At 46.9% G+C, this 282158-nt stretch overlaps 14 protein-coding genes across 15 annotated transcripts; 7 read left to right on the top strand and 7 right to left on the bottom strand.

The window, feature by feature from the left end:
* Nucleotides 1–351: 351 nt before the first annotated feature.
* Nucleotides 352–9915, bottom strand: CHMP3 (charged multivesicular body protein 3). Its single transcript, XM_088524962.1, has 6 exons — nucleotides 9757–9915; nucleotides 7688–7748; nucleotides 3165–3344; nucleotides 1847–1968; nucleotides 1102–1216; nucleotides 352–929 (listed from the first exon to the last, which is right to left on the bottom strand). The coding sequence occupies exons 1-6, from the start codon at nucleotides 9799–9801 to the stop codon at nucleotides 790–792; spliced, it is 663 nt and encodes a 220-aa protein (XP_088381088.1). The 5' UTR covers nucleotides 9802–9915; the 3' UTR covers nucleotides 352–789.
* Nucleotides 9916–11235: 1320 nt separating this feature from the next.
* RNF103 (ring finger protein 103) lies at nucleotides 11236–27356 on the bottom strand. The gene is made up of 4 exons (XM_088524961.1): nucleotides 27088–27356; nucleotides 25375–25514; nucleotides 15403–15518; nucleotides 11236–13284 (listed from the first exon to the last, which is right to left on the bottom strand). Exons 1-4 carry the CDS (start codon nucleotides 27311–27313, stop codon nucleotides 11793–11795), a joined length of 1974 nt encoding a protein of 657 aa, XP_088381087.1. The 5' UTR covers nucleotides 27314–27356; the 3' UTR covers nucleotides 11236–11792.
* A 3564-nt stretch (nucleotides 27357–30920) lies between these two features.
* RMND5A (required for meiotic nuclear division 5 homolog A) lies at nucleotides 30921–54028 on the top strand. Its single transcript, XM_010212811.2, has 9 exons — nucleotides 30921–31123; nucleotides 34630–34772; nucleotides 41591–41725; nucleotides 41902–42002; nucleotides 47048–47214; nucleotides 48026–48191; nucleotides 49832–49934; nucleotides 51334–51488; nucleotides 52899–54028. Exons 1-9 carry the CDS (start codon nucleotides 30982–30984, stop codon nucleotides 52960–52962), a joined length of 1176 nt encoding a protein of 391 aa, XP_010211113.1. The 5' UTR covers nucleotides 30921–30981; the 3' UTR covers nucleotides 52963–54028.
* A 6943-nt stretch (nucleotides 54029–60971) lies between these two features.
* Nucleotides 60972–65386, bottom strand: CD8A (CD8 subunit alpha). Its single transcript, XM_088524997.1, has 6 exons — nucleotides 65341–65386; nucleotides 64282–64650; nucleotides 63878–63967; nucleotides 63384–63494; nucleotides 62196–62226; nucleotides 60972–61026 (listed from the first exon to the last, which is right to left on the bottom strand). Exons 1-6 carry the CDS (start codon nucleotides 65384–65386, stop codon nucleotides 60972–60974), a joined length of 702 nt encoding a protein of 233 aa, XP_088381123.1.
* A 7555-nt stretch (nucleotides 65387–72941) lies between these two features.
* CD8B (CD8 subunit beta) lies at nucleotides 72942–78815 on the bottom strand. The gene is made up of 5 exons (XM_088524969.1): nucleotides 78770–78815; nucleotides 76597–76950; nucleotides 74295–74390; nucleotides 73314–73403; nucleotides 72942–73083 (listed from the first exon to the last, which is right to left on the bottom strand). The coding sequence occupies exons 1-5, from the start codon at nucleotides 78813–78815 to the stop codon at nucleotides 73043–73045; spliced, it is 627 nt and encodes a 208-aa protein (XP_088381095.1). The 3' UTR covers nucleotides 72942–73042.
* Nucleotides 78816–83261: 4446 nt separating this feature from the next.
* LOC148594652 (uncharacterized) lies at nucleotides 83262–91796 on the top strand. Its single transcript, XM_088524967.1, has 2 exons — nucleotides 83262–83350; nucleotides 89031–91796. The coding sequence occupies exon 2, from the start codon at nucleotides 89041–89043 to the stop codon at nucleotides 91663–91665; it is 2625 nt and encodes an 874-aa protein (XP_088381093.1). The 5' UTR covers nucleotides 83262–83350; nucleotides 89031–89040; the 3' UTR covers nucleotides 91666–91796.
* LOC148594653 (uncharacterized) lies at nucleotides 83475–85503 on the top strand. The gene has a single exon (XM_088524968.1). The coding sequence runs from the start codon at nucleotides 83628–83630 to the stop codon at nucleotides 85320–85322; it is 1695 nt and encodes a 564-aa protein (XP_088381094.1). The 5' UTR covers nucleotides 83475–83627; the 3' UTR covers nucleotides 85323–85503.
* On the top strand, nucleotides 85752–89034 carry LOC148594654 (protein NYNRIN-like). Its single transcript, XM_088524998.1, has 2 exons — nucleotides 85752–88822; nucleotides 89031–89034. Exons 1-2 carry the CDS (start codon nucleotides 85752–85754, stop codon nucleotides 89032–89034), a joined length of 3075 nt encoding a protein of 1024 aa, XP_088381124.1.
* A 10105-nt stretch (nucleotides 91797–101901) lies between the features above and the next one.
* KRCC1 (lysine rich coiled-coil 1) lies at nucleotides 101902–116354 on the bottom strand. The gene is made up of 7 exons (XM_088524999.1): nucleotides 116291–116354; nucleotides 108090–108196; nucleotides 106844–106951; nucleotides 106580–106754; nucleotides 105852–106130; nucleotides 104229–104328; nucleotides 101902–102969 (listed from the first exon to the last, which is right to left on the bottom strand). The coding sequence occupies exons 1-7, from the start codon at nucleotides 116352–116354 to the stop codon at nucleotides 102192–102194; spliced, it is 1611 nt and encodes a 536-aa protein (XP_088381125.1). The 3' UTR covers nucleotides 101902–102191.
* A 2469-nt stretch (nucleotides 116355–118823) lies between these two features.
* Nucleotides 118824–139926, top strand: SMYD1 (SET and MYND domain containing 1). 2 transcript variants are annotated; one of them, XM_010217681.2, is made up of 10 exons: nucleotides 118824–119009; nucleotides 126940–127116; nucleotides 127397–127610; nucleotides 129007–129137; nucleotides 130910–130948; nucleotides 133425–133617; nucleotides 135305–135397; nucleotides 136166–136329; nucleotides 137896–138064; nucleotides 139430–139926. In XM_010217681.2, exons 1-10 carry the CDS (start codon nucleotides 118873–118875, stop codon nucleotides 139586–139588), a joined length of 1476 nt encoding a protein of 491 aa, XP_010215983.2. In that variant the 5' UTR covers nucleotides 118824–118872; the 3' UTR covers nucleotides 139589–139926. The 2 variants fall into 2 exon arrangements, with proteins under 2 accessions (XP_010215983.2, XP_010215984.2); XM_010217682.2 differs by lacking the exon at nucleotides 130910–130948 and having other exon boundaries at nucleotides 139430–139925.
* Nucleotides 139927–141102: 1176 nt separating this feature from the next.
* FABP1 (fatty acid binding protein 1) lies at nucleotides 141103–144393 on the bottom strand. The gene is made up of 4 exons (XM_010217683.2): nucleotides 144274–144393; nucleotides 143165–143337; nucleotides 141679–141771; nucleotides 141103–141235 (listed from the first exon to the last, which is right to left on the bottom strand). Exons 1-4 carry the CDS (start codon nucleotides 144338–144340, stop codon nucleotides 141185–141187), a joined length of 384 nt encoding a protein of 127 aa, XP_010215985.2. The 5' UTR covers nucleotides 144341–144393; the 3' UTR covers nucleotides 141103–141184.
* An 11871-nt stretch (nucleotides 144394–156264) lies between these two features.
* On the top strand, nucleotides 156265–163914 carry THNSL2 (threonine synthase like 2). The gene is made up of 8 exons (XM_010217685.2): nucleotides 156265–156499; nucleotides 157665–157859; nucleotides 158276–158428; nucleotides 158844–159074; nucleotides 159959–160107; nucleotides 162713–162838; nucleotides 163467–163618; nucleotides 163706–163914. The coding sequence occupies exons 1-8, from the start codon at nucleotides 156277–156279 to the stop codon at nucleotides 163908–163910; spliced, it is 1434 nt and encodes a 477-aa protein (XP_010215987.2). The 5' UTR covers nucleotides 156265–156276; the 3' UTR covers nucleotides 163911–163914.
* Nucleotides 163915–237626: 73712 nt separating this feature from the next.
* FOXI3 (forkhead box I3) lies at nucleotides 237627–239575 on the bottom strand. The gene is made up of 2 exons (XM_010214640.2): nucleotides 238900–239575; nucleotides 237627–238204 (listed from the first exon to the last, which is right to left on the bottom strand). Exons 1-2 carry the CDS (start codon nucleotides 239573–239575, stop codon nucleotides 237627–237629), a joined length of 1254 nt encoding a protein of 417 aa, XP_010212942.2.
* Nucleotides 239576–251320: 11745 nt separating this feature from the next.
* LOC104567786 (uncharacterized) lies at nucleotides 251321–266366 on the top strand. Its single transcript, XM_088525000.1, has 8 exons — nucleotides 251321–251330; nucleotides 257999–258048; nucleotides 259259–259351; nucleotides 262368–262536; nucleotides 262618–262767; nucleotides 264513–264650; nucleotides 265413–265542; nucleotides 266198–266366. The coding sequence occupies exons 1-8, from the start codon at nucleotides 251321–251323 to the stop codon at nucleotides 266364–266366; spliced, it is 909 nt and encodes a 302-aa protein (XP_088381126.1).
* Nucleotides 266367–282158: the final 15792 nt, after the last annotated feature.

Consider the following 282158-nt stretch of genomic DNA (forward strand, 5'->3'; position numbering starts at 1 on the left):
CTCCTTAAGCTGTACTCTCCTCCCTTGCCCCAGGCTCTGCTTTCCTGCAGTGGAGTGAGGGCAGCCCTTCTCTTAAGAGGTCCTCTTTGGGGCAGAGCCTGGGTGGGGAGAAGGTGATTTTTGTGCCTGTTGTGTTGGTGCTGCCTTCCTCGGGTTTCTGTGTGAGCACTGAGCTTGTGCAGCAGCTGCCAGCCCTCTCCTTCCCCTTCCCTTCCAGCTCCTTTGGAAGCTGCCTTATTCACAGGCTGCCCCCAGCCCTGGATTCCCCAGCAGCTGGGGAAGCTCCCTGGGAGCAGCAGTGTCATAGGAATAAGGGGAAAGGAAGTGAACACAAAGCAGAGAACCAGGAGAAACTGTTAAAAGCAGCTTTAATAAAACTTGTAGTGACTCAGAAAAACGCAACATCTCATCCCATTAAAGATTTTTGGTAATAGATTAAGCCAAAGTGTCCTTTAAAGGAAGGAAGCTGCTTGAAGCCAGGACTCTATTTAAAGACTCTGTATCTGAAACCCTTTAACATTACACCACTCCTGCCCTTTCACCATAACTTCTCACAGGTGATAGAGGCTAAACAGAAAATGATAAAATAATCTCTATAGAATGCACTTCCCAAGAAAAAATATATTACAATGGTTTGGGGGACTATAATCCCCAGGAAGAAAAAAAAAATACATATATTACAGAAAGAATCCTCACTTATTTTTGCATTTTAAAGACAGAATATCCCCTTGAAAAAAAAAAAAAAGAGAGAAGAGAAGAAAAGGCAAACTGTACAGGTTCATTTCAGCCCTAGCTCCGGAGCGTTGCTAGGCGGGACTGCATTGCTTCAATATCCTCCTCTTCATCAACAGCAGCGGCAGCAGCAGCTCCCATGGGTTCCGCCTCCGGAAGGGCGTCCGTGACTTTACTGGGCGCTTTACCCAAGGCCCCTGTAAGCAACAGAGACCCCTTAGTGTTTGCTAACACCTAACGAGTGCCAGCTCTTGGGCACAGCTATTTCAAACAGCCCTCATTTTTGGTTGAGAGAGACACAAGAACTGTTCGACTTCACAAGCCCTCTTTAAAACAGACCCCGCTCTCTGCAGAGAGGTGTGAACTCACCAGCTGTTATTTCAAAGAGGATTTTGTCGATTTCCATCTCTGCTTCCTCTTCCATTTCCTCCTGATCTTCCATACTTTCAAACGTATCCTCCAACATTTCCTCTATGATTCCGGCCTGGGAGCAAACAAAAAGGCAGCACGTGATGCCCCCGGGAAGCACTGAGGCCCAGGGCAGGGTCACAGGCACCACACTCAGCCCCTGAGCTGGACTTTTACCCTCCTGCTTTCAAGACCAGGTAGAAAATTAAGGTCTAAGCCCTCGTGTTCTCCCCGCCAGGCCCCAAGGCTATTCTGCATTATTGGTGAATGTCTAAACCCTTGAAACAGAGGTCACTCAAAGTTTGCACTCACAGAGGCAGTTGTAACTTGCTGAGTTTGGCAATGAAATGTAATATTCATGTTTGCCATAAGCTTCCCTTATTTCTAGCCACATTTAAAAACATCCTAAAAAGGTTTGTAAGACAGTTAAGAAATTAGACCTTTTAAATAATAGTATACAGAAGAAGGAGGGGAAAAGAAGCATTTGTGGTAGTTGAAAAGTAAATAATAGCTACAATACAGAAGTGGAATATTTTAAATCAGTGCATTTTTTCCTATTTCCTTTTCAATGTATTAGTTATTAAGCCAAAAGTTACACCAAACATGAGGCTGCTGAAACACAGGCCACCTCAGCAGCGCACAGCACTCCAGCACACAGCACAGGACTCTCTTGTTACCTACATCTTATTTATGCTGCAGCTCTTACCTTCATCATCTCTTTGGACAATTCTCTCATTGTCGCTTGAATTTCGGGGATTTTCACCAGATTTTGCATAGCTTTCATAACTTCGGTGCTCTTCTGCAGCGAGCCTGCTACCCTGAGCACAGCTGTGAGGAAGCAGCACAAAAGAGCTTGAACAACCCCTGCGTCACATAAAGCAGCAAAACTACATCCTCCCTACATGGAGGAAATATATATATATATATATATATATGTTTAGGTAATATTGTTTAGAAAAGGAACATCTTGCTTTAGCTGCAAGCCAGATCTCATGGGCTAAGGGACATCAGCCCTGGGAGAGCCTGCCCACACTGCTGGTTTCTTCCCCCAAGCAGGTGGGCAAAGTGTTTCCTCCTTTTTTCTGCTGCCTGTGTTATTGTTAAAGGCTCTAACATATCAAGGTGCGAAAGAAGCCTTGCAGAAGGTCTGTGATGACAGGCGATTTTTGTGGGGATAAGGGAGAACAGGCTGGTACGGGGGGAGGCAGAAAACCACGTGTTGAGCTGCAGGGCAAATTCTGTGGTTCATCCACAGCAAGGAAATCAGCTGTCCCCTTACCCCACACACATCCCCGCTAGGACTGCGTGTCCTAAGACTCCTATTAGAGCAACACGCACAATTTACTAGATGAAAGGAATTCTCCTGAAGGGAATAAGCCTCGTGTTGTAGAGCTTAGCTGACCGAGGAAGAACATGCGCTCTCAGAGCCTCCGTGTTCCCACTTACAGGGAAACAGGGCCCAGGCTGCTTTGGAGTGACCTGTGCCACGGAGTGGGAGATTTCCACCTTGCGACAGCCCTCGGGCACGGAGAGTCACAGAATCCTTGAGGTTGGACGGGACCTCTAGAGATCATCTAGTCCAACCCCCTGCACACACAGGGTCACCTACAGCACGTGGCACAGGACTGCGTCCAAGCAGCCCTTGAAGACCTCCAGAGAAGGAGACTCCACAACCTCTGTGGGCAGCCTGTTCCAGGGCTCTGACACCCTCAGAGGCCGAGGAGGAACAACAAGGGGGTAGGAACCCTGGGAAGTTAATGCAAAAACGTGGAGCATCTGATTGCCACCAAGGGCTGGATGGGAAACCGACCTCGAGGGGTGAGCAGGGAAACTCTTGCAGGCTGAAAGATGGCCAAGGTGGCATGGGACTCACAGGATGCAGCAAAAGGGGCATTTTTGGACCAAGAAAGACCTATGATGTTTGTGCAAAAGCTCCTTTTCCCCTCGATTCCAGAAATGGACACCCAGGCCTCCCCTGTACAGTTAGAAGAGCTGCTGCGCTTCGGCTCAGCAGATGCTCTTACCAAGCTGGTTCTTCATGCCCATGAGCACGGAGTTCATGTGCGCTTTGGACGCGTAGAGTTTGCTGACAGCCCTCCGCGAGCGGATCAGCTCCTTGGCCAGGATGACACACACGTCCTTCTGCCCCTTCTTGGCAGCATCCTTTATCGAGCGCTTCACTTTCTCCTCTTCTCTCTGAATATCTGCAGCACAGAAAAAAAGCAGACGCAGCCAGTCACAAGCTGATAGATTTGGAAGTGAAACCAGCTCTTTGCTGGGATGTATTTTTAATGCAAATATAATTGTTGCTGCTTAATTTCAGATTCAATCTGGCACTGGAAGATCTTCTAGACTGATTTACAGGTGAACTGAATAATTCAGCTAAAGATTAGTAGCAAAATCCTCATTACCAAACAGTCAGCTCTCGAAGATGTCTCAGGAGAAAGAAAACTTTTTTTTTTCACTAGCCCTATGTCATTTTACTGCCAAACACTTTACTGTCAGGCTTCACGTTCAAAGCATAACCCACCTGCCCAACGTGATGTGGATGCGAGGGCTGTCATGGGCAGAGCTGCCCAAGCTCTTTCCAAAGCCTTAAAACACATTTCTCCTGGGAGCACGGACACAGAACCTGTAGAAGGCACTCACGTATCACACTGATCTCACAAAAGCTGGAAGGTTTTAGAAATACTCTGCCTTTTCTATTTATGTATTTTTAAAGGGGAGGCAAAGTGCCTTCAAATAGGCAATTTATAAAGGAATGTCCCAAACTTCTAAAGTTATTTCAGACCAGAGATTTGTTCATTACCCTCAAAAAAAAAAGGATCATCCTTGCAAAGAGGATAATCACCCCCTCCATCAGGCGCTCATTAAGCCCAATTTGTACTTGCTCCCAAGAAGCTGATCCTTGAGTTTCTGCTGCTCGTAATTTCACACACGTGCATGAGCTGTGCGCATGGCTGCACACTGCAGCTATACAGCTGCCTGCTGCCAGAGCCATGGAAATGCAGCAGGGAGAACTAGCACGGCGATACATCTTCAAACGGAGCTGAAAAGAGACTCTTCCAACTCTTCCAAGCCTGCAGCACCCAGCACGGTTTTGGTATGAACATGCTGGAGTAGAACACAGAACTACATCTGTTCTGTCTGAACACTGAGTAACAGGACTTGAAATACCACACACCGCACTGGCTTCCTTAAATATCCTACGTTTCTCCAGCCAACCTGGGGGGGGTCTTTGCACTTCTGTCCTGTCCCACGAGCAGCAGGGACAGTAAAAGGCTGAGGAAGAGACCTGAAAACGAGCAGGGGCTAAATCAGCCCCTTCGTTCTCCTGACTCGGCAGTGAATTTGCTGCTGATGAAACGTGGTTCAAAGTTGGTCTGCAAGAAACTAGTGCAATGTAAATAAGATTCAAATAATAATGTTTACAGATGCTTTACTGCAAAAAGTTGAAGGAAGCAACCACAAGAACAAGTGACTCCAGCAGTGGTTTTGCTCGTATTTTTTTGACACACATCAGGGAGAAGTTACACATAGGCAAAAAATCAGAAGTCAGCCTTTTGCAAAATTAAAGGCATTAGAAGACACTTTTTGGCACAGGCCCGGTTTGGAGACTGCAGCAGATTCTCGGGTGGGAGCGATGCGTCCCATGCTCAGGATGAGTCACTGCAGACGTCTTACAGTGACAGCCCTCTCTGCCAACCCGAGCAGGAGCAGGACAAGGATCACAGGTATCTGCAGGGCTGCAACTGCCTCAGAGGAACCCCCTCCTTGTCCTTCCCTCCCGAGTATCTGCAGAAAGGTCATGAGCTTGAAGACATTCGTGTGCCACACAGGAAAGCTGGCCAAAGCCTGGCACATCAGAACAGGTAAGAAACAGCTGCAGTGGTAAAAGAGAAAACAGAAAGCACAAAATTAACCCCAAGGCTGCAGGCAAAGCATTTACCCCTTGGAAGGCTCACATTCCTCCTAAGTTTCAACTGTTTTGCAGGAAGAATCCAGTCACATGATTGCTGTAAGGATGGAGTAAGGGCAAGAGCGTGTCAGCATGGCGAGGTGGTCAGTGCAGCCTGGAGGGCAGCGGGTATTACAGAACAGACTGAGCTAGTAGGAACCCATAATGCTAAAAATATATTTAAAATAATTCCCTACATTGCAGACTCCACATAGCCAAGACGCATCCCAAGCAAATTTCAGCATGGAAAAGCTCAGTCAAGTACAAAGTTATTAGGTTACTCAGCTCTCAAAATCTATTTCTGAAATCACGAGAGGCACCTTTCAATTCCTCGAATATCCCAAAAGCAAACGGTAGGAACCAAATCCATTGCTACAAGCACGAGCCAAGGACAGAAGGCCCAAGGCGAGCGCTGCTGCCTGGGAACGAGGCGGCCGCTCGAGCAACACAAACCCGCTCAGCCAAACCCGCTGTAATTTGTTACATGATTTCTTGTGTAAAGTGTCAGCTGAGAGGGCAGAGCTCAGCAGAATCTGCTCGAGACAAGGAAAAGCCCCTTGGAGCCCTGTTCCTGGCACCTTTTGGCAGCAGCCTGCGGGCCTGGTAAGCGCCACACACCTCAGCCAGGCACTTCAGCAGCATGTTGAACTCTAGCACAGTGTATACATCCATACATTGTATAGATTGTGTGCATTTGGGTATAGAATCATAGAATCATAGAATGCTTAGGGTTGGAAGGGATCTCTAGAGATCATCTAGTCCAACCCCCCTGCACACACAGGGTCACCTAAAGCACGTGGCACAGGACTGCGTCCAAGCGGGTTTTGAAGATCTCCAGAGAAGGAGACTCCACAACCTCTCTGGGCAGCCTGTTCCAGGGCTCTGTCACCCTCACTGTTAAGAAATTTTTCCTTAAGTTCCTATGGAATTTTTGGTGTTTCAGTTTCCGGCCATTTCCTCTAGTCCTATCAGTGGCCACCACTGAAAAGAGACCAGCACCATCCTCTGCACTCCCTCCCTTGAGGTATTTATATACACTGCTTAGATCCCCTCTCAGCCTTCTCTTCTCCAGGCTGAACAGGCCCAGCTCCCTCAGCCTCTCCTCATAGGGCAGATGTTCCAGGCCCCTGATCATCCTTGTAGCCCTGCGCTGGACTCTCTCCAGCAGCTCCACATCCCTCTTGTACTGTGGAGCCCAGAACTGGACACAATACTCCAGAGGGCACTCTCACAGTTACAGAGGGTTGGTGCTTAGTGTGAACTCTGCAGTGTTGCTAAACCACATTTCTTTGAATGTAGCATTAAATATGTATATAGAGAGATGCAGAGAGAACCATGACAAGTAGATTTACATCCACATCAAAATTATAGACTAGTCTATAACCTTATACATATATATATTTATATAGACTATGTGAAGCGTCATAGTATTTATGGAGTTATGTGAGGAAACCAAAATTAAAATAAATATATATCAATGGTGAGCCCATTGGTAGTTTGCTCCCATGAAGCCTGTGATCTCTCAAACATACTCTGCTAAGAGGATCATTTATCAGTTGGTCTGTGCCTGATCCAGCCACTCAAAGTGCCCTGGAGAATTCAAAACAACTCACCAGGATATTCACATACTCAGCATCACTGTATGGCAGTTTTTCGGGAAGAGGCACGAGCCCCCTCTGCAATTTCCAGAGAAGAACAAAGATGGACTTTGTACTTCATGAGACCCAAGAGCATCTCCCTCCAAGCAACTCAGACAAATCTACAAGAGGGAGAAATTATGAGCCCTGCCAGCTGATTCCAGAAGTCTGGAATGGGGGAGGAATGGCGGAAGGGAGAGAATACCAGAACAATGATGCCAAAAGAGGCATCCACCCAATAACCAGACGCTGACACAAAATATTCTCCACCAGCACATCCCATGGATCAAACATCCAGAGGGCAAGGGAGAGGGTTAGAAGCCAAAAGGGAAAATGTTCTTGGATGATGGGCAGAAGAGAAAGGAAGAAAAGTGAACTAGCTACAGCTGAGTATTAAGCAACCTCTCTGCTTCTCAAAATACCTTCAAAAGTGTCACAATTTAATGACAAAACACCCAGTGAGTAAAGAAAGTGTCTCCATTTTTTTTTCCTGTGTGTCACTTCCTCAAGCTGACATGGAAGCTACTTTTGTTTAGCATGGGCACTTCCAGGCAGTACTCACCCCTGGAACGTGCTATGCCTGGAATTACACATCATACTGGTCCTGTTCATTAACTTAGTGTAGATGAAGTTTTGGATAATAAGCCCCATTTGATATGACAGGTAAAAGCCTTAAGTCTTAGCAGGAGCTTACAGCAGCCACATTCTTTTGAAAGATTCACTTGGAGAACTTTACAGAAATGCCATTTTTGTACCACAGCCCAAGCGCAGCCCCAGGATCACACTCCTCTTCCTTTATTCCAGGTACTGTAGAGCATCCCAGGACACCAATCCTCACAGTTGCTGCTCCTGTCCACCGCCATTTTTACCAACAACAAAAAATACAACTTGAAGGCTGTCATGGGAAGGAAAAAGAAAAAGAAAACGAAAACATGAAGACAGCAATACAAACCTCTAATCTGTCTATCAACCACTCGCATTTCTTTCCTTATCTTCAAGGACCACTCATTGACCTTAAAAAAGAGAAAGCGTGAGAGTTACTTGAAATACCTGATTAAAAAAACAAAAACAAGCTGTCCTTTTAATGCAGCTTTACCAGTCAATATTAGACAAAGCACTTCAAAATGCACAGAATTTTAGGTAGGCATGATAGTTGAATATTTTCTTATTAAAAAAGAATGTATTTCACAGATACCATCAAGTACTGCAGTACCCTCAACAACTTTCCTTATGGCCAATCAAAAATTATCTTCCTGCAACCTGTGGTTGCTGCCTCTTTTCCCTTTTGCTGGGCACACCCAAGAGTCTGGCTCTGTCTTCAGTGCAAATCTGCTACAAACAGTGAAAGGTTTTAGATCCTTCTTCAACCTTCTCGTCCCCGAGCTAGAGTGTCACATACATTATCCCCCGGGGATTTTTCTTCCTAAATCTTGCATCCTGGAACAGCCAACGTTTATTAAGCATGCAAGTACAAGAACAGTCAGCAACTGCCTAAATAAGCAGAGCAGGATTCCCTGACAAAACGACTAAACCCCAACTGGCAGCGTTTCAGCAGAGCCTGCTCGCTCTGACAGCAGGAAAACCCTCCATGGATCATTCCTAACACTGCCCTGGAATAACCTGTCCCACAAACGCAGGGCCAAGCTGCGTCCTTCTGTCTCTCACCGCTGGTGTCAGGCACGGGATGCAGGGAAGAGTGAAAAAGCCTTTCACCTCTGCAGCAAAAAAAGCTGTATTGCTGATCTGAGGCAGCAAAACAAGGATTTGGTTAAAAAAGGGGGCCTACACAACACAGAAGCAGTGTTCCTGGGCACGGCAGCAGCCTGGCCATGGCACTTACCCAGGCACAGCATCGCCACCGCTCCAACAGCAAATCAAACACTCAGAAGACCCCTGACAGGCTGAGAGGTATCACGGACATGGGATTCGAACAAGTTTGCCCTGCATCACTCTGTCAGCAAGTTCTCTCTCATTGAGGACAGTTACACAAACATATCCAGGCTGGATTAACACCAACACAGAAACCTCAGTTCCTGTAGTACTGGATGCTGCGCAAACTGCCCTCTTTAGGGCTCAGGATCAGTATCTTGTGCATGGGGCCATTCCCCCATCATCTTCTCGTGATCTGGGGCAACCTTCCTCCTCTTGCTCCTACGGTGGCACAGATAAGGACAGGGGAAAGGAATTTCCTTCTTGGACATACTGCTGGCCATGGCGCTGGAGAACACGGCACATTTGCCAGTTACGGAGAGGGATGGAGCGCCCGGGCAGCCGTGGAACGACCCGAACAAGCGGCGCAGTGCGACCTCACCCCGCGAGCAAAGCGGGGAGCTGCTGTCTCCTCCCTCGCGCGGCACAGCACGCCCAGCCATGCTGCCGCAAACACAGGGAACTGCAACCAGCCTGCGCGGCACCGGCGTGGCCAGGAACGCAGCACCCACCTCGCTATGAACCGGTAACCGATGGTGACTACCTGCCCCTCGGTTGGAGCTGCTACAGAGAGTCCAGGATCATCTTGCACGCTGCAGTTCCTCCAGGCCTTTGCCTATGGTGCGTGCCACCTCCTGCTTTTTGACTATCTTTAACGTTTAGGCCACGCATCTCCCCTCCTTGCCTACAGCAGGTGTTGGGTTAACGTGTCAGCAGCGCTTTCTGAAAGGTGGCAGCGAATCACGTGTAATTCCTTGCGCTACAACATTCCGAAACGGAGGGCCCCGAAACAGCTGGTTCCCAACCCCGCACAAACTCGCTGCTTGGGCCGTGCCCACGGCCGAGGTCGCTCCAGCCACGGGCGCACGAGCTCGCGCAACGCTGAGGGCTGCTCACGAGGCCAGGGGGCTCCGAGGGGCTCAGCAGGAGCCCCCGGGCCGGGGCCAGAGCCGGGGCCGCCCCTCGCACAGGCCGCAACGCCCGCCCGGCGCCATGGCAACTGTGCGCCGCGGCCAGCCCCCACACACAGAGACACCCCTAAAAGACCCCAAACGCCCTCGAAGCCCCTCGCCCTGCCCCCCGCGGCCTCACCAGCTCCTTGGGCGGCTTCTCGGGGGTCTTCCCGAAGAGCCCCATGGCGGCCGCGCGCTTCGCCTCGCGCCTTCTGACCCTGCGGGCGACCCGTCCCCGCTCCCTCACGCCACCGCAGGGCGGGGAGGCGCGCAGGTGACAGCTACCGGCCGCCACCGCGCACGCGCCGCCGTCGGGGCGTGACGCATGCGCGCAGCCCCGCTCCGCCCGCGCCGCTGCTGCGCATGCGCGTTCGCTCGCCGTGGCGGGGCCGGGGGGGAAGGGCGGGCTCGATCCCGCCCCTGAAAACGGCTGCGCAGGAGCCGGATCCTGGTGCTTTTCCAGCGTTTCCCGTGGTGGGAGGATTTGGAGCAGAGGCGATTAGGAAGAGCGCGGGATGAGGCGCTGCTGTGTCACGGCTTGGTAGCACAGACGCTCTTTGCCCTCAGATGCTTCATCCTGGCTCTGCGCCCGCCGCAGCGGCGGCGAACGGCGCCGCCAGGCCTCACCTGAGGGAAAAGCGACAGCGGGGAGCGCAGCAGAACGGCCCACGTTATCCCCCCCACACACGCACCTGGTACTGCAGCGGGAAAAGGGAAACGAGAGAGGAAAAAGCATTCATTCATAATTAAATTCCTGTGGTGCCCAGGACAGGCCCCTCCTGTGTGCGTGGAGGCACCAGGCACCGCTGTTACTGACACAGGGCCGAGGGATCCCTTCCCGCCCTTCCCAGGTCTCCCTGAAGGCACAGGGAGGAAGGAAGATGGATCATAACTACATGCAGGAGCTCTGTTTACCTTTCCTATCATCAACTTCATGTAATCGATGCTTCTTTTATAGCCCACAGGCAAGAACCAGGGGGAAAAGAAAAAAAAATCAACAAGACTGTTGCTTATTATCTTGGCATGTAAGACAACTGAAGTTAACAATTAAAAACAATAACAACTACTTTAGCCTTTTTTCCACTTGTATCCCCCCTGCCCCTCCTTTTTTCCTTCTTTCCAACCAAAATTTGCTCTCTGGAGTTTCATCTAGATGATTTCTGAAATGCACAACCAACACAACAGTTTCACACTGAGAAAGTAAAGGAGACAACCAGCTCAATATCCCACGGCATCAAACACCTCTCACTTTCCTCTATGAAATCACTTCTGACTTCAAAATAATCAGCAATCTGAAATCTGATAAATTGTACAGGTCATTTTAGCCACTGCATGATACTCTGCTGCTACTAACAGTGTTTTACTTTGAGGTGGAGAGGGGCTGCCCAAAAGCCTGCCCAGATGGCTGCAGAGGAGCGTTTTGGAGAGCAGGGTGGCAGAAGGGAAGATCTCACCGTACTACATTTTGGATCAATTGGAAAACCACTGGTCAAGCAGAGAAGCACCTGAGCTCAGAGGGTCACAAATGAGGACGCTTAAGGCCAGGGAAACTCCACTGCTTTCTGCTTGGCAAGGGGCTAACCCTGGGAAAACAAATTCCAGCATTACCAGGAGATGATTTATTAGTCACAAAACAAATTATATTTTTATTGTCTTCACAGATAAACTGGACTAGCAAGACATTCGTAACCATACACACAAAATATTTATCAAAACAATTAACATTACAAATCTCCTTTTAAAATAATTTATTTCATGGATTTTTTTTAATGGTACTGTCTTACAACATACATTATTCAACAAAGATGTGCTGAACAGACTCTAAAATAAGAAACACTTAAATTAAGCAATCATCTCTGATTAGAACTTCAATTTCACCCACGTCCTACCTTGTAAACGTTCGCTGGAATACGCTTCTCTTGTAGGCTTGATTTTTGTGCTTACAAAAAACAGCATCAAGTCTCCAAAACGTCAAAAAGAAAATGTTATTGTACGATAAGTATGCATTCAGTTCAACATACGAGGCAACCAAATGATTCTGTCGTTAACGTTAGCATCATGTATATTTTAGTTCACCGCACTAACACTTAAACTAAAACTTCAAACCACGTTATTTTAAGTGACTAACATTGAAAAGGCAAGCAGTAACATCCCGAAAGCTTACAAAGGACACGGCTAAGACGGGGCCTCGCTGGGCAAGGGCTGCGGGTGCGTGAAGGGCTGCTTTTTTTTGTACGAAGGCCACCTGCACACGGGGCAGCAGTGGCGCCCGCCGGCCAGCCACACGCCGATGCAATTCTGGTGGAACACGTGGCCGCAGGGCAAGGCCGTGAGCAGACAGCGGCTCTCGAAGTTCTCCAGGCACACCACGCACTCCGTGCAGCGCAGCGCCTGCGCGGGCCACGCCGACCAGTCCGGCTCGCGCCGCGGCTCGTGGCGGCAGCGCGAGCGGGCCCCTTCCTCGGGCCCGGGAAACGCGCGCTGCTCATCGTCCTCCGAGGTTTCTTTCTCGCTGCTGAAGGGCTCCCTGCTGTCACTGTCAGAGTCACTTTCGCTGTCTTGAGAGGCTTCCTCATCAGAATGCGCGCCCAGGCATTTAAACCTCCACATGGGTAAGTTTTTTATATAATCAGTTGGTATCAGGGGGTGCAGCCAGAGATCGGGGAAGGCCAGTCGCTCCAAGAACAAATCCGGGTCTTCATCCCAGTCCGAGTCGAAAGGGAAGTGCTGGAAAGAAGCAATAGGGTGGAACAGGTAGCTGGTGTACCAGTCCCACAGGCTCGACAGCCACTCCAGGTTATTCGCGTTTACTTCATCGTTGTTGTTGTTGCGTCTTCGTTTTTTCTCAAAGTAATCAATGAGCAACCCATGACCAAGGTAAGTGCTGAGGAAGAGGGCGGGATGCGACGAGTAGAACATCCAGTCAGCTCTTACCCAGGAAGCCAAGGTAGTTGTATTGGAGTACCTGAAGAGTTTTAAGCTGTACTCATAAAAACTATCTAAGTAAGGGAGTTGCAAAAAACCTAACACAGGGAGCCAGGAAATAATTAATAATGAATTATATGTCCCTAAAGTGCTTATAAGGACCACAAAGCGCTTGATAGTAGCACCTTGTGTAATGAACAGGTCCATCCAAGCCATCAGATTAACTAAAACTAAGCTTAAAACAAATAAATCATTAACTTCTGGCTGCAACGAGCGCAAAAAGGAATCCATGGCACGTAGGGATATGAATTCACCAGTATTACTTCCGTATCTATAAATCCCCTCGGGAGTCCTCAGTATGTAGGACGGTGTCTTGTAGATCCCAATTTCTGCCATGTAGCTTTTGTTGTCCCAGTTTTCCATATTCACAAAGATAAACTCCACTCGTCCAGTAAACTTGACACTTAACGCGGAGAAGAACGCGGGGGGCTGGTCGAGGTCGGCAAACAGGTAGATTTTCACTCGATACCGGTCACTTTTGTTCCACTCCTCTCTGAGATGCTCGGAGTTGTAGATGGCTTTGACGCGAGAGGCGGCGTGTGCCGTGATCCATTTGAAGATGTGCTCCACCTCGACTCTGCGCCCGCTGTACTCCTTAAGCATGACCTTCCCCTTGGAGGTGCTGGTTTGTGGGACGGACATGATGAGGGTGGATTTCAGCCACCCCCTCCTCTTACAGTATCTACCAAAAAAAAAAAAAAAATTATATTAGATTTTTTCACTCCTCGAGCTGCAGTTTTTATATTTTTGTAATGGGCCCAGCAATTAGAAATGCTGAACACCTGCAAATCCTCACAGAAATCAATAGAAAACATGGGCACCAAATATACACCAAGAGCACAAAAGAGCATTTGTTACAGTACGTTTGTTATCTGTCCTACAAGACCATCATAGAGATGTATAATCACAAAACATTGTAAAAGTGTTAGTTTTCATGGGTTATTATAGTAAATAAGGCCGTATATCAGCCCCACTTATGCTTTGTAAGAGGATTTGGAAAATCAGCAACTTCCTTCCCTCTTCAGTATAAAGCTTTAGTTTTAGAAGCTATTTTTCTGGGTTTTCTTTCTGAGAAGATAACCGTTACAGTGTAAATCACAGTCCCACAGCTTTCCTGAACGTGTAGATCACTGTTCCAGTGCTTCCTTCAGTCCTAGCTTTGCCAAGCTGCAGTAAGGTGACATTAACAAGAAATTGCCTGTTCAGAGTCGCTCTAACCAGGGTGCCGAGTGTCTACTTCCTAGCGGGGCCGTTTTGGAAGGACACAGAGACACTGCAAAGAGCTGCAGCAAGAGGGTTTAACACAGAACCAGTGACGGAGGGACAGCCACATGCGGCCAGATTTTGGGGACTGAAACCCCTACTTTCTTGCAAGCACAGTGTTGAAATGGAATGAACCACAAATCTACAAAGAGGCTGCTAAAGACTGAACCCTTAGTCACAGTCCAGATCCCAGGGAGACTCATCTGGTGACTCAGACAGTCCTTCTCTCATACCTTTCACATCAGCACCACTCTGCCACCTAGTTTATCTAGTTCTCCTTTTAATGATGTCTGACAAGCTCAAACAATTTAAGCAGCATGCAGTCCCCAAGCAAAACAAGCTGCCTCTGAAAACCTACAAATTACACATCAGAACAGAGGCCAGCAGCCTCATTCATCATTAATTTTCCTGCTCCTTTTCTGGTTTTAATCTTTCAGCATGTACACAGACAACTGCAATTCCCCATTTCAGGGATCTGAAGGTAGCATTTTTTCCTAAAAGAAAAAATATTACCCCATCATGGAAGGTATCCCAACTACTATCCCATAGTATTCTTCAGAATTTCAGCTGCAGCCTAATGGGAATTATTCAAGAGGGCTTACTCAGCAAAACATTTCTTATATTAGAAAAAACAGTATTTAGGAATAAATTTAAAACATGACATTTTCTCATAACGTTAGCACTAGTTAGGAGCTATGCAGAGAGAAACATAGACAAATATTTAAGATGTTCAAATATCAGTGTCTTGATTATACAAGATTATTTTTTGTAAACATTTCCAAGTCTAAGAATTATCTCATATGATTAACTTTGAAATTTCTGTAAACATTCATGATTCAACCTGGGTAAGAGACATGCATATAACAGCCTGCCTTTCTGTACACGTCACTGGAATTCAGGACAGGGCTTCCTGTCATGTGAAGCAAATGCTTACAAAAAAAAAAAAAAAGTTTTTACAGCATCACAGAATTAACTACTTCTTTGTCACTCATTCTTGTTCCTCTTTCGAAATCATAAGCAAACAACAGGGAATCTTTACAGCACACGTATGTTGTTAAAGGGTGTGTTCCTGTTATATATAAACACACATTTGTCAGGGACAGGATTTGCTGGTAACCTTAAGAAGCAGGTCTTGCTTTCAAGGTTCATGTTAACCCATGTTTCTCCTTTACACGTAACAATTTTAACACCGATAAAATTCTCTTACATGGGCCATATGCAGCTTTTCTCTGGGCAAGCACAGGTCTTATCCACAAACACCCTTACTGAGCTCAGCGTCCCGTCTTCGTTCTCTCCCACTGCTGTACTGCCCTCTACACAGGGTAATCACATATGTCACACATTGTGCTTTTGGAAGCTGCAGATCTGTGTTTATGGTACTGATAAATAATATAATGAAGTTCATACTTTAGTGAGACGAAAACACAAATATACCACCTTTTATCACAGCTACTTTCGTAACACAGGAAGCACTGCTGCCAGCATTTCACTGAGCCTTCAATATTCTTGGGATTTAGAAAATTCTTTAAGAATATACCTGGGGTCACTGGAACAGTTAAAAGTGCCAGTACGTATGCCGAATCGTGATACTTTCTTCACCATTTTCTCCCAGTGGACTTTACCCACCAGTGGGCTTCTATCGTTTGCTATGACCTGTTGCCAAAAGGAAATAATAATTCAGCATCAGAAAAAGTTGCTTATTAAAATAAAGAACAAGTTTCATGAATGCAGCGATCTAGTTACCCTTGGTACCTTTTCCCCCCCTTCTCTTAGACCACACGATAGGTATATGCAAGATATCATCATGGTCCTAAGTGTGTTGGAAGTGTGAAGCACTAAGATTGGAATATTACTGTTTCTGCAAAAAGATAAGTGTACCATCATTTTAACTAAAATTAACTAAAATCACAGGTACTTCACAAAAACCTTTGGAAAATAAGAAAATCAACTTAATTGTGGGGGAGAAAGAAAGAGAGCGCGGCAGGTTCCTCTTCTCCACAGAAAAAGAGATGATTATTTTATCAACATTTAAAAGTTACAAGATACAAATAAATATCACCTCAGAGCAAGTAAAATGTGCTTGAGCACATGAAACTGGTACCAAATTAGGCTACCAACAACCACTTCTAAGTGGTGGAAACTAGTGATTAAATTCCGAGGCAAGGCCTAATAATATTGACTCCTTCCAGCTTTGCCAGTGACTCTGTAACTTCACGTGACTCTTCGACCCACTCCAGTGCCCCATCTGCAATTTCAGGATGAGAGTTTACTGTAATATATCTCACAGCCTGATGTGCCATAATCTGTATATTTTAGTAGTAATTCAGGTTACCTAAGTGTAAGTTTCTGCGTGTGCAAATGACAGAATAAGCAGTAAATGGAGGAGGGAGGAATAACCCAAACCCTTCTGCCTGCTGTTGACAGGTAACTTTGAATAACGTGACTGATCATGAATCGTTCCCTGATGCAGCTCCAGTTTTAGGAATGGCTCACATGCTTCTGCAAGCTGACTGGTAACAAGTTGAAGTATGCTTTTAAATCATGTTTCAAAATTTCCACTCGTTAGGTATTTGTTTACCCAGCATTAACTTTTCCCCTTGGTTTTCTACCTTGGTAACTAGGAATTTTGGCTTTCAAGTTGAGCGATTATCACTGTGATTAACTGTTCTCCATGTGCAGGCTGAGAGGCAGAGCTAGAAAGGGTGTCTGGCCCTTGAGACTCAAAAGGAAAAAAATCTACTTAGTGCTAATTAGCATCCACTCAGGTTCTAAAAACAAGAGGATTCACTAAGCAGAACATTGAGGGAAACAGTTAAACTGAAGTAACAGAAAACGCTCCCATTCTGCTGAGCCTGAGATGTTTAAGTAAAACCACAGGTGAACACCTTGAGAAGAATCCTTCAAATTATCCTCACATCTCCCCGCAGCTTAGCTAAAAGTAACCTTTAAACACCGAGACAACCAGCTGGGAAAATCTGCTGCACTTATTGAGGCATCTTTACATCACCTGGTGTAACAGAAGCAATAGCTTTGGGTATTTGAAATTTCCTTTTTTCATATACTTCCGATAAAAAGAAACCATGTTCCTAAAGACACCTTGAGACGTATCACTATAGCCTCAGAGCCACCAGGGTGATAAATGCACCAGACTTAGAAGAATCATTAAGTTTTATTGGTAAGAATAAAAGTAAATGAGGGTGACTATTACTGTTTGATACAACTACTCGGAGATTGGTTGCTTGCAAACTTCTGTGGGCACGTTCAGCAAAAGCCCAGCACAGTTGCTGAGCCTGTATTTCATCTATGAGATACTGCTTATAAACTCAGACAGTTGTTGGCAAATTGAACATAACTGCAGTCTAGTGAAATTTTACTGCAGAGTAACTTAAAAAGCCTGCTATCAAGATGCAAAGAAAAGGTACCAATGAGAGTTATACACCTCTGAAACAGCGTGGCTTGTTCCAATTTCTGCTTTGATACTTAAGTGGAAACTCAGCAAATTTAACTGCAAAGTGTGTGGCTGCAGAGTCACTGACCGGGCGTTAACCCTGCGTTCAGGGGAACCGGGGCTGCTCTGCTCGCTCGTCTGTGAGTCTATTTTGAGTGCAGTATTCACTTTTAGTGTCAAGAGGAGAGGAGTTTTTGCACAGACGGGCACTAGCAGGGTTCGTTATAATCAGTTTGCCCTGGCTGTTTTCTTTATAAGGATTTAATTCTAAGAAAAGGGTCTTTCCTGCTGCAGAAAGTTACTCATGCTCTAGGACTACGACAGAGCTGGCAGTTTATAAGCACACAGTGAAACACCTAACATGGCTTTGCGTGCTGAAGCTTTGACAAGATTTCCTGGGCTCCTGCTTTGTTTTAAATAGCATTATAGAGAGAGAGAAAAGAAAAAAAAAAAAGCCATGTCTAGTGTTTTGTTCCTTGCAGGCAACACCCACATAAAACATTGGGAGTTCACCATACAGAGGCAAGGGTTTTTATTTTGGAAAGAGTATCATCACTGTGAAAGAGGGAGTCATAGAAAATAGCTCTAAACTGAGCAATCACAATGTAATTTGGATTAAATTAACTTGCAAACATTTGTTACAGATTAAGTACGAATTTTGGAAAGCTAAGAAAACCAGCTCAAGTCTCTGTGACTGAGGCAACCAGAAAGTGAATGAAAAAGAGGCCTGAAACTTCTTTAGTGTGTTAATGCTATCAGGATTTCATATTTCACGTAAGAGGAAATAAAATTGCCAATTTTTGCACTTCCTCCTAGCAAGCACTTCCAAAAAACATGTCAGAAACAGGCTGAGAATCTATAAGGAATTGTAAAAGAGCAAAGGAAGCGCTAGCAAAGGGAAGTATGCCAGAAACTAAAAAATGGAAGGAAAAATGGGCAATTCAAATTAGACTATATGAAGAATACTAGAAAGTACAAAAGAATTTTCAAGTATATTAATAAAAACAGAACAGTGCAAAAAGAAGCAGGATCATTGTACAGTGAATGTATGAAATAAATTAGACATTTTAGGTTTTCTTTTTAGAAAAAAACATGTTTCAATAAAGAACAGCTGCCTGGCTCTGGACAGGTTAATGAGTTATGGAAAGACTGTATCACCTGCAGATGGAAACAAATCAAATCACTTACTGTGCTTAAATCCAATTAAGAAGGTAATCAGCATCGCAGAATGTGATACAATGACCACTCAATTACAGATGACCTACGAAGACTTCATATAAATCCACTGTCATTGTAATTTACACTTTGACAGAGGAGTAACAAATCAGTAACTATACTTAAGAGAATGAAAAAATTATCCCACTAGTTTGATCTCAATAGTAGGCAAAGCTTCAGGACATGTTTTGACGGAAAGAATAACTAAAAGCACAGAGATAAGTGAATTTTCCCCTCCTTGCCAACATGAAGTTACTAAAGGCATATCGATTAATTTGAGAATTAAAAGAGTCTTTTTCCTGGAAGAGAATTTCAAGGCAAAGGAAACATCTTGCCTGTTCTTTACTTTAGTAGAGTACCTGGATATAGTGCCACTTGGAAGAAAACTCTATAAAACTAGAGAAAAATGCTTATTTTTCCTGATGTAGACATCAGGAGTCACAGAAGCACAGGGACATCAGTTCAAGCAAAGAGGTGCTAGACAGACATGAATGCACTTCAGCTGCAAGTCAGAGGCAGGTGTCCCAGGGAGGAGAACGGTCACAAGGAGCGTCACATGCAGACAAGGTATGATTTAAGAGACAGAAGGAGCGATTCCATAAATGCATTCTGCAGACCAGCAGGACTCAAAAACCAAGAGGCCGCTTTCACTCCGCTGCTCTACTTTGTATTACAGAAATAAAGACAAAACTTGCAGATAAAAGCAGGTTTATGAGAATAACTAGAGCAAGTAAAAAAGCAACCACCACACTTGGAGGCTTTCAAGCCTTTCTTATTATTAGTTATATTCTCAATCTGCAAAACATAATCTGCCAGACAGAAAAATACTAACTGAAGACTATATCCAAGCAATCTATTAATCACCTCAATAAGTGGAAGAGATCCAAGAGGATCAAAGTAACCCTGCTATTTAGCAAACCTGCACATCATGGGATAGATCTGGTGCCTGCTCTACAGCCAGCTCAGAGGACAGGTTCTGACTGCAGGCTCTGAATTACCGTCTTTCCTCTCTGTAGGAACTACAGGCTGCTTCCAGGGAATAACTAGCACTGAAGACGACGACCAGGCCCTCACGGGTCGTCTGTCTACAAACCTCCTCTGAAGTCTCAGATGCTGCAAGAATACCACAGAGTTAGGCAATTCTTAACTACTACTATAAAATACTGCCAGTAGGTTATGTCACCAAGGTGTACAAAGTAGAAATGGTAAGATAGGCTTCTGAAAACCTCTTTTATTTTTAGATGTTCTGATTTTTTTTCCTCATATTTTCCACTGAAGAGCTGCATTACCTAAACCAAGTACCTTTTCAGATACTACAGAAAACAAAATTAAAATCAAGTTGTTCTAGGAATGTAGAAGGTAAAGTACTGAAGTCCTGATGATTTTGACAGGCACTTGCATAGGTAATTTTCATACTAGAAGAGCTCTTTTGACTCTGCAATAGATGGAAAGGTCCCAAATGAGGACAATAAGGGACCTAATTAATAGAATCATTTTCATCCTTAAGTTACAATAGTCATAGTTACGGCTTTAAAGAAATGAAGAGACTTTAAGAACAAATACCCCAGAGATAAGAAAGATGTAAATGCTTAGAAAAATAGGGCAATGTCAGTGAGATGTCTTCCCTCTCTTGCTTAAACAAAATGAAAAACTCTTCAGTAGATGCACAGATACTACAATGGGTCTCTCACAACTGTCACTGAAACAGTTGCACTTTAATTCCCTGGTTAAAACAGTTTTAAACATTCTTAATAGTAAGACAAATTTTTAAAATCCTCTTAAAAGATGTTATAGAAATTGAAGAGTCTCTAGGAAACGAAACATGGCTGTCCCAACAGTTTGCTGTAGCAATGCTCCATGTAAAGTTGCTCCCTGTTCCGCTAACCCAGCAGCGCTTGAGCACATGAGAGTAGCCTCATTTGAGCATTTTTCTTTCTTTTGTTGATTTAACTTAGATTTTGTTCATCCCCTTTTAGGCAGACATACTGATTTTTTAAGCAGGTTACTATAACCAGACCTAGTCTCAGGACGTGTTAAAGCTCACTCAGAATTGACAATGTTCAAATAACAAAAGCTGTGCAAATGAAGGTCAGATATTGACAACTGAAGAACAACATTCCAGCTGACATTATTATAGCCAATTCTGGCTCCTTGCAGTATTTTCTCTGCTTTCTCCTACAGTTAAGAGATATAGAGAAAATAAACCTATTAGTCATTGATCTATAAGAACAGTTACAGCTCAATGAAGGAGAGAGCTTATGTATAATCTGATACAGAAGATATTAAAATAGGATTAACCAGTATTTATTTTAACTGGGAATAATCCTTACTGTGCACCAGATAAGGTATCCTGCTTGAATGAAAAAATAACACACCCTTGGCAAGTACAGAGGTTGCCTCCATTCCAGTGGCTTGCAGGAACACAAGTAATTTGCAAGCCACGACATATGCAAGAATAATTTCACATAGAACCTGAACATCTTCGAAAGACAGCTCTTTCAAGGCAGGATGTTTTAAAAATCAGCCTTTAAAACTAGATGCTACTAGTTCTAATGGTCTCGTGAACCTGAACTAACCTTGGTAACACTAAAGGAAGAAACTTCCTGTTGAATTATTTACTCTGTGAATTTGATGAGTCTTGCACGTTGCTGGCTTGGAGACAGTCACTCTATTTGTGAGTATTTGTTACGTTGCTACGAAGATCGGAACAATACTAAAAAATAGCTTTGAAATTGTGCTTTTTAAAATTAAGTGATGCAAAAGTATTTCTATATGTATTTTTTGTGGTGGAAAAATATTCATATTGGCAGCAGCTCTCAGCCATTGTGGGAGATGGGTACGTGGCATTAAAAGAGAAAACTGTATCCAAATGGAAGTGCCAAGGGAAGCTCAAACCTTATTTAAGCTGGAACCTCGCCACGGTACCAGGTGCTCATACCAAGAACACACAAAATTTCAGATATGCCACAATAGTCAAAACTTGGGTTTACAGCTTGGCCACAAAAATACCAGCTCCAAGTGCTCATTAACAACAGGCACTAGGGAACTGCGGCAGGTTTTAAATCAAGAAGAATAAAACCTACAAAGGAAGAGACCCCATTTCCTGCTGCGTGCAGCACGTGCAGGTAATTCTGCCTGGAGCCCTCAAACGCCACCCAGTTTGGCCAGTCAGGCACCACAGGAAGGAGCACGAATATCCGAGCTGGGAAAAACCTGCACAGTTCTGCCAAGAGCCAGGCTCACTTCTGCCCTACGGAACTGGAAAGGTTGTGGGTGCATGAGAGCCGTCAGCTCAGCTTAGCTCACTAGCTCCCAGCTTGAGTGCTGCAGACCCTTGGAGGTCCATGAACTGCTTTTAAGGCACGTGGAAGAGGTAGATGAGCAAAGGAAGCCTGAGGTTACTGTAAAGAGACCGTGCACGTACTGGGAGATTTCTAAAGACCCACAGAGATATAAAAACTAGAAAACAATGGTCAATTTATTAAGTTTCCTGTGTGCTTTCCAAAGAACCACATTGTAATTAACTGTTTGTGTTGCAAACTATCCTCCACCACATTCTACATATAAAAGAGGAGCAGAAATACTTTGACAATTCTCATTTAGGAAAATATACAGTGAATACGGACTGGTGTGATATTTATTAGAAGCACAGAAAAATATGCTTGCTAATGTTATTCAAGACAACACAAATAGTTTTTAAATGACTCACTATATTTTTACTAATTCTGGAACATCACTCCCCATTTCTTATTCTACATTGAGCTGATAAAACTGAATTTTTATGTAGTCCTTTCTCAAGAACTCACCACTGGTTCAGGATCCATCCACATGGATTTCAGAGGTCTGAAATTTTTATTGTTTCCCCCCACCCCCTTTTTTTTTTTTTTTTTGAGGAGATTGTCAGGAAAAAAAATGACAACAGAAGGGTTCATCCACTGTAACATGAAGAAACACAAAATCAAGGGTAGTTGCTCAGAGGATGGGGCAGTTCTAGGCACCAATATAAACTGAAATCATCTCAATACACAGAGGTTGAGCATGAACGAGCTGCTATAGTGAATTAACAAAGACACACAGACAATATGGGCACTATCACACCATGGTATTCCGTAGTGTTGGCTGGATATGAAGACTCTCAAGAGGGATACTGAAAGCGAAAACTGGGTATCCTGGGCTAAATTTATCTTAAGGGGTACTGCAGAAAGTTCCCTTTGCTTCTCTCTCCCAACATTTTATCATTTTATATTGGTGATTGCCTTTTTTTTTTTTTAAGGTATCCATACATTTAGATTAACTTCCTTCAAAGAGGACTTTTATCTATAGAGTTTTTAAAGAGCCACACACTGTAACAGCATTATGAAGTGACTGGATGGGACAGGACACAGGCCTGGAAAAGCAAGACTCCCGTAAGCAGCAGGTCCCAGCTCCAGGCACTACCACTCCTCTTCCTCGCCCTGCAAAGCAGCGCCACGAGGACAGGCAAGGCGTGAAAGGAAAGGTGATGAGATCATCGTGAGTTAATAGGAGTGAGGACACGCTGCTGTCGTGGCTACCTGCAAGCTACACTGATAAGCAAGTTACCTCTGAACCTGGATGCTTTCCATGCAGGTTTCCAGAAAACACACACACGCAGCCACAAAATACTTGGTTTCCCTATACCTGGGCTTTGATTTTCTTTAAGAAATTCATTTTGTGATCTCTAAAAAATAAACTGGCTTCTGAGTTATCAAGTGTATCAAGAAGTAACAGTTGTTTCCTCTTTTTCTTGATTCTCTGCAGACACATTTTCTATCCCATTATTTGCCTGTGCTACCTAGAAGTTTTGTTCCCATGCCTTAAGGAGAAGCATTAGAAAATAAAACCCATCTTCAGACAGTTTTTCATTGTGATGCCTCATCATAAAGTCTACAAAACCAGCTCAGCCAACCACCATGGGGTGAACGGAGCCAGAACTGTCCTTTCTCCTCTCCTGCTTCCCAGCAGCCAGCGGGGAGCCAGGATGCAGGATCAGGGATGCTGAAGGACCTGGAGGCAGGAACAAGAAAATGCTCTGTCCACACCACGCTCGCCGAATCTGTGCACGAGGCATCCTCACCCTGACAGCATCTCCTGCCTACGCATCGAGCCCATTACTGGAAAAGTTTCCTAGGCAGGTCTGGTGATAAGGGAGACTGGGCAAGGACTAAGCAGGGAAGTGAAGATAAAAGGAGGGAAGAGGAGTAACATGGGAAAACCTGGCAAGAACACGAGCGCTGTGCAGGACACGAGCGAGGAGGGGAAAGGAGAAAAGCAGCAAATGAAAATTCAAAGTGATGAAAATTGGAGTGAAAGCAAGAATAAAGAGAAGAAATATGATGTGTCTAGTATTTATTTTTACTGTGGAGAACCAGACAAATAGCATTCAGCAAGCAAATTATTCTGTAAATTCTGCTCAAATTTTTTTCACAGCTATTGTGACTAACTGAATAGCTGTTCAAATATTTCCAGAACGATGACAGCTTTCACCACACTAAGAGATATCGAAATACAGCCTATTTGACCTGCTATTATGACACTCACTGAAAATATATTATGATTAAAACCCAGCAAGCTACCAACAAAGTTTAAGTGTCGTATATTATTCTTTTGAATTGCATGATGAGGTGGAAAGATTTTTCTTACTACATTCATGCATTTATCATTATTCATGTATTTATCAGCTACCTAAAAGACACAAAGTAAATTGCCTTTCCATGATCTCTCTCAGACTGAAGAATCCCCTTCTGCATGATTTAAACTTGAAACTTAGATTCAATGAACACTGAATAAATCTTTCCCAAAATACAAATGTCATTTGGACTACAAAGGTAACCTGTCCCCTCACTGTCTATTTTAGGGCCAGAGCTGATGTGGTAATAGTGCAGGACTAGCATCAGAAAGGCTTTAAATCTCAAGAATCTGCTCCTTAAATAGAAAACATGAAGCAAGGAAACCAGACACGAAGCAAGGAGACCAGACAAACACTTAATCTAGGAAAGAGTGTTGTCAACTAAACAATGAATTCCCTGGTGGAGAATTGCTTAATAGAGCTGAAATGAATTTAAGCCTTAAAACAAACAAACCAACAAATTCTTATCACTGGAGATGGACACAGAAAAGCATTTTCTACTTTTTTGTCTACATTATTTATCTTACTTTCTCAAGAGTGAAGACAAACTATTTCAGAATCCCTTTTGCAAAAGTTTCCCCCTCTTTTTCTCCTAAGTGTATCCTCATTCCCATGCATCCTTACAGAGCCACACTAAAAATCAACATGCCCTCAAGGTCTGGCACCACCGGATTATTGGAATACATTGTGGAATCAGCCTAGAAGCCATGCACTGAGATCCAGCCTCTGTGAGGAGGGAACAGAGGCTGCAGAAGTGCTCTTAACTCCTCAGATAAACAGAAGATTAAACCAGTTGGGTCTGAGCACAGAGTGGAAGGTAAAGCCAGACTGAAGCCACCTCTCGCCCGCCTGCTGGGAGCACATGCACTTAATGCACCTACTTAACACACAAGGCTCAAGCTCTTACAGAATCAGGGCCAAGCACTTGTGCAGTCCATATACTTAAGAATGTGCTGCTCTGCCTGTTTTCTGCTGTAAAGTGCCTGTTTTCAAAGAGCAACTCGCAGAATAACAGGTGTTATTCCTCTTGTCTGTACAGGAACTGTCACTTCCAGCCTTGCTTGTTGGTTTTTTTTGAACAGATTTTCTCCTTAGAGCTCACACTCTTCCCACCACATAACTACCCTCACCAATGCCTCCCCTGAAACATACTTTGGATATGATAAATATAGATAAAATAAATTATATAACTCCTATACCTGTACCAGCCAGATCCCATCTTTTGTGTCTTCTACAAGCTCATAGAAGTGCATTTCACCACTGAAGTTTGTACTTGAAACAGACTCAGAGGCCTCTTCCTCCTTGAGAGCAGAATAAAGCTCTCCTTCCATGAGATCTCCTGAGAAAGAGGCAAAAGAGAAATAAGTTTAAATGACACGTGAAAAAGATGATTAATAAATTCTGATACTGATGCCAATTGCTTATTAGCAGCAGCCAATTTGGCAGAGCCGCAATTTCATTACATGTATTTTAGGTGATTGCTCATAAGACGTTTTCAGCATGAAGTCAGCCAAACTTTATTCAAGTTTAGTCCTATATGTAGTGGACATGACTACCAACAATTTGTCTTCTGATATCAGACCACGGAGGGCTTTATCAGCGCATTTCTGATGAGACACAAGTACCATACACATGCAACCAACCACGCAAAAAAAATAAACAACAAGAAAAGAGTTAACGAACACCTAAACCTGACTACGTGAAAACAGCAATATTTTAATGGCAGACAGCGATTTAATTTAGATATCTCCCCTTTCACTTTTCAGGGTGGTGACATTACAGCAAACACGAATTGTTAACACTGATAATTCAAACAGATTTCCAGAATTCTTGTTGATAATGTTGTACACAAAAGCATCAGCTGTCCCACTGCAAGCAAAAATAACATGCAGGACAGGTTGGCAGTTGGTTTTGTCTGCAAAATAAGAAAAACCTTCCACAATCTCTGGTCTTAGCAAGGCAAGTTATTCACAGTAAAATAATTTCATAGTATTTCCGCTGTAATCTCATTTCCCTCTCACATGTTCTTGGCTGTCATTACGAACACTGTTAATAATAGCACGTGCCCTGACAAGCAATTTATTAACTCTGAAAAACATGACGAGATGTGCAAAGAGGCTGTTTCTTGCGAAACGAAAAGCCAAAACGAAAGCGTTAATGGCCGAAACCCTTTGGAGGGTTTCCAAAAATATTAACGCTACTTAGAGAAGAAAAAAAAAACACTACTAATAAAAAGGGGGGAAATCCAGCAGAGCCTAGTGGTGTTAGGAGCGTTTCCGCGGCATGTGAAGAAGTCGGTCAATACAGTCAGTTTGGAGTCAAGCACTTCCCTGCAGCATTTGCCACCCAAACAGAGGGACGGCTCCAGAGCGCCTGAGGAGGGACCCGAAATAAAAGCGGAGTCGTGGGATCGCCCCCGGGCGTCCCAGGCGGCCAAAACACGGCACGACGGCCTCAGGCAGGTGTCAAACCCAGCGAGCGTTTCCAGGGCCCTGGCCCAAGCGCTGCTCCGCCAGGAGCTTCCTCCCATCTCCATCCTTCGCTGCCTCCAGGTTCTACCTGCTCCCCAAGCGCCTGCCCGGCTTTATTTTTAATTATTATTAATATTATTTTAGCCCCCCCCCCCCTCCCTTCTGGCCTCCTCCGAGCCGTCCTTTTCGGCAGACAGGAGCCACCTCCGCGCCTCATCCCGAAACCGAGCGAAAGCAGAAAAACAAACGAGTAAAAAAAAAAAAAAAAAAAAAAAAAACACCAATATCAAAGGCGGGAAGGGGCCCCCCAAGGGCAGCGCTGCGGCGGGCGCCAGCTCGACGCTCCGCGCAGGCCTCCGCCGCCGAGATGCGCCCGGCGCGGCCGCCCCGGCCGCCCGCGCGGGCCCAGCCGCGGCCGCCCCGGCGCCCCCGGGCCGCTACCTGACTTCTCGACGAGCTGCCGCGCGTCCCTGGCGCCGGGCAGCGCGGCCGAGCCGAGCCCGCGGCCCTCCAGGATGGTGCGCAGGCGGCGCACGCTCAGCGCCAGCGGGTCCACGAGCTGCGTGGCGAAGAAGCCCGCCTCGCCCCACGCCGCCGCCTCCAGCACCCGCGCCAGCGCGAAGAGCGCCGCGAAGTAGAGCAGCAGCAGCAGCAGCTTGAGCCACATCTTGCCCTGCGGCAGCGCCGGGCGAGGCGGCGGCGGCGGCAGCACCGCGACCCCCCCGCCCGGCCCGGCCCGGCCCCGCCGCGCGCCGCGCTCCGCCCCCGGCCACAGGGCGCCAGGGGGCGCCGGGCCCGGCCGCGCCGCCCGCCCGCGGCTCCCGGGGTGAGTCAGCACCGCCCCGAAACGGCCGCGTTTCAGCCCAAAGCCGGCCCCTTCCCCGCCCCTAACGGGCCTCGCGGGGCCGCCGCGCCGCGCGGACGGGTCTGGGGACGTGGGTGTAAACACGAAAACGCAAAATAAAAAACGACGCGTAGAAATAGGCAGATGTTAAAATGGATTTTACTTATGTTAATTTACATCATTATTAATCCAATTATAAATGTAGGTATTTATGTACATGTACACTTATATACATTATATAAGTGTATACCTCTATATAAATATGAATACATAAATATGTATACACACACACAAACACAACTATAAACAAACATGCTTATATAGGTGCTAGGTTTACTAGGTGGGAACTGGAAAACTCCAGACTGGCATTTTTCGTTAGGAAAAACAAATATTTGTGCAGTCTAATTGGACTGTGTTTGGACACTGTGAACACAACCTGATGGGAACAGGCGGTTTGGAGGGTGGTGACAAGCCGGAGTGAGAGAGGGGTTGTTCTCTTGCTTGTGGCTTCTCCAGGAGGAAAATTCGGTGGATTTTGCAGTTGGGATTCACAAAGTTGGGAAGCAGCTCATCACATTAGGCTGTGGGAATAAAAGATGACCAATAAACCATGCCACAGCTTCTGAGAAACGTCCTGGTTGTTTTTATTCTTCAAACATCCGTAAATGCAACATGGATCCTCGCTGGGGTGCCTAATCCGGCTAAAATGACTCAATTTAATCTGCTTCAAAACATGTACCGAACTCCAGCTTGGAGCGGGAGCTCTCCTCTGCGGGGACGTTCAACGCTTCTTCTGCATGGTGAGTTATTTTAAGGCACCATCATTTGCATGGAAATTGCCAACTCGTACACATAAGTGCAAAAATAGCCTGGCTTAATTCTAAAAGCACTGCCAACCCCACAGAGCATGCTGCAAATCTGCGCTGGAGCATAAAACTTCATTTTTACAAGGAAACACTAAAATTGGCCCGGGAAGTCCATCTTAAACACAATATACAGAAGGAACTTCCATGGGAAGAGCTTTTGGGAGGACAGGGATAAAGTGCTGCCCCCTCCCTCCTCGTGTATACTAAAGCTGCTGAACCTCCCCAAACCCATTTCTTCTGTTCACACATGGAACAAGCCACCTGATTTCTCTGCGGCTGCATCCTCTCCTTCCCTGCTGGCTGTGGCGATGCCCTTAATTCCTGCAACCGGAAAGCACCTAGTGACAATTAATCAATTAACACTCACACCAAAATTATTTGCAACTGCAACCGCTGGGGCAGCTGTCACCAATGTGTCATTTCCTAGCGCTCATGGGCTGAGTTAAATCAATCCCTGACATTCCCCAGCAGTGGCTGATGAGGAATCCCCTGCAGATACCAAGGGAATCATCTGCCAAAACTCCAAACTCTGGAATAACTTCAAGAAAGTGAAAAATTATGCTACAAACCACTACTCCAAACTCCACCAGGCGACCGAAAGCGAAGTGTCAACGAGCACAGAACCAAGCAAAGCAAAGAAATGATGAGCAAAGAGCGTAGCAAAAAGAAGCAGAGTGGAGCCTGGGTCTGGTGTGACCCCGAGCTGCAGGTGAGTTACCCAAACTCTGCTCAAACCAGAAAAGTGTTGACCTATTAACAGGTTTTAGTTCCTCAAATTCACATGTGAGTCCAGCGGGAATCTTCCTAAAAATCTCTCATCTCCCAGACTGTCCCATCTTCCCTCCCCATCTCCGTTTCCCTGATTTACTGAACCGACCCTGCCTGAATCTGTTTGTGCAACTGGCAGTTCTTGTTGGCTTCTAGCTGTAACTCAGAAGTTCTTTGACTTGTCACCTGCAAACGGGTTGATGGGGTTTTTAATTATCTGGAAAAATTTAAAGACTGTAATAATTAAGAATGAAAAACTCATTTGGGCTGAAGACAAAAAAGACAGATGCTGACATTTTAAAGACCCCGTGTTAACTCAACCTAATTAATGATATTAAACAGCCATCACGCAGTCGGTCAGGCACTCACGGAGCAGTATTACAAATGGGAAGAGAATGAATGTGTAAATTCCCCCTTTAAACACAAGCCAGGAGGAGAGAATTGCTTTTAGACAATCTTGGCTGAAAATATATGTATATATATATATTTGTATGATTTACTAAAGAATGAGACCAAAATCCCAAGAATTGGGAGAACCGTCTTCTCTTGTCAGATGGCCAAATGTGAGGTCTCAGAGCCCTGCTGATAACCGGCAAAGGTTCCCTCTGCTCCGCCAGCCTTTCTGATGTGCTCAGCCTGGAAACACTGGCAGTAAACTACACTTTCTGTGCTCAGCCTTACACTGGCAACACCGAGAGAAGGGCTCTTGCTCTGAAATCAGTAACATCGAAATCTGAAAATCCTAAGACAACCCCTCAGCAAGTTAAAACACTGTCATACCCTTTTCCTGCACAGATTTAACATTGTGAAACAACAAGGTACACTTCAGCAAATATTTAAACTCTCTGAACCCCACCCCCCCCTTTTTTTTTTTTCCTAAAAATTTGCCTGTTCTCTAACTTTAGCAGCTCAATAGCATGTCATCACTTGATGCACTTCTTACACCACATAGGTGCATTGGGGCAAGCTGTGTATATTATACGAGATCTTGCCTACTTGGCACTAACTGATTAACAAAACATCATTTTGAGTCTCAAAGAAAAATGGTAGCAGCCAAACATTATTTCATTGTACACAGAGGAACTGTAAGACAGAAGGTGTTTCCTATTACCTCCAAGTGGCCAAAAAGATTTGGCACGTATTTGTTATTTTGTAACACGGTGGCCCAGACTTGGCAGCTCAATTGAGGCACTTGAAGTGCTATTTAAGCGCGGCATTCCCCACGCGGCCTAGCCGTGAGTCACAGGGTAACCGCGGCTGGACGGAGGTCACGTAGCCCGCCCATCCGCCTGCTCCACGCAGGGCCACCGGGCCGGGACAGCGGGGCCGGGACCGGCTCCAGGCCCAGGCCGCGCCGCGCCCGTCACCATGGCAACCGCGCGCATAGGACCCCGCTCTTAGCTGCCCGCCTCACTGCCTGAGTCCTAGCGGGGCACCTGGAGAACGCCCCTCTCCCCAGGCCGCCCGTCCCGCGGGCCGCCCGGGTGGGAGCGGGCCGGCCGGGGTGGGAGCGGGCCGGCCGCGCTGCCGGGGGCTCCGCGGGCCCCCCACGGACAGATCGACCCCCCGCGACATGGCGGGGCCCTTCCCGGGGCTGCCCGCGGCGCCGCCTGCCTAACAGGCGGCCGCTGGGAGGCCCCCGGCTGCCCGCGGCGCTGCCTGCGCGACGGCCGCCGGAGCGGAGCGGGACGCGGCGGGGGCGGCGGGCGCGGGGCCAGGCCGGGCCGGGCCGGGCCGCGCTGCGGGGGGCGGCGGGGCCGGACAGGGAGCGGGGCCCGGCGGCGGCGACAGCGGCGGCAGCAGCGGGGTCCGGCGGTGGCGGCGGCGGCGGCGGAGCGCGGCCCGGCGGCCGCCGCTATGGAGCAGTGCGTGACGGTGGAGCGGGAGCTCGAGAAGGTGCTGCAGAAGTTCTCGGGCTACGGGCAGCTCTGCGAGCGCAGCCTCGAGGAGCTCATCCAGTACGCGGGCGGGCTGCGCCGCGAGATCCTGCAGAGCGAGAGTACGTGCGGCACCGGGAGCCCCTGCCCGGGACACCCCCTGCCCGGAACCCCCTTGCGGGTATCCCCCACTCCCGGCTCCCTTCACCCCTCCTGGGAATCCCCCTTCCCAGTATTCCCCTCTCCCGGCTCCCTTCCCCTCTCCCGGTTCCCTTTCTCTCCTTGCTCGTTCTTCTTCCCCCCTCCCAGTTCCCCTTCCCAGTTCTCCCGTCCCCTCTCTCTGGTTCCTCTCCATCCCGGCCTGGTGCTCCCCCCACTCTGCTGTGCCTTTTTGAGGGGGGAATAAGGGCAGTTTTGGTGAGGAAAAGTCAGAGCCCAGCCTGCTGCTGAGGAGGAGGCGGCAGCATCATCCCCTGCTCCTTGCCACTGAGCCGAGGACGGGTGGCCCTGGCCACTCTCGTTTTTTTTTCCATTCCTTGCGATCCGCCTGCTTGTTTACTTTGTTTCCCCCCGTTGGATTTATTTTTGCCGTGACTTGCCCGAATTTGGGATCTCTGCGCGCGGCCCCCGTGGCGCCGCGTCCCCCAGCCCAGGCTGGACTCACGCGTTGGCCCCGTCACGGGGGCGGCCGCCGCGGAGCCGCTTCCCGAGCCCGTGCGGGGGGCAGACTGCCCTTGTGCTGCTACAGATCTCTCTGGCGTCCCGCAGGAATCCTGTCCCGATCCAGAGATCGGTGCCTCACAATGCTGGGAAAAGCGCCCGGGCCCCAGGACGCTCCCGCGTCCCCCTGCCCGGCTGCGTTGGCCACGTCGGGCTCTGTCCCGCGAAGGGCCTGGAGGTGTTTTGCTCCCAGTGCTGGTGCAAGCAGTGAAGATGCCATCCCGGTGGGATGCATCCCAGCTCTGGAACGGGACTCGCATGTCACCTGTGTCCCTGCTTAGACACCCTCTTTTGGGGTGGCAGAATCAACATTTCCTTCCTTAATTCGTTGTTTGTAGTTTTCTGACAAGACCAAGGACTTGCTATTAGTTATTCTGTAGGATATCGCGAATATTTTAGAAAACTGAGAGAAATGGAAGCAGCCAGACCTCTTAACAGGAAGCTTCACAATTCAAGGCTGGCCTGAACTGCTAAAATACATCTATGTAGATTTTCTTCTTTTTTTTTTAAAAAAAAAAAAAAAAAAGAAAACTTACTGCTGAAGATGATCATGCTGTGGGACAAGGTGTGAGAGCAAAGATGTTTGCAAAGACCTGAAATGGCAATGGATATGAAGAGGAAGTGGGTGGAGAAAAAGAAACCTTTAGAAGCTGCTTTTACTTCTACACTTTATTTTATTTCCCACTGCTCACACAGTCTCTTAAAAATTCTCAAGTTCTTTTCAAAATGTTCTGTGAACACTGAATTGTGGAAAAGATGGTGTGTGCCTTTCTCATGCTGATCTAAGTAACTTGTGAGTATAAAGCTGAAAGAGATACATGCGAGGGGAAAATCTTCCCTTTAGGAATCCAGTAGCTTTTCATTGTTTTGTTGTAGTTGTTTCTGCTAAATTAAGTGCTGGGGGAGAATAATCTACTTACTCACTTGGCAAAAGTATCTGTGCGTGCTCGTTGGCCAGGTTTGGCTGGTCACCCATTAGGTTTAATGGCTTTCCAGGCAAAATGACCATTAAGAGAGGCTGTTTTGAAGTTTCTGGTTATTGGGCAATAAGGAGTAGTGGAAAGAATATTTTGATTTTGTTTGTTGTGTAATCTCTGGTTATGCTGTTTTGGCAGAAGTCATAATATCTGGCCAGACATTTGCTTAAAATAATTTATGTGACTTTAGATCTCTATCTTATTTAAATAGTAACAAAGAGACAGTGCTTATCCTTTAAATAATTTAGGAATCCCCCTTATATAACAGCTTAGAGACTTTTTATTTGTAATATAGGTTGTATTAGTGACAACTCACTGAGGAGGCTGTTTAAATTCAATTGCTCCTCAATTATCCTCTAGGAAGAAATGTAGAAAATGTAGGACTTTTTTTTTCTCTCCCCCCCCCCTTTTTTTTTTTTCCTCCTTGAAAGCTATAGCTTTTGCCAAAGTGCTGTTGAAGTTGCCTTCTCTGGAGCTTGTGGAGACACAAGAGGAACGAACAACCTTCCTGCCCGAGCTGGTTTTGGGGCAGTGACAGTGAGACCTAGTTGTGCTGTTGACATCAGCAGCGAAGCGGGAAGGGAATCCCTCCCGCGAGGAGGGATTTAAAGCAAGTGCCTGGTAAATTATTACCTACCCGCTATGATTACAGCTTTTTTTTTTTTTTTTTTCTTCATGGGGCTGGATCTCCTTTGCCCTCTCCGAGGCGTTTTGCTAAGAGGGCGTTTAATGGCTACTGCTCGTTTCTGTTACTCTCAGTGGCTCAGTGTGTGTTTTGCACTGCAGGGGATACCAGGCTGCTTTCTAAATCTTTCTTTTAAAGAGGGGTTTCATGTCTTAAGTTTTCATGCAAAGAGTTTGGATGTGGAATGTTTGGAAAGAGTTTCTGGGCTGATTTCCACTTAAATTTGTCCTCTGGTGTAGAGCCTAAGTCTATGTCCCTGCAGGAAAAATGCTTCCTGTAAAGAAAAAAAAAAAAGGTTGAGGAAGGAGAGGTCTGCAGAGGTAAGACTGGAAAATAGGTTCTCCTTGTATTTTTAAGTTTTTTTTTTTTTAAAAAAAAAAAACAAACAAAAAAACAAGAGAAAGAACTAAAATGATGCACAGGAAAGTGTGATTTTTCTCTGGCTAAAGCCCTTGAGGGGTGTTTGAGCTGAGGCCTGAAGATGCAAATTGTCACACAAGGAGATTTTGTGGTCAGGGGCTTGTGAACCTTCTATTTATTATTTTGTCCACAGAGCAGGGCATGTAGCAATGACAAGTGGAAAACAATTTTAAAATGCCATCAGTTCTGGAGAGTAAGTTTTAAGATAACAAGAGAGGATATTGAGCTAAGCTCTCCATGCGCTACAGACAGGTCATTTGGGGGCTGTTTCTGAGCTGTCAAGGGGCACTTGAGACTGGCTAAACTGTTTAGGGGTATTCCCTCAAGTCAGGAAGCAAGAGTTTTATATGTCTCATTACTGCAAACAGGCTAGGATATAAATGGTTAGTTTGTAGGGTGAGGAAGAATCTGGCTGCTGTTAATCCTAATCTTGCTTTAACACATTGAAATACAATGTCCTAAAGCATCTTCCTAGAGATAGAGGCTGCTCCCCACCATATCCCTATATCCTGTAAGAACTGTGCACTGGAGTATTTCTTTGAGGTCTGATCATTAATCTGCTGCATTCAAGTAGAAGATGCATGAGATCTTTGCATCTCTCTCTCTATTTTTTTTTTTAAACTGTTTCATTTTCTCTGTGTTCCAGACTGGCTTCTTAATAGGGTTAGCCATGTCCCGTACGTTTGACTTCATTTAAGCTGCTCTTGCACTGCATCTTTTTCCCTTTAATGCCATTCCTTATCTTTATACTTTGTCACATATTGTGAGGTCTAATGTTATCACTTGTTTGTAACCAAGGTTGTTGTTTTTCTCTCTTTTTCTCTAGATCAAGATGGAGACTTGTCAGGGACAATTTCACTTGTTATGACGCAGTGTTGTAAAAGAATAAAAGACACAGTTCAAAAACTGGCCTCCGATCACAAAGACATTCACAGCAGTGTTTCCCGGGTTGGAAAAGCCATTGATAAGGTATTTATGTTTGGATTTGACTGTATTATTCCATGTATTCTATGCAGTGTACTTTGCTTTATGATACGTACTGAAATAATATTGTACTATATTTAATTTTAATGCAAGTTTCCCTCAACTGCAGAAAAGTAGGGGTGGGGGCAGAGGTAAGACAGGTGAGTGTAAAAAGTAAATAAATATATAAAAAAACTTTCAGAGCTCCTTGTATATAGGGTACTCTTGCTTGGGACAGTTTACTATTTAGAGAGAGCATGCTCTGTAGATCCGAGTGTGTTATTTTATCAGCTTAACAGATCTGTTTGCTTCTCTGTCAGTCTTGGTAAGAAATGTTATTTCTGTGTATATACATTGCATTTCTAGTTGATTGTTGGTAACAAATGACCCACAAGTGGCATCTGATCCAGGACATGATCTAAAAAATTGAGATAATTTTCAAAGAAAGGCATTTTTTTCCATAATAGTTCAGGTGTGCCAGTTTTAGAGCATAATTTTGCAAGACACAGAGTATTCCTAATGGGAACAGAGTAAGTCCAACATGTCACAACATCTATTTCTGTGCCATAACAAACAATGTTGCAGTGAAGCAGCATTATCCTTGGAGCTTCCCACATGAGACATTCATTCAAGTCCCACTCCTCCTGCACCATCCAAGTGACTCCATGTTGTGCTGTGTTCTTTTTTCACTTTAAATAATAGTTCTGTGTGCAAGGGGCCCTGAGCTTATTTTGAGGGAAATGGGGGGGCATTTTTGTGTGATACTTTCGTACCAGGACCTGCTTAGACTGACAGGGTGTTAACATGGTCTGGCTGAGGTCCCATTTATAATTTGACCAACAAAGAAACTAGTGAATGTGACTTTGCACTTATGCAAAGACGTGTAGTGTTAGAGAGTACCAATGCATCCTTTGAGTGTCCTAAATAGATTGCCATTACTAACAAAATTTATGTAAGTGTAATTTAACAGTAGCACAGTGGACTAATAAAGTACACTGCAATATTGGGCAGAATGTCTGTGCAACTGTTAGGATATTTTTGCTTCTATCTATGGCTGGCCGTCATGGAAGGCTCAGACTTTGTACTAACAGCTGTAATCCAAGCCTCCCTGTTATCCAAAGCTTAAGGATGCATCTGTCTAATCCTCGCTGGTGCATCTAAACCAATTAACTAGAGTAAAATTCCATCCTCATTACTGGCCTGAAGCCTGAAATAAATCTATATAATCGTGTCCTAAGTTTGAAACTTTCCTATTCTTCCTTAGCAAGTGGACTTCATACAAATGGCTTTTCAGGTTTAGCCAAATCTTTTTTGTTTGTATGTTCTGATAGAGCAGCGCTAAGCCATGTATGGACAGCATGAATATTAAATGGCAAATTGTTGGAATTTTTTTGTAAAAGCCAGAAAACCCAATGCTTTCCAAGTCCGGACAGCTTAGGCTTGAGCCTGGTAACCAAATCTCTAGGTCAGTTGGGTGCAGCTTTTCCTGCTGGTAATGAAGGGCTCACTTACGAAGTTCAGAGCACCCTTCATTACTGCTGGTTTCGCTGTGGGGTTGAAGACACCAGCATTTCTCTCAGTCTGTTTGACCTCAGTTAGAATTGTCTGCTTAAGTATGAACTTTTGGGGGCCTGTTTTAGTAAAGTGAATTGTTCGAATGTTGCTGTTTTTTCTCGCTGTAGTATCCTAAGGTACTTTAAAATATATCCTGGCGTCTCAGCCTGTTTGTTGGATCAATACATGGAATGTTTAAATCCAGATGGGACATAACACTTCCTTGGACAGGGACATTTGACGGAAGTCTTCCATATGCATTTAATCCTTGCACCCCTGCTGCTGATAAATATGCTTAAAATTCCCCAGCAAAGCCTTTGTTGGTCTGAGTCCCCTAGCCTGTTGAAGGAACTCTTCCCCCATTCCCTCCCAATAATTTACTTAAGTTTAAACCAATAGAGGTAATTAAGTGTATTTGATGTAGTGAATTGATTTTCAGGGTCCTCCAGACATGTTCTGAATTAAGTATTCTTGCTTTCCAAATACAGTGCCCATGAAAATATGGCGAATCAGCCCTTGCTCCAACTCGCGGGATTTGAGTTTTTTCTGGCCTGTATAAATCCCCATTCCAGTGCTGCTCTCATGTGTTTTACAGGTGGATTTACATCTCTAGATTGACATTACAGTGCCCTTAGTCACGTATGCTCAGACACAGAAAAACCAACTTCATGAGCTTGGATAGCACCTAGATTTGTCTGCCTGTAGAGTTCAGTCTGAGAAGTGAAATTAAGTTTACATTTGACATCAAATATTACCAGCTATGTTAGAATCCAAAATGCCACAACTTTATTACATTTTAATTAGCAATTTCTGGAAAGTTTGTCTAATAAGCTAAATTGTGTTTTTTAATAGGAATTCTACATGTAGTACACAGATTCTAGCAGTGAAGATTATACTTTCTCCCAAAGAACATTTGCTGCTTTGAAAGGAAATGTGCATCCATTTATTTATTTGCATTGCTAGCATCTGCTTCCAGAATTAATTGTGTCCCTGTCGTTCAGCAAGTTGCTGTCGTGTAGCTCACTGTGGGCAGTCTCCCTGTAAACCACTTCTGGAATGATTTGAGTTCCCCTCAAAGGGTGTTTGATAGGGCTGGTAAGCACTCTAGTAGCATCTATATAGATTAAATGCCTTCGTTCAGGAAAATGCGTGGGATAAATCCTAGCTCCTTTCTGTGTTTGTTACATGGAAAACTTATATATGAACAAACTCAAAATCTTTATTGAACGTACGTTGATGACTTTTAATTATGCTGCTGTTTAAAAATAGGGCTCGATACCTATAGTCTTTACAGCTTTATGTCGTGAACTGAAAAACTGAACAGAAGAGGTAAACGGACGTGTTTTATTTCTGTTTCAAGTCAGAATTCAGGGGGTGAAGAAAGGAGGAGTGCACCAAATAATCTCAGCAGGAAAAGTGAGGAATAAAACTGTCCTTACTCATCTTTCTTCTTCATATAGTGTTATTGCTAATAACATGAAAGGTTACATGCATGTGCTTTGAAGCCCTTTGCACACTTCAGCAAATATCAGTAATGTGCTTTATAGCACACTTACTATTTATCATTGCTGTGTTTAACACATAATCGTGCATATTTTAGTCCTAGTTTTACTAGTTAAGTCCTTAAAACTTATTTCTCTGGAGTAAGGAGTGACGTTCTTGTAAGCTTAAAACCTGAGAAGTACAAAATAAACCTTTTGGAGTTTCTGACATTTATTTCAACGCTGAAATCTTATTGAACGTCACAGCCCTGTGCTGTTGAGCGTGCTGTTAGCATTTGGAGAGCAACACGGAGCAACGTGTGGTCACCAACGTGTAATACTTGCAAAACAACTGCAAAATAGATCGGCAAATGGGAGGCAGTGTCTGTTCTGGCATGCGGCAGTCGCTGTCCGTGACTCGTGTAGTCAGTTCTTGAAACTCTTCAGGGCCCGGAGTTTCAGAATCCCACTTATAGAAGAGAACTCAGAAATCACTTGTATGTTTGGAAAAAAGCAATGTTATAGAAACGAGAACCAGGTCAAGACTGTATTGATCAAAGAGCAGGTGCGGGAGGAAGAAAACAGAATGACTTCAGGAGGTCACCAGATCCTATTATGTCATTTATGACTTAAAGCTACAGCATATCTAGGTTGATAATTACGGAGTTAAAAGAAATTAAAGATTTTCCTACAGAGAGATTTTGAACTCAAAACAAGACTTGAAGTAGTTTTACCTCAAGTGTTATTTTGGAGATTTTTTTTTTCTTAAAAATAACATTGATATAATACAGGATACAAAACAAACAAATAAGCAGAGATATACAACCTGATAAAAGGTTCAAGACTTCAACTCGACCGTGACTGTTGTAGTGCCTGTTTGTGTTTGGCCACACTTGACTTGAACTAGACCTCTTGCAAGTGAATGCTTGGTAGGTTTGATTTTTTTTTTTTTTTTTTTTGGCCATCTGTTTGCATTTACTTCTGCTCTGCATAAAATTCTCTCTTCCCAGAAATCCACTGCTTGGAGAACAAAGTGTATTCCTCTACCCTGAACCTCCTTAGCCCCTATGTCACCAAAACAGGGCTCTTATTTGCTTTCCTTGTAGTGGAACCTTCCAGCTTTGTGCTTGTTCTCGTAGTTTTTTTATATCATTTCTCCTCTAAATGAAAATGATCATCCTTTAATATCAGTACTGGATGGTTCTGTTCCAAGGCTGTGAAGTGGTAGCAGTTGCTCACAGTGGGGGAACCTGCTTTGGCTTTTGGCAACTCTTGACGCAGTAACATCCTGCAGTTCTCCATGGCATGTTGTCCTGTGGATTCATGGCCCATCCTCTTCTCTCTGCTCCTTTGGAGTCCTACTGCTGCCAAATTCTGGATTTTGTAAAGGAACAGAGGTAGATCTGCCATTTCTGTCCCCAAGTGATGAACAGAAGGATGTGAAGAAGGCCTAGATTCAGCTGTGATGGTTGATAGCTGCCCAAAGTACAGAGTCTTCCTCTAAGGTATGCATGCGTTGAGAGGGGAAACTGCATGAAGAACAGCTTAAAGTGGAATATTTTTAGATTAGCAATGTCCCCGCTCATGAATTTGAGTAACAACAGAAGACTCTGACCGTTCTTCATTCTACCTTTGGTTCTTTCATATGTTGTTTGTGGGTTTGTTATCTGTTATTGTTGTTTGGAAAGGGATACCAGAATCCCCAAAGGTGGATAACCCTAAAGGTTTCAAAGGGTTGGCAGAAAGAACATCGTTATTATGTCTTCAGGCTGCTGAGGTTCTTCAAGATATGGCTAAGGGACAAGCAGCATGGCAAGGAGTTTACAGGTTAAGGTACCTAAGTGCAAATTTTGTTAAATGTGAGTTTTGAGTCGTGAATGGCAATAATGTAAACGCTTGTCTTGCCCTACCATCTCTGAAGGGTGGAAAGGACAATTTGCTTAGCCTAAGGTTAGCACCTCGCAAAGGCTTTGTAAGAGGTTTGAAGGTGTGTGTGTGTTGAGGCACGTGTCCCATATACAGAACTAACCAGTTTGGGCTCTTCTGATCCCTTCCAGCTGGCCCAAAAAGGCAGCAGGTCAGTCCTTGAGGTTGCCATCCCAACATGGGTTAGATATTCGCTGTCTGCTCAAAGGGCCCGCTGGCCTGGAAGCTCGATGAGCAGGTTATAGGTGTGGGTCAGCTCAAGTACAGATACGTGAACCTGCTGAGAACTGTCACCAGCTCATGCTCCCAAAGGATGAGTAAGAAAGCAACATACTGACCCCTCTGGGATTCTCTTGGTGGATCTCTGTGTGTGCACTTTACAAGAGGAATTTTTCCTCTATCCTTTCAGCAAAAATAGACATGATATTCACGTGTCCTGGAGGAGGAAAGCTGCCCTGATGTTGTCCTCTACCATTTTAATGTAAGAATATCCGTCAAACTTGACTGTGCTTCTGAGTTGGTTAATAGGAGGCTCCTGAATGTTTCTGGGAGTGTTGCTCTGCAAGTGTCTGTTGCCTGGTCTGTGTTTTGACAAAACAAAATCTGACTCTTTGAGCTCTTACTACAGGTCTGAGATGCCACAACTGTGATGTCAAGTGTTGATCTCATGGAAACCCGTGGCAGCTCTTCAAATGTACCCTGATGTAGACTAGCCACCTCGCACTGCTGCGCTGGGGTTGGTTCTTCTGCCCCTGCAGCACTGCGCTGGGCAGAGAGCTGATAAAACTGCTGTTTGCTCTGGCTGCTTGGCCAGAAGTGGGTGTTTGTGTGGGGTAGATGTTCCCATATTGTGCAGAACTCTCAATCATCACAGAACCACCACTGAAGCTCTGCTTATTTCACCAAATTTCCAGATTTCCTTCCTGGAAGAGGTCTGTAGTGATCAGGTTGTGCAGCAAGCAGTGTGCTGCCTTTCAAACCTCACTCTTATTGTCACAAAGGACAATATTTCCAAACAAGGTTTTTTATCCAAACTAACTTGCCTTTCCCTGATCTGTAAACATTAGTCGCTAAAATCCTGGTTTATGGCTTGGGTTAGAATAAATGTTGCTCTCCTGCTGCCAAGAATATTTAGTGCCAAGTGTTACTAAAGCATCACTGTGACAATATTTTTACTGATACCCTGCACAGGATTATCGTGTTTTAGATCTGGAAAAGATCTCTCAGATGTTCAAAACTCGTTGTGTTGAGGTCTTCAAAGTGTTCGTTTCTCCTTGTCTTTTGAAGGGAGGATGGTGGTGACATTCTCCCTCTCCTTTGCTTCGTGTTTCTATTTTTCCCCAGCATTGGCTTACCCACTAGCTATGTCAAAAAGTCTCCAGTTAAGTCATTTGCTGCTAATTCTGTCCTCCCTAGTGACAGTGATGCATTGATAGCACTAGTTTGATTCTAGTGTAGGCGATCTTGCTTTCTGCTCTTTATGCTTTTCAGTTTTCACATATGGGGAAAAAAAAAGCCTTTTCTGCAGCAACTTCTTTGAAAATGTATCATGGTCTGGAAATCCCTTTATTAGTTAACTAGATTTCTGATTTGCTCGCCAGGCTTGTAATTTGTCAGTGTAATTCCTTACAGTGGATGATATTCAGATTGGAAATGAACAAGCCCCAAAATTTCTTCCTCTGTACACAGGAGATAATGAAGCAGCTGGCAGATATATTTCACTTGGAGCAGGAGGTAATTGAGGGCAAACTCAGTAACAGGCAGAAAGCACCAGGCTGGAGACATAGGCATCCTGCATAATTAAAGAAAAACTCCGTGGGGTTATTTGTTCCAGCCTATTAAATGTTAATTTGTGCATTTCAGAACTTTGACTCTGACATCAGCAGCGTGGGGATAGATGGGTGCTGGCAGGCCGACAGCCAGCGCATCCTCAACGAGGTGATGGTGGAGCACTTTTTCCGGCAGGGAATGTTGGATGTGGCCGAGGAGCTTTGTCAGGTAACTCTTAAGTGTCGATTTTTCATGTTATCAAAACCTGGAGATTGTGCTGTGTATTAGTACCTTTGTTTGAATGTTAACATTCTGTGTGGAAATTTAATCTGTCAGAAAAAAAAAATCAATGTAAGCCCCAAATGCTCTTTGTCTTTCTAAAACACTAAACTTTGTTTTTTCAGGAATCTGGTCTATCAATAGATCAAAGTCAAAAAGAACCGTTTGTGGAGTTAAATCGAATATTGGAAGCATTAAAAGTTAGAGTTCTGAGACCTGCACTAGAGTGAGTCTACTCAGTTTTTTTGGAATACTTTTAATAAATCCTTAGTTTTTCACTTTAAATATTGTCTTTTGTATGTTTTGATGTATCCTCATTTGTACTTTGAGAGAACTAGTTACTGAGTGAACCCTGTTTTTCCTCCTATTGTCCCTCTCATGTGGCCTTCCCTGTGGGGAGTTTGAAACTAAGGGTCTTTTTCTGGGATGAAGAGTTAGCTTAACACATTTGTGATGGTAATATGAGATTTCAGGAAGAAACATCCCTTAAAGAGCTGTCTGCCTTGATGATGCTTCACCCAGGTTATAGTGAAACACTGCTGAATATGTTGTAAAAAGATCCAATGCTGAAGGATAACAGGGTTCACTAAAGGCATTGGGTTTCATCAACTCTCTTTGACCTCTCTGAGCCCAGGGGTTGATCAGAACTTGCATCAGAATCAAAGTTTTGCTTTTTCCTCACGTTAGAGACCACAGGTTAGTTTTCCTCAGCCAAGAGACCACAGGGTGGGAGAAGGGGATGGAAGGGTAGGTACTTTGCAGGCTGAGGGGGACAGGTAGATGATGAAGAACTTTGGATCAAGGGAGCAGCCCTTTCCCAAGTAGGAGACTCTCCGCATGGGCTCTGCTTAGGAGTCTGCACTGAGAGGGAGATCTGATTGCGAGATCTTTCCTACACAAAACGGTTCAATCAGTACAAGAGTCAGCAGGTAAGACCCAATGCTTAGACAAAAGCTGTATCTGGAGCTAGCTGAGGCACAGTCATCAACCTTAGGGCTAGGAAGTTGTCTTGAAATGAAGAGACTACAACCATTAGATGTGTGGGCTGGAGCTAGGAGTAGCAGTGAACAAGGAAAGGTGCTGAAACACTCTGTGGATCACTGTTTTCTATAGCTTCCAGTCATGGGTACCTAACTGTGCTGTACCATATCAGAACAGCTTTTAGTTTAGAAACTGAAAAAAAAAAAACAAACAAACCCAGACACTATTTGTTTTAGTTTGCATGGTGTTCAATAAGGTTAGCTTGGTCTTGCAAATAAGATAAAAATAAAAAAGTAGCAAAATACCTTTTTAGTGGCCTTTTAGAAGCAGAAGGAATGAAACAAAGTGAATCCAAAGTTTTGTTGTGCTTCGTTACACCATTAGCATCATTCCAACATTTGAAATATCTTCTTTGCATTATTCAGCTAAATACATTTTCATATTGACTTTTTTTTTTCTTTTTAATGTGAGCAAAAATGGACACCTCAATTCAGAGGTCATTGACATCTAAACTAAACGCAGTGATGCCCTGATCTACGAGTGCTGGTCTTCATAAACCGAGTCCTGGAGAAGGCCTCTGGATCATGCAAAATGTGACCTAAATAGTTAGTCTTTGACTATAATTACACAGGTGGAAAGCTCAGGTGGTGCATTGCCACAGAATTGGGTAATTGAAGGGAAGCAACTTTGTCATGCCCTACATACTACAACTGAAGCAGGATTTGTTGTCATTTACATCCCTTGTGTCTTTTAGTTCAAACAACAGCTTTGTGAAGGGGGCTCCCTCTCAAATGGTAACTTGCTGTTATCAATGCCTGTCCACTTCAAGTCACTAAATTCCTTGCAGCTCTCACTGGCTAGGCCCTACTGCCTGCTAATTAGCTCTTTCTTACAGTTCCTACATGGTGCTAAATGCTTTTCAAACAAAGGAGAAGCCATGGTCCTTCTCCAAAGGAACCTTTATTCCAGTGGCAGCCGAATGGGCAGAGAATAGAGTGTATTGTGAGCACGGTTTGTACGCTGGGCTCCCTCCCCCAGCCTGTCTTATGTCCTCCTATAATGCAGCTCTTCAGTGCAAACGCTTCTCTTTGTGTCCAGAAAAGTACAGAAGGTCCTTCTGTACGCTGACCTGTAGGTGCTTATGTAAAAAACATGATGCTAACGCCAACAATCAAAATGCAACAGAATTCCTACAGCCGCAGAGGCAGAAAGCAGTGTCTTAGAACGCCCAGTTACTCCTTGGAGTTGCTGGTGCCTATGAATTTGTTTCCATGTTATTTCACAGCAAACACGGCTGTTCAGGAGGAAGGATAGAAACCACAGAACCAGCTCCAGACGGGGCAGCATCTCTATGAGAAGAGCTCGGAAGGACGGTTTCGTGCTGTGTGCGTGAAAAGCTAATAAACAGGCAAAGCTGCCATCACTAAACGTAGCTTCAGGGTACTGAAAAGCAGCCCCAAACGGACTCGTTCCGTGGCTGTGTTGCTGACAGTGATGTCAAGGGGAAAGCAGGTGCTGTGCAGGAATTAATAACTCCAGCGTCGTGAAGCAGGAAGGGAAGCGCGGCAGGGTTTGCCTATGCAAAACTGAGAAGGGTTGGGGTGAAAATAGGAACCGGTATCTCCGGCTCTGCCAGCTCTTTGTAGTTGATTCCAGGTTGAACTCGCTGGGAGCAAAGCAAGTGCTGCAGGTATCTCCTAGTCATGGCCTCCTAAAAGGAATTGTCAGATTAAGGGTTTGTCAGAAAGACTTTCAGTACCCTGCATTTGTCCTGCAAATGGCAATGCAGAGAAATTTTTATTAATGCCAGATTAAACAAAACCCAGATTTCCTTGAGAATACGAATTCCAACACTTACAAAATACTACACCCCAGGATTAAAATTAGGCCGTATGCAATGGGCCATAATGCTTTTCTTTTTTGTATGTGGGTCAGCTTTACTTTGAGGTCTGCACCCAAAGCAGATGTACAGTGCTGTACAGATTTCTGTACATCCTCAGCATCCCGTTAATTTCTGGTGACTCTTCTCACTGGGATTTGGCAAGGAGGGAGGGAAATCCATAGGTTCTTTGTGGGTGGATTCTGGCTCTTGTGAGCCCGGGTGGGTCTCTGGGTGAAGGTATGGTGGGAATGACGTGCAAATTTAAAGCTTTTGATGGTAATCTCCTATGAGAAGTCAATGTCTCCTTCCTGTGTCTGTACCCTGGTATTTGCTGAGACCTCTGAGACATGATTTAAACGTTATCTAATCTGTGTTAGGCTTTGTGAAACTAACTTCAATTACTCCTGCATGGGAGCTAGAGGAGTTCTGTGATTCTTGACTGATATACTCTAGGAATTCATACGGATTGGAGTTGTGAAAACGCAAAAGTTCAGGAAGAACCTCTTGTAAAGGAGTTAGCAAGACAGGTGGGGTGATTATTAGTGTCTCTGGACTGTGGCAGAGTATTATTTAGGTTGAGCATTAGGGTAGTTAAACATCGTTTGTTGCTTTTTGCCTTTCTGTTGGGAATCTTTTGAACGGGAACAGAACGTCCCAGACCAAACACCTGAAGCCTTGGTCCTGTGGTTGGTTTCTTCTGATACAATCTGTGCTGCCACTCAAAGAGCTAAAAAGGGAAAGTCTGGCTAAAAGCTAATTTGGAAAAATAGACTCAGTCTCAGCCAGATAAGTGCGCTGCCATGCGGTCACGAGCCCGTAGATGTTGGCAGGGAGAGGACACAGGCGCTTCTGATGCCTCCCTGTTGACGCTGTAGATCCATATCTCCTCAACGGGACTGTGGAACTTCAACCTCAAAGTAATATTAGTCTTTTTGTTTCCTGACGATGGTTTTTTGTTCAACCTCTTACTGCTCTGTGGCTGCTAACTGCAGGCCCTCCTTCTAGGAGGGAGCTTTGCTGCAAGTAAGCCAGGTTTAAGCCATGGCCACTGTCACAAAAATATGAGATTAGGGAGTACGACCTCCCTCCTGGTGGAGATAACAGTGGTGAAGTCTTCTGGGTCTACTAATCTGAAACTGCTTGAAATTAGGTACATCAGAACTTGTTTGTAGCCCCAAACCTGCGAGTTTCTCCCTTTCTCTTCATTACAAAGCCTCACCAGTGAGGCCAAACTCCTGCTGTTTTCACTGCAGCAAACTGGAAACAGAAACTTGCTTGCTTGACGGTACCTCTTACCACAGAGGGGTAACTTCCAAAACCAGTGTTGTAAGAACACTAAATTCCTCATCTTAGCATCGAGCAGAAAAGGACAGAAGTTTCACTTACCCCTTCTTTTTAAGAGGTGGAGACCAACTCGCTTCCTTGCTGAAAAGTGAAAAGCTCCTCTTTGCTTAATGGGGCCCCTACAGTGGAAAGAGTTGAATTATTGCTGAGGAGAAACAGATGTGGCTGAAGAACACTGGAACTTGCAGTTCCTAAAAGAAAAGGATTGGATGGATGTAGGCCTGAGTGTATTTAATGTAAAAGGAAAAAGACAGATGAATAAGGTGTAAATAATATAAACATTTGCGTGAAGTGTTTTTAAAATTCCAGTGGGTTTTGCTTGGTGCAAGCTTAATTATCCTTGTGTGCTTTTTGGAAGCCTAACGCTAGCGTTGTCATGGTGAATGGGACCCAGAAAGTGAGAACTATTTTCATTGCCCAAGTTGAAAATAAGGCAGAAGGCAACGTTGTAGCAGGGCAAAGCATGGGATTTCATCTGGTTTTCCTCGCCACCCTGTCCAGCATAAGGTCTCGATAGCATTTTCCTTTGGGGCCTTTCTAGATGTACTCGCCCGCTCCAGGGCAACCTGCGCACGTGCACAAACCCCGAGGCTTAGGAAAGAATATTTGGGGAATGAGGAAGTTGAAAACTGTTCTAAAAGCCTGGATCAATCCTGTGTAGCCTCTTGGCTGAGGACACTGTATAATGGCTGAAGGTGCTGTCAGCAGTCTGATATTACCAAATGCAGCAACCAGATTCTGACTCTCAGTGTTTTATACAGCTCTTAATTCAGTGCTGCCTCCCTGTCCTTGGGTGCTGGATTCTGCTGTGTGTGTTTGCAGGCCACGCAGCAGCTCCACAAGCCCCGTCCTTCCTGTGTTCCGCATGCCAGGAAGCTCAGCCACCTCTAAGGAGTCTTGCCCCTTCCTGTATTCCTTAGGGAGCAATGCAGGCCCAGGGCACAATCCCATCCCGACACGATCCTCCTCCAAGTGCATGTCGTGTAACTGTGACGCTCTCCCGTTGCACAGGCTGACGCTTGATCCTCCTCTCATGTCCCTTTGTACCTCCTCGTTTCTTCCAGGTGGGCCGTATCCAACAGGGAAATGCTTATGGCACAGAACAGCTCCTTGGAGTTTAAGCTGCACAGATTATATTTCATTAGTTTATTGATGGGCGGCACTGCGAATCAAAGGGAAGCACTTCAGTATGCGAAAAACTTCCAGCCCTTTGCCCTAAATCATCAGAAAGGTGAGTGCTGGCTCGCTTTAAGAGGAATAAAGCGTCCAGACGTAACATGTGGTAGAAAAATATAAATCACATTCAAACCGGGTGTTTGTCTCATCCATTTTTCCCATTTCATCAGGCTTCATATTTATAGATTTACCAAATATATTTCAAATCCTTAAAATTTGAATTAACCCCTTTCTTTTAAAGAGGATGCAAAAAGTTATATTTTAATTTAACTGCAAGTTTGCTTGATTTTTAAGGTGTATGGCTCTTCAATCATTTAGATCGCAGCTACCATAGTCTTGCTGCCAGGATAAAGTGTCAAAAATTCACAGAAATATTTTGGGAGTAGACATCTGCTGTTTTCTGCTGTGTGGGGGTCATGCAGAGAGAAATGAAACTTTTCAGAAGTGGGAATTTGCGAGTTAAGCAAACCACCCCAGTACAGCCTAGTTCTTAGTGTACTGTGTCTGTCAGGAGGTACAAAAATGCTACTTTAGAACTGGTCTATAATGCTTCATTTAGTCTTTTTCTGTATCTTGCCATCTGCTGGAAGGGAAGATGCACTTTTTTTTTTTCTTTTCTGTGATGGGTGTTGTTTATTTTAAAAAGGCTGTATCTCAGAGCCTATAGACGATTGAAAATAATTAGCTTTTTAAAGCAAGTTAATAGGCAACCTGCAGGTACTTGCAGGGGGGTTATGGGTTAACCCAAGGATATGTGTTATCGCTTTGGGGTGTGATACACTTCTGCTAGTTTTCCACACAAAATGTAGAAGCTGGCTTTTGTTTATAGTCTAAACTAACTAACATGTGTCCCTCGTCCCTCGCAGACATTCAGGTTTTGATGGGCAGCCTCGTGTACCTGCGGCAGGGGATAGAGAACTCTCCCTACGTTCATCTATTAGACGCCAACCAGTGGGCCGACATCTGTGACATCTTCACAAGAGACGCCTGTGCCCTCCTGGGGCTCTCCGTGGAGTCACCCCTCAGCGTTAGGTAGGCTCCTTTTTGTCACTTTTAGAGGCAAGTACGTGGTGTTTTGGCTTCTCTTTCCCACTGAAGGGAAAGCTTGTGAGAAGTAGCCTTGTCCAGCAAGAATATGGTTGCTCTGACCTCTAGTTTGATCTGCAAAGCTGAGAAATTTGGGTTCCAGGGTGCTGTGCCGTGTCCTACACCCGCTAAGTTCCAGAGAAAGCATTTGGCTTCTGCAGTTTAGACATCAGTACAAAGCATGAGGATGGAAATCAGCCATTTGCTGCTACATTGGGGTGAAAACTGCCCTTGCTGTTTAACATCTAAAATCTGAAACTCCAACCGTGATTCTGTCAGCAGACATCTTCGTTTTCAATCCATACATTATCCACATTATCTCTCTCCTCCTTAGAAGAATGTTTAGCAATAGTTTTAATGTCATTTCAGCTTCTAAAATTTCCATATTGTTTGCTGAAGCTCATTTGCAAAAAAAAAAAAAAAAAAAAAAAAAAAAGAGAGGTGCTTTCAAGGCCAGCAGCTAATCTGACAAAATGCAAATCTGTTGGAGGCTGTTATAAATGTGAGGAAAAATCCATTCTAATCTCTGGGCCTTCCTGAAGATAATGTAGATTAACTGCTATTTAGCCTTTGGATGCTGAGTTTGCAAATACACTGGTATGTTCTAATTTTCATTTTAGATATTAGATGGAAAATAAATGATATGTTTCTTCATGGGCTAGATTTAGGGCTTAGCAGAAGCTTCACTACCTTTTTTTGATTATCTATTTGTGTGATACTAATCTTAGAGTTCTCTGCTTAGTTTATAGCTCTTTAAAACTGTCAAACTTCCTGCTTATGCTATACGCATCACTGTTTTTTATAAAATACAACAGAAACAACAAAAGGAGCCCTTGTAGATTAATCTGCCTTTCTGGAGTAAATGTTGCCAGTTTCAGTTTGAGAGATATCCAGAATTTTTACCTCTGATTCTTATTTTTTTCTTTTTCCTGCCTCAATTAAATTAATAGTCACCCTTTACATTTTAACTGCCCACGCACTAACACTGTACAGCTGCAGATCTCAGCACAGCTGGCCAAGAGATTTTCAGCTAAGTGAGAAGATCCCTCCAGTGCCTGGTTTGGTTGGATGCTTCATTCAGGCCCAGTGTGAAATGCGATGCACTGCAATGTATTTATTAAGTCATATTGATGTTTTTGGTATAAACAGGGCCATTCTAAACTATTGTGACCTTTGAATGCTGACAATCCTTTAAAAACTAAACCAGCTTAGAGAGAAGCTCCTGCTATATAAGGTCTGATCGTTACTGTGCCCTGCCAGTGGGAGATCTCCTGTTGCACTGCATAAGTCATGGCTCAGGGACCCTGTCTATGAGGCAGCAAATAATCATTTCAGTTTGCTGTTTTCCTAACCCAAGAGGTAGGTTTAAGGCCTCCATGTAATTGATAATCTGCCCCAAAACGCTTTATTTGTTATACTGAAGGGGGCAATGAATTTGTTCAGCCCTACTGGCAGTGTAGAAGTACAGACAAGGACAGAGTGAAGTGGTCCAACACTCCTGTATCCCGCATAACCTTTAAAGTAGAAACATGGGAAGTGCTTGTTCCCTAACAGGTACCTTGTGCTGACGTTTCCCTGTTTTGCAGCTTTTCAGCAGGTTGCGTAGCGTTACCAGCTCTAATTAATATCAAGGCTGTGATAGAGCAGCGACAGTGCACGGGGGTTTGGAACCAGAAGGACGAGCTCCCGGTGAGTTGATGCTGAGCTACTGCAGGGCACGTTTTTAACAGTGAATGTTGCTTTCAAGTTTCTTTTCTGCTGAACGTGTTAAAGATGTCCCTATATCACTGGAAAGGGAATGCATCTTGCTCAGAAACGTTAACCTCCTTTGACTAGGCTTGAGCTCTGCCTGCAGGTTGTTTTGCACTGCTGCTTTTTTCGGCAGATAGGAGGTGAGTAAACGTTGTGCTGTAGCTGGGGACATAAGAACTGAACTGGGATTCAGTGTGTTCCCAGGAAAACTCATGGTGAAATCCAGGTTTCTCCTATGGCTCTTACCAGGTGTGTGTGCCTCTCCAGTGCTCTGCTTCTGATTTGGAAAGAAAACAAGAGTCAAACTGGGCACAAACCGAGTTACTGCTGTGTTTGGAAGAGATCTATACATAACTGCAATGCATATGTCATGATTCATTCAGCTTTTTTTGTAGTAGAGTAGTAGCAAGTGCTTTATATGTGAATGTGACTGGTTCCTGTGGTGGTGTTGAAGCATTTACTAGGAAATCTTTAGGGAGGACTTGCTGTCAAATGCTGTTCAGTTCTTAGTATTTGCATGGCTTCTTGCATATTCTAAGCTTAACAGTCCCTAATGCGTACGGGGATGGGAAGACCTATTTTCATCCTGTGTACAAAGACACAGAGATTGAGTAGCCCAAAGAGGTTAGAGCTGTCACACCTGAAGCCTGATCAGACCTTCAGGTGTGGGAACTGTGAGTTTTGCAGTTCTCAACCCTTTCCTGAAACCAGACCCATTATTTTCCTTGCCAGAAGTCTCTTTTTAAAATCATGCAGTCCTGATTACTGATGGTGTTTTTGCTGTGCCAGTGTTTTCTGTGTTGGTACTGAAAAGAAATGATTCAGATACACATCATTATTATTACTGAAAAGAAATGATTCAGATGCACATCATTGTTATTATTGACATGACTTGTAGGTGTTGAGAGAGTCTTTCCAGAGTCCACAGAACATTATCTATCCGGGTTGTAGGGCTTTGGGGGTTTGCTTTTTAATGGATGCCCTCTATCATCTAAACCCCCTAGTCCACTCTGGAAATCACTGGCTAGGAAATACGGAAAGTCTCGCTGGCCCCTCGGCTCAGGTTTTTGGCAGAGCACAAATCTGCCCTACAATTTGCATTTGTCTCTTGACAGGACCCGCTGCTTTGTGGGGGTGGGGAGAAGCAACAGAAATTAACATTTTAAAATCGCAATTAAGTATTTTTGGCTGGAAACTGGCAGACATCAACACAATGGATTTTCTCATCTTCGCAGCTGAATTGTGAAATCCTTAAGCAAGGGCAATGACCCAGAGGGATAAGTGTCTGGAAATGTAGTTTCACAAGATAAATGGTTATCTTTCTTTTTCTTCACAGATTGAAGTGGACCTTGGTAAAAAGTGCTGGTATCATTCAATATTTGCCTGCCCCATTCTTCGTCAGCAAACAACAGATAATAATCCACCTATGAAATTAGTCTGCGGTCACATTATATCAAGAGATGCTTTGAATAAAATGTTTAATGGCAGCAAGTAAGTATCTTTCTTGTGTTCCAAGGAAAGTATAGGCAAGGACAACTCTTAAGCCTGGAAAACTGTGTTTGGGGGAAGCTGAATCTGTAATTACACAATTGGTTTTACAAGCTGTTTAATCCTAGAGAGTGACTTTGAAGACAGATGGTAGGGTTGGTTGCTGGAGAATGGCGTGATAAACCCTCCCATTTCATCAAAAGTGACGTTTTGTGCGGGAATGCAGTGAGCAGAGTAATTTTGAGTTGTAAGCACTGTTTTCACAATTCACAGTGGAGGTTTTTGCGTGATTTTTTTTCCATTGGGAATATGGTTCATAATGCTTGAAACTTCTTAAAAAAAGCAAACAAGCAAGTAAATAAACCTCTGGGGAAGCAGGACTAAGAGCAGAGCTAGTAGCTGAATTATCGTGGTGGAAATACTCCTCACTTAGATATCCATGGGTGCCTACAGGCCTTTGAGAAGGAGAAATGCAAGGGAAAGAGCTGCATAGGTTTCTTTCAGGAAGAACCACTCCTGCTTTGCACTGAATGTATGCAACATCTGTGGAGGTTGCCAGCTTAATTTAGAAACATAAAGGTTTTTTTTTTTTTATGAAATCCAAGGGGGAATAAATGATGACGGGGAAAAAATGTTGAGTGATTACATCATCTGCCCCATTAGAAAAAGCCTAAATAAATGTTTCGACGGGTAACTTATGCTGCTTTTGAACAGTATAAACCTCCTGGCTGTTTACCATGATGTTATTCCTCTCCTGGGCCGTTCATTCCTGGTGCTTTCATTGGGCAGCTTCAGTCACTGCCCAGCCTTGGCAGGCTTGACTGCAAGAGTTAGGAGACCCAAACTATGCAGGTGGGGTGGAAAAGGGATCACGTGCAGAAGAAAGATCTCAAGTAAGGAGAAGGAATAGGTGGGAAGGACATTGGGGGCCGGACTGGTCCCTGCTGGATCAGCTCCTGCCGGTGAGACCCAAGCGGGTTGCAGAGCTGCAGCATTTTGGGAACAAGTGAGTAGAAATGACTGGATGTTAATGGAGCCCGAGTGAAAGCTACTGCCTTGTTTAAAATGAACAGCAGCTCAACAAGCTAAACCCCAGGGATAAATAATAGGTTAAGTATGGAAACTAATTTCTCGGTATTTAATAATTCAGCGGTATGTGAGTGAAAGCTAAAAAAGAACATAATTGCGGAAAAAGATGCGTGGTCAGGGTCTCTTTAAGCCAAAGAGCATCTTTTAAGGGTGCCAGGTAGAGCGGTAGGTGCTTGAGGGTGTCTTCATTTCACGCCACAGGGGGAAGGGGAAGGACGTTCCCTGCGGATGAGATACAGCTATAATAGGGACCAGAGTGCCCGGAGTGCGCGGGCTCGGGGCTGCGGCATGGACACCCTCCTAACGTGTCCCCTTTGTCCCCAGGTTGAAATGCCCCTATTGTCCGATGGAACAGAGTCCTGGAGACGCCAAACAGATATTTTTCTGAAGAAGAGTTTCGTTAATGCAGTTTGTAAGTGACACTCTGAATTTCAGGTGCATTTTGGGAGAATTAAAACACCCTGTTCCATTTTATGCAGCAGACTGAGGACTATGTTTGTATAAGCTAATGCTACAGAAACTTTGCCAACATTTAGTATATATGTACCAAGTGGAAATGCTACAGAAATATTATTACCATAGGGCTTTACTATACTCTTGGTCTCCATACCTGATCAAGTTACTACACCAGCAGATCTCATTCAATGCAGGTTTTTGTACTTAATTATATGGTGACTTTTTACTTTTTAAAAGCAGAAATGGATCACCCCCCATATGTTTAATATTCTTCCTGCTATTATTCTGTCATTCTGTTGAAAACTGTCACCTTAGAGAATGTTTGTGGAAAAAGTTTTATTTCCTGTAATGTGTACATAATTAAAAGTAAATACTTCAGAAAAAAAAAGAGTTTGATAAATTGAATAGTGGTTATAGAACTAATTTGTATTTTTTTCGCTGAAAAAGCTGTGATATATTCTGAGTTTTTCTTTCAAACATTTTTTCAACTTTTACATAGATTTCAAAGTAAATGTGCATATATATAAAATATATAAAATATATAGCCCCAAGGGGCTAGCTGTTTAAATCCATCACTAATTTATAAGGGTGGTGTGTGGATAAATTACTACTGGAACAGAGTGGGAATAGGGAATCCTGTTCCTTTGGTTTCATGATCAAGACATGTTTGTGTAAGCGAATATTCAATAAAAGGAACTTCTGAAGTGGAAATGCTTTTAGTTGATGACATTTGCTCTTGGGCCTTTGTAGTCATGTTCTTTGAACTTTGTATTCAAGATTAGGCTATAAATGTCATGTTGCTGTATAGTTTAATAGTCATTCTAGTGTGCTATTTATAAACAGTTATCAAAGCTAAATAAATTGTAGAAGTATTCATTGTTAAATGGGGGAAAAGCATGATCTGATGCAATCTACTGATCACAACTCTGCACTTTGCAGGTTTGGGCCCTACATCATTATATTAGAAGGTAGCAAATTTTCTGTAGCTTGAGAACACTTTGCTTCTAGCCTTGTTTTTGTAGTAGACTATTACTGCCATTGCCACTTTTTCTGCTAAATTTGTCATATTGTTGACTAGATAAATTTGTACTCATAAACCAGATGTAGATCATGGCAGTTCAAATCTTTTCTAGTGTGCATATATTTGTATTTATTGCACTGTCCTATAGTAGGGCAAGCAGCCATAAGGCATGCAAAGCTACATGTAAAATATATATTTCTGTATTGTGTAGTAAAGATTAAAAAAAAAAAAAAAACACCCCAAGCTTATATGGTTGAATACTGACACACTGGTTGAATGCACTAGCACAATGCACTACAGAGAAGGACGTCTTGGGAAACCTGCACCCCTCGAATTTGTGTCTCACCTGCCTTGGGAGACGGAGCCGGACGCTCTCGCATCGGCGACAACGGACAGCCTCAAAGAGACCCTGGGAGGAGCAGAGCAAGGCACACAAACCTTAAACTTTACGTGTTTGATATATGTGGAGAGAAAGGAAGCAAACAAAAACCCAAACCAACAGGTGTGTGACTTTCTGCAAAACTTAAATTGTATTCACACTGAGTTCAAAGCAACTGGGTTACCAAGTGGTAAAATCAACAATAAACGGGTGAGGATATTATTTTCCATGTAGGTTTCCTAGTCTTGCTGAAATTACTTTCTACCTTTTCTTTTGCTTAGTGTGTTGGTTTTAAATGAAATGACATATGGATTATTTTTAAAAAAGCCCAAGTGTAAATATTGCATCTCTGTCTGACATACTGCAAGTATTTTGGCCCTGCTGCGAGCACTGGTTAACAGATAGCACCCTTAACTGCTCAGAACAGAAGAATGGTGCCAGTATTAAAATAGCAGCGAGCTAATAATTCAGCCTAGATACTAGTAGCTTTTTACAACACAGTGGTCCTGCTTTCTAAGTGACGCATCCGCGGGCGCGCAGCGGTGCTTTCCGCTGCCCGCGGTGCCGCGTTGCAGTGCCGAGGCGCCGCCGGCAGATGCTGCTGGGAGCCCACCCGGGCGCCTGCGGCTCCGCGTCCCGGCACGGCCGCTGGGCGCTCGTGGAGCAGCCTCCAGGTGTTGGTCATCACGGTCGCGCTGCGGGCGGTTCGGCTCGGGTGCCGTGTGTTCCCTCCTGCCTGGGCCCAATGTACCTCTGGTGACGTGGGAAGGTGCCTGCGCACAGGGAAAAGGGAATGGTAATATGAGGTGTTAGTAGTAAAAATGCAATAGAAGTCCATATTTGTACATTTTCTGTATGTAGTTTGGGAACATCTGCAATTGAAAAGTGTTTACATATTTAATTTTAAAACTCTGGGGGTGCCTGCAGTCTATTCCGCTTCTGAACCAGATTTGGAAACTTTAAGCAGTCCCTTGGTGCAGTGAGTGCCTTTTAATGAGACTGCTGTGTAATAAGAAGTTAAGTTATGCATCTAATGTAGTTATATCTGCATCCAGATCTGTGTGCCCTTTTGCATACTGCGCTGAGCTTGCAGCTGCTGATTTCCACCCTCTTATGCAGAATGTGTCAGAACAGAAGTTCCTGGCAAACAAAAGATCACTGGTGTAGATGGCCCTTGAGGCGAGATTTCTTTTTTGACCGCGCTTTTATGTAGAAGGCTTAGTTTAAAGGTGCTCTGTAAATAATTTAATGGAAGCTTATAAATGTGATTTCCATAGCAGTGACTTGATAATAGTGTTAGTTCTGTGTCTATTAGTAGAGCTGAGTTTTAATGTTAATTTCTGTGTGTTGTCTTAAATAGCAAATGCATTGTGATGTGTTCTTGGGGAGCTTTAAGTAAATTGTGATATAAAATGTAACTAGATCTTCAAAACAGATATTAGGGAGTGAAAATGGTGCAGTCTCCTTGACCTTAAGTAGCTGTTAAGAGTTATGGACCATTTTCATAGCGCTGCGGCTAAGTCTTTAAGGCAAAGCTGCTGACATTACCCTCCTGTTCAGTCCTCAGTGCTCACCTGCTTTGGGGGAAATATTTTCCAAAAAGGAGGCTTTTCCTGCAGTGACATCAGCTCTGTAAATTGCAGCTAGAGATGGTTGAGCAAATAATAATGCAAGCTGGGAATCAGTGCGTTTCCCTCAGGAAATGCAGCATTAATTTTCAGTCTTGCATCAGTAAGTTGGGTTGCAACTGCTGGGTGTAGAAGCTGCAGTGGAAGCTGTGTTGTGAGGAATGAGTTAGAGCTTCTGCTCCCTGCTAACTTAGACCTTCCTCCCTCTCGTCTCCTCCATTCTTTCTTCCTAACATTTTTCAAGGTGGTTGCTGCTCAAATTTGCAGGTTTTCACATATTTTATGACTACTTGGAGCCAACTTGTCAGCTTTAACAGGGGAAATCCGAGTTAGCTCTGCCTTACAAAGTTTGTCTATTGCAAAATACCCATTTCTGTGCTTACCACTGCAGAGGTAGGTTTTTTTTTCTGTTCTTTTTCCTGGAAAAAGAAATCTTCCATGATCTGTCCCCCTTTCTGTGCTCTCCTCCTGTGAACAGGAGCAGGCAGCGTAGGGAAAGGTGCTTGGAGAGCAGGAAAAAATAAAAAGATGAGAGAGTGTCAGAGATGCCCTGTAGCAAGTGAAGGTGTAGTGTCACATTACTATTACCATTTCTGATTTAATTCAAGCCTTAATAGGTAAGTGTAAGGGAAGAGTGATCTTTAAAGAAGTGTATAGAGGTGAAAGCTAAAATAGTGACAGGAAGACTCAGTGAGGAAGGAGGGGATCCCGCCAGCTTCCTTAACCTCTAGAAATCTTGAAAATTACGTTTTTGTTTTGGAAATGGATCTTTCCTTTTCCCCTGTGTTTCCTTGTGTTTATTTTCAGACCTGGTGACACTGGCATTGGTTTCTTGTTCCTTCCTAGTAACTGTGTGAAGTTGTCATGGTGGGTCTTTTACTTTGGCTGAAAAGAAAAAGGAAAAAAAAAAGGGCCGGGGAAGATGCAAATAGCATTTTTTTGATTCAAGTCTTTAGCGTCATCCATGAGACATTGGCTGTGGGGGTATAAGCACTAAATATATGCATACAGCTTTTGTTTGACAGATTTTCTTCCCAGAACTGAGAGCAAATTTGATTCTTTTTCCAGGATTTCTCGCGTATACAGTAGCTTTCAGAAGAGCAGGTAGCCCCAGCTTATGTGATTCCTCTCCCAGGACAAAGATCACCCTGTGCATTCAGCAGGGAGAGCCCAGGGTTGAATCGGGTGTTTGGGCTGCGTGTCAGGTAGGTTTGAAGGTTGATTTCAGATGAGTCAGAAGGAAGGTGAGGAGGTTGTGTTTCACTCTTTGCTCTCCTTCCCAGAATTTCCTGCCTTTCTTTTCTTACCTTTTCCTGACTCTTTCCTTCTCGAGTGTTGCAGAAACACTGCATCAAGGTGAGGGGAGCTTCAGATGTCCCCATACATTTTACAGGGCTTTTAGTGACGGTCTTGAATGCTATTTTTCTTTATTAGTTGATGTTACATTTAATTGCAAGTCATCTCATTCTGCTGTAAAGCGTTAGCTCCTACGTTGTTTACTTTTATTTCCTGACTTTCTGTGAGTTTTGCACTATTAGATAGTCCTGGACCTCTGAGTAAATGTCCTTCCCCTTCGCTTTGGAAATCCATCTTCATCTCCAGCTCCTCTCGCCTTGCAGTGAGTACCCCCAGAAAACCTTCCCCCTCAGCAGTCCATCCCCTCGAGCTCCTCCTCGAGCCTCCCACCACCCCTGGCAGCTCCCTGCCGTTCCTCTGCACCCGAGAAGTCACCCTGGGACCCAGAGCCTCCTCTGCAGCTTAGCAGCAAAAAAAGCAGCCAGATCTTTAGATCCTGCAGAGCAGCAGCTTGCTGCGTGGGGAAGCAGCAGCCTCGGCTGCTCCGCGGGGCGCTGGCTGGGCCGGTCCTTCCTGCCCCATGGGTGCGAGCCGCAGCGCAGGCTTCCTGCTCGACCGCAGGCCGCTCTCGGGCCGCTCGCGTTGCCGGAGGCCTCTCCGTGCCTCGAGCAGGGGGCAGCCCTAACCGCCCCCCCTGCAGCTCGCGGCTCGCAGCGCCAGGGCTGACACTTAGGTCCTGTTATTACAATTTCAGCACAAAAGATGCAGTCTGGTTTTTGTCTTCCACCCTGTAGCTGAGCAGCAGCAGGGGTGCAAAGGTAAGTGTTGTTCTCGTGAAGAAAATCTTACTAGGCTGATTATAAAGAAGGTTTATTACTCATCTCTACACTTCAGTGGAAAAGTTAGCAGCTCTTTTAGAGCCGTAGGTTTAAATCAGAGTAGGTGGACACAGTGCTGACTCCAACCCACCTGAATTTATTATTCATCTCCCGAATGCGGGTTGCAGTTGTGGGGCTGCACAGAGGGAAGAACCGGTGGGGGAAGCCAAGTGTTGCTTTGGGGAACCAGGGTTCCTTGGTGTCAATAGCCTACTCATTTAAAGCCAGCTTCTCAGTAGCAGACACATCCGTGAGGTGTGTCCCGCATTTTTGGAGTGTTAGCATGAAATAGGGCTGTGACTAAGGAGAACACCTGCTTGTTCTGACACATCTGCCTTCATTCTTGCTCCAGGTGGCTCTTCTGCTCCTCTCAGGCTTGTGCTCTTCTGCAAACACGATTTTGCTGTTTTGAGAGCACATGCTGAATCCCAGCAGTTCACATTATGGAGTATTAAGGGTAAATTGGTACTGATTTGGTTTGCTTATAAATACATCATTTCAATTACAGTGCTTCACAGGCAGAAATATCCATGAGGAAAGGGAAGACCAGGCAGCTGAACAGGTTCCCGGTAGGTATCCTATATCCTAGGATGGACAGCAGTCCGTGCGTGTACTTTAATATCCCATGGAGAGTCTGTGGGCAGTGAGATGGAAATGCTTTCAAAGGTCATTCCTTCGTATGCTCGTGCTTGCTCGTAATACCCGATAAAAACACAGCCCCCTCAGCTGCCCGAGGGCGGGAGGATTTCCCCCATGGAGGAACCTCTCTCCATTGACCAAGGAGGCAGTGCCTGCAGCCTGAGCTCTGCTGTCAAGAGGACAAGTGCTAGGAGAGGTGGTGCCGTGGTAAGAGTCTTCACAAGTTGGGTTAAGCCTCCCTTCTATGGACTGGCCTTAGCCTTTGTGGTGGAGATGGTGTTTGCAGCAGGTAGTGGTGGTTCACGGGATGAGTCGGCTGTGAAGCTTGAGCTTTCCACCCGTTACCACATGAGCTGCTTGGACTTTCTGTTCTGGGCTTACAGACCTTAGAGTTGAGTGAAGTGTCTGTTGTTTGACTGCAGAGAGGGATATGGGAGAAAGAAGCTATTCTAGTCACTTCAGCTAGCAGGATTTCTTACTTTCTAATGTCAGGGTGTTTCATATCTGTAAATATTTAAACCTTTATTTATGCTTTATTTAGCACAGAGTCACTGAATCAGCAGCTATTCTTTAGCACACGAACAGCCTTCATAGAATCCCAGAATGGTCGAGGTTGGAAGGGACCTTCAGAGATCACCTGGTCCCACCCCCCTGCTCCAGCAGGGACACCCAGAACTCGTGGCACAGGGTGGCATCCAGGTGGGTTTCGGGCCTGTCTTCCCCGTGGGGTAGGACCCTCCCTGCCGCCCCCAAGTCCTTTGCAGCATCGGTGCTTCCCGAGGCTCCATAACGGTGCGGGCAGCCCTTCCATCATTCCCAGAGCAACCCAAGTCACGCTGACCTTGCCTTCTAGCTAGTACCTCGCTTCCTTGCCTCGGCTAATTGAGTGCAGTAATTGTGCTGACCCTGTGTCCAGTGCTCGAGGTGCCCCCGCCTGAGCAGGGGGTTGGACTAGATGATCCCTAGAGGTCCCTTCCAGCCTCCACCGTTCTGTGACCCCGGGGGCTTGCAGTGCTTTGCTCATGGGGTCTTCTCTAGGCGCTGTAAGTTGGAGCCCCACATTCGAACAGGAAATTCAACAGCTCCCATTGCACAATAGCAAGGTTTGGATTTTTGTGACAGTGACGGTTCCGGTGAGGCATTTCCTGTGGGAACGTGACACTACCAGCCTCTGGGCCAGAATATCTGCGCATCTCCAGAGAATTTTGTTTAGTTTTCTTGTCCCACGCAGGGGGGTTTAAGTTTCACTGGGCCCTGAGCACACGAGTTTTAAAGAGATGATTTTAGGCTGGCATAAACTGGAAGCTGAGCCCCGAACTCTTCCCTTATCCAAGTCTCCCTCTAACCATCATTTATATTCTTCGTGTAGGTTTTTACCTTTCCTGAGGCTGGGAGATGAAGAATGTAAGAGATACGAGTAGTATTAATTGGCAATATTGGTTTATTTTTTTCTCAGTTCTTGGTCTGCAAAGGGAATAGGTGTTTACATTAAATACAGAGCTAAAAAACACCCCACAAAACTCATTTTGTCCTGTCAGCTCGCCCCAAGCCGGCATGAAAAATTCCTCTTAACCAAAACAAGCAGCAGAGACTTTTCTGCTGCTCAACCATCGCATCTGGAAGAAACTCCCCATTCCTTGCTCATGGAAAGCTCCCGCCAGAACAAGCGGAATTGGGAATAGCAGCTGAATGAGGGCAGCAAGAGGGAAGTGGTTAAACTTCAGGGTCCTGGACTGTAACCAAAGTAAAGCCTTTTAATCAGTATTTACCTTCTTAGTGCAGCACTGAATTGTGTTAGATGAGAGAGAGAAACATCTAGGAGATGCATGGCCCCACGGAGGTGAGATGGGTTCAGGGAGGGCTTTTATTTCCAAGCGGCAGATTTTCCAAGTTATTTTCCATTTCCAGATTTTCCCTTTATTTCCACATGGCAATATTTCTTGTGGGAAATTCAACTTTTTGCTGCATTTGAGAAAGCATCGTTGCACGTCCTCGAGCAAGGTCCAGCCCGCGCGTGTCATCGTGTTAGCACGGATGCAGCGCGGCCGCGCGTGGTGGCATCTCCATGCAGACACTCTGGAAGCAGAAAGGTGGAGTCGCTCATGTTCGTGGCTTTGGCGGACAAGGCCTCACGTTGGGCTTCCCCTTTTCAGGCCTGAAAGGAAAAATATTTCTGATTTATTCCCACCTGAGATGAGCAGGAGGATGTTACTGCATCGCCGCCCATCGGCTCCTGCCTTGCTCGGCAGCCCTGGCCTCTCGAGAGTTGCCAAATGCAGCTTCCTGCGTGGTTTGTATTTAGATACACGAGGCATTAGTCACTTTGTGCTGGGAAAACTGGTGCAACTGCAGTGAGGAATCGGAACGGAGGTGTGAAAATAGCTGTGCTCTGTGCACAGGGCTCGCGAGTGTGCATGGAGGTTTTCCACGGCCTGGCAAGAAACAGGGGCCGGAGGGGACCAGAAATGGAAAAAATTGCTCCTATTCCCATAGTATTTTCCTGGTGATGCAGAAAGACTGGCCTGGGGAGAGGGGAAAGCAGGAAAACAAGATTCCTGTCTGCCCTGAAAATTGTTAATTCCAGAGCCATCCATGTCTGCTTTACTATTTTTGGGGAAAATCTGAGGCCAAAACAGCCTCTCCGACCTTGTAAGCAAGAGGTCCTGTCACTTAGTGCCCACAGCGGGAATAGAGGTGGAAATCCAGGTCTAAAACCATGGGATGGTCCAGGCCTGTGCAGAAGGGGCTTCTGGGGGTGGCAGGACAGTTTATATCTAGTCCATGGACGTAACCTGATGGGGGGGAGCTGAAGGGGACAGTTGGGGGAAGGAGAGGAAGGCAATAACCATCTGCCCCGGCCTTGGTGCACGTTAGAGCAATGCCGGTAGCCAGATGTTGTTCTGCAGTAGCCCAGCCTAAGGGATGGATGAAGCAGAATATGAATTTTGGGCTGAGATTGCTAAAACCTCTAAAAACGGCTGGTTTCCGAGCCCCTCGCGGCTGCTGCAGCCCTCCCTCGGGCTGCACGTGGGGCTCAGCCCCACGGAGCGGAGCTGGATGGGGACCAGGGTGCTGTGTCCCTGCTCGGAGATAGCGGCGGTCGGAAAAGCGCACGACCCGGGTGCTTGCAACTGCACAAAGATGCACAAAGAACCATCTCCCCCGCGTTCCCCAACTGCAGGGTTCCCTCCCTCCCTCCACCTCACATCAGACGGAGGGTTTTTGAGAGGTTTTCTTTGTTTTCTCTGGCACCTGCTCGCTTGAGCACTTCGGTGCAAGACGCTCTTGAGTTCAAGGGGGAAGTGGCCAGCAGCTGTCACTAACCTTTTGCACTTGCATCGCCGCCTCTTGGTTTCTGAAATGGAAAGGGAAGTGTTTCAGTTCAGAGCAGCTCTGGGCACTCAGCTGAGCCCGGGCAGCACCACGAGCTGGAGCCACGGCCGCCCTCTGCTCCCTGCTCCCTGCCCTTGCAGACGCGCGGTGGGATACGGCCAGACAGAGCCCTGCTCGTGGCCGTGCGTGGGGGGCACGCGCTTTGGCGGAGCTGGATCCTGCTGTCCTGATGGCCGTTCTTCCCTGTGGCAGCATCCGTGCTGTTTCTGCAGGATGCACTCAGCGAGCGATAATGTTGGCCGTTTATTTGAGCAGAAAAGAAATAGCCCCTGTCTGGGGGGAGAAATCCATCCTCGTGGCTTTGCCACAGAAAGCAATTGCAGCAAATGGCTTTTTCTCTGAGGATCCAAGGCTGTGTGAGGAGGCAAAAACACATGCTCCTTCCTACAGCCATGGGCTTGAGCAGCGTTTCTCAGGGCTGCTGAATTGCCTCACGGCACCACGTTACATTAATTCAGTGGTAAAGCGTTTGCACACAAGTGAGCTGAAGCAATTAAATGGAAAAGATTAATGAAATTGGTAGAGTTTCTGGTGTAGCTGGGCACTTCCCTTTTAAAGAAAACAGACTTTAGTGAGTATTATATTGATTGAAATATAACCTCACTCACTGCTTGTTCAGGCAAACAGAGACGTTTTGGGCATGAACACCAGCAGCTTTTGTGTTCCTGGAGGTTTTACCTAACTGCTTTGCCTCCGCCAGGCTCCGGAGCTATGCAATAAAGTTGCTATTTTGGCTATAGCCCAAGCTGCCAGGAGGAGTCCTGGCACTTGAGTTCGCAAGTCCTGTGCTGAAGCCACTATATTCTAGTTAATCAAAGAGTTTTGGGTGCTGCTACGTCTATCCTTGAAGCACTGATGACGGTGGAACCTATGTAGTTTGATGGAGTAAATGTTCTCTAACCTGTTGTCCTATAATGTAGAAGCTCACGGATATTTCTTAGGCTAAATCTGGAGACAGGGAGAACACGGAAACTATCTCTAAGAGTGGTCCACCCTTCCCTGTGTCCTGCTTCCCACGGGAAGTGCTACGGGGAATGGCTGCAGAGTATCTGCTGCCCAAAGGACGGGTTTTCATGCGAGGGGACAAGCCGCGGCGCGGTGGTTAACGCGATCCCTTACTTTGGCACAGCGAGATGGTGATCACCAGGGCAATGAGGAAAATCAGGCAGCCGCAGGCCAAGGGGATCCAGACGAAAATGCTGCAGGTGAAGTCCAGCCCCTTGCTTGTCTCTGCAGGAGTGAGAGAGAGGGAAGAGGAGACGCCGGGCGATGGGCGCTGCGGCCCGTGCGAGGCCCCGGCCGAGGGTCTCAGCCGGGCTGGCGTTATCTGTTGGGGAAGCAGAGGGTTCCCCGTTCCACAGATGGAGGGTGGACACCAGAAGGGTCTCCACGCCCAGCCTGTGTCTCATGCCCCGTTCCTGGGACCCTGAGCCAGATGGGTACCTGCATGTTCCATGGAGCCAGTTCTGGTGAATTATCTTCCCCGTCTGCCCCATTCCCCAGATTTAGTCAGCAGGGGTTGGCAGTTGGCTCCTCAGCCCCAAACCCCATCCGTGGCCTGGAAAGGTGTAGGTGGGATGTGGGATGCCCCGCGTGTGGGCTCTGTACAGTACCTGGTGCTGGGGTCTTCGTGCAGGTCTCTGTCGGGGTGACCTTGTTCCCGGTGGTGGCTGGAGCCGTGGTGGGGGCCTTCGTGGTGGGGACTGTGGGAGAAAACAGAGGAGCTGGACATGTGGTGAAGCACAGGCTGTGCAGCCCTCAGCCCCGAGGTGGGGGTTCCAAAACCCCGATGTTATGGGGAGCTGGTGAGGGTGACAAGGGGACGCAGCCCAGGGCTGCTCTCCTGAGGAGCAGCTGAGCAGGAGGCCTCTGGGAGAAGGAGCAGTGCATGGACTGCGAGTTGTGCTGGGCCTAGCTGCAGGGATGGGGAAGTGCTCCTGATTAAAAGAGGGATGGGATGGGATGGGGTGCAGGGGGGTGGGCAGAGCAAACAGAAGTGGCCAGAGATGTTGCTGACCTGGGAGGAAGGCAGCTTGGCCAGCGCTGAAGTGCAGCATTTGGTTCTTGTTGATGAGGCAGAAGTAAGTCCCCTGGTCCTGCTCAGAGAAAGACTTCACGACCAGCCGGGAGGAGCCGCTCTCCTTCGCTGCCTCGAAGCGGGTGGATGTGGATTCGCTCTGCTTGTAGGTCACTCGAGACAGGGTGTTAATGAACGCTATGAAGTGAAGGGTGCCACCCGGGTCCTGCTTGATCCAGGAAACCCCGACATCGCTGTCCACAGGCCGACATTCCAGCTCCAGCCGCTGCCCCCGCAGGGGCTGTGTGATCCTGCTGTCCCGAAACTTGACTGCAAACATGCCCCTTTGGCCCTGGATCCCACAGCAACCTGCGGAGAGAGAGAAATCCCGTCCCCATTCACAGCCTGCTCGCTCTTGGCAAAAGTGCTTGGAGAAAGCGGTCTCCCTCCTGGACAAACCCCAGAGGCTGTTCCCTGGAGCTTAGTCTTTGGGAAAGCCTTTTTCCCTGCTGGTTAGAGCTGCGGAGAAACATGGATTGTGAGGTGCAAGGGGAGCATCGCTCCTTCTGGCTTAAATATTTCCCTCAGATCCTTGCTGAGATCAGGCTTAGAGAAGGCTCAGCAGTTGCCCATTGAGTCTTTAAAGACAGGTCCTCCCATTCAGAGAAGCCTCTCAGGTGCCTTCTCCATGACAATGCCATTCCCCAACGTATTTGAAGTGACTCCCTAGTAATATTGACTGGTGAAATCCCCATTTCCTCCCTTTTGCCCTCCCTTCCAGAAGGAGTCGTCTGGCTGGGCTCCCTTCCTGGGGACATGATGCCAGAGTCACACCAGTCACTGCCCTGTGCGGATGGGTGAGAAGCTCTTTGTACCTCCACTTTGCACGTTCACCAAGCAAACATGACAGTTAGTTTTCGTTCTGCTTTTTCTTTTCCCCCCATTTGCTACTTTTTCCTTGCCTGATCTCCTGGATTCAGACTCCAGGGAACACCTCAGCCTCCCATTCCACTTGCTCCCCCCGGCCAAGGTCATAGCCCGCCCTGCTTCCATACTCACAGAGAGCCAGGCTGAGCAGGGGGAGCAGCGAGGGAGACGGGGCCATGGGCTCCTCCGGGGACCGTCCTCCGCAGCAGCGCGAGGATGAGCTCTCGGCACTGACTTTGGTGGCTCTTTGGAGAGGATGTGATGTCACCAGGACCCTCCTGAGCAAGGAGGCAATTTTCAGCTTCTGAGGCAGAATGAAACAAAAGATCTCTGCAGAAATTCAGCTCCAAGCCAATATCTGGGCTCATGGATTGTCGATTTTCTTTTTAAAGGAGTGTTAAGGATTTTACCTCAACCCCCTCATTAGTGATTAATACTGATAGCACTTGGGCTTGACATGGGGACCACCACGGTAGATTGCAGTTTCTCAGCCTCTTGGGGGACCTACATCAGGTCCAGCTTCACAAGAAGCACAAAAATATTCCATCTCCAGGATGCAGATCCCGGGATGCATTTCTTGCCAGAGATCTTTCTGCCTTATGGTGTGCACTCCGAAGTTCTCTAGTGTGGACAGCAGAGCCTACTGGATCTTATTAAGCACCAAGAAAGCCCACGGAGGTCCTTTACAGCGTGTATCCACACATACACTTTTAAAATCCTCAGGAGTAGGTGTTGCTGGCAGGTAGGTTGGTGCCCCTGGTGCCTTTGCTCAGTTGTTCTCTTTGCAGTTGCTCTTTGCAGCTTCTCCACAGCGCCTGTTTTGTGCGAGGCAGCTGGTGTGTGTGATGTGAAGCGCACTGAGAAAGCTCCATGTCCCGGTGGTGTGCCTTGTTGTTGAAAAAAAAAACAAAAAACAAAAAACCAAACCATTTTCAGGTTTTCTTCTGTAGCCACAGTGACTTCCGCCCTGCCTCATCGACCCTTCAACGCCTTGGCACGTGGGGCCCTGGCTGCTGTCTCCTGGTGGCCACTTGCACACGGGCAGGGCTTTGCGCTTCCCGCCGTGCTGCACAGCCCCAGGGCAACGTTTCCACCCAAGCAGGGAGGCTCTGCTGGGTTATTTCTTTCTTCTTTTGGTGCTTCCTGGCTTTCCTGCTATTGTATTTTTCTCCTCTGAGTGAGATGTTTTGTTACTCACATCAAGCAAATGTGGACTTAGGACTTGGGGTGAAAGTGATCCCTTACCCTGAGGCATGTCCAAGGCTGTGCTATTGCCTGGGCTCCTTCTGTTTCCTGGGGGCAGTTTATTCTCCTTATCCTGACTAGAACTCACGTATCTCAAAAATGGGATAAACTGCCTTTTGGAAGAGCCTGTCCTCATTTACTAGTGGAAGAGTGTGGGCAAGGAGCTTTGGCTCCATGACTGCCTTTTAGCTTCTGAAAACTGAATTTTCATGTTTTTGGAGAGGCTGCCATCAAGAGTCTTGGGTGAATGTGCCCTATTTGCCCCACTCTTACAACCCTGTGGCATAAACGCAAAATGCAAAAGCTGTTTAGAAAGCACAGAACACCCAGGGAGCAAAGCAGGAATATCCACGATTCTCTTTGCTCTGTGTGGTTCGAATGGCCACAAACCTGTTGGCAAATACCTAATTTCTGGGGTATATGGGGATGTGTCTCTGCCAGGAGTATTTACCAGAGCTAGATTCTCGCTCTGCCCAAGCACACTCTGTCCTGCCTGTACGATGGAATGGGTGTCCTCAGGTGGCTTTAGTGAAGACCTAGAGTGGAAGACCTATGTAATTAGAATAAAGAATAATCTAGGGAAGGCTACTGCCCCTTTGATTTATTTATTTTTACTAGGGACATTTTCCTTCTGCCTTCTCTCCAATGAACTATATATTTTATCACGAAATCAGTCTCCAGGTGCCAAGCTGTTGTGTTGAGTGGGATGAGGTGGCCTCGCAAAGCCATGGCATTAGGGGGAGCCATTCCTTTATGCTGCCCACAACAAGCTCTTAAGGAACACAACCCTCTAGGTCTACACAGAAGAGTGCCCTGGAGGGGAGGTGCAGATGTAGGTGGGCTGTCACACATCTCTTTCCAACATGGGAGCCCTTTGTTGGCCAGAAAGAGACCTGGGGATGTTTTGCTCCCATGGAGGTGTCCGTATCTGACCAGATGGAACCACCTTTCTCCTGCACCTGCATCTCTTGTCTCCTAAATGATACACCAGCTGGGGAAGGGGCTATGGGATTTTTTTTGGCCTTCTGTGGTTAATGAGATTATTGAAGGCATCCTTTGATTTTAGGCTGCTCTAATTCGGCAGTGTGTCCTCTAGGTGATGCTCTGCAGTGACTGACAGATAACTAACCTTGAGGAGCAGAAGTCAAGCCACTGAAAGCTGGTGTCATTATTACAATTTCTGTTGCAGTTACAATATGACGAAGGCAGAAAAAACAGTTCAGACAACCAGTTGTTTCTACAGAACATTGTGGGAGAGATGGGAGTGGATCAGACAGGTTGGATAGGTAATAGAATGTATTTTTTTTTCTCCCATATCTATCAATAAGCCATTTACCTTGCACTGATTTCCTAAGAGATGCAATATTTGGTGGTGAAGGTGTAATTTTTGTTAGAGCAACTGATGGAGTTGGAAGAGAGATTACTTTCAGGCATGCAGGTCCTTTCTGCAGTGAGAAAGAGAAGCAGCAAGGTTCACAATGTGGAGAAGTGGGGAGGAAACTGGTCTCTATTTAATGTATTTATGCTAAAAACTAAGCAGAATAAGATGTGAGCGAAAAGAGAGGAGATGAAACCACATGGGAAAGAGACAGATGGGCAAGGACAAGTATCTCTGGAAGAAGCTTGACAAGAAGCGACTTCAGGATCGGTTTTCTCTCAACTTGCTGAAGATATTTAAGCCTGGAGGAATTTCCCTACACAGACCCCAGCTGGACTCCAATATATTCAGTAGTGGGCTTTGGACTGGGGGGCATTTTGTTTTTTGGAAATGTAAGTGTGGTTGCATGGGCTATCTAATAGACCTCTCCTCCTGTCCTTGCAGAAACGGCCTGGTGCCAGGAGCCTCTCTCGGGACATCATGATGACCAGGGGATGCAAGAGGAACATCAAAGCGACCGTGCTCTCATGGGCCAGTTGTCTCTGCTGCTGAGGGCATCTCTCTGAAGGCTTCAGAAGGAGCAAACCTCCATTGCCACAACTAAGCAACGAGGCAGGCGGTGAGCAGGTGCTTCTCGATCCCCGCAGATGATCCTGCCGCGATAACTCGGGCTGTGACGTTTGACTGTGTGTTTTGGCCGTGCTGATTCTTTCCTCTGTTAACATTAAAATCTCTCCTGAAGGGGCTTATGATAAGGGAGGAATGGAAAGTCTTATGAAGGATTTCAAAATTTCATTGCAAATCTGCCAACTTCTGTTTTGAACGGAGGGGAAAAAAAAATAAAAATGTTGCGACTACAGCATGTGGCTTATCCGGTGTGAAGTAAAGCTGCGGTTTCTGAGCAGCTTGCTGCCCCCTTTGCTCTGCAGAGCTGCAGCACCGAGGGGGCTTGGAGAGTGTCAGATGTGGCTGTCACACCTTAGAGAGTCACACGCGCTCTTTCCACCCCGGCTCTGTGTTTCCAGCACAGTGGCCAGCACCGCCGCTCTCTTCTGGATCCTCCCAGCGTCAACACCCCGTACCTCAGAACGCAGCCTGCAGCGTGCGGATGCCTCCCCGCTCTCCTCTCCCCACTGCCCCAGCCTTCACAGTGAGCCCTGCCTCCAAAGCCCCTGTCACCTCAGTGCATGCAGAGCGTGAGGCTGAGCCCTGGCTGTGTTCAGCATTTGCAGTAGCCGTGTGTGTGGCTTGGCAGGGCCTTCCTGCACCTGGGAGCGTCCCAGGGACTGTCCAAGCCCTTCTGTGCTGGGAGAAGGGCTTTGCTGGGGGTCTTTACTCTCAGTGCGTCTTGAATTTCCCCAGCTGGTTGGAGCTAGTGGAGTAGAATCGTTCTGCAGTTCAGACTGCCCACGGTGCTGGCTGGATGTCACCCCCTCATCTGCTTGGGCTTACTTGCTTCATCTCTTTTGGGGTCCTCTTCATGGTGCTGGCTGGTACAGACAGTTATTTCTTCACATTTTTACATTTACTTAAAAAAAGAAACAAAATCAACCAACCAAACAAACAGCTACCCCCCCACAAAATCCTTGCTCTAGAGCTAGCCCCGCAGAGACACAACCGTAAACCAGGATATCTCCTTCAAAGGAGGTGGCGGTTCCATCAAAGAGCAGCAGCTGCTTTAACGTTCCCCCAGCACAGACAAAACACGCTGGATTTGGCCTTAGAAAGGCTGTCGCTTTGAGCAGGCTGATCCTGCTGTAAACAACCAAGCCCAGAGATTACAGCCCTGGCTGAGGATCCAGGAGCTAAACAGCGATCCAATGCACATGCATTCACACACACACATGCATATATATATATATATATATATTTGTATGTTTGCACAACACATTTTAATGCTGTCTTCTGTAAAGCGAGTAAAAGCCTTGTCTTAATCAGCGCGATACATGTGGAAACCAAAGAAAATCGTGGGCATTTTCCCCTTTATGTAGGGTTGAGACAGAGCAGCAAAATCTGGGATATTATTCCAAAGCCGAGGGATTTGGCCCAGCAGCTTTTGCTGCAGGACGACGGCCCGTGAGTGGGAATGTGTGAAAGCAGTTTTGTTTTGAAGTAAAAGCAGTGCCCCCCATGCAGTTCGGCAGAACCGCACGGGCGAGGGCTGCGCGTGAGCCTGGCAGCGACGCTGCCGTGTGGTTTCCTACAGCTCTGGCTTTGGTCAGAGCTCTGCGCCCCACCAGGGCTCTGAGAGCGACGGGTGCCACTAGAGAGGAAAGATCTCTTATTTTTCAGAATGACTCTCGGCAGCTGCTTCTACACCCGAGGTTGTAAAATCCTCAAGTTGTGATATTATTAGAATATGGAAAGTAGAGGCAATGTGCAGAATTTCCTACAGTAGAGTTTCCTGTAGGTTTTTTTTAAGTGGACATTTTCCATCGGTGGTCATGTGTTTGAATATGCTTTAAATTTCCAGAACATAAAAAATTAATAAATGCTATGAATTATGAAGAGAGGGGTTCGTTGCTGCTGTCCCTACCTGCTCGCCTCGAGATATTTATTGCTCTCACAACATTTGCTAGCGTTGGGCTCAGCTGCATAACAAGTCACATTTAAAACACATCCAGTAAACGTTATTTTTAAACTCCTTAATCTATTTGCTTTTATACATTATAAATACCAAGAGAGACTGCGGGTTGGCCAAGGATGCAGAAACCCTGTAGCAGCCCTGGTGTGTGGGGAGCCCCAGCGTGGACCCTGGCTGCCAAACTGGGAAGGGGATGGGAGCAAGTGGGACAGCTTCTGAGCTGCCTTTATACAGCAGCAGAAGGAGATGCTTAGAAATTCCCAAGTGGACACTCAACAGGCCACCCTGGATGCCTCAAAGTCCTTTTATTTTCCCTGCAGGAAGGAGGTATCTAATGGCCAGTGCTTATATACTGAGCCATTTTGACCAAGGATAAGTACCTAGGACTAGAAATAGCACCAATGGATACCTATATTTCTTTCCCCTTTGCGTGGATTTCAAGTTTAATAATTTAATAGAGATGTATGTTACTCAGTATTTCTACGCTAGTGTGCCAAACTGATACATGTTTATGACTTTGCTTTTTTTTTTTTTTTTTTTTTTTTTTAAGCTTTGGGAGCTTTGAAATCAGGTAGAACTCCCGCTCTGCTGTCTCTGGCTTCTTTTCAGCTGCACCTGATTCTGTATTTAATTGTTTGGGTTATAAAAATCCAGGTCACTGGTGTAGAAATGATGGCAGATAAAAATAATAAAGGAAAAATGAGCACCACTGGTAGCAGCCAAGATTATCTTGGAAGATTAACGATGTAATTACTATTTTTTTAGCCTATTGACAGATTTTTTTCCCAAAGCAATAAGAATATTTACTGCAATGCATAACCTGTATTTCTGCTATTTCTCTTTTACCCTTACCACCCAGGGATTTGTGGGAGAGGGCACATGTGGATGATACTTTGCATTTAAGCATATAGATATGCCAAAATATCTCTTTTTTATTTTTTTTTCCTATTTGAAGATCTTTTGGCTTTATTGGAGTTTTTGCAGGTTTCTCTATGCTTTGTAAAGTGCCATCTTTTATTAGCCATGGGCTCGGACCTCCAGGTCCCTGTTATTATTCCTTTATGGGTCGGGAAGCGCCTTGCTGCAGGGAGGAGATGGAGGGAGGAGAAGGCTGGTCAGTTCAGGAGGGAAACGGAAAGAAAATGCAGAAGGAATTAGGGACTAGCATTGACCAGGGAATCCCCCTCTGCCTGCTTGTGTTGTACCCCAACAGCTCTGCCCTCAGCGACAGGATTATGGCTGGGGGGGGAAGAAGCTTTTTTAGCTGCAGATGCCTGAGGGCTGGGGTTGTTTTATCAGGAATAGAAGTGTCTTTCTGTTAGTTTCCACTTCTTTCTCCCTTATGTTCTGGAAACGGATGTGAGTTTTTCTTTCTGTCAGGTCTCCCTGCAGGGACACGTCCCCTCTCGCCCCAGCCGGGTCCCTGTGTGTGGACGGACCCAGGGCCACAGGAGCAGCCCCCAGTGCCCCCACGTGCTCCCTGCTCAGCCCCGTGGGAGACCCAGATCAAACTACATTTAAATTAGATCATGAGGCATCTTTGGGGGGGAAAAAAGTTGTTTTATGGAGCACCAGGAAAGCCATGAGGGTATTCAGCATCCCAAAGCAGACGTCCCATGCGGGACAGGGGTCTCATCCCCTGGGAGCGTGACTGTCCGCGGACCCAGGGCACCCCCTGCTCCGTCCTTGTCCCAGGGCCGATCCTGGCCCGCGGGAGGGAGAGCTTCAAGCCAGGGGGAGCCGGGCCCGGCGCCAGCGCCCGAGCGGCCGCGGTTGCTATCGGTGCCGGCGCTGCCCTCGCGGCGCTGCCCGCCGCCGGCCTTGCCCCTATCGCTGCGGAGGCTCCCGCAGCCTCCCTGGGAGCGGGCGCTGGGAGCCGACACCTGGAGGCCTCCTTCCCGTTTAACCCCTGCGCTGGCGCCGACGCAGCGGCCGCGCTGCCGGGGAGCGAGCGGGGCGCATCCCGCTGCGGCGCCCCTGGGAGCAGCCGGCCCCGAGCGGCCCCGGGGCCGCCGGCACAATGGGCTGCAGCACCGTTATCTGCCGTTTCTGAGGGACGTGCCCGTTCCAGCTGCACGGCGACTGGCAGGGGGGTTAGCACGTCCCGAAAACCAGCTTTATAGGAAAAAAATAAAAGCTTTTACATGCTGTTTTACGGGATGATCTCAGAGCATGGAGCCCCAGAGTGCCTCCCCAGCCCTCAGCAGTGAATCCTTCCTTCCCACGGAGCGCGGAGGCAGCCTGGTCCCACGTGGTGCAGGGTCCATGGGGGCTCCGCTCCTGCCCGGGCAAGCGGCCCCATGGGCAGGAAGCCCTCGGCAGCCTGGGGGAAATGCTCGCCCTTTGGCAGGGTCTGTCAGGAAACTCACAGTCCACCGCAAGGACAGATCTGTCTCACCCTGCCCATCCTTGGCTGGTCTCCGTCACATCCTGCTCCGTGCCAGGGAAGGCAGCCAGGGTCTCAGGAGGACATTTCCACCGTCCTTGTCCTGCCTGGGGCATGCCTTGGTTTGGAGGATGGTGGCCAGAGGGCATTTGGGTCAGGCCCAGGGAGGGCTGTGCACAGTGCAGAAGAGGCTCCATGGTCTCCCTCGTCGTCAGCCATTGGCAGGGGGAAGCAGAAGGACTCACTGCCTGTGGATGCGGAGCCACAGCCTCCTCCGCAGCCCTGCAAAGAGACGTGATCTGTCACCAGGGTCCCAGTCCCAACCTGTCCCCCTGCTCCAGCAACACCCGGAGAGTTCCAGCATCCAGCCCCACACTGGGGGCTGCAAACTCGCCCTCATCCCACTGGGAAGGGGTGCAGGAGGTGTCCCCATGACCCGAACTGCCCCGGGGAGGCTTGTCCTGCTCCTCGCCCTCCCAGGCCCGCGAGCCCCTCCGCGCCCCGTGGCTTACGTTGGAAGCGGTGGCCGGCGGCAGCCAGGCAGAGCAGCAGGGTGAGGGCGCACGTGGCCAGCGGGACCCACACGAAAGGGCTGCAGAGACCTGGAGCACGGGGAGGAATCCGTGAGACCCTGTCCTGGAGCCCAGCTCCCTGTGCCCCCAGCCGGGCCGGGCTGATCCTCACGCACATGCTCAGCATGGGAGGAGTCCCCAGCACCTTGGGGTTGTAGTTGTGTCACAGGGAACGTAGCCATGAGGTGTATCAGCATTTTCGTGGATCAGGCACATGTGGGGCTGCTTGTGACACAACTCTGCACAGCAACAGGGAGACACCAGCACTGCGGTTCCTCAGCACTTGGGTAGAACTAAATGGAAGTGTCTCCTGGCCCCATATGCCAGGAGCTCCATCCTGAGCTGAGTTCACAGAATCACAGAATCACAGAATCACAGAATCACAGAACGGTTGAGTTGGAAGGGACCTCTAGAGATCATCTAGTCTAATCCCCCTGCTCCAGCAGGGACACCCAGAGCACATGGCACAGGGTGCCATCCAGGTGGGTTTGGAAGATCTCCAGAGAAGGAGACTCCACAACCTCTCTGGGCAGCCTGTTCCAGGGCTCTGTCACCCTCACAGTAAAGAAGTTCTTCATATGGAGGTGGGACGCCCTGTGTTTCAACTTACACCCGTTACCCCTTGTCCTGTCACTGGCCACCACAGAGAAGAGCCTGGCCCCATCCTCCCTACAATCATCCATCAGGTACTTGAACAAGTTGATGAAATCTCCTCTCAGCCTTCTCTTCTCCAGACTAAATGAGATGCTCCTAGATGCCCAACCACATGGGGTCCCATGGCCACAACCTGGTACCCTGGACAGGCTCAGGCTACACCCCAAGGATCAGCGAGGAGCCCCCAGGGACTGCAACAGGGAGCGGCCACGCTGGGTTCCTGCGGAGACGGGTGAGGAAACCCTCCACCCCGAGGTGGCTCCGTACCTGTCCTGGGCACAGGTCTGCTCCTGGGGACGCATCGCCGGGGCTTCCTCGAGGGGGCTGCTCGGGTGGGCACTGGCGGCAGAGGCAAAACTTCAACTGAGGATAAAGAGGTACAAGGTTGTTAATAAAATAAAAAGTCGTTAAGTGTGAGCAATCCCTCACATGTGCTAACAACTCAGTCCCTAACAGCTTCTGAAAGCCTTGGCCTTAAAAAGAACATTTGATCAGCCTAAAAAAAAAAGTAGAGAAATAAGCAGAGGAGTAAGTAGAAAGGGAAGATCAGACCCTGCTCTAAAACTACACGAACTGACCCCAAACCAACGTGGGCTGCCAGCTCATGAGTATGGGGTGCTGCAGTTCTTGGTGAACTGTCCAAAATAGAGAGTGAGATAATTTGTGTTCACAGGGACCGGATTTCAGGAACTGGACCTGAACCCATCAGTGGCCACAGAAGTTTACAAGGGCCTTTAAAAGCATTAATGTGATGGTATATTAGACAAAGAAGGACTGAAGTTTAGAATAAAAACTTTCTTGAGCTACATGCACTGCCAGACACAGCCTCATCAGCCCTGGTCGACAGCCAGCAATGAGCACTGGCAGGATTTCCTCTGAGAATGGGTTTAATGTCTTCTGGGTTATTTCCAAAGCAGAATTTGTATTGCTCTGCTGACTAGAAACATGGAGAGAGAGCTACTAGCAAGTTCCCATCAGCACAGAATCCAACCCTGGATCCTGACACTGCCTAAAACACCCTTCCTCTGCCCCGTCTTTGCTCTTAATGCAGCTGAGCAATTGCCAAGTCTCTTCTTTTATTTGAAGGTTTTACATCGTGCTTGTTGTGCTACTAACCATGTGTTTGTTACTCAAAAGCAACAGAAGATTTTAATAGCACTGGGATTTTTAAGGGATCCCTGGATCTTTCCCAATTCAGATTATTATAATCTTTGCTCAGAACAAGGCCATAATTTATTGTGGTTGATAAGAATTAAAACTTAACACATCCATCTGTCTAATAAAGTTGGTCGGGAAAAAATCTCACTAATTAAGTACCTGCATATCTGACTACTCATACTCCACTTACCCAAAATTCTGGAAAGTTCAAAACTATCTTTTCTTCTATCTTAGATTGAAATTCCTGGGAAAACCACTGTTAATTTGGGTGAAAAAGACTTTCCAGTGTTCCAGACCTCATCTGAGACATTAGGTAACTGGGGTTTATCTGGATTACTTTTCCTTTACTTAACAATAGATTCAAAAATAAAAAAGGAATTTAATGAATATTCCCTTTATCCTGTGTACTAAAGGGAAAACAAAATGTCCGGTGAAGTCCGAGCACTCCCAGACCATCTGTTGGGGTTTAGTTTTAAATTAGAGTGTCCTTGATCGTGTGGAATTTCAGACGTGTTTTTTAATGCTTTGCTTTCAGGACATAGATATGGCTGTAGATGATAAAAAACAACATGCCTTTATCTCGACTTAGTTTTCCCTCAAGCCCACAAGAATCCCAAGGGGATTTCTGAGCCACCTCAGTGAATTAAAGTTGCAGGGTGCTTTCTGTAAAAAGAAATTTAGGGGCACGTGTGATGCTTTAGAGTTGCTGTCACTGCGGCTTGGCTAAACAGCTTCTTCCTCTGCCTCGCGGGCAGCTCGGAAGGGGTTGAAGCTCCCTTCAGATACAATATTTTCTTCTCTGCTCTGTGATCAAGGGAAATGGGCTGAAAAGAACCTCTCTTCCCATGCACGAGGTCTCTGGGGGCCCCCTCCCACAGTGGGACCTGCGGGGAGGCCAGATCTCAGGTTGGATGGTGGGCTCACAGCCTCGAGGCTTAAATCCTAATTTAGGTGCAGAACAGCCTTGGGACTTGCAGCCAGAGCCTCTGGGCAGGAGAAACCCACTGTGCCCATGGCAGCAATGCAAAGGGTGAAGACCCCTGGCTTTGAAATCTTTATTACAGTTTGGAGAAAGGTAGGAAAGAATGAGGATATGGAACATGTGAGCTAAATAGGGTCCACATTCAAACTCCCATCCAAAGTACCACGAGGGACTAGAAAAATGCAGAGAAAAAAACATTTTTGGGGGCTGAGTGTCTTCCCTTGGTCCTAAACCATTCCCAATGCTGGGTGCAGAGCATGGCCAGAAGAAGTGGTGGCAGGAGGGCCACCAGATGTGGGCTGTCCTGCGGCAGAACTGCATTTTCTGACTCACCAGGAAGCCCAGGAGCCCCAGCCTTCCCTGCTCTCCCTACCCTCAAAGCCTGGATGATCAGGGCCCCTGGGGAGAGTTGGCCAGGGCGCTGCTTACCCACACCGAGCCTTGTCCCGGTGCCGAGGAGGAGCTCCGAGGACTGGGAGATGGTGCAGTAATAGGTGCCGTTGTCGGAAGCCTGGAGCTGCTGGATCTGCAGACTGTGAGAGTTGGGAGAACGTCCTCCATGGACCTGGAACTTCTCGCTGCTGACGTTCCTGCCATAGGTGGCTTTGCCCAGAGAGTTTATAAACACCAAGAACTGGAAAAGCTGTCTCTCCTCGTTCCATCGGTACCAGTACACCCCTCCGTACTGATCTTTTTTCACGTGGCAGGTGATTTCTGTTCTGGTTTTAGTTTGGGCTAAAATATGTCCTGGAGTCTGAGACAGAAATAGGCATGTACAGAAACCTTTAAAAAAGACAGAAACACATATTTATGCCTTGGCCATTGCTATTTCTTTTTTCTTTGTGTGGTAAACACATATTTCCTTTTGAGGTTAATAACGTCAGCAGTCACAGATGAGGGGGTGACACCAGTGAGAAATGGGTTCATCTTTACCAGGAAACCCAGCCAATATTTCACTGATGGCCCTTTTCGGTCCCTTGCTATGTTTTGGCCAAAACACAGGTATTTGTTGTCCCACAGATCTTCACCCAGAAGGAAATGAGGTGTCAGAGAGGGATGGGGGGATGTTCCATTGGTTATCCCCTGGTCTACAGGCTCTGGAAGGGGCTCTGATGTTGTCTCTGGTGGAGGTTGCTCCTACCCTCCTGTTTCCCTCCTGATTTTCAGAAAAGCTTCTCTTTGATCAGATCTTCTTGCACCTCTCAACTTATTCATAAGATAGTTTTCCTTGGAGGAGCCGCACGGGGGTTGAAGATAAACCTGAGGTGGGATCTCAAGGCCCAACACGACCGCAGAGGCTCCCGGTGCAGAGAGGACCCAGCGGGGGCAGAGGCCGCACGTGCTGTGACACATGTGCAACAGGGAGAGCCGCTGCCTTAACCCCTCCACTCGTGTCCCAGGGAAAAGCACCCCCAAGGAGTGTTAATGCAGCAGGGCAACTATTCCCTGGGGGGATTTCTGCGATTTTGGGATGCTTTTCTAGCCCCCTCTCACACAAAAGCATTGCTGGTTCTCAGAGGGGTAGCTCCAAAACACGGGAGGGAAGTTGATATGAAGATAACTTGCAAACAAGTCACTTTTATTTTCTGTCAGCTTTCAGGGGGCATTATTTTCCTATTGATTTCATGCTCTAGTGGAAGGAGAGGGACTTGTGGGGCTTGAAAGCTCCATTTTGGCATCACTGTTCAGGCTCTGCAGCGTTGGTGGGAATTATCTGTGTTGCTGTCTGCCTTGGCAGACACCTGAGCAATATCTGTGTGGGAGAGTGGACGTGTCCTTGCAGGAGAATAACAGGGGACTCGCAGGCCTTTTTATTTTTCCAATAAACAATCCTACAAGGCTGCGAATACTCTGAGACCAAGCAGCAAAAACTGCTTGGGAGATAAGGAGGCTCTTTCCCCTCTAGCCTGTTTCCCAGGAGCCTTTTAAAGACTTGCTAAAAGCTGAACATAACTTATTTTCTCATTTCTTTGCCTCAAAACCTCCACATTTGTTTAAAATATGCCATGTCCATGTTTTAGAATGGGATCCTTCAAAGTGTGTGCTTGCCGAGAGCCCAGATATCTGCCGGGATGCGGGTCTTGCCACACAGGGTCCCTGGCTAAAGCTAACGCCCTGAGGCCCCTCTGTGCCGGGTCCCATGGGAAACTCCAGCACGTTGAGTTGGGAGAGGGTTCAAACAGAGCTGAAAACCTCCTAGCTGCAAAGGGATCCCTGGAGTACCCAGGGAACAGCCAGGGCTTTACCCTCACGCTCGTGGTCCTGCCTGAGACCGGCTCAGCCTGCAAAGGCTGCTGTAATGGGCTGTGCATCCCTTCCTCCTTGAGGGGAGGAATGAGGGATCCTGGGAGCAACGACCCGAGTTGCCATCCCTATGCCCATTTAATGGCTGTTTCCCGCTGCCAGCCCTTTCTGTCCAAGAATTGCTCAGGCTGGAGGTCACCCTGAGAGAGGGGGCACAGGGCCAAGCACATATATAGTCTATAGAATAACAGCCCAAGAACCTGCCTGTGCCCCAGTGACACATCCCATGGGATCGTGCTGGTAGATGGAAGTGGCTGGGCACTCCCCACGTCCAGGGTGCGTTCCCAGGGGATCTTACCTGCAACTTGGAGGCAGAGGAAGAGACAGAGCCACTGCTGAGCCATGGAGACGCCGGCGGAGCTGGCGGCCAGTTCGATGTCACGGGATGGGGCCCAGGTGGCCTTGACAAAGGTGCTGGTTGCCACTTCTCCCACTGCAAGGAAGGGACAAAATCCTCCAGCTGCTGAAACGCCGGGGCCGGGAGCCCCTTGCCAGCCGCCCCTCGGGCGCCCGACTCACCCGGCCCGCGAGGTTTCCCGTCTCAGCGCAGGTGCTTCCCCCGTCGCGCGCGGGGCCCTCGCCGCGGGCCCGGCCTCCTTTGGGGCGGTAAAAGCCACCGACTTGCCGGCTCTGGAGGGCTTTGGATCACCCTTGGGAAGAGAAACAAGGAGAACTCATGGAGGGCTCAATGGCCAGAGTTACAGGGAACCGGGGAAACGGCCGCGAGAAACGCCCAGCAAATTCAGTGGGCGAGAGAGTGCAGGAGTGATGAAATCGCAGCTGGGCGCTGCTCTGTGAGCCCCGACACCGAGCGCTTCATGCACGGGAATAGTGAAGCTGTAGATAAAATATTGCAGTTGCTTTTGGATTTTTTTGGGGAGCACTGAGAGCTTTGAACCACTCAGGCTTTACAATTTGAGTAGTGAAATATGTGATGTGCAATTACGGCTGGGGGAGAAGCCAGCTGGTGTCACCAGCCTTCAACATTACAACATTTCGAGAAAAAAACAGGTGCCGTTTAGGGTAATTTTCTTTAGATGCTGCCATGCTCAGGTGCTCTGCTCCTGATAAAGCCCTAGTCTTCACGGGGCAGCTCCACCGGAGTGGGGGATTTCTGCTCTGTTCCTGCCTGTGCCAGAGGCTGGGGAGGAGATGGAAGGAGAGGAGATGGGGAGCAGACGGGTCTGCCTGGCTGTTTATGACCCTGGTTTTGCCCTGTTTGGTTTCCCCCTTGGTTTCTCGTCGCTCCCAAACCAGGCCCCCGGCTTAACCGGCTGTGAGCAACACCCAGGGCCTGGGGGCTTCAGAAAGCTGCTCCTTTGCCCTGGTTGCAATAGTGGGGAGCAGAGCCCATGGCCTCTTGCTGCTGCAATGGCTTGTTTTCCAGATCATTCTTCCCTGCAGCAAGGAAAAAGAAAATAAAACACAAAGCCAGGAGCAGACAGCAACAAGATAGCAGGCCCCAAGGCTGGGAGCAGGAGGCATTTGCAGCACTCCCAGGCTGGCAGCCCCCCTGCACGGGACATACCCCCCTGGGCAGAGTCACTAAAGCCATGAGAGGGGTTCAGCAGACCATGGTGGGGCAAATCGGCCCAAATTACACCCAATATTTGCAACCCAAAAGCTTGGCACTCCCGCTTGGAAGAGAAAGGGTTATTTGGCCGAAGTGGCTGTTTACACCTTTCCTGAAGGCCAAGCAGTTCTCAGGTTGGAGCGTTGCTCCGTCTGGAAAACATTTTGGAAGCGGGACCCTCTTGTCGGCAGCTGATCAATAACAAAGATCTGAGTGCGGTGGGAACGCGCCGGGCAGCACCTGCTGTTTTGGCCTTTCCCCACCATGTTTGGGGTTGCTCGCCTGGCAAGAAAATAGCAAGGCGGGGGAAAGGGAGCCTGTGACCTTGCTGTGCTGCACAGGCTCCCAGAAGCCCCCCAGCTTTTGCCAGAGCAAAATGGGGTGCCCCTTCATTACCTGGCCAAGTTCATTACGCTTTAGATTTATTTCCAGCTTCTTGCAACAAAGCATCTGCTTTTTGAAGCAAAACATGAGGGCTGGGAAAAGAACCAAGGGATTTGCAAGCCCTGAGCATCTTCCTACCATGTTTCAGTCTCTGCTCAATTCCCCGTAGGTTGTGGAGGTGCCTGGCCCAAAGGCAGAGGGTTGGGAACGAAGCAGCGTGTGGGGCTGTGGGTCTGGCATGCGGGGACATGGGGCTCGTGGGTGAGTGCAGGATGAGCCCCTGCGATCAGGAGCATCGCCAAGTGCGGTATGCAGCTCCGGAGAGAACAAATATGCCATAAAATAGCATAAAATAGGACAGACGTGGTCCCTATTGAGAGGGCTGCATGTCTGGATCGGGGAGGGCTGCTCTGGGGGGCTGCACAGAAGCTCTGGTGACAGATCCAGACACCGACTTATTTTTGTACTACCAAGTACTCAGGATTTGGGGAAAAACAAGGCAATAGAGATAAAGGGGGTGAAAAACTCCCTCTGTAGCTCTTGGACTCAGACTCGTGGGTCAAAAATACATTTATGCCCCTCTGCACAGCTCTGGATGGGCCCCAAAGAGCACTGAGGAGCAAAAAAAAAGAGCACTGAGGAGCACTTCCCAGTGCAAAAGGTCTGCAGGGAATTGGCCCGTTTCCGAAGGAGATCCCAGTCAGACCCTGGCTTCTTTGGGTGGTGGGAATTCAAAAGGGGGACCTAGCAAGGGATGGGCATTTATGTCCCCTCTGTTGGTTGGCAAAGTGCCTTTAACCTCTGCTGGCAACATGGCCGAGCTGCTCCGCCCGTTGCAACACAGCTGGCAGCACAGCAGTAATGCCCTTGTTTTCTTTGTAATGACATAAAAGAAAAAGAATAAAAGAAAAAAAAGAAAAGAAAGCAAGCGTGGCATTTCCTGCAGCACTCTTAGCTAAAATGTGGTTTATCGGGCAAGGCTGGGGGCTGCTGTTTGCCTTCACAGGTGCAGGCGCACAGCTGTCCTCGACCCTGTGTGACACCAGGGTCCCACCGACACAGTTTGACCCAGATTGCAGGGGGCCCAAATTTGAACCTTCAGAGGACCAAGGCAGTGCCTGGCTAACTGTGGACGATGAGGTGGATTGAGAACTGGCTGGATGGCAGAACTCAGAGAGTCGTGACCAGTGTTGCAGAGTCTAGTTGGAGGCCTGTAGTTAGCAGTGTTCCCCAGGGGTCAGTCCTTGGTCCAGTCCTGTTCAATTTATTCATCAATGACCTGGATGAAGGCACAGAGTGCTCCCTCAGCAAGTTTGCTGATGACACGAAACTGGGAGGAGTAGCCGATACCCCAGAGGGCTGTGCTGCCATCCAGAGGGACCTGGACAGACTGGACAACTGGGCGGTGAGAAACCTCATGCAATTCAACAAGGCCAAGTGCAAGGTCCTGCACCTGGGGAGGAATAACCCCAGACACCAGTACAGGCTGGGAACTGACCTTCTGGAGAGCAGCTCTGCAGAGAGGGACCTGGGCATCATGGTGGACGACAAGTTGACCATGAGGCAGCAGTGTGCCCCCGTGGCCAAGAAGGCCAATGGGATCCTGGGGTGCATTAAGAAGAGCATCTCTAGCAGGTCGAGGGAGGTGATCCTGCCCCTCTGCTCAGCCCTGGTGAGGCCACATCTGGAGTATTGTGTCCAGTTCTGGGCCCCACAGTACAAGAGGGATGTGGAGCTTCTGGAGAGAGTCCAGCGCAGGGCTACAAGGATGATCAGGGGCCTGGAACATCTGCCCTATGAGGAGAGGCTGAGGGAGCTGGGCCTGTTCAGCCTGGAGAAGAGAAGGCTGAGAGGGGATCTAATCAGTGTCTATAAGTACCTCAAGGGAGGCAGTGAGGAGGATGGTGCTGGCCTCTTTTCGGTGGTGGCCACTGATAGGACTAGAGGTAATGGCCACAAACTGAAGCACCAAAAGTTCCACAGGAACTTAAGGAAAAATTTCTTAACAGTGAGGGTGGCAGAGCACTGGAACAGTCTGCCCAGAGAGGTTGTGGAGTCTCCTTCTCTGGAGATCTTCCAAACCCACTTGGATGCAGTCCTGTGCCACATGCTCTAGGTGACCCTGCGTATGCAGAGGGGTTGGACTAGATGATCTCTAGAGGTCCCTTCCAATCTTAATGATTCTGTGATTCTACGTGAGGCCTAAGGGTCACTCCTGATGCCCAAAGTTGTGATGAGGCCCTAAATTAGATTATTTGAGTTTTGCTGCCATCTGCCCTCGCCCCCTGAGGCAAGCGGATTGGAGCTCTTGAACATGCCGGTGCTGGCTCGAGGGGTGTCTGCTCGCCCTTATCTTGCCCTTAGCTCACCTGTGGTACTGCAGGTACCAGATGCGAGCAGTACCTGGAGCCCTGGGGTACTACTTGTGATGCCCCTTGAAAGCCCAGGTGCTGCCCTGATCCTGTTGCAAAGATGCTGCAAACGGTGGATTTGAGGCGACGGGTGCTGTGGGGACACCCCCAGCTCTCCCTCTTCTGGCCAAGCACAATGCACGCTTGGCCTGAGCAAGAGTTAGCGTGAGTGACTTGGGATGAGTATCTGATCTCCTCAAAAATAATGAGAAAAGCAGCTGCTCTTGTGTGGTTTTGGGCTCGCTAATCAGCACAGCACAAGATAAGGAGGGCCAAGGAAAGTGTCCTTGGGAAGATAGGGGCAGGCATGTAACACCTGAGGGAGGAAGAGCCGTGGGGAAGTAAACAGCAGCGTTATCAGCCTCAAACAAAGACCCGCAAGGGCTATAAAAAGTGCCCGGCACAAAGACCCTGTTAACACCTTGAACCTAAAGGTGTCGAATCCGCACAGACTTCTGCAGCGACCCTCTCCTGCTTCCCGAGACGCGCAGAACGTCTGCCCAACGGATTGGTGAGATCTTCTTGTTGGGGGCCTACAAACCTCTGCTTGGCTTTGCCCGCTTGCGCGTTGTCCCGGGGAGCTTGTCTGGCAGGCAGAGCCTCAGCCCCAGCGCTGCCGGCTCGGCCGCCGGCCGCCTGCCTTGGGGCGTCCCTGGGTGAGCTGCTGAGGTAGACGAGCTCTTCGGGGAAGGCTAGAGGGCTGCAGCCTTCCTTTCGGGGTGGACGGGGGTGCAGGTGTTATGGTAGTGTCGCTCTGAGGCAGCACCGCTTGATCTCGCCCCTTTGCTATGATGACCGATATTGTCAGTAACTGGAAGCTGGAGCAATTTGTGCTCCAGAAGTGCCTCCCCCCAGTCTGGTCCCCGGGAGCTTTCCAGGGACCGGAGGCCTACCAGCAGTTGTGCCAACAGTGGGAGAGCTGGTCCGAAGAATCGAAAAAGCCCAAGCCCTCCAACAAGTGTAAGAAACGGGCTGCACTGCAGGGGCTGCTGATGGTGGGCAGGGAGTTGTCTAGACTGCTCAAGGAGGCGCTTGAGAGTGTGCAAACACTGGAACAGGCCAAGGGCGAGCTCAAGATGCAAGTGGACAATTTGCGGGCAGAAGTGCAGGGCTTGTGCGGTGACTCTCTGAGGAGCGCCGTGGAGATCACCCGCCTGGAGAACAAGCTGGGCTATGAGAAGCTGAAGACGGAGGAGCTGGAGAAGGAGGTGGGCAAGTGGAGAGGCGAGACGCACGATGCGCAGAGCGCGGTGCGGGCCGTCCTGCAGGACGTGCAGCGGGACCGCGTCAGCGGGCCTGACCATAAGGTGTGCCACGCTAAGATCCAGGAGCTGCAGGCCGAGCTGGGGGTGTCGAGGGGCATAGTGGCTGCGATTCAGGGGAAAAGGACCCGGTTTGGTAACGGTGACAGTGAGGACTTGGACCCCCACCCGCCGCACTATGACTACGAGGATGACGTGTGGGGAGCAAACACCCCCACGAGGCCTTCTCCTTATGCCCCGCTGCGGGAGGAGATGTGTCAGCTGCAGGGGACAGAGGTGGAGGCTGCTAAAGCTAAAAAGAGTGCAGCAGACGAGCCCCCTGCCCACGTCCCGCTCCAAGCCATAGACACCAATAGGCCTCTGTTGTGGTTTACCCCTGAGCACCTAAAGACAGTGGGGAAGATGCTGGGGCCCCTGACCAAGGAGACGGCTGTGAACTGGCTGTCGAGAGCCCAGAGGCTGCCGCGCTGCCAGAACAGCAACTCGGTGAGCGAGCTGATAGATATAGTGAGGAAGTGCATGAAGCCCGATGACTTTGCGGCGCTGCCGGGTGACGTGCAGATGGGGAACGTGCAGGACATGGGTGACGTTCAGTCTGCCGTGCTCAAGGTGTTCTTCCCAGAGGTGAATCCCTTAGTGCTCTTCCACCAGGAGAAGCAAAACCCCGAGGAAAGGCCTGACGCGTATGTGAACAGGAAGAAGATGCTCTACCAGATGGCAGGGCTGCCTGGGTCAAAGGATTCCCCCCTTGACTTTGACAGACCTGAATTCAAGGAGCCGCTCGTGGTGGGGCTGACACCCCCATTGCGGGTGATAGCGGGGGGAGATGCAGCAAGGAAGCCGCTCTCTGAGCTGGAGCAAATCCTCACGCAGAATTTTGAGCTGCAAAAGCAGGCATTCCCAGGGTACGTGCTGGGGGGAAAGAAAGGGAAGTCTGCGGCCACGTCCTTCCAAAACGCAGGGGTGAGGAAAATGCAGGGGGACAACCGAAAAGATCCTGAAGGCAAGAGCAGCTCAGGGAAGGAAAACCAGCAGGGGCTGAGGTTTCAAAAGTCCAACCCTTGGAGGGCTGAGCTGAGGAAGCGCTTGATAAAATATGAGAAGCAAGAAGACATCGATGGCTTGCCAGACGCCGAGCTCTTCCGAAAGCTGGCGCTGCATGAGGCCAAAAAGCACAACAGCTCCAACCCCATCGACCCGGGGTCTAAGGTTCAGCAATAGGGCTGCCAGGCACCTGCATCGCCCCTTTTTGTGGCACCAATTAAGACCGATTTGTGGGGGCGCCTGATAGTTGATATAACTATTGGAGGAGGGGTGCTTGGACAAGTGATGTTAATTGATACTGGTGCCTCTTATTCAATTCTAAATATGACCCCTGGTGAGACTGGACTCTTTCAAACCTCTGAAATTATTGACATAAATGGACTCAATGGCCAAAAAGCCTCTGTGCCTTTTACCGGGCCCATACCATTTGAAATTGGCACTGCCAAAGGGTCAGAAAAATTTGGTAAAATGGAAATGAAAGGAAAGCCCGGAGTTTTGGCCATCTCTACGCTTACAAAGCTAGGGGTGGTGGTTGACCTGGCAAATCAAGCGCTTTTACACTGCCCCCAAGGAGATGCACAGATGATCCCAGCTAGTCACAGAGTGATGTCAGTAAAAGCCCCAGAGCTCCTGGTTCATCCCGAATGGGAACCCCGTGTGAAACGGGTCACGGAGCAATTCCCACAGGTCTGGGCAAGAAGCAAACTGGACTGCGGGCAGATAGATGCAGTAGTTGTGATAAAGGGGCCCGACCCCCCTCCTCAGCAGCAGTATCGGTACCCTGTGGAGGCTGAGGACAGCTTGTGGGACACAGTGAAAACCCTGCTGGAGCAAGGGGTGTTGGTGGAGCAGCAGAGCAGTAACAACGCTCCAGTATGGCCTGTGCGGAAAGCGGATGGCAAAACATGGAGGCTGACAGTTGACTATGGTGCCCTCAACCATGTCACCCCACTGAAAACATCAGTGGTGACCAAATACCCTGACGTCATGGCAGCCATCTCCCGGGGAGCCAAGTGGTTCTCGGTGCTCAGCCTCTGCAGCGCCTCCTTTGCCATCCCTCTGCACCCAGAATCCTGGTATAAGTTTGCGTTCACAGTGCGGGGACGGCAGTACACGTTTGCTAGGGTGCCCCAAGGGTTTCACAACGCCTCCGCCATCTGCCACACACATGTGGTGCGGATGTGGGATAAGCTAGGGCACAAATCAAACGTGCTGTCCAGTGTCGGTGATATCCTCATCCATAGCCAAACCAAAGAGGAGAACCTGGAGGTTCTGGCGGAGGTGCTGGAAGTCATCCAGAAAACCGGGTTCAAAGTTAGTCCAACCAAGGCCCAGCTGTGTTGGAAGGAGGTGTCCTATCTAGGGGTGACTCTGGGGGAAGAAGGGCGGTCACTGGAGAAGCAAAGGGTGGAGCTCATACAAAAGGTGTCCGCCCCTGCCGATGTCACCACCTTGCAGTCATTTTTGGCTCTTGTGAGGTTTTCCCGAGAATTTATAGAGGGCTATGCAGAGAAGGCTGCCCCCCTGTGCAGGCTCCTGAGAAAAGACACCGCCTGGGAGTGGGGCCCGGAGCAGGACGAGGCAGTTAGGACCTTAAAGGAGAGCCTGCTGCAGGCCCCCATGCTGGCCCATCCGCAGGGGGACCGGCCCTACGAGCTGCAGTTGGACAGCACGCGCAAGGGCCTCAGGGCCGTGATCAGCCAGCGGCACGGCACTGATCTCCTCCCCGTGGCCTACGCGTCGCGGCTCTTGACAGCCACCGAGCAGCAGTTTACAGAATATGAAAGGGAAGTTTTAGCCTTGATCTGGGCCCTGCAGCACTGGGAGTATCTGGTGGGGCCAGCACCAGTGCTGCTGCGAACGTCACACACTCCTGTGAAATATCTTGTGTCTGGAAAGGGGAGTGAGGGCACTGTGAGTTTCCCCAGGCTGGCTAACTGGACGCTCACCCTGCTCCACAAAGATGTCACAGCGGGGACACAAGAGCTGTCCCCCGGCACCTACACGCTGGTCATTGGTGGAGAAAAGGGCGATGAGCAGGACAGTCCTCTCGCCCAACCGAAGCCGCGGCAGCCATCCCTGTTCGAGAGCAGCATCACCCTGGCAGAGGCCAAGGCCAGGGGCTATGCTGTTTGGTTTGTAGACGGGTCAAATTACCACGAGGAGGGGGTGCCTTACACGGGCTATGCCGCCATCAACAGGGCAACGGGTGAAGTGGTCAAAGGCAAGTGCCTGCCGCACTCAATCCAGGCCGCTGAGCTGGTGGCGGTGACGGTGGCCCTGGAGAACACGCCGGCGGATCAGCCGCTGGCCATCTTCTCCGACTCGGGCTGGGTGGTGAGAGCGGTGCTTGAGTGGCTGCCGCTCTGGAGGGAGAGGGACATGCAGTCTGCGGACGGCAAGCCTGTCACCTACGCCAAGAAGCTGCTGTACCTGGCCAAGCTGGCTGAACAGAGGGCGCATCCCGCCCACATCATCAAGGTCAAGGCCCACAAGAAGGGAACGGAAGAGGCAAAGTGGAGTAAGGAAGCCGATGCTAAAGCAAAGCAAGGAGCTAAAGAAGGCCAAATGTGGAAGGCCAGCAAGCCCGCGGAGAATGGCCCAGTTTTGGTAGCTGTATGCAGGAACAGAGAGAGCGTGGACTTGCCAGGCTTGCAAGCACAAGACCCAACCCTCCGAGATTTGATTCAGAGCAGGGAGTATAAGGGGTGCAAAGTGTGGAAGGATGGCTCGGGTCTGATACTAGCACGGAGGGAAGGTGCGGACTTCCCAGTGTGGGTCGTGCCTGAACTCGTCCGAACAGAGTTGGTAGCCCTGGCGCATGAGCAGGGGCACTTGGGAATAGACAAAACCTTGGTGAAGTTGCAGGGTGCTGGGTGGTGGCCTGAGATGAGAGACGATGTGGAGAGATACGTTAGCAACTGCCTAATTTGTGCGGCCAACAACCCTGACACAAAGACAACCAAAGGCCTCCTGGGCCACCAGAGGATTTCTGGGCCATGGAGCAAGCTGCAGATGGAGTTTATTGGCCCTCTGCCCCAAACAGCACAAGGAAACAAGTACTGTCTAGTAATCACCGATACTTTCACCAAGTGGGTAGAAGCATTTCCATCTCGAAACAACACAGCCAGTGCTACTGCCAAGATCCTGGTAGAGCATGTGTTCTCTCGATGGGGTGTACCCAAAGAAATCGATTCAGATCATGGCCAGCGCTTTGTAGGAGAAGTCACAAAACAGGTGTGCCAGGCATTAGGGATTAAGCAAAAGCTTCACATCCTGGGTCATTTCCAGAAGCCTGGATCAGCCGAGGGGCCTAACCATACATTGAAGACAGCCCTGAGGAAACTCGTAAACCAGCAAAGGAAAGACTGGGATCAGAAACTCCCCTTGGTCCTCCTGGCTTTACGAGGTGCCGTCGCCTGTCATGGGACTTCTCCCCCAAAGCTAACTCCTGGAAGAGACCCAAAGATGCTGGGACATTGGTGGCAAGGAGGGGAACCACCGGATGAACTACAGCCCCGCGTGCTGACGGACAGGTGGATTCAGGAGATGTTGAGGACGGTGTCAGACACCTACCGCCAGCTAGCCTTGGCACGAGAAGCCAATGTCCCCAAGATGGATAAGCAACTGGGAGCGTTGCTGCGGCCCATGGAGTGGAACACGGGTGACCTGGTAATGTATCGGGGGGTTAGAGAGAAGAACAAAGTACTGGGACCCCAATGGATGGGGCCCGTTAGGATTGTTAACAAGGCTAGCCCCACTATGTACCAGGTAGAGATAAGGAAGGGGAATAAAAAGCAGGAGAAGTGGCTCCACTCTTCACAATTAAAAGCATGGAAGGGAAATTAACGGGGCTGGAGAGCCCGCCTTCTTTATGTTTTGCAGATAAAGAAAAATGGAAGGAGATTGTGACCGACGGGAAGGGCGAACTTCGTGGCATCACCAGCCCTGTTTGCACTGCGGGGAAAAAGCTTTCAAATTTGTGGTTGCAGGATTTGCTTTGCTTTCTGGTATGTTTATAGCACTGAGTGTGGAATGTGCCCAATTAAATTACCAAAACTTCAGAGAAAACCTTAGTAGTTCCCTCTTAGAAAGATACTTTGACAAATGGGCCACAGCCCAGCACAGGGTTAGAAGATACACAGAAATTGGCACAGATTGGCCCTGGTCTCAAGCGCATGTAAAATACACAGGAAGCATGGGGTTAAATTCAAACAGAGGCCTAAACCTGTTGACAGTGGTTATGCACGGGTCTGAGGTTTATTTGGAAAACGAATGGAGCTGGGATAGCACTAACAGACTTCCTCAGTTGCTGGGGAAGGTAGGGCAAGAAATAAAAGTAGGGTGCCGGGTAATTAACGGATCCACTTACGAGCGGGTTACGCAAATCTCTGTAACTGAAGTAAAAACGAAGAAGAGCCAGAAAAAAAACTGTGGCCTGGAAAAATTGGATTGTTGGTGCAATTTCACGTTGGTGCAACCAGTTTTTGTGGTCTGCCTGTGGGCCCGTAATACCGTGGGGCTATCGTTTAAATTCAAGATTAGCACCACAGTGCGCTCGTTCGCTGCCATTAAGATCTTGAAGTGCCATTTTTTGGCCTGGCATGCGGTCCAATATGCTGAAGTTGGAAACCAAGTAAAATTAGAAATTCGATACTCTCAGGAAAGTGTAACAGATCCGATGCAAATTAATGGTACCACTGTGATTATCATTGCCCCAAACGGCCACAAATGGGTTGTGTCAGTAAATTGCATCCGCGAGAGCAAAACACTGAATAAATCTCAATTCAGTGCAGAGGGTTCGTGGTATAATCAAGATTATGGCCACTGCCCACGCCCCATCATAAATCTTCAGGTGTGGTGTCAAGGGAATTTGAGCGTACAGATGTCCTCAGAGCTTGGTGGAAAATGGCTAATAGGAGGCCCCGAAGGATTTAAAAAAGAGTTCAGCATAATTGCTGTCTTGCGGCCTTTCGTTTCAAAAATAGGCCCTTATGTAGTTAAGCAAAATCATATCCAGGAGTTATTAACTGGACCCATTCGGTCGCTTAAGAAGGTGGTGTTATCCCTGTCCACCGTTAATATTTCATCAGTCAGGCCACACTGTGCCCCCTTCCTGTCTACCCTCTACACCGGCTGGTTGGCTTGGCTTCACAGCCGGTCCATCCACGAGGCCCGGCCTAAGCGCGACCTGCTCTCCACAGCCCTGGGAGGAGGAGGAACCGGGCTTGGAGTACTCAACAGCATGAATGTTGAAGTCCTTGCCAATAAGCTAGAGGCTGTAACTGCTGGAATGCAGGGCCTTATAAGCCCCATTAATTCCTCCCTAGCCAACCTGGGAATGGGGCAATGGCTCGTGTCAGATGTGTTGCCTACCTGGGAACAGATAAATGAGAAAGATCACCAGATGTTGCTGCAAGCCCTGGGAATTGAACAAAATAATGTATCCCTCGCTCTTAGTTGCATCCAGGCCCAGACGTGGGTGCAGAGTGTCGTTGCAGGAATATTGAGAGACGGAGACAACGGAGTCCTCCCCACCGAGATCCGAAAGATCGTGTGGGACGCGGCCACGGAGAAAGAGCGACAGCTCCAAGCGTGGTGGAGACTTGTGAACTTCACCCACGACCAGGTCCTCAACGCAGTCATCGCCTACGTACTGACCGTGGCGGATGCCACCATGGAGAAGGTTTACCCCATTGTAGCCCTGGGAATTAACACCAACAAATCTGTGGTCTACCCGCTGGACCACCGAATGTGGGCAAGGGTGTCTGATAAAAAATGGCAATCGGTAGACTTGGAAGCCTGTATTTTAGAACGGGGGCTGGGGTTCATATGCGAAGATGATGCCCTTAAGGCAAGTGATGTTTGCTTCGATACCAAGGAGGGCGTATGCCATTTTGAGATCCATCCACAGAGTAATAATAGAACCGCATTAGTTTATGTAGGGAAAGGATGCGTGTGTTTTAGAACAATGTGTAAATACGTGCTAATTAATGAGATTTATAACCAGACTGTGTTTAATGACTCTAATACGTGTGCTTGCAATGTAGTTATTATTAGAGGCTGTGATTTTGTGTATAAGCCACCCGTGTTTACTAGTCAATTGCTAATTAGAAACTATACTCTATATCATAGCATTAACCCAATCCCAATCGGTATGGATTTGTCGCTTGTAAAAGAAATGTTAGAGCATGCAAATTTACAACAGCTGTTAGAAAATGCTAAGGCAGAAGCTAAAAAGATCCTAATAACTGTGCATCATGATGGCAGTGTGATAAAGCAGGTCATGGAACGGATTAAGAAGGTGGGAGACCACCACTGGTGGGAAATTTTCTTTGGCTGGTCACCCACAGCGAGCGGGGTGTTCAATGCACTGCTTCATCCTGTCGTGGTTATACTGCTAATGCAAATCTGTGTGTGTGTTGCCATGATAGTGACCTGCTACTGGATGAGGCAGGTGAAGCACTACCTTGACAACCAGCTGAAGAACCTGGGTCTGGCTAAACGCTTCCTACCATAGTCAAGGGCAAGACTGGGTTGGCCTCTGTGTTTGCCACCAAGAAGAACTTTGAGCTCCGCTGTTGGCTGCAACCCATTAGGCGTTGAGCGGTGGGGACACATGCCATGCCAGACCTTGATGTGAGTGATGGCCATCTGAGGGCCATCTGGGAGGCGAGCGTAGGCCAAGTGGCCTGCTGCTGGCATGAGTGACAGTTAGCGTAACTTGTGATTGAACATCCCACCCCCAAATCATCATGAGAAGATGCTGCTCTTGTGTGATTTAAGACTCCTTAAGCAGAGCAGAAGGGTACAAAGAAAGCCAAGGACAGTGTCTTTGGAAGGAAATAGAAAGGAATCTAACACCTGAGCTAGGAAAAGCAGCCACTGAAGATGGCAGAGGTGTTACCAGCCTCAAAGCCTTCCACGGACAAGAAAAGACAACCAGAAAAGAAAACTTTGGACTTAAAGGAGCTGAATCCACATGGACATTTGCAGCAACTATCCCCAGGTTCCCGAGACTCCCAAGACGTCTGGCCAGCGGATTGGTGAGATCTTGTGCTTGGAGCTTGGACATCACTGCTTAGCTTTGCTTAGTTTGCATATATATTCAATAAAATTAGTCTGTTAAAAGATGAATTGTCTATTCAATTACTGTCTGCTTCGCTGTGTGCTACCCAGAGTTGCAACTCTGGCTATGCTGCTAAAAAGAAATTTTAAAATTAAAAAGATTTTCTTCTCCAGATCAGTATAACTTGCTTCTTTTGAAGTAACCTCAAAATAAATGAAGGTGATTCCAAGCAGTTCAAACTATTTAAAAAGTGGTGATTAAAAAAATGAACAAACAATCAAACAAAGAACTAGCTAATTTCCAACCCATGCATCTGGTCTCATATCCAAGATGTTGCTTGTCTTAGAGTGTATATGGAAGGGTCTACATGTGCCAGACCCACCGCTAAAAGAACCTTCATCCTCCTAGGGATGGGAGGATAAGCACTTGCCCTACGCCACCGTGACCTGCCTGGGAAAGGGCTTGGGGTTAACTCCCTTTCCTGCTTCTCTGTGTGTTTTAGCCATACAAAATACAGAAGGCACCTGCTCAGGTGATGACAAGAAAAATAAAGCACCCTTCTTACTTACTAATATCTTACATAATTCACTGTAATTAATTTCCCTGTGAATAATTACCCTGTTACATAAAACTGTTGCCTCTCTAATCTGTTTTGGGAGCCCACGAGGGGAAAAAAAAAAAAAAAAAAAAAAAGAACCACAGAAATTCCCCCTAATTTACACATTCTCTATTCTGTCCCAGACTTGCTCTGCAAGAGAGCAGTGCAGCAGTGACCAGTCCCACAGCAATGCTGTGAAAACCATGGAAAAAGGTGGGAAGCTCCGGGGACTCCAAAGCTTTCCCCATTGGGTGTCTTGTTGACCACAGTGACCCAGCAGGGCGGTAGGAGCGGAGCAGCCGCCCTGCTCTGGGTGCCAAGGACTTTAGACACAGGCTGATGGGGGAACCTCGGGCCATAATTCTTGTCCGCTGCTGGTGGCTTCAGGTGATTTGAGAAAAGGTCTCACCAGCCTCCTTTTCTGAGGCAAGAGGGCAAGATGACTGCATTTATTCCCCGGGTCTTCGAGCAACCACGTGCCCTCTGCCATCTGGAGACAAGAACTTCTCTGCTCATATCACACAAGCTGTGAAGGTCCCTCAGATGGCAGAACCTTCTCACACAGAGAAATGATTCTTGGGGAGGCCCCACAGCCATCGGTGACGTACCAACTCCTCCCAGTTTCGGTTAGCTCAAGTAATCGTGGCTGGTCTGCCGGGCAGTTTCAGAGCCAGACCAGCCCAGCTGCCTCTGCTTTGGGCTGCACAGACAAGATGCACTCAGCTCGCAGGCCCCACTGGCCTTGTCCTATGGGCTAAGATGCTGCAGGGAAACAATTTTGACTCAAGAGGAACAAGTGATGAAAAAATAGGCCTTGATCCTTCTTCAGGACTCTTGCAAAGCTCTCCTCCTTTATGAGGAGCCTGCAAGGTATTTATACATTCACAGAAATTGGAATTATCTGCCTTAGATCTTCCTGATATCCCTTAAGCCCCTCGCATTTTGTAAGGCAGCACACACCACAGGGATCTTATGAAATCCAGAGTAATAGCAGATTCCCTGGAGGACTCCGTTGTGAAGCAACACGGAGGCTGCCTGCCACAGTGCTCTGGTTTTGACCCATCCTTCAGACACCCTTACAGCTAAGAACAACCCTTTTATTCTCATCAGTCCTGCTTAGTAGCTAGACAAATGATGCCTCGGTTCCTCCTACTCATAAGTATTTTACTCTACGCCAGAGCATACGCATGATTTATAGTATTTATAAAGAATCCAGATACTAGTTCCCAACTATTTACAGTGTGTAAATTTATTGCAGACATGACCCCGTAAAACCGAGCAGTGAGAGAGCTGGTATGAGAACAAAAACACTGGGTAGCTTCGTCAGGGACAGATTCCAGCCTGAGCTCTGCTGCTGCTGCTGTGTGGAGTCCCAGAGGAATCCTGTGCCAGGCCAGCACTCAGTGTGAAGGAAGATGTTGGATTTATTTCCCGCAACAGACTGAGGAAGTGACCAGATAAACATCAGGCTGGTTAACAGACATCTCAGTAGGGAGTTATTTCACTTTTAGGGGTGTTGAAATGACTGATGTCATATCCTGAAGGAGGAAATGCAGGATATTCTTGTGGGTTCACACATTTTCATAAATAAAATCAAATACAATGGAAACAATTTCCTATTTTGAGAGATCTATCATTAGCACAACTGTTGAATTTAGCAAAACTAACAAAAATGTGTACATGGTTTCAATTAAGACACTGTAATTAACAATTAGGCTTCCTTCTACAGCATGGGGCAATCAAAATGCCCTTACTCCTTGTACTGCTCTCAGCAGTTTCAGCAATGAATAAGAATTCACAGGGACCTGAAAGAAGAACAACAAGACGTTACTTGGAATAGGGCAGGTTAATTGAAACAGGGAAAAAAAAAAAAAAACGTAAACTTCTGACCATGTTTCCCTTTCTTCACAACATTTACAGAAGCAATGCAAGGCTTCACTCGGTCATGAAGAATGGAAAGTTGGTGACAGCGAATGAGTGAATGTGGAGAAAGCATTTGATGGGAGATAAGGAAGAAATCACAGGGCATGGCTCCAAGAGGCGAATGATGGCATAAATTAACAGCACATCAGCTGCTCCATGAAAACTGTGCTCCTCCACAAGACAACTTATTTGTGCAGGTGGGCATGAGGTTACAGGCCTGGTCCTCCCAGCGGATGTGCCCTGATGGGCTCTGTCCCCTGCACAGCCGTGGATCCTGCTGCCCATGTCCATGCACAGCCAGCAGCAGTGCAGGAATGAGAGTCTCGGCTGAATCCCCTTGCACTGTAGCTATGTGACTCTCTCCATGCCCCAAACTGATGGAGTTCAGCACAAGGCCACTAAGATCACTAAGGTCATAGCTGATATCAGCACAGTGAGAAAGGGAAAAGAGGAGAAGAACGAATTTCCTTGTCATTAGCTATGTATTACTTTAATAGCACCTTCTGTGAAGCCTTTACATGCAATTCTAGCAAATTATTTGAGCATTAGCCTAGCAAATGCTTTCAATGTGCACACACAGGCATGGATGGCAGTATATTCTTACCGTGAGCAGCACACTTTCTGCAAGACAAACACGCTCTGCTGTGCATGCAGGATTGGCAGAAACATTCTCCAAAACCCAGATGCCATCAGGCAGTGTAGAGCACAGAAAAAAGCAGAAAATCACAGGCTCACCTCACTGTAAGAGTCACACGTCATTCAGGAGGGAGAGAGACAAACTGCAGTAGCTTGTACAGCAATGACTCCGGGCAGAAAGAAGGTGGAGGCAAACTTCATGGCTTCCCTGAACAGATAAACAGACACAAGCACCATCAGTCAGTTTAGTCACTGCAGCATTTCCACAGCCACCCTTAAACTGAATAATCAGACACTTCAAGCACAGATGACTAATGCAAGGCACCCAAATCTTTTTTTTAGTCAGTTTCTTTGTTTATCTTTGAGTTTTAGTGCTGCTGAGTTGCAGTAGTCAGCCCTTCTTGGAAGCAAACCACTTTCTGAGCTGTCAAAAAATGACACAGATCTTTTTTTTTTTTAATTGAAACTTTGAAGACTACTTGGACAACATTGGCCAAGGCCTACAGTTGCTGATCATCTTTGAAGTATCCTGTACTTGTCAAATGCATGAGCATGATGAAGCATAAACAGAACAAATTCATCTTGCTCGGGTCATCCTACTGCTTTATTCTTGCTCTCTGTTAGCAAATATTGCAGAATATTTGCAGGCAAAAGAAGCCTATCTGCCTCTGCATCAGGTCACTCTCTAAAACTTTCTTTAAAAAAGAAAAAAAGATTTATTTGCCTCAACAGCACATCCATGGATGCACAAGAAAGTATTTCCAGAACACAGAGTCACATTGATATGTCCATCCTCACTTCCTCTGCGCTTGCTCATAAAGCTGATCAGTGATCTCAGCCCAGCTGTGAGGGGGAATGTGGAGCCACGTGCCATAAAGTCATGATGGAAGATGACGTAGAAAACATGCACGAGCGCTGGAGAAGCCCCCAGAGCAGAGCATGAGATGGTCACGAGCTCACGGGTAGGTTCTCACCTTTCTCTTCCTCCCCGTCTGATGCTGCTGGTTTGAGCGCAGGGCAGACGCAGGAGGCGGATGCGCGGACCCGAGCCCGCGAGGCCCCGCTGCTCCCGCTGCTCCCGGCGGGAACACAACGGCCTCGCGCACGGAGCGGGGAGCCGGCACGCGGGCGCTGCCAACGAGCGCTGCCGGCTAATGTGCTCCCATTGCTTCATTTGTCGAACTAGAAAACACAAAGGAGAAAAGACAGCTATAAACGAAGCACAAGGCAGTCAAAGATCTGGCATGACCTTCTCCCTGAGTTTTGAGGAGGATAGTGGATTAGCCCATTAATGAAGTAAGTTTTCTTCACAGCTCAGTGTGGAGAAGTGAAGGAGCTCAAGTGCAAAGCAATGGCTGCTGCACTCTCAAATTTGGCTGCTACACGTAGTGTGGGTGCAAAAGGTGCCATCCTAAGGGGTGCCGAGGTGTCTGCATTATGGACATCATTGACATGAGCTCCCTGACGCAGGAACTCAGGGAACATGCAGATATTACTGCTAAAAGCAAGTCCAGGCTGAGGTTGGTTCTCTCAGCCAACCTGAGCACATCCTGCACTGTGCCTTGATCTGGAGGCTTACAAAGTAAGAGCAATAAAACTTTGGTTAGCCCCAAAGAGCTGGGCAAACAGCCAAATCTTGCAAGATGCTCCAACAGTCACATTTCAGTGGTTAGTACCTAGGAAAAGGTGGAACTGGTCATCTGGTGGTTCAGCTGCAACAGCAGGGAGCTCGGGACAGAAGATGGGTTGTTCCTGGAATGAAGCTAGCAAGGCTGGCTGATTTTTTCAGCACAATAAATGAATTGAGCAGGCTGAAGGCAAGGTGGAAAGACACAGAGCTGATGTAGAAAACCACTAGCACTTCTTCCAAGACGCTCCTGAAGCCTGGTCTTCTAGGCACTGATCTTCCTGGCAACTCTGTGCAAGGGAGCAAGGCTACAGCCAGACACTGCATTTTAGCACGACGTTGGGCTAGCAAAGACATCCAACTATTTCCTCTTTCTCTTCCCTCCCTTTTAATAATTAGAGGAGATCTATTATCTACACTAGCTCATTGCTTACTGAAAGACAAATTGATTTACTTCCGAGCGAATGAATTAAATGCATTATGTCTAATCTGATTTACATATAAAATACTAATAGGTCTATTAAAGTCAAATAAATGTAAGGATACACACTTCATAGTTTTGACTAACCCTGTGAGGAGGGCTTGTATAAATACCTTGGAACTTCAGTGTGTTCTTTACCCCTGACATACTGCTAGCAGGAAGGAATGAAGAGAAATTAAAGACTTGATAAATAGAAATCGTCATCTCTGCTACTTGTATGAAAAGGGAGGGTTTTATCGCTGTGAGTCAGAAATAGTATCCAAACAAGAGATGATATAATGCAATACAGGAGAAACATTCTGAGAGAAAAAGCTTGGCTATGAACATGAGGTATTGTATGTAGCATAATATTTCTCATAATAGAAATTCTACATTATATATTATTAGTATAATTATATATTATTAGTATTTCCTTATATTGTAAAGCACAGTACTACAGACAGATGGAGTCCAGCCCATGCAGCTGTAGTGTGTAACACACATCATTTGGAAATGCTTAGCACTAAGCTTCGACATAAATAACCTTCAGCTGTTTGTCAGATACCAAAAGGGCTGAAGTGCAGCAGCCCTGGCAGCGTTCAAAGCTTTGCTTTAAAGAGTTTCATTGCTAATTCTAAGAACTCCTGCTTCATTTTTATTGAATTTTCATTTGGTTGATTCTAGGAACTCCTGCTTCCTTTTAAAGATTTCTTTTAAATCTCCTCCCCCTCTCACACATACACACAGATTTTCAGTTTTCCCCACTAATAGTGGGGAAAAAAAGGTAATATACTACTATTTTCAGTGCTCCTGTTGAGCTTCTGGTTTCACATCAAACTTTCAAGTCTTTAGTAAAGAAATAACTAGAATCTGAGCCTGTCAATGCAAGAAGAAAGGGTTGGTGACCTGAAACGTTCATATTTTGGCAAAGCAGCAGTGCTGGGTGTCAATTCTACAGTGAGGCCTGACTGTGATTCAGTGCATGGTGCATTTCTATGGGAAATTTAGGTTTGTAGCTGTGCCCCGGCCATACAGCCCCGAACAAGAGCACCTGCCAGCGCACAGCAGAGTAGCAAGCCTGGGTAGGGCCTCTTCTGCATCTCTCAGAAAGCAAAGAACATTGTTTGCTTGAACTTCAACAGGACTTAAATGGTTAAACCTCACTGTGCTCTGCCAGAAAAAAATCTCCTCAAATAGCACTTTATTGAGCCCCTCAAAATAAAGAATAGCAGCGCATTTGAGGATGGGAAATTTTGCTGCTATTTTTCAAAGATTTCCAGCAGAAAAAGACTTATGGCACTGTTCCTATTTATGGTTTCTTGCTTATCCTCATTGTGGGAACACAGATTTCCGATATCTATATTCTTCATCCACTTTAAGGGTATAGTCAGACTTGTTCTTGCTAGCTCAGGCTATAAAGATACTGTACCTAGATGCTCTCCACCTCTCCCTGAAAAGACGAGCTGCACCATAGGAAAATAAATGTAAGAAGCAGGATAGGGAATAGGTACAAGTGGAACGGTGCCAACAGACCTGACAGGGCTGCAACCTCCTCTCTCAGGTAAATCTCATCAGTGGATGTTCAGAACAGTCAGGAGTTGTGATGTGCTAACGCAAAAAAGCTACAGCTGGTGCCATGATCTCAGTGAGCTGTAAGTCACCCCAGAAACCTATAGAAATTAGGAGACTGACATCCAGATCCTCACCCTGATGCTTTAATCTTGGTATTCTGGCTGATAGACACAGTCATTAAAGAAATTGCCAGCTTCCATCTCACAGGATGCCACTATTAGCCTGGAGGTACTCTGAAAAATACTTTAGTTAATATAACTCAAGGAACAGCTCAAGGAACAGCCTTATACTGTAATGCAATTCTGTAGAAACACGATAAACTTCAGAGAGCTCAAGGCACTAAATTTGGGTCATTTACACTGCTTTCAATGAACGCCTCTCGATCTGCTCAGAAATAAGCTTCAGCAAGTGAGCAGGTTTGGTTTAAGGAGGATGTACTTCGTAGGCCAAGGCTATGGTTAACTTGCTTGGCAGGCGTCACCACTGCAGAGGGAGATGCCCTGTTTTGCTGTAACCTTTTTCCAACATACCCAGCATAGGAGCTCACTAAAAACGCTTCCACACGCAGCAGCTGATGGCATGAGGAACACAGGCCGTCAGTATTTTGCAGGTGCTGCTGGAGACCCTTTCCCAGGTGAGCCCTGGGGCTCCGTGCCTATTAAGAAGCAACTCTAGCTCTTTCAGTGGGGGCTGGTTGAAGCTGATTCATTTGCTCGTCCCGTCCTCAGGAGAAGGCAGGGGGACCAGCAGCAGCAGTTGCCTCCCCACGTGGTGACATAAGTGGCTGGGGTTAAATCAGCCCAAGTCCCCTTCTATAGCAAGGGAGACAAGATGAAAAAGAGGCCTCAGAAGACTTGACTTGATCCAAGGGACCTGGCAAACGAGGGCAGAGCCAACACTGAAATGCAGTCTTCACTCAGACAGGTTGTGCCTTTTCCTGTGCTCTGCTAGACTTACACCATTTAACCTGGTGAGGAGGTTTTGTGTTCAGGACGAGTGCCTGACTGCAGCTCCCAGCAGCCTCTGGTGAAGCAGAGCAGCTCTCTGCTGAAAGCAAGCAGCACACAGCACTGCTGGAAGAGGAGATGGACCAAACTTAGCACTGTCGTGCTTAACCCTGCACAGAAGAACCCTCCTACCTGCATAAAGCAGCACTGCCTCCAAGAGGTCTTCAGAAAGATCTGCCACTCTATGGCTGTTTGGATGCAACCCAAGATCTGTGGCTGTGTCTCAACTCAACATTGCAATGCCTTACTGCTTTTAATGAGAAGAACAGATGAGCAAAATCATCCTTTATTACAGTGTGGATTCCCTTGCTACTAAGGAGAAGGAAGCAAATATTCACAGCAAAGGGCAAATGAAGTCATCAATCTCTGTATTCAGTATTTTAAAATGCCTGACATATAGATAACTTGCCAAGTATGTTAAAAGCTAGGAACAAGGCAATCAGGAAACATGTGAACAATAATCATTATTTACTACTTCAGAAAATAAGGTATCACTTCTCTCAATTAGAGCTCTGTGTCACATATGCTGGATGAGTGAGTCTGCTCTCATTTGCAGCACTTACATACTACAATATGTGGATTAACTGTTGCTTAATCACACTGTGACAACAGCACTTCTTGAGCACCTTACCACACTTCATGTTTGATGCTAAGAAAATTTATTTAAAGCTGTTCTATGGAGCCTGAGCAAGTGCTTTCTGTAGGTGAGATGGAGGGTATGGAGATAGGGCACAGAATTTGGAATGATCATTAAACAGAACAGGAATTCTGTTCTGCCACCTTATGCTTTTCACGTATTTGCAGAGCTGTTTAATCTCCTTCTCCTCACTTCCAAAAGTGCAATTCTCATTTGAAAAGCAGTTAAACAGACACTTATTTCCCTTCAAGGAATCTGTTCCCTGTGTATGTGCAGAGTCCTACATTGCACCCTTACCGTAATAAGTTATGATTGAACCTGCTCTTTCCCCAATAAAAAATGAGAAAAGCAGTTAATGTGGGACTTCAGACTCCCTCTTCAGATGATCAGAGGATAAGGAAAGCCAAGGAAAGGTATTATCCTAGGTAAGATATGGAAAGGCAGGTAACCCTCAAGGAAGGAAAAGGATCTACTGAAAGAAGCAGAGGCATTATCAGCCTCAAAGACCAGGGTAGATTAGAAAAAACGGCCATAGGTGGGACATCAGTTCTTAGGCCACAATTATATGATCCATACTGTGAATGGAGATCTGGTGAGACTGTATTTAAAACAGAAATACAAAGCTGTTTGAGTTTTTTTCCAGAGTATTGTTTGGATTACAAATCCAGCTTCACTCTAGCATTCCTGGTTGCTTGAGACTTCCTGTAAATTGCTATGACTGAATGAGGCAGAAAATACCCTCATTTTAAGCAATCAGTTTTGCATAGCACACTTTTTCTGTGTTTCCTAAATTAAAGAAAGAATTTGGATTGAATTAAGAAAAATGTATTAGACAATGTACATCTGACAACCAGTGACAAGTTTAATAGAGACTCAATTTCCACTTTCAGGACTGGATGAAAAGCAATTGCAAATAAGATATGGAATTAAAAGCATTTGACATTCTCCTTTAAAACCTGACAGGGAAATAGTTACAGAAAGAGCTGGGAACACTGTAGTGCAGTTATCTTTCACATTTATGTATTTTCCTAGAGAGCTTGTGGAGTCTCCTTCTCTGGAGATCATCAAAACCCGCTTGGACGCAGTCCTGTGCCACGTGCTCTAGGTGACCCTGCGTGTGCAGGGGGTTGGGCTAGATGATCTCTAGAGGTCCCTTCCAACCTTAAGCATTCTATGATTCTATGACAGAAACCTTCATAGCAGGCACTATTATTAACAGAAAGAAGCTGTATATTTGGTGAAATTCCAAAGGAATTCTGTAGGCTACTGACCCTTTTTTTGGAGTATATTCCAGATGAGATTACAGACTGTCAAGCTTACATTACTGCAATGACTGCTGCAAGTGTAAGATAATTAAAAATGGATGCATACCTACTACCCCAAAGTCTCAGGAGACAGGATTTTTCTTGCTTCCAGGTTGGAACAAAAATTTTCTTTAAAAAAGTCATTGTATAGTACACAGCGATTAAGAGAGTCTAGAGAGAGGATCAGGTTCTTAAAACTAAACAATAGCTGCATCAGTATCCCAGGATAGATTCATCCCATAGCAGCTCCTCTTCTGTTTTGCCTTCTGTCTGTGGCTTCTTTTTATCCTTTTTATCTTTTTTGTGCCTTTTGCTCTCTCTTGCAGCACGCTTTGCTCCAAGCCTTTTGCCTTTGTAAGATTTCGATTTCTTCTCATTTATCAAGTCTACATCCACTTTTACTCGCTTTGGCTGCTCACTTTCCTTTCCAGAATCTTCATCTTCACTATTTTCCTTTCTTTTCTGCTTTGCGCCTTTTTTCTCATGCTTCAGTTCTACACTGACGTATTTTTCCTCCTCAACATGTTTTTCCAGAGGTTTTTGTTCTTTTCTGCAGGTGCTGAGAGCAGTTTCAGCAGACAGAAGTTCATGGCAGTCATTAGATTTGGCAGCTGATAGGCCAAAGCCCTCCTCTCTGATGGTGGCCACCTCAGAGGCCTTTTTGTCTACACAATATTCCACGTTATAGTGACAATCAGGCATGTTTTCCAGTGTATTCTCACAAGCTGTTGGGTTTTCCCCAGTATTTGTAGGTGAGTGTGTTTCTGAGCAGAGGCTGGAATGCTGGGCTTGTTCACATGGTAAAATCTCACCAGGGTCACTTCTTCCTTTAACATCTTTATCCTGAAACACTTCCCCTTCTGTCATTCTGGAAAGCGTTTTTGACTCCAGATCTCTAGCTTTCTGTACTTCAATGTAATCTGTTAGTTCATCTTGAAAGGAGTCATAAGTTTTCCTCGAGTTCTTCATGAGATTGAGAGCTGTTGTTTCTCTGCAAAAAAAAAAAATGAAATGGATAGAAAGTCTTAACTATTAATACTATTTGCTTAGGGCCTGATGATTTGAAAACATCAGGAAAGTAGAAAGACATATACCACAATACGCAAATTTTATTTCTACAGTTTCACAGAAGAACATATTTCAAGTGTGTTGCTCTGTGTAGCCACATGTACCCTGCTATATACAATCATAATCTTAAAATCAGATGAAGTTGGCGGGGACAGGCTCTATCCCATATGAAACCGAAAATCTGGAGTAATTTAATGAAGACCAAAGGAGTTTTTTTGTGACCTGGGACACTATGAGGGTAAAAGATACTTTTAAAATGACTGTATGCATTTTTAAAACTGTTTTTTTTTAAAAAAGAATCAGAAAATCTAACATCCTCTCTCATTAACTAATCTCTTATTAGCTGCAGATATTAAACAACTACATTACAAACTGACAGTCCAGAAACATTTGTGTAGGAGGTTCATTCTACTAACAGTTGCATTACAGATTATTTCAGGCAAACAGATTGACATCACAGCAGAAACAAGACAAAGCAGAAGTCAAATATCTGGATTGCCAGGAGGCAGGAGAGGCAGGGCCCAAGGCAGCTCTAACACGTTCATATTTGACTCTGCATTTCCTCAGGCTGGAGGATAAGAGGTTAGATGATAAACATATCCTCACTAAGGAGAACAGCTCCAAAGACCCATTCCTGTAATGCAGCTTGTGCTGTCTTCATTCATCAGCTTTATATATTCATTTTGTTAAAATATAAATACCCCGGTAGCATTTCCTCACACTTCTGTGTTTTGGGGACTCCAACTTCATCGATGAAGCAAACTTTTAAAATCATATCAGTAACATGCCAGTCACACTGCTGCAGTTACATTCACATTGCCTAATATCCTGTGCCAACAGGAATGCAGGCAGCACAGACCATCTCCTCCTGGCCTGAGCACTGGCATTGCCAAGAATAGATGCTGCTATCCCCAGACAGAATAATAAACTGCAAAAACTGTACAGGTGTTAGGACCTTTCCTGTGGACTGTTGTTGAAGATGTCATTGTGAGACCTCCAAGACCGGATTTTAGTCAAAAACATAATGTTTAAGTGGACAGAGCCCTTAAAGCCAGCACAAAATATACCCAATAACTAGTCAAAGCCACTTCACAGCAAGGAGCAGGGCTGGGACAGAAGGCAAGTTCTTTCACAGAAACTCAAAAGCACAAGCAAAAGATGAACAATTACAAAAACACTTACTTAGTCTGGTGCTTATTTCCTTGCATGTGGGACTGGTACATTTCTAGAGATCTAAGTGTGATGTTACATATAGGACATATGTACTGACCAACCCCACCTGCTGAAAAGAAGTTGTAGGTCAGAGAGACTTCTAATAAAAAGGCAAAACTCACAGCACATCACATTCCCTCCCCATGCAAGAGTCATTGTGTCATAATGTCAGCTTTTAGGGACAGATCTAAGTTCTCTGCTGCAATGTATTTCTGTTTTACACAAGAATATTATATTACTTATGATGGCAGCTTGTGAGCTGAAGCATAACCACAATAACAAAGAGAATATTTGTGAGTATTTTTCATGACTGAAATCATCCAAAATATTTCTCAGACACTGTTCTGATGAAAGGGAACTACACTTACAAATTAAATGCTATTGTAAATACCCGACTCAGAGCAAGCACTTGCAGACGTGAATCTGGACAATCTGGATTTAATTCAAATAAGAGCAGTTTAAACATTACCTGCTCAAACACAGTGTTACTTTAACCCTTTACAGGAGATGCTGGGGGAACTGTCAGTGCAGTGCACTACGAATACAGCAGAGCCTCAGGCAAATGTAAGATAGGAGAAATTGTGTCATTTCCCCCTACAAGCTGTGCCATCCATAAAGCTAAATAAATGAAATCCAGTGAGTAGATTTTCCCCTCCACACACACAAACCCAAGAGCTTCATCCATCAGTAAAATGCAGCATTATTTCCAATGGGCTATTGCTTTGCAACAAAATGCATTCATTTGTTTAAGTTACAGCAGAATTTACTTAGGGAGAACTGGCCTACACTAACAACGGCTTTTGAATATCAACTAGGATTTTGAGTTCCCTATTAGAGAAAGGATCAACAGCTCTGTCACACAGGACCAGACGATTAAGGTAAGGCATGATACCAGTTTAGAATTATTTAAAAATGTGGAAAAGAAAACAAACAAACAAACCAACAAACTAACAAAAACAAACAAACAAACAAAAAGGGAAAGGAAAGGGAAAGGGAAAGGGAAAGGGAAAGGGAAAGGAAAGGGAAAGGGAAAGGGAAAGAGAAGAAGGGAAAGGGAAAAAGGGAAAGGGAAAAAGGGAAAGGGAAAAGGGGAAAGGGAAAAGGGGAAGGGAAAAGGGGAAAGGGAAAGGGAAAGAGAAGAAGGGAAAGGGAAAAAGGGAAAGGGAAGGGGAAAGGGAAAGAGGAAGGGGAAGGGGAAGGGGAAAGGGAAGGGGAAGGGGAAGGAGAGCTCCCTTCCCTGTCTCTCCTTCTTGCTCTGTGCACGGTGAAGAGACACTGTGGTTAGGGAGAATTAGATTAAAAGTCAAAAGAGGGTTTTAAGATTGAGAAGTCCTGGCACATGTTGCTTGTGGAAGCTGTGGAGTTTCCACCACAACAGAGCTACTTCTTATGACCATTTGAATTTGACTGCAGAACTCAGTGAGGACTGCACCGGGGTTTCCAGGTCAATTGGAAATATTTTCAAGCCTAAAGCTCTCAGAGATGGAGAAGCCCGTCATTTCCTTGCACAAATTAGAGCATTTTATTGCACAAATGAGAGCTGAACATTCAAGCAACACTCAGAAGTCTAATACTTCCTCCTGTCCTACTCACCATTTGTGCTGGATTCTGCAGGGGCCGCTTTGTCTCCCACCTCCTCCATGACCTTTTTACGTGCTTCATTTCTCCTGTGTTTCTTACCCACATAGTGCTGATGGGCCACCAGTGGGTTATTGAAGGGGGCACAGCAGAGCTTGCAGTACCTCTCTGGATCATTCAACTCTGAACTTTTTTTGGAGGATGAAGACGACTCTTCAGCTTTCGAAGTTGGTGAGGGCTCCTCCACTGAGGGCTTCTCTACAGCTGGAGACGTGGAAGTGGAGGATAAACCTGCTGACAGTGCAACAAAATAAAGGCTAGAACAATTTCCTGGGACAAAATAAGTGACCATTCAAAGGTTGCTCATGGATGGATTGTTTTTTAACGTAAGATATTAATTTATCAAATAGAACATCTGCTTAGGTTGCAATGAAATTCACAGAATAGCAACAGATATCATTCATTATTATTACTTTTTTTTTTTTTTTTTTTAGATTTTTGCCTTTAGTTTCAGTCAATGAAAAACAGGAAATTGAAAAGCCAGGATCCTTTGTTGGAGAGCTGCACAGAGCAATGTGTTTTTTGATCCACCTAATGAGCTCTCGGGTGGGAACTCCATAGTTTTAGCAGCACAGGAAAGCACACAGACACAGCAGTCATCGGAAAATTCACTTCACTATATTTGTTTCAGAGAGTGACAGGCAAACACAAGCACTTGTAGGACCTAATTACTTAGTTCTCACCGGAGACAGGCTGCATTTGCTCAGCTGACATCTGGGCTTGGTCTCCTGATAATTGCTTCAGCTTTTTAGCATGGATCTTTCCCAAGTAGTGAGACAAAGCAACAATGGGGGAAGTAAAAATCATGTTGCAGAGATTGCAGTACTTGTTTCTGTCCACTGCTCCACTGTCATCCGCCTGAAATCAGCAAAAGGCAAGCTCAGGTACAGACATTGCCTGAACTACAAGGAAACATTTTAGTGAGAGATCTGAATAGGAGGAGTCACCTGAAAATTGACACAATCCACTCTCTTCTGTTTTCCATGCTCCTTCCTCTCTTCTTTCTCGCTGTGCATTTGGATGTAAAGTCGAACCTTCTGAGCATGCTTTTTGCCCTGGAAAGAAACTAGAATTATCCCTGTTTCATTAACGAGGACTCATGCATTGGTATATCCAATAATTGGGAGTTTGTTTGTCAAAAGCTGCTTTCAGTGCTTGCTGATTGTAATGTATAGAGCTACAAGCAGATAAAAGTCAGTTCATGTAGGAAATCTATTTTTTAGTCAATTATATAATACTTAGCTTTAACCTTAAATTTTTGCCTCAGGCAGCCCTCAACCCTCATCCATCCTTCCAAGCAAAACAAGTAACTTGTCTTCTCTGACCTGATGCTTTCCAAGTATTTGTCACTGATTCTGAGGTGTAGTCCAGGATATAGAGCCGTATTACCAAAGAGAACAAGGTCCTGTCACACCTGGCTGGCCAACACAAACATGACTGGGTAGAAAGACCCAGTTGTTCCCCTATCAAATCTTCCTGCAATGGTGAAACTGGGTAACTTTACACTGGTACCTGTTATCCTCCACTGGATTCAGATACAAGAAATAGAAATTCGAAGTGAGGACCTGAACTCTGCAGTGCTAAGAGTACAACTCCTCCCTGAGTTAAATGGAAGTAAGGAAATGATACCTTGCAAGACTCAAGTTCTAGTTAATACAACTGATATTTTTAACTTTAATTTTGACCTGAAGAGAGAGAAAGAAGAAAATATTTATGTCCACAAATGTATACATGCTCAAGACCAAGTTTCAAAATAAAACATGCCGTCCCATGCCTGTGGCAACATCCCAAGGCAACACGTTTGCCCCAAGAAAGGCCTCTGGCATGATTCAGCCTGCCTAAGGCAGCCACAGAGAGCAGCATCCCTGGGTGTGAAGGCAGGACCTCAGTCTGTCATATTAAACATTGCCTCGTGCCATCCATACCTTCTGGGTAAAATGGTGCCAATCTGCTCCAGTCACATCATGGCTGGAAGGAGTTTGATTTTGGCTATAAACATGCTGCAATACAGTGGTGCTCACTACCCTTCACCACCAAACCCACAACTGTCATAACATTTACTTCTGGATGATGTCTAAGCTTTGAGAAAATCACTATTAAAAGATGTGAATGGTCTTTTTCAACACAAAAAATGTCCAAAACATGCAGAAAAGCCCCAGTGCTTGCTAGCAGCGATCCTCCCTTGAAGCCTACCTCATAATGTGACATCCTTTGGGATTCAAACTGCAGCACTGCCCCGCAGAGCTTACAGAAAGTGTCCGTAAAAAGGTCTTTCCTTGTTGCCTCATCTAAAATGCCACCTAAAGAGCAAAGGGAAAAAATGTCAGTATGAGACATGATATATTTGCATCTCTGCTTATGCAAGATATTAACCACGAGTGAATATTCACATGCAGTGCAAGGTGGGATGAGTGGGACGAGCTTCGTGCACTGGATCACACTGTGCCTGGTTGTGGCTTCAAAGAAACATCCATAGGGGCCTTTATTCCTAAAGATTGCTCTCTTGGCCACCTGCCAAAGGTAAAGTCCAAGGGAGCATGAAAAAGAAGAATGAAATACTGTGTAGCATGTCCTGTAACTCCAGGGTTGAGAAGGATGGTGCTAAGCTCTCTGAGCAGCAGATCACAGATGATTAAGGAAGGGCAAGAGCTAGAAAAGCGTTTGGAAAGGATCTAGCAAGGTCATGTAACACGGAGATACTTGACTGCATGAGCCTGAACACACAGTACAGTACTTGATTTCCAAGGGCCTACAGGTACCAATAAGGTTCAGAGGCCGTTTCTAGCGAGTATAACACAAGCTGCAAAAAACAGCCTAGACTTCCGTGACTGTCCTTAGAACAATGTGACTTCCACGACTGTCCTTGTAACTCTCAGGGATCACCACTTTAGTATTTCTTGTCATTAATTCAGCTTTTTTTTTTTTTGGTTATGATTTAGGTGCTTAAAGTCATAGATGCAGAAGAGCTGCCAAAGGGATTATCTACTATCATGTCTATGAATGCAAGAAGTGAAAGACACGCACTCAAAAGTGGGAAAAAAAACTCCCCAAACAGCCTTTCTCAGTTTTTCAGTGCTAACCATATATAACCTATACTGTAATGCTATCATTTACAGTAGTCTTCTGAGATACTTGGGTATTTTAATAAAATAGAGAAGGAAAAGGGAGATGGATTCAGGGAAGACAGAGGACCATGCTGGAAAGACAGGCATGTATCTTTGTGGGGAGAACTGGAAGGAACCTGCAGGAAATAGAAAATGTGGCCACCACAGAGGACTGTTCTCATTTTTTGTGGTCCTGCTGTTGCCAGCACCTTCTTTGTTTTCTACTCCCTCCTTGTTCTTTACACAAAGAATTTCTGCAGGAGATGGGAAGCACTATTTGAATGCTTGAGAAGCAGCCCAAACTTTGAAGTTAGCAGCTACTTAGCAGTTACTGCCGTGCTATTGAACGAATAACAATGGCAGGAACTGGATGAACTAGTTCCTAAGGCCTGGTTTGCTATGGAAAGGTCTGAGAAACCAACTCAAAACCAGATAAAGGGCCAGCTCTGAGCTCGCTTTGATCGGCAGCATCCCAGTCTTCAAGCACTGTGCAGTAACACACACGTCTCCATCACCTTTCATGTCTCTTATCCTCGAGCTTACCAGGAATCCCATGATGATTCCAAACTAGACCATTTTCCAGACACCTCCGTGTTCAGGTATTGCTGTATTTAGGTAGCAGCTCCACCAAACCTCCAAATCACTCTCTGCTTTCTGCGGGGAGAGCAGCACCCGCCGTGAAATGGGGCTTTTGGATAATATTCCCTAGGCACAGCTGGCATTTTAAAGGCTTCCAAGTGTTCCCAGTGCCGGAGATGCACTGGAAACTGCCTTGTTAAATACTCCATAGGATGAGTGAACAGTCACTGACTTTGCAGTAACATGAACTTTGCTGCAGACAACGCTCTTGGTGACCATGTAGTCCTTGTCCTCTTTACCAAAACTACCCAAACCAGCCACTTAATCCCTGGTGCCAAGTTCAGAACAAACTGCATGTTAAACACCCCAAATCCCACCTGCACCATGTGACAAGGACACATCAGCTCTGGGCACATTTCAGATGATTGCAAAGACTGCTTGGGACGCCCAGCCACCCCAATCACTACATTAATAATGTGAATTTAAAAACACGTACAAATACTGATCTTTGTGGATGAATGTGTCAAATCACAGTGAACAAAGTGAAATACGGACAGTTCATTCAAGGCAAAAGGATAAAACCAAGGGAATGAACCCCAAGTCTTCAGGGAGCCATGGAAAAGAGGATTTAACCGGTCACTGAAATCTCATTCAGTTGCATCCAAAAAGGATTAAAAGAAGTGTTTAGTGTGAAAATGCAGAACTTGGTTCTACTCCCAGCTTTGACTTGAGAAATCTTGGCCAGCACCTTTAAATGTACAGACTCAAATTGCAAACTAGTTTAGCTGAGGCTGCATTCAGGCTGCATTCACACATTCAGGTGTGAAGATCCTGGCTTTTGTTCCCAATATTCTGCACCCAATATTCTGCAACAGGTCTGGGAAAAAATCAGTTACCTACTGCAAAGGATGAGCTGAAACTAATTCTTAGGAACATAATTGTATGGAGTTCCTCCCTTGAACAGAGCTTTCAAGTATTATCCTGAGCATCAGAATTAGCATAACAATTTATCTTGAAATTACTATTTTCAGTAAGGTTCTGAATAGTCTTGGCTTAAATTCCCTGTTTTTCTTCAAAAGCAAGTGCTAGAAAAGAAGTGTTTTGTAAGTGATTCCAGATGTTCATACATCTGCCAGTATCTTGCTATTTAAGTACAACTTAAGGAGAAAGGATAACAGGTGGACTGAGTACCTCCTTCTCAGTTTTAACTAAAAAAAAATAGCTTTCAAGCAGCATTCAGTGTGCTACTGCTAGAAAAACATGCCTTCCACACAACTTATTCCTGAAACAGTTACTCTGTATTCATGCATAACACCTTCCTAAAGGTGGTATGGCCTAAAAAGGCTACAACTGCCCCCAGATCCTGCTCAAATTAATACATGGAAAGAAAAAAATATATATCTTTTATCTTTCTGGATGTTTGCAAAAAATGGAAAAGGAATGAGAAAAAAATATGATTATTTCCATCTCTGATGCAAATTTAGGCTGATCCAAACCCAGTGCATTAGTCTCACTCTTGCACATCCTCCATCAGTAGGTCAAGCCACAAGGTATCTGTAGGTTTAATGACCCCTGAAAACCACTCGCACTTTACAGAGACCCTTGCAAGGAATTAAAGGTTCCTGAGAACACCTACTCACTCACAGGAATTAATAGTCATTTTTATCTCCCGTGAGCCTGAAAGCAACTTATAACTATGTATGAGTAAATGAAAACAATCTGTTAAAGCAGAATATCACAGCCATAAACGCATGGCAAGAACCCAGTATACTTTTTATTTGTAGATATTGCTAAGATTCAGAGCTTGCTTTTATCTGTCTTTATTAAAAGACCCAAAAGGAATGCACAGAATATCTTTATTTTAAAGACATTCAGAGAAAGTATCATAGAAGATTATTGATTTTATTGCAGTACTTTTCATCCCTGTAGGAAGTTTTGTATGCAAGGCCAAGTTACTCCCCACTGGATTCTCCACCTCTGTTATGGTGGAAACAGCAACGCCAGGGGTGGTATCACAAGTTATCATTTTGAAGAATAGCTTTAGATTAATAAAGAGACAAAAATTGCCTAATTTCCCTCAAGCAAATATATATAATCAGTATAATCCTGTATGAAACTACCAACTACTGCTGTTTTAATAGTTAATGGTACTAATAAAGAGGTAATGGCCCCTGCTAGTTAGGCAAGCTGACAAAATTACTGGGAATTTTATATTTAAAAAATATCCCCTTTTCTACAGGCTAGTTAAAAAACAAACAAACAAACAAAAACCCTCTCTTGGTTTGTAACCCCAGATACTATGAAGGCCACCAATGCAACCAAGATCTCCAGTGACACCCTTTTATAATCACTGTCAACAGCTCCTCCTCCAAAACGGGCTGTCTGAATTAAAAAGAAAGGCCCAACAGCAAACAACTTCTCTGTTATGACTACTTTAAATTGAACACAAACAGGGTTTCATTTAACTCCATTTAAGTTTCATTTACGGAGTTTCATTTAACTCCATTTACGTGAAGTGCTTGAGTCAAGATTGCTCTTACAATCTATCACTGAGCAGACTGAGAGCGGAGTATCTCTGGTAACTGGTGCAGAACTAAAACCACACGCACATGTTGGTGCTCTCCACTGGGATAATAAACGTTTGAAAACAAACGTGACATAGGGAAGGCAGGGGAAGAAATCTCCCTCTGGGCAGGTGGTAGGAGAAGGTGGCAGGAAAAATATTAACATTAACCAGGTTATTTAAAAGATAGTCTGTTTAGCCCTGTTTTTTTTTTTAACCACTCCATTAAAGAGAAAAAAGGAAGTGCATCCAATCTTAGTCTATTAACAATTTTTCTTTCCCAATTATCGAGGGTAGAGAAGACAGGAAGCAGAATAATGTCATAAACAAAATGTATGGGGCAGGCAAAGCCTGAAAGCAATCTTAGAAATAAACTAAAACAGATATCCATCTCCAAAAGGTTGGACAAAGGTAGTGAACTCTAGAATCTGTATTAAATAAACTCAAATCTAGTGCGACAGAACAGGATTCCTATAAGAGAAGAGTGGCTCAACCAGATCAAAATCGGTACCTGCTATTAGATGATGGACATTTTTCCAAGGGAACTATAATGCAGCACTAGATTTTAATTTTCTTAAGTCATTTAAGAACCCAAGTATCCTTTTTAATGATTTGATTTTTATTTCTTTAATTGCCCGGTGTTTTTGAAAGAAAGGAAGGCCAGACTGGATTCTGTTGCTTGAAAAAGGAACAATATTAAGCTGAACTTACAGCACTTACATTCTGGCAGACTAGCTTCACAACTAAGATTGTGACGGTCTTCCAGAATATTTTAATATCGCCTGCCTGCTTCTCTTGAAATCAGTGTTAAAAATGCAGCATTTCACTCAAAAAAACAAAAACAACAAAACCTACCACCTACAAAAACTAAGTGGATATTTGTAACAGCGCAACCCTGCATTCCTAAAAGCAACTGCACAGATTCTGTTTTTATGCACTGACAGGAACACATTAACCCAGGAACACACTTACAAGCAGCTCTGAATCCTACATATTATTGCAGACTTGCACAAGACACGTGCCTGAGTCCCTGCATAAACACAATGAGCCCTGGAGCACAGACCTACAGAGCAGGGTTGCAGCCCAGGGCTGCCCAAAGATTCTCAACTGCACGAGCTAAATCAAAACTCAGGTAAAAGCCTCTCCCGGCCAGGCAGATCTTTCACCTGCTTTGACACAGCAGGGGGAAAGCTTGATGTCACAGGAACTGCAGTGCTCACCCTTCTCGCGCCCTAGGTGATCAGGAGCAAGATGCTTTGCCCACTCTCTGAACTCAGACAGGAAGAAAATCTCAATGCTTTAATGCATTTTCTGAGCGCAGCACATCAGCCACTACTCCAGATACGAAGGTGCTCATTCCCTGCTGCCACCGCTGCGCTGGGCATCGCCCTGAGCTCTGCACCCACGGGGAGCCTGAGCTCAAGCCGACTGCCATCAGCGTCAGGTCACTTCGGCTGTAATAAACTGCACAGGACTTGAGAAATCTGGTCTTGAATTTTTGGAATTTCCCTGTGTATGGTTTGATCCAGCTGTCTTGCATCCTGAAATGCAAATTAAAAGGATGCAACAGAAGGCTGACTAAAGCATACGCGGGGTGACTAGTTCCTTTTAAAAAACCCTAACACATCAGACTTCTTCCCTTGCCAAGCATCACCTTGTTGCCTTAGAACCATCTTCATTTCCACTTCTTGAGTCTTAGAAACCAGTAAGAAATAACCCCCAAAACATCCCACTTTTGTACTCTGAGGCAGGTTAAGAAAACCTACCTTTATGCCCTAGCCCTTCTGACACAACCGCTCCTATGAGATTATACTGCAGTAGTTTGTGCAATGTTATTTCTCTGTCTGCTTTTAGTGTGACTGAAGACTGGCTTGTGGAAAGCTGGCTGAGAAACATAAAGTGTGATTTGTTACCTGGCTTCTCCCCACCCTGGTAAGTGAAGATGGAGAAGATATGGAGAATGAATGAATGGGGGGGAGGGAATGGAAAATCAGTAATTTATAGCATAAATGAGCTAAATACTGGGTCTTCGAAAAGCAAATTAACTATTCTTTATAAAATATATAGTATTATATAAAGTGTTTTTATGTTGTAGCTACTGAATGATTGTTAAATAAATAAATAAATAAATAAGCCATTAGCCCTAAGGCTAAAACCAAGATTAGGGGTAGAAACCAGCAGCAAAGCTTGCCACAGAATGTTTCCAAAGACAAAAGTCATTGCGGGTTTCTTTTTTAAGAAGATGCCCTCCATCCCCCAATACACTATCGAGTCCAAAAATTCAATAATACCCAGTTCTGTAACTCTGTTTGGCACAGGTATTAATTGAAAAAAAAAATAGCACTCCTTGCTATGTTTGGCTCAAAACACAACCACTATCAGTTATGTGCTAAATGTAACAGTGTGAGCTATGTCGAAAATGTACAGGTTTTGAAGGTAAAATTTCTTTAAAATTCCTGGAAATTTGGGGGTTGGGTGGGTCAGGAGGAAGAAAGCATTTTTATATTAAAGGCTCTGGCATTATTGCCCTAAAGCACATTTTGAATTTAGGGGCATCCTCAACTCAGCTTAAGAAGTATGTGTAAAAAACAGGGTTTCAATCTAAAGACAACTACATTGCACTCATACCTTCCTCCAAGAAGGCTCCCTCAAGAAATGTAGGTACTTGTGTTGCTTTTTTCTTCCAAAAAATGACTGCCTAAAATGTCCACTTTTTAAACAGAGTGCCTGATCCCTCCAGAGTTATTTCTGTTCAGCAGAGCACTACTAAATTTAACTGACAATGGAGAAAATCTTGTGTCAATAGATATGCCACATATTTAACAATAAGGCCATGTTTATAGATTGCCAAGTATGTGGTTAGCTTATTTAAAAACTTGATTTAAACTTGTTTTTCATTATACAGCATTATGCAAGGCTTATAAAACATTAACTGAAGCTTTTCAACATGTAAATATTTTACACCCTTATGAATGATTTGATGTCAGACCTCACTGGAGGAGCACTGGGCAGAGAGCATAGGAAATAATTCCCTTTTCGGCAGCAAGAATCTGACCAAGGGAGATTTTAAGTATCTCGCTGACACAAGTGGCAAAACCCAGTCTCGAAAGGAAGAAACTTCAAGCTCCAGTGGAAAATGGGTAACTGAAGAGAGGGTCTCTGTCACGGCGCTGAGTGACACTTGGCCGGCCGAGGGAGGATATTTCTGCCCACACCAGCTGCAGGGCAGGTTCTCTGTGTCCCCGGGTCAATACACTGACGCGAGGCCCTTCGGAAGTAGGGGATGGGAGTCCCTGCGGAAAGGCTCGGGTTTTGCAGCAATGCTTGAAGTTTCTCCCTTCCTGAGGACAGGTTTTGCCGCCCAAGCTGCACCAAGATTTAAGGTCTCTCCCATTTCACATCCTGCTGCCCGAGAGGCTGTGTAGGAAGGAAACCCGGCGAGATGCCCAGGACACCCCCTTACCCTGGGGCCTCCAGCCCCTTTCCTGGCGCTCATCCCCATCCCTATGGCCCCTTGGGACACCCCGGGCTCCCAGGGGTGCCCTCGCTGTCTTCCCTTCACTCCCTCGTGCTCCCCTTATGGAAACATCCACTCTCCCCCCATTCACTTACAGCCCTCACCCCATGGCTCCCAGGCCTCCCCAAACCCCAACAACAGCCCCTACAACACTCTAAAATCCCTCACCCCCCAAACTGCCCCCCAAATCCCTCTGAACCCCAATAATCACCCCTAATGCCCCCCTGCAGCCCCTCACAGCTCCCTAGGGTGGCTGCCCAGACCCCTCCCAACCCCAATAACAGCCCCTAAAACACTACAAAAATTCCTCATCCTCCCCAAATCCCCTCTGAACCCGCAAGGCCCCCTGCAATCCCTCACCCCTAACCAGGACCCTCACTCTAAAACCATCCCTGGCCCCCAATACCCCTTGCAGCCCCTCTCCCTGCCCCACAGCGCCCAGACCCCTCCAAGAGCCCCTAAGACACTATAAAAACCCCTCGCCCTTCCCAAATGCGCCCCAAATCCCCTCTGAAGCCCAAACACCCCGGAGGGCCCCCTGCAGCCCCACATCCTCCCCCCCGCAACCGCCTTCCCCTCCATCACGGCCGCCCCCGCGGCTCCCTCCGCCCGTGCCCAGGGCCGCCCTCACCTCGCGGGCAGCCCCCGGGCAGGGGCCGCGGAGCCGCCGCCGCCTCCTCCGCCGCGGCCGCCATGACGCGGCGCCGCCCGCGCCCTCCGCGCCGCCCGGGGGCGCTGCGGCCTCGCGGGGCCCCGTGACGGCCCCGTGACCGCCAGGGACGAGCCGGGGCCACCCGCTGTCCGCTCCTCCGCCAGCCCCGTGCGTCCCCAACCCCTCGGGGCCCGCAGGCCTTTCCTGCCCCCTCAGGCGACCCCTCGACTGGCCAAAACACACCAGAGTCCCCCAAATCTCCGCCCCGATGTCACCCCAAGTCCTGCCCGTGAGGTGGGAAAATCCACCCAAAATCTCTCCTCTGGTCCCAGGGACCAAACCCAGCCCCTTTCAGGCCTGCTTAATGCACACTTAGGAGCACTATTTATTGCACTTCCCTTTTCCCTTTCCCTTTGCCTGGCTTTTATGGGTGCAGGGCTCCGGCTGCAGCCTGAGCTGCCGCGGGGCGGTAGATGGAGCTGTTAGTTCTGTGGCCGGGACGAGAGTGGCGCCGTCCCTGCTGCCAGCCCGGCCTGTTGTGATGAGCACGGGATATATTCCAATAACTCCTGTTAACTCACTGTTTAAAGGTCAGCCCTTCACCATGCTCCAAAATCCCAGTGCCAGCTTGCTTGGGACGTTAAGTTTCCCCAAGGGCTGGCAAGTTGCTGCTCCACATAGTGGGAATTCCTGTTATCCAGCTTCTCTTAGCCCTCCACCACCACCTTTTCCTGGTGGTTTTGTCTTCAGATGGATCGTTCTTAACACTTTAGAGCTGGTCTTGTGTGCTTTCCTTCTCCATGGAGTTTGCTTTTAGCTGCTGCTTTGGAAGTAGTGTGAATGTTTTCTCTGCTATCCAGGAATTGCAAACAGTGCGTATTGGTTAATGACAGGATTTGATATAGCAGCACTCCAATGTGGAGGGAAAAAAAATCAGCACCCAATTTTGAGAGCTGGGTACTGTGTTTAAAGGCACTTGCACCCAGGGGGTTTAAACATGGACAGCAGAGCATCCCAGTATCACCAGTTATGTATCAAACACTGTGGTTAAGATTGTAATTCCTGGGAAGGTTTGTGCTGCCAGCTCTGCCACAGCTTCTTAGTAAAGAGTGGAGGAGCCTGATCAGTTTTGGGAACATTGCTAGGAACCACAGGAACACTCACATCACCCCGAATTTGGAGAGTTGTAGCATGATACTGTTCAGGCTTGGCACAGTCAGAGAAGCTTTAACCTTTAACACAGAATATTTCTGCTAACATGTGTTTCTATTTTTCTTTGTTTGTTTTTTTGGAGGAAAGGAAAATTGCCAGACGCTTTTAGCCATAGATGCTGAGCAGTCTGTGACCATCTTGAAAATGATGACGACACTTCTCCCTGCCTTGGATAGGTAAAGCATATCTAGGGACGCACAAGGATTATATCTTCTTTACCTCCCCACACCTCACGTTCCTTATCTGTTTTTCTGGGTTCCTCTGTGCAGCAGGAAGGTGTGGGAAGAGGTTTGCCAGCGTTAACGCCTGCAGAGTGCTTAGCAAATCTCCGTGAAACAGAATGAGGTTTATTCACGGTGGAAAGGTGAGATTGCCATGAAATAGCCACACCAAGGTAATAAAATGCTGAATGACAACCCGGGCTGGGTTAACTTACACAGTGAGGTTTCCTGTTATACCTGGAGGCCTCCTTGAGCTTACACTGGCCCCTGGGAGCAGCGAGCAAAGCAGGGGACAGTGTCCCCATGGGTTTGATCTCTCTGGTGCCTCCTCCTTTTATATTAAGGTGGGCCAAAATCCCCAACTCTTTTCTGTGATGTGCATTGGAGGTGAAGAGCGCCCTTGAATGTGCTGCCTTTTCAAAGAGCACCCAGCGCATCCAAAACTGTGTGAATATCTAACACGTCCTCCTCGCTCCTGCCGCCAGGCTGCTCTGTGAACTCTCTGCCAGCGCTTGGGAAGCAAATCCCCTTCTCCAGGCTCCGATGGCAATGGAGGGGGCGTGTGCTTCTCTCTTCTCCCTGCCCCAGATCACGGGCCCTCTCCTCGAAGGGTAAAAATAAAGCAGCATTGTTTAGTTTCTGGAAAAAGCCAGATGACAGTGGAAGGGGTCAGAAATATGCGTTCCAGCCCTCCCCATCCCACTGTCTCAGCTGTTGCTTCCTGAGAGACAGAAGCATGTGGTTGCTAAAAATACCCCGCCAAGAGAATACATTCCCTCCCCAACGGGCGAGCATAAATTAATCTCCAAGTCCTAACATACACAACTGCTTGTGGCTGGCAGAAACAATTCCAAACGTGGTTTTTGGAGAGGGGCTTCCTAACGCGGCAGGAGTCCCAGCCCTTTGATTTCCCTGCGTCGGTCGGCACCGTCGCGCCGAAGAGCTTCGCCTCCTCCTCCTCCTCCCACCCCCTTGCCCTCCTATGGGAAGCGGTGCCGCCGGGGGTGGGTGCTCGGGGTAGCCAGCCTGCTTATAAGTGTGGTCTGGTGTCAAGCTGAAGGTGCCGGGAGTGACGGGAGGTTTGGTGCGCCCCGACGTGCCCGCCTCCCGTGCCGAAGGGTCCCTGAGATGACCAAGGGGGGAATGGAGTCAGTGGAAGTGTTCCCGGCTGAAGGCAAAGGCCGCGGCTTGCGAGCGCTGAAGGAATTCCTGCCCGGGGATGTCATCTTCGCGGAGCCAGCCTACGCCGCCGTGGTTTTTGATAGGTAAGAGAGGAACCCTTGTAAAACAAAGATCAGAAGCTGTCTCGGTGCAAAGCCCGATCTGGCTGCGCAGGTGGAAGTTTGAAAGGGTCTGGATAGCATCAGCGCAGAGTGTGAAGGGAGCGCAGAAGCACTTGTGCAAAGAGGCGTCTGCAGCTCACGGCCACTGTCCTTCCTGCAGGCAGAGGAGGCTTCTTATTTTCAATAAGGACAGATGGTTTCCAAGGTGCGAGCTCGCAAGGTGCTCAGTGCCCCAGCTTTTACCAAGTGCAGTGAAAATTGAGAGTGTTCCACGTCTTCCAAAACCCATGTTGCTGTCAGGACCAAGTAATTCTTCAAGGGCATCGTGTTGAGTCCTGAGACTGAGATTTGCCCCATATTGCCAGTGGCTTTGGTGAAAGCTCTGCAGATTAATAGGGTAGTGAGTGATTCTGCCTGTCGGAGCTTTCCCCGAATGAATCAACCCTGTTAACGAGGTCTAGGATGGAGTCAGATGAAGTTGATTTGTGCTACTCAGTGATCTGGCAATAGCAGAGAATTAGGGATCAAATGAACAGAGCACGTAGCAAGTATTTTTGTGTCTTTCATCTGCGTTTTTCCTTGTCTTCGTAATATCAGTGGGAGAACATTTTCACAAACCTGTACAATAGCAATGACGATATTGTTTTTGATTTTAACATGTCATTGCAAGCACACACCATTAAAACTGTTTTTTTCAATTAAATGTTATAAATTCTTGAATTATAACTGTAGCTGAACTGAGTTTGATTACAGTAGTTAGACAAAACCGTCTCTCCTTGACATGTCCTTTTAGCTCCTACTCTTTAGTTTCCCTCAGGTTACGAGTTGGGAGCTCACTGTGATATTGTGTTTGCTTTGGGTATTCCCATTGGCAGTGAAATCTACCATATGCTGTGTTAAAAACAATAATTATCCTTTTGACCATTGAAAACATTTTGCCTTTTGATTCTTGAATGACTTATTTTTTTCCTTCTAACTGAAGCATTGCGAGCATCATGGGTATAGCTGCTCGTGTGATCGTGTCAAAGAGCTACAGCTTTCTTGCATTTTCAAATGTCACTTGTGTAATGTGAGATAGATAGGGGGAGAAACTCTCACCGCCCCAGCTCCTAGGGTGCAGACCGTGTCCCAGGCTTAGGTTTCTGACTGAAAACCTCCGATGGGGAGAGATGCCCTTCCCTCCCCGTGCAGGCTCTGTTTATTTGGCTTCCAGAGGCAGATCCAGGCACTGAGCAGCAAGGAGGTGCAACAAGCACATCCCTTCCCTGAGACTGCGGAGGATGGGGATGGTTTCCGTCATTCTTGTCTTCCTTTGCTACTCGTTTGTGCTTCCCATGCAATGGTAATAACAGACTCTTAGCCTCTTATGTTATATTTCATCCCATAGCACTTTATATATGCTGGTGATGAAATGCATTCCTGACATCTCTGAAGCAGACGGTGCCAACTCAATACTTGTTGCTTCACACTCAGCAGGGCACATCCTGTGCCTAAGACCTCATGGAAACCAACATTTTTTTTTCTTGCAAAAGCAACTCCAATGTTTTACACACACACACACACAGCTTTGGTTTTGAAGGTGGCTTCTATCGCTGCCCCAGGATATTATCCTAGGATATTTTTATCTTTCCCATGTCCACAGACAAAAAAAAAAAAAGTGTTTGGAGACAGGAGCTCTGTCTATCGGTGGCTAGAGGAAGGATTTAAAATTGTGTTGCACCTACAGTATTAAAAAGGTGCTCACCCTGCAATGGGACATGCAAGTCCAGAGTCCCTCACCCCAATTCCCCTCAGCGTGTTCGTCTTGCTGAAAGCAGCGTATATGTATACTATGGAAAGAGAATTTAAGTAGGAGCAATGCGTGGGCTTAATCTTTGAAGATTTTGGGTCATACCTTATCACTCACATAGGTGACCAGATTTTCCACAGAGCTCAGCTTTCTGCATGAGTGAGGGCTACCAGGGAAGCATGAAGAGGCAGAGTACTTTGAAAATCCTGTAGTCCTTTTAGGAACTCATTTCTTTGGGAAGTCTGGGTGCGGAAGGGATGCTGATGAAGTGAAAACATGTGCTGTGGGCTAGGGGGAGCAGATTTGCTGAGGTGCAACGTTATTTTCTTGGTGTGGCTGTGCTACAGGGTGGGAAGCGCCTGCTGTTTGTGGTGGGGTATGGAACTGGGATCAGATAGGAGGCATTACTGTCCAGAAATGCAGAAGCTCCAGAAGAGCTGTTGATCTTTTGACGTGGTGAAGAACATGGCTGTGGCATGAGGAATTCACATTTTCTGATGGAAGTGTATTAACTTCTGGCGTCTAAGTTAGAAAATCCACAAAATTCCTGGAGAGAGTCAGACCCATCCGGACAGCTGTTCAGTGCTGGAGCCTAAACTTGCACGTTCTGCAAGGCCCTAAGAGGAACATACCTCTTCATCCCGACTATCCAGGGAACTAGGGAGCCTGAGTAGCTTGTCCTGGCACTCGGCATTAGGTGCTCACAGCAGCAAGTGCAGATAAACTTTGGCTTAGGTGATGCAGAGATTCTGTAGCACAGTGGGGAAAATCACTTGCTGAAAAGTAGCAGTTTCTTTGACAAAACTCTGCAACCAGAGCAAGGAAAGGAGACCCATCGTTTACGTGAGAACAGTATGCAAGGTGATACAATGGCTTATCCACTTGGGCTGCAGCTTGCAAATTAAGACACCCAGAATTAAGGTCTACACATGTCCTCACAGAGCTAAGGGCAGGATTCACCTGCCAACACACAGTGTCTAGTGCCATCTGAGTTGCCCCAAGGTGTCCAAGACATCCACAGAGGACTGACAGGTACAATAGTATAGAGTAGTCAACTATAAACACCAGACAGCTCATAGCTTCTTAGATTTTTAAGGCCAAGATCTGACTGTCAAAGCTGACCCTTTTCTTTATAGACTGGTTACCTGGTGGCAGCTCCTGCAGCAAGTCCATTCTCTCTCTCTGAGCTAGAGCAACTGGAGTGTAAAGAAATGGCAAACACCAATTTAAAGGTGGTGCAGAACTCGGTGCAATCATCTCAAGTATTTCGCTGTTTGGATGAAGTGCAGACACACTCTCTGATTCTTGTTTGAATCAGCCTCACTGTTATCAGCTAAAATAACACTTAAAAAAAAAGTCAGTGTCAGGATTGCTTTGTCCTGAAATAGATGCAAAAGGTTGGAAGCACATCCCCTTGAGGAATTCTGTGCCTTTGATGGGCTCCTTTTTCAATGTACAGCTCCCCTGTGCATTCTCTTCACCCCTTGTCTCTGATTGAGACTAGTCCTCTTCTTACCTGCTGCAGTTTAATCCTTTCCACCCACCTTTTTCACTTTCTGTTGGAAGACCCAGGTCTCCTTTCCTCATGGCCACCTTCAGGACGATGGTGTTCCTGTTGCCTCGGCAAAATGTACAGTATGTGACCTTCTCTTCTGACACGGCTGCTGGCTCTCAAGCCTGTAGGAGTTTACATTTCCCCCCGGCATAGGGAGCCCTGATATATCTCTGTCAACCTTCTCTTGATGGGTTTGCTCTTTAACCAGTGGGGCTTGAGAAACAGTAGTCAAGGCAAAGAGTATCACGTGGTAGAAAGCCAGGATCACCTGAAGAGCTGCTGGATGAGTGATCTAAAAAAAAAAAAACCTAAGATCACGCTATTTTTGTGCTTCTTTTGATGTATGAAACAACCCCACAAGCATTTTCCAGGGGAAATGTGGGATGCTGTATTTTTGTAGCTGTAATGACCTAAGGATATAAGAAAGGCAAATTTTTCTATAGCAATATACTTCTGAAAATATTATGAAAGCATTTCTCTCAAACACTGTCAATAAAAGCTGAGAACCAATGTGATTGTATTCATACAGTTTAAACTTTTCTAGGTTTTGATTTTGTTTGGTGATTTAGCTCATTCAAAAGCTTAAACAAAACTTGGGGGGAAAACCCAGCTTTTTGAAAGAAAACCACACTGACACCTCATTAAAAAGTCATTAAATAGTCTAAAATATACCTGTCACCCTGGTGGCCTAGCCAGCCAATATATGAAGCAGAGGGATTTAGTTGTATGTTAGATCATCTGCGTGTGTCCTGGTATATGCAGACTAGCATAAACTCATTTCAGGGAGTTTTATGAGCTTTTCATCATACCCGTGAGCTCTTCATCATACCCGTGAGCTCTTCAGTGAAATCCCAATGTTCACACTCACGGTGTCTCACTTTGCTTTTCCCCATCAGCGAATGAGAGGCGAAGGGAGGTCGTGTGCGTGTCTCATGGATGAGGTGAACACGTGTTGCATGGCAGCTCTCAGCTTCTGTCTTGGCAGGAGCAGCAGGTCTGAACCCATCACACTTCCAAGCAGCCACAAGGGCTCTCTGCTTCTGCTTTCATGGAGAGCAGTGCTCGATGTTGCTATTGCTCTGTCACCTTCACTTTCCTTAGCCGGTGTGTTGAACCCCCGCTTCTGTGAGCGTAGCTACAATCGGGACTGGTGGTAGTTGCGCATCTCATCCAAGTACTATCAGATCTCAGGAGCCTCTGAGCGTTCAACTTTGTTGACACTTGGATGAGGGACCGAGGAAACCCGAGGCCCCGAGAAGGTCGATTAGTGAGTCAGTTGGTGGCACCTGGCCCTCCAAGCAGTCCTAAATCTCTGGTCTGGCAAGGCTTGGACAGGCTGAGGAAATCATTGTGCTAATGAACATCCTACTTTTGGATGGGATAAGAAGAGACGTCCTTGCTATCTGGGTTATGTGAGCACAGAGGGGTGATGAAGGCATGGACAGATGATGCAAATAGTGTGGATCTGCAGTGTAAGCACAAGTGGCAGAGAGCGGTTGTGTTGTCTCTGTCAAAGCGAGGGGAGCCAAGCACTGAGGCTCTAAGGGTCTGAACACCCAAGTGCATGGATGGCTGCCTTATGTGTCTCCAGAAACCTTCAGTGCTGCCTAGGCATGAGGTGTCTTGGCCTCAGAGCATGGGCTGCTCTCTTACAAGGAGAACAAGTTCTGTCTGGCCAAGTGCAGCCATCCTGAGTTGTGTTAAACATTTTCTAGGTCAGATGGAGAAGGTTTCATAGCACAGAGATTTCCACAGTCTGTTAGACTTGGGTTTAACCTCAAGGCTGCTCCCTCTGTCCTTGAGGGATTTCCCTGAGGAAGGATGGAGGGACTGAGGGCCATTGCTTGCCTTTGGTGTCCGCTGTGCTGGCGACCTCCAGGAGAGGTGGTGTCAGAGCATGTTCTTGGCCCTGGGGACAAGAGCCCAAGGGAGAGCTCTACTTCATGAACCCAATTCTGGGAGTCCAGCTCGGAGCACCTCTGGGATGGCAGAGGTTGTGTCAAGAGAAATCTGGGGCATTTAGAGACTTGCAGGACTAGGCAGTAGCTGAACACTTTTTTTTTCTTTTTTTTAAGATTTAGGAATTAATCTAAAATACCTCTGTCTCACCCTTTTTTCACGGCACCAAGAACTGAGCCCATTCACATGCACAATAACAATAAATCTGTTCTTCTTTTAGGTCGTTTCTGAGCATGAAGGATCTCACAAAGGTTTTGTGAGAGAAGTGGTAGTTCTTATACTTGGCAGTCTGCTCGGATTGCCCATGAGTGGTTGCTCCTGCATTTTTCTTACTGCTCCTTCATTTTCTCAGGAAATCTCCCATGACTTTTTTTTTTTGGTGCATTTTTGCTTCTCCTCAGAAATGGTGGCTTTCCAGGGCTGGCAGTAAGTTCCACTTGGAACTTAGAAACACTGGGCACCCTGTACAATAAATGACAAAATGCAAAGCCAACCTTTCAGTATTTTTCTCTTCTGAGGGAGGAAAAGGGAAGACACAAACCTGTGTCTCAGGAATGAGTGTCTGCTGCACCATTTCCTCCTCCAACCTGCCATTCCTCTGTACAGGGAAACTTTTCCAGCCCCCTCTCCCCTCCCCAACAGCCCCCAAAACGTGCAGGCGCCAGCGGGAGCCCCATTCCCCGGTGAGATACATCCCTGTGCTTCCCGGCACGGTGTAGCCATGTGGGTTTTATCAGCTCTGTGGCTCCTCTTTCCCTTACAAGGAGTGCAATCGCTCTTGCACCTCTCTGCCCCCCAGACTTGACAGCTGACAGAGCACAGCCTTGCATTTCTCACCAGCACCCAGCACTCTCGTTTGATTTAAGGGAGGTGGTTGCATCCCCCTTCCTGCACAAGCTGCCCCCTGCACTTCCCAAATGCTTACCTTGACGTGGGCTCCCTCTCACCAGCCGCCACTGCTCACTGTCCTTTTGCAAACCTCATTTTTTGCACGCTGCATTGCCTGCTGCAAGTCATCTGGCTTCAAATCAACGGGCTTCTTCATCCTGCTAGGGCCAGGGGATCAGGGTGGATTGCATTAGCGGGTCATGGAACAGTGCTGCAGGAGTGGAAGGGCATTTTAAGTACAATGATATGTGTAAATATACATACATGTGTATATAGATATTTAAATATACAGTGGAGAAGCAGGAGAGTCTTCTGGATGGAGCCTCTGTGTCTGATTACCAGCTGTGGCACCGCCTTCTCATGTGACCTTCAATAAATTTTCATGTCCTTGTGCTTTGGTTTCCTTGTTGCAGGCAGGGCAGTGCTGATGTTCCCTTTGCCTCTGCAGTCAGTGGGCTTTTCGTAATGAGGAGAACCTCCTTCCCAGGGCTGGCAGTGTCTAAGTGATGGGAATGTTGTGAATTCTCCCACACCCTCGAGCCTGGGGATGGTGGAGGCAAAGTGGGCAGTTGCCTGGAGGAGCAGGCTGTCAGGAGCTGCAAATCAGGCAGGCAAACGCCTTCTGTAGGGCCAGAGAGCTCTCCAGGCTTGCCCACTGCTCTGCCCACTGTGTCCCTCATCTGATGCCCTGTTCCTGCAAGGTGGGAGCAACTCAGCTCCATCCAGGCTTCATCTTTGGGACGGTGAAACTCCATGTTGTCTGTTGCATTTAAAAGTCACGAGTCCTTAGGCTTACTAACAACCCTACTAGGTTTAACTGGGTCCATCAGCAAGTAGAAAGTCTTGAAGTTGTTTGGGCAGGAGAGAGTTTTCGCCTGCTTCCCAGTGAAGCAAGGATGAGACAGGCTGCTTCCCAGGATGAAGCAGCTGGAAGTGTGGATGGGGCGTGTGGTGGGGGATTTCCCTTGATCCTGGGCCTGGATGCTCTCAGAGAGAAGTATGAGCCGTGACAGACATCAGTATCATGTGATATATTCCTCCCCCTTGGTTATAGTTACATATGTATAGTTATAGGATGCTTCATGGAAATCCTGGCTTTTAATTGACAAGTGGCATCTGCCTGTAGTCACTGGGACCAGGAGAGCCTTGAACCAGCTTGGCCCCTGGCTCTGCTCTGTTGTCTTGTGACGGCTGAGGGCCAGGAGACACATGCCAGCACCAGGGGAGGGAGAAGGTGACAGCATCTCCCTGCGGCAGCTCTGTTCTGTGCCACACTCGGGCTGGCTCTTTGCCTTCCCGTTTTCCTTCACGTTTGTTAAGCGATAGACTCATTAAGCATCTGCTTTCAGCTCAGCAAACGGGCGGCTGGTACTTTAACAAGGGCCACACAGACGACAGAAACAAACTGAAAACCCTATTAGCAATGGCAGTGCTGAGAAGAAGCAGATGAGCTGCAGACAAGAGGGCTAAGAGCTGAGGAATGTTTTATTGCTTCCCCCCTTTAAACAACATATCTGTCATACAGATCAGCATAGCCAAAGGGAAAAGCAACTAGGCAAACTCAGGAGGATTAAGCCAGGGCTTTGCATAGCAGGTTTCCCCTTCCTCCCAAAAAGGCAGGAAGGGTCTGTCCTCACCACATGCGAGGAGCCTTTGCTGGAGCATTGGGCTGTGTGACCCTGCTCCAAGGTACAAGCCAACAGGTCCTTCTGTCCTTCCAGCCTGACTCACATCGTCTGTCACACCTGCTTCAAACGGCAGGAGAGGCTGCACCGCTGTGGCCAGTGCAAGTTCGCCTACTACTGCGACCGGACCTGCCAGCGAGCGGCGTGGCTGGACCACAAGAGCGAGTGCTCCGCCATCAAGAGACACGGCAAAGTGCCCACCGAAAACATCAGGTGAGCGGTGGCCCCGAGAGTCTGTGCCGTGAGCCTGGCTCTTTGGCTCACGAGCTGGCCTGAAAACGGTAGGAGAAGACAGGGCTTCCCCCCAAAAGGTGGGGGATAAGAGCTGGGTGGCCTGGTTGGGACCTGGACACCTGGATGTGAGTTGGACTGGGGAAAGCCAGCAGTATTCCTGAGCTGGGATGAATTTTGATGTTTCTCCTGCTGGGCAGAGGTGCATCTGGCTTGGACAGTCCGAGCAGGACACTCATCTGTGGGGCTCTTTCCTGGCCAGGTTGGCAGCCCGTATCCTGTGGAGGATGGAGAGGGAAGGCAGCGGGCTGGCGGAGGGCTGCCTGGTCTCCATCGACGAGCTGCAGAACCACGTGGACAGCTTTGGCGAGGAGGAGAAGAAGGAGCTGCACGCCGATGTGGAGAGCTTCCTCGAGTACTGGCCACCACAGAGCCAGCAGTTTGGCATGCAATTTATTTCCCATGTGTTCGGAGTGGTAGGTACAAGGAGTGCGAGGACGAAGGTTGGGTTTAAGGTCACAGGCTGTGCCAACCTCAGATTCACCTCAGTTTCTCAGGGCAGGACGCCTGCACTCCTCCTCCTCTCTTGCCTTTAAGAAGCTGTAGCAGCCTGGATGGCCAGGACAGGCTGTTACTTTGGGTGCTATGGGTAGCACCGCGTTCCCCACCTGCCTCCATCCTGTGATTCCATGTGGGAAACCAGGGCACAGCAACGCCAAGGCCTGGAGCAGTTTTAGCTGTCGGAGCATGCAGCAAATGGCTTCAATGCTGCCCTTACGGACATGGTTTAACAGGGATGGTGTTGAAGGCTTTGTGGTTGGACTGGGTCATCTTGAAGGCCTTTTCCAATCATAATGATTCCATGATTCTATGATTCACACCGCAAGTCACACTGGGCATCTCCCTGTGCCTGGAAGAACTAGGAAGGTGCATTTAAATACATTTTTAGTAAATATACTTAAAATATGATGCATTTATACATACACATATATATACTCTATTTAAATATACATATAAAGCACAAAATTTTTGAATACACAATATGAATATATGCATTAATATGTTTATTATATTTTGTGTACTCTAGATTCTTACATCTACGTATGCTAATTATACATAGTTATATGTAGTTTTTACATATGTATGCATACATACATACATATGAACACACTCAGTTAAGAATGGAAATAAAGCAATTAAAGGGAGTAAAACAATTAGCCGCCGAGAGAGTTATTTTGTTTGCAGGTATTTTATCATTTTTTTCCCCTTTGGGAATACTTCCTTTGTGTATACTTGTGAATAAAAACTATTTCCTGAATGATTTACAAAATAACTCATAATGAACTGTTATAATTGATTTCTGAGCTGTGTGGGCTGCCCAGCAGATGTTTTTCTAGGCTGAATGCACCCCTTGTGGTTACCTGGTTTTACAAGTATGAACTTTGCTTTCTGCAGCTACTCTACTTAAATTGCTTCAAATTCATTTTTCTGTGACCTTTTTTTTTTTTGAATTATTTACATAGGGTGAACATGAGAAATCCCATGCGTTGTCGAACCAAATTTATCTTAAACACTCAGGATGGATACAAGCAGCAAATATGCTGCAGTGTTTACTCAGCTCTGCTCTGAGCGGGTCCTTCTGCTTGAGTCCTGCATCACTTCCTACTGATGTTTAATCACAACTAAAGGTGTCATTTTTACAGTTACCCGCCATGATAACCTTATAGACACTTCATAAAGTTTGGGGGTGGAATGCTAGGGATATACCTCTCCCAAAGAATCAGGAAGGTTTGAGAAATCTTGATGCCAAAATATAGCTGAAGTAATTTCTTTCTCCTCTGACACTTGTTCCTGCTTGTGTTTTGGACCTAGATCAACTGCAATGGCTTCACCCTCAGTGACCAAAGAGGACTTCAGGCTGTTGGTGTGGGTATCTTCCCCAACCTCTGCCAGACCAACCATGACTGCTGGCCCAACTGTACCGTCATCTTCAACAACGGCAAGTGAGTGGATTTCTTTCTTCTTCCTCTTTTATCTCAGAAAGAAAAAGTCAGAATTTTGTTTCTAAACGAGAGCTCTTTTCTCTCATGGTCATTCTTTTAAAAATTATGTTTTGATGCATTAACCAAATGCATAGAAGTTATCAGTAAGATCGGCCCAAAGTCCAGCGAACTGGCAAAGAGTTTTTCCCTTGGTCCTATCAGTTTTGAAATTCAATCTACAAACACACAGATAAACTGTTAATTAGCTAATGAAGGCCACACCCCTATATTGAGGCTTCAATTATGAGTCATAAAGGAACAATTATGGTTAATGAGTTATTTTAGATTATATTGTGAGTCCACAGTTCACGAGTTCTTATTACAAAAGCCCGCAATCAGCTGTGTATCGCTATGTGCTGATGTGTTTATAACCATACCTAACACAAATCCTCACCTTCATGAGAGTGTGCAGTCTCTATTAATCACTGATTAACTCTTTAGCAATGAGATCTTAACGATAGTTGTGATTGATGTCTGAAAAACAGAGTCATGTACCAGTGCAAGATACTCATGATCGCTGTGCATTGCCTGTTCTTACTCTGTAAGGAAAAATCTGTGGGATAACCATGGCACAGTTATGAGAAAAACAACAGGAAATGCAGGGACATTTCTGTGGAGCTGAAAGTGAGGCTGCCCATCTCTGCACATTTTTACAATGCAGCCCAGTGGGAGGATGCTCTGCCCTTCACAACCGCCTTCCAGGCCATACGAGGCATAAACTACTGTTTATCCTCATATGGGGATAAAGACACATCAGGTCCAAGACCCCATCTAGGGGAAATTGCCTGCATAAAGCACAGCCACAGTATTTCATCAAAATATCCCACTTAGGCTGAAGATTTCCTATAGACCTGCATTTAGCAAACCTTAATGTTGAGCTTAAGATAACCTCAGAGCCTCCTTTCTTTAACTAACACATTGCTTGTGCACTCGAATTCTTACTGCCAGTTTTATCTAATAAATAAAGTGTTTATTACGCAGATGGGGAGCGAGCAAAGAGGGATAATTAAAAATTGCATTAGGATAGTTACCTCTGGGGGACACAGAGCCTGATCCAGAGTCAATTGGAGTCTGTGCTCTGATATCCAATTGCCCTGGATCAAATTCTTACTGTGAGGACTGGGAGAGCCCCTCAAACCAGCATAGAAGGTGGAGGAGGTAATTAACAGTGAGAGCAACCCTGAAGCCTGAGTTTTTGCATGGTAAGTAGAGGAATTACATTTTGTTTGCCTGGCAGCCTGCTGAAGCTCCCATGTGCATCCTCTTACTGACTTTAAACCTTGACCGTCTGGTTATGTTGTGCAATTGGCTGAGTAAAGAATGAAGGTTTCGTGTCCTTTTTTTCTTTTCTTTTTTTTTTTTTTTTTTTTTTTGTGAAAACCTGGTGGAGAAGCTTGGTCTAACCTCTGCTGTAAGTTGCGTTCTAGTGAGCATGTCTCTGGCGATGTCAGTGGAGACACCTCTGGTGCACGCGGGAGAATTAGCCCTTTGGTGCCTGCAAAATGTCAGAAGGGGGTTTTGCTCGTCTGCCGTCCAAGAGCATTCCCAAAAGCACCGAGCCAGGATGACCGTCCCTTAGATGGGCCACAACTTGGCGCTGGGCATCCCGCTTACGGACGGAGCTCGATGCCACCCGGCTGCATCCGCCGTGCTCAGCGCTGGGCATGCAGACTCCAGTTTCTTCCATTGTACTTGCGCCCGTGTAAACTGCAGATGTTTGTTTTGTCTTTCAGTCATGAGGCTGTAAGATCAATGTTCCACACACAGATGAGGTGGGTCGGTCTTGTAAGCATCCTCCTTCCCCTTGGCCTCTACCCCTCGTGCCCCCTGTTAATAAAAAGGCCGCAAGCAGCGCCGAGGGGCTCTGAACGAGAGCCCTGTTGGCAAAGAGTGTTACTTCCCCCGTTTCCTTCACTCTTCTTCGTCCTTCCCTTGTAAAGCCCCACTAAACCCCAACCTCACTTACCTCTACGTTTGGTAGTATGTTAAACACATCATGGTGATACTCAGTGTGAGCCAGCTCCCTCCCTTGCCTTTCCTCTCTCCCTTGCTCCCGAGATCTCCCTCCTCCACTCCTCACTTCTCTCCTCACTACGGACAAGAGCATGAAAGTCAGAACAAGGTCTCGCTAATCTTGTGTAGCCCAAAATAAAACCTTGTGTATTATGAGATGAGAAACGATTGCATTGCTGACATACTAAATAGCCTGTGTTTCTTCTGTAACCAGCAGCGCCCTTTGAATGCATTCACTCCAACAGCAATGCCTCCAGAAGCAGATTTCACACGTTTTTGTCGTAATAACTCTTTAACAGTTCACCTTTTAATGATGCCGCTGTTACCTGACCCAAACATCTCTCTCCTGTTAAAGAGTTCCCTAAAATGTATATTAAAAAGAGAGAGAAAAAAAAATAAAAAGCTCTCTGCTTAACTCGCTGCACTTGGTTTATTATAGTCAGTCCAGTTAAAGGGACACTGGCAGAGGTGAAACACTCCTAACGTCCTTTTCTCCACCACTGGTGTTTGCCCCATGCGTTACAGAGAGGACCATAAAAACGGGCGAGTGGGTTTAACTTGTGCCTGGAGCTGCTGTCTCTGGGTGACCTCAGTTCTGGGCTCCCCGGGCCTCGCTGTGCCCCTCGCTGTGCCCCTCGCTGCACATGCCGGGGACAGGGAGCGTGGGCCCCATGTGCTGGCGGTGTTTGATCAATCCCTGCTCCAGCCGCTCTCGGCTCAGTGTCCCTTTAACTGCAGTGTTTTAAATACGTCCTGCGCTGCTATGCTTGTCCTGAACCCAACTGATCTCCTCCGTGCAAGGGATGCAGGGGTTTGGACTCAATCTCCAAGTCTTCTCCGAGCATAATGATTCTGTGATTCTATTCCTGCTTCAAACACACCTCGTTTGCTTGGGCTATCAGAGGCATCATAAAAGTGAGAGGCTTGATTCTGCTTCCCTGCATGACTCACGTTAACAAAGATCCCCTTAAGTGTGACAAAGGAATGCTTAAATAAGAAAATGTGGAAATTGCTCTTCTTTATGCACTTTCTCCTTGGAGGAGCTGGCTGCTGGCTGCATCCAGCTCCGGTTGGCGTTGTCTCATGGGCATGGCATAACTAATAGCTGTCCTGCGTGACGATGGCCTCCTTACTGATGAATTTAAGAGGAAAGAGGCCGTTGATGTGACTCAGTGCCAAGAGAAGGTCAAGCCCGGCCTCCAAGGGTCGCTTACGCAGCCGCCTTGCGTGGCCGAAAGATGCAGCGGTACCAAGGTTGGTGTTGGGAGCTCCCTGATGTGAATTACGGACCCTCTGCAGAAATACGATCACGCAGGAAAAAGAAAACCATCCTCCACAACAGACCTATTTCTAATGCATCTGGCTGTGCCGTGGGTGAAGCCTTTGGTCGCTTGTCTGGGATGCCAAGAATTATTTCCAAGAACAGGTAGAGCCAGTGGTAGGTGGGTCACAGCAGGCATGCAAAAACACCCCCTTTCATGGCTGTTTGGTGGGGCTTTATTCCCCTCGGGCTGATCTCTGCAGCCAGTTATGCCCCTGTGATTGTCAGGGCACCCCGAATAACCGAGAGAGAGATTTAGCCTGCTGAAGCGAAACAGCAAGGGAATTATTTGGTGCATCCACATTATTGAAGACCTTTTTCAGGGAAAGACGTGAGAGTGAGGCAGCTACAAAGATCTGGCTTTTCCAAAGGCCTGTTTTTCTTTGAAGTGTTTGCCCTGAATTTTGGTCTAGCCGCAGTCTCCAAACTTTTCAGAGTGAAAATGATACCGAAAGCAGCGTGGGCTGGTGATCTGGGAGGTTTGCCAGGGCTGTGTGAGTAGGGTGCAAGCAGTGCTTAAAAAAACATCCAGGGTCTAAACTCAGCATTTTGCAGTGCTGCTTGTGCACTTCTCATCTCAGGGCTTTCTTCTGGCAAATCCCCTGTGACACAGCAGAAGTTTATGCCTACAGTGATCCCCCATCCAGGTATATTAACCTGGCCATAAATTCTTCTATTTCAGGCCCTTTCCACTCTCCAGTGTATCTCTGCTAGGCAGAGGGTCAGGAGAAGCACTGTAAACCTTTTAGAATGTGTTTAGTTAGCAAACGGCTGCACATTTATGCATTGGCCTCCTTGGGGACAGAGCGCAGTGCCCCAGGGCAAGAGCTGGGGTCATTAGCAGGACTGGCCCCAAGATCTAGGATCCCTCACCTTGGCTTTTCTAACCCTCCTCTCTTCTTCTTTGCAAGCAGGATTGAGCTGCGGGCCCTGAGCAAGATTTCTCCTGGGGACGAGCTGACTGTTGCCTACGTGGATTTCCTCAACGTGAGCGAGGAGCGGAGGAAGCAGCTGAAGAAGCAGTATTACTTCGATTGCACGTGCGAGCACTGCAAGAAGCACATCAAGGATGACCTGATGCTGGCTGTGAAGGAAGGGGAGAACAAGGTAGGATCCTGCCACAATGACTGTGGTCAAACCCACAGGAAGCCAGGACCTTCCAGCCAAAGGTGGCTCTTGATTTAGTTAATGGAAAACAAAATAGGAGACAACAAAGTCATGTCCCTGCAAAATAGCTCAGCCCGCGATGCGCTCAGGGACCGTAGAGCTGGATTTTGGCAGAAGCACAACACAACTGAAGTCTACGTAGTGCCAATGTAAAGCAGGAGAGCAGAACTAAAACTTAATTGAATGCTATGCCAGTCTGAACACCCTGCAAGGTCAGTTTAACCCCTGTTATGCCATGTTTTGTATCTAGTAACTGCACACTTTTTAATTTAAAAGCCCCCCTCCAAAGTTGCCTCTAGCTCCCTGGTAATAAAACTAACCAAAGGCATTTCCACAAGTTTATAAAAGTTCCCAGCAGTACTAGTGGTCCATCAATAGTCAAAATGGTGAAATATTAGAAAATGAGGTGCCAGACTTCATGCTACCATTTAAGTTGTTTTTTTTTTTTTTTTTTTTGTGAGGAACTGAATGGTCACCAAAGTATTAAACAGTAGAACAAAAAATATATTACAGATAATTTGTAGTGTACAGTTTGTAAAATGTGGAGCAAGTTGTGCCCTCTTAGCTAGGGCAAGATCCTCAGCCTCCAGCTCGGCACAGCTGCAGAAGAGCTGAGCTCAGTCCTGTGTTCCTAGAGGTGGCAGTCAGGAAAAGCTGGATCCTGCCCTGTCACCTCTAAACACGTCTGTGGCCAACACCAAAAATCTTTCCCTGGCTACAGGTTTGGATAAGGGTTTTTTGTGCTCGCTCAGAAAAAGCCCCTCACAGCTATGCAAGGTGTGTGATTTCAGCTATTAAAAATACTTTGTGGCCGCAGACAATGAGTATCTGGAGTGAGCTCAGCCGCCGAGTGCGGCTGCTCGCCGCCTGCTCTGTCACGTTCTTCACATTCAAGCTCCCTTGCCTGACAGTGGCAGCTCTCACAGCTGCATGGAAAAAGTGCTATGAATATATATATATATAAATATATGCAAGAGTGACAGCTTGCATCCTCAACAGCCGCTCTGGCTTCCAGTTCTTTGCCCCTTCCAAATAGTAGCAGAGCTCCCATTGTTTATAATGGCAACAGGATTAGGGGCCTTGGGAAAGCAAGGGAGGTTTCTTATTTGACAAGGCTGCTGTGGAAGTGGTGTTGAAAGTGCCTATTTTGGGAGGCTTTGCTCAGCCAGTGTTAGCAATGCAATTTGCACTGACATTAACATTGCCTTTGGATGTGCTCTGCACACTAGGACTTCCTGAGTACTGCTCAAATCTGATTACCTAAATAGTTTCAGTCCAGCAGTATATAATAATGAAATGCAACACAGATATAACACTCAAGTATATGTATCCCTAAATACACTGGGGAATGTAGCTCTGAAAAGCTATTGTTCCTTCTAATTTAGCCTTTCAGGAGCCTTTCCCAACTATATAGTTTTATATTTCAGCATTAGGTGGAGGGAATAGAGGCAGCTAATTAGGAGCTAGTTGGTGTTTTGTCAGGTCTGCCTGTGTGTGCATCGTGTCCTCAAACACACAAGGAAACCCTAACCTCTGCGAGGTGTATGGCAAAACACTTCACCCTGGGTGCAGCTGAAATCAGAGGTGAACTGTGCGTTTTCCTCACCAGTTTTCCTAATGCCTCCAGCCCTCTGCAGAGACGGTGAAGGAAGTGATACAGTTCTCCAAGGACACGCTGGAGAAGATCAACAAGGCCCGCCAGGAGGGAGTTTACCACGAAGTGAGTCCCTGGGCTTCTGCTTTCTTGCCCTGCACACACGCTTTGGGGAATGGAGCAGGGCTCCCCTGGGCTGCCTGCAGCACAACCAGGCATTTCCAACATGAGCATGAAACCAAGCACCTGCCAAGTGAAGAACATGAGTTACAAGGCAAGCTTAGAAGTCAGACCTGCCAGGTCCTGCTGTCCCCATCTCTTTTGCTGGAGCTGTTTCATGCTGTGTGAACTACATTAATATTCGCTGATGCAGGACCAGCTCTGCACTCTAATGTCCTAACCAGCCAGCTGTAGACATTTCTTCTTCTCTCCCTTTTTTTTCTGACCCAGGTAGTAATTGTTCTGCTCAGAGTGTAACAGATTCAGGAAAACACTGAGCAGCAGGCTAAAGATTTGAAATGACTTTGGGCAATGGCTGATGCCTTCCAGAATGGAGGAAATTGAGGCTGGGTGGATGATACTGGAGTGTAAACACTCCCTTAACACTCTGTCTTTGATAAACCCAAGCAACTGGGATATATATATATATTTTGTCCTGGATTTGTTGAGCTAAAGGCCTTGATTCTTCCTTCTCAGTTTTATGAATGTAGTCTTGGGAAAGGATGAATTTGAGTGCCAAACATTTTTGTAGAGTTGTAGAGATGTTTTGTGACAAACAAAAGCTGTTCCTAACTTCCTCCGCCTTTGCAGGGGTGGCATGTCCTCCAGGACTGATAGGGACTGTGCAACCTATGGGTCTTTGATGCAGCAGCTTCTGACCTTCTCCTCCCCTAGGTTGTGAGGCTGTGTCGCGAATGCCTGAAGAAACAGGAGCCTGTGCTGGGAGAAACCAACATTTACCTCCTGCGGATCCTCAGCATTGCCTCCGAGGTGCTCTCCTACCTCCAGATGTTTGAGGAGGCAGCTGGCTACGCCAAGAGGATGGTGGACGGCTACCTGTATGGCTGTGCCTTATTTTTCGTGGTTTTTGGTGGTCATGCAACGTTAGGCAGCATGTTATACGAACAATTTAGGGCCAAATTTGCTTTTACTTGGCAGAAATTACTTTATCCCCATCGGGCAGCATTTCTGGCATTCAGACTGGGCCCGGATTGTATCAGCAGAGAGGGAGGGACTCTTTCATAAATGAAGAGTTCACAAACAATCTGATTTACTGAGTTGTAACTGGCAAGGAGTTTGGTTACATCTTTCATTAGCCTCTCTGTTTTGCATCTATGGGCTGCCCTAGTGGCAAAACACAAAGGCTGGGTAAAGGAAAGAGAGAAAATCGCTTCAGAACATGGCCTGCTCCCTTGCGTACTGCAGGAAGGAGATGTTGCAGTGATGAGAGAACTCCCAGGTGGCTGCACTTACAGGCTGCCTTCGCTCCTGAATAATATATCTAGATATCTGTCTTGGTTAAATAATTCATGCCTAAGGCCTGTGGCAAAGGCCCATTGAAAACAAAGAACTTCAAGCTTGGTCCTCAAAGGACTGACCTCACAGTAGAAATGTCACACCTCATTATTATTGTGGTTTCTCTACAGGACTGGTGAATATTAGTTAGCAAAGATTAAAAAATAAGCAATGAAAGCCATAAAGAACAGAAGGGAGGAAATCCTGTCTCATTATCCTGTTCATTCTTGTACTGAAAGCGACTCCTTCTCATTGCTTTCTCTTTTGGTCTAGTCTATCCCCAAAAGCCTGTGATTTTGGGGATCACCCCAAAGAAGGGTGATAGCAGCTTACAGAACTTGCTTGGCATGGTGGTCTGACAAGCTGCTTTTGAGGCCAGTGCCCAGCCTTGGCACTGATCTACTGAATGACATGGAGGAAATTGCTTCCCCTCCCCGTTCCTTGTTTTTTTTTTTTTCAGTCTAAAATGGGGATCATGGTAATTCCCTTTCTTACTTTATGACATGACAGCGTAAAATGCTAAATAAGCCCTTAACAGTGGGTTTGCAGGTAAATCCAAGCACCTTTTGGCCCTGTCTGAGATTTAAAGTTGGATTTAGAGTCCCGGATGTGTCTTGCCCATCTAAGATACAGGAGTTAGCAGAGTGGTCTTGCAGTCCCTGCAGGGAGGGATGTATTGCCAGGGGATGACACAAACATCTCTGGAGTTTCTGCAATCACCTTGAAGTGATGATGCATTCTCAGTTTAGGCATGCCAAGCAGGTGAAACCTGGGCTGCAGGGCTAGATCTGGGTTTTGTGAGTGTCAAAATATATGGAATTGCAAAGCCTGGCTTTCTCTGGCCCAGGTATCCACCTTTCATTATTAGCATGCTGTTCATCCTCCGTCCCTCTCACATCAGCTCATGTCCTCCTGTAATTCGTGTCCTCACATAACTCCTGCTTATGCATTACACCCTTTTAGAGCAGAGCTGTGCATTTCAGTGGCATAAATGCAGTAGGATTGTCACTTCAGCAAACAGTTTGCAATTCAGCAAACATGACCTGTCATTGACAAACATTGGGGAACTCGGGCCTTCCCTGAACTAAACTTACACAATGTTTTTCCAGGAAAATTTACCATCCCAACAATGCGCAGCTGGGGATGGCGCTGATGCGGGCAGGAGTGACCCACTGGCATGCTGGTCTCATTGAAGCTGGCCATGGCCTCATCTGTAAAGCTTATGCCATTCTTCTGGTCACCCACGGACCTTCCCACCCCATTACCAAAGACCTGGAGGTAGGTGTTGGGATTCCTGTGTGGTCTATAAGTTGGCCATAAAGGAATTATGCTCAAGCTGTGGAAACAACTTCTCACTTGCTTCTTACTTGCTGTAGTTTTCTCTAGGTTATATTTCAGATTGCTGAGAAATGCATGTTCTTGTCTATGGGAAACTTTCATCTCCGAGAAATAGTTTTTAGCCTGCATCAGGGCATACATTAAAAATGGCCCACAAGTCTCTGAATCTTTTCACTGTGACCAAGGATAAATCTCCCATTCTTGAGAAAGTCTGCTTTCCCTGTTCTCAGATGAATGGCATAACAATTTGGCTATATGAAATTACAAATGGTGGACCTGTTCCCAGCTTACCAAGTGATATCCATTATCTTATATTGTATGTTGACCATTTTTGTTCTCTATTTATTGCTCCCTTGTCCTTCTCCTCACTGACAGGCTTTCTTAGTAATGAGTTGCAATACATTTTTTTCCTCAAATGACTGATAAGGTTTCCCGGCTTAAGGTCAAGAGCTGCAGATTGCAATCAAATTATGACTGCTCAGCTGTGATTCACTGTTTGCAGTTACACCTGGGTAGCTGTCGTTTCTTTAGGCTTTAATTCTCCTCGTGTGACCTGTCAACTTTACAGCATTCTCCTTTATTAGCCAAAAAAAAAAAAAAAATCACTATACCAAATGCAATCCTTTATTGAGGTCTTAATTCCATTACAACAGAACTAAAGCTAGAAGAAACTAGTGGGTTTATGGCACACATTTAGCAGCTAAGGGTCTAACAAACTGTCAGGTAGGTGTAAAAAGATGTTCTAAAACTCCTTCTGGGCCTATGGTACTGCTGCTGATACAGCACTAGGAATGACCCTGCACATGTTGAATCCTGGGATGCAAGGGGATGCAGTGACGAGGTGGTCAAGGTGGGGCCGAGCATCTCACTCTCCCATCCCTGCCTCCTCCCACAGGAGGTGACCTGGCTGGAGATGATCCGAACTCTGATGATGGATCTCACCATAGGTCAGACCCGTGGCATGGATGGGAATACACCCGTTCCCTGGCTCTGCACGGTGTCAACTCTGGGTCCTTGTATCTCTTGTGCATCAATTGAGTTTGGGACTATGAGGCTTCCCAGCAGCTCACAGAGGAGGTGACAAAGGGAAGGCTGATGCCTTCTTGACCCACACTGGCAACTGGGTTGAAAAAGTACCCGATTATTTCTGTCCAGTTTGGCACTGCTGGTAGAGAGCTAGAACAAGGTGCATCATTACATGGCCTAGGATATCACTGACGGACAGGTCTCATGTGAAGGGAGTGAGTTATTCACTATCTTTGAGATCCTGTGCATCACAGCTCTTTAAACCGCTCTGTCTTTCAGGTCATGCGTGTGCAGACGGAGATGGAGCTGCGCATGTTCCAGCAGAATGAGTTCATGTATTACAAGATGAGGGAAGCTGCCCTCAAGAACCAAAAGATTCAAGTCATGCCTGAACCCTCCAATGAGACCTCACCCAGTCTCTTCCACAAGAAGGAATAAAACTTGAGCCTGACCCAGATACATGTGTGTGAGATAACATCACCTGTGGCAGCTCCAAACATAGGGAATGTGATATGTGAATGTGGTGTATCCATAAAGATTTTTTTCCAGTGGCACCTGTCTGAGAACATGGATCTGCTTGGGAAAAGTCCAGAAAAATCTTCTGGGGGCTTAGAGTAGAATTGCTCCTTGCAGAAACAACATCTCTTTTTTTACTACCACTAGCATTAAAAATAAAAGTATGAAAATCTGTTATAAAATGCTTTAAATTCTTGTTCAAAGCCTTTTCTCTCCAGGCAAGTCCTGATCCTGAATTCTTTGGTTACATTTTTAATTCTTTCCTAAATGTTTTCTTCCATCACTTCTTCGTGATGACATAATTTTGTTCTGATGATGTCTATGAGTATTTTAGGAAAGGACAGTAGAAGTGAGAAGCTGAGTTCAAAAAAGTCATGTATGCTTGTGAACATGAAGTGCAAGTTATGTAAGTAGTATCCAACTGCTGGTACTTTGCAAGTGACACAGAACAAGTGAAGATACAACCTCTGGATAAATTACTTATGATAAATTTGTTACTATACTTAAAAATAGGAAATGTTTACAGTGCTGTCAAGGAGATGGACATGGGATGGGTGCCAAAACCTGTTGTCAGATCAGAAACATCATCCCAACCAGAACATCATCACATCAACCATAAATTCACTTCCCAGTGAAAATTTCCAGTTAGCCTCCACACACACAGTTTGGAAGCAGCTGCTACCAAGGAAGAATTTCCTTTCCTTTGTGGGTCAGAAACCCCATCTTCATGCATCCTGCCAGAGATCTAAGCCCTGGCGGGTGCGAGGGAGAGCATCAGAGATGGCTGAGTGGCTGCTGTGAGCAACCAGCATCATTCTTTCTGCCAGGAGAGAAAACCTGTATTTTACTCGAGAAGAAGGATCCAATTTACCAGGCACAGCTTGGTGTGAAACACACACTTAATACCCGAAGACTGTTTGGGGCCCTCCAGTCAGTGGGAAAGGATTGGGAGTGGATAGCGATGGGTTTTATGTAGCCTGCAGGACTGAGTCCTGTTGCCATCTGACCAGAGGATGGGGACGCTCCTGGGATGCCTCAAATCTTCCCACACTCATCCCTATCCAAAGGCACCCTGTGCCCAGCCAGCCTGGCTTTCCAGACTTGTGGCCACATTGGTCCACGTCTTTAATCGAGTGGGCCAGAGCCCTTTCTCCAGCCCTACACCTGGTGGGCACTTTTCCCTCCACCCATGCTTTCCATCCCAGAGCATCCAGACTGCCAGAAAAGTGACATGCACATCTCACTGTGGGCTGAGCCCGTATCCTTGTCCTGCCCTCCTACCGATGGAGGAACAGCATCTGCTGAGCCTATTGCCCAATTTCCATGAGTTGGGGCGTAGATACAAGTGAAGGGTAGGTGCCAAGGCCCAGGCAGCTCTTACAGCAATCCTTGAAAATGATGGCATCTCCCTATAACCACAATGAAGAGGCTGACAATAGTAATGAAAAGGTCTTTAATATAAATTTGGTTCCAGTGAACACATTTTACACAGTAAAATGATAAGCATGCACAGGGTTTCTAGATTCTCTTGCTGATTCTCTTGTAGGTGAGATCTCCCATGGTCATGGTCTACAAAGCAAACACAAAGCATGAGCTTTTCATGGTGTGTGGCTGCAAACTCTCTACACAGAAAGGATCTGATCTTGCACATCAGAAGTGCAGTGGTCCCCACTCTGTCCTCTACAGAGTTATTAAAGTTTTGGCTACATGAATGAATACCCCAAAGTGTGCAGGGATAATTTGTTATCCCTTATCTGAGAGAGTCTGCCACACCTCTCTTGTGTAGATGTGCTATCACAAACCTATACCTCAGGCTGAGAATATGATCTCATTATGTGATTAGACTACACAAAATCCCCTTCAGCGCCTGTCCACTGTGCTAGCACATGCTGGTCTTGAACACTTCATGGAGGTGCTCAGCATTACTCCGGCCTACTCGGTTGGCTCCATCAGGATCTGCAAAGGCAGCTATATAGACCATTTATTCATTCCACAACCCCTTCTGTACTTACATTGGTGAGGGTGTCTCCATTGAGTACAGTGACGGATTTGACCCCTTTCATGGTTGCCACCAGCGTGTTGTCGCCTTCCATCTGCACAAGACTCTGGCAGAGAGGGGAGGAGACGGAGACATCAACATTACTCATAGAGACCATTTCAGCCCCTGCCCTTGCGCTTCCCCATCATCACTGAGCCTCTTGGGTCAGCATCTCCCTTCCACCAGAGGCTCCTTCAGCATGCAGACCAAGAGCTCAAAGCGAAGAGGTGTGAAGCCCCTGGGTCTCTGCTAGGTGCCACATCACCTCCTCTCCCTGCCCTGCCTTTTGCAGCCTGCTGCAACCTCCTCTTTTGGGAGTCTGATGGGGAGTTGTGTGGCAATGAAAGGCTGGAGGTAGCCTAAATCAAGGTGGGGGGACAATATAATGAGCTTAAACAAATACAGATGCACCTGGAAAGCTCTCAAGGGGATGGGCTTCTCCACAGAGTCTTTGCTTGATGGGAGCTGCAGGTCTACAAAGACTCCAGCTATCACAACACCCTCAGGGCAGCTATCGTGCAGTGTTAAAATTACTTAGGTTAAAAAAAATCACCAACAACAAAAAACATTTTTGTCCATCTATCTGTGTAGCTATAAGACATATTAATCTGCCCTCTAATTGCCCATTTCAGGAAGATAAAACTCTCAAAACAGCCATTCTCCCTTAGCCATATGTTAGGGATTTCAGTGATGCTGAGAATCATGACATGGCATATGAGGCTCTTAGGGCCTTATTCACCAAAAAAAAAAGGCGTTGCAATGTCACCCTCTCCTGTGGCAGATGTGAGCCAGTGGCACTGTCTTGGCTTTTCATGAACCACTTCAAACACTTGGCTAGGAATGGGAGCTGAGCCAATTTCCAGGGTGATAAATCCTCACCTTCCAAATCACCTCACCCAGTGTAAACAGGAGCTGTGGAAAAGGCTACCAGACAAGATAAGAGCCTCTGGGACTTAAAAGGACAGATTTATTGTTTTATGATTCATTTGCCTCTTTCTCACACTACCTTTAAGTCAACAAAATGAAGATGGGAGGGATGCTTCATGTTGCAATATGGTGTAAATTTAAGCCTTTCTCACCTCAAATCTTTGAAAACTTTTGCAATCACAGCTGGTGTTTTCTGAACTGGCTAATAAGAGAGCTTTAGAAATGTGAGGGCACGTCTGCAGAGGTGCTGAGTAGGAGTTTGTATGGTGTTCTGTAAAAGCTAGCAGGGCAGATAGAAACCTCGGAGTCTGACTCCAGCTTTCTCAAAAAGGCTGCTCTGAAATGGACCTGCTGTATCTGAAAACGTACACCTACAAGACTCACTGAGGAGCTGCCAGGAGAAGAGCACCGTGTGTCACATTGACAGACTTCATTTCAGGATTCAGCCTGGAAAAGGTAATTTACCTGTCCGGAAAGGTAATTTAAGGTACCCGAGTGCTGTGGCATGGGCAGCGGTGGAGCTGATCACTTACCTTGACCTTCTCTCCTGTCAACATCTCCATCTCGCTCTCCACCCCGACGGTGAACTCATTAGTCAGAACTCTGCTGCCGACGGTCACAGTAATCTTGAACTTTTTCCCATCCTGCACAATTTCTGAGATGCTCTTGAGGTCCTTGCCCTTCTGGATCTGCTCATCGGAAAGCCCTGGCAAGAAACAAGGGCTGTTAGATGGGCATGAGAGCCACCAGTGGACAGATTGCTGCTGCTGGAGGGAGAAGCTGGAAAAACCTTGTCAGGGTGACACCTCCGCACAATAAATAAGGTCATCCAGGACTTTGTGTGAAGGAGCTGTCTGAGAGCAGAACAGCTCTCTCCTTTGTCCAGTCATCAAAGGGAAAGAATAAACTCTGTTTTCCTCCCCTCACTGAGTGTGGAGAGAGAAGCGAGCAGAGAAAACAGATTAAATCAAGGCAAATGTGGTGAAATTCAGTCCTGCTGAACTAGGTGTCTCAAGTCCTCTACCAGGTCCTGACGCTGATATGGTACATAGAGCATCTCCTGCAGAAGTAGCTCATCTGCCCTGTAACACCTGCAGGAGCACATTCCCTGGCAATCTGGTTAGCCATGTCCATTAGTAGGCATGTAGACACGACAGTTATTTTTCTGATGAGTGGTGGAGCCTGGACACTTGCCCCATTGCACAGCAGCAGCACCGTGCACTGGAAGGCAGGATGCTCACTCCCATATTACACAGCCAGATGGGACAGGGTTTTGACTGCCCAAAGCCACCACATTCTACTGGCTTGGCACATGTCCACGGCAGTCACTGGTCTGGCTCATGGCTGCTGAGACTGCTGGGACCGTTTTCATGCAAGTTGAAGGACTTCACCCTGGGTCTCTTGACCCTCAGCCATCAGTGAGAGAGATACTGGCTCTTCTGTATTTTGAGATGACATCTCCATGCACATGCATTAAAAAGAAAACCCTTGGCATTGTAATGCGACAGAAATATGAACTGAGAAGGATTTTCAACCTGTATCATCAACACATATGTACAATTGGATTATTCCAAATACCAGTGGAACCTACATAAGCACAAACACCACATGGCACACACAAGCACACAGAGCAGACACTTACCAAGCGCTTTCATAAAAGGTTCAAAATTTTCCTGTGACTGGAGTTCATACTTTCCATTGAAGCTCATGATGGAAAGGCTCTCTGTGTTCCCAACACAAGAGAAGATGTCTTGCAGGCAAGCAGAGCTTGGTTTTATAAGGACCTTCTGCCCCAAAAGTTGGTCAGAGGTGAGATGATGTAATTCTTTTATTGCTGTGTTCAAACATTAACACAAAACTGGGCAATGGTCAGCGATAAATCACTGTATTTTACGGATCTTGATTTACGACATGGGGGCAGGGAATGTCCCATAACCCTGTTTTATGGGGTTAGCAATGTGGCATCCATAAACAAATGGAGGAGAAAACCACACAGAGAGGCTGGTTATGAGAGGAATTCAGAGCCGAATCATCCAATCAGCTTGTAGTCTAGAAATGTACATTTGGAAGAGCAGAAAGTAGTGAAAGATGGTGGCCCCTGGAGCTAACACCATTGGTGTCTCTGTTTGCTCATGTGCACATGTTAAGTTTCTAACACTGCCACAAAAAATATTGCCTGTGCATAGGCAGAGTGCGGAGACTGGCACTGCTATAGACGCCCTTCAGTCCACTGTACCTATGAACTTCACTATAATCCAGGGCAAGTTCTCTGAGCGCTTTTCCCAGTGCTGAGCTGCTTTCCCCCACAGGAATTATGCCACCTTAGGATTTATGGTTTTTCCCCCTTCATGTAGTGCAGTGATGTTAAAACCCTCAGAGCCGCCATGGGCTGCAGTGTACACGGGCCCTTTGCAGGGCAGCTTTAATGTGTGTGGTGTGAGCCTGACCTCGGCTGGGGCAGCGTGCTGCCAAGGCCACCCGTGCCATGCAGCCAGCTCCCGTCCCTCTCCAGATGGCCTGCACCCAGCATGGCCTAACTGAGGCCACGATGCCTCCCGAGCACCCGTGCCATGGGCCTGGGGTGGCTTCTCCAGTCGATTTGGGTCCCCGAGAACTCTCATTCTTCCATCATATATATGAAGGTAAAAAACTAGATGATTACTTTTGTCTCTGACTCATTTAGGAGCTCCGTACTCCCAATGCCCCGTGGTACATCCACCATGGGAATATACTTACCTTGCTGTCACAGCCGCCTGCAGTCCCAATCTCGTCCACTGCTCAGTGAGACGTGCTCCCGCACCAGCACATCCCACCATGTCCCAAAGCCGGCACGGCCACCCGGCTCTCACCCATTCTCGGGTGCAGGTGGGAAAGAAGGGGTGGCCTCTGGACCAGCACGGAGGGACTTTTCTCATCTAATCTCGGCCATGTGTAACACAAGGACTTCCTCAGAGCTCCTGTGCCGATGAGCCAAAGGAGGGACACGTCATAGGCAGCAGCCCCAGGCTACCTGTCTCCCCCAGAGAAGCCTAGATGACTGGATCATTTGCAAACAATTAATATCAGGCAAAATGAATCCAACTTAGGTACCTCAAGGAGCACCTGGAATTTCCCCAGTCATCGCAGACACCCCTGTCACAAGCTTCCCCAGCCAGACACATGCTTTTTGTGAAAGGAGGTGTGGGCACCAAGCCCCACAGTGCTGGTGGGGATTTGACCTGAGACAGGACTCTGAAACCCTCCCTGGTTTTGACCCACACACTTTGAAATGGCTGATGGAAAAAAAAAAAAAACAGTTTAGATGTGAGTCTGGAAAAGCATAGGCGCTTTCTCCATCATTCCAAACATCTTTCCATTCCAGGATTTACATCCAAGCTGGAAATTTCTTCCCTTAGACCCAAAATAGGGAAACTGTCTTTTAAATCAGGCATGAAATATTTTTGCTGATGTTATTACTTACCAGTTGAGGCAGAACATTAGTACTCCCTGCACTAAGACAACTAGGAGCTGAGTCATGAAAATGAAGCTGACAATAAAGCTTGCTAGTTGAGACAGTAAAACTCTGGAACAAACCTTCGTTTAAGAGGAATATCTGCAATTAAATGCTTCAGTCTATGTGATGCTTAATGTAGTTAGCTGGACCAATGTGGAAACCATTAGGAATTGGGTAAGAACTTCCCCTGGGTAGGCCAGTCTCTTAAGGTCTAGGTGTCTTCCATGAATTTTAAATAGGATTCTCTTGGTCCAAGTCCAAGGATTCTCTTGGCTGGCAGCAGAAATGGGCAACTTGTGATATAACTGACCTCACTTCAGATCGAAGGTGTTTTCTGCAGGTGTCCTCCTCTTCTCATTTATTGCAGAGAGATATATGATAACTATGCTTCTAGCTTCAACATGTTGAGTAATTATAGATGATGGAGGTAGGAGAAGTAGAAGCAGACAGTGAGTACATTTAGATAGACAGGAGTCTGGAGAAATATCATCTACTCTTGGTGTCTGCTGAAGTAGGAGTCATTCTCCTTTGGATTTATCTGAGTTGCTTATTGCACGTACTACTGGCAAGTTTGGAAATGCAACCAACTGTTAGTTGTTATAAGTTACTTATAGTTATCAATGATCAAAATTAAAAGCTCCCCCTTTTTTTTTTTGACATGTGCTCAGTGGATTCACATTGTTTTATTTCCTCTAGTAAAGAAATGCAGAAGTATATATGAAAAAGGAGGATAAATCCTCGCTGAATGAAATTTGGTCAGGGTAATAATTATCTAACCAGGCTTGCTGAGCAAATGGCAGGTGAGATAAACTTAATCTCAATAGCAAAGTTCAGAATACTTGTATATCTCCCCATGAGAATATGGAATCTTTTACCTTTCCAGGACATCTTAACTTTCCAGGGTCAAGAAAGTGCACCTGGTTTGAATTATCACAAATCTGAGCCAGCTGATGGTTTGATTAAAATCTGCTCCATAGCCTAAAACCTGGATATGGTTTATAAAAAGAGAAAAGGTTCAGGTCATTCTCAAAATTGATTAAGCTCTCTCTTGCAAAAAGCAAGCAAATAAAGCTTAGGATCTTAGAAGCTTGTTACATTAAAGGAGGCAAGTGTGCCACTTCTGCTTTTTGCTTGTGAATCAATGATATGGACATGCAAAGCTTCTCAGTTACCTCCTAGCTATATAAGTACCAAATTCTCTGTGTTCCAAGGCTTTGGATCACAGAAATGCAGGTTGGGAGAGACCGCTGGAGGTCTCTGTCTCAAGCTCTTGTTGCCGCTATGAGATTTGTCTGGCCAGTCTTGATGTCCTCCTCCTTTATCTCCTGGGGTACCCGTCCCAGGGCTGCATCACTCACCTGTGGAAGAATACGTCCTCCTCTTCACCCAAATCTCCCAAAGTGCAGTTTGTGGACATTACCTCTTCTTATATGATCTGCTGTTAGCAAAAACAGCTTGGCTCCGTCATCCTTGAACCTGCCCTTGGAGAAGCTGCAGGTTGCAACCACCTGCCCTCATCCTTTCGCAGGGTGACGCCACAGCTCCACATTGACTGTGTCTGAGTCAATCATATCTATCCGTCAGGGCAGAGATGGGAACCCCGGTGTGCCTCTGAGCAGGGAATAACATTCATTTTTTTTTTCCTGGAACCTAATGGGTTTATGTGCATCCTTTGTCCAGCAAAAGGCCTTTGCCCATGGGGATTGAGAAATCAGCATCTCACACTGTCCCACAGCCTTACAATTTAGATGTTATTGTAGGGGATTTTGACTCTCCTTTGTCTGATCTGGATGTTGCAGATCAAGGCCAAGCGATCTGGTATTAGGGGTACTGTGGGGAGGCCAGGGGCAGCGGGGGAACTTTCTGCCCTCTCTAGTTTGAACCAAAGCTCTGACTTCTGGAGCTCTGAACTCTAGAAAGGAGTTTACAGCTGGGACTGCAGCAGGAAGAGTTTGCTGTAGCTTGACAGCCTTGCAGCCTTCTCACACCTCTGCATCTCCTCTAGTCTACCAGTGACTCCACATGAAGCCTTTTCTTTCACTTTAGTGCTTTGTGAAGCTGGGACTGGGCAATGCACTAGGACTTAGCCAAAAAAAACGAAGGGCTACAAGCCAGGGCATTTGCTGGTTCAGTCATGGGTTCCTTTAGTGCAGACCCACTTGGGCATCCCCAAACTCATAACTGTTTTTGAAGAGCATGGTCATCGGCTTGTCAATCACAGATCCACTAAAAGATCTTCCCTGTGTCTAGAGCCATATTATTGTTTGGGTCTTCATGTATCTGTCCTGATTGTACCTGGAAACTTGGTCTCCTGACCAGTTTTCATGTCTTGGTCTGCGGTGCTTTTTATTTATTTATTTATTTATTTTGTAACTTGAAGGAACAAAGGTTTCTTTAGAAGGCCACATGTCCGTGTTGCTTTGAAAGGTTGGATGGGATGGGGACAGATGTTGCTGCTGCTCACAACCCTCTGCCGATCTTGGCTTCCACTAGATTTTCATTGGGCTTTGTTACCAAGATAGCGTGACATGAAGTAAGGCACAATTCACAGCTTTCTCTCTCTTTCTCTCTTTTCTTTTTCTCTTTCTCTCTTTTCTTTTTCTCTTTCTCTCTTTTCTTTTTTTCCTCCTTTGGTTTCTAAATGGCCTTGATGATCTTCTGGAATCAGGCTGGCTGGCAGCAAGCTGTAGCTTTCAAGCTGTAGACGTGCAAGTGCCAGTTTACATTGTCTCAGATTAGATACACCATTATCAGAGCCTTGACAAGCCTGCCGAAAATGGCAGCTCCTATAGAGTACCGCTGCTTGATAACACCTTCGATTAATGTGAAATCCAGTGAAGGGCAGCACTCAGCTCTTCTCATCTTATTACCAAGGTCCCAAAGGGACCAAAGGCCATGTACTGCTTCTCCTTGGGCAAGGCCAAGGCAATACCTTTTTTTTTTTTTTTTTTTTTTTGATACTTTAGCTTTGCTTGCCAGTGTTGACGTGGAGAGCAGAGCTTACCAAAGAGCTGGCCTTCACTGCTAAGGTCTTGCCTTATAGCAATAACCCAACAGCTAACCAGAGCTATCTTGCCATAAGTAAAGGAGGAAGGAATGCTGTCTCCTAGAGATTAACTTGGCTGCTCTCAAGCTTGCTGGACACCAGAGCTGCTGTTACTGCCCAAGAGGATCAAGAGGTGCAAAGACCACAGCACCAGACCACTATGAGTTTGTAGCAAGAAACCTGGGCTGCAATGACAGGCTGTGCTACTTACCTGGCCTCAGGCTCCTGATCTCTTGCCAAACCTCAAATGTTTGCATGTTGTGCTGTGGCCTCTCTCCTGGCATATGACGCCTGCATATCTCTCCAAGTGAAGGAGACCCCTTAAAAGTCACATTTTCCCCTTGTAGCTTGGCACTAATCCATTTTACACGAGTAGACTGTCCTCTATCACACCACCCAACTTATGGAATCTGAAGACAAGAACTAAAAGCAATGCTCATTGTTTATGGAGCTAGCTTGTCCCAAGTCAGGACAGCAGGGATAGACCTTTCATCTAATCAAATTGAGACTTGTACCTCAGGATGCAAAGGATGGTACCCTCAAGGTACCTACAAGTGATTAGACAAACTCTCTCCTGGAGTGACTCCTGGCTGCCACTCTGTGCATGCGCTCATCTCTTTAGCTGGCCTGCGCTTTCCTTGATACTGATTTATCAAGCACTGAGGCTCACTTAATGACTACTCACAGTAGATGGCAGGTAGTTACTCAAGGATAGTTACTCAGGCTCGTACAGCACGAGGAGGAGTGTGTGTCAGTGTGTCCTGCTGCTTGCACGTGAGTCCTGAAATGCACTGCATGAACATCCCATTTCTTTATCTATCTGGCTTTAATAAGTGTCATTCAGTTGATTTGGTGTCCCACACCCATGATATCTAGAGGAGCTTCACACACCAGGGTGATAATCACTTTCATATCTTCACTCCTTTGGCACAAAGAGACACCCTTCAAAACAGGCAAAGCCCTTCAGTGCCAGAGAAAAATCTTGTTTGAGATCCTGTCCAAGAGAGACGGACAAAAGGCAAGAATCAAGGGGCACCCCAAAGCCAACCTTTTCTGCTCCAAAGTGAACACACAGATGCTCTGTGCCAAAGACCAGTGTTCTTGTCTCTTTATAAGCTAAATGTACAGCCACAATGTGTATTTAATACAAATGGAAGTTCCAAAGAAAGTCCCCCCATGACCTTCCCTAGCAGATGGTACTGCTTGGCTGGGGAAAACAATGACATGGGAGTGATGCACAAACCAGTGGCTTAGTGCCCAGATACAGTGCTACAGTGAGAGGGCGATGTAAGAGATTGCATGGGCACTTGAGAGCACTGGAGTTTTCACTAGAAACCACCTCTCTGGATCTTGCTGCCAGTGAAGTGTTCCCCAGGAAATAAGCACAATGCAAGTAGGATCAAAGCTGTCATCCAAATCCAGAATTACTACAGTGTGTGCCTTGCTTGGTGCAGTTCCTGTCAGGCAGCGCCATACCTGTCCTCAAAACGCATTTGTGAACATGAGTATCCTCACATTATGCATGAAGGTTGAATGCACTCAGAGACTGAATGACTTGCCCAATGTCATCTGGGAAAGCTGTCAGAGCAGATATGCTATAACTACTTAGCCATAAAAATATCCTCCTTGTTAAGTCTGTGGTGGGTAAGAATAGGGCCCCTATTCCTGTGTGATTCCAGAATTTCATAGAATCGTAGAATCATAGAATGCTTAAGGTTGGAAGGGACCTCTAGAGATCATCTAGTCCAACCCCCCTGCATACGCAGGGTCACCTAGAGCACGTGGCACAGGACTGCATCCAAGCGGCTTTTGAAGATCTCCAGGTTATATAATTTGTTATAAAATTTGGCCCTGAGGTTTAATATAATCTTTGACATAGTAGGACCAGATCACACCACCTTCTCTGGGCAAGAGTGTCTTCAATATCCCGTCATTGGAGCAAGCATTGCACAATCTCATCCTCATGTTCCCTTTCTACTCTGGATTTACAAGTGGGTCTTGCACTTTAGCCTACAAGAACTAACCACCACACCGATGTCCTTGGAGCCTGTTGTGTAATGCCTTGTGATAGAACAGGTTTAACACACAGCAGCGGTGAAAGGGCTGGCACACCTGCTGTAATGTTTTAGCTGTGGCTGCTCCTTGCCCTGTGAAGGTGGAAATTCATGGCTGTTGTACCTGCATATGAAAAGAGGTGGAAGTCCTATCTCAGAGATCATGTCAGCTGAGTTACTTTGAATTTAGACTGGATTTAGAAAGAGGGAAGAAGAACCACATTTAGCACAGCAAAAAAAAAAAAGCTTCTTGCACTTTTTTTCATTTACAATTGTATAATTTCTGTCTTATATTTCCTTGACATGAGGCACTAATATGATTCTGGATGCATGCTTGTGTGCAGAGCTACAAGACCCACTCTGCAAACCCCTGCAGTTCCCCATGCTGCTATGTATCCTGAACCTCACCACCATGGGGGCCTAATGACTTCTGACAAAGGCAGAATGAAAGTGTTCCATTTGGCAGACAAAACATGACCATTTTTACCTGGAATCCCAGTGTTTTGAGTGTGAAAGTTCATACTTCTGTGTAGAAGAGGGGAGCGGACCAAGGACATGTTCATCTATCACCAGTGACAGGCTTACGTATTTTCTCTCAGACAATACAACAGGCTTCACACTCTGTACAGAGTAGTAAAAGGCATTGCAAAATATCAAACACCCTTATCATCCACTTACTAGATCTGCCTAGAGTTGGTTTGGCCATTTATAGACCTGGAAGCCTTTGTCTGGGTACAGTCTGCAAACACCAGGCAGCTCAGCTTGTGATAAAACACATTGCTCTCTCTAGCAGGAGAGAGACAGGACTGGGAGACAAGGGGAACATTTTTGTATCATCCAGGCTGATGTGATAAGTCTTCATGAAACTGCCACGTTCTCGCTCTGGTTACAATCAAGGAGTTTTTGATATTCAGAAGAGTTAGCTCATGAGCAAGGTAAATACACCACAGAGGACAAGGTCAGACACCCATGTGGTCCAAGCTGTCTCTCTGCAACCATTTGGCCATGCCTATGTCAATCTCTCCATGGTGATGTGCTGCAGTCAAGTCTGGTGAGGTCTCGGGAGAACCATGTTCTCCACACAACAGTTGTCTCAAGAGGTGGCAACATAAACACCAGCATCTCCCTGCATTGAGCTGCTGAGCACTTTCCAGTGTGGGACAGCTTTGTCTGAGGCTCACACTTTTGCAGTGGACAGCATGGAGTCTTCATGGGCCTGTTGCTGAGTTTCTGTCTGGGATGTAGGCTGCCAGAGACTCACTTGGTCTAGTCCTATTCAGTTTTCCCCATTCCCAAATATGTGAGAATTGTTTACAGTTCTCGAATATCTGAGTGCCATTTGCATCTCAGTACTGACCCTCTTGTGGATGAGAAAGTTCCAACTTTTCAGAGTGAAAACTCTGAAACTTCAGAGCATAGTGCCTGGCCCTGGAGTAGTTGCTGTAGAAGAGGTGGTGACTGATAACTTACTCTGATGTGGGATTTGTAGGTCTCCTCCTTGTCCACAGAGGAAAGGTGAGACTCAGGGTAGGAGTCTTCATGGGAGAGCCACCATGGAGCAAGAGACAAGGTCCGTAGTTCACTCAAGAGGAGATAGCCTGTGGATCTCACATTTTGTCCCCCATTTGCATGACAACAATGGGGTTTCAGCATGGAAATGGAGAGAGCAGAAGGCAGGAGAGGAGAGACTGTACTGGAAGGAGAGTGATAAAACTTCAGGATGGAGCTAAGGAATAAGGTGAGGTGAACCAGAAGAACCTGCTTCCTCACCTCAAACTGCCTTTGCCTTGTCTGAGGCTACCTAACTTCCAGGGAGCCCCTATCTTGCTAGAGATGCCTCTGCATGACCAACCCCAGGGTCAGGACATTGTTGCAGACTAATGCAACAGCCCTAGATGACTTGTGTGGCCACCACAGCTCCTGTCTGGGTCTTGCTGTGGGACATCTCAGTGCCTCCTCTTCCTCAGCTCTAATGAGGCTTTGCAGAGAGATTAATGAGTCCTGGGAGAGCTGCCTGGAGCTGAATATGTGGAGAGCATCACACAGAGAGTTTGGGCAATGGGAAGAAAGACAAGATGGATCCCTTGCTTCCTCACTAGCCCAGAAACATTGGCTGGATAGTCAGGAACCAGGATTCGGTGGAGGCTGTGCCTGTCGCTTCACCACCTCATTGCTGACATGGGGCATTGCCGCCATCTAGCGATGCGGGGGTTCAGCTGGGGCTCTCGCACGCTGGTGCAGCCCAGCCTGAGGTCCCCTGGCCCCAGAGAGACTTTGCAGGAGGCGCCAGAGCCATCAGCTCTGTAAATGCAACTGGTTTCTGGTGGGTAAGTCCAGCGAGCAGCTGCTGAACATGGCACTGTCATAGTGGTGCACGTCCGAGCTGCTTCTCATGGGCGCTGTGCTCACGAGTGACCTCTGTGCAAGAGGTACCCAAGCCGTTTAATCAAATCGGGTGGCTGCGAACACTGACACCTATCACAGCTTGGTAAGAGCTACCACCACGGTGGGCACAGAGCACTGATAAAGTGGTGTCAACAGCCCTGTGGCTCTTTCTGCCCGCTCAGAGGACCTGGATCTCCTGCATTTTTTTTGCAGTGATCCTGCATATATCCCAGAAGGATTCAATGCTCAAATGGCCATCAATCTGCTTGTAAGGTCTTCTGTCCAAAAACGTAATAATTCTTAGAAGAATCAATGAAATTATGTCATGAAGTGAATGCACATGCTGATACAGGGGAGAGGGGCAAAGGGGTACAGAAGGAAGAGGTATGTCTTGAACCTTAAGCCATTCTGGTTCCTAAACCAGCATTATCGAGGACTTGGGAGGTTATCTGGTATTGGTTTAACCTGAGCATGAGGGCACTCATGCCCAGTCAGATGCTTGTATCTGAACTTAGACCCACAGCCAGGGCTAAAGTCTGATCTGAAGCGGAACTTGCAACCCCAGCTAAAAACTTTCCTGTTTTTTTTTTCTGAAAACAGAAGGGCTCTTCCCCAGGGTCTGCTGTGATTTAGCATTCAGCTGGTGTAACCAAGCCCCCCAAATGCTTCTGCACTGCTGCCTTTTCATAGTTCCACTCCACATTGCCAACTGTGTGCTGGAGTGACTTGGATGACTGTGTTGGCTCCCTTTGCCAGTTTCTCTTTTCAGATACCAGCCGTAAATCAGATACAGGGTAGGGAAGTGCTGGTGGCTGCAAGGTGCAGGGGCATTCGGGGCAGCCTGTGGGGAGTGCGGGCGTGCTCCAATACGGCCGCGGCTTTTCTGACGCCTGGTAAACAACGGGATTAATCACCAACCTGAGTGTGCTCAAGGGTCACTTACCTTCCAAAAATACCCCTGGCATGGAAAACATCCGGGATTGCAAAGGGCTTCTGCATGTGCCATTTCGCACTGATCCTGTGGGATTCGCGAGGGTGCTGGGGACCAGCTGAGGTGAGTGACCGAGGTCCCTGGAATGGGCACTGTGGGTGATTCAGAGAGCTTGTATTTACTCGGCCCAGCTGGAGTTGAGCTGGGGGAGGTTTCGCTATCGGTTATGGCTCTTGTGAGTCCCAACTGTGCTTGAAATGCTAGGTTCTACCCAGTGAGTTTGCACTTTGAAGGGCTCAGGGCTGCTCAGAGCATCCATTTCCCATCGCAGGAAAGCCCTTGGAGACCTTCAAGCCCAGGAGATCCCTCTACATGCTGGCACTGGGGGAAAAACCCTGTGCTTGAGCCCCTCCAAGATGGCGCAGCCCTGGGGGGCAACACATGCCTGTCCCAAATCTCAGTAACCTCAAAACCTCAGCGCTTTGGCTGAAGGTCCCGCGTCCCTCTTTGCAGACCTGCTGCTTTCTCCTCAATGGGGACACATCAGCAAATGGTTGGGGTTGGAAGGGACCTGGGGACACCCCTCGGGCTCTGGCACAGCCTCCCGGAGATGCCGGGAGCAGCGCAGGAAAGCGGTTTCCCACCATCTGGGTGGTGCGGCCGGAGCGTTCCTGACGGGGACTCTTATACCTCTCGGCCGGTTGCAGCAGGGAAAGTTTTCAGCGAGCACAAGCGTCGGTCTGGCAGGGGCGGCCACCCCGTCTGCGGGTACCTGCTGCCTCCCATGGCCCCTCTGTCCCTCTCCGGGCGGGGATAGGGATTGCCATAGGGATTCTGGAGGAGCTGAGTGTTCCCGGACGGCCGTGGTGCCGGGGATGGCTCCAGTGCGGAGCAGCAGCAGCTGCGTCTGGCTCTGCCGCTGGCTCCGTCCCGACACGGCCTTCACTGTCCCGGCTTTTGGGGAGAGTCGCGGCAGGGACGAGCTTTGGGGGCTCCCAGCTGTTTCAGGAGGCAGATGCTTGGTCTGGGCTGTTTCGCAGCACCACTCTGCACATTTCTGTAGGGTCTTGTATGGTCCCAGGGATTTTTTTAGCTTCTCTTTGCCGTAATGTAACCAAGCGAGACCTCAGAGCTCCTTCCTACATCACCCCCCCGCCCCACCATGTTTGCAAGAAATGCCCACGAGCGGATAAACTGGGAAAAATAAGAGGATACCCATGTTTTGTTCACTGCTTTCCAGGCAGGATTTTCTGCATAGGTCTGGGAAAAACATTCTGGCTCAGGCTGTGGGAAACGTCATTTAAAATAGATTAATTTTGAGGGCTTCTGGTTAGCTGTGGCGGCATTAGAGGTGCAGCTTTTAGCTTTGTTCTGTGATGGTGATGGCTGGGAAAATAATGTAGCCAAAAACTGAGTCTGTGAGGAATTCACGTGTGTCCAGCAGATTCAGGGTGAATCAACAAGAGGCAGCAGCACACGAGAGTTGTTAAGATGCAAAACTTTGTGGAAGAAATATTTTAGTCTATTTAAAATTAAGCAGATTTGAGCATTTTGGATCTTTTAGCTCCATGGGTTCATTTTAATTCTGTTTTTTTTTTCCATTTTCTTTCGGTCCCCTGCAGCCTCCCAGTATGCATCATGCAATGCGATGCATATTGGTGTAGTGGGGACATGCCCAGGAGGCTTTCCCAGTTTTAAAATTCAGCGATTCGAGAACGACTGAATCCTGCACCCTCATGGAGTACGTCAGCACGCGGGGAGGCCCTGGCACCGTGGGCTTCGAAGAAGCCCTCTTCTCCGGCTACGCGCCCGACGGCGGCCTCTTCATGCCCAGCGCCGTGCCCCGGCTCGAGGCGCACACGCTGCGGAGCTGGAGCTCCTTCTCCTACCCACGGCTGGTCAAGGAGCTCTGCGCCCTCTTCGTTGCCGCCGAGCTCATCCCCAGGAGCGTGCTGGAGGGTAAACCTCTCCATTTGGCCCTGCTGCCTGTCTCCCTGCCCGCAGCCTCCTCCTGCTCGCTCTGCAGCTCACCCTGCACTTGCCCAGCTCCTGTCTCTGCCCTCTTACACCACTGTCAGCTTGCAGGGGCTTGTTGCTCTCTAGGAAATGCGGACCCCAGCTGCAAGCTGCAGTTCTGGGGGTGCAGTAGTGGTTCTGGCCTGGCAGTAGTGATTTAGGAGGTTACAATAGTGATTCTGGGGTTTGCAGGACTGATTCTGGGGTTTACAGTAGTGAATTGGGGGGGTTGCAATAGTGATTCTGGGATTACAATAGTGATTCAGGGGTTTCAATAGTGATTTGGGGGGTTGCAATAGTGATTCAAGGGTTGCAATAGCGATTCTGGGGTTGCAACAGCGATTCTGGGTTTGCGGTTTAGTTCTGGAGTTTGCAATAGTGGTTCTAGGGATTGCAATAGTGATTTAGGGATTGCAATTGGGATTCTGGGATTGCTGATGCTGCAGCTCCACTTATTGCCAGGACAAAACAGCACAGCCAGGGGTGCTCGACACATCTGGACAGCAGAGGCTGCAGCATATGCGGGTTTCTCTGCTCTGTATGGCCATTTAGCTGCACAAAAGTGCATGAAAAGGGACATTTGCTGCATGGGACATCCTGCATGTAAAAATATCTTGCCCATTTGAGCCCTCCGTCTCTGGAGTGCTGCAGGGTCAAGCCCTGTGAGCAATGACTGTGTGTTGGTGTGGGAAATGGGGCTGATGTTACATGGGGTTTTAGCTGCTCGATCGTCTTTCTGTGGTCTGATTTTTAATGTTTTCAACATTTGACAGCTACTCCCTCCACCAGATGGCAGCTCTAACCTCCATCAGTGCCTTAGGATAAAATTCTTTAATTCTTCCCTTTTAACAAAGTTGATATAATTGTGTCAGCCTCCCCCTCAGGTTGCCCAGTGAAGAGCTGTTGCAGGAATAGGCTGATTTATCCCCAGATCAAACTCATAAATAACTAAGAACAGTGTTAGATATCCACCCATCACCTCTCTAGCAGCAGAGTCTTGGGTTTTGCAGTGTGGCTCCTGGGGTGGGGGGCACGGACAATGGAAACCACAGTCAGAAATGTCTTTCTTGACCTATTCTATCCATCCCTCTACCCACTCTCCCTCCAGACCTGATTGACAGGGCCTTCAGCAGGTTCAGACACAAGGACGTGGTCCATCTGACCAGGCTGAAAGATGGGCTGAACGTTTTGGAGCTCTGGCATGGGGCCACTTACGCATTTAAGGACCTGTCTCTGTCCTGCACGGGGCAGTTTTTACAATATTTCCTGGAGAAAAAGCAAAAGCACCTTTCTATTCTGGTGGGTGAGTATCCCTAAAGGGGTGAGTAAAGCTTCTGGGGTCTGTCTAGGCTGGGAATGGTTTGGGGACAGTGCAGGGTCTGTCTGCTGCCAACCTGGTGCTGGCATGTCACCCAGTGTCCTCGGATGGACAAGCCTCGGGGCTGCAGAGATACATAAGCATATCTGGTATCGGGTATTGGGTATCTCTGCTTCATTGGGAGAGCTGTCGACCCGCAGATGGCAGGATGATGTGATGGTGGCATCATCTTCTAGGTGGCTGGTGGGACAACACCAGGCTGAATAACATTGGTGCTGGTCTAACCACAAACATCCCAGGGATCATCTCGGGACCCTCCCTTTTTTTTTAAGAGAGGAGTGATGGATGGGCGCTGACACAGAGATGTTTGTTTTTATTTGTTCTCCCTCGCTTTGAAATAGGGACGTCAGGGGACACAGGGAGCTCAGCAATTGAGAGCGTGAGAGGCCAGAAGAACATGGACATCTTTGTTCTGCTGCCCCATGGACTCTGCACCCAGACACAGGAGCTTCAGATGACCACTGTCATTGAAGAAAACGTCCACGTCTTTGATGGTTGGCGCTGCTGTCTGCTTTAGGGGCATGTTGTGTTGCAAGCATGGCCTCAAGGTCTGGCTGTAGTGGCACAAGCTGCTCCTTTTGTGTCTGGGTTTAATGTTGCGGTTGGCTGGATGCCTGGTAAAATGCAGCCCAGCAGAATTTATTCTGGCCTTGATTTGGATTTTTTGAGACTAAAATATCTGCAAGTGGTAGGGACTGAACATATGTCAAAAGCAGAAACTATCCTGGCATCCATGCTGTGCTCCTCAGCCTCCAGCTTGCTCAGCCCTGGAGCCAGACCTGCAGTCCAGATGACCACTCACTGCAGTGACATCTCAGCCTTGTTTCTAGACCCATTTCTGAACAGAAAGGATTTGTGCCTAATTCACACAGGTCAGCAAATCTGATCTGTCCTTTCTTCTTTTGACAGTTCATGGGAACAGCGATGAAATCGATGAGCCGATCAAGGAGTTATTTGCCGATACTGATTTTGCCAGAAAGCACAACCTGATGAGCTTGAATTCGGTCAACTGGTCGAGGATCATGGTGCAGATTGCTCACCACTTCTACGCTTACTTCCAGTGTGCACCATCCCTAGATACCAGCCCTCTGCCCATGGTAGAAATTGTTGTGCCAACTGGAGGAGGAGGAAACCTCACAGGTGAAAAGGGAAAAATAAGATTACATAGGGTTAGATAGGGGAGAGAGTGCCCTGTGACCTATAGACTAAATATACTTTGCGAAAGTTAGGCATTGCTATATATTAAAATTAAAACACCCACTCGCCATTAGGATTTCTTCAGAACCACTTAAATTTTATTACTCATTTATGGTCATTACTCATTTAAGTGTCAGTGATTTGCAAGAGGCTGAAAATCTGAAACAATCCTTTGGTGGTGATGGTAGGTCTCCTGAGGATGGGCATGCTAAAAGTGAACAGAATGCGTTTCATCCTAAAGAGGGAGAAAATACTGCGGTCCTGATCTCTTAAGTGAGACCTTAGCAGGGCTGTGAACTCCTGCCTGGCACTACCCTGGTTTGCAGGTCAGCGCGCCGTAAGGAGAACCGCACGCTCCTGGTTGTGTGGACCCATCCCTTTCAAAGGGAGTCCTTGATTGCCTTCTTCTCGAAATAGCTATAAAACTGTATTATGAAAGCCATAAATGATTTTATTCACACAAGTACATACCTTGTATTTCCAGGCTGCCCATCTGAGGCAGCATTACTAAGCTGCAGGAGTCCAAAAGCTTCACCCCTTGCCTAAATGTAGGTGACTGACTGCTTGGGTGACTGCCTTCAAACATGGAGAGGTCTAAGGGTTGGGTTCAGTAGCTGTCTTGGCAGTAGGAGCATTGTGGTCCAAGATTTTGAATTCCAGGTTCTATCAAAGTATTAAAAATACAATGCAAGAGCTGTGGTAGAGTATGTCATTTTGGGTTGCTCCTGAAATAGGTGCTCAGTCAGATTGTGTAGTGACTTCTTTGCTAAATCTGCTTTGAGTGTTTCTTCCTTGGGCAGGCTTGTAATTTTTTGCTTGTTTTCTAGCTGGCTGCATTGCCCAGAAAATGGGCCTTCCGATCCGACTTGTTGCCGTGGTTAACAGCAATGACATCATTCACAGGGCTGTTCAGCATGGAGATTTCTCACTGTCAGGCACTGTAAAGGCTACGTTAGCATCAGCCATGGATATCCAGGTATTTAATGAACTGGCCAGAACGTGAAGAGATTGAATATCATATATCTTTTTTTCTTACAATGTTTTCAGCCTGGTTTATGAGAGCATAGTTCTGCCCCTGAGGCTGTTGCTCATCAATGCATTCAGAGGTGTGATCATATTCAGTCTTTAAGCTGCAGCCTGCTAAATTAAGATAGATCAAGAACTTTCTTCCTAACTTTTCAGGGCTTGACTTTGTAATCATTATGGTCAATGGTTGGTTTCTGAGGGCTTCTTAAGTGTAAGCTTAGAAAGAGATGGAATTTTTCTCAAGGCTTCTGTGACACTTTGGCTCAGGGGTTCTGTCAGTGCTTCTCAAAGTCTCCATCAAGAGAAGAGACCAGGAGGAAGCCCCAAATAAATGCCTCCTCTATGGCCATCTGCACTTTGCTCAGAGCAAAACATGCCCCGGCAGGCAGGCAAAGGCCTTAGAAATGAAAAGTCATGGAAGGACAGACAGCAAATGCCTGGAAGCAAACGCCTCCATTGCATACCTATCCTGTGATCCATGGACATTGGACGTGCTTCCAGAAAAATGACTGAGGTGTGAAATACTGGGTGTCATATCACTAAAGGCCCTAAGCTACTTTGATTTTCCAAATGCTGTTCAAACATGAATTCCTAGGGCTCCTTATGGACCTCAAGAGATGCCTGAGTTGCTCTGCTAGTATGTGTCCCTTCAGCAGTCCTGGTCTGATGAGGCCCTTTAGTTGTGCCAAGATTTGAGATGGAGAGTGAAGAAAGCTGGGTAAGGTGATATGCGGAGATCTCTGAAGAGCTGGATGGACATATCCCTCTTTATATCCTCCCTGTGGATACACAGAATGTCATGGCTCAGCCCAAGTGTGAAGTGTCCATGCAAATTCTTCAGTAGCTCAGGTTCACCTCTGAGTGGACCTCAGGGTGTTTCTAATCCAACCTCCTGCTCAAAGCACGATCATCTATTAGGTCAGGTCAGGTTGTTCAGTATTTGATCCAGTCAGGCCTTCAAAAGCTTTGAGGATGGAGACTGAGCAACCTCTTCAGGTTGTCTCTTTTGCACGCTAAATTAAAGCAGAGAAAGATTCCCATTTAGTCACTAGCAGTACAGGCAAAGCAGAAGGTCTTTTGAGTATGGATGAGCCTTTTAAGGAGGAATTGCAGTGCAGCACAACTCAGAGATGCTGTGTCTTCACAGCAAATGGAGACAAGCAGGGACTGTTCTTGGCCCTGAGCTGTGGCAGTGCTCATTCCCACACAGCTTCCTTGGGAACAGTCTCTCCAGCCTGAACTATCCTCCAGGATGGGCCCAGTCTCCTGGACAATCTCATCTGGCACAGATGGCATGGGTTAAAAGCAGAGCAGACAGCTGACTGGCAAATAAATGGCAAGACCAGTGGTCACACCAGTTTCCTGTACCTGTTTGATTTACTGGTGCAAATGTAGCAATCCATGCAAGAAACCTTACGACTGGTATAAAAGTTGGGTGAACAAGAAGGTCAGGGTGTAAGAGCAGCAGAAGGATGGGCAGGAGAAGCGCAGGATAGGTGCTGGAGGCACCTAAGGTGCCAGGTCACCAACTTCCAGATGAGTTGGAGGGTAGATTCTCAGAACACCCAGATCGGCTGGGCAGCCTAACTCAAGGGACAATCTAAAGCAAAGGGCTGACTACGCCCAGGCTAAAATAAAGATTACAGAATGGAAGCCTTAAGAGGTGATGGTGAGAAGATGAACAGGACTGGAGCCATAAGACACCAGATAAGGACATGAAAGGCTGAGCAATTCCTGATGACTCACTGAGTTTGAACAGGATGGAGAGACAAAAGGTCCCTGTCACTGTCTGCTCTTAGATGCAGTAAAGAGCACATCCAAAAACAGCAATAGTTGCAATATAGGAACAACCAAGGAGGCACAATGAGGTTGGATAGCTGGTGTCCCTTGTCCTCTCTGTCTCTACGAACTGTCCTGGCCAGGGCACCTGGGCACATGTTTCTTGCTGCTTTTGAGTATGAGGGAATGAGACTGAGAGGTGGATTTTCCTTGAAATAAAACCGTTTCCCCTCCTTTAAGGTCTTGTGTTGAGTTTTGCTAAGATGTCGCAACACTGATTGCTACATAGCATACAGACCAGTCAGGCCCTATATATGCCTTATATGTTCATAAGAATTACCAGTTAACCCTGCAGGGAGCTGAGTGTTTTATTAAGCCACACAGGAGTAAGATGACTCACAACAGCATTTGCAACACCAGGTAAACAGCAGGAATATTTCCGGTTCGTAAGTACACCGTGTGTTATTAGCTTGCTTTCCTCAAGGTAATTATACAGATATAGTCACACTGCCTATTTTCCAGTTGTCCCCTCATTAAGTTTTTCAACCTGGTGGTTGATCAGAGAGGTCAGAGGGCTGAGAGACATCATGTGCCTCCAAGGCTTGAGGGTACGTGTGTCCAGGTAGGAGACAAATCCCACCACAACCTCTGCTAAGCAAATAGCTGCAATAGGTGCTCAGCTCTAATTAGGCATCAGAGAAACCACACAGGTGCCCCCCATCCAGACAGAAATTCACAGTTCTACTGCTCATGTGCTGCCCTGTTATCCTTCCTAGGAGCCATACAACATGGAGAGGATCCTCTGGCTGCTTTCTGACGGTGACAGCAGCCTCATCAAAACTCTGATGGAGCAATTCAGTGTGTCCAAAAGCCTCAAGCTTCCTGAGAATTTGCACAGGAAGGTAAGTCCCTTCACACATACACATTTTGTTTCCAAAATCAAAAATTCAGCTTGCAGTAGATCACGTTGGAGAGCTTCCAACCTAAAGCGTGTGTTAGAAGAAAAGCCAGAGAAGAGGTTTTATATCCATGTGTGTGTGCAGGGAGAAGTTATTTTTTAATTTTTACTATTTTTTTAAAGAAATCTCTTCTTACAAAACTAATTGTAATCGGGGGTTGGACTAGATGACCTCTAGAGGTTCCTTCCAACCTGAAGCGTTCTATGTTCTATGATTCTATGATTCTAATTTTAAAATCCTGCAGTTATTCAGGTAGGAGATGAAACTGCCCCATTCTTAGCACTATGAGGCAGGTAGTAGCTGCATTAATGGTGCATCATGCACCCTGCCTGGGGCTGCTCCTAAAGGGCCCTTTCCTCCCCTTGCTGTAGTGGTTGCACCTGTTTCCCTGGGCAGTGAGGAGATTGCTCTACACCTTCCAGCTGCCCCGTTTCTAACTCTCTTTTGCCACCTGTAAAACCTTGCTGGAAGCGATGCTGAGCATTGCACGTGTCCGGGCTCCACGCCGCAGCGTGCGGCCCGCGGTTCACCCCGTGAGCGTCTCACCGTGTTTCCCCTCTGCTCTCCCCAGCTGGCGCAGACGCTGGACTCGTGCGCGGCCTCTGACGAGGACATCATGAGAGCGATGAGGCGCTGCTGGGAGGAGAACCGCTACCTGCTGTGCCCCCACTCTGCGGTAGCTGCTCACTACCACTACGCACAGCTGGGCTGCGGGAGCCGCAGGTGAGTGCCCGCTCGCATGGAGCTCCGCGCGTCGGCGGGTGCAGCACCGGGCGCGCTTCGCTCCAACGGTGCCTCGCTTTTCCGCAGCACGCCTCGCTGTTGCTTGGCCCCGGCCTCTGCGGCCAAGTTTCAGGACGCTCTGCTCAGAGCTGGCCTCGTTCCCGATGTCCCTCCTGAAATCAGTGCCCTAACCACGCTGGAGACCAGGTCAACCCCTTTGAAGAAGGGAGAAGATTGGGCAAAAGTGCTCCGGGAGCGAATAGAAGAGTTGGCGCAGCAGAGGAAGCCCTAGGTGGGGTCATGCTGCCATGTGGGCGTTTGCACAGAAGTGACCTGGATTTGTGCTATAAAGACAAATGCATCCTAAGGCTCGTTGTCCATTTTGAGGAGCGATGTTTCAAAGCTTTGTAACTTGGTTGTCTTTTTCCTGCAACTTCAATAAAGGCTGCTGAAGCATTCAAGAAACATGCTTGTCCTATGGTTGCTAGCCCATGGAAAACTCCTTTAAAATGATCCATGACCACTAGTTTCCTGATTGTATTCCATATGTCTTGCTTCCTAGGAAGACCTACCTAAAAGCTTATTCTGGTAGTACAGTACAGAGCTGTAATGGCTTTCCCCTGAGCAGCCACTTGGTGGAAGTAACGAATATGAATTACAGTGATAAAAAGTAGAGCCGATCTGCAGTTATTTGGTCATATTTCCACGGCACTTTTATAGGTGATCACTATTGGGTGTTCTTCCTTGTCCAGCAAGTGCCAACTGTTTTTCTCAGTGGATGGTAAAATTTGGAGCAGAGCGGCCTGAATGGTTTGGCTGAGTGGAGAGCCCATCAGCTAGGTGCAAGCCAAAACAGCAAAACAACCACCAAAACGTTAGGACAGAGGGTAGCAAGGGACTTGCACTGGGAGGATTTTGTGGGCATCTCTGGAAGTTTGGGCTGAGCATGGGGATTTGTGGAAGAGTGGTAAGGACTGGGAGTGATGCATCCAAAAGGGTCTTTTTGGCAACTTCTGGTGTTGGGATGGGTGAGAAATTGGAATCAATGAGGAAGAAATGGAGATCACCGAGCTGGTTTGCAAATTCTTGTGAGTGATGAGACAGTCTTGGGTCATTTCATGTTTCCATGCCCAGCAGAGTCTGCACTGGGAAATGTGTCTTTGTGCCATACATACTAATACATCTGATTGATAGAGCTCTTTTAAAATATACATTTTTTCCATGCTACGTTGACTCCAGTTGCTCAGGCTAGGGTGGATTGCTGCTGACCAAAACTCAGCATGGCTTAAATTCACAATAAAACCAAACAGAATGGGCAAAGGGAAAAGTGATGGTGCAAGTTATCCCCTGAGGGGACAGTTCACTAGCAGGGACGTAGCTGTAACGTCCACGCTGGGGAAAGGTGTTATTGGGTAGCAGATACAGGACCCACTTGAAGCCAGGCTCTTCATGGGGCCAGCCCCGTGACTGTAGCTGCTTCCCGGCCTCATACCTTACTCCTGCAGGCCAAAGCCTGCAGCAGACACTTTGTGGGCAGCTTCCACGGAAACAAATAGGAAATGGGAAATTCCCCTTATCTGAAACCGAAACTTCAGGGCTCTCAATACCATGTTCCCCTCATATACATATAAATATATAAATACCTTGTAGGGAGCTGCCTCCACAAGTTGTGCAGCTGGCAGAAGTATCTTGTACCTAAAAAGGAAAAAAAAAAAAAAAAGGAATAATTGCACTAGGGGGGGGAAAATCCCCTTTTGCCATAAAAAAAAAAAATCCCCTTTGACATCAAAGGAAGTCCTGTAATGGGAGCATTAATTTGAAGGGTTAGTGGCATTTAGCAGGGTAAAAGTAAACTCTGTGGGGTGAATCAACATGGGATTTTTCGAGCTGTGCAGGAAGAAGAGGGAAACTCTGCCTGGTTAGAGTTTTCTTCCGGGCACCTTGGCAGACTTGGTCGGCTCTTGGCTTAAGCAGCCTCATCCCAGGGAATAACTTTATTCCTCCCCTAGGAAAGGGTTTTGAGCTGGGGACTATGTGTCCAGCCACTGTCAACGCTGCCAGTGGGCAGCCCCCCAGGCACACCAGCCGCATCCTCCTCCCGCTTGCGCACACATGACACACACTGGGCTCTGCTGTCTGTCCAAATCTTCTGGTTCTCCCAAAGGATGGTTGCCCGGGTGCAACTGAAGCCTTGAACCATCGCCCAAGACACCGTGTTGGAGGGAGAGGCCGGAAGGGCCCTGTGGATAGTAGGGATGGAAGGATGCGAAGTGAGGAGAAGCTGCCCAGATGCCTTGGAGGGTTGCAGGGAGGTTTCGCTCCTGCAGAGGGCAATGCTCGGTCACCTTTGGCTTGTCCTGGCAGGGCGCTGCCCGCGTCTGCTCCTGACCTGACCATAGTCCATCCCCTGGCATCTCTGGAGGGGCAAATTGCTGGCCTGCTCTGGCTCCCATCCCCGGAGGATCTTGCTCCCACCTCAGCAGCCCCCATCAGAGAAACCTCAGCTTCAGTTCAATGGGGCAAAACGCCTGGAGAAGACTCATGCAGAAAGCCCATGCGCCCAAGGTTGCCTCCTAGGTCAATACAGTACAGGGCTCTGGTGGCTGGGCGCGCTCCCAGGACTAACAAAATATCACTTCTGGGCTGTTCACAAGCTCAGGCTGGACTTGTCCAGTAATTGTGTCCAGGGAGAAAAGAAGTGGGAGGGAAGCGATGCTCACTCGCAGCTGGAGGGCAAAGCTACGTCAGCGCTTCTTCATCCTGTACCTCAATGGCTCCTGTTGTTTTTCCCCAGCAAGGGGAAAAAAGAATTCATCCCAAAGGGATTTGAGCCATGTGCCCCAGGCAACAGCAATGCCCTGAAGCTATAGCTGTCCCCTACAGGGACCCTGCGTCTCACCACTGTTGCCTGGCCAAGGGAGAGGTGGGACACGCTGACTGCATGGCCGCTGGCCCGTCCCTTCTTCTTGCTTTCTTGCCAGCTTGGGGAGAGCAAGAACTCGTGGGAAAACACACCGCATGGACAGGGGAACGGGCTCACCTGGGGCTCAGCACAGGTTCCTACCAGTAAGGTGACTCAGACCAGTGGGATTGAAAGGACTCGGCATCCCGGGGCCAATGGTTGTCTTGGCACTGGGATGGGGACACTCATCCCAAAGAACGCTGGGATCCATCCCACGAAGCCTGGGTCAAACGGGTCACCTGGCGGGACCCTTGGGGACCCCTCATGGTGGCCCTGACTCTGGCATTGCCTCTGGAGGCCGGAAAGGAGGAGTCGGCAGCGAATTATAAGCCAATTCCTTAAAAATAGTGTTCTGGAGGTTTGGGAGTTGAATTATTATTTATAATTCCCTGGGGGTGCTGTGTAATTTATGGACAGGTATGAAGACAAGTAGGCGCTCAGACGTAGGGATGAGCCCAGTGTGAATGCTGAAATAGATAGATGGATAGAAGAAGATAAGCTTCTTGGCCAGGAGAGTGGGAGATGGAAGGGCCTGCTCCTATAGATCTTTACTGTCCCAGGATGATACCTACTATCCTGGTCCTCCCACTCCGTAAAAAATCATTTCCAATCTGGTGCAAACCATTTGTTTACTCTTTTTTTTTTTTAATTAATTTATCCCAAGTGTAAAAAAAAAAAAAAGGAGTTGCTTTGTTGTTGCAATTTGCTGCTAGGCATTCCTATGTGTGCTAATGATAAGTATTAATTAAATAGCTTGCTGTTGTCTTTTAAATGCAGTTCTTTCAGGCTGTAATTAAGCACAGACACCCAGCCCTTTCTGTCTGCATAGAGAGAGGGAGGCAGGCCTCTGGAGCCCTGCACTGCTTCCCTTTCAGCAGGAGAGGAGTGGAAAATGAGGCAAAACCAGTTTCCACTGAAAACTCACCGCACTCTGTGTGTCCTTCTTGGGATAAGCAACTGGGTAAAGGAAATTAAAGGAATACGACTTCCAAGATACCAACCCTGCAATCAAAGGAAGTTTAAATGCCCTCAAGATTTTTGCAGCTTCATACATTTTAAAGGCAGAAGAAATCACTTTGTTTGATCTCCCAATACCACGCAAGCTACTGAATATCTCTCTTCCGTGTTCATTACGCCGAACAGCCTGTTGGCTTGTGAACATCCTAATCGGACAAGATCCAGAGGCAAAGTCCTAAAGATCTTAAAATATGATCCTGGATTCTTAAAACATGATCTTAGCATAAAAGTATTCTAGAAGTGCAGATAAAAATATGGATGCTCCCATGATAGAGAGCAAATCCCTCAAGTCAATTTGCTCTATATGTCCATAATGTTCAACTGTCCCTACACTCAGCCCTCAAAAGCAAAGAGAATAATTTATCTAAAGGGCTGATGATGATGAATAAATATATACACTTACATTGAGCATCTGGCTGTAGTATTAGAGAAGACGAGCGCTTGGCTTGCTAGCAAATGAAGACATTGCTGCCTTGGAGGGCCCACCAGTTCGCATTGGGCGTGATGGAAGAAGCATTTCTCTTTCCTAGCTGCTCTGGGAAAGCATGTGGACACGTGGAGAAAGAGGTAGAAAAGAGATCTCCAAGAGCCTTAAGACCTGCCAGTCACGCAAAATCCACATGGGCATCCTGTTGCCATCCCTGTTTCTCACATGGGCAGCCAGGCAGACAGTGACAGCGAGGAGCTTCACTGTGGAGATGTTTGGATGGCATTCCACAGCTATAAAAATGTATTTATTTGAACGGAAACATTAAATGTTGCAGTGATGTGTGTTCTAACCCAAGATCTGCAGAGTGGGTACAGCAAAGACCATGAAATATCTGTGGTGGGCTGTGTTGCAAGGGGGTTCCAGCACTGGGGCAATGCAGCTCTTGGGTGCCTCAAGTGCAGCCTCTGAGCCTTTTCTGCTCGCTTCCTCTCTCCAGCCCAAGGAGAGGAGCCATGGACAAGGTGGACGTTAGCCTGTATGGGGCCAGACAAGGCACCTATGGGGAATGGGCATTGTGGGGACAGGTCCCAGGAGGCCTTTCCTACCACCTTCTCTGGAGCGTTCATGGTGCCTGTGAAGCTGGCAGTAGCGGGACAGAGATTTTTCCCTCCAAAGTGGGTTTTTGCAGTTTCGAAACAAGGCAGTAGGGCGGAAAAAGCAAAGATAGTTTCTCTTCAAAAACAAAATACAGAATTTAAAAAGATTCTGGATTTGCTTGGGAGTATTTTCAGCAAAATACTTTGTTCTGTCAGGAATTCGTTAGTTTTGACCAGCAACTTAATTTTTTTTTTTTTGAGTTAAAAAAAAAGGGTTCTTGAGAAGCCTCTGGAGCTTTAGAAGACTTTAGGACAGCCAATCCAGTGGTAACAGCATCTTCCCTTGACCGGTGTCCACCTCCACCAATCTGTCTGTCCTCACACCCTGGGTCAGCACCTGAGGACCCAGGGCTGTTGGGAGTGGAGCTCCAGGTGTGCCTAATCCGGGAGCAGCGTGCAAGGGAAGATGCTTTCTCCCGAGCTTTGGAATCAGAGCTTCAGGCACAAGTGACGAGACAGCTGGGACGGGGCAGGGGGAGGCTGGCACATCCGTCCCTTCAGTCCCCATGGCTCCACTGATTTTCTTCCAGCTTCTTTTGCCCTTGAAAACGCTTTTTGCTCTCTTGCAAAAGGTGGAAGTGTGGGAAAAAAATTGCTGTTGCCTGATGTCAAAATTGCTCATGCTCATCAGGGCACATTCCCAAGGGTCCAGCAGCGAGGTCGGAGGAAATTCTTCACCCCCAGCACTTTTCCCTTAAACCTGCCACCCCTCTTCTGCTTCCCCTGCCCCATCCCTCCTCCCCTACGTGCTACATTGGCAGGAGCTAAAATCATCAGCCATTACTTTATTACTTTCCACCCGCACTTCCCTCTTGGGCATCTGTATTTCTGCAAATGCTTTTAATATTTGCTAATAAAAGCAAACTCCAGTAATGACATGCTCACTCCCCAAGTCAAAACTGCCGGGGCCGGCGTTATCTAACAGGCTCCTTTTGGCACAAGCGCGCGGGCGCGCGAGCCATTTCTGCCCGTTTGCGGGATTATCAGCCACCTCTGCAGCCAGCCCCAGCCCTCTGCCTCTCATTCCTAGTTAATTGGTGTGAAATTGGAGCGAGTTCTCAGGTGATAATGTGTTTGCATTTGCTGCTTCACTGCACCACCCTCGCCGCTCCATCCTGGCTTCATTAATTCCCCTGCCCGGCTCTTGCTCCAAGCTGTGAGCTTCAAACCCCATTTCCTGCGCGGCCGCCGAGCCCGCGACGGCTCCGGCAGCGCTCCAGGGGAAATCACGGAGCCTCGGAGAGAGGCTCCAGGTCCCTCCGCTGGCCCTCCGCGAGGCTTTGCCTCCTCCCGCACTTGAAAAGACATATTTTGTGCCCTTTAATTATCTTTGATTAATGAATTATTATTATTTTTTTTCCTGCAGCACTTTGAAGATAAAAAGCGTTCCTACGAATTCTGTGATTAGTATTTAAAGACTCAAATGAAGTATTTGGAGGCAGAAAAAAAAAAAAAATAACCCAACCGAGGAATGCCTGTGTTCAAGGATTCAATAGAGCCCATTCACCGAATCGGATTCCACAGTTATTATTAGTAATAAGGTTATCTTTGGCATCATCTCTTTATGCACACCATGCTATTGGATTCCACCCTGCCATTTCGCTCAGGCCTGGGGGCAGAACGTACACAAATCAGAGCCGGTTGGAGCGTTTTTGGCCAAACTGGGGTTTTTGTGGATGTGGGGCAGTCTCTCCCACGCGCGTCCTTGGGCAGTGTGATGATCTTCCCCCAGTGCGGGAAGCTCCAGGTGATGGGGACATGTGATGCCAAGAAGGATGGTGCAAAGAGCGGGGTCGGCATCACCCCAAGGGATGGATGGAGGCTTCAGCATCGCTAGATCTGCGAGTCTCCTGGCGTGGGAGATCAGACAGGTCCGGACACAAGTCCGGGTTGGGACGAGTCTGGGCAGAGCCAGGACTAGAGGAGTGCGGTGCTACCTAGAGGCTTGTCTGGGGTGGGAAGGGGACATGGGGTCCCTGTTGGCATCGACAGCGAGCAGCATCCACAGGGTTCCAGCTCCGTGGGGTCTCTGGCTCGCGCTCTGCCCAAAATTGGCTGATCCGGGTGTAAAAACCGAGCGCGCGGCTGCCGCTCTGCTCTGGGCTGGGCTGTGGTGCCAGCGCTCAGGGAGCTGTGAGAGCTGGGGGTGGAAGCTGGGGCTTTGGGGTGTGTGCCTGTTTTCTTCTTTATTTTCTTTATTTATTTTTAATGGATGGTGGGTGGGATATTTTTCCAAACGCTCCCCGCTCCGGCACGTCTCTCGGGTGGTGATGTCAGCAGAGCCCTGGGTCGCCCCCGCTGCAGCTGAGAACCATTTTCCTTTGAAACAGCCCCAAATAACCCGCCGCGGCCCCAGGGGACCTGGGCTTGGCGGCGGGTGTGCAACGTCCCTGACTGCTCTCCTGCCTCCACTGGACCCTGAATTCAGTTACTGAGATTGCAGCGGGGTCCATCTTGCAACTACGGCCCCAACTGTCACCTCAAATATCCCAAAACACCCCAATCCCCTGATGCTTGTGCCCAAGCGATGCCTGGTTGGGTCTAGGCAGAGCCTATATTAAAATATATATATATATAAAGGCATAAAAGGACGGTCAGCGTTGCTTTGAAACAGAGGCCCTGTAGCCTCATTTTTAGAGAAAGCCTTTTGTGGATGGTTTTTCTCTTTGTGACTAAACGCAGCTATTAGGCCCCAAGTGCATCATTAAGACTGTTATTAAAAGGCAGTGCATGTTAAGCAGAGCGCGCTGGTACGCAGTGAGCTTGTCCAGGGCACCGGACCCTCTGGAAAAGTTATTATCATTTGTATTTAAAGCAAGCGTAGTTAAGAACATATTGGACTAATTCAGGGCCTTAGAGCTATTAAAAATGTCTGCCATTAAAAAGAAATATATTAAGGCAGAATATGCTACGTAATTATAACTGTTGTTGTGTTTATTCAGGCTGTCTTCTGTGCTGGCCTCTCATTTAAGAATTTGTAGATATGTGTATATATATGTGTATATATATATATATATATATATACATATGTATACATATCCATACATATATGTGGTAATATTTGTAATTATATATATTAGGTTATCTATTGTGTGAAAATGTCTCTGTAGGAAAAAAATGACTTTCCTGTTGTAGGATGCCCTGGCAGGGCAAAACCTTGGCTAAAATTATAAGAGAAAAACAAAATTCTTGGCTCTAGGTACAATTTATGGCCTCGGTCCAGCCGGGAACCTTTCATTGATTTGTTGGCACTGTGTCATCCCTCAGAAGGAGCCTCCTGCTTGGATGGTTTTGCTCTTGGTAGGTCAGCTCGGAAAATCAGGAACTTCATTTTTCCCAGCAGTGGGGACACATCTGCTGTTTGCAGATCCGCTGTCCTCCCCACACTTCCAAGGACAGATGACACCTTATTTCGGTGCTTTTGTGTTGCTTAGCAAGTATCCAAGCTTATGGCAAAAGGGAGTCATGGCTTAAGGACTGTTAGAACAAACCTTCTCAGACCCTGCCCTGGTGAGACAGCAAACATATAGTCCGATATACACGCATCACGGAGGAAAAAAACTCTATCTTTTTCCTCCAGGGCATCCATGGGGTATCCATGGGGCAAAGGGATATACAATGCGGAGCGCGGTGGCACTGCCGTGTCATGCAGCATGTCAACCTGCCCTTCGTCAGGGGCTGGTGCCTTCTCCGTGGCCCTAGTGCCTGCTCTGTGCCACGGAGACGGGCGTCTGGCCCGCGGCTTTCTAGGAACAGGGCCGTTGGTGTCAGTAGGTGGCACTATTTCTTCTGCGATCGGCGCCGGTGGTTCCCACCACTGCTCTGCACCAGGGCTGGAGAAGCGCCGGGCTGAGGGCACCCTGCTGCCCTGGCGAGGTGCCCTCGGCATGGACCTGCCATCCCACCCCAGGGAGACGGGGATAGAGACCGGTAGCCAAAGGTGGCTGATACCCGGAGCAAGCAAAGGGTCTCCAGGGCTCTTCCAGCTCCAGTGGGCACCAGTCCCACTGGCTCCTGCTTTGACTTTGTGTTTGGTACCCAACCGTGAGCTATGGGTGATGGCTGCAAACCCTGCTCATCCCTGCCACACCCCTCAGGGTGCTATAGGACCCTGGGGCCATTCTGGGATTCACCGACACAGCTGCCAAGACCTTCTCCCATAGGCACCAGCATCTGTCTGACCAGCTCCTGGACATACCTGTATGACAACAGGTGGCTCCCGGTGATCCCCTGCCTCACTAAAAAACCTGCATCTCCAAGAGATGCTACCAAGCACCACTGAATATTTAAATAACAGAATGAAACCCTGCTGGTGGGAGTACAGCTGCTATTACACTTATTATTTAATTGTGGCGGTGTTTCAGAGCCCTAGGCATGCACCTGGACCCCTCGTGCTAGGTGCTGTACAAACAGGACGGAGGAGAAGACTTTGGCGTTTGAAGGCACTGAGTCATTCCTTTGCCCTCTCATCTGAAACCTCAGCTTTGTCTAAAACCTCTAGGATTTTGTTTCATGGGTGCAGCTAATGGTGAGGTAATCGGGGAGCCTTTCGACACCAACTGAGCAATCAGTGGGCTGGATGCCTTTTGATCTCCCTGTGGAGAAGAGGCTTTATGAGGAGAAGATGTATGGTAGCACATCAGGACCCACATCGCCCTCGTTGTCTTCCCATAGAAACTATGGTGAGAGGAGCTCCCAACATCGCTGGAGGCTTTTGGCCGGGGGGAGCTGGTTCATCCAGCTGCTGAACCAGGGTGACCCAAGAGGTCCCTCCCATGGAGTTGCACATGATGCTGGGCTAGGGCAGGAGAAGCCCTCTTGGCTTCTCCTCTCCTGAGGCTGACTTCACCAGAAATACTTGCTGTGTGGCAATACATGTTCGGGGCGTAATCTGGGGTGATTTCTGCCATGACCAAGGCCCTAAGGTAAACACATGAAGTTATACCTGTAGATACATTCTTTTGCACTGATATTTTGCTTGGCAAGCTGGTACAAGCTACATTTGCAGGACACCTTCCTCTTCCTGCTGGTGTAAGCTCTACTAGCCTTGAGAGAGGAGTGATGGGAGGGACTTTGGATCAGTGCTGCTCCTCTCTCATCATTTTGCCTAGGCAACATGTTGTATATCAGCATGGGTCCAGTCGGTAGCCCCCTGAGGGCCTAGAGCAAGCCCAGTTCTATAGAAAAAATATTTTTCCATTCAGTGATAACAGTGGAGACCAAGCGATACCAAGTTGGTGTTAGCTGAATGAGCAAGATGGTCCAACCATCTTGCTCTGTGGTCACTAGGAAGGGGACAAGAGAGAGATGATCAGGGCAGGAGACAAGTGTGCTTGCACTGAGCACGCAATCTCCTCCTCAAGACTCTTGCTGCAGTGCCCTTTGCAACGACCTTAGGTTTAGAGAGGCTTTAATAGAGATGGTGTGTTGAGGGGTGCTCCTCTCCTGCTCAGGGGACAGAGAAAAGGGAGTGATGGAGGTAGAATATCTGCTCCTGCTGATATTCCTTTTCAGTTAGGAGGCACCGTCATATTTAGGACATGTAGTATAAAGAAAAACTTGCTCCCAGACCTCCCCTTCAAGTTTCACATCTGACTGATGACCAAGAATAAATTTTCACCAGGAAATAGAGCAAACTGAACCATGTAGAGAGTTATACAACTGCTGATCATAGCTATAGCTGTAGATGAACACAAGAGCATCCTCCTCAGCACGAGGAGAGAAGATCTCCTATTCTGCTTTGCATTAATCACTGCATACCTGAGACAGAGAGAGACATCAGGCCAGAAGACTAGGGTACATGTGAAGAGGCTTTTCCAGCAAATGTCATGGTCACCCTAAAAAAATGGCAGCATCTCCCTTGGGCTGGCACCAGCTCTTGGGAGACTGCAAGACGGGTTGTGCTGGTGTGGTGGTAGGTGGGCTAGTTTTTAGCTGAAGCCACAATGCAGCTCACTGTGCCACTGGATCCAGGGATAAGACCCTGATCCTGGTGGTCTGGAGGCAGAGTGACGAGTTGGGGTCGAGCATTCACCACATCCCTGAGAATGACATCCGCTCTTGGGGAGATCTCTGAGCAATGTCACAGTCACAGACCTAATTAAAACAGGGCCATCCCTGTGTGGCAAATCAAATTTTTCAGCCCCAACCTATTTTGCTGATCTTTCCCCTTGGCTGCAGCCATGGAGGCCTCATCTCTCCTTGATTCTCCTTCACTGATGCAAATCCTTATCTGACCCAGCTTCAGTCACCAAGGGTGGGAACCATATGCCTAAGTGAAGACAGGTAAAAAGCCTAGAGGTCTCACTATGCTCCCTTTATAGTTGATGGAGATCTAATCTGCATAGCCAGGGGAATTTAGGGTGCAGTTCATCTTGTCTTACAGCAGTTGAAAGTCGGCTGGATGAATAGCACTTTCAGAGGGCCTTTGGTGACTACAAAGGCAGAGTAGGTACCCACTCAGCTCTGGAAGCCAACACTACAGAGACAGAATATTGAGTGATGTGAATGCCATTTGAGTCTCACCTTGCTGCCTGGGCTCTTTCTACAGTAGGTGGAGAAAAATATGGCACAGGACACATCTACAGAAAAATATGGCACATCCACAGGGCAATTCAGAGAGCCTGACTAGGCATGGCTCTGAAGATGGAGCAGGACAGTCCTCTAGGGCCTCTTTGCATGGACCATAAGTGTGCCACTGATGACTTCTAGGAGATAGGCGAGGAGATCTATTTTAGTCTATTTTCCCTGATTCCACCAGACTGGAGCAAGTCTGCAAGGAGAGTTTGGGGCCGTGAGGTGGCTGCAAGAAGACTAACTCCAGGGCAGATCGGGCTAGGACTGTTTGATGGCCCAAGGGCTCTCAAACAGGGCTGTGGCTCTGGCCTGGAAGGCTGTGGGCCATGGGAGAGACGAATTGCAGAGATGGTGCTTGTGGCTCAGAGCAGGGTGTAAATGTGGCTGTGGCACCAAGAATAAAAACCGTAATTCAAAGGGATGAACCAGATCTGGGCCCAGCATCTCCAGCAAAGAAACCTTGGGGACCGACATATAGATGTGGGAGGCGACAGCTCGTATTGGCTTCTCCCTCATGTTTCTTCTCTGTGCATCCAGTCAGGTGAAGATTGCTGAGTTTTTGGGAGCTGATGGTCACCTTCAGCTCCCTCGCCACCAAGGCCAAGGCAGCTGTGTCCACACCTGGGACCTGTCATACAAACACCAGCACACTTGTGTTCACAAAGGCTCTTCTCCGAAACACTGAGCTCATCCTTGGCTTTCCATCGACATCAGCAGGCTTTGGGCCAGCTCCTAATAATAGGGTTAAAAAAAGACATCTTCAGAACTTCCCAAGGAGGGAGAAAAGAAAACGGCCCAACACTGACAGCTTCAGGTAGAGGGATGTTTTTCCTGATGTCATCCTGGTACTCAGTGTCTTCTCCCTGTCAGGAGCTGAGGATGAGATGCCAAGCAAGTGTCCCCATGCCTGTGCTTCACTCTTCTTCCCTTTATCTGCAGATCGCTTTATGCTAACGAGGCACACGTACAATGTTTGTGTGTGCATGTGAGAGATACAGTGCTGACTCCTGGCCAAGTGAGAAAAATCATTAGTTACAGGCTCTGCAGGACTGAACTTGACAAGGAACTTAGGGCCCTGCCCCGGCAATACTAGGCGCTGGTACATTATTCAGTTTGTGGCTATGTTGATTTGCAGATCTAATCACTCCAACAACACATACAGAAAATTAATTTGGATGCAGGCCCGGTTTCTAGAGAAAGTTGGACCTAAAGGCGGGAGGTTGGTCATGTGGCTGAGGCAAAGGCCCGGACCGGGGCATGCATCCTTCTCCGCTCACAAAGGAGAAGGGATGGGGATAGAGTGGGACTGGAAGGAGAGGCAAGGTGCCACTGAGGTTAATGGTGCTGAAGTGTTTGATAAATAAGTCTTCATTCCTGTTGTGTCCTCCTAAACCAAAGCCCTAATCATCCAGGCCTGGCTGTGGTCATGTACCTTGTGCTGGTGGGACATGAGTTAGATGAAGGAGTAACACTCTCCCCTCTGCACTCTGACCCCCAAAGGTTATCTGTTCCTCCAATCTGCTGGCATAACTCCTTGCTTCTGGTTAGAGAAACATTGCTACTGAGAGTCTTCCCTGACTATCAGACTGTCAGAGCCTTCATCCCCTTTCCTCCTCACTCAGACAAGGAAGGGACAGGACCAGGTACTCACTGATGAGACTCCAGTCCCAAAAGGATCAGAGACTGACCCGTATCTCAATGCCTGTGGTTTGGCCTGGGGCTGTGTTGCTGGAGACAGTGTGGTCAAGGCTTGCCCAGGCACAAGCTTGGCTCCCCGTAGGAAAAGGCGGCAGTGACAGTCTTTGTTCACTTCCATAAGTGACAGGTCACTCTGTGACTGACACCAGTAGTTAATCTAGAGCCCATGAGTCTTGGCAGATGGCTCTGAAGGGATTAGGGCTTGCTGTCTGGGACTGTGATCATTACAGGGCTATACAGCCAGTGAAGTTCCAGTGTCAGGAGACTTCTGTGCAAAACAATGCTGTTGCTACTAGCCCTAAACTTGCTCAAGGTGGTACTATTGCTGGGACAGGTTTAAGGTTGAAATTGGCTGCCTGCCAATGTGGGGAGAAGAATGCCCTTACTGATCTCACCCCATTTCTGCCAGGATGTCCATAGCCCAAGAAGCGCTCAGCATTCATCATCTCAGACCTGCTCCTTCTTGGGCAACATCCCAGAGTTACCATCAATAGGTGATACAAACATGGAGAGCTTGGGGGGGGTGCATGCTGAGGAGCAGCCCTGTGTCATGGAGAAGGGTCTCATCAGCCGAGAAAGGATGAGCCACAGTTTTAGGTCCTCCTGAGCGGTGGTGGAGGGATGCTCTGAGTCAGGAACACTCGTACCCACCACCAGCATCCTGGCTGTCTCGAATTACCTGATGAGCACTCTCTCCTTTTGACCGGGGACCTCCTAATGTTGCCTTCAGCCATGGTTGTCTCAGTCCAGGGTGTGCTGAATTGTTCCTTTTTTAAATGGGATTTAAGAGGGCATTAGGGACTAATTAGGTCTAATCAACAGCAGTGGCTGTTTTAGACCTGGTGCCTCCAGTTGACATCAAAGAGTTGGTGGGGGGGAGGCTGGAGGGGATGAGTGAAGCCAGAGGAAGTGTTATCAGCAGCAGGAAAGATTTAGACTCTGCAAAATCCCTCCCATTCTTCCTGGCAGGGGGTTTTGTGTCCCTAATCCCTCTGGGCCTGCGGGCTGGTAGGTGGAGTGGTCCTCTCCCACTGGAGACAGATGGGCCAGATAAGCCCAGCGGGAGCCTGGTGTCAACACCTCTGTCTCACGGGGCTTCTTTTGCTGTCTCACACCCACTCATTGGGCCGGCCTATGGGGGCACCACTGATGCTGCCCCTGGGTCCGCATGGATGGCGGGTCCTGAGAGAAGGTGAAAGCCTTTTCTCCCCATGGAAGCAGCCTGGGCAGTGCTGCTGGACACAGCCTCAGCCTCTTTGCTGATGCCAGTTGGGTGGGAAGTGAAAAGGTGACCCTTGATGTGTCCTTAGACCTGTGCTGCTGAGACCACCTGGACCACTTGGGGGTGCGGAACGTTATTGGCTTCTCCTGGTGACATCCTAGCATGGATGGTGGGAGTCTGTGCTGCTTGTCCATGTTGCTCATCACCAATATGAAGTGGAGAGGAGGGATGCAGGACTTCTAGGCTGCCCGAATTGGAGGATGCCAGATGTCATCCAGCCCTGGCATCACCTGCCTCCACCACCTCTGGCTCCAAGCAATGCCAGGTACCTCTCCAAGGAGCACAGAGATTGTCAGGGCAGTTTATCTGCCACTGGGAAGTCAGGAGTCAGGTCCAGTGCAAGTGGACCCATTCCCTATGCTCCACAGAGGCTGGTCCAGGATGGGAACAACGGAGTCAGCTGAGAGCAACCTCCCAATCCTCCCGCGGCCCAGGTTACACAGCCAGATCGAATACCGTGGTCTAGGCAGTGGGGATGCTATGGATCAAAAACTCTTTAATGGGAAGGCAGATCTCAGCAGACAGCTGAATCCATGGCCTTTTGGAGTGCGCGTGGAAAACAACAACTGTTTATAGGGTTATGGACGTAAATGCCCTTGAATGATACAAACCGTCTTAAGGGGAATTTTTGCGGCTGATTAAGCGCAACCACAAAGCTTCAAGAAAACATGTGTTTATTTTAAGTAAGTAATGTTGATTACTAATGAGAATACTTAGTAGATAGGATCAAAGGTAGCTGAAGTGCCGTCATGATATCAAAGCCTGGGATGGAACGCTTAATTTAGATGTTGAAAAGCCAATCTAAGGTGAGCGTCTTGAGAGTAAATATCATTAACAGTATCTAGATTAGACCCGGGTATAAAAAGAGTTGGAGGTAACAGCTCTCAAAACTCCCATGTAAACAGGCAGGTGATGCTGGAGCTGGGGGCAGCAGCGGATGGGGTAGTGTCACCTCCTGCCTTGCTCCAGACTCTGCCTGGTCATGAGAAATGGGCTCTCCTGGACTGTGTGTTCTCCTGTGACAGCTTGTCCAGGGGCAAGAACCGCTGTCTGGAGGACGGATGGACAGACAGGCTGACAGATCCATATGCCATGCCCAGTGTGCGGATGCCTAGTCTCTTCCCTGTTGTGTCTATTAGCTGGGCAACACCTGGGTGAAGGGCTGGAGCATGCTTGCAGAAAAATCTGAAGGGATTCAGAACTGTCAGGAGCATTGTATCCCCTTCTCCCACTGCCTGTGCAATGCCAGCCAGGGCACTTCACCCCTTTACTGCATCCAGCCTCTGAAACTGAACTAGAAATGTGGCAAGAGCCAACTGGAAAAATACTGAGGACCTGCACAAATCCAGCCCTTGTGGCGCCGTGGTTAGTGATGTCCGCTGTGTGTGCCGGTCCTCCCTCAGGTCTGGGAGAGCCCTAGCCCGCGAGTCCCCGAAAGGCACTGGGCACTGGTCAATCTCCATCCCACGCTGCTCCCCCAGATCAGGAGGCTCCTCTGGAGCTGCTCACAGCCTGGCCTTGGACATGGACACTCCCAGCACAAAGTGCTGCAGATGCCCCACGCCCCCATTTCTCCCCTCTTTCCCTCTTTCCCAAACTGAACCCTTTTTGCCTGAGCACTGCAGGGCAGTCTGATTTACCAGGTGCTGGATGGGTGAGCTTGGCCTCGCTGTTTGGTACCCAGCAGGGGCAGCAGGAACCCTGAGAAGAGAAAGGCCATGTGAGCCATCACTCTGCACCCAAGGGGCTTGCGGTCCATGTGGACTGCAGGGGAAGCACTGGAGCCCGGGAAATTGTTTCCCAGGGAAGTGATTCCCAAGAAAGTCTTTGGAGGCTGCAAGGCTCTCTGGCAACAGATATTTGATAGCAAAATAGACCCACTGCACCTGCAAAGACCTGTGCAAAGAAGGGCTTAGTGGGACAGTGGCATCCCTCCTCCCATAGCGGTGACACGGTGCTGTTTGAACCAAAGTGCCTTTCCTCCTGAGTGTCTTGCAGCCTCTTGAGTCGTAACAACAACAACAACCACCCAACGGCACAAAAGGTGGCAATTTAAATAGCTTGAGTACAAATCACTTCCCTGTTTACTCGGGTGTCACCTGTTGGGTAGCTGCTTCACGATATGAATGCGCTGTTTTCTCTTGAGCAATAGAGATCTGCATTTTTAATACCTTGGAAAAGAAAAAATAATCGAGCACGAACAAAGTGATTTCTGGCCCTCTTTGCATATTACAAAGGAGGGAGATGGGCACGGGCCCAGCTCCTTTGTTCTCTTCAGATCTCTGCTCCTGTGAGCTATCCTCCCTGAAAGATTTGAGACTGCAGATGAAAAGTGCTACCTACGGACCGGGTGCTTTAAAGTCGCACCCTTCCAGCCAGCTGGCCTATCCCTGCTTCAAGGGACGCTTTTGGCCAGGTGGGTAGGACCAACCTGCAGTCAGGGGCATCTTGCTTGTTCTTTGGCTTGCTCTGGCTGGGTACGGACCATGTAGACTGGCAAAATCCCAGAGTTTGGACACTGGAGGATGTGCTGCCAGCGGGAGCAGCTGAGCTGGAGCTGGTACCCAGGATCACCTTGCACAGAACTCTGCACAGACAAAGAGAAACCCATCCATGACACTACCTGCTGCAGAAAAAAAAAAAAAAAAAAAAAAGGCAGCAGGATTAAGAAGGGTTTTCTTGCACTGGAAACTCCATGAATAAGAATGTTAGGAATTGGCTCAAGCCCCCAGTGACATAATTAGAAGGCTTTTGATATGCCAATTTGGCTGATCTCGGTTACTTCCCCCTGGTGCTGGGGAGTGGCGGTGGAGGGATTAGCCTCCAGTCACTTCCTGACACTCGGCAAAATCTTCTCCCTCTTTGTTCTCCGGCCAAGGTGGAGGAAAAAGGAAAAACAGGGAAGCAGGGAAGCAGCCTGGTGGAGACAGAAGCAGAACAGCGTGCGCCGGATCCCCAGCCTGCCTGCAGATCACACTGCAGCCTCTGCTTATGGGTGTAATGCAATTACAGCCGTAACCGGCTACTATACATTTTAATCCCATTAGAAACAGCCCTTTAACAGCTCCTGACCGACCATAATATGTAATCTCATTAGGGACTCTACCTTTATGCCTTGTGGAGGAACATCCAAGCAGGAATCCAGGGATGGGATAGGGGAAAGAATTTTTTTGTGTACTTAAAGTACTTACTTAAAGTACTATTTACTTTCTAGGTAGTGTTGGGGACACCAGATCTAGTGGGGAGCGTGAAGGGCAGGAGAGGGGCATGGGCTCTGCCCCCGTGCTTTGGGGGCACCCATCTGCTGTCCTGGGGCATGGTGGGATGTGAAGTCTTCCTTGCCTAGCTCGGTGCAGGCTACGTGCAAACTCAGGACAAGTACTGACCACGGCTGGGCCGATACTGCAAGGATTTCTCCTGCCGGAGCGTGTTTTGCGCCGCCGCCTCCCACAGTACTGCGCTCCGCACTGACCAAAGCCCTCGCGTGCCGGTACAGCTGTGTCTACACCACCTCTGCTTGGGTTGCTCTGCCAAGGCGGGGAAGGAGAAAGGGAGGAGTGATGCGTTAGCTGCTTTCCTAAGGTTCTATCAGCTCTCCAGCCTCTCATTCTTCAATAACCTTTGAAGCTTCGGGCCAAATTCAGCCAAATGTGTCAAGGGGAAAGCAGCTTTCAGGACACCGGGTTCCATGTCCTTCAAGAAAATGGATTCCTGGGTGATTTCCAGGTGAATTCGACCTCCACGGAGTCCAGCATCCACATGGGAGAGAGAGCGCATGTAAGTGGAGAGAGGTCAGTGGATGCGTGCTTATTAGACACCTGAGAAGCCAGCCCACCACCACATGCACTGGTGTATCGGTGCGCTGTTGAAACCCTGCGTGAGAGCCTGACTTCTGCCGACTGGGGACAGGCATCCAACTCCTACCCAAACTGAGCCCAGAGGATGTCGAAACAGCAGTTCAGATAGAAAAGCTGGGAGGGAGAGTGTGAGGTGGGATCTTGGACAGGGCAGTGAAGAGCAGGGAAGGAGCAGGACAGGCTGGACCTGTTGTACAGGGAGCGTGGGGCGGTCTCCCCCCATTGCCAAAAAAACAAGATATTGAAGCTCAAGATAGGCAGGAACCAGCCCCACACTCTCACTGAGGGGAAATCGGCTGTCCCTGGCCTCGTCTTCATCAGGCATGGACCAGAGTGGGAGCCTATTGCTTGGTCACAAGCCTGTTAAAAAGATGGGGAAAAGATGGTGCTGTTGAGCTGAGCTGCCTATTGGGCCAGTGTTTGGGGGTGACCATGCTTGTCTTTCTGAAAGGACTTGAAAGAAGAGATCTTGATCTTTGGGATCCTTAATGACAGCAAAGACACTTATTTTTGCAAGGGGGAGATGTTAATCCCAGCAGATTCAAATGGGCGATAAAGCACTTTGTTTCATGCGCTACAGTAATTGTAACTTCTGACAACTCTGATAAACGAAAATGAGGTTCTCGAAAGCATCCACCCAGGGCTTTGTGGGGCTGCAGTCAGGGTTCTATTTAAATGCTTCTAATGAGTACCTACAGAAAATGGGAAAGACATGCAAATCAGATGTCTAATTGAATGGGCCTTTGAAGGAATATCCCAAGCCGCTGGGTAATTGATGGGTTATCTTTCCACTGGCTTGCCTTGATTGCATCTTCTTCCGCATTAGTCTTTCCTAGGAGTCTGGTTTGACAGGAAAACTGGTGCTCCAGGATTAAATGCTGCTCTTCTTCACAGACTCAATGGGAACACTTGCTGCCCAACCATAAGACCCTTTTGCAATGCAGACTTTATCAAAATCTTTCTGGACAGGCATTTCTTCCAGGCCTGGAAGTGCCTTATCGTATGACTTCTGCACATTTTGTTCAATAAACCAACTTAACTACCTGTTTCGCAAAGTGAAGGCATGACAGATGAAATAGCTTTCATGTCAAGTTTCTTGGGCCCATTTCTTTACAGCAAGTGTAAATCAGTGCAACTGCGTTCGTTTAAATATAGCAGTGCTGATTTACATCGCATGGAAATGTGACCCCTCTGACCCATGAACTTGGTTGCAATCTCATAAGGATTTATGAGCATTGCAAGCACAAATCTTTACTTTGCTTAAGTGCTTTGTGTCTTGCCTGTTCAAGAGTCGATGGGAAATTACTACTGTTATAGTGGAAAACAGGAGCAATGTTCCTGCTGAGGAACAGACAGGAATAGGTTCCCTGTTTGGACTATGGAGTTTCTCTAAATTAGCTATAGGTTTGGATTCAGACCCTAACTTTGAGGCTAATTCTATGGTAGGTTTATGGTAGATTTATTTGCCGTGAGAGCTGATTCTCTCCCTAGCATTCCTCTGTACTCCAAGGGGTACAGATTGGGCAGGCAGATGGGGTTATTTGAGATATGTGGGGAGAAAGAATTACGGGTGAGCTTACATGACATTGCCCATGGGAGACCGGGGATCTTGTGGAGTAGCACCTGGAGGCTGCGTGTGTTTAAAGATATTTCAACACAGGCCTCTGTTAAGGCAAAAGAATTTTACCCAATTTCAGCCACTCTTCACCTGAGGTTAAACAGACTTTTCTGTAAACCCTGACAGTGATGGAAGGAGCAGATTTTAGCCATATATTCAACTTTCTTTAAGCGTTTTTCTATCCAATTCACAGCAGTCTTGGCGATGCGGAGCCAGGACTGCCCCTTGCACTGAGCACATCACTCGGTTTATCTTCTTACTGGTGCAGAAAATCTCAGCTCACATCCCTCTCCTCAGGGAAAAACACCACCCTCAGCTCCCTGGACGGTGTCAGGGTCCTGGACTGTGGCTTGTTGCACTCAAAGGACACAAACACATCAGCTTCATCAGTTTCCCCAGTCAGCCCCTGCTTTGCTGTGCTATCCTCCTGCTGCTGCTCACAGCTGCACCCACCACTTCCTCCTGTCTTTAGCTGCCCTTGTCATTTGTCAGTCTAAATCATCCAGTTCCTGGATACATTCTTGCCCCTTATTTACTGTTCCTTTCTAATCTATGCCCAAACACCATGTTTTGTCCTTTGCCTTTAATTTTCCATCCCCAAATGAAATGGCAATACTGCTCATAATGCTGCAATCTCCCAAAAACCGATACGCAGATTAGCAATGTGCTCTCTGCACCCTCTCTTCTGCAAAGACTTTGCTTCCTCATCTGCCTTGCCAGGCTGCACCCATTTAGGCTTAACTCAGGATTAAACTGAAAGGAGAGGCTTGTTTCAACACCCATCAAAGTGGCTTGTGCTCTCTGCCCTGCTCTCCATGCCCTCCCACAGATGGACCAGTTCGTGCCATCTCGCCCTGCTTTGGACACCAGGCTTGCTGCCTACTCCTGCGCCTGCCACGTTGCTCCCTGGACAGGTTGGGGCACATTCAGCAAACAGAATAAAAACAGCTATTGAAAAGCTGCCCTGTCCAGGCTACATTATCGGGTGCTCTGGGAGGTGACAAAGGCAGCGGGAGGTTGTGTCCCTGGCAAAGGTAGGTGAGACTCCCACACCGGCTCTGCCACTCGCTGGTTTGGTGAGAGGTGCCTCCTACAACCCTAGAGCCCATCCTAGGTGCTGGTCCTGCTTTCATCACTCTGTTGCCCTTCCCTGAGTCCCCTCCATTCCATGTTCCCTTTCGCTCCTGCTCCTCTTGCCTTCTGTTTTGAGCTCCCTCTTTTCCCCAGTGCCCGTGGCCATCCCGCCCCGCAGCCGTTTCACCGCTGGCCCTGGCCTGAGGAGCTTGCTTCCCACGCGCCTCTGACTCCTCCACCAAAGCGTTCGGCCCCGACTGCCCGCACACAGGCTTTGTGAGCCTGGGTTAATTCCTGGTGTGAACCTGGCACTGCGCCTGCCTGGGCATATAGATTACAGCCTGGGTTTCTCTTTAAAGCAGGCTTTGACCTGTCTGTTACACTGCAAGGATGGAGTTAGAACCTGGAGAGAGAAGTTCTGATTTAGGTAGGTCTCTCCTGCCAGCCACTGTTGCCTAGGACTGTTTCTGACCATTACACTGATTCCCTTGCTTCCCAGATGGCAGAAATTGCTTTCTGTTTTCTACTGCCTTCTCACTAGTTAATGCTCTGCCCACCCTGTCTACTCTGCTGCACCCCTTCCTAATTCTTTGATATGAGTGCAAAATGACCAATATTTCCAGAGTGATGTCCAAGGCCAGCATCTCCAGAAAGCTGGTGGAATCCCAAAGACTTCTCAGCAGTGCTACCTCAAGGGGACCAACAACAAATGACACAGTGCATACTGATGTGTGGTAGCCCCTTGCTCACCTGCCTAACTTCTGAAGAGTCTGGCTGGATGCTTGACGTTGTCCTGAGATGGTGGCATTGCTGCTGTACTCAGTGACAGACCTCAGAGCAGAAACAGCCTTTCTTTAGATCAGGGGAAAAGCCAGTGAGGTAGGGAGGAGAAGGGAACCAAATCAGTGGTGAACAATCCAGGGACCCCTCAACAGCTTTGGCCCACAACTCTTTTTGGAGGCAGGTCTCAACATGGATGAATACATAAAGTGGAACCCACACTATGAATGCCCTACCCTTGCTCGTGTGAGGAGGGCAGCTCCAGCATGGAGCAGAGATATTCCTGGTTAGAAGTAAGGTGGCATTGCTGTGGGTGCCTTGAGGTGATCTTCTTGGCACTTTTCTTCGAATTCTTTGTACCTTTCGTGGTATAAGGTGGATGCCATGGCAGGGATCTTCAGCTATTGACTGCGTCGAGATGTTCCTGTCTGGGAAGGACCAAGTGGGGACTGCAGCATTGCGAGAGACTGAGCGTGTATTTGGCCCTTTGTGGGCAGAAAGGTAAGACATTACAGCTGCAGCTGTGCCCAGGCTGATAGGTCTCAGTGGAGGGAATAGGGAAGGTTTTCTGAGACTCCCTTCACAGCAGTGCTTGAAGGGGCTAAAGGAGGGGAGACAGTTCTACCCCAGGCTTGCCTCTGCATCCTGCTTCAGGACCCTGACAAGGTCCAGATGAAGCATCCCCAAATGTTTGCCACATGAGGAGAGCTTGGGATGAGCAGTGCCATGGAAATGCAGGACAAAGGCGCATCACTGCTCCTGTAACTCAGTGGTTCTCTCCAGTGATGTGTTGGTTCGTGAGTGGGTGAGGAACTCTGTTATGTATAGCTATCCCCCTAGAGCCCTTGGAAGGGTCACTCCCTCCTCCAGATTTTCCAGGAATTAAAAACCACTCAAGACTCCCAAGCTATCAAAGCATTGATTGCTGTCTCAAGGCCTGTGGATGGGTTGTCACAGCTCTGTCCCAAAGAGACTTGATGATGAAACTCACAGTTCCCACTGCAGTGAGTTGGTGATGTGCCAGCAGCCAACCCCAGGCTGGTTAGCCATCTCCCGCAGCCACTTGGGGTAGCCCGCTCCTAGCGGCATTGCTGTGGTCTCCTTCACCTGGTGAACACCGCTGTGTGACCGTCTTGTCCTGAGGTGGAAGATACAGAGACACCAACGGTGTCCCTGGGGCTTTATGTCCCTGTGATTGCACCCTGGCGTGCTCCCTGTGCTGCACCGCACATGCCTCTCCACGGGCAGGGAAACCCACACGTTGCAGCATCCGTTGCTTTCTTTCACACTGGCTTGCACTCATGCATGGCATAGGGCATGTGTATGGTGACAGTTAATGTCGCTGCTTCCTACAGGAGGGCTTCATTTTGGCCACTAATTTCAACCACTACCAAGTCAGACACGAGTCTCAGACAGCATGAACTTCCCCCTGGACCTTCATCTCCCTCTGCACGGAGAGTGTGTTTAGGCTGCTCGCTGCCCAAAATGTACGACCTTGCCTCCTGCACCCTTGATCATCACCCCAGCTCTAGTATTCCTCTCCTTGGAGATAGATGCTTTCTCTGGTCAGGTACTTGTATCTTTTTTTCCCAAGCTGATTATGTCTTTATTCCCTCCCCCAGTTTTTGACATCACCTGGTTATAACCTAATGCTTCTTTTTCTGCTGAAGCCATCAGTGAGAGCGTGAGATAAGACAACTTCCAGCATTTCTCCCTAGGGAAGTCCTTTAATGACCTCCTTTTCCCTTCAGTTAATCTGCCCGTGCACAGGTCACTATTTGCCTGTCCTTAGCTGGGTCCTGGCTGGCTCACAGCTCATGGTAACCCTCATTTCCTTCATATGAATCTGCAGTGTCATGTGGCACCATGCCTCACTGCTCTTTTCAGCCTCAAAAACAGATAGTATGTTAAAGATCAGGCAGACTATAAGCAATTACCCAATTTACTGCTCCTGTTTTTGAGGCCCCCTTCACCTCTTCAGGTGTCTGGAGGAAGTCCTGATGCCTGCCACACGGCTGACCGCAAACCAGAGGACTTAACTGCATCGCTCTTCCTCCTTTCTCAAAGTTAAGGTCTCTGGGCTACACCATCACTTGTAAGTAAGCTCCACTTACACCTTCCCCAGCTTTCCAGCTTTTCCAAGCAATGGGATGAGGTAGTCTGCTTCCTCAGACCTGGGCACCTCATTTGCCTTCTTTGGAGGCAGCCACGTTCTTTTCCAGGCTCCCTTTTCTGGAATGCGCAACATCTGTTCCCTACAAAGACCTGAAGCAAGGAGTCACTGGACATTTGGGAGGGCTTGAACTAACCTCTGCTTCTACCTGCCCCTCACTTCAGCCCTTCTTTCCCCTTCTCTTTTTATTTAGATAGGTAAAAAATCCTGTTAGTGATTATTGTCTTTGCAGCATCTCAAAATTTCTGGCTGTTCTTTTCCCTTTGTTACCTGCTCTCTGAGTTGCAGCTTTCCTTGATGATCTCTCTCCTTTCTCTTCCTTCCCTTCCTGCCTCTCTCCATTTAATATCCCTTTATTCCTAACGTATCTGACACCTGCCCGTGGCTTCATGCAGTAACCAGTTCAGTACAGTATCTAGTCTGCTTTTGTTTGAAGGTGAAACGAAGCACCATCTCACCAATAAAAAGTTCTGACTGTCAAGCAGTGTGTTATTCAGGGCTGATGAATAACTTAGAGGAGATCAAAAGATATTAAGCTAAAAGAATTATTATACAGGAGCCTACGGGACCACACAGATCTCCTGTTCCAGCTAAAAAAGTCCCAAATTAACCCCCAACACCTCTCCCCCTGAAAAAAAAAAAAAAAGCGTGTGTGGTCTTGAACAGCCAAAGAAGCAAGCCATTATTTGTAAGTCTGCTATATAAAGCATAATTATTATCCTTTTTATCATCCAAGTTATGGGGCAGGCTTTTCCATCTTTACTCACGCCAAGTAGCACCTCATGTCAGAAATAGCCTCACTGGTTTGAAGGGGATGACTCATCCCGCCATCAGGTAGGAGTAGAACAAAGATAGACACGACTTCCCGGACTGGATCATCCCACCACTCTCCGATTCATGATCTCGCTCCGTAGCACCTATCAAAGCACAACCGCCGGGAGCGTTGGTGCAGGCGTGCCTTGCTGATGGCCTGCAGGCTGGATACGGCCCACCAGAGCAATTCATCTGGTCCACAGCTCACTCCTTCTCGCTCGCCTTCCCGACAGCTCCTCAGATGTGGGCAGAAGCACGCTGTGGGCTGTATGAACTGTTCTGGCAGCTGGCGGTCCCACTCCTACTTGCCTTCTTTCCCATAGCCCAAAACCACCATGTGACCATCGCATACTGGGAAGACTCCGGTTTGGTTACTCAACACAGAGGCTCCTCTACAGTCATCGAGGTTGGCGGGGGGGCACCAGCACTGTCCCACTACAGCCAAGAGGACAGGAGTGGAGGAAGGTGAATATAAACAGCCATGACGTGGCTTGAAAGATGCACATGGTGAAAGAAACTCATCCTGCCAGGAGGTGCCCTGCACCTTTTGTCCGTGGCCCAAATTCTGTCTAAGCAGAGACAAAATTTGGGACATACATGTCCTCTGGAACCAGAATTTAGTCCTTTGCCTCTTTAACTATTTGTTTTAATGAACAAAGGAATTCCAAGGAGAAAAAGGGTTGGTTATTTCCTCTTGGTCACTCTCATTGCTACCGCTTGAAATCTGTGTATGGAATCCTGTGAATGGATGGAACTAATGAACAATTTGGGGCTTGGAGGAATAAGCTGCTTGTCCAAATGCTTTGGGAAAGATCACTTAGTATCTCTGAGGGGATGATCTTACTAAAAATTTCATTAGTATGCATTTGCTATTGTAAAGTTTCCCATATTCATGGGAGGACAAGACTTATGCACAACTCCTCAGTTCCGACGGGTCTTGTCTCAGATGGTTCTGACAATGAAATCAGTGCTTACAGAGCAATTTTATTCACAGCTATCCCAAAACATCTCACCAGGTCCACGTAGTCACTACAATTGATGATTAGAACAAGTTGTTCTAATTTAATCAACCGGTCTGTTCACTGTGGTGAGAGCTCTGCTTTGAAGATACATTAGAGCACATGGAGGGAAACACTGAGTAATATAAAAAGATAAGCAGCTGTGTTTGAAGCTGAGGATCCAAGAAACCATGGAAGAACCCAAAAGGCACAGGAAGGCACAGGAAAAAATGGTGTCACCCCCACTCCCTGAGGGAGTCCCAAGGGCCTGCTTGGTGCCAAGGCCAGGCTCTTGGTCTTCTGGTATGTCGACTGCTTCACATTCAGCACCTGGCTTCCCATCCTGAAATCAAACGCAGTTTCTTTCATCCCTTTCTCCAGCTCTCTTCTGATGAGCCTCTGATCTGTGGTGGAGACCAAAGGCTGTGGCCACCACTGTGTCTTGCACTCAATTTGGGTGGAAGAATCACTGAGGTCTAATCCCTTCCCTTGCACAGTCTCTTTGCTTGTTTGCCTCCTTTCTCAGGTTCATGTCTTAACAGCAATAACTATTCATGCAAAGCCTAATGGCAGAGCAAGACCTGCCCCAGATTTGCTTTGTATGAAGAAGAAGAGCTGAACTGTGAACTCTCAGCTCAAACAGGTGAAGTTCAACCATTCAGGTGAAAGATGTCATAGAAATGCACATTGGTACTGGAAACCAGACAGATCACCTAAAAGTTATAGTCTAAGTATCCAGTTACCAGGGTATGGGCCAACAATAAGAACAGCACTATAGACCTCTTAAAAGAGGGATCCTCAACCTGTAATATACAGAAATTGTGAGATTCTTGTGTTTCTTCACGTGTCACTCACTGTTAGCCATAGACAGCTGCTGTTTTGGGGGACTAGACAAGCATGGAAAACAAAGACTAGTTTTGTGCACAGCTTTTTACTCTGTCCCCTCTTCAGGGCAAGAGGAGCAGCAAGGGTGGAGATCCTGGGTGTAAGGAACACAGCTCTGCTCCTTAAACTGACCCCATTTTACCAGCTGAAAAACAGCACCTAACCATCCCCAAAACAACTTCTGAAGTTCATCTTCACCTGGAGAGGTTCAGGTAGTGGCTTGTCTGATACCACATGCCACAACTCACACAGGACCAACAGTGATTTGTCCCAAAGCAGGCAGTAACGACGCCCTCTGAGAAGCTCCCTGCTGGAATTAACATCCCATAGCTCATGAAAGGCAAATCGCCTCCTCTAATACCCTGGTGCTTTTTCCATGTGAGCAGGTGCAGATATTTTCTGGCTTGTGCCTGCCACCGGGCGTAGGTTCTGCAGAGCTGTTATCTCTTGCATCAGATGATACAAGTTCGCAGGCTCATCTCCTTCCAAGAATGCAACTGACTTAAAAAGAGTTCAAAAGAAGATTAGGTTTCAAGGTAACTGGAAGCTATTCAGTCAAAGCCAAGCTGTATAAAGCAAGGGGAATCCTCCTGCTACCTCCATGGCTGTGAGAGGCAAGTGGGAACATGAGAAAGGAGCTAAGAAAGTGTGCGTCTTCTTCACAGACACAAACAGGACTGCAAATTGGAGACAACCGCTACAAATTTAGCTAAAGATGCTTTAGAAATTGCAGCTTGCCAATGTTTTGCTTATCAAGCTGCAGTGTTTGCCGTCAATTATCTTAGCAAAGCTAGCACAAATAAAAACACACCAGAACTAATCGCCAGTGTCAGCGTGGAAGACTCAAAGGAGGACGGTGCTGGGGGAAGCAGAAGTCTGGGCAGTGCGAGCAAGGGGCGTGGGAGAGCAACAAGTCCCAGCCCTGCTGCTGGTGCGGTCTGGTCTGTCCCTGCCCCTGGACTGGCTGGTGCTGCCGGTGGACAAGGGAGAAGGGGACGGTGAGGCCATGGAGTCCCGCTCCATCAGCGGCTCTCTCTGCCCACCTATTGTTCTCGCCTATCCAGAAGCAGCAAGGGTAGCCAGCTCTACTCTCCTGGTCTTTCCCTCTATTCTTTTGCTCTGTCTCGATTCAGCTCATCCTCTGGCCAGTTTTGCCTGCACAGCTGAGACATCTCGGGCCATATGTGGAAATGATCTGGGGCAAGAGTTAGGGAATTAGGTGACAATGGACAAAGTGAGAGCGAGATGAACAACCAAAGGCAGAGATTACGAAGTGAGGATATGGCAGGTGTCTGCCATGGAAATACCATGCATGGAGATGGACATCAACTCTCCTAGTCTCCATCATGTAACATCTGTATTATGATAGGATCCTGTTGCTCTGGTTAGCATTTTAGTATCACTGCATAAAAAGAACACAACCCAAGCCCTCTTCTGAGGAGTTTTGGGTCTGGCTTCATTACAGGGCTACTCATAATGTGCATCTGCCTGTTCCTGCAGTCACAGAATAATTCACAGGATCATAGGATAATCCAGATGGCAAGGGACCTCTGGAGATCTTCTAGACCAACCTCAAGTCTCCAAGGCTCGGCAGCAAGGTTTGGAAAGGCCTGACCCAGAGCCTTTCTATTTGGACACTGCTAAGGATTGTTTTGTCAAATTGGTCTTCGAGCTTTTCAGAGAGTCCTGCTTACTCATTCCCCAAGGCTGTGCTGCACGGTGGAAGAGATATATCTGCCTGGTACCCCTGCTGAGGGCTGAGGACACATGGCACGTACCTGTTTGGACAAGCAGGCTCTTTGAGCACCACAACTGCCAGAGAGGTGTCCACACCCAGGGTTATTTTAAAGCTCTCTCGCCCACCACCAGCCGGCCTTGCAAAGCCCTACCCCAACCACAGAGCACCTGCCGGAGGAAAGTTGAATCCCACATGGCTGGACAGGAGGAGAAAGTGGTTTTGGCAGATGAAATCCAAGCAGGGTTGCAAAGCTGCTGGTCCAGTCAGTGTCACCCAAGCCACTGGGCACTGTGGGACTCCGGGTGGCCCTGGCCACAGGGTCAGCACTGGTCCTGGGAGCCCATTTGGGAGCGGGCGCTGTGGTTACAGCTGGGCACCTCTGCTTGTCTTCCACCCGGCTGCCCGTGTGCTGCATGGTCCGTGTTCTCCAGGGCTTCTCCTCAGCTCCTGGACCCCGCATTGATGCCGTGCACCCCAAGCCTGGTGCGCTACCTGCAGCGGCAAGGCTCGTACTCACTAAACCTGCCGTCCCGGTCCTGATTTTCTTTTAATAATCAGACACGAGTAAATGATTCACTTCTTGCTCACCAGCAGTTTGCTTTGCCCTCCTGGGAGCCAGCACATGGGGAGGGACACATGGTGCCGGCCGACCCCTCGCTCCCGTGGCCTTGTGGTGCTCTCAGCCGGCGGGAGAAGACCTTGGCCGGAGGATGTTTGCAGCACGGTGAGTCAGCGCTGGGTGCTGCATACCTGGTCATCCCAGCCCAGCTCCTCCCAGACATGCTATTTATAAAAGGACTGCTGCTATTTTGCCTTTTCCAGCTGCCAGGTCCTGCTAAGCTCACGTCATCTTGGAGGTCACATTCCACCAAGAAAGAAAAGAAGAAATAGTCCGTGTTTCACCACCACTCTCCTCCAGAGGGGCTAAGAACACGATGAGGATCCCACCAGCTAGTTGTGTCTATTTATTTACAGTGTAAACAGGTTCTGTGCTCAAGCTTTGAAGAGGCACTGCATGTTCGTGCCCTGCTATCCCTTCACGCTGCCCACGGTTTTCTCACATGATCTGAGTTGCCCAAAGAGGGAGGGTTGCTCATCTGCCTCCACCAGCAAGTGCCCATCTCGGGCCAAATGCCCCAGATGTCCATCCCTGCTGCCATGTCAAGTCCTGCCCTGGTGCTACAGTGCAAACCTCCCTTCCCCACTTGCAGTAACAGAACACAGTGCCTTCTAGCAGATAAAAATAGTTAAACAGCTCTTAAGTTGCCCCCCATAATGTTTACCTGATGGTTATTTAAGAGGCTATGAGGAAGGTTGGGTATTGCAGAGAATTGCCATTGCTGTGAAATCAATCCAGTGAAAATCTCTTTGCTAAAATCAAGAAAGCCTCCTAATCGGGTGAAACCGCGACGACTTCTTATCACCCTCCTAACCTCTTTGGTTTGACAGCAGCAATGATGGATGTCAGAAATCTTATCTCAGCAAAACAGCTCTGCACAATACCCGAACCCTGAACATGATTGTTATCCGACAAACGTCTGACTCGCGTATTTACTGTAAGCTATTCCTGTGACCGTGAGCTCCATAAGAAACCGGGCTGCCTGAATATTAGATTTGCATGGCTTCAAAATTATGAACGTGAGCCCGGTCCTCTGGTGCGTAACTGCCGAGCTTGGCTCTTGTGTCATGAGATGTTTGGTGTCAGCACAGCTGGGCTCCAAGGGGACGCGGTGGCTGCACAGATGATTTTGCTGCACCGTTACTTTGCTCCATGCTTAGCATGTGTGGGTGGTACTGCTCTATCTTTCCCTTGGACAACCTTGTGCCCACTCCAGTGTGTCAGGTCCTCTTGTGCATGGTCTGGGGCAAAGCACCCTTCTCCTGCCACCTTGCAGGTCTTTGCCTCTCAACATTCCAGTTCCAGCCTGACTTAAGCCCTTTAGGAACATCCCTGCTGCCAAGATCTCCCAGGACTTCTCCTGCATGCCCAGGTGCAACCTTTGCACAACAGGTGGGGACTCCTAGGGTTGCTCTCTTCTTCCTGGAAGCATCGCCTGGATTTGGGGAGCATGGCAGGGGACCTGCTGAGGGTGATGCGGCGGATGCCCAGGGCACCAGCAGAGAGCTTGGGATGTTGTGAAATCCTCTGCTTTCCCCAGGCTGTGAGCACAGCCGTGGGATGCCCTTCTGTGCCGGGATGCCCTGTGGGTGGGTGCCACTGCCTGAGCCTGGAGACTGAGCGGCAAATTGTTTGTTTTATATATATACATATATATATGCATGTAAGATATTGTTACCAAAAACAGAAAAAAGAGAGAGGAGGGGAAAAAAAAAGGAAAAACAGAAGTTGCAGAGGCCAAGCACCGCGGAGGCTACTCTCCCAGGAGGCTGCGCGGAGGCTGCTCTCCCGGGAGGCTGCGCGGGGAAGCGGGCGAGCTTTGAACTGGGGGAAGTCCGTGCCGGGCCGCGCGCGCTGCCAGCGCGCTCCAGCTGCGCATTCCTGCGGCACAGCTGAGCCGGGACCCGGCAGCTCCGGCTGTCCCTGCCCGCGCCGGGATGCTCCCGCGGGATGTTCCCGCGGGGCTAGGAGCGCTCGCCACCGCGGCTCCCCACGCACCGAGCGGGGCAGGTTTTAATTGTGTGCAGCACGTTTGCCCGAAAGTGGCTGCTGGAAAAGATCCTGCTCCACTCAGGGGAATTTGGGCAACTATCCCACTGCATTTTTTTTTCTCCTTAATTCCCCTTTAACAATTTTGCACCTACCCTTTGCTCCCACCTCATTTCCCAGTGGGACCCTTGGACATGGGATTCGGGGAAGGCGCTGGCAGCGCCTCGAAGTGAAGACGAAGCTCTGGGATGAGCAGTGAGCTCGAGGGGGACAGCCGCACAAGGAGAAAATGCCCTTTGCAGTAGGGATGAGAGGCAGCTCCGGATACCTGCTGCCCCGAGCAGAGCCAGGGAACACGGGAAAGGCCTTTCCAATGGGAGCTGTTAGCTAAAGGGAACTTGGAAAAAAAAAAAAAAAGGAAAACTTTTTTTGGGTGAGGTTATTGTTATTATATATATTTTTAATGTCCCCGTTTCACATGGGGGTCTCCTCCTGCTGTCTTCACTGACATTCCCAAAGCCATCCTGGCTCCTTTCTGGGTCCAGAAGTGCTTCTTTTTGGCAAAATTGTCCCCATGCAGCTTTTCCCTTTGCTTGGCCTCTTCCCGAGCTCACGGGCATTAGCAACAAACTGAGGCTGCACTGGGTGGGAATGGTCACCATACCTGCCCCAGCCCTGTGCAATCTAGGTCAGCTAGGTCAGCCCCCCCATCTTTTTTTTTTTTTTTTTTTTGCTTTTCTCCCTTTTTCTGTCCCTCTGTAGCTATCCTGGCTTGCTGAAGCTGTAGAGAAATCCAACTTCTAGGGCTCCCAACCAAAAGCCCTTGCTTGGCTGTTTTCAAATTCAGCTTCACACTTAATTTCCTTTAATTATGTGTTGTTGTTTTTTTTTAAAATTATCAGTTTCATTTTGTATATGGCCTCAGAATGCAAAAACATAAAAAAAAATACCTTTTTTTTTTGTCTTTCTTCCCCCCAACCTCTCCATCTTTTGGTGTGCATCGTGGATGCAGGTTTTCCTCTCTCTCCGTTGGGATGTGGCTGCGGGGCCGGGGCAGGAAGCGGCTCCTGCCTGCTCTGCCTTGGAGATTTGCCCCTGGTCATTCCTGTTGGGAGGGAACGGAGGCTCCGCTCACACGTGGGTGGCCCAGAGTTCGTTACCTGAGGACAGCCGCCGTGGCTCTGAACTCCCCGGCTTCCCAACCGTTGCCTCGCTGCCTGTGCCTGCTTGCATTTGTATTTTTTCCCCTTTTTTCTTTCCTTTTTTTTCCTTTTATTTTTCCTTTTATTTCTTTCCTTTTTTTCTTTCCTTTTGTCTTTCCTTTTGTCTTTCCTTTTCTTCCCCTCCTTTCCATTCAACTTACACACCTTGACCAAGCTCAATGCCTGTGAGAAGGATTGTCCATAGCCTTCCAGTGAAGGTGGAGCAGCGGCAAATTAAAGAAAGACCTAAAAAAAAAAGAGGGGAAAAAAACTGCTGGAGATCAGAGAGAGGCAACAAAAAAAGAAAAACCCAACCACCCAAAAGAAAAGCCTGTCCGAGGCGGGCACAAGCCTTACTCCATGCCCAGAGTGCTGAGCCAGCTGTCGATGGGGATGATGAGAAGCATCTGAGCGGTTATCAGAAATACCTGCTCACCCTTTTTTTACTTTTCCTCGCTATAAAACACAGCCAAAGTAACCCAACCTCAAGAGCAACAAGAATGTGAGGGTTTCCTGAGGACAGGACGACTCAAGCTGTCCCAGCCCAAGAAAGGAGGGAGGCAGAAATTCCCTCCGTGCCCCATAGGCAACCAGCATATGCCTTGGAGCAGAAGATTTCTACCTTTTTCATTAGTTTGGCTTGCATTGTCACTGCAAAGAGCTATAAAAATGATCCCAAGCACAAAGGCACAAGAGCCACAGTGTTGTAGCTGTCCCCGTGTCTGGTGACCTGCAGCAAACGGAGGCGGAGGGAGCGGGGAGGAAAAGGGGGGGAAAACACAACCAAAGAGAAAAGATTGACCCAATATCACCCAAGCTGGAGGGACTTCGTTAGTGCATTTAAGCCCGCGGAACAGTGCCGCAGCGGGGGACCCGTCTCTCTTGGTTAGAGGTCTCTCTGCCAGCCCGGCTTTAGAAGTGCCAACACTAATCTGCGAGTCGTGGCGAACCCTAGAGAGCCACGGAGCTGGGAACCTTTTTAAAGACCAGATCCCTATGGACTGGGATGCCCTTCCCCATTAACGTCCCGCTCTCCCCAGCCGCCCGGCCAGCGCCAAATTCCTGGGCACCAAATCCTGGGTTCGGGCGGGCAGCCCTGTCGTGCTGGGACCGGGACATGAGCAGAGGGTCAGCATCAGCTCTATGCGCTCCCAGCTAAATCTGGGAATGTCTTTCCCATTAGTGTCATCCGGATGGCCCCCAAATGGGAGACGGTGCCCTCGTCCTTCCCTAACCCCCATGGCTGGCATGCGGAGCCCATAGCTTTCACTGAAATGCTTCGTTTTTGGCCTAGAAATCTTTGGTGTTGGCCGGGGAGAGCGTTGTCACATGTGCTCTTAGACTAACAAACAACACTGTTCTTTTAAGACCATGGGTAGCAATAATTCAGGGTCAGTGAAAAGGGCATATCTAACAAGAGGGCCTGATCTAGAGGATAAAAAAAAAAAAAAAGAAAAGGCGGCGGATGAAAACACCCGACTTGTAAAGTGCTGGGAGAGGGATGAGGAAACCTGGCTGGGGAGTCATCACTGGGCCGGGCACACGGGGCAGCAGCAGCATGGGGAAAAGCGGAGTGATTCACACAGAGGCATCTGGGGTCTCCAGAAAAGCCAAGAACTAGCTCCATAATAACAGCACCTACAAGCCCAAATGTCCCAAGTGGGCAGGAGCGAGGAGGCTTCCCACCCCAGGGCTTGTGCCCCTTGCAACAGAGCCCAAGGATCCCGGGCAGCTCCCCGGGCACGTCGCTCCGGAATCTTTCCAACATGCTGATTTTTTTGTTGAGGCAGATGGTCAAGCGCAGGACAAACTTCAAGGCCACCTGAAAGACTGGTGGTAAATAACTATTCTTAGCAACCTTCCTGATTATTAAAATATCAGTGGCGGGGAGAGAGGTGAGCAGCAGATTTGGAGCAACACAAATCCCTTTTGGCAGGAGCTGCACCAGCAGCCAGGGCTTTAGTTAGATTTTCTGAGGTATGCAGCAAGATGCCAAAAAAAGCACAAACTCTCTTCAGAACGTTACAAAACCTCCAGACTCCAGTCAATCATGAAAGGGGAAAAAAATAACTTTACTATAAAAAAACAAGAAGAAAAAAATCTTCCTTAAGTCATTATCTTTAAGTCATGTAAAAATCAAAAAACCACTATGCAAAAAACAACCTGTCTACACAGAGACTTGCTTATGCATCTGAGTGCAGCGTGTGCCTTTGCTTGTAGTAAACATGCCCTTTGCCTTGCACTGATGACACGACACTGGCATGTCACAGCCGAATTATAAACACAATTGGCTTTCCAATCTCCAGGTCTAAATTGATTGCAGCAGACCCCAGCAGGCAATGTATCTGTGTTTACCTATAAATACTGGTTGCCGTGCTTTCCTGGATGGAGGCAGGTACAGTAGGATGTTGTTTATTTTCACTCGCTTGGAAGAAGAGGAAACGGTGCTGCCTATCAGTCGTCATCGTGAGCAAAGTGGCTGCAGGGCTCTTTGGAGGGCTCTGAGCTGGGTGCTCAAAAAAAATGCAGGCAATGCTCATAGTCAATCTTTCAGCTGTCACACGGACTCATCCTGCTGCAGGGAGAGACCAAGGAGGAGTGAGAAGACCTTAAAAACACAGTGGTGGGTTGGTGACAGCGCTGGGATGAGGAGTTCAAACAACCCCATGCCGCTTGGATGGAGTGGAAGCTGCTGGGCTGGTGCAGAAGGTTCACCAAAGTGAAGGTTTGTACAGGCTGAGCTCGAGCGAGTGCCTCCAACTTGGCTTCCAGAGGTCCAAGGCAGCCTTGCACATGGGCCGGTAGCTCTCTCAGGGCTCGTTGCTCCCCGGACCAGTTCATCTCACAGCCCAAAACCTCCAGTGTGGCTCAAAAAAACGTTCATCCTGGCTGGGGCTAGTGGCAGTGGAGCTTCAGCTCTGTGCGCCTCTTTCCAAAGCCTACTTTCTTTCTCTTTGCCTTTCTGGTTTGCTGCAGCGTTCAGAAATGCTTTGCTTTCACAGAGCCATACAGGAACTCAGCATAAAAAGAAATGAAAACCCTCCTGCACTAGATAATATATCTTTTGACAGTATCTCAATACAAAACCTCTCTCTTTACCTTTGTGTTGCTCTAATAGCTTTGTTGTACTTCCCTGGATACAGAAACGCAGAAGTATGAGGTGTTTTTTGGGTGATTCCCAGATGCAGAAAGGACACTTGTTCATAAATACTCCAAGGCAATATTTCATAATCCTGATATTGCCATTCTGTTTGACTGAGTAAAGTCCTTGGCTTGCAGAAGTGCCCATCAGAGTTGAGAGGAGCTGGATTTTCACTGTAGATACAGCAGTTGCTTCACAGGAACAGAAGGGGCAAACACAAGCAAGGATTTAGAGACACATGAATGAAACGGAGAAAACAGAGAAGTAGAGCTGGGAAATATGCCTTATAGTCCCTGGGATATTTAAAAGGGGCTTAGACAGATTTGGCTAATAAAAATGACAGCAGATTAGAAATAAAATAAAATAAAAAGAGATGTGAAGCAAGTAATTCTGTCCGGCTAAAGGCACAGGAGCATCAAAGATAATCAATATCCAGTACAGTTTGATTTTTGAGGGAAGAAGAGGACAGAGCAGAAAAGAGAAGGAACAGGATATTTTTCCCCGCAAAGATGACAGGTTCTCCCATTTAGAAGCAAGTCTGAGAAATTTCTCTGGCAGGATTAGGCAGGGATAAGACCCCAAATGCTGCTAGCTCTAACTCTTGATAATGATGAGTTGTGTGAGATGTTCCTGTGATGCCACCCAAAAAAGGGCACTAAGGGCTGTTTGGAAAGTGGACTGCCTAGACTTTTCTCTTATGCTTAAAAGGAAAAGCATTCCTGGACTCCACGACATGACACCAAACTAAGGGAGGAAGGATCAGATCTCTGTTTAAATAAAGAAAATTCTTATGAAGGAGAAAGGATTTTTTAACAAGAGCTCCTGTTGGTGACTCCATGTTAACAAGATTTTCCCATAAGCAATGACGTTCTATATCTGAATGTTTTCAAATATTGCAACATTCCCAGAAAAATGTATTTTGCATGAGCCAGAAGTGCTCAGAGTTTTGCCAGATGGAAAATAACATCAGTAAAGTAACTGTCTTGGTTTTTGAAAAACTTCAAAGCCTCTGTGTCTTATTGTCTGTCTTGTGCCAAAGTACAAATGTATACGTAAGGACGCTATAAAATTACAGCATGTATCAGTATACCAAGGAGCTTTGTCCCCACCTAAGACATCTCATGTGTAGTATGGCTTGGTTTGGAAGCAAGAAATGGGAACTATTCCTCAATCTCCTGATTTTATTAAATGACCTTGAACATACAGCTGGTCTCCCACTTCTTGAGACCATCTGGCAGGACTCCATCTACCTCACCTGCAGAAAGCCCTCTGAGCTTGTCCATCAGAGATGCTATTGCTTCAATGACTCTATGAAGAAGGCCAAACATGTTGATTCTCACCTACTTTCCAGTGTCAACCATTGAAACACTGATGTCTCTTTTAATGTCTCTTTTGCAGCAATCTGTGCATAGCACCCCTCAAATCCAAGCACCGAAATGCTTCGAGAGTTAGGATTGTTTTCTTACGTCCATTCAAAATTGATATTAGATTCAGAGTCCAGTCCTGAGATAAAGGTCTCCTGAGATGGATTTAGTATCAATAGACTGTCTGGATAATGTCCACATGTATTAAACTCTTCTTAGGCAAGGTACATAGATACCCATTTCAGCTTGCCACTGCAAAGTGCCCCGGCTTGCTATGTTCTGATACCATTAGATCCTCCCCTGCTGCCACCAGAAAAACAGATCTTCATTGTTTCAAGGTTTGGTGATCAGGTTTATAGTCTGTAAAGACACTTTCTGGAAGCTGGGGTGAGGTGGTAAGAGAACTCATGATGCTTCTTGATCCACCTCCCTCACTGTGGTCCTGCGCATGCTAGGCCCTTGGTCGTGGGCTGAGTGATGGAGGGCAGGAGAGCCAGGCAATTTCTGCAGGCTCGCAAGCAGCTGAAAGGGTATCCAAGAGCAGAGCAGGCCAGCCCACGTACTTCAGAGAAAAGCTCAGCAGGCAAGCTATACACAAACAGCGTGCGCGGCAAACAAACAAACAAGCCGAGCAAAGGCCGCGCAAACAAGCCAGAAATCACTGCTCAGTGCAAAGGGTACTTTGGCCAAGGCACTGTGCCACGGCTCTACAGGCTTCAGGAACAACCTCTCTATGCTCTTCTCCCCACGGTGGCCTTCTTTATGGAAGCCTGTCCAAGGTGGCCCAATGGCCAGTCCTCATTCAAGGCTCTGAGCTGGATTGATGCAGCTGGGACCTGTGTAGGAGTCCTTCAGCCCATCTGAGCATTTCTAGGGAGGCTTCAGGAGAGCTCTTTCTTCTGGCCTTCAGTGCATGGTCTCCCTTCTGAGGACGGTAAATGGTTTGGAGAAGAGGAAGGCATGATGTTTAAGGACTTACAGTTGGACTTGATCTTGAAGGTCTTTTCCAACCATAATGATTCTATGATTCTGTAACTGCTTCTGCACGCTGCCTTCTTGTCTACGGAGAAAAGCAGTTCTGTTTGAGCTGAAATGGGGCATAGACAGATGCCTGGAAAGCATCTGTGGACACTTCTAGATGAGCACAAGAGAGCTGGGGCAAGCAGACATGTCAGCGCAGGCTGTGGGAGTCCTAAGAAGAGAGCCCTTGGCATTATCTTCCCGCTGTGCCTGCCCAGTCCTGGGCAAAGGGCAAGAACTTCAAGGCGGCTTCCTTAAAGAGTTAAGAGCATGAAGAGCTACTGCAACTGGAGTCTGATCATTCATGTAAATCCAAGCCCTGAGTGTGATGGATTTTGTCTTGGAGCAAGGCGCTCTCAGCAGACTCCAGCTGAATCAGAGAAGAAAGCTGCTATTGTTAACCAAATCTAAAGGTGTCCACCCAGTGGTACAGAATGGTTTAACTCCATCAGGTTAAACGGATGAGGTTATGTTAGTGCAGCTCCCCGGGTGAGCCGTGCCCTTAGCACTACTTACCCCTGGAGGAGCCCTGGTTTGGGCTGAGGGGCACGCAGCGATGGGAGGGAATCGTGCTTCTTGATCACGTCGCTCGGGTGGGAAACCCAAAAGAGGAGGGATCTGAGATCACAAAGGTCTTTTTAACCTTTGGAAAGGGGAATTTTCAAAAAACACCCCAAGCTGAGAGAACGTGTGCTGTTTGGGTGTAGGACTGGATCTCAAGCACGTTCACCTCTGGCGCTTGTTTTGGGCCCATCTTTTCTCCCGAGGGCCTTGGGGCAAGAAGGGGTGCCATAACACAGAGCCATGGAAAGAGCAGAGCCAGCCAGCGGCAAGGGTTTTGTTAGCATTTGGAGGAGAAAACAGGGAATTTCCACATATGGAAAAATGTTCCTTTAAACTGTGATTATGTAAAAATACAAAGCCACAACTGATAATATCTCTCACTCTGGGGAATGATGGAGAGTGTTTGTTTCTTTAATTGCACTTAATACTCATGAAAGTTACCAGCTTGACACCGCTGAAAACGAAGCTCGTTTGTTGGATTACAGCACACACAATACTAGCTTCCTTTCCATGCTCTATGCAATATATTTCACTCTAGCTATTAAAAGACAGTTTCTAATATGCCGCAAACTTTTGATGGCTGGTGTTTTGCCTGCAAATTGCCAGTAGAGGTGCTAGTTAAAATTAGGTGCATGATGAACTTCTAAACGTGGACCCTTGTCCACATTTAAAACCAGTCTTACTGTGCAAGATCAGAAGCACAAGCAGGTTCTGATGTTCGTTCTGGGGAAGTAACCCTTGTCTCCAATGGCTGTAAATGTTCTCTCTATCCCTCTAAATGGTCGTCTTCTTGAATTTCATCCAATTCTGGCCTCATAGGTGGGAAATAGTTCTATGGTTTAACTAGGACCTGCACTGAGAAGTATTTCTCTCTTTCAGTTTTTGATTTGCTACCTTGGGATTTTCACTTTGATTCCTGTTCCTGAGCCGCCTTCCCTTGGTATGCTTTTATCCCTAATGCCTGCTTCCAAGGTAAGCAATTTGGGCTAACGCATAAAGCAATGTGGCAGAAATTCATAAGGCAAGAGCCTGCGAAAGCTGACAAAGGCCGTGGTCCTGTTGCTTCTTTAATTCATCAGCGTCCAAGCATGTAAAACCAGGACAGTCACTGAAGCTGCAGTGCATGAATCACCCTTTGAATGAAACGTGTCTCTGCATGCTCTGACAGGCCTTTCCTTTCAAAGTGCCATTGACAAACCTGGCTTGCTAATAGCATGGATTTAAAAAGCTCTTGCTGCAAAGGTAAATTATATACTGATCCCTGCCTGGAGTTTGGTGCTGTGCCAAATAGGTGCCGAAACCTCCCAGTGAGTCATATAAATCACAGACCAAAACCCTGAGGGGGTTGGATTAATACCGGATCAATGTGAACGTGCCACAAAGTTATTTGATCGCTACAATGCTGGTATTGACTGTTATACACCTGTTATATCATTACGGATTACATCTGTTGTAAACAAGCTGTTTGATGTTGCAGGCTGTGCTAACCACATGCACCATAATCATGGCTTGTAGCTGCTGTGGTGGCCTCAACATGCCTGAATGATGCTAATTTTCTTGTTGTGTGAGGTGGCCAGACAAAAGAAGTTTGTTCTGAGCCTGTGCAGAAGAGACTATGAGTGCCGAGGGCCGGGGGAGATGGCAGAAGGGAAGAGACAACAGTATAGATGATGGTGCAGATGACACCAACTCAAGGAGGAAGATTTGCTTGAACTGGCTGAGCTTCATAGCCAAGATAATGTCTGAAATAACAAAAAAAAAAAAAAAAAAAAAAAAAAAAAAACAGGGACAGGGGGAATGGGACAGGATTCCTCTGCAGGAGAGACTGTTGATGATGTGAAGGAGTCAAGGGAGGTTGTTCGGCTGGGGTTTAACACTGTTGTGGTGGGGCGGTGGAGCACGCTCACTGATGATCCATCACCACTGATGACAGTAGAACCTTGAAAATCCTTCCTTTGGTAATGTGGGCCTTCATTCTGGGACTTTAATAGAGCAATTTTTAAATCACACCAGCGGTTCCCAGGAGAGAATCAAACCCTTTCTTGCTGGGTGTATTTCTACAGTCTTTGTTTTGGCAACCTGATACTTTCTTAAGCCTGAAAGATAAGCTACTACACATCAGCACCTTTCCTAATCCTCATCTTTCCCATTACAGATGCCATGTTTCTTCCCCTTACACCTCTGCTTCCTCCTTCCCAGAGAAATCAGGCTTTCTCGGAAAGTCGTCGTAATAAAGTCCCACATTGGATGAGCAGATGATGGAATTGGGAGCAAATTACAGATCTGGACCCCTTTTGAGCAGATGGAGGAGCTGTACATTTGTATTAGCCACATCCTGACTTCAGGGTAGTGGACAATCTGCTCAGGCCTTCCAGACTGTGGAGCAGGTTTGAATCTTCTTCCATCTCACATATTTGGGTCTCTTTGCCATAGAAACCAGATGTGAGAGGGCAGGTTGAAGGACATGTGATTATTCTATTCCTGCATGAGGAATAACTAGTTTCTTTATGGTTACAGGGGTCATTTAGAAGAAGGGGAGATGAAACATTCAGAATTAGAAGTTTTATCTCCAAGACAAAAAAATAAAAGTCAGAAGTGTTCTTTCCTTCTATATTTACCATGAACTGAAAATCAAATCAACACTTGTAACTTCTTGGATTAAACCATTTCCATCTTACCTTTTTTTTTTTTTTTTTTTTCCTAACAACATCCCAGGGCTAACCCAACACCAGCTGGGAAATCTGGGGAAGAAGGCAATGCAGAAGACCTTCCCCAAATATTCAAAGCTATTCTGTCAAAAATTTTACAAGTCTCAGTTATCTGCCTGAAATTGTCGAACAAATCAATCAGTGACCAGGCTGCCTGAAGTGTTGCCACTCCATAAGAGCACTTCAAACAGTGTCTGAGAAATCTGCTGTCTGACTCTGCTCCACTGGCCCTGACCCAGATTAGTACTAGGAAGTCAGAGGTAGCCGTTGGGTCAAGTTTTCCTTCTGAGTGTCTTGAGGTCAGTTCAGCTGTATAACTTAGTGAAAGGTAGAAAGAGAAAGAACAAAAATGACATTTTGAAATCAATTTGAAAAAAAGAGGTGAGGAGAGAAAAGGGCACTTGGACAAGTACTGGTTGGGAGAAAGGTCCTTGGCTGGCAGTGCCTGGGGACTGAGTGCAAGTTCTACCTGGAACACTTGAAATACAATGTTCATGGTGGGAGAGAGATGGGATGAAGGGGATGAAATTCCTCGCCTCCCCCACCAGACGGATCAATGTCAGAGTAGGAACGGCTCTGGTAATGTGAAGAATGCTGAGAAACTGCATCTCAGATGGCAAAAAACACCTCAGTTTCCCCACCATCATGGGTGAGTGCAAGCCAGTGATGGCAAAGGAGTTTGGCTGTAAGAACTGTTGCATGTTGGCCTGAGTGGGAGCGTGTTGTGCACTGGGACTGCATTTCATCAGGGTTCCTTCCACCCTTCCGACCACTCCTCCAGTCTTTCCCAAAGTGTCAAGATTGAATTAATGAGTCCAGATTGTCTTTTCTGGACTGTTGTATGGGAAATCCCAGTGAAAAAACAAAAAGTGCTCTCCATCTGTTCCGGTCCCTAGGAAATGCCCCAGGCTGCAAAGTAGACTCAGCCCTCCCATCTGCAGCATAGTTTTTCACTGCATGTTGATCCCCCAGAACAACAGAAGGCTAGAGGTGGCGTGTTTCATCTTTTGTCCAGCCTCTCCCCGGCTGATTCAACACCCAAACGTGAGACTGCACTGCCCTTGTCAGTCAGATAAAGCAAGATACAGGTGTTCCCAAACTTTGGTCCAGAGAACGAGGCTTTGAACATCTCAATGGTGAGTCTGGTGGCACCCACTCCTGCCCTTGTTATGAGTTGCTGACGCAGAATTGGAGAATGTTCACATTGGACTTTGGAATCACTTATGTGTTACTAATGCAGTTTGGATGCTCTTGGTATGGAGGATGAAGGGAATATATTGCAAAGGGACCCTGAGGGAAATTCCAGCCTAGGCTACGCACAGGAATTGCAGCAGCAGAACTTTCACCAGTTTGGTGGTCACCAGTATCTCTTCTGGATCTATCTCTGGTCTCACTCAGTTCCTTTTGGTTTCACCAGCCAGGCGCTGCACTGGTGAAGTTAAAACACCATCAGAGATTATCAAACTGATTATCACAACCATCAGTTCATACTGACAGGACGACGTCAGTGCAACGTCTCACCATCCTTACCCAGCAGTGCATTACTCAAGGAAAAATGGACTTGTCTGGCAACTCTGGGGCCTTTTCTACTTGTCTAGGCAATGCAGAAATACTCCAAGACTGCGGGTGCCTAGGGCTCTTTGTCACACCAGGTCCTGACACAAGGACACAAGCCTTGCAAGCCAGGCTGCTCTGCGGGTAGCAGTGTGAATGTGCCCCCTGCCCAGAGCAGATGTGCAGGTTGACCCCATAGATACAGCCTCATCCCAGAGCGGGTGTAAACTGGCTCTTCTAGGAGCCCTGAATCATGTTTTGCAGCAGCATTGCCCTCCTTCCATGCACTGGAGCAGCCAGCAAAGACATTACAACAGGGCTCCCCATTCACCCTTGCATCCCATCAGCCTTTTCATCAGCCTATCTCGACTCTTAGGGTGCCTGATCTTCCATGAGCTGGGAATTGGACTGTGGCCCTCCAAAAATATGAGTCCATTTCCCAATTGTCCCTGTGTCCTATGTCTCGCCCCCCCCTTCCCCCATCTGGGGTGAATGAGATGCTCATTGTGGCTGCAATATATCATTCTTACTATTTGTTATGAGGTTTTAATGAGTGCGGAAGATTAGGATGTTTGCAACAGTGTAACAATAAAATACATATCTCGCTCATTCCTTGCCAAAAAGTACTTACAAATAATAAAAGTGAGGCTAGTTGAATGCATAAATCTCCTTTCACAAGCCCCCACCCACTGTGCAATAATTAGTACAAAGTGCAGTGCTAATAGATCATCTTACTTGTGTGGGAAACTTGACATTATGCTTTGTTTATATTATCCCCTTGGCAAGAATCTGCATGGCAAATCCTGGCAGCTAGCAAACAAGAGGCTCTCAAGGAAGGTTTTCAGACTGTCGTGCAGAAAAGCGAGCCACAGAATTGCGTGCTGGTCAGGATGCCGAAACCAGCTGGAGAGCTGAAGCATTAGATCCCGCTTTCATGGAGTTGAGTTACCAAGTTTCCAGCTGACTAGGAGCAACATCCTGCGAACGATTTGCAAAGGGCTGTTCCCACCCCAGCCATAACAAATCAGCGTGAACCTTGGCTTCAGGATGGTGCCCTTTGGTTAATTGTATATTCAGGGCCCAATTTACTGCCTGGGTCTCCTAATGGGAATGGACGGGGTTACCCAGACTCGAGGCAGGCAACGAATATGGACCTTGAGGTCTCTGGCCATGTAAGCAGAACGTTTTTAGCTCATCCCCGAATAGCTCCAGCTCCCAAGGTCTTTTTCCTTAGATCCTGTGGAAAGCTTCACTGATATAGGGAACCATCTCCCACTGGACATTTGGCTCTGCTTTGGTGTTCACGGCTTTTCCAGGAGAGTATGCCAGGGGATAAGAGGTCTGAAAAAGCTGTGTGTAGGCCCAAATTCCATGATGACTAAACCGGGCACTAGGCTGGCATGCTGGTTGGAAAGCTAGCTCATACTCATCTTGCCTGCCGCTCTTCATGCCCCTCTGCCTCTGCTTGGGCTCAAATCTCTTCCTTTTGCTTGTTTCTCCCTCCCAGCACAGAGACCAGCGGAAAACACAAGAATCCAGTGCTTGGATCTAGAGATGCTTTCCTACTGTGTGAATCACAAACTCTTAGCACCACAGATCCAGGTATATTCACAGGAAGAAACATTTTTAGGGATTAAAAAAAAAGGCATGGAACCGTTGTTGCCCAGTGGGTGAAAAGGGAGGGAAACTTTCTTTTTTTTCCTTGAAATACTTGGGAGCCACCTGTAATCCAGCTATTTTGGAGTAAAGCAAGAGAGAACCGCCAGATTGGACCTTGTTGCACTTGAGGACATAAATTCCAAACCAAACATGGCAGTTTGTGCTTTCAACAACCTTATGCTCTGTCACACAGTGCTACACGCTTGGCCTTAGTACTCATAATTCCCCAGGACCCTTTCCCCTATGTGCTATGGGTCTGTATAATAACAGAAAATCAACAATACCAAGCTATATTTTTCCATAGGTTATTTCTCCTCCATGGTCTCGTGATCATATATGGTCCATATAGTCCCCATGGGCTACCATGCATGATCATGGTGCATTTCTCCTTGTCTCCAGCTGGTGCTGGGTCAGGCCAGGCATGCTAAGCAATGCACTCTGTCCTAAGTATCTTCTCTCTTTTCTTCTGAAGGGCATTTGGAAGGAACATCCTGGGAGAGGAGCCGATCTACTGGACAAGCCCCAGCAGCCTTAGCAGCAGCAGGCGTGGTGCAGACTCCACCTAGCCATGCGTGTGCAGATGAATTTCTGCTCAGGTAAGCTCTCGGCGTGTGCTTGGGTCTCCACTTCCTTGCGTGACACAGAGGCCTTATCAGGCCACTCGCTTGATCCAGTCTCGCCCACTACTCTTGCATGAAGGTGGCCGTCCAAATGCATCCAAGCAGGGCAGTGTTGTGACCCTGGTTTTTGGCTAGATAGTGGAGGTGAAGTGTCCCATCCAGCTAGAGGAATGACTCATCCACCTAGGAAATACATGGCAGAGCTGCCCAGTTCAAACTGCCTTTTGCCTTTCCCTTCAGGCCCTGTTGCGAAATCACTGGGAAAGCAAGAAGCTTTTTGCCTACGGGCCCAGTGGGAATGTAGCCCACATGCAAATTTACATGGCATTTTGGTAGGATTTAGGTGTGCGTTTGCCCATGGGTTCACAGCAGTGTATTTGGCACCTGGAGGAAACAGGGGACTGACATCCTTGGCTTTGAGTGGTATTTTCAAAGCTCTAAAATGAGAGCTGCGATGGTGGCCCAACCCTCTTTGTAAGGTGTTGGCCAGCTGGGAAGGGTGTGATGGGTAGGTGCCCTTCCTTGCCAGATCCAGCTTGCTGGAGCCAGTTTGGATATATATATTTTTTTCTTCTGTTGGAAGGCTCAGGGAATCCCAGCAACGTGCGAGTAATCTCAGAAGAAGTGTGGAGCGCAGATGCAGCATTGCCACGCTGACGAGGCCGGTTCAGACGGCGAGCGCCGGGCAGCACTCTTGACATTTCAGTGACTTGTGAGGTTATTTGAGGGGAAAATGTTCCGGCCTAGCTTCCAGCAGCCAATGCCGGCAGCAGCCTATGCTGTGAGCAGGGTTGACTCCACTGGCTCAGGACAATGGCAAATGGGCTGAAACACCGACGGTTTCTCTACAGACTCTTCCCAGAGTTACTAAAATTAACCTTTTTATTCCCCCCACTGCATAAACATAAAGGTTTTACTTCCCATAACCTCTCTTTCCCACCCAGTGGGCAAAGAGTTTGTCAGATCTACAGTTAAAATAATATATTAAAGATTTCCAATGGTGCAAGTCAAACTTCACATTTCCTAATGATCCCAGATGCCTTTTTCGTCTGCAGACATTTCAAGTTAAACCTCTATGAAACTGACCTTTTGGCTTGTCATTCTCTGTAAAAAGCCCAGAGATGAAACACTTCTTTCAGTCTGTCACTACTGTCCGTAGACCGCCCTCCCCTTTCCCCCTCCTCGATTTTACCAGCAAGAACCCATAATTGAGCCCCTTGACAATAGCAGGACTGTGCATTTCTTTGTCAACAACAATGGGCCGTCCAAGTTCATTACTGGAGATTGTTTAAAAATTGATTCATGGGCCAGTAGTAGTAGCTTATTATACAGCATAAGTGACAGTGTGATCTGGATGGAGGCCGAGTCATTCTTAAACAGTCATGTCCAATTAGAAAGAACATTGCACACATTCCTGTTGGAGCCACATTAATGAATTAGTCCTACCACAAACTGAGAGAAGCTTGCAGGACCCTAATACCTTTTGTTCCTAAGGATAATTCAGTAATTTATAAAGAGAACAGTGTGGAGCACATTAGCAGAAGAATAGTAATCCCAGGATTCAGATAGTTCTTACACTTGTGCTTCATTTCCCTGCTTGGGGAGAAACTCCTCCAGGTTTCTGATGGGCTCAGTTCTTTCTGAGCCCTACATATTTCTGCACATAGCACATATTTATGAGATCCCAAAGGCCTCCAAAAACCACTTCTGTCGCTCGCAGACCCTTTTACTGCCACACTGACAGTCACCAGCCCTGCTGCTGGAGGCCTCTTTGCTCACAGCCCAGGGAACTTCACCCAGCCATTCCTGAACTCTGGCCAACATCCCTCATCCAGGCTCTGATTCTCAGGATAGCAGAATAGTCAGGATATGCAATACATCATCATCACACAGAAATCACATCCATGTGTATTAATGTGCTCTGGTGCTTCCTCCTTGCTCTGCAATTAGGCATTGGTGTCACTCCATTGTCTTGGTACCATTACTTCTGACCGGCACCTTGTAAAAAAAGACCACCCTTCAAGGCATAATTTTCAGCCTTAGAAGCCTAGAACTGGTGATTAAGCTCCTAAACCACAGACCTGGTTTTCAGACATGCTGAAATCAGTTTAACATCCATGGGCCAGCACCTTGGAGACCAGGAGATCTAGGTAGATTTGGGCGTCATATTACACACGTGGGGTGAAGGATAGTTTGCATGGGTCAAGTCCTTGCAAAGACCGTCCTAGTGGGAAAGAGGAAAAGAGTGTCCAGATTGCCAAATGCTGAATAAATGCAGGAGTGGAAGGTAGGAAAACTGTCAGCCAGTATCTGAAGGATGCTGAGGAATTACTTGGGTAGGTAGAAATGAATGCAATTAATGGATGGAACTGTTTCAACAGAAATCACTTGTCCTCCTTTACAATGGGAACCGTAGAAAGAGCAAAAATTGAAATAGTATAAGCTCTTAATAGAGAGCTTTGCAATCTTCTCCATTACCAAAGAGACTCCCAGGAGGATTCTCCCTCCCTAGGGATGTTTGGAATTGCACTGCACAAAGCACACAAAGGGGAAGGAACATTTTTGTACTGGCTACTTAGTGGATCACAAATGGTTCCTGTCACTGTTGTCGTCTAATAAGTAGCAAATTTTGAAGAGGATCAGATTCTGCCTATTGCTCTTCAAATGCCCTGTGGTACGTACAATAGAAACCCATTCTTGTTTGGGCTACATACCCTTAAGTGTTATTACCAGGAATAAACTAGTAGCAGTACTGTAATATCCTCCTGTTGAAGTGATAATTTTTGGACTTCCAAGATCAGCTAGAGCTACAGTTCAAGATGAAAAAGAATGGTGATTTGGATAGTGATGCCAATCTATAATATTGCAATGGGAGCTGCTCTTTGCAATCATGCCATCTTTCTGTGGTAGTAGTGTTCAGATGTTGTCACTGAACAGCCTGAACATTGTAGCCGTTGCAACTTTGAAAGACTTGGGAATTTCTGTAGCTGGTAATTTTTGATCTCCATATTCCATGTTAGGAAATGTTATTAAAATATGCAGTTTACAGCATACGTGTCTAGTTTTAAGTTTGTGTAAGTAGAAAAGTAGAGAATGCAAATGTGTAAATAATTTGATGTGTCAATTTGCCAGCATCTCAAAGAACAGAGAAAATAACATACAGTTTGTCATTAATTGACATAATCAAGACTGAAAATGTATACAATTACAGTTCTGTTATGAATCATACTACTAAAACCAAAATGTTTAAATATCCATTCTGAATGTGAATATGCTTTTGCATGGGAATATATAAAAACTCCACTCTACACTGTGTGCAGGAAGTGGGCTCTGGTTCTTTGCTGCTGAAGTATCTTGTCCATCTCCTCCTTCCTGTTTGCCTTCAAATTCTGGTTGACGCACCAAGGACTCAGCAAAGGACTTGAACTCCACTTCAGATTCAGGAGCCTGGCTTTAGACTGTCATTTTGTAAATTATGACTCCTGTATTCTGGTCCTGCAAATGGCAGTGCACAAGCAATCCTAATACTTTTGTTTTGCTTATCTAATCAAATGTTCAGCCTGGAATGGTAAATTCTACTGTCTCCCATTTGAAAAATGAGAGAAAAATATGAGCAGGGAAGTTAGAAATACAGTCCACTAACCAATGTCTCAATTTAAGCATCATCATTAAACACTGAGAGACCACAAAAAGTCTATCTCCACTCCCCAGTGCTGTTACAGATGTTGGATTCCCTTTCTAAAGATACAGGCATCACAACCTCCTCAGAAAACCTATTCCATGGCTTCCTTTCCTTGCTCGTAGAATAACTTTCCTAATGCCTAAAGTGAGTTCAGAGCCTGTTATTGTCTGCAAAGTGCTATGAACATGGAGAAGAGACCTTCTATTCCACAGCAACCTTCTACATTATCTCAAGGTCATTGATGTATTCCCACTTTGCGTTATCCTCTTTAGGCTGAACAATTCCAGTTTGTCCATTCTATGTAGATTTTGATTTAAACAGATGACTCATGTTAAGAACCTCTAGCTTCTTTTCTGTGATCCACTTTTTTTTTGGACAGCCATGCTGAGTAATGGAAACCCTAGTTCGGCAAAGCCTACTGGTGTTGAAGGCACCAAAGGACTGCTTTAGGAGGTTTGCTGTTTGCACAGCCCAGAATGGTGTCTGCTGTTTTCACGACACTGCCGTTTTCTACAGATTTCCCTCCAGCTCTTCTACCAGCCTAATCCCCAGGTCCTTTTCTGAAGACTACTATCCAAACAGGCATCCTGTATCTGTGCAACTTACTATTCCTTCTTGAAATAATATGATTTAGTTTTCTCTAGCCTGAACCTCTTATTGGAAAGGCTCATCCTGAATTCATTTCCTCCAGTATGTTGGTTTCATTTCCTCCAACGTGCTGGTATTCCCTCACACTTTGATTGTTGGTGCCATGTCTCCACTGATATTGCTCAGAATGCCATCCCTCAGGATATCAGACCAAGGCTGCTTCAGGGTGATGAGACATTTCAGAAAGCCTGGGCACACCAAGAGTATCTCTTCTGGTGAGGCAACACCAGTCTTCTCTTCCAGGCACTGACGCAAAACCTTTTCTACAAGCCACTGTCCTCATGTTCCAGGGAACACTGAATTCAACTGCAGAAGGGCTTGCAGCATTTAACCCTTGCTAAAATATCTATATTGCTGGATCTGAACCATTTAATCTCATCCCCAAGAGTATCCAAGACCATTTATCCATTTATTTTTGAAGAAACTGTTGGCCATTCCCAGCAATCTTCCAACTTCCAAAATTCAAGGCTGAATTCCAAATTGCATCCGCTCATTCCTCATCATCTAAACTCAGACTTGTAGTTATGACTTCCTCCAGCAGATGAAAATGACAGGAAAGACACAGTGGTGGCTCCATTCAGATGTATCTCTTAGAGTTTAGATTTACTACTCTGTTGTTCATAAAAGCTGCAAAAAGCAACAGAGGACCTGAAGTGGGATCAATTGAAGGGGGAAATAAGCAGTTATTGAATAGACTGTGGTCTGTGTAGGTAATTAGACAGCCACTCTAATGGCTATTTATCCATGGTAAATTGTTACCTGCATTTGGATTTTACTCTGCTTTCCCTGTTGACTTTCATTGTACCCTATGTGTACGCTTCTTAATGGATTGTTAACAAAATTGTGAGGAACCGGATGAACAGAATAACTCTTTCAACATATGTCAAGTTGTATGTGAAATAATATCTATAGGGTTTACAAAAATTATAGACAGAATCATTTACTGTGTCAATGAAGTTTTGGGGCTATGCGCCTTTAAAAATGAACTGTCAATCGTTTTTTTTTTTTTTCTGTTGAACAAAAGCCAGGAGGTTTTCTCTTATGGAAAAAAATGCCCTCTCCTGTGTGTGCAAGAGATTACGTTATGTTCTCTAGATACGTGGTCATCGCTGTGGTTAGACAGCTTGTCCCTTCCTTGTCCCTTGGCCTGCATTAAAACAGGAAGATTGCCCAACTAATGCAGAACCTGGACGTGTGCTCACAGTCACTAGGCATGTTTTGGAAGATGCCGAACACCTTCAACTGTCATGGAGAGGAGAGAATATTAAGGACATTTGGTCCCTCCTGTGCACATTTAAAAACCCACAATACACTGTGCAAAAGTAAGTTTACCTTTTAACGCATGACCCCATCTTCCTGAAAATCAGGAACTCACTTGAAGGCTTCCTTCACAGTCACATACCACAACACCATTGCATGAGATACACTTTGTGGCCCCCACTCTGTGATGGCCAAGGATATTGAAAGGATGTTTGGAATAAGGCGGGGAATGAAATTGAAATTGATCTGAAATCTGCAGGGATTTTGAATTCCCTAACTTCTACATCAGCAAATGTTAGTATTTAAAAAACAGAAACTTTTCCCCCACCACCAGAAGGCTGAAATCTCTATGAAAAGACATTCTGATGATGACACGGATTTTGAAATACTTTAGGATACAAATATTTGCAAGTATAGATAATTTATTCATTGCCACACATGCAGAGTCCATCTCAGATCTATGTATTTTCAGTGTCATGACTGCACATAATCCATAATGATTATAATAATCCGTAATAATCTATAAAAACAATCCAAGATTTGAGAATGGGAATTACAATGCTAGACCTACAACATGGCCTAGAATGGCTTTTCCAGGCTGTTCTGCTGCACATGGAGCTGATGGTGACCATAGGTGCCTTAGGTCAGCATGTGAAAGCTCCTCCCTAGCTTTCTTCTGCTCCCAGGGAAAGAGGTCATCTGCAACATCATCTGCAATAGAGCTGTGCTGGCAGGAGACCTTACCTCCCCTGCACGCTCCTGACTGCCCTTGTCAGAGGCCACTTACTCTTTCCCACCCCTTCCACCCTTCACAGCTAAAATTAACGAGGCTGATTAAATCCATAGGGCATTAGGATGCACTCTGAAGCACTCTGCTGCCAGATCCATGCAGGACGTAACCTCTGGGCAGGAAGGGAGGCAACAAAGAGCTGGAGGCAGGAACCTCTTGAGCCAGACAGATGAACCCAGAACAGATGTTCCCAGCCCCAGATCAGAGTGCGATTCTCAGGGAAGTCCAGCAGCAATGTTATCTGACAAATATTGTGCCTCCTTTCCAAGGGAGGCTTTCTGCTCAGGGAAGTCTGTCCATACTCTGTGCTGGGCTTGGTGCTAATGCACTGTGAATGCTGAGTTTCCTCTGAGCTGATTGAGGCTTTGCCAAATCAGGTTTTGTTCCCTCTTGGCTAGTTTTCTTTTAGAATTACAGCAAAGATGTCACATCTTTTCTTTATCTGGGCGTGTAACATTTGATTGTATTAATGTATATCTGATGGCACTAACCTACTGTGAGATTCAAAGTTGTGCAACATGTTCCAGCACAGACAGCGTTATGAAGTTACACATGGAGTTGTTTAGATCTCATATCGAATATCCTCTGGCATCAGATCTGAAATGAATTGTATATGGCAACCAAAGAAACACAGTATCTGTCTGAATAAGAAAAAAAAAAAAAAAAGAGGAGCTTTGCTGTATCACCAACTTTCCTCTATCTTTTCTCAACTGCCTGACACCATGAAGAACTCAAAAGTTACCCTAGTGTCGACAATCTCTCCAACATTGCCAACATTTTCTCTCCACCTTCTTCCATCTGAATGATTGCCTTGTCCACCATCTTCCACTGATCAGGACAGTAATTCCTTGCTTGCCTTTTTGAACTCACTGGAAACTTTCTGGGCATGTTTAAGGCTCCCTGGCTGTGATTCAGCAAGACCATAAGCAGGTGTTCTGATGCGTGGAGGTGTTATGTGAAGCCACTGTGAAGGTTTGCTCAGTGGAGATGTTGCTCAGGCAATAGGTCTCCAGCACTTTGGAGCAGTGTATAACTTATTGCAATGTGAGCAGCAGGAAAATCAAGATTCCTTTGGGAAGATGCATGGGGCAGATTGATTTTGATTGAAAGATATGGGGCAGCACAAGGACACAAAGTGCCCCTTTCCTTTTGACACACCGCCATGGTATTTCCTTGGGTACAAGAGATTGCTCCCTTGCCCCCAGGACTGCAGGGATTTTCAGCTTCTCTCCATCACCCAGCGTCACTACAATGATTTACATTAACTACAAATCTCTCCGGAGAGCTACGTTTGTGGTTCCCACAGTAAGTAGAGTTTTTCAATGGAGTTTGCCTTATACAGCTGACTCCTATTGGTTTCCCGGTGCATGCTGTTAAATTCCTTTCTTTTACTGAACTTCCATTTTCCACCAGTGTCATCGATAAAGTCCTGTATGTAACTGGAACTAGACAGCTCTACCACAACAGGAAACACTGAAAAACTCATCTTCCTCCCTCTCCATAGATGGTGAAGACAAAAAAGTTTCCAAAGATCTTGAATACTCCACACAGCAGCCCTATGAACATGGGGAGTTGCATTTCAGTGGTATTGGCTGCATAAATCCAGTAAGACTATAAGGAGAGTGCTCAATTCTAGGCTGTATTAAATAGAGTAATCCCAGTTGATCTGTGTGTCTATAGTGCATGAAATTTTACTCCCCATTAAAACTTGGAAAGGGACAAGGATTTAACTTCCCAGAGCTACACTGTACCTGTGCATATGTTTTACCTAATGCCATTAATCCCCAAAGTCTCCTGAACACACTACAGACCTTACCAATTGGTCTTTGGTGTGGAAGGCGATGCGTAAATATAAAATATCACCACTGGCCTATTTGTAACAATACAATGGAGCATTAAAACTTGGGTTAAAGTTTCTGAATATGATTTTAGACAGCATGTTAAAGGCACTGGGTCATTGCTTTGATAGCTCTGACTGTGAATTGCTCGGGTCTGCTCAAGCATGCAATCCCTTCTCAAGCCACTCTCTGTTTGTGAGAGTGCCACGAACCACCAGTTTCAGCCTTTGGCTCACAGCTTTTCCAGCTAGAGCGCTCAGACGATGGCACGTCCCCCGCTGCTCCATTCCATATGGACAAGACTAGGTGCCTGCCATTTGCTGAGGTCTTGCGAGCTTGTGTCAAGTCTTGCCCTATTGTGCAGCTCTTGAACCAATTTAGGCCAGCTGAGCACTTGACCCTGTGTCCTCGTTCAGCCCTGGCTGAGTCAAGATCAATCCTCCCTCCACCATGCCAGAGAGCTGTGAGGAGGCAAAAAGGAGTCGTGCAAACTAAAGTGATGCTTTTCCCTTGCTAGCTCTCAGCACGCATGTGCAGCACCTTGGAATGGATTTGTCCCCCACAGAGGTGTGTTCTATCTTGGTGCTGTGTTTGCAGCCGTTCTCTGCAATGAGCAGCAATGACCACAGGGCAAGCTGTGGGTCAGGATCCACCAACACCTGCACCGAGCCTGGCTGGGCAGCGCTGAGGGCAGCACTGTCTCAGAAAGCGAGATGAACCAGAAGAGTTTGGAGAACCCCAACAGCAGGTAAAAAGAAAGTCTTCTTAAATCATTGCTTTTCAAAGAACCTACCCTGGAGCTAGCTAACTGATCCTGTTAGATCTTTTTTAAGTCAGATAAGGAAAATAATCTGGCAATAGTCATCAAAGGCAGAATGATGCATAAAAAGTTGTTGGAGCCCCTGGAGTCAAAGGTAGAGGGTTTTTGGACATGACTTATGGGACTCAGAGGCACCAGCCCAATGGAAATTTCCACTCCTTTCCTGTTTGTAGAGAGCAGGATTTGTACCACTGCTTTTGACTAAGAGTATCTCTTCCCATTGATATCAAATGTCTCCTGCTTTCCCCATCTTGCACTGTGACTCATTTCCAAGGAAGTGGGGATGCAGAAAGTAACAAAATGACATTCAAGAGAATAATCACTCAATTGTTATTATTTCAGCTCAGTGGGAAACAAGTGAAGGCTGCACCAGAGTAAAAAACAAAGGTCTTTCCTTACCCTTATACTCCTTTCCTGAACTGCTAGAGATGGACAACTACTCTGGACAGAGGAGTGATCTGACAATTATAAAAATATACAACAACTAGAAGGTGCTTCAAAGTACTATCTAGCCCTTATAGTACCCTTTGAGCAGAAAAAAAGAGGTAAGCATCACTATCTGCATTCTGCACTCTGGGAAAATGAGGCAAAAATGTTTTCTGAGATGCTGTATTCCCTAGAAGAGCTATGAACAACAACCCACTAGCTAGGTCTCCACTGTGGGCATGTGTCTAAAAAATATCTAAGTTGCAGGCTGCAAGAGAAGACCGGGATCCTAAAGACAGGACAGAGCAGCAGAAATGGGAACTATGCAAACACAAGGGATTGCCATGGGACTCATCCTGTGTCTTGCCAAAATGCCCATAAGCCAGAGATCTTGTCTTATTTTGCCATATGTCACACACTATAAATAAATCAGTTTGGTTTTGGCTGCTTGCTATTCACCTTATTACAATCTCTTGTGTATCTTTCCATGTATAATTAAGAGTAGAGCACTTGGAGGAGAGGAAAAATCATTAAATGACCTGCTGGCATTTCCTTTGAATAGAAACTGCATCTGTCACTCGAGAGCTTGGAGGAAGCTGTGGGAAAAGAAAAAAAAAGAAAAAAAAAAGAAAAGAAAAAAAAAAAAAACAGGAGAAGCTACACCTCCAGGTCAGAAAACAAAGATAAGCAAGTAGTTATCTTTTGACTCCATTTCCTGCCTGTTTGGCACTTAGCTCCAAAACCACCACATAGTAAAAAACACCATCAGTGAGGAGGACAGCAGGGACGTCCAGGAGGAAGTGGTTAGGGATAATTGTCCATCCTCTCTTTCCCTCCAAGACATCGGTACATGGAGGTTATCTGGTCACTGAGCAATCTACGGATCACTGTGGGACTTCACTCCTGCTTGATGGTTTTGCAGGGAGAAAAGAGTTGCCCACCTCAAACTGATGACGAGGTCTCTGGAGATGACCTGGGTAGGGTTCCTGGGGTTTCTAGCGAGGCCTGTGATGGGTCCCTGGTGTTCCTAGAGGATGAATGAACAACACAGGGTGCATTTGGTGTTCCTCAAGGATGAATGAACAACACAGGGTGCATTTGTCAAACCATACATCATTGACCTTGAAAAAATACTAGTGGCCTCTCTAGCATTTGCCAGGATTGTCTTGATGCTTCAGCTCAAGTTATACCCATAGCAGAGTTCCTGTATCTTTGGCATTATAGGGGGGACCTGAATCCTTTCTTAAAGTCCATGCTTGAAGGGACGAAGCTTGAGGAAAGGCAGGTCATAATGCTGATATCCCAGATGTCAAGGGTGGTAAGGGAGATCATCAACCTCTAAGGAGCTTTCTTGCTCCTGGCCTTGGAGGCTTGCTGGTTGTCCTGAACTTCAGTGGGTCTCCGAGGAAAGGGAAGAGGAATAGCCGCATGGCTTGCAGCTAGATAGGCAGGATTCACCTCACCTCATTGCAGGCATCTGTATTGTAGATGTCTCCTTCAGAGCTGTCCCTTCTACCTCCACTTTGTAGTCAACAAGGCAAAGTAGGGCATGTTTCATCAGTCAGATGCGGCTGTTGGATTAAAGAGCAAAGGAGTCAGGCTCTGAGAATTCCTGTTTCTCTCCCCTGTTGAGAAAGGAAGCCTGGGGCTCGCTCACATGGAGGAGCTGGCTGGTTAGACATCTACATCCGATCAGATGAAACTCGCTCCTTCAGCCTGTAATCACGCCACATCTCTGCAGGAACTCCAGCGGCAGAAACACTCCTCTGGGAAAAAAAACATCGATGGATTTAGCAGGTGATAGCTAATGATGTTTGCTGTCCATGTTGCAATAGTGTCCGAACCAGTCGAAGCTTCACCCTGCAATCACAATTGCACCCTCCAACCTGGAGACCAGGGGAAAGAAGCTGCAGTGGCTGCTAGACACTAAGTCCCGTTAGCATCTGGCACCTCCTAGGATCCAGAACAGGGGACTGCTTTTAAAAGAGAGTTCCTCAAAAATATTTTTTTCTACCATCATTTTTAAGTGCATTTTGATGTTCTTCACATGTTCTTACTCTCCTTTTTATCCCCTTAGATTTGTCATGGTTAATTATCCATTTCAAAAGCTTTTCTAATGTTTTTCTAAGGGAAAAAATCCAAATGAAATCATTTGTCTTGGATTACTGGGTAAAACATAAAAATATCTATATTCTGGAAAAAAATATTGAGAATATATCCACATATCAATATTTTTGATTTTTAAACATATTCTGAGTATTACTTCCAGGAATGTGTTAGTATTTTGACTTTTAATTCTAGTTTATGAAACAAGCAACAACTGAAATAAGGAAATTTCCTGAGATAGGAAATTTCTGATATGAATTATATATATTTATATATGTGTGTATATTTATGAACTAACTTCTGTGCAGAAAGCCAGAGTTGAATGATGCTTGCAAATTCTATTGAGAGATCTAGCATATTTATGCATAATTATAATCAAATAATGGCTATCATTCATCATCCATAATATTGCTTTTGTTATTCCCATCAAAAGAGCTCTTAATATTATACATTATACATTAAGGTGCTCTTGCTCGCCATTCATTTTCAATATTTGAACCTATTTAAAAATTGTATGGGAAAGGATTTAAATTGTTGACAAGAAAAAGAATGATTTTTGAAATAAATTTTGAAATAAATAAATTTTTGAAAAAAATTCCAGTGACTGTTCTTATTATTCAAGAATAGCTTCTTAGCTGAGTTGATGTTTACCAAACTTGCTTTTTCTTGCCTCATGCTAATTATGAGGCTTATTAGGTTAGATATTTGGAAGGTTTCTCAGATTGTTTGTTTTCAAACAAGGTTAAAGTATCTTTTAGAACATTTGATAATGAAAAGCAACCTATTCACAGCCTTACCTTGAGTCACTGACAGTTCTTTATAATGTGCCCTAGTTTTTTACTTGTTTCCAATTAATATGGCCCAGTGATTAGATTACAACCTGTCCAAAATCTACAAGTTGGTCAAAGCATTTAGCCAATGCTTTTTGCAACGTCTTCTTTATTCTGAAAGCTCAACTCTGAAGCCCAAACTGAAAGTATAGTTTTTCAGCATTTTATTGCCCGTTTTAATTACATTTGCTCCTAACTCAGGGTAGAGCTATTCCAACATTATTTTAAACAAGTGCATACAGGAAATTTTTTGGGGAAGTGACTAACATTTAGAAGTAGAACAGCTTTTTCTGTCACAATATGCAATGGTGGTTCAGGGAAAGCTCCATCCTTAAAAGGAGTGAGAGAGAGACTTCCTTAATCTGTTTTTCTCTTCTCAGGAGTGTGAATAAGGTAAAATGCAGTTAGTTTGCCTACTGCATCCTTATTAAAGCCAAATTTTTGCTATATTCAGTAGAAGTGTTGCCCAGGGTTGTCCCAGGTCTTCTCGTAAAACAGTACTGATCTAGCAGTGGAGCCTGAAAGGATTCAGAGGCTAGAACAAGTGACATCTGTTAAAACACAAAAGGGAGAGCTGAACCTTTAAATTTAGCATCATTTTTACCCTGTGGTGGATCTTACCTCCCCTGGATGACGGCAAACATCTCAGTTGACTTCAAGGGAATTTCTCACAGAGCTTGTCTGACCATGGAAAGTTCATCAGCATTAACTCAACGTGTGACTTAAATGTTAACCGACCTTTAGTGTTCCCTGAAATGATTCCACTAATTTTGAAGAAAAGTGGTCATGATTTGAACAAGCTTAACTCACTTCTCAACCAGCAGAAAACAGATAACATCATTGCTGGACAAAAGTGCGCACAGGGATTTCGCTATTTAATTAGGTGGCATCAAACTCTTTTTTCCTGTGTTCAAGTGTGTCCCTTTACAGACTTGGCCAGCTCAGCAGAGTAAGCAGCTGAGAAACCAGCCCTTCTCCTCTGTTGATGAGGGTGATTTCTCCAGCTCACCTGGAGACCCTTACATCTGGCCCATGTTTCAGTGAAGACTCCATAACCTCAGGTTTTTAGCCTCAGGAGGCAAAAAGTCTGATCCTGTCTGAACTGAGCTCTGGGACCAGCCATGTCGCGTTATGTTGGATGCTGTCCTTTAACTGTGTTGCATGGACACTAGCCTGTCTAGAGTAACATCTTGTCAGAACTACTGAGCATTAACAGACACATCTATGGATCAGGATGTCTGGTTTTACATCAAAGGTCGAGCTCTTCATGCTGCCAGGTCAAGGAGGTGCCTACCTGCTCTCAGTTTGGAGTGGGGTCAACCAGAAGGACATGCTGCAGCTGTCTCTGACTGAATAATTTCATATTTATTTGATTTTCTTTGTTTAATATTCAGTAATTGAATAATGAATGCTGTATGTAGGCAGAGTTGTGACACTGGGGGGAACACAGGTGGGATTTTGACCTAACAGCAGCTCCAAGTGCTGTGTATCACAGCTGCAGAGAAGCACATGGGCTGGAAGGGACCACTTGCTATCCCTGGTCCAACCTTCTGCTCAATGTAAGCTTAATAGTGAATCCAGGCCAGCTTACTCAGTTGCCCAGTGACTAGTGGAGATGCAAGAAAATGGGGTAAGTGCCCTGTATTTAGGATCCAGTTCAACTTTCTCTGAGAGAACATCTCTCCTTCTTGCTGCCTTCCAAGCAACTCTGTTTTTTTTAAAGGAGATGGCCCAGCTCCAGCACTGTGTTCTTTGTGAGCAGGCACCCTGGGGGAGCCAGGATCGGCCTGAACAAAACTTCTTTCAGGACGAGGGTCTGAGCATGCATTGCTTTTCTGCTCTTCCAGCAGAGATCGCTCCCTTTTTGCAATTTCCCGAGGAGCTGAGCAAAGCGGAGGAGGAAATACTGCACTCTGATATTTTCATCCAACTTAGGTAAGCCCATGTGTGAAAAAAAGTTAGATGAGGATGACTGTCTTTTCTTTTGGGGTAATGCTTTTGGGGATCCACATGAGGGAAGGAGCAAAGGAATGTGTGCTTGTTTGGAAATCTTCCAGGGGAGAGGGCCCTGTCTCCCAAAAGGGTTAATGCAACCTCTCTTTCTCCCCAGTAGCTTCATGGTCCTAACAGCTTTCATTGTGAAATGGGTGCAGGTGTGGGCTATGCTTTGTTGATCACAATCCCTTTTGCAGAGGAAGCTTTGAATATGTTTGACATAATCAGCTCACAGCCTTTGCCCGCACTCTTTCATAAACAGGCCATTTTCACATCCTTTTCATGGGATCCGACAAGCGGAAAAATAATTAATGTTACCTCAGCCTAACAGTGACCTAGCTTTGATTCAAAAAGACGGCATGTTGCATAAACTAACCATTTAATTGAGTGATAGAAAAAGCCCACATGTATCAATTCTGCCTCTGCGTATTATGATTACTGGGGCTTTGCAAGGATTGCGCTCCCTTGGTCATAAAGCAGAGCTTAAATTCAAGCTGATGAGGTGCTTTCAGAAGGTCTGAGTGAGCATGAGCTAGGGATTATCCATGTTTATGGTGGTCGGACATGGGAGCAGGGGAATATGTGGGCATCCAGCTATCATGATGTGTGTTCAGGTTATGCCCAGAAGAGTAATTTCTCCTTGTGAATTGAGGCTAGCCAGATGTCACCCAACCAAAGGCCATTTTGGATGCTGAAGGGGCCACAGCAGCCCATGAACTTAGGGCCAAAGATAACGTACACGTATATATGTACTTCAGGTAGAGCTACACCTAACATAAGGATAACAACGTCACCCATGAGGTGACCTGCTGACAAGAAATGTCCCAGATAATCTCAGATAAATACAGATATCATTTTGAGGTAGTGGTAGTTCCTCTGATGAATCATCTACTCTTGTGGTTGCAGAAAGGTAGCTATTTTAGTTGAATGGGAACCAAAGTAAGAGTCTCTACCACCATGGGTGACAGATCATTTTGCATTGGCTTTGGTCCCTCTTCTCAGGGCAGTGGTGAGATGGGGTATGTGTGGAGTATGAATGACAAGGGCTCTCATAAAAGCAGCCATGCAAGCCAATAAACCCGGTAGGTTAATATCCTGGCAACATTTACTGCAACGTGGTGTTATCAGAATTTCAAAGGGAAGCCAATGGAAGCCAGTGAAAGGAAGAGGTTTTTCCATACTAGCATAACTGGGCTACCAGACCCAACCTATTAGATGTCAATCTTGTCCAAAGCTTAGTGGATTTAAAAAGGAGAACAGCTATTTTTATGTGCACAAGAGCATCCAAAATTTAAACAAACTTGACAAGAAAGGAAGATGACTGAAATCCTTCCTCTCACAAAGCAGCAGCTAAAAAGCAAGAGCTGGGCTGTGGGTCTGATCTCACCAAGGCAATAGCTATGCTCCTAATCTATTTTACCTGTGGAGATCTCAGAGTTCTCTGAGTCTGTCCTTTGGTTATTCCTCCTGCCAGTAACAGTGCTGTAAGATGGGGGAAGCAGCAAACTGCACCAGGTCCCAGATCCAAGTCCCTGGCACTTGCAAGCATTGGCCAGGATGCAGCAGCTCCTCCTGGCACCAGCATTGCTCCTAAGGAGCACTTGGGAATTTGCCTTTTTTTAGAACAACTACTCCAAAGAGAGTATTTACCCCAGAACATGCAGTCATTGTGAAACCTTGGGCTCGACTGCAGTGCCTCTAGGTGAGTAGCAAGACCCTGAGAAAAAAGGTATCCACTTCTTGGTGCAACTGTATGTCTTTGGGTGAAATGATGTCCAAGCCCCACCTCTGAACTCTGTGGGGTGAATATACTTCAGGTTCTGTGAGGAAGCTGCAGATCTGTGAAATCATGTGGTCCATCTTGACATGAAGAGCTGAACAAACAAAGGGAATGCCAAGATCTCCTTTCCCTCTGGGAACCATTACCCTCCGGCAGACCAATGGTGTTCCCACTGGGGCTGGATGAAACTGTGGAAATTTGAGCTCATGAGAGGAAAGATATGGCCTGAAAACACCACCTTTAAAAGCAACTGTTGAATGCATCAGCTTCCTTTGGTCTCCACTCAGTTACTTGGACACAAACATGCACACAACCCTGCCTGCTTGCACGGAAGCAGCAAGGGTTTTCCCCTTTAACGTGGGGAGGGAAAAGATTGTTCTCAGAAACCAGAAAAATGGAAATACAGCAGTGTTGGGGCTGGAAAAGCACTTAGCAAAGCAAATAGATCGATACTAATGAAGTACATTGCTGAGGCTTTAGAAGACTTACTGATTTGCTGATGCAAGGACTCCTGCGGATGCATCCTGTGGGCATGTGGCGGATGCGGGTGAAATGAAGGCAGTGCCTCTTTCACAGCTACAGAGCCTGAGAAAGCTACCAGGGAGATGAAAATCCTGATCAACATCAAACATCAAAATCCTGAGCAGCAGTTTGCCACTGAGGTAGTTTCAATTGCCTTCATGATTAAATCAGCTAAAAATAGTTACAGAAACTCTTCAAAAAAAACTTTGGTTCTGTCACAGTGGGCCATGTTGTGATGTGTTACGGGTCTCTAACAAATGCTGTTTTTAAAATAGTCATGAACTTTAGAGATGCAGGAGCTGGAGAACAAACTATGAAGTCCTCTGGCATCATTGCTCTGTATTGTCCATGGTTTCCCAAGTGCTGCCTTGAGCAATTTGATATGTCTCAAATAAGAAGGGAGCTCTGTGCCATTTTTGTCTCCTGGTAGCCTCCGACACTTAACATCCCTCCATCCTGGGGGCAGCTGACAATGAATCTCCCCCATGAGAGCTGAGATCCTGGTTCCTCTGGTGTCCAGCATGCGACCACGCAACTCCATGGAGATCTCCACTGTGCACCTTCTCAAGGAAAAGCTTGATGGCACTGCAGGGACCAGACCCAGCTATGGTGGCTGCAGCTGCCACAGCTGTGCCCGGCTGGGTATTGGTGAGCTCTCCATGCCTTGGGGACACAGCTGATGCTTCCTGGCATTCCTACATTCCCTGCCATGCCTACTGCTTGCAAGGTGAGCCTGCACAGGCAGTGGCACTTGATTCCCTGTTACACCCTTTGATATCTGTCCCCAGCATGGTCACACCACATGGTGAGCACCACAAAGATTAATCCTGACATAAAACATTCCCAGCCTGTTCTCCTCCAAGCTACTCTCCTCTCTTGCCTTGGAGGCATTGCCCAAAAGTCCTGTCTGTCTTCAAGGGACTCAAATGTTCTGTGGTTGCTTCTGTAGGAAAAGAAAAGTCATAAATGGACCCTTTTCTTGCCAGTCCCAGAGAACGGCCTGGGCAAACAAGGGCTCCCTTTTGGACACCAAGGCATGGTGAAAAACTGCCGACCATACTGCTGGTTATGCCCTGGGCCTCAGGCAGTAGCAGTCTCTGAGCTGAGAAGTCAGGGTATAAAGATGAGCAGGTATTTCCCAGGCCCTGGGGAGGGAGCACCAGGCAGCTCTGAAGTGCTGAGCAGTCTGAGGTTGCAGAGGAGAGGCACTGGGTACGTGCGTCCTTTCATGTTGCGATGTTCAAAACGTTTCAGGAGGAAACTATTCAGTGTTTGCAATCCAAAAACTCTACAGTGACACCAAGGAAGGGCTTGTTCAGAACCCAGGCTCATTAAGAGCATCAGACAGACCAGAAAAATAAGACAATTCTGCTGTTTCCTTGCCAGTTCAGGGTCTCTCATACCTGATTCATCTTTATCAGACCCTAACACATGCAATTTCCCCTGTATCTCTCTATTTTATTTAATCAGACCCTGCATAACTCCCATTCATTTGTACTTGGGAAGACAAAAGGCTACAGATTAGGATGTTTGTAAGGGCCTAATTCTACTCTCATAGGAATAAAGTAGGAACAACACAGCCAGTTCTGAGATATTTCTCTGAGGGAGAGACAGGAAAAATCTTGGCCCCGGTGAAGTTTTATCACCAGCTGGAGCCAGAAAGTGCTTTGAGAAATGAACCACACAAACCATCTGAAAGCGGCAGCATCACGTTCACCTTTATTTTGGAGGAGGCTACAGATTTTGTACCCTACAGGGATGGCAGCTTGCTTGAGGCCTGATCCTGCCAGCCCTACTTACAAGGCGTATTATCTTATTCTACAAACCTGCCTGTTTATTCCCGCAGGAGCCCTGATAGAGTAGGATGCTCTTCAAGATGAATGTATGCGTGGGGTGGGGGAATCAGCCCATGGTAGAAGAGTTTTAACGTGAAATAAGATCAAACATTGCTGCCACACCTCTACCTCCAGCAGTTTCAGCCTACACAAGAAAGGGGAACGTGCAAATGTGCAGAGAGTGCTGCTGCTCATGCAACTTCTAGAAGAATGCAAAGAGAAGGGAGAAGAGGAAGGAATGGCATGTAATGATTTTCCAAAAAGGAGAGCAGAGGAGAGGAGAGAGAGGAGAGGAGAGGAGAGAGAAGAAAAGAAAAGAAAAGAAAAGAAAAGAAAAGAAAAGAAAAGAAAAGAAAAGAAAAGAAAAGAAAAGAAAAGAAAAGAAAAGAAAAGAAAAGAAAAGAAAAGAAAAGAAAAGAAGAGAAGAGAAGAGAAGAGAAGAGAAGAGAAGAGAAGAGAAGAGAAGAGAAGAGAAGAGAAGAGAAGAGAAAAGGAAAAGAAAAGAAAAGAAAAGAAAAGAAAAGAAAAGAAAAGAAAAGAAAAGAAAAGAAAAGAAAAGAAAAGAAAAGAAAAGAAAAGAAAAGAAAAGAAAAGAAAAGAAAAGAAAAGAAAAGAAAAGAAAAGAAAAGAAAAGAAAAGAAAAAGGATGTTTCCCTACAGTGAATTGATGTCTGGAGCTGAAAAAGTATGTTTGGCTCTGCTCTTACACCCATGGACCTAATTGGATTTCCTGCCTGAGCACAGGAAAAACTTTAAAAGATTATGGAAAGAGAAAAGAATTTGAGATTAACACATAAAGTACATTTCAGGTGGTGGGACAATTAGAAATGTAGTTAAGTTTTGGCAAATCTTTGTAAACCTGAAAAGGACTTAAGACTGAATGCCAGTTGGGGTAACTCATGATCACTAGTGCAATGTGCCCAGCCTCGATTTTTCTAGACCAGCCAGATGTTGGAAACATGATGGGAAATGATGGGTTCAAGGCTATGCCTCCTCTCTGCTGAAACCCTTGAGAATAGGGAAGGAAAACACAGAGGACTTTCATTCCCCCTTGAACTCTCTAAACCCCTCTGGAGAGTATGAAGGGAGATTTTCCTTCTGAGCAGCCCAAGGCAGGTCTTGTCCAACAGCCACCACCTTCCTGTGGTGTCCCCCATCACATGGACTCCTTTCCCACTCACTGCCATGCTAGCTGACAGGGCAAGGAAAAGTCGTCACTGTTTGGAACACCGTTAGACCAAGAAGAACCAGGACCTAGGCTGGTCTGTCACATTGACTAGGATTGTTTGTGCCTGCGAACATTGGTACATGATCAGTCCTGAAGTTTGTGTGTTCCTTCCAACCTAGGGCATTGGGTTTGTGCTCAGTTACCCTGCTGTAATCGTGACTTTTGAGGATGGGCTCCAAGGAGCAATGCTGGTGTAAAGACGCTGTCAAACAGAAGATGAACCTGCTTGCATCCTTCTAGTGAAGCCCAACTGCAACAACTTGCTGCTTAAGAAAGTCCTTTCTAGGTTGTTGTTTCTCTTCCCTTGCTTGAGCAGCTTTTAACAATCAGACCTATTGAATTATGTTTCCTGGTGTCAGTCAGTCAACTTGGACCCAGCACGGCTCCCTTGCCGCTTTCAGAGCAAATGCAATTGTAGGTACTATGAATAACTAGATGGATCTAGGGTGATTTACATCAGCAGAAGGACTTGGCCTCATTCCTTCAACAATTAGAGAAGCACAGTGGTTTTCCTGGTGTGTTATAATGAAAGAAAAAAAAGACCGCTTCCATGAGCAGGGAAATAAATGAACATTTGCCATTTGAAATGAATGTCTGGTTAAACGAAGGGATCTTATACATTTGCCCTTCCTGCCCTCAACCCCAGCACCAAGAGCAAGCTCCCTCCATGTCCCCATCTCTCTGTCTAGCCAAGCAGCCGTTGGTTTGAAGCTCTATGTGTGGTGACTGTCCAGCAAGCCAGCACTGCTGAGCTGTAGCTGCATTTCCCTGATGGAGGCATTAGTTTGGGTCTCTGCTGACTTTGATAACATTTGTTGTAATGCATGTATGCAATTCAGCTGACCAAAAGAAATCTGCCCTCTTCTATATTTAGTGAGATCTAGGAAATGATTCCTCTTTTCTTATCTTGGAGGAGACCCCAAAAGATACATCAGATGCATTTCACCTTGGACATGCTGATCTCTCCACGTCAGCTCTAAAGGGAATGAGGGTGGTTAGCTCAGGTGTAGATGTCTGCACTGGGAACACCTGAAGCTGGTGAAACTAAGCCCACTCTTTACAAAGGTCTGAGGAGTTTTGGTGAGGATCTGAGAGCCAGACATGTAGGTGGGCAGAGAGGGCAGGATGCAGCTCGCAGGTGAGACACCGAACTGTACGTGTTTGCAGGCAGGTGTCTGCAAGGGAGCAGGGTGCCCAATTCCTGTAACAAGGGAAATAGGCTCGGCAGTCAGAGGGGCCTGGAGAGTGAGTCACAACTGAAATGTCTGATGGGAAGTGAACCAGGACAAGTCCTCACTGCAAATCAACACGATTTCCAGGAAAATGGGCTTTCCTGCATCTGCAGCATTTCATCAAACTCGAGACATCAGGGGCTCATCCATGCAGCAGAAATTTGAGGAAAGAGCTTCCCCCTGCCAAGACCAGAGAGCATCAAGGTGCTCCGCATGCTGCAGCAGCACAGGGGAAGAGCAAAAGTGCAAGCAGTGCTGGGAACAAGCTGCTGCTTGGAGAGGGCTCAGATAGGGTGTAATCAGAGTGGTATCATTTCTGAATGCAAACATGACTGCACTGGGGTATAAAAGGGACCTGAGTGTCTCTAATTAGATTACCAGATCTCCGGAAAAGGATTCAGCTTATAATGCATTTTAACTACTTTTTCTAAGAGTGTGAAGCACAAGCAAAACATCTCTGTTGCAAAACCTGCAGATTGTAATGCACGGAAAGCGCTTTGCATCACTCTGCTCATGGGGCAGATACCACAGCTCCCAGCTGCTGGTATTATTTCTGGCAGGTTTAGCACATTCCCAGTTGTGCTGTTGTTAACCCCCCACAGGAGCAGTGCTTACCCCATGTAAATATCCCTTGGAAGAGCATCAGTCCCTGACCGTCCAGGTTTGGAGGGAGGAACAGTGAATGCAACTTGCTTCCCTAAGCAAGAGTGTTGTTGTCCTCAGCAGCACTCATGCACCTCCATGAAGCAGCTGTGCGTAAGGGTTAGGCAAGAGATGTCATGGTCCATCATGGTCTCCTGTAACAGCACTAAGGAAAAGTGACTTCTGAGCCACCCCGTGTGTTTCAGGTTGGCACAGGAGGGAAAGGGCACTCTTGTGATGGAAGCTTTTGGAAACATAGATTTGATGCCTAGCTCTGCTATGGCCCTGTGTTACCTTTAGAAAATCACTTTCCTCTGCTGTGTCTTTAGCTCTGGCTGTAAAACAGGGCCGGCAACACTTCTTTGGTCTTGCTCCTCTCTTTGGAGTCTCACCTTTCTGAGGTAGAGAAGGATGTTTCACACTGTGACAAAAGCTCCTTTTGGGAAGGAAACAGTATTCACAGTTATGATAAATGACCTTAACATTCATGGCGTGTACATTGCTCTAGCTTCCCCATTGCTCACATGCTCCCACCTGAAACAGTGAAAATAAATACACTCCCTTGTTCAATTATAATATATGGATTCGCTCAGGGTCTCCTTGATTTCTCATCAGCTCACTTCCCTGCATGCTGCAAAGGAGAGACTGCAAGTGTCAGAGAGAAAAAAAAAAAAAGAGAGACATTTTTCCCTCCTCTCTAAAGTATTAAAGAGCATGTATTATAGCTTTGGTGCTCATGCAGAGCCAAGTTTGGCCAATTTTCTGCCACCAAGACTCCCATGGTTTCAATGCTACCAATCCAGTAGAGATGTGGGCTTATGGTTTTCAAACTATTGTCTCCACTACTAATGCCCCAAGCACTGGGGACAGCTTATAGCACAGGCTGCCGTGGAACTGCTGCATGCAAGAGATGGCTCTTCCCTGGGCACCCACGGACACTGTGGGACGCTCATCTCTACAGCCGAGCTGCCTTCTCCAAACAGCTTTCTCTGCAAGAAGTGCCCAACAGCCTGGACATGCCACCAACAACAGGAGTGTCCCTGCCAAAGCAAAATCCTTGCACTTTGTGAGCAGTTCTCATATCAGGAAAGAGGTAGCGTATAACATTTGTGACATATAAATCAGGCTGCACCTCTGCAAGGTATCTACTGCTGAGGGCAATGCAAGAACAGGAATAAAATAAGTGGAATGAAATAGTTTATTGAGTCTTTCTGTTTCATATCAGAGAAATTTCAAGCAGAAACAGTCTGAGTGAGGCTGAGTGAAGAGCTGCATGGGAGAAGGAGCACCATGGAGCACCCTCCCAAGCTTGCTTTGCTTCACTCAGCTGTTTCTGCTTGGAATTTCTCTGACACGAGACAGAAAGGCTCAATAAGCTATTCTCCTTTGCCTCTCCCATGACCAAGGACACTTGCCTACGGACTAGGCCTGTGTTTTGTTTTGAAAAGTGTTTGAATTTCCGTCCCAAATAGCGTTGGTACTGTTTGTAAAACCACACATTGTAGATTCTGCATCTCTGCAGACCTGCTTGTGTTCCTGCCTCGGGAGATGTCTACAGCTTGGGCCAAGTTAGCTTCCTAGGCTGCCTCTGCGCTGGATGGAGAGAGCTGGACATCTCCAGGGAGCAGTTCAGTTGCCCTCATTTAGCCAGCCTTTTTGGGGGAGGCAAGAACTGCTGTGATCAAACTTCGGTGCTCATTTGACTCAATCGCAGTGGACAGAGCTCTGTGTCTTCTTGTACTAGAGAGGAAGCCTGAAATGTTGCTTTCAGCTCCGTTGGTATGAATGCAGAAACATAAAATGGCTCTGCCGGATCAGAATGTGGAACTCACTGACTCAAATAGTGTCAAACTGTAACTGCAGTGTAGTACTTCCCCAAAACATGTTTCCACACTCCAACTATTCGCTCTTCAGGGATTTTCCGCATAAAGATGGAGCCATTGCATTTCCTGACCTCCGCTGGATTTCCTTTCAATGGATTTCTCCTGCCTCCCCACCAGCTTGCAGCATCCTGGAGCAAGGAGGTGAATGTGTCCCTGGGGAAAAGCCACTGCCGCAATACTGCGTAGTGACAGCGGACAAGGTGTGAGTCCTGCCACCTCCTGAACTGGCCTGGGTGGGAAATGGCACAGTTCAGCCCCACTCTTTGATTAGACAGGAAAACAGCACCACTTGAGGTGTCCTGGCCTGATTGGTCACTGTTTATTGCTAGCAGGGACCAGCGATACGGCCAGATTTGCTTTGTCAATAAATCCCAGGCACAATCCCTGGAGCCGCATGGATGGGGAGACACCGCCTGCGCTCCAAGAGCAGCCAATTGCCCCCGTGAGGTGCGTGGTGTTTAACTCCCACGTGTGCGATCTCTCCACTTCTTTGTGTCCCGGGGCAGTTGTGTAGATACCACCTGAAGCAGGCGAGAGCCGGGTCTGCTCCAGAGCCTTCTGAAGTCAGTGGGAGTCTTTCTCCTGACTTCACTGCATTTGGGGCAGGCCCTGGATGAACATCCCTCAGGTTAGACTGTTTAATCATCCATTCAGCAACACACAAAGCAGATCACATACAGTCTTAGCCTGCATTGTACGGTGTTATGAAACGAGAAGATTATTTGATATGATTCAGAGATAGCTCAGGTATAAGGTTAAAAAAAAAAAAAAAAGAAACAGCACCTTTGATGTTTTACATTACACTTCAGTTATTCCTCGAGGGGCATATTCTCGTCACCTTACCCAGGTGAATATCGCACTTGGTAATTTGGTCAAAAACATTCCCTCAAACTTCTTTTTAACAGAAAACATTTGGGAAGGAAGAGTTTGGCTTGATGGAGACGCCTGCCAAAATGAAGGGAGAAGAAAAGATGAATCCATTGGTTTTCTTCTTTCAACAGACAAAAAAAAAAAAAAAAAAAAAAGAATAAAAATCTGTTTCGGAGGGATTTTCTAACAGGATATTTTTTGTTTCCAAAGCCTGTGGAGAAACAACAACTTCATGACATCCGTGAAAAAGTTATTTTGAGCTGATGCATCAACCACCTGTGTTACCACTGGAGAAGTCTGATTCTCACCGCACCTCTCTCGGGTCAAAATCAACCTTTGCCCCTTTTGCTTCCTGGGGTGTCAGAATCAAAGCAACAGGACTGACTCCCACAAATGAGCAGGGCAAGATTTAGGTCCATCTTACCCCAAAGTCAGATGAAATCTGCAGGGTTGTTGGTGCTTTACCTAGAGAATCTTGGCAAGGATTTGCTGTTGCTAGAAATATAAGGAGGGCAAGGTCAAGGTATCAGCAGAGCAGTTTCTTTGACTAGACCTACCGCTGTCTCTTTAATCCTAAAGATTATGGGGAAAAAAAATGAACATAACACAGGCAATAAAATTCTGTGCATAGGCACAGTGTGCTGCAAACGGCTTGCATGGAGCAACAGGGTAAATCCAATGGCTCGTTCTTCAGAGGAGACGTCAACACCAACCCATAGCTAGTGGCAGCAATCGAGATGCTCCCTCCACGAGAACTGGTGGGCGACGAAACCCATCGTGGAGCCGAATCCTCTCGGAGCGCCCACGGTGGGGCTCGCCGTGGAGGAGGCGGGGGGGTTAACACCCCTGGCACCCGAGCTGCTTTTGTTGGTAGGAGACGGGTCTCCTTAGGGGCCTGGGCTGCTCCAGCTGTGCCGACAAAACCTTTGTACTGCGGAGCTGCGCGAGTGCGGGCCTGCGGCGGGGCCTGCCCCAACCCCCGCCGGCACGGCGGCAAGGCCGGCGCTGAGCGGGGTGAAACGACCCCGTGCTGGAGAGATGCCACCCGGGAAAGCATCTGCTCCTCACCCTGCGTGTCTGCGCTGCTCTTCAAGTGGGGGCTACCCTTGGGGTGGTTGCATGTGCAGCCAGTCTTGGAGGGGACAAGATCCACAGAGAGCAGCCAGTTGTCCTTGCAGTCCTGAGTGTGGCCATGAGTTTCTACTAAGTGTGGCTGTGCTGCATCAGCCCGGACTGCTCTGGCAGTGCCTGGCAAGGATGCTTGGGAAGAGCGGGGACCGTGCGCGAGGATGTGCCTTCCTGGGGCTTAGCTGTGGGGGATTTGGGCACTGACAGCTACTCCTTGAGAGGCCACTGCTCCCTCAAAGCCAGGAGGAGTCATTTTAAGGGACAATTCTTGCAGCTCCCGGAGCAGAGAGGACAGAGGAGCCTGGAGTCTGAGCTTCTCCCAGAGACCTTCCCCGGTGACTTGCCTGGGAAGAGGCTCTGCCCTGGGGGCTGCTCTAAACCCCCACTCCGGCCTGGCCAGGCTGGGGACCGGCTCATTGTCATGGGGAATTGCCGGCCCATGCATGGCCTTGGCATCTAGAGACCCGGGGGGGCTCTCAGGGTGGGACCAGGGGGCTAATTGCCTTTGTCCCCCCCCTCCCGCGGCTCAGGGACATGACAAAAGCTCTACTGCTTTTAAGTGCCTTTCATTAAGCAGCAGTGCTCCGTCCTTCCCTCTCCTAGGACTTGGGCGTTCCTATAAGAAGAGGCCCTTTAAATGACAAAAGGAAACCTAAAAAGCTGCCATTAACCGCCCCCCTCGGCTCCTCTCTACAGACTGGGTGTCTATTTGCTGAATGCTGCTATCAAGTGTCCCCTGGGCAGGTCGCTTTGGCATGGGCACTCCGGCCTTTGCACTGATGTGTCCCCAGGAGGGGCTGGAGCCCCTCATTCCAGCTGAGTCACTCACTTTCCCTGGAGGGAGCAGGATTTGGAGTTAAGGGCAGGAGAGGTGCAGTGGGGACAGGGAGACCTGGCCAGCGGTCCCCCAGGAGAGAGAATGGGGGCAAATCCCTGTGGTGGGCAATCATTCTTGCCCTGCTCAGCCTGTTTTGGCCGTGCCGTGGGAGGAGAAGCTGTGGGATATTTGCTGAGAACAGACTTGCAATCCAGGGAATCCTAAAGATTTGGGATCTTAGAAGCAAGCGCTTAATGGGCACTCTTTGCAAAAGCATATAGCTGAGAGAAGCAGCACAGCAAAAATCCCCGACCAGTCTCCTGGGCAGAAGAATATTGGACGGAAACATAAAAATTTCCTGCTGTAGCCCGACTCCTTGCTAAGGTTTGACAGCAGGCAGGTGGAGCAGGGACTGTGGGCAATGGTCGCTTAGAAGCACAAAGCAGCATTTCCTCACTCTACTTCTCCAAGGGACTATTGGAAATCTTTTTAAGGCAATGAGAATCCCTGCACTGCCTTTAGATCAAACTCGGCAGCCCGAAGCCCAAATACAACAAGCTATTTGGCTTGCATGATTGAGCCCAAGCAGGGCAAGACCCAACGCCTTGCTTTCTTGCTCACGGCAATCTTTCCTTTCTCTCCCCTTGTCACTACCGCTGCACCACCTGCAAAGCAAGAAGACCTGAGAAAATGAGCCCAAAAGGCAGGGATATCAGATCCATGCTGGGAAGGGGTGAGCAAGACAGGACTTAGGTGGTCTCAAGAGTTGCCACCTGCCCACAAATCGCGTTGGGCCAGCGCTGGGGAAAGCACTTGGTCCTGATCCCGAGCACGTGGAAATCATCTGACACTTCGTCATACTCCATTATACTTCGGATCGGGCTGGTGGTTTGTCTTGCATCACCACCAGGTATGTTAACCAGGTAGCCAGTGAGGTGCTGGAACGCGCTGCCAAGGAGACACTTTCTGGATAGCCTGCAGGGACGGCCTTGCATTAAGTCTGATGCACGTATGTTAAACAGCAGCAATTTCATGCTTAACTCCCTTATTAGTGCTACATTCCTCTAGAAGACATTTTTATATACGGCTAAACGCAGAAGCCAGCCAGCGGCTTATGCAAACTGCAAGAATTGGGAGTTTATTGTTTTGCATAATGGCTGTTACAGGAGGCATCCTCCTCCCACAGCAGCATGAACCAGGGAGGTTGCTCAGGGATCTGTTTATGCTTCAACACGGCCCCCCAAATGGGGTCCCACTTCTGGACGAGCCTGCAATTTTAAGCAGGTGCAATCATGTGCAAAAACATAAAAATAATTTTTAAAAAATACAAAATGGATCATGCCAATGCAGCCAAACTCAGGTTCCGAGCTCTCTGCCAGCTAGCACCAAGCTGCAGCCGGCCCTGCTGCTTTTACTTTTGCAAACTTTTATTATTTTGACTGAACAGAAAGAAATAATAATAAAAACAAAAAAAGGATGGTTGCAATTCAGACTATCAGCAAAAGCAACCAAACAGGAAAGCCTCTGGTGTCCGCTCTGCAAGGGGAGACCACAAAAGGCCGCAAACCAGCTCCCTGCCTCTCCTTTGGACCAAGTGCGGGTTTTTCTCTACCTTTCCACAGGGATGAAATTGTCCACAAATCAATTTTTCTCCCCAAAAATATGAGAGCAAAACCTTGCCTCCCAGAGAGGTGCAAATTGCCTCAAATATATGGAGGAACAAGCAGGCAAAAATCTAACAATTGTTAACATTTTATTCCCAACAGTTGTTGTTCAACCTGAAGAGTTTCATTAATACACTAGCAAACAAACAAACAAACAAAAATCAACAACAAAAAAAAGAAAGGGAAACAAAGTAAAATAAACTTTACCAAAGTTTAAACACATTATAAATAAGTACAGCTCCAGAGCATAATTTACAAATATAAAACCACATAGAAACATATTTACAGAAGAGTTACATTACATACAAATATGTATAAAAATACCCCAGTGCTCATTCTCTCGCTAAAGCTGCACGGCTAGAGTGGTATCTTTGGTACTAAGCTCGGGGGGAAAAAAAAAGGATTGTTTTACAAACCGTGGTCCTGCTTGTACAATACGCCCTGCACAGGAAGATCACAAGGCTCCGAGGAGGTCTGGGACGGGTGTTTACCCAGTGTCTACCCATGCAGTGCATATTGCAAGACCAGGGCAGAAAGCAAGGACTTACAGAGGCAATTGCTGGCAGAATTTTTTTTTTCTTTTTTTTTAATACATTGTACAAGGCACTTCATAAGAAATCTCTTCATTTTTTATTTTCCTGCTCTCCTCTACATGGGTGTCTACATTCAGCTGTTGCTGCTGCCACTTTACTGTTATATTTTTTCAAACTTCTTATTCTACATTCAGGATTGAAAACCTCTGACATCACTCATTCAGTTCACTTTTCGTCCACAGAACTTAGATGGCAAAACACCTAACGTTTTCCAGGACAGGGAAAAGGGACTTTGCATCTGCCTTCTGCTGGTGTTCCTGGGGCGTTTTCGTTACAAAAGCTGAGGAAGATCTGTCTTCCTGGAAGAACTCCTGGGAAGCGTCCCCGTTGAAATGCCGGTTGGAAAGGCCCCGCTCCTCCGCGCTGCCGGATCCGCCCGCATCTCCCGTTCCGTTGGCGGCACGAGCCGCCGCCGCGTGCCCTACACCTCCGTGCCGTCCCGGGTGTAGATGAGGCTGTTAACGGTGAAGTTGTAGTAGTGGTTGTACTGGGCTCCCTGGCTGCTGCTGCTGGGGTGGAAGGAGCTGTAGTAGGCGGGGGAAGGCCCCGCCACGCGCTGCAGCTGCTCGGGCGAGGGCACCTCCTGGGAAGAGGCGCTGGAAGCGCTGAACGTGCCGCTGCTCAGCTGCCCAGCGGAGAAGTTCCTGTGGTGCAGGTCCCCGGCGAGCCCCGCGGCGAGGCGGCCGCCCCCGCCGCTGAGCGAGCTCATGCCGCTGAAGAAGGTGCTGAGGCAGCTGGGCGTCGATGAAATGATGCCGGAGGGAGAGGAGGTCTTGGGGTGGTCCCTGGCCGAGGGCGACGGCTCCAGCTCGGGCGGCGGGCTGCTCCCGCACGGCTTGCTGGCCATGGGCCGCTCCTCCTCGGCCTTGAGGCCGCCGAGAGAGGAGGCCGCGGGAGCGGGCGCGTTGGGCTCCGAGCGCCGCTTGCGCTTGCGGCGGAAGTTCCCGTTGTCAAACATCTTCTCGCAGTTGGGGTCTAAGGTCCAGTAGTTTCCCTTCCCTGGTGGAAAAAGGGCACGAGGAGAGAGAAAGTCAACGGCCGCGGTGGTGAATCCTGCTGTAGGTAAGCAGCATCCGTCCCTTGTCCCAAGCTTGTCCCCACTGGGAAGCCCTTGAGCGCACCTTGACCAGCATCGGTGCAGCACCCACACCTCTCCTACAGCCCTTCCTCCTCCAGGAGAGGAATCCAAAGCCAGGCTTCAGACACCATCAACCTCCACATCCTGATGGATCTAAGGCCACGTGGAGGAGGAAAACCTCCCACCACCGAGCCAAAAACTCCCAAAGGCACCTGAGACCTGGCCGTGAGGCTCCCCTTGCTCTTCCCATGTTACTGCCACCTGTCCTGGCCATGACACAGGAGATGGAGGTGCCCGCGTGACCCTCCTGAGGGGAGCACCAACAACAATGTGCGTGTGCAATGCACAGGGCGCATCCACATTCGGGATGATGGGACAGCGGGATGAAGAGCAGCCCAGTGCCCACAAGCAATGTTGAGTGGGACAGCTATGACACCGGCTGTCCCTACACATAGCCCCACGGCGCCTGGCCCCATGAATCCCATGAGGAACCCCAGACCACCACCTCCCTGGTCTCCCTGGTCTCCCTGTCCCCGCTGCCCTCGGAGGAGAGGGTCAAGAGCGCCCAACGCGGGTTGCCTCTCCCACCCATCACATCCCGCCGCGTCTCCCTCACCGGGGTCGTCCTCGTCGCGGGGCACCTTGCGGAAGCAGTCGTTGAGGCTGAGGTTGTGGCGGATGGAGTTCTGCCAGCCCGCCTTGCTGCGCTTGTAGAAGGGGAAGTTCTCGGCCACGTACTGGTAGATGTGGCTGAGCGTGAGCTTGCGCTCGGGCGCGCTCTGGATGGCCATGGCGATGAGCGCCGAGTACGAGTAGGGCGGCCGCACCAGCTTCAGCAGCTCCTCCTGGCTCGCCAGGCTCAGCCAGCTCAGCTCGGCGCCGCCGGACGACGGCGACCCGGGCGCGGGGGGGGACCCCACGAGCTGCCCGCCCCGCGCGCAGCCGTACGAGCCCGGCGGCAGGAAGGTGGCGGCGGCGGCGCCCGGGGGGCCCTGCAGGTAGGCGGGGGGGCTGTTCATGCCCCACAGGTAGCCCGCGTTGGCGGCCGCGCCGTAGTCGCCGAGCGCGTAGCCGCCCGCGCGCTGCCCCGACGAGGCGGCCGCGGCGGCGGCGGCGGCGGCAGCGGCGGCGGCGGCGGCGCCGGGCGGGTGCAGCCCGGCCTGGGGGTACACGCCGAAGTTGTCGCCGCAGTACACGGCCATGTCGGGAGCCTCCTGCGCGCTGCGCGGCTGCGGCGGCACCGGCGCGCCCGCCGCGGGGGCTCGCGGCTGCTGCAACTCACCGGCGCTCATCGTCCCTGGCCATGCAGGGCGGCTGCTGCCGCCGCCGCCTGTGCGACGCCCTCCCCCCCCCCCCGCCCCTCTCCGCGGCCGCGGATCCAAAAATCCCAGGGGGCTGCGGCCCGGCGCCCTTATAGCGCGGCGCGGCCTCCCCGCCCGCGGCCGCGCAGCCAGTAGCGCGACGGAGGGAGGCGCGGGACGGGGCGGGGGGGCCCAAAAGCAGGGCGGGAGGGGGCGGGAGGGAGCGGGAGGCGCCAGCGATTTGGATGGGTCCCGCGGGGGCGGAGGGGAGGGGGAGCCGGCGGCGCGGGGCAGCGCGGGACCCCCGTCCCCATCCCCGTCCCTCCTCCGCGGGACCTCCCGGTGCCGCTCGAGGTCTCCCCCCCGGGGCCGCTCGGGATCCCCCGGTGCCGCTCGGGTCCCCCCGCTGCCTCTCGAGACCCCCCGGTGCCGCTCGGGTCTCCCTGGGCTCGGCTGCTCGGGGGGCTGGAGCGCTGCGAAACTCATCCCTGCGCGAGCAACGTTGAACGCTGAAGGCAACCGGAGCGTGTCGGGGGGTCGCTCCTGCCCCGAGGAGAGAGACCCGGCGGGTACGGGGCACGGTTCTCTTAATAATAAAAGAAAAAAAGGAGAAAGGAAACTTTCTCGTCTGCAGTCGCATTTTTGCCGGAATTCCCACAATTTAGTGGCCAGCTGCTTGTGCTTCGCCCGATGCTCTCTGCGAGGTTTGGGGCGAGGGGGTCGGTGCATCCTGGCGGGCGCCCCGGGGGTCTCCATGCCCCATGCCCAGAGCAGGAAGGCACAGAAAGGACAAGCCCATGGGCCCCCGCTACAACATGCGTCTCCAGCATCCTGCAATCCTGCTTCTAAAAAGGAAGATAAAATAAAACCCATCAAACTGCGTGGAGGAATTCAGAGAATCTTTGCCCTGTCTCTTTGAAGATGCAAATCCCCGGGTCTTAAATATTATTGTTATTCAATTCCTTTTTATGCTGATAAAGATGTGTAAAAAAATCCCCTTTCGAGATACAAATGCGAAGTGTGTAGAAACTGCCTTTCAGGATGCAAATGTGGAGCAGGCTCCCTAGGGCTGCCAGTGCGGTGTGTCTTCATTTGACACCGGGATTTTGGGGAGCAAATGGAGAGAAGACCAATTATAAAGCGTCTTTGCCTTTTCTGTTGTTGATAAAATACTTAATAATGTACATAATAAAATACTTAATAAAATAGTGCACTTGTAAATCAGGGAAGCCAGATGGGAGCAGCTTTCCTGGGTTAGCTCAAATCACAGGTTTTCATCCCTTGGGTCATTTAAGCAGGAACGTAGTAACTGGAGAATTCCTGCCATTAGATTTTATTTAAAAGTGAGCAAACAGAAGTTTCGGAATAGAGAGTCACTTAAAGTTAGTTAGAGGATTTTTTTGTATTTATTATTATTATTATTGTTTTCTTTCTGTCACTGCTGCTGCTGCTGGTTTTGTTCGGTGTCTCCTTGGGGAAGAGCTCTCTGTGTGCGTCGTGGGTGCGTTCGGAGAGTCACAGCAGCAGGAGAAACGTCCACATTTGATTTTGCGAGACATCTCTTCCCTCCTTTCCTTCCTTGTGTATAAACCTTTATTATTTGTAACTGTTCTGCATCTTTCTGGAGTCACATCAGAAAAAATGATACTTTATAGTCTAAGCGGAAAGGGGCATTTAAAATAAGCAGCTTATCAGGAAACCGTAGCTAATAAGGGCACCGAAAGGACAAGAAGCAGGTAGCTTTTAAAGGGAGGTTTCTTTGCATTTGAAGAGCCAACCTGGAGTTTCGATCCCCCAAAACTACAAGCCTGTGTTTATCCGTTTGCTCACAAGGTCTGGGATTGCCTCAGTGGGGAGAGGAGCAGGTATCAGCCGTATTGCTCAAAATGTCAATTTTTGCTTTGGGGATTCGACGCATTTGGAAAAAGGCAGAGCCACCTAGAGGAGTGGGCTGGCTCTGAGGAGGTGCCGCGAGGGGCACATTCCCTGGAAGGCACCTGAGGTCGGAGCCTTTGCGCTCTCTTCCCTTCATTTTTCTGCCTCCAACAAAGGAAACAGCTGAGAAAAATCCTGCTGAATTAGCGCTACTAAAAACACGTGTCCTCAGAAAACTCCAGCTTGCTTTACCAAACAGTAGGAAATGTGAAACAAAAATAGCTTTAGAAAGGTTATTACCTAGCCAGCATGGCACGGATATGCAAACCAACACTTAATTTAAAAAGTGGAGAGAAAAAAGCTTTGATGGTGCGATGGCTTCAGAAATGTTTAATTTTCTTAATGCGTTTGCCCTGCAAATGGTATTCAGCATTGCCTCGATGCATTGCAAGCTCTCAGTACAAACCTGTTGCTTTCCCCCTTTGCCAAGGCATGGGGAGAGCAGTGAAACGCAGCGCTCTCCCATCGTGCTCGCTAAGCCCTGCTCTCTTCCAGCAGATGTTTGCCTTGGAGAGACGCACGGAGCGGCCGGCAAGTCTGGGACTGACACTCCAAGGTGGGACTGGTTGCAAGGTAAGTGTCTGGGGCGACCGTCCGTCGCTGCAAGAAGAGTCAGTTGGGCTTGAGTAATGCCTTGAAATTGCTCTGTTATTGCTAAGTTGCTGGGGATGCTCATTAAGAGCAGCCGTGGCTGTGAGCTCGGCCGCGCAGAGGAGCCCAGGGCACCTTGGATCGGGGCTGAGCGGCATCTCCAGCCCCACCAGCCTCCTTTGAAAGCGTCTCGAGACCTGATAAGGGAAAGCACTGCAGGAGCACAAGATCTTCTCCACCACTGGTTTGTACCAGCAATTCTATTGCTTTGGTGCTGGGCTGGTCCCTGCCGTCCCCGCGGGAGGCACGAGGCGCTGGGGGAAGACGTTGCCTTTGCCTCTAAGGCCTCGCTGCTCTGAACATGTAGGCACAGGCTGAGCCTCGCTGCGCGGAGCTCAGGTGTGCGCGGCTCAACGCCGAAACCTGAAAGCGCTTCCGAGCCGGGCGCTCAGCCTCGCAGCGCCTCGAACACCTGCGCCTGCCTCAGCCTCCCTCCATTTCCTGCAAACGCCGGGATCCAGCCACAGGGATCACGCTGGAGGATCATAGCTCATACTGGTCGCTATTGGCTTTCCCGGTAGGATAGAGACCAGATTCCTTTCATTGGCTCTGAATTGCTGCAGTGAAGCTGGAACCACAGGTTTGGTTTGTTTTGGCTGCATTTGCAATATAAGTCTCCCTTTCTCCTTAGGGCTGACAGGAGGCAAGGCAGTAACTCCATGGCCCACGTATAAAAGAATTCTTCATGTGCAGATTGTATCTTTCTCCAGAGTCATCAACAAAATTGGGAGTGAATTCTTCAACCTCTAGGACAATTTGGTAGAATTATCTTTTTTTTTTTTTTCTTAGCAGTGGTCCAGAACCTTTGCTCTATCTTCATTCTTGAAGAATATCAGCAAGGAACTGACCAAGAACAGCTAAAACTAAATTTAAACCCATGATCTTAAATGGCAGGGTGCTCTGCGTATATGTATACAGCTCGAACTAAGTTTTATCCCTTACCTAAGGAAAATAATATATATTCCTCCCCCCTTGTATCTAGTCATCTGTTGGACTGAAGTGCAAGTGCTGGTGATCAAATTTTTCCAAATTATCTGCTGATAAGATCAGAGGTTTTCAGCCTTTCTTGATTTTTCAGACCCTGCAACATTTCCTGGGGAGGTGTCCTCATTCCACGATTTTCAGCCCACAGTCTCAGTTGGGTTTTGTTGCCGGTTGCTCTTCATGGTCTCCTTGAAAGCGCTGGAGGCTGCAGACCAAAAACTGCCCCGAGAGGGGCAGCATTTGGGATTCACAGATATTTTCCCTGGTGCATTTATATGGTGCTGAGCATGAGGGAGCCCTGTGGACTTGGCCACAAGACACTCACTAAGTCATAACAGTTTATTGCAAGCCGTAGCTCAATGAGCATTTTGTGCTGCCATGGCTGCTGTACTCACACAAGTGTTTTTCTGGCTGTGGACCAGGGAAAAGAAGCACTTCCCCCCCCGCCTTTTTTTTTTTTTTTTTTTTTTTACTTTTTACTTTCCCCCCACTTTTTCATTTTCGTTTTCACCTTTTTTTTTTTTTTTTTTCTCCAAGGTGAGTATTAGCCTGGGCCAAATGCCTTGATCCAGCTCTCTGCATGACCAAACAGATGCTCATGCTGAGGAAAAGGAAGTGGAAGAGCATCCTCTGGAGCTGCTTCGGAGCATTCAGCATTCGTGGTAACAAAGCCTTGGGGCGAAGCCTTCCCAGCCCCAAGGCCAAACACCAATCCAGCCTTTCTCCCTCTCCCTTGACTTTCCTCTCCTGGTGGTGCATTTAGTGGGTGACTTTCAGATTCAAATCGGGTTCCTGCCTTGCCCTTTCCTGAATGGGAACTTGTTAGCAACAGATTAGCCCGAGTTTGGATAAAAGCTTCATTGTTTTACAACCTTTGTAGGCTCCGGTTTGCTGGGCTCCTGCTAAAAGTGGGGTTAAAAAGACGTCTTGGGAGGGAGGCAGCTACAACAGAGGATCTCTGAGTTTTGGGGTGGTTTGAGCAGTTCTGCATGTCAGAGTTGGTTTTACCAAGAAACCCAATTTTGGGATTGCTCAATAGGAAAAGGAGAGAAAAGGAAAAAACTGTTTGCAGGCAGATGAAGCCCATGGTCCAGGTATTTAGAAACAAGTTTGCAGAGGTACTTGGCATTTCTCCCAACACACTCAAAGAGCAGCCCCTCTTTGTGCCCAGGAGTCACAAAGAAATCCCCACTCCCTTCCCACAAACTTAATCCTTCCTCGTTTTATTTCTGCAACAGTAAAAAGTTTGCCTGACAAAGAGGGAGGACTAACCTGCCGGTACCTGATGGTACCTGATGGTACCTGATGGTACCTGATGGTCTGATGTTGTCTTTTCTGGGAGGAGTATTAAGCAGGGGGCTTTATCTTTCCTGCTTCAAACTGGAAACACAGGTGGGCTGAAATAAAGCCATTTCTTTGGGGTTTCTACCTCCTTTTGCTGCATATTGAGAGGTTTGGCGCAGAGCTGGGTGCTCTGGGCTTGCCGTGCTGGGATCACTGCTGTACAGCAAGGTGAACACCAACATTCGTTGGCTTTAAGTCATCTGAACAAGCCACCATTTCCCTCAAACAAATAATGGAAATAAAAGAATATAAAGATAAATTTGTAATCAGCTAAGGTAAAAATGGTTGAAACTATTAATAGACAAAGGTGTTAGCCTCCACGATAACTATAAGGAAATAGTATTGAATTGTATTGAAGAGTAATGAATTAATATTTCTCTTCCATGTTTGTTATGGGGAGAAATTCAGGCAGCATGTTAGTATCAGATAAAGGTGAAAGAACATTTTTTTGCTCCCTTAATAAATAAAGATTATATTAAAGAGCAGCCACGCAGTTTAAATATTTTATAATTAGTTGATCCAGGTAATTTATACCCAAGGGTTTTAGAACTCTTGGAAGCAGGAATGTAATGAGCCATTAATGCTGGGTTTTGATTCTGGGATACTGGAAGGAGTTTAGAGGACTGGAAGCAAGCCAGTGTAGGGCAGTTATTTGAAAGTGTTGAGCAAATGAGTTGAGTAACACTAAGGCTCTCAGCCTGTCACTATCACAGACAAGAAATAGTGGGCACATCACTTGATTAATGAATTATTAAAGAAAGTCAATATATCTGATGCGAATGAATGTGTGAATATAGAAAACAGGTCTTGTAAAATTGATTTGCAGTTGTTCTCCAGTAAGAATGAGCAGTTGTTGATGTAACTGACTGATAAACATCATATTGGATGGTATAAAATCAATGTAGTATAAATTAAGTGGATCTAACAGGTTAAATAGTAGATATCAGGATGTCACTGAGGAATCTTTGAGTCTATTTCTGCCATTTTTTCAGAGGAAAAATAAAGGATCATTGCTGACTGAATGTGTAGGAAGCAAAAATCTAACACTATTTAATAGTGTTAAATAGTGAAGACAACAATTCCCTGGTACGGACTTACTTTTGTCTCTGCATTGGAACTGGGATCAAATAAACGAGATATATTTCAATCTGGAAAAGTGGAAGGACACATCTAAGAACAAAACCTGAGACTGCTGAGGTGGTAGCCTGTCTTGGAAATGATTTTTTTTTTATAAAAACTTGTTAACAATCAGCTTGTGAATTATTCTTGATTGTTCTTGTGAATAATCAGCTGCTCCTTGTTGTGACCTTGTAGAATGAGGTGTAAGAATAAGGCATTATAGTAAATTCGTATTTGGTACTGTGTCAACTTATGATGGCACCTCTAAAATCATATGTGGCAGGGGAAAGTGGCAGAGATATTCGTGTTTACTATTTAGTCCAATAGAAGAGCTAGGAGATCTCAAATAAAACAGGCAGGATGCCAGCTCCAGAGAAGATGTGTCTTCACACAACTGTAGTCAAGCCCTGAAACTCCTCAAGGAACTCACTTTAATTACTTATGAGAAGGGAAGGTTGTGGATGGCTTGACTGCAGTCTATAAATGTGCACACAGGAGCAGAAGCGTGATGATAATGTCCTGTCTCCGTGCAGACAAGGCTGAAACCAGAACTAATGGCCAGAACTGAAGGAGAAACACAAAAGGCTCAATTTGGTTGCTCAGATGTAGGTATCTGGTGCCATATGAGGTGCTCTACATTATAGTAAACAATTATTAGAATAATTTACCAAGAGTTCTTGGAGATTCATCACTACTTGACAGAAGGCAGCTACTAGGGGAAACTATGGCCCAAGTCCTTCTGCACGCTTATGGGATATTCGTAGCAATCTCCCATTTTCCCATCATCCTTTCTAGCTCAAACAATGCACTGAAATTTCCTGATTCCAACACCAGAGCCAGAGGTTTCCTCAGCTATCTTGCAGTCTTTGCACTTTGCTTAATTTTACCCAGTACAGACAAATTCTGGGAAAATTCTAGGTTTTCAGAATCTAGCTTGCCTAGTGCTTTTGGTAATCAGGATACTGCTCCCCTAGATAAGAACTGACCTCTTCTGGAAGTCAGGGCTAAGGGCTGAGCACTATTATTACCACCGAAGCCAAAAACCTGCTCATGAAAAGTGTTTGAAAAATACAGAGCGGCATGTGCAGAGTCCACAGAACTAGCTCTGCCATGAAGGTTTCTGGAAAGAAAAGTGATGAGCTTTGTTCAGTCTTCTTGGCCGTGCATACGCTATCTAATAACTGCTGCTAGCTCGGTGTGTCCTATGCGGAAAAATATTCCAGTAAGAAGATAGCTACTAGAGGAAGCTTTGGCCAGCAGAAACAGGATCTGAAATCATTTTAGGAAAAATCTCAGTGCTAATGGGCAACTTAGAGATGTATTAGCATAATACTATTGGACTTCTGAAAATCAGATGGGAAGCCAAGGCAGAGACATCAAATGACAAAATTTAAGGTAATGACACAAAGCACAAAGGATTCATGATAGTCAGAAGAACCCCGGTCAACTCAAGGGTTGTCACAGTTCAGAAATTAGCCTATTTCATCAGGATACAGGGCTGTGCAACAGCTTACAGAGTATGGCAAATGCCAAGGAAGAAGTTCTTTGATTTATTTGAAGAATTTCAGACTATTTTGCTACTAAGCAGGAATCTCTAATCAGTATCCCAGGCTGAACCGTTCATGTACACAGTGACTGAGATGCCTAACTGATTGGCACGTGGCAAAGAATGGCTATGGCAATCCAGCCATGAGCAAATGTGGCAAGTTCCTGCAGGCTTTCGTGACGCTCTACAGGCTCTCTATATACATATAAAAATAAAGAGAGCTTTGAGTGCAAACTAAGTAGGAAGCAAGGCTGAGAAGCTCTGATTAGCATATAGGAAAACCCAAATTGGCCAGCAGAGGAAAACCCAAATTGGCCAGCAGAGGAAAGGCAGCCACTGCCCTCTGGAGCAGTGGTCTGCTCTAGTCTTAATCTCATCCTCTGCCCCCAGAGCATCTACTTAATGTGGTGAGAAATGTGAACTGTGGAGGTTGGTCAGCTTCTAGATGGTGCAATCAGCTACACCATGGGTGAACTGGAATAACCAAATGTACGAAGGAGTAAGATTCATTCAGCCAAGAGCTTGAAGGACTCAACTCAGAAGCTGTCACTGGGAACCAGCTAGAGAAGATTCATCAGTTCTTGAAGTTAATGACCTAATAGGCAGGAAAGCGGGCAGCTATTAAGCCTGGAAACTGGCCAGTGAAAGGCAGAATACAAAGGTGAAAAGACATATCCTGAGCAGGCATACCCAGACCTAGGCAAAAGTTAAAAAACAAGGCCAGTCAAGGAGAACTGTTTTGAAAAGCAAAGAACATTAAAATATTGTGATGGGCTTTTAGAATAGATGCTAATGAAGAAGAACTAGTAAATGCTCCACAGCAGTAAGTCAAAGGACAGCCTCTACTCTCAGAAAAGGACAGGCAGAAGAGATAACTGAAATATTACCAGACTGTTTATGTGATGACAATTGAGGAGATTTTTCAGTGTTTGGGAGATTCCAATGCTTCAAGAGCAGGGTGAGAAGAAGAATCTTTCTGGAAGAGGTTGCAAAGAAGGGTCAGGAAACTGAAGAAAACTGAGGGACTGAATCAGTGGGAATATATCATGAGCTGTTGACCCAGCCAGGAAATTGCTGGGAAATATCAGGAAAGAAAAGATCACTCTTCTGGATCCAACTCAGAAACTTCCCAAATTCTGTACATTTCTTGATGCCTGAGCAAATTCCCCAGTCCTGTTGTACAGGAGGATTCAGAAAGCAAGGTGAATAAATATTCACCTGTCAAGTTGAGGAACAGGCCAATTTCCACAAAGCAGGAGGGACAGTATGGCTAAAACAGTGAAAGAAGCTGATCATGGGCAAGTTTAGAGATATCAAGAGGAACTTTAATTGTGCAATTTCAAAAAGTCATTTGACCTGGTGTGTTGCAATAGGTGACTGGAGTGTCCTGGGGCTATATGATATGTGTAAGAAGCTGCTGAAAAACATTATGAAGTGGTGAGGTCAGCAGTCCTGGTCAATAGCAAGCTGAATAACTGGTTCAACACAATGACGAGCAGGCGAGGTGACCTCTGAAGCTGACTGCAGAAAATGAAGGATGGAGTTACAGTCACCAGAAATTTGGGGCAAAGTCAGACACGGAGATCAATAAACTGACCACACCTTCACTTGTGTGCCAGTTTATCTGATATGCCAAGTCAGGTCAATGTATTCCATGCCAAATGATGCAGATCAAACATCAGTGTGGGTCAGACAAAGACCAGGAGGAAAGGGAGAAAGAAAGAGAACTACACAAGCAGGTAGCAGCAGGGTGGACAAGACGGACAGCTCCATCTATCTTGGAAATTTTGTCACATGGGACAGTAGCAGATACCTCCACAGAGATATCAAGAAGGATGTACCTAGTGTATGTGAGTGTAGACCATCTGAAACAGACAAGGAGAGGCAAAGCCATTTTCATGGAGGCAAAAATCACGGCTCCAAGCTGATGCCTTTCCTCGCTCTACATGCAGAGAAATGGACTTTCAGGAAGGTAAAACCAAAAAAGGACAGTTGATCTTTGCAATAAAATGTTATGGATTGTGAGACCGTATCAGAAATGGGAAAATCGTCAATAGGATTTACAGAAGTGACAGTCACCTCTGTGATGAGTGAGGAAACCTCAGTGATCTGCCTGCTGGCTGGCTGGATAATCCCTTTCAAGATACTTGGTCTTTGTTCTGGTAAAGGAGATTAAGAGGCTGATGGTTGAAGGGAAAACTAGATTATTGTCTTTCTTTTTTTTTTTTTTCTTTTGATTGTGTATGTCTAACAGAATTGTTACCCCTATATATTAAATTTACAGCTACTTTGGAAGACTGCTGTTTTGTAATCATTCTTCATAGACACTCTGGGTCTGTGGTCTGTGGACCCAAAGGGATAGATGACATAAGAAAATGGGTCTCTATCTGCTGAAGACAGTGGAGTAATAAGAAATAATCTGTAACTGTCCTGGAAAGACAGACTACTGGAAAAACGAAGGAAAAACCTCTCTGAAAATGGAAAAAGCATAGACAAAGAAATTGAGAGGGAAAAGGGACAAACAGAAATTTTACGCACGTAGAAGTTTTGGATTTTTCTTTGAGCAATGAAGATTTAATTTCCAAACACTGGACCTGTCATATTAGATTGTGCTAATAGTCCAGACAGACCAGAGCCCTGTCTGACAGGTACCAGCACCAAGTGTGCAGAAGAAGACGTAAAACCAAACTCAAATTTCCACACTTTCCTCCAGACAGATTTGGAAGAATCCAGCTCAATGAAAGTCAGGTCTCTGCTGAGTTCAGAATTCACTTTAAATATTGAAAACTTTTGAATTGGATCCCTGAGAAAAAAAATAAAACAGTGCTGCTTAGGGAGAACCAGATGATTTAATCTCTACTGTAGGAAGGGTGAGTGAGATAGAGGTGATTGAGCAGCATCAAAGGGTGACAATCAATTTGAATTTCCCCAGAAGTGATGTTGATGGCTGTGTTGCTTCTGTCTGTGCTTTTTGTTTAATTAAATACCCAATGTTCCGTTAGGAGCTGGAATAACATGCTGTTCTTGGGGAGTAGAAAACCCAAGTAAATCCCTTTATCTGTTAAAATAGATGATTTCTAGTAGATTAAACAATGGCCTTTCAGCTACCAGAGCATAGTTCATGCCATAATTGAAGTGTTCTCCTCGGTCTCTCCTCAGTCCCTCGCAGCCAGTAGTCCATAGAGCCCCATCATCAGAGATAACCTCAGTGACTCTTGTCTGCAGTGAGTGTTTCTCCCAATGAAGAGATTAGTCAGAGATAAAGCATATTACCTGAAAATAATAAGTGATTATGGTCCCGGACTGTCTCTCCACATTCATTCCGTGCTGGTTAACCCTTGCAAAACTGGCTGCTGGTAGGATTTTAAATCCTTAAAGAAGAGGGGAGGGGGTAAGAGAGTTTCCCACAGCAGAGTGGAAAATGGGATATTTTGCTTTTTAATTTTTTTTTCCTTGCCCAGTGTGGGACTTTCAGGACATCACAGGAGGTGCCCAGCTCATCGTGTTGCTGTAGCCTGCAGTCTGGAGCAGCCAGGGCTGCGTTTCTCAGGGTGCTTGCAGGGTGCAACCCACTTCTGCCTCCCCATGACCATCAGTGTTAAACAGGAAGTCTTAAAACTCCCCTGCATATCTGCTTCCCATGGCAAAACTACCAATTCCCTGATAGCAGCGTTAAAAATACCTCTCTAGATGCTGACACTGGCTGTGTGCACACTACTGCATTAAACAGGCCCAGATCATGGGCCTCACTGGTGGCCTGTGATAGTCTATGCTGTTAATTTATTGGCAGAAGGCTGGCATGTTTTGGGAATGTCAGCACTTTCCCATGCCCAGGCTATAAACTGTTCTCAATGGACAGTTTCCATGGGACCAGTCTGCAGTGGAGGTGCTGGTTTAGGTGTCGGAGTGAGAGCCAGTTTTGTTCAAGGCCAAAGAAGAGCACCTGCACTATTAATTATTATTATTATTATTATTTTGAATAGTAGTTATTGTGGCCAAACAACATAAAACCATTTATATCTTCCATACTAATCACTGGGAAATCCAGAGAAATACATTTCCCAAGATTTTCATGGCAAAATGATTTCATGTCTAAGAGAAAAACTGGAAATATTGTGGTTTTCTAGAAATTCAGATTGGTGACCTGGATCGTAAGGATGGGCAAGGGTGAGTGGAGAGAAGAAGAGTAAAAGAAATACCAGGCCGAAGAAATGCCTTGAAATCTGCCCATGGGGCTCCTGCTATCAGTAAATATCCCGGTGGGAGGGTGTTTCCTCTGCTGTCCCTGAAAATACTGGAGGTGAAATCCTGGCCCTGTTCCAGTCCCTGGGAGTTTGTTTAACGCCTTCATTAGGGCACTGCTGCATTTCATTCATAAAAGGAATCTTCCCAGCTCTCGTGTCGTTGCAGCATCCTCCGTCTGTCATCGAGATGGGATGGGGAGCGAGGGGCGAGCGGGTTCATCCTTCTTCCTCTAAATGCTTCGCGAGCCGCTCCCTTGCAAACTGTAAATAAAGGCCGCTGGGGATAGCTTTTCTGCTTGACCCCTCACCTGAAATGAAAATAAAGGTGGCTGGATTTCATCCTGGCGCAGCGCTCCTGCATGGGATCGCTCTTTCCCTTAGCTGTTGACAGTTGCCTGCCAAGCCCCATGGTTACCTTTGATTTTGCCGTAATGACATCCCGGTGCTTAGGATGGCTCTGGGTCTGTAATCCTCTCGGAAGCCTCAGCCAATTTATGGGGTAACCTGAGAGCAGGTTCTCGCTTCCCCGTGATGTCGCCTCTTGTTAACGCTCTCCGAAGGCATCAACAAACTGAAGCTCCCTGCAGGAACGTGGAGGCTCCCTTCCAAATGCAGACTTATTTTCCCGAATGCCCAGGGAGCTGGCAAATATTTGCACACATACCTGCTCTAAATCGCTGCTTCTAGAAGGTAACTGTGTGCACTTGCCACACTAAACTGCATAATTTTATTTCCACCATGTGTGCTGATAAAGCAGAGGCTTCGTTAATAATAAACAGGCATTGCTCCAAGGAGATGTTATGAACTGAAGTGGGGATTCAGCAAAGCGGGATTTATTCAGTTCTGACACAGATTTCCTGTGATTTGCAGCTTATTTTGTCTCTGAGTGCTTCATCTTTAAAACCCCTAAAGACAAAGTCCTTTATCTGTCTTGGGTGTTTAGACTGTAGGTTTGTCAGGGCCAGGGCTTACCTGTTTGCATGCCATCTTCTATAATATCTCTCCATTCTCTGATCTCTATAGGACCTTACCTGTATATGTAATATAGGTATAGAAGAGCAATCTCAGCTTTACTGCGGTGAATGATGCTGGAATTAGGGGAGGACCCAAGTCCTGCTTCCTGCTCACTAACAAGCCCTCGCTGACTCTTCTAAAGGAAATATCAGAGCAGATGATTTACACAGGGGTGGAAGTAGGAGGAGGCTTCTAGGGGAAAGCAAACACTTGAAACTTCAAGGTGGGATGAGTTTGGTGGCACACTTCTCTAATGACCATCGGATCCAGGAGGTACCCCACTTCCTAAGCACAGATCAAAGGCAAAGGGCGACATTTGAAATGACATGCAACCACCTCTTGCATTGCTCAAATTCTCTCCTCCTGCTAGCGTTTGATCTCACTTTACCTTTCCTGTCACTGTAAGCAGGTGGTTGCTTTATTCTCCTCAACAAGTTTAGATCAGCTGTACAGCTAATGGCCACAGTGGGAGAATCTCCTGGTTGGAGGCCCAGTCCAAACCTTGGTGCAATGGACAGAAAGGCTCCTTTTCAGTGCAGTCAGTTTTGGATGATGTCTAAGTCAAAGTGACTTTGATCATTCATTATCCTGCCCAACTTAAGAGCTAGATATGATTGGATCATGAGCTGAGACTTTACAAGGGTGGTCCAGCCAGCTGAAATCCATTAGTTCTTCCAGAGATGCAGGCATGCAGGTTGTGGGTTTCCCATGCCATGCAGTAAATGCGCAATCCTCATGTGTTTATTGCCAGCAATGCCTAGTGCTGGTGATTTGGGCTCTCAGTCTTTTGTGGTGGCTGCATTGACTGTTGATGAAAACATCAGACTCTGGGTCACTGCGAGATCTGTGGCTAATGTGATTTCAGGTGGCAAGCATAAGTCAAGCCAATGCCATATTGTAACCAGAATTACCTTCGATCAGGAGCCTCCTCAGGACTTGAGTCGCTTGTATGTGCTGCTCTGATATGTCTTATTAGTCCTGCATGGCTCTAACTCACAGTGCTGTTTTGCCATGCCTGTGTGAGCCTATCTCAAGTTTTAACCTTCTCCTTCCAAGGAGAAAGAGTAGTAGAATTTACCTAGCAGGCAAGCTCTTAACAAAGCCTTGGATATCTGATACACATAATGGTCCCAGAGGCATGTTTACTTTGGACTGAATGAGTGAGTGAAAACCATTTTGGAAGGGCTTTTTCACCTCCAGCGACTTAACCTAACGAGGAGAAAAGTGATGTGGTTAAAGGGCTATTTAAACAGCAGCATTAGTGAGCAGATTTAAGTTCTCCAACAATACATATATGTATTTGCCTTACACAGGTGCATAAATATACATTGATTTGTATCACAGGATACAGAATGCCCTCACATAGGTGGTGATGAGATCCCTGCAGCCTCCTCTGCTGATAGATGCTTTTTGGGGGACTGTGAACAAATGGCTGATTGATTTAAGAGGCTATGGCAGAAGTACCCAGAGAATTGGGCTGCCACTCCTGAGCTCACCAGACGCCCTTGTCTTCCATGGAGAACGGAGCATCTGTGCAACAGGGAGCTGGACCTTCGGGACTCATCCCAGTAAGGGATGTGGGTGTCTGGAAGAGAACTACAGGTGCCTCCAGTTAGGCTGAAGAGCACTTGCTATTTCTGATCAGAGGGTGCCACAAACATCCACCAATTCACTGGCGAAACACATGAAATAAACCCCATGAGAAATCCTCCCCTGCCTGCCTGTTGCACTCCCACCAAAGTTCATGTTTTTAGACCCAAATGGGTGAGTGACCTCATGCTGACAGAGCAAGCTGTCAACACTCATCCCTTGAAGAAGATTCTCCTCTTTGCACTTTATCTGCCCATGGTGTTAACGTGAATGAAGATTCCCCTCACAGATTACACCGGCCTCTTTCACGTGATGGGGGTCCTGCTCACCCATCGCTTTCCTCTTTCAACGTCCACACTGAGGCAATGAATCTTATTCCCTGCCCAAAGAGCACTTGTCAAGGGGTGGGCTGACAGGGAGGTATGTCCTTCTCGACCATGTTTTCCTGAATTAAACTATTAATGTCTGAGTATTGTTTGATGGTTCTACCGAATGCTGCCAATACCTGGTGAATCACCTTGCACAATAGCAAAACAGCACTCCTGCCATTTTATAACTGGAAAATAGATGGCAAACAGAGGAAATTAAGGCCAAACTTAGGTAAAATTCATCTCTGAGCCAAATCCTGTATGTTACTGCAGTCCTACTGAAGCTATGAGATGTCAGAAAGCAGCTGCACAGATTGTGTACACAGGTTGCATTGTCTTATGCTAGAATGAAGGTTCTTAACTTTAATTTAAACTCTTCACATCTGATTTTAGAGGACCTGAACTCAACACTCGTGCACTCAGGCCCTTTGGAAATTCTCTCAAGGTGCTGTTTAAACATGTAATCGCTTGTCTTTGAAAACCTGATCCTGAGTGGCACACTTGTAATTTTCTTATATCCATGCACATAAAAGGGTCTAGAGAGTTGAAAAGCACCAACACCCTCTGAAAACCTCCCTGGAAGTTTGGAGTGATTGATGCCTTGAGAGATAGGGGCACTTTGATTCAGGTGCTTGGTTTAGGATCCTGGCCCTGGAAATCTCAACCATCACCTCTCCAGAGTATTGTGAAAATAAAGTAGTTAATTTAGAGTAGTTTTCTCTTGTAGGTGTTCCGTAAGGTAGTGGTGGTACTCAGGTTTTGCTTCTATTTTAGCTCTGCAGTTCATTCTGGAGGAGACGATGTGTGGGAACGAGCAAGAGAGCTGTGATGGGCTCTTGAACCTGTCTGCTGGTGCTTCTTGAGGCCAGCCCATGCCAAGCATTGTGTGCAGGAGGGACAGGGAGGCATCTGATGGGCTGAAGCATCCTTCTGCCAAGCTTCATCACTCCCGGAGGCTCGAAGAAGTCTGGAACCATGGCAGGGAATTTTTACAAGGACAGATAATGACACTGGAGCCCTCATGTGAAGGAGGTTAAAAAAAAAAAAAAGTCCAGATGTATAAAAACACCAAAAAATGGCATATGTTTGGTTTGGTCTCTATCTGAATTAACAACAAGGAGGCAGACAATGTCTCTCAGAAGTAGAGGAAGATGTGAACCTGCCTCTAATCGGGCGCTTGTTGGCAACTGTCAGCCCCATCATTTAGTATTTGAGAAGAAGAAATAGGAAACTGAACAGCAATAGCAGGCTGCTCCTGCATGAACTATGCTGGCAAAATGCCTTTTAATTTTCATGCGAGCTGTGCCTGCGAGAAGACGGAAGGATCAAGCCTTCATCAAGGAAGATTAGGATTTGGAGCCAGATTTTGGAAATTGTCTCCTATCTCATTAATGAATCAGACACCCTAGGTAAAATTCAGATCCTCCTGAACAAGCATTTTGCTATTTGAGTTTAGCTGGGCCAGGATTTCGCCCCTAACTTCAAACACTGGTGTGCTTGCAACTTGGAGCTGGTTACCACTGTTACATCCTAAAATTGTATTTCATTTTTATTAGCCTTCTAGGCCCTGATTCTACTCCCACTGCACCTGGTGGGAGTTCAAGGTGGCAAACTGTCCCTCCTTTACCGTGCTGCTTTACAGAATGCCTGGATTTTAAAAGGAAGTCTTCTTAATTTGTGCAATTCCTGGTAATTTTAGAGTGTAGACTTGGTTTCATTTACATCAGAAATAGGATCCATTTTCCCTATTCTAGAAGGAAGACACTCTCAAGGGCTTACTGATATTTGTGTGTTTGACTTTAAGGCAGAGGTTTGTTCCTAATTAATTGAATAAGTGCTTTAATCCCTGGCCCGAGGGCTTCCCATAGAGCATTAGCTGTATTAAGAAGGAAATGGAGTGTAATCCCTTTAATATAAGCACAGGAGAACATGAGATTTTCGCATTTCTGGAAATAATTTCTTTCTTGTTGCATCGTTTATTCTAATATTCATTTGCATAAAATACAGGGGGGAACCAAGGGCTTCTCATTCTGCCTGATTTCAGTGGTGGGGTATTAGCAGGACACAACTGTTGCCAGTGCATCAGCAACCTAAAGATACATGTATGTGCTGGAAGGTAACAGGGTGCAAAGAGCAATAACTCTAATAACTTAGTTCTCTATGATGGGGTCTATGAACCGGGTCCATGACCAGACCTCCTCAGTATCCAGTCCTCACAAACCCAGAACAAAAGTTAAGTTTCTGCCCATATAAGAGCCAGAAAACCCTCAGAAATAAGCTCTAAGTTTCACATAGACACTTCTCCACATCCCCCAGCAGAAACTGGTTGATTCAAATAAAAAGTTTTGTTCTAATTGCTTTTTAGTAAACCCAGCCGGGATCCTGAAGCCAAGATGACATTTTCTGGACTCATGTGGCATCCCTGGTATTTATTGTTTGCATTACAGTGATGGAGAATCAGGTTTCTGATTTCCAGGCTCATGTGTAGCTACAGAAACTGGACTCTTGGCTGAGATTCAGCTGAGTGAACACAAGCTTTCTGAGAAGGCAGTTCATTCCATCCCAAATTACATATCTACACCGGTCAAATAAATCGGGTTAAATGAGCTGGGGAGCCCAGAATTATTATCTCAAAGCGAGATGTCCTCTTTGTAGACATTTAAAAACAGGAGAAATTAGTCTTGGATGAGATGGATCTCAAACTTGGTTAATGTTTGACATATTTTAAAGAAAAAATACTGCCTAGTAGCTCTGGTCAGGCAGACATTCATCTGTTAGAGTGACAACAGACTAAATCTGAGCATCCCCTGCTGTATTATTTTACAGGTCATCAGAGGCTCTTAGGAAGGATAAGGAGGCATCTGGAAGGGACAGTTCAGGTGCAGTCAGACACCCTGCGAAGCTGAAACAAGGTCCCTGCTTGCCTTATTTCTGCAGTTTGCTTCTCACCCTTGTGTGCAGTGAGATAAGGATGTGTTTTCTTTTTCTCCCCACAACAGACCCACAACGTAGGTCTCCCAGAGGGGCTCTGTGAGGACTCACTGGAGCAAAGGGCTTTGCCCCCGTTCTGGCCACATGTCCTCAGCAGGGCCTGGCAGCAGCTGAAAGAGTGGGAGCAGATCCCTGGCACTTGTGGGTCCTCCTCTGAAGACACCTCACCCTGCACCTTCACAGGAGGTCCCCTTCCCCACCGGTTCCACAGGGGTTCTGGAGCCTGATTGTCTCACAAAGGGCAGGAGCTTCCCTCTCCTCGGACACACTGATGCTGGATCACCCCAACACGCAGGTACTGAGGCTCTCACCTCTCCTCTCCCTGGAGGGAACTCTGAGGGTCACCCCCAGGGACAGCTCTGCCTCCTCCTGACTCGGTCCCACAAGCAGCATCTCCTGAGGTGCACAGCCTCGTAGGTGCTCATTGCTGGGCTAGATGGGTGCCTTTTGCATTGCAAAAGCTGGATGAAGTCGCTCCTGCTGAAACCACCTTCGTCCCCGGCTAAATCACCTTCATCTCACAGTACCTGTTCCAGGCCACTTAGTCCCTTGCAACAGAAGGGCCTATGCAGAAGAGAGGAGTTTGTTTGCTGGTTAACTGAGTGACTGTTTCAGGTTTCTGTTCCAGGATTCTGGTTCAGCATGGTGGATGTGACGAGGAAAATAGCCCTGTCAAAGGTAGAGCTCTTCTTCTTGGCAGCATTTGAATAATGGATTTGCAGTGCCTGCTGGCTGGGAGGATAATCACATCTGGTGACAACGAGCTTGTAATGGCCGAGGCACCTCTCATTGGGAGATGGCAGTGGAAGAGAAAAGGGTGAAATGTTAGCAAAAAAGGAGTTAATATATAAAGTATGTTCTTGCCCATAATGGATTGCTTTGTTAGCAAGACACAAGCAATCTTCGCCAAGGTGCCTTGTGCTGGTACCAGGTCTCAGCCGTGGCCCCTCCACACAGGGCATGGGAGCGCCAAGCTGCGCCTTGGCTGGCGAAGCCCGTTCCCTGCAGGAACCTCCACGTGGCAGGGGTGACAGCAGTAACAGCTTCGGTTGCTGCACAGGTTTCACTAGAGCCCTCACCCCTCAGAGCCCTGTGCAATGTGTTTGAGGGTTAGCACATTTTATGCTTTAACATAAGAACAGCTATCTTGGATCAGCCCGAAGGCTCATCTCACCCGATTTCCTGTCTCCAGCTGTGACTCGTCGTGGATGCCAAGGGAGGGGCATAGGAAGCAAGAAGAGCACAAAGTGCCTATGCCCTAAAATCCTCTCCCCAGTTCCAGCAGTTTGATTTTGAGCATTAGGGCTGGTGCCATTGTGCTGAATAGCCCTTGGTAGAGTTTTTTTCCATAATTTCTCCAATCACTTGGTCGAACAAGTATTGACATTAGCCAGCACTTAACTTTAAATGTGTGATAAGCACAAGGGAAATATTACTGAAATGTGAGCCTGCAGCACATACATTTAACCCGAGCCACACTGGACCTCAGCAGCTGCTTGGGCTGTTTCAGCAGCTCTTTACTGGGGCTCTGCCCAGGGCTGAGCAGCAGCAGCAGTCAGGGTTGGCTGGAGAAAAGTAGAAGGAATGTGCACATTGTAAAGGTCCAGGACTAGAGAAGCCCCAAAGCCCATTGCCAGAAGAGTATGGGACCCTCCTACCCACCCTGCTCTGGGCTCCACTGAGTAAGGGGTTGTCGCTGTTGGACTCACCACAGCTGGCCCAGGGGACAGATGCTAGATGCAGAGGAGCAGCTCGTCCTCTCTGGAGCTCTGAGGAAGTAGTGGTTGTATTATCATCCTCAAAGGCTTCCCCCTAAGCCCTAGAAAGGGGCATCTGAGCATTGGGCTCCGAGCAAGAGCTGCATTGGGTTTCCCTTCCCTTGTTTCAGGCCCCGGTGTCGCTGGGCATGTACCGGAGCTTGTACACGGCAGACTATGGATGTCAGCAGGAGCAGCAGCCGCCCAGCGAGGAGCGCTTGGAGGTACCACAGGTCCTTCTTGCCTGGCCCATGGCGCAGGCTGCCCCATGGGCCTCCATCCCCCTCCTGTGGCTGTAGGGAATGGAGCCACCGCCAACATCGCGACGGGCACAGATGCCACCAGCACCGCAGAGCCGCGCGTGGGTTCTTGCTTCACGCCACGCACAGATCCCGCGGCTTGTGCTGGGACGCCCCCTCTGTGGGAAATCCCCCTGGCAGCCTGCAGCAGAGCTGCTCGGGGCGGGCAGTGCTAATTACACTCATTAAGTCAGGGCTCTAATGACTGCTTGCTGAAGCAGGGCCTAAGCCCCCGAGTCCTATTGCTTCCCCTGGGGCCAATGGAGCGAGTCCGGATTAGGCCCATCTTGATGCTGCCACGGGAGGCAGGGTGGGTGTTGGTGATGAAGACGTCTGCTTGCCCTGCCACAGGACGAGAAGACTTCTGCAGGGATTTATTGTTATTATTATTTTTAAGCTCCTTGCAGGGAGAGCGACCCCCTGAGCTATTTAATCTGATTTGCTGCGCTCCGCCTGCCTGGGCCTAATTGCTTGTGGCAGCGCGGCCGGGACAGCTGCGGTTGCACTGGGCCACTGCAGAGAGGGAGCCGGGGGGACGCTGGGCTGCTAAGGTGGCTTGATCTGTCCTACACTCCTAAGGGAGGGGGGGAAAGAAGAAAAAAAACTGGGGTGGGGTGGGGAAAACGACAGAGAAATCATTGTGTGAAAGCGCCCGCTGGGGCAGGGAGGGGAAGATGCCGGAGTGGGAGGGATGGTGTGAGCCCCGGAGCGGCCGCAGGAATAACCTGCATGAATCCAAGGCAAGACCCGGGCTCTGGGCTCCCCGTCCTCTCATCCCAAGCAGCTCAGGAGCCTCTGCTCCCTTCCCGTCTCCCTCCCGCTCCTTCCTCGCTGTCAGCTCCCCTCCTCCTGCCCTCTGGGAAGGGGCACCGCTGCCAGCGCCGTTCATTAACATTCCCTGCTCCGGGCTCCCGCTGTTCTCCGAGGCTGGCGAGTGGTTTGCAGGAAGCCCAAGCCTCAGGTGGCTGCTCTGCTTCCAAGATCCTGACTTGGCGGGCAGGGCATTTAACCCCCTGCCTGCTGCGGTGCAACCCAGCGTGGACGCAGAGCTGCACACCTACACTATTTTTTTCAGCCTTTTTTATTATTTTTGCTGTTTTATTTTTACTTTACAAAAGTCTTTGGAAGGTTGCATGCTTTTTGCGGAAGTCTTGACGTGTCGGCTAGATGGTGTGAGAGATAAAGAGAGGTCTCATACATGTTTGTTTTCACTGGGTTGTGGCTCTCTTTGGCTCGTTATTGATCCTATATTAAATATAAAGGCCTATTAAAAAAGTTATCCTAGTGGGTAGTGTGCTGATGAGGTACTCAGGACGCCCAGATTTCTCTCTTAGACTCACTAGGTGTTTTTGAGAGGTTAGAGTCACTTTGGCATTTTCCCAAGTGAAATTTTAATTGTAGCCCTATCCGAAAGTGGAAGTTGGAGAGCTCCTTAAAGCAGAAACTGGGGAGCTGTCTCCACCATGAGCCTCAGGAGGCTCTTACTTTCTCAGGAGATTTGTCGTTAGGAGCCCTTTCCATCCTCAGATGAGGATGCCCCAAATACAAGTATTTCCCAGAACTCTGCAACCCCGACTTGCCCTGTCATAAGTGTGTTTAAGAAGTTGTCTTGAGCTGGAGAAGTGATAGGGAAGGGCGGAGCCCCGGGGACGTTGATCTCGAGGCGTAAGCAGAAGCCCATGGAGGGCCAAAAAAACCGTCAGGGAGGAGCTGAGGAGCAAAGCCCATGAGGATGCTCACTGAGAAAGCAGCCTTGCTAACTTCAGGGGCGTGGGGCAGCTCGCAGCAGGAGTGCCCTTTCCTGGGCCCTTAAAAGGAAGCCATTTGCTCATGACAGAGCTGCAGAATGCAGCTTAAGAGATGCTGCAGCCAGCAGACCCACAAGAGCAGCGACACCACCATCCACATTAGTCTTTCTGTTTGTGTCAGGGTTGATTCTCTTCCCTCTGCTGGCAAAATTAGCTGAATCCATAGTCTTTGTTGCCCTCCCTTCATAGGATGTGTTGTCATCTCCAGGGGCTGAGGGTCACAAATAATGCAATCAGGTCACTGTAGCATTATATGCCTTCATACATCTATCTGGTCCATCTATTTATCAGGAACATGCTCATTAAGGAAGGTTAAGTGGGCTATTTTTGCCTGCTATTTGATGTTCTCATCCCTGACCTGAGAACATGGAGGTAGTTTAGCAGAGGCTTCACAGCTCTCAGTGACAGCAGAAAGAAAATGGGTTAAAATGGTAGTTTATTTCCTAACATCATGCCACCAGTGAGAAAATCCTGGTGTGGGATCTACTGTGGGTCAGGGTTTGCGCTCTGAGTGCAGTTTGCACTGGGCTGTTGCAGATAGATCTGTGTGCCCAGCAAAGTCCCCAGGAAGGTTAGGTAGCGGCATGTTGGCTCAAAGAATGTCCCCACATGATTGATTTACTTCAGCACCCTGAGAAGTCTGGGCATAGCAGGCTGGAAAGAAGACGGTGGATGAAAGAAGAGGCCCATGTGTGTCTCCCTACCGTGCAGGGCATACCCAGCCCAAACCATCTGCCTCATCTGCCTGCGGAGCAATGTTGCAGATGACGCTGAGCTGCCAAATCACCTGTGGACCCTTCCCAGACAAGATCCCTGCCACAGATACCAGGTTTCATAAACAGCCTGGGTTTGGGGCGCAGTTTGCAAGCTTGGCCTCTTGGAGTGTCTGAGTAGGGATGAGGGGAACACTGCTTGGGTGCAAGGTGGCACAGCTGGAGCAGCCATAAAAAGGACAGAAAGAGAAAGCTGTGATGCCCTATATAACTTAATGGTACAGTTATGGAGCTGCTTTGTGGCTGTAGTGTCCTTGGTCTTAGAGACAGCACCAAAGTTCACGTTTTGCTGTGGGCAGATAGTGTTGTGTTATATCCTACCTCACTGTGTCTCCATTCACATATGACTTCTTTCTGCAGAAGCTAAAGCTTGCAGATTCCCAGCTAAAAGCCAAGGAGTTTGCAGTACCTCAAGGGCAGCGTTTGATGAACTACTGGGATCATGTGGTCAGAGAGGGCAAAGAAGTCACCTCAAGCCCATGCAGTGAAGCGAACAGGCATTCTGATGACATGCCAGAGAAGCAGGAAGGCAGCTCCTCCAGGCCTGAGTCACACCAGCAGTCTGGAAAAGAGGAGCAGAAGTACTTCAATTCAATCCTTTCCAGCGCAGAAAGCTATCTACCAAAATACCAGTCTGTCACTGAAGAAAGAGCAGCCCAGAAGGAGAAACTGGAGAGGCCACAGGCTCTCACTAAGCCAGAAAAAGAGCTTTCTTATTCCCAGTGTCCTCCGGCTGCAGTTCAGACTCCTGGAACGGAAGGTAATTCCCACATCCTTGGCACTGTTTGCTGGTGAACAGCTGACTAGCCCTATCTAGCTACCTGAGGGGCTGTCTGCATGGTCCTTTGCCAGCTGAGCTCCCTTTGCTCCTGGACTGAACTGGCCGGACACAGGCGGATTCCAAACTCCAGACAGAGCATTAGCGCACCCTTTTAACACAAACCTGCCGCTTTCTGGCCAGCAAAAAGCACAGGCATAGCGAGCTTGAATTTGCCTTCAGAAAACTCTACAAACCCACTCTTGCTACGTAAAGAGGCCCTGATACCAAAGTATTTGCACTGCAATCTTTAGGGTTTTTATCTTCCCAGCTCCTATGTGAAACAGGGAGACGCAGTCAACCCCATTTTGGAGGTGGAAAAGGGGAGCCAAACCAGAAGCCCTTAATGCCCTTCTGTCAGAGGTAGCTACAACGTCAGTAAATGCAGCAGGAAATCAGTGTGAGCGAGGCCTCAGCTGAACTCCAGTTCACTGTCTGCTTGTGTAGATTAAAATGCCAATGGATTGTTGAGCTAGGATTTCAGGAAAACAAAGTTAGTGATGACCAAATTCACCAAGCCCTGATCAACCTTCCCAAAGCAGCTGAGATCTTCCTCTGAGCTCTTGAGTGAAAGGGAAGAGGGCAGCAGGAAGAACACTGTTTCATTCTTCCTTGTGAATCAACTACCTCAAGATCCTTGTCCTTTTATTATGGTGGAAGTTGCTGGGGCTTTTTGTTATTCTCTATGGGATTTCAGAACTTTTATCTTGTTTTCTGGCATTGTGGTGCACAGGAGCATCTGTGAATTTTATTTCTGTTTCTATGCGTGGAAACTCAGCCTTGAGGAGGCTTTTTAGGCACCAAGTTACTCTAAGGATTTCTTGTTTTTCCCTCTTGCTCCCTCATCTTTCCTGGTGATGACCTGTCTGCTCTTCTGTGTGTCAAGATGTGCCTGCTGCAAACTGTGAGCTGACAAAGCCTCGGCCAGACCCAATGTCCTGGCTCAGTTTGGTGAGAGAGTCCTGCTGGGAGTCCCTTTTTTTCCAGCAGTGCTCCATGACCACACAGGAGGACATGAAACAGGGATGTTCTCTCTGCTGTCTGAGTTCATCTCTAGAGATGATCATTTCAGCTCCCTTCATGATTAGTAGAGACAAATGCCACCTGGAAGATGAGAAGAATTGAACCCTGGCACGACTCTCCTCTCTCCACAAACCGGGAGGAGAGTCTGGGCAAGCAGCCCTGAGGGACATGTCCCCATTTAGATAGGTGAATCCTTCACTCGCTATCTGAGGTCTTTGAACATCTCCTTGCCAAGCCAAATTAAGGCTGTCTTGTATGAATGAGACAAATTATGTGGGCTTTTCTCTTCCTACTCTACTCCTGTGCAGTTCAGCAGGGCAGTATTCCCAGCAAAGTCTTTCCCTTTTATTCACTAACTTCTTGCAAAAAGTCTCAACTCATTTTAATGCTCCAGTGCAACACAGAGTCAGCATGGCTCCTACCTTCCACAAAGCTAGCCATACCTGCTTGCTTAGCATCACTATATATATTTCCATCACTGGGATCAGCTAAATCAATTCAAAATTGATACAACTCAGCAAGGTTCTGCTGAAGCGAATGGGTCGCACTTGATTTATGCCAGCGGAGGCTCCAGATCTCTCTTAGCTTAGCCCAAGGGTAGGATTTGGGTGGGTAATTGATGGTGCTCCCAGTCTAATGTGCTCTCTTGTTCTTCAATCTCCTAGGGATGTTGCTGCGCAAGCAGAAGCTGGCTGAGGGCTGGGCTACCTACCAGCAATTCATCTTGGAGACGTGTCGGGCAAGGCAATTTAAAGCTCAAGAAAATAGGAGCATGGTCTTGGGATCATCTATTTTGGGGGAAGGTCAGTTGATGGAGGTTGTGACAACTGCTTCACGTAGATGACTTGTGGCCTTTGGTTTGGCTTTGGGTTTTTGATGTTAATGCAGGGTCAGACTGAGGAAGTTGAAGGGCAAGTGAATGAAATGTGAAAGGTCTTTGGAAGCAGCTTTGGTGGGAAGGTTACTGCCATGTGCTCAGTGGGCATCCATCACTGGATTTGCACATCCACTGATGCACATCCAGCTTTGCACATCCAGAATTTCACAAGAAGAGTCTAGCGAGAGGAGGAGGAGGTCTAGTCTTCAGACCTCATCCTCCATATGGCTGCTGTGGTCCATACCAATGCCTGCTGTGGGTATCCACCAAAGGACATGTGCAGGATCCTTCACTCCAGGCTGCTGGTTGCAGAAATGCCTGGCTCTATTTACCAGCTGTGATGAAGGGAGCAGTCAGAGGTGCCACGAAGGCTTGTGACTGAATTTCCTCTTCTTGGAAAGAATATGGCTTAAGCACCATATTCTGCTCTGGAGGCAGCATCATACTTTAAAGGCCGTAGAAAATAAGGGCTTGATAATCTTGTCTAGACCAGAGAAGCGCTTCTTGCATTTCCTATTGTGGCTAATCCTTGTTGCATCTCAATAATGGCAGCTACAGTGGAAGTGCTGAAAGCATAAACAGTCGAAGTTCAGACAAGGGGCAGAAGACGGAATACAGCATACATAAGATAGAGACTTGAAAAAAACCCTTTCAATTATTTGAATTATTTATTTATTTATTTTACTAGAGTGCTTTGACTGTGACCACAGAAGTACCTACAAGACAGATTTCCAGCCCTTGCTTGGAGCCCATGGTGGATACTGTAAAGCAAATAGGACTTTCTCACACATTTTTACTGAAGATGAGTGCTTTAACCAGTAAGACAGAGCGGGGATAGGGGATAGGGTGGGTGCTGGCAGTGGGAATATGTAGGTTTTGGAACTGTACAGGATCAGAAGGCATTTCACAAGTGTATTTCTTCTTGTCCATGTTATGCAATGAGCTCAAATGAATTCCCTCAGGGTCAAATCCTTTCACAAGACTTTCTTAGTCTTTTCTTGAACACGTTTTGGTGCATTGATATGAGCTGGGAAACTTTCCTCTCCTGGGATAACGTCTGCTGTACCCCTCTTGGGAAGAAGGAGTCAAGCCCCTGTGGGACTGTTGGAAGGAGATGTCTCTCAACAGTGCACTGCCAGGTCTCCCCCTGCAAAATGGCCCTCTCAAATTAGGGCAGGAGGTGTTTGCAATGTGATTCATCTGCACACTATGAGCAAACAGGCATCAACTGCTCCTGAGCTCTCGTTTCTCACTGGAAAGGCAATTCCTCCCTGCTGCCTCATTCCCTTCCCTCCCCTGGTACGCACATATTTCAGGTTTGCACTGAAGTGTTGATTTTGATCTATGATCTTGGAGTTATGTGTAGGCTGGAAGGCCAAGTTTTTGTAACGGTTGATCTGGGTGGCAGATTGCTCCCAGATATACCAAAGGATGGAGATCCTCTTCTTACCCCCTTCTCCATGTCCTCTGCAGGAACTACTGGGTATCAGAGTATGAGGACAACTACAGCGTTTTCTTGAACAGACTAACCCGGTCACCCCAAATCCCCGCTGTGGGGATGTGCTCGGCCATAAAGCCCGTCCCACATCTCCCCCACATGCTGTCCTCTCAGGATGTGATTGCAGTGGACACAGCCCAGTGAGAGGTGCTACAGCTGCCCATGGTAAGTGTAGAGATAACCCATGAGCGGTGAAAGCTGAGTCCCTGGTCATGGGAAATCATGGGATTTCCACAGCTGAAGCTGTGGATAAAAAGTGCAAATAACTGTGAGACCTGGTACAAACTGTTGTAAGACCTGATAGAAAATAATAAGAGTTTCACTACTGAGATACTGTTCTGAGTGGTAGAACCTCATCCGGGGGTTCTAAGAAGTGATTTTCCAACCAGTTCTATAATGTGATCTTTTATTCTAATGTCTAAGACACTATATGATTACAGGACAATCACTATATTGAGATGGGATGAAAGATGACAGATTGCAAAATCTAATCTTTTCATTGTGTGCAGGGGGGTTGGACTAGATGATCTCTAGAGGTCCCTTCCAACCTTAAGCATTCTATGATTCTATGATTAGATACTAGGAAAACATTTTTAACCATGACGATGGTCAAACACTGTCTTGGGGACCAAAAAGGTGGTGGAATCTCATGGAGATGCTCAGAAGTTGACTAAACAGTACCCTGAGCAACCTCATCCAAGCTGGCATTTTCTCAGCAGGTTACACCAGAAGATCTCCGCAGGTCTCAGTCTTCACTGTTCTCTCAGTTTCTGATTTATTTTAGAATTTGTTGCCCACACTATTCTGTGGTTCTCCAAGTTATCCATATGATACTGTCTGGAGGGGACCCTGGAAGTCTGGATGCACTTCGTTTTCCAAACCCACCATTGTGGCTACAGAATATTTGTAAAGTTCTCGGCAAAGACCTCTCTACATACATACTTTTGTTAACTCCCCTCACAAGAACTCTAGTTCTTAGAGTATCAGAAAAACACTCTTTTGCACAAGGCAGTCCATGGAGCTAAAATCGCTCAGATGGTTTCAATTCATGTACTATAAATAAAAGTTGCCAATAAACCGCATCTTCCAAAAAGTAGTAGCTTGTGTCAGTGGCATTGCTTTAATGTGCTCTTCTCAAAGCCTTATGTGCTCATAGAGAAGGAGATATACGGGTTGTCCAGGGCACCTGGTCTAGTACCTTGCAGAGCTCTTTGTTTCCTTTGTATTTAACACCTTCTAGGCTTGCAATTCTAGGCTAGCAATTTCTGCTAATGATTTTTAAGCCAGAATTGATTCCCTCTGTCTTCCTTCCTGAATTGAGGGCAATTTCCAGGGATTTCTGCGGGCAGCAAGACTGCTGCCTGCCTGAAGATGGCATTGCAGAGCTGCTGATCCCAAACCTGGCTGCAAAGCCCAGTGCTCGAAGGACTGATGTCCCAGGGATTTTGATCCCAAAGGAGCCTGCCAGGCACTTCACAGCCTTCCTGCTTAGCTGTGTGACCTTGATGCTGTTTGTGCCCATATTCTGCAAAAGTTTCACCCCATCACTACTTACCTGCAATAAATGTTTCCATCCACCTGCTGCGAGACCTTAGGTAAATCAGCAGCTCTTTTACTGCAAGAGCAGAAATATTGGGAGGTTGTGAAAAATGACCACTGGCAAGGTTAATCTCAAAGCAAATGAGCTTGAGAAGTAAACAGATTCCAGTTGCTGCGAAGTTGCACCCTCTTCCCACTCTGGGATGAGATGCTGACAACAGTCAGTGCACCACTTTGGGTATTACAGGTTATTTTCACTGTACCTAAAGATATGGTGTATAAAGAAGTGCAAGAGTCATTGGGAATATGCTTAGAAAACAGAGCATAACAGAGAATTTGTAGGACAACATTAAACCTCCTTTAACTTAAAAACGGAGGGAAAATAAGACTAGTCTACATCGGGGGATTCAGGGGAGACAGATGTTTGATTTCTTCAGAGAACAGGATCATGAGAATAGAAACATTCTTAATGGGACATGCACTTTTGCAGCAAATAAAATGCATCTCATGGCCTTACGGATGGGTTTTTCTTATGGAAGAATGCCATTAACCTGCCTCCCCATGCTGGAGACGTTCTCCTCCAGCAGATTTTGAGATAGCTCCTTTGCACTGGGTGGTTATGCTGGCAGAGGCCCCGTGTCTAAGCGGGTGTTTAGGGCTCATATACAAGGTAATTTCAAGCAATCTTCTCCAGAAACAAATATGTTGTTAAAGGCTAATAAAAACAGGCAACAAAAGAGGAAACAAATGGGTGAATCAGAAGATATGTTAATGCTACACACTGTCGGAAGCACTAATAAAGCTACCTGACCAGACATACTAATGCTCCATTTGCTAATGTGGTACTTAACAATGTGCAGGGGAGAAGGAGTGAAGCTGCTGATTTGAGGGTGTTTGTCCTTCCTGGATGTTTTGGCAGTGCACTCATTTAAACCCCTTTGGTGATCAAATGTAAAACAAGGCCCTTAAAACCTGCTTCCACCTTGCAGGCCCTCCCTTGCCTGCAGTCAAGGGGACAGTCTGGACACCAACACTCAGCAGAGCAGCAGCCTGTAGTGTGGCTGGAGGGTCTCACCTGCCTACCTCAGACTCGTCCTCCTCTTGGAGGAGCTGCTCAAGGCAGAGCTGATTGCTCTCTGCAAAAGAAGTGCAGAGCTGCTCATCTAGATGATCTCCAGAGGTCCCTTCCTACCTCAACTTTTCTGTAATTCTGTGATCTTGCCTGTTGCATCCTCAGATTCTACCATTTATCTTCTCAGAGATGCATTCATTTCTGTCATACATTTGTCTTTCCAGGCCAGCTTATGGAGACCTTCATCATCAACCATTTCTGATATTGGCTTGTCTGATTTTGGCAGAAATTTCTGTTAATGCATTTTTTTCCCCACTCCCATGGAAACCGAGATGGCTCCAAGCCAGCTCCAGCACACAAATGGGCAGGCAGTGGTTATCGCAGTGTGACGTGTGACTTCAGCAAGCTCTCATAGTGCTCCAGGGAGCAATTACCATTTTGTAATGGGGGACATTCAGGCTGCATGCAAATATATTCAAATTACAGAGGGGAGTCAGCCACATAGACCACTTGCCTTGTCTCCCTGGTGCTCCTTTTGATGTTCCCATTACAGGGTGGTTGGAGCCTCTTCATGTGAATGATATAGGCTTAAAATCAAAGAGCGCTGGGGTCAAAAAGAGGTGAAAAGCTCCAGCTAACACTGGAATTACCTCAGAACGGCTTTTCAGTCCCTTTTCTGCACAGTCCAGACAGGCTGTCTGCTCTCAGCACCAGACAACAGCAGCGACGGTCTCAACAGGATTCAGAGAGGGATGAGATGTTTGTATGGAGGACATCAAGATTTACACTAGTAAAAAGAAAAAAAAAGAAAGAAAAAAACCCACAAAAAGCAGCATGGAGAAACAAGCTGGCAAAGAGAGAGCAGAAGCTGTCTTCCAGGAGCATGTTACCCTTGCAGAAATCAGACTTAGTTGGTCCCATCGCAGGATGCAGCAACATAGTGAATGCAAATTTTGTGGCTTTTATCCCCAGGGCATATCTGAAAATAAGCAAAGTTTTGGTTAAGGTGAAAGCGATGCTTTCTGTGTGGGGGCCTTAGTGCCATCTCCTGGGTGGAAGGGGGAATTTTCAGCCAGGAGGTACCAAGCTATCAAAAGCTATCGCTTGGTCACAGGCTGTGCAGGTTTACTTATTTAGCAACTGTGCCTTTGTATACAGCAGCGGGATACCACTCAGTGCCTTTTCCCAGCAATTGCAAATACATTTCTTCTGTAAGACACATAATAGGGATATCTGCACTAGGAAAAGGGTGGATTCATTCCTTATCATCACGATGAACATCCAAGGGGCTGCAGTGTGTGGCACGGAAAGTCCAGCTGTGCCACAGATGTGGTAGAGCAGATGTGGCAGCCAATTTGTGGTGTTATTTCACTCCGCATCAACAGGGCCAGACAAGACACTGTGCAAAGGATATAGTCTTTGTGCATGTTATTGCTTACCTTATGTTTCTAGGGGAACCCAAGCAACTCTTCAACAATATCTGTGCATTTTCCCTCCTTCTATGATGTGTTTTCCTTCTTGTCATCCTATTAAGTTGTGCAAAGGGGTTGGGCAGAGCAAAGAGGGGAAGGAAGACAGCCTAACACTGGACAAACAATTTGGGAAATGAGAGACAGCCAGTGAAACCTAGGCAGCTGTTAATGCTTTTTTGTGCCACTGATCTCAGCATCCTTCCTTGTCTTGCAAGTCCCTTTATTTTGGGGTTTATTTGCAAAGACAGGCCAATCCTTCTGTGAGGGGAAACATTGATTCCAGCCTTGCTTGCTGAGACTGAGCTCGTGCTAGGACAGAGTTTTCATCAGTTAATTGCCTTCTTTCAAATCACTTGTATTACTGCAAGGTAGAGCATTTTCTGTATTACCATTGCAACAAGTGGCACACATGAGCGTGGCAAGGTCTACTGGATAAAGTCCACCAAGTCTACTAGAAGGCCAGTCTGTATGCCATTTCGTCTCTAGACCGAAACCCACTTCCTTACTGCCTTTGGTGGTGGGTTGTGTCTTCTGGGCAAGGACCTCCTTCCATCCATGGAGAGGAACAGCTCTCCCTCTGATGACCAGGAGGAGACAATAAAGGGTAAGAAATGAGTCTGTGCCAAGAACTTAGCAAACTGCTATAGAGTTTAATGAAGAAATGTGAATGCGTCTTACAAATCAGAGGACACAATAATGATGATAAAATTTTCTGATGTGGAGACCAACTGCCTTTCTCAGTAACTTCTGCATAAGTATCTTGGGCAAAAGAAGACAGGGGACTTGAAGGTCGACAGATGCAAAAGCAAAGGAATGGGATTTGTTCTAGAGACAAAACCTTGCTAACAGCCTTGCTCCAGCCCCAAAGAGTCATTTAGATCTGAGACCCATTAGTTCTGGCTCAGTAAGTCCAGGGAAAGATGAATCTGGCTCAAGAGTGAAGTAGGCAGAAACGTATATTTATCTGAGACCAAATTTCCATCTTTGATCTTTTATCTCCCAGCATGGAGGAACTCTGAACTTACACAGATTGTCCAGTTCATGAAAAATCCTTGTGTTATTTTAATGCATTCTTTAAGAGGGAATTCCCTCAAAAATATCAGAAGTTAATATAATGATTATTATTCCTTTGGAGTTTTCTAGATTGCATTGAAGAAAAGTGCTACCCTAAGCTCCAAACTGGTCCATTAAATCGTTTCAGCGACACATGATTTTTGTACTAGGCAATGCAGATTAATCAAAGGTTTGGGAGAGATGTATGTTTTAATGAAACTTTCTTGATTCACAAAGGAGTTCCAAAGATACTGAGAGAAGCAGAGAGAAGAAAGCAACCAATGGATTGCCAGTTGTGAATGAATAAAACTGAGAAGTGCCAGTCACCTCTCCCAGTTTTCCAAAAATCAAATCTTTTGCTTTCCCCACAGTCTGAACTGGCCTTGTGTCTTTTCTCCTGTTGTTTCTGTTTTGGGGCAGCCTGAGTTCATTTAGTATTTGGTGCCTGTCAGCTGAGCCTGAAGGTGGGATACTGAATATACAGAAAATCACAAGCACTTCAGTTGTCTTCATTTCCTTTACTCATGCTCACTCAAATGTAAAGAGTTTGTTTGTGTTGGTTAACTGCATGAGATATTCAGCAGAAAAAGAAACACTTCGCTTTTATATGTATTATTGGGTAGTAATGACTCCATTTTTGCATGCATATGTCTCAGAAGCAAACACAGGATAAAAAATAGTTTATAGCTATAAATAGCTACAAGATCAATAGCAAGTATTGCAAATGCAACTGCTTTGTCTATGCTCAGCTCGGATGCAGATACCAAATGTTTTGCTTTTGTTCTGTGTCTTTGAGAAGTAAATATTCATTTTTCAGTTCTTCTTCAGTGAGATCAAAATGAAATCTGAGAGCTGCACTGGCCCAAATATTTTACTTTCCTCATTAGCAGGTTAATCTGCCACAGAGTCTTCTGAAAATTGCCATTTGTATGTCCTGAGCCCTCCCTTTACCTTGTGATCTTGTGTTTCTGAGGAATGCTGAGGTCATCCATCCTTCCTAAGACCTTTGGAGACACAATCCAGCCGGGCATCCTGACCTGTAACTGACAAACCAAGCACTGATCTCTGCAACTTCTCAGAAGGAGCAAGTCTTACATTGAGCTAAGCCTGTATGGAACATTTCCATTTTATTTGACATTGCCAAGCTGAAATATGCTGTAATAGCTGCTAATTCAGTCCTAGTCTTTCCATGTCCAGCTGGAGATATGCAACCACTTGTGTTACTTAACAGTAAAATCAGATGCTCTAGCAACTGAAGAAACGTATTTCCTTTCTCTGTAGGAAGACAAGATTTGTCTTCTGGCAGTTTGCTCCATAATGACCCAATTCATTGAAAAGGTCAGCAGGGCAAATGGTCTCATCAAAAAGCTTCTGTACTAACCAACACAGGAGAGTCTTCCAAATTTTGTTAGGCCACTGCTAGCCATGTATCTTATGAGGAAAGACTAAGCAAGTCGGGCCTGTTTAGCCTAGAGAAGACTGAGAGCAGATCTGATCAATATGCATAAGAACCCGAGGGGTGAATGTAGGGAGGATGGGGCCAAACTCTTCTCTGTGGCGGCCACTGACAGGACAACGGGTAATGGGTACAAATCAAAACCCAGGAAGTTCTATCTCCATATGGGGAAGAACTTCTTTACTGTGAGAGCCTAGAACAGGCTGCCCAGAGAGACTGTGGTGTTTCCTTCTCTGGAGATCTTCCAGATCCTCCTGGATGCCACCCTGTGCCATGTGCTCTGGGTGTCCCTGCTGGAGCAGGGGTGTTGGACTAGATGATCTCCGGAGGTCCCTTCCAACCTCAACCATTCTGTGATTCTATCTCCTCCAAATTACTCAGCCTCCTCCTTGTCAGCCTGTAATCAAGCCAAGCAGCCTTGTGAGACACTAATGTGTTTCGTGCTTGTAGTTTATTTGCCAGCATTTATGACATTTGGAAAGACAGTGATGAGTCATGCTAGACAAATGGTTAGTGCCGTCGATTTTTTTTATCACCATTTTTATCATCGTTCTGTGATATGTAACAGAAAGTGTCCGAAAATCAGATTGCATTTCTTACTATGGCATGATCACTGTTGTATTTTCTGGCAGAGACAGGTAGGTCCCCCTCTGCTGACAGCTTCATCCAGAGACTACTGAATTCCTTGGAAATATTTCCACTTGTTTTGAGAGGCTCAGACTTTATACTACTAGGAAAAAACATTAGCTGCAGGAGGCCCTGCTGAAAAGAGCCACCCAAAAGCTCTTGGCTTGAGCTGCTCTTCTGAAAGCACTTGCCATCCCCATCACACCTGCAGCATCTCCCCATGTGGAGACTGTTCACTGCCCTTTACCTGGCAGAGCAGGAGCAGCCCTGCCAGGGCATCTCCCCACTGCTCCGTGTATCAACATCCCCTGCTCCTTCCAGAGCCCTTCCTGCTCTTTCCATCTATTCCTCTTCCCTCCCTGCAAAATCCTCAGCAGGGCCCAGGCCCAGGGTTGCACCTTTGCAAAGCCCTGGTCGTGGGGCTCATTTACACCTCACAAGAAGGTGCTGCCTGCTTGGTACCAGCTGTCTCTTGTTGGGCTGGAGAATTTAAGAGGGGGTAAGTGCTATCATGAGGTTAGGGGAGTACTTAGGCTATTGCCTGCTTCATGGTCACTGATGTTTTGAGGACTTCTTGGTTTGCAAGATGATCACCTGGGACCCTGTGAGGTGGTAAGAGTGTCTGAACTAGATGTTAGCAATGATGCTGTTAATCATACCTCTGTTTCTGTTTGGTGGTGCCCTGAAAGGGTACTTGGGAGTGTTTCTTCTGCTTGCTTTTGCTAAACTTCTGCTATCCCTAATCCTCTCTTTATTCCTTTCAGTCTAATCCTCCCATTCCAACTAATCACCCCATCATAGTCTTCTCTCTTTCTCCAAGCACTCCTTGAAATCTATGCTCCCTTGTAAACACAGAGATCTTCTGTCCTCCTTCCTCTTCATCCAGGTTTTCAAGCAAAAGTGCAGGCCTTTAGTTATTGCCTTTGTTCATCTTGCTGCTGCTCTTAAAACTTTTTTTTTTTTTTTTGTAAATGGGTTTATTTTCTAAAATAAGGTTGGGTTCCTCTCAAGGCAGCCTTTTTTCACAAAAAGGAACCCCCTTTCCTGCCCCACTTGCATTCCAGGGATGCAGGGATAAAGCATCTAGGTGTGTGAGCAACAGACTCCCAGGCTGGTAGCTGCCAGTAATGAAAGATTGCTTGAGGTTTAGAGGCCTGGGCTTCAGGAAGCTTAGCAGAAAGAGCAGACTGGAGATGAAAAATGTCCACAAAGTCCTTTTAACTCTGTGATAGAGTGAAGGGAATGAACTTGTGTTCCTGATTGCTTTTTCTACTCTATCAGGAGCTGACTTGGGAAATAGCCATTTCTAGAAAAGCTAGTCCTGGAATAATATGTTCCATGGTAACTGCACATTCTGTAACAGATATTTTCCTGTTAAAGCCCTGATTTGTTTTCTTGGGAATGACAGCTTCTTGCTTATCCATATTGGTCAAATTCTTGACTGAACAAGAGCAGTCTGATCTGGGGGGATAGCAAAGGAAATACTTTTTTTTTTTTTTTTCTTTCCATTCTTAAACCTTGGAGCTTAGCATAAAAAGGAATCCTGTGCTGCTGTCTCCTCAGAAACCAGGAGAACAGTATGACTTTAACTTACACATCAGTGCTAGGTTTGGGCCTGAAATTTCAATAGAAACAGCACAACTTTAGCTAGTCCTGCTTGTTAATGAACTTGAGACTTGTTTTCCTCTAAATATCTCCAAGCTCTGAGTGCCTGGGCCATAGCTTGCAAGGTTAATGCACTAGCGGGCTACCGTGTGGCTCTAATATATAGTGCAGATAGTGCTGAGGAGCAATAGGCAGCGATTCCTCTGTTGGGACCCAAACGTGTAGGTCAGGCCTGGCATGGAGCTGTATGGTGTGTTCTTTGTGAACAGGTTTGCAAAGGACTCCAAGAGCCCTGCAGCCTTGGGCAGATTCCTCCCACATGACAGTGAATCATGGGAGAAGGAAAATAACAGCCAAGTGCAACCGGTAACCTATAAATCACAGACAGAAAACTGGCTTGTTTAAGCTTATACTGCAAGATACTAACACATTTTCTAGCTTGCACCAATGTAATTTCACACTCTCAACGCACTCAGGAGAGCTTTCATTTTGGGTGAGTGCTGCCTCTGCTGCTGAATCCCCATCTCTGACCTACTTCTGCCTTTGCAATGAATTCCACATATCTGTGATAACACTTTTTTCATTATATCTTGCTACAGAAATCAGTAAGAGGTGCTGCTGGGTAACATTCTACTTGTCTGAGTAATTTAGGAAGTCTTCAGAGACGGATATTCTCTGACAAGTAGTGAGCACTGGATTTTCTTTATTGCTTTCACATATAGCCAGTCTTACAGAAGCAGTTTCATGTGAAGCTATCTTTATAAAATATTCCATTTTCACTTTGCAATTTTTCTCACTGTACATGATTTATACTGCTACTGATTGAAAGCTCAAACCTGCCAAAACAGTGTGAGGTCAGGAGTACTGGGTGAAATTGGTTCCCCTGGGTGGCTAAGGCATTTTTTGTGTTCTGGTTAACCACAAAGCAATGAGGACTGAAGCCTTGCTTTAACCTCATCAGGTGCTGCTTCTGGACATGAAATATCTAAATACCTTCTTAAAAACACCATAGATGACTCTTATTACACAGTTCACTAGTTTTGGACCACTGTAAGCATTTTTTCCAGGTTCATTCTAAATTTTAATACCACTCCTTTATTGCTCAAGTGATGGAGGATGCTGTAGAAGGTCAGTTATTCAACATGCTGTTGCATTAAGAGCATAGCTGCAGAATTGCTTGTCCCCGTGCATATACTGGCTCTGCAATTGACAGAAGCATGGTGTCTGCAAATGAAATGCTGATTATTTTTTAAATGACAGCCTTGCTCCCAGAGAACCCTGGGGAATATGATCAATACATAAATCAACACATGGAGGAGAAAGAGTTGCAGGTTTCTGCTCTTAATCTTCAGTTTTTGTGAGTCATGCAACTTGTAAACTAATGTTTGGGGCTTGTTTTTTTCTTGGGTATTAACTAACTGTACATCAATGGCTGCTGAGTTTTGCTAATTAATGTCTCTTAAATATGAAGATATTTGTATACAAGATTCTCTTAGGCATACTTAATTTACAGCTTAATTGGCTTGAATTTAGCATTTCTGAACTGTCTGATACAGTAATTGAACATTTAGAGCTCCCTTGAGCCCATTATAACAAATGCTAGCTAGAAAAAAAAAAAAAAGGCTTTTTTCTTATGGAAAAGTCACAAAATAAAATCAAGACTGCTGAACAGCCAAAAGGTCAGTTAGCAGGAAAGCCAGGTCTGAACTGTGCAGAATGGAGACCTTGGGTCTTTGGAATATTCCAGCTTTTGTGTTGATTGGAAACTGTCCTGGCTTCTATATACCTTTGAACTTTCCTACCTTTACTTCTGCAATGCCTCATTAGCACTTTCAAGCAGTCAGTTGAGAAGTGCTTGAACCACTCTACTTATAGCAGCCTTTTACAAGCAGCATCTTGTGTTGTGTTTTTTTTTTTTAATTAAAAATGAATGGAACACAGTAGCCTTTATTAATGGTTCTGTGTAAAATTACTTTTTAAAAAAAAAAAAAAAGTTGGGAAAGACAGCTGGATATCCTTGTTAGTCTTCAGGAATCTTTGTTTTTTTCTTAAAAAAAAAAAAAAAAAAGTTGTAGTAACCTAACACTGATTCATCAAAAGGAGCAATTCCTAGTATGAAACTTTGGGAACTGTAGAATTCTCTATTTGTTTGAGGACTTTCAATTAAATCTCTGCTGCCTTTCCCTGTATCAGTCTCTGATGGTATGTGGGATTCCAACTTCAGAGCCAAGCAATTATGTTTCATAAAACTGAGTTTTAATAAATAAACACTATTTTTGATCACAAGTTTCTGCAAAACTAGCCAGTTCTGTCAGACTTGTGCCAGGCTTCTCAAAGGCTTCCATAGCTGCTCTGCCAGCAGTGCCAGGCAAACAGCACAGCTGCTCCCTGCTACTCAGGGAGATCCTGGCAAAGCTGTCCTGGAGATTTTCCAGCATACCTATAACTCCTGGGTTAGCATTTGCTGATGGTTATTAGCTGTTCTGTTCAGAAACAGATGCTGCTTTAGCACAAAGAAGTGCAGCTTTGTCAATTTAAGTGTAAGAACTTAAAACTACAAGGGTAAGTGATTTTTTTATTATTATTATTATTATTTTTTTTTTAGAAATAAAAAAGAGGACCATGATAACCTGATGCCCTAGGCACTTGTACCAGGGAATTTCTACCAGGGAAATTTGCTGAGAAACCTGAAGTCCTTCTGAGTGTGCCTAGAGAAGCTCACAGTTTGGCTCTGTATAAACATCTGGCTACTCATCTCTAGGCTGTTTGCCTGGGAATTCACAACTGAAGCCTTAAAAGCCACATAGAGCAGGGCTAGGAGACACAGAAGCAGAGGGACAGCTGTCTTGGGAAATAATGTTCCTAGAAGGAGAACAGATCTTAGTGAAAATTCTAATCTCTCCCACACCCTGGGAAGGGGTTGCAGCTTCTAGACTATAGAGTCACAGGGCTCACTGGTCTCCCTCTGACCAGGATCATGATGCAGCCAAGGTGACAAATTTTGCTGGATCAGAGAGATGAAGCAAGGAAGAGGTTGCCATTGTAGCTAAGAGCTTTGGCAAATTAGTTCTTAAATGGGGACAGCTCTGGGAACTGCTACTCTAGAATTTGTTCTTACTGCAGTAGATAATCACTGGACAAAGCTGAGAAATACTGCAGGCAATTGGGACCTGGATCCTGTTGTCGCTTTCAGTGACTATTCTGGTCAGTACATCAAAGCATCTGCCCAAAGATGCCCAAAAGAGAATGGCAAGAACTGCTCCCAGAGCTGGGTGCTGCCCTGTGCTGGGAATTGCTTAGGTTGTTTTACAGCTCTCATCTTAAGTGTTTTTAGTTAGAGAGAAGCTTTTTGTTGTGTGTGGGCAATGGGGTTTAAGTGCAACAGCAACATATAGCCCCAGGAAAAATACTAAATCATACAAACTAACACCAGTGCTCAGCTCTGGGGATGGGAGTTAGATTCATGGCAGAGAGCAGAAGAGGAGAAATCTTACTAGTTTTAACATAGAAACTGTAACTCCGGCTCTGTAACATGAAATTCTGATTTCCCCTGAAAGCAACCTTTCCAACCCCTTCTGATGGAAAAATATAACGTAGCCACCCAACTGCTAAGTACAGATGGAGCTTTCTTAGTGCATGTATATAAATCTGACTCATACCTTGCTGTAATCATCTTTGACATGTCTGTGATAAAACATCTAATGGCAAAAGTATTTTGGATGTAAATGGGAGGATAGCACCTTATTTTGAGAAGGCAAAGTGAGTCAGCAGAATTAAACCTTTCCAAACTCTCTAAAAAGATTAGAATGACACAGCTGTAATCAGTGATGAAAAATACAATAAATAAAAGACTTATTTTTATTTAGTATTCCAGATTAGGCAGTGGAAAGTAGGCAAATTATTTCTGAGAGGAGGTCTGGGCTGTTTAAGACCAATCTGATGCAGAAGTGAGCAGAAATACATTTTTTCACTTTGTTCTTAACTTAGGGGCTAGATAAATTACTTTATTATAGATTCACAGATGGTACCTGGAGCACTGCCTTTAGTTGGCACCTAGGGAGAGGCTTGCACAGCTGGAGGATCAGGAAAAGCCTAAATATAAGAAAGCAGGGAGCTGACAGAGAACTACTGCTCAGGCACAGTTCCCAGGCAGGGAAATGTTCCCTCCCCATTTCTATGTTGCCATCAATGATGAAAATTCTTTACTCCTTTACCCACTTTCTTTATATTTTTGTTTCTGGAAAGGATTTTGTAGAGATGAATCTTTGTGCTGTTCCTAAAAGGCCGTGTGCTCCCCTCATGGTAAATCAACATCTTGCAGGATCATGTTCTGAGATACCTTGACCATTATTTAGCCTCTTACTACAGTATAGCAAGTGATGAGCAATGGTGTGGTTTTTTTCACATACAAATGTGTGGGTGAAACATTATAAAGATACTGAAGCTAGTAAGTTATTTCTGTACTGGAAATTAAGGTGGTAAGGCAATTGTTACACAGCACTAATGTATTTTTATAAGTTTATAATTATGACTCTATTATTAAGATGTATGGGAGAAGTGTGTTCTTAAAAAGGTTATTTGCTGCAAAAGGCTATGTGTAGATCAGGCTTCAAACTTTATAAAATATTTCAACATTCTCAGGTAAAAGTACTTACTAAACTGCAAGCTATTAACCTTACCAGATAACTTTATCCTTCAGCTATGAATGACCCTGATCTCCTGGATTCTATATGAAATGCTTTGGAAAAGATTATTTTGCTGTGCTGCTGAAGAGCAGAGAGATGTAGTCTACATTATGTCTGAATTTACATCAAATTCATTCATTCTGAGTGGGCAATAAGATTTGAAAAGAGATATTCAATTAAAGCTAAAAATAAACCCTAGTTATTTGCTGAATGACAAAAACGTAATTCTGCTATTTGCAGAGGTAACTGTGATATATCCTCTGTAGCACTGTAAGGTTTGAGATTTAAACTGTCTACTGCCAACAAAGTAACCTGTCTTGTTCTTGCCTATCTGAATAACTCATTCTGATTTATAATTTTCTGCTGTGAAATTTCTCTGAAAATGGGATGTTACTGTTGTGATATCTCCTGCTGAGATGGTGTTTGCTCCAGGCACAGCGGAGAGCCACTAGAGTGAAAACACCCATTTCACAGCTCAGCAGCTGGTCTTGCCTTGAACCAGGCTGGAAATGCTGTGCATGTGGATGAGCCGCACCGCTGCGCTCTGTGGAGGGGAAATCAAATGTGAGGAAATGTAATTTGAAGTGGGTTCATAAAATGTGAATGACAATGACTCTTGTTGGAACAGACTGATCCTGGTGCCAGGGCCAATTTCATAAAGGCTGTGGAAGAGCACGTGCTGTGCTTCAGAAGTGTGTGCTGCTGCCTTGCTGGGGACTCCTTCAGCCTCCTGCATTGCTTTCAGGGGCACCTTTAGGATCATAGAATCAAGATGATTTGGTCAAGAAAAGATCTTCAAGATCAAGTCCAACCATGAGCCTTTCAACATCATGCCTGTTAAACCATGTTCCTGAGTGCCTCATCTACATGTTTCTTGAACACTGCTAGGGGTGGTGACTCCACTACTTCCTATGGCAGCCTGTTCCAATGCTGGACTACTCTTTCCATGTGGGAATTTTCCCCTAATATCTAACATGATTTAACTTATTTGTTTGACAAAAGCTGGCTACAGCAGGTTGTTCAGGCTTGATGCTCTAAGCCTGAGACTTTCTCTTTCAGCGCATCTTCTCCTCCTCCCTAGGAGCAACTCTGGGTTGAGGTTGCCCTGACCTGTTTAATTCCAGGGCAGGAAGAAACTGGCAGCTGCTGTGCTTCCTAGTGGGACCTCAATTTTCCAACAGGGCCTCAAGGAAGGACAGCACATTCTTTGGGCAGAACCTCCATGTGAGAAGGTGTCTCACTGTGGTGTCTCAGAAACTCTCCTCACCACCTGGACCAAAGCAGGATTTTGGGGCATCAACATTGGTCTCAGCTAGGAGAGCCTGAATGTGTAATCCACGGGTGGTCATTCTAAAGCAGGAGGACAATTATTTTGCATGTAAGGATAACTTTGGTGACTTTGGATGGGATTGCACAGCCTGATTAAGGCAGGCCAGTCTTGGAGAAGCTCTCAGCTTGTGTTTATAAAATGTAGTGCTTGTGTTCCTGTTCTGCAGCTTCCTGAAACTGGACCGAGGCTGGAAGTTCAAGTTATGATAGCAGAGGCTCAGTAGGAACATATGTGTCCTGGTCAGTGTGGTCACTCACACCTATGGGTGTGCAATAGCACACAAGAAAACCATTCCCAGGAAATGACTGTGTGGGAAAGGCTATTTATAGTATTGCCTCTTCCACTTGGAAAATGTTCTTTTCTTCCCTTGCTACTTCTAGTCTATAGAAAACAAAACCCTGCTGTGGGGGTTGCTGTTGATTGCACTAGACTGTTCTTTGGTGGTTCACCTTCTGCAATGCTTCCAGCATTCAATAATCCTAGATGTCCAGTGAAATCTTCCTCCTATCTCCTCCAAATTATTCAGCCTCATCCTTGTCAGCCTGTAATCAAGCCAAGCAACCTTGTGAGACACTAATGCATTTCATGGTTGTAGTTTGCTTGCTGGCATTTATGCCTTTTGGAAAGACAGTGATGAGTCATGCTAGACAAATGGTTAGTGCCTTCAATTTTTTTATACAAGTATGTAATTAGGTTTTGTGGCACAAAAACAGCCCTTGTCCAGCTTGTCACAGAGGATGCTAAAGAAATTTTTATTTTCTTTTAACTTGTTTCAGCCTGACAATTAATTTCCATGATGAGTTTCTTAGATGACACTTTTTCTAAGATGCATAGAATAATTTCACTGCTGTTGCTAGAAATACACAATAGAGCCATGAAACAGAATTGTTGAATCAAGTGAAAAATATACCAGCTATTTAAATAGATAGTGCATCCCAATATAATGTGCAGGATATACTGTGTGGTTTTTTCTTCATTGCTTTTGTTCAGGTTCAGTGCTTTCCTCCTGCTCTGAATACTGTTCTGTTTATTGCTGTGCCCATCAGTGTCCTCTTCCAAGGCCAAGGAAACCCTTTTCACTCCCCCTTGGTGGCCTC

This window comes from Tinamus guttatus, unplaced genomic scaffold (assembly GCF_059628265.1).
Source record: "Tinamus guttatus ecotype Peru unplaced genomic scaffold, ASM5962826v1 Tinamus_guttatus_pri_ptg000218l, whole genome shotgun sequence".
Lineage (NCBI taxonomy): Eukaryota > Metazoa > Chordata > Aves > Tinamiformes > Tinamidae > Tinamus > Tinamus guttatus.

Bases quoted from the DNA above. Each gene is read 5' to 3' on its own strand.
- CHMP3 (XM_088524962.1), bottom strand. From the start codon at position 9,801: ATGGGGCTCTTCGGGAAGACCCCCGAGAAGCCGCCCAAGGAGCTG. The intron at 1,969-3,164 runs GTAAGAGCATCT...GCTTCCTCACAG, and splicing joins GGGCATGAAGAACCAGCTTG to CTGTGCTCAGGGTAGCAGGC. The intron at 1,217-1,846 runs GTAAGAGCTGCA...GTTTGCTCCCAG, and splicing joins TGTCCAAAGAGATGATGAAG to GCCGGAATCATAGAGGAAAT.
- RNF103 (XM_088524961.1), bottom strand. From the start codon at position 27,313: ATGTGGCTCAAGCTGCTGCTGCTGCTGCTCTACTTCGCGGCGCTCTTC. The intron at 15,519-25,374 runs GTATAGGAGTTA...TTTTGGCAACAG, and splicing joins ATGGGATCTGGCTGGTACAG to GTCATAGCAAACGATAGAAG. The intron at 13,285-15,402 runs GTATATTCTTAA...TTTTTTTGGTAG, and splicing joins AACTGTTCCAGTGACCCCAG to ATACTGTAAGAGGAGGGGGT.
- RMND5A (XM_010212811.2), top strand. From the start codon at position 30,982: ATGGAGCAGTGCGTGACGGTGGAGCGGGAGCTCGAGAAGGTGCTGCAG. The intron at 34,773-41,590 runs GTATTTATGTTT...TGTGCATTTCAG, and splicing joins TTGGAAAAGCCATTGATAAG to AACTTTGACTCTGACATCAG. The intron at 49,935-51,333 runs GTGAGTTGATGC...TTTTCTTCACAG, and splicing joins ACCAGAAGGACGAGCTCCCG to ATTGAAGTGGACCTTGGTAA.
- CD8A (XM_088524997.1), bottom strand. From the start codon at position 65,386: ATGGCCCCGTCTCCCTCGCTGCTCCCCCTGCTCAGCCTGGCTCTCT. The intron at 64,651-65,340 runs GTGAGTATGGAA...CTCTCTCCGCAG, and splicing joins CCTGCTCAGCCTGGCTCTCT to GTTGCTGTGGGATCCAGGGC. The intron at 63,968-64,281 runs GTCAGCAACATC...TTTCTCCCACAG, and splicing joins CCAAGCTGCCTTCCTCCCAG to TCCCCACCACGAAGGCCCCC.
- CD8B (XM_088524969.1), bottom strand. From the start codon at position 78,815: ATGGCTCAGCAGTGGCTCTGTCTCTTCCTCTGCCTCCAAGTTGCAG. The intron at 76,951-78,769 runs GTAAGATCCCCT...TCTTTTTTAAAG, and splicing joins CCTCTGCCTCCAAGTTGCAG to GTTTCTGTACATGCCTATTT. The intron at 73,084-73,313 runs GTAAGCCACGGG...GTCTCTTTGCAG, and splicing joins CGCCGGCCACCGCTTCCAAC to GGCTGCGGAGGAGGCTGTGG.
- LOC148594653 (XM_088524968.1), top strand. From the start codon at position 83,628: ATGATGACCGATATTGTCAGTAACTGGAAGCTGGAGCAATTTGTGCTC.
- LOC148594654 (XM_088524998.1), top strand. From the start codon at position 85,752: ATGTCAGTAAAAGCCCCAGAGCTCCTGGTTCATCCCGAATGGGAACCC.
- LOC148594652 (XM_088524967.1), top strand. From the start codon at position 89,041: ATGGAAGGAGATTGTGACCGACGGGAAGGGCGAACTTCGTGGCATCAC.
- KRCC1 (XM_088524999.1), bottom strand. From the start codon at position 116,354: ATGGCGGCCGCGGCGGAGGAGGCGGCGGCGGCTCCGCGGCCCCTGCCC. The intron at 108,197-116,290 runs GTGAGGGCGGCC...TTTGCTCTTTAG, and splicing joins GCCCGGGGGCTGCCCGCGAG to GTGGCATTTTAGATGAGGCA. The intron at 104,329-105,851 runs GTGAGTAGGACA...ACTTCTTTTCAG, and splicing joins TGCAGAATCCAGCACAAATG to CAGGTGGGGTTGGTCAGTAC.
- SMYD1 (XM_010217681.2), top strand. From the start codon at position 118,873: ATGACCAAGGGGGGAATGGAGTCAGTGGAAGTGTTCCCGGCTGAAGGC. The intron at 119,010-126,939 runs GTAAGAGAGGAA...CTGTCCTTCCAG, and splicing joins GCCGCCGTGGTTTTTGATAG to CCTGACTCACATCGTCTGTC. The intron at 127,611-129,006 runs GTAGGTACAAGG...TTTTGGACCTAG, and splicing joins TTTCCCATGTGTTCGGAGTG to ATCAACTGCAATGGCTTCAC.
- FABP1 (XM_010217683.2), bottom strand. From the start codon at position 144,340: ATGAGCTTCAATGGAAAGTATGAACTCCAGTCACAGGAAAATTTTGAA. The intron at 143,338-144,273 runs GTAAGTGTCTGC...GTTTCTTGCCAG, and splicing joins ACCTTTTATGAAAGCGCTTG to GGCTTTCCGATGAGCAGATC. The intron at 141,236-141,678 runs GTAAGTACAGAA...TTTGCTTTGTAG, and splicing joins ATGGAGACACCCTCACCAAT to ACCATGACCATGGGAGATCT.
- THNSL2 (XM_010217685.2), top strand. From the start codon at position 156,277: ATGGAGTACGTCAGCACGCGGGGAGGCCCTGGCACCGTGGGCTTCGAA. The intron at 158,429-158,843 runs GTTGGCGCTGCT...TTCTTTTGACAG, and splicing joins AAACGTCCACGTCTTTGATG to TTCATGGGAACAGCGATGAA. The intron at 159,075-159,958 runs GTGAAAAGGGAA...CTTGTTTTCTAG, and splicing joins AGGAGGAGGAAACCTCACAG to CTGGCTGCATTGCCCAGAAA.
- FOXI3 (XM_010214640.2), bottom strand. From the start codon at position 239,575: ATGAGCGCCGGTGAGTTGCAGCAGCCGCGAGCCCCCGCGGCGGGCGCG. The intron at 238,205-238,899 runs GTGAGGGAGACG...TTTTTCCACCAG, and splicing joins CCGCGACGAGGACGACCCCG to GGAAGGGAAACTACTGGACC.
- LOC104567786 (XM_088525000.1), top strand. The intron at 262,768-264,512 runs GTAATTCCCACA...TCAATCTCCTAG, and splicing joins TCAGACTCCTGGAACGGAAG to GGATGTTGCTGCGCAAGCAG. The intron at 265,543-266,197 runs GTAAGACAGAGC...TGTCCTCTGCAG, and splicing joins GAAGATGAGTGCTTTAACCA to GAACTACTGGGTATCAGAGT.